A 280957-nucleotide genomic window follows, 5' to 3' on the forward strand; every position below is an offset into this window, starting at 1 on the left:
GGAAGCTGGACTGTTGGATACTTGGACAGTGTAGCACAAAGCACATTTTCCATAAAGTCTCTGACCACTCAAATGGTTTGTTACTAGTTGAGCTTGATTTGCATTTGCCATCTGAACCAATGCATTTTCTTTCTTATTAAGCATAATCTTCATATATTTCCTATAGGATAAAAAACCCTATGTAGTGTAATATCAGGACTGAGACTGGTAATGAGAACAAAATTTACTGGCATCCGACTGGTCCCAGGAATTGACATCCTTCCAGTGACAGGAGAAGAGGTGATTGTGAGAGTACCAAAAGCTCCAGGAACAATTGGGGCTAAAAGACCTATAGCTTGAGGAAATCCAATGCCTGGGGCAAATCCAGCAGCTCCTGCATATGGTGAGGAAATTATACTAGGTGCAGCAGCTATGAGGATCTGCTGGCCATCACCAGTAGGAAGGTCTAAGTGAGTGAAGTCTCTGCTTTTGTTATTATTATATTTCACATTAAAGCTGGTGAGCTTGGAGAAGTCAGTACACAGAGTGTAGCATGCATTATTAATATTCTGGCCATCCAGAGCCATTTTAGCATAATTTGCATTCATTATTGTCAGTATAGTGAAGGAAGGTGTGCAACTGATTATTCTTTGTAGAGGTTATAATCTTCAAGACCAAGCCAAATTTAGAAAATATCTGATGAAGAACTTACAGAATAACAGGGCAAAAGAGGTTTTCAATAATTATTCAGAGCACAGAGTTTTGCCCAGGCAGGAATATGCCTTCATTTGCAAAAGCTCCTATAAGAGCCAAGCTTTCTGTCTGAACATTGATGGCTGAAATGCAGCTTGGGTTCTGGCTTGACTCGGCAAATTGTCAGTCTTGAGTTTGCTGATTGTAATACTGAATATAAACAGGCTGGTTTCAAAGGTGAGGAGCAATAGGGAGTGTAATAATTCACCATGGTAACAGCATCCCACTTAAAAGCCATTTCTAGGAAAGCCTGGACCTGTCAACATCAGAAGATTAGTTACTTTGCCAAATAGTAGACATAATGATAAGACCTCTGGTTCAGTGACATCTCTTGGAATTTGTTAAAGATGGAGAACATAGGAAGGCAAACAGGGGAGCCTACTTCCTCTAAATTTCTTGCTGTCATTCCCATTAGCATACACTGTAGTAGGACTGTTTATGGTAAAACATCCCTTAATGATGCCAGGAGAAAGAAACTTATCAGATCCCCACCATCTATGCTTATGAGGGAGGACCACACTGTGTGGGAACTGATGACTCATGGCAGGCAGAGAGGAGGCAACAGATAGACAGCTCTGGAGATTGGCAGGCAGAGCCTCTCTGAGAGCCTTTATCTGCCAGAGGTGAAAGGACAGTAGGAAAGAGGTGGACACTGGGCATGCTTCCCTGAAACTTAACCCACCTCACGTAGCTCTGTTCCCTCAGTGTTGATGCTTTCCTTTGGGGCCCAGCCCTCTGAGCAAGTTTTAATTGGGTGCTTTGTTTTGTTATTAAGATTTAGTATTTCTTTGCATATTTCCAATACAAACCTTTTGCCACGTTTCATACATGTGATTTCCCTGTTGTGGATCATCTATATTCTATTAATATTTTGACAGAGCAGGAGTTATTATTTTGATAAAGTTCAATTTACCAACTTTTTTTTCTCATGGATTGTGCTTTGGTGTATCTTAAAAAAAGGAAAAACTTATTGCCAAATCCATGTTTGCCTAGTTTTTCTAAAATGTTTTTTTCTGAAGGTTTGTAAGTTTTCATTTTATGTTTAGGTCAATGATCCATTTGAGTTAATATCTGTGCAGAACTTAAGTGTAAAATACTTTAATCCATTTTGTACTCTATTGTGACTAGTTTGGGTAAATTATATAATATTATATTATATATCATAATTATATCCATTATTCAGTTCACTCAAGAGTTCAAGGCACACGCACATACACACACATATATATACACATACATACATTATATATATATATATATATATATTTATCAGTGTTCATGCCACATGGTTGAATTTGTCACCTAGGACCTATTTCAAATTGTGATTTCTCAATTTCTCAGTTGGTATGAATGCTCTTCCAATGTGATTGCACTTATTAACTTAAACTTGGCTCCCTTAGTCAATGTCTCTTAACTGGAAATGTATAAACATTTCTTTAGAATCAGAGAACGCTGACAAAGAATTGATTGCTATAAACTATTGTAAATGAAAATTTATATATTCAGGGAAGAATTAACATATTCTGCTTGTAATGACAGATATTTCTCCTGATAAAAAGTTCTGTGAAAACATGGACGAACACTGAAGACATTATGTTGTGTGAAATAAACCAGACAGAAAAGGGCAAACGTGATCTCATTCAGATGGAATAATTAGAATAAGCAAATTCAGAGAGTCAGAAACTAGACCACAAGATACCAGGAGCTAGAATGGAGATAAAAAACAGGGAGTTGATAATTTGTTAAAAGAATTTGAGGTGATGGGAATTTTGGTAATGGATGGTGTGGATGGTATCACAACATTATGAATGTAATTAACACTACTGAATTATGTCTTTGAATGTAGTTAGTGGGAAATATTTAGACTGTATATATGTTACTAGAATAAAATTAACAAACATAGGACATTACAAAATGAACACTGAACCCTGATGCAAAATATCTTCTATATTCAATAGAAAATTTTAATATTTTCTCATCATTTTTAACAAAGGCATTCTAATACAGAAAAGTATCAATAATGAGGGGGAGAATATAGAAATTCTGTATTATCTGTACCATTGTTCTGTAAATACTCTTTTCTAACAAAAATTATTTTAGACATACAGTGTCATTTATAATCTCAAAAAATGAAATACAGTAAGATGAAAAAGTAGGGAATTCCAGGACTGTCCTTCCACCAAAACAACTATGAAACAGACAGGAATTTTTTGAAACTCCTGAAGAATACTTCATTGCAACCAGGGAAGAGTGGGAGGAAAAGGATGATACATTACTGTAAGGAATGGTAGATTGCTCTCTCCATGCATCTGCTACCACAGCCTATCCCACACTCTCATGGCAGGCCACTGTGGAACCCAACTCCTGGCTAGCTCACTAGAGACAGAAAGGGACATAAAATTCCTCTTCCAGGTGTCACACAGGTACCCCAAATTCCAAGGAAATACCAAGTTATACATATACAGCCACACCTAAGAGAGTAGGAGTTCTGCAGTTCTGAAGGTTAGCATTGCCACACAGAACAACTGTTAAAGAAACTGAAAAAGAGATCAATCTTCAATTAGAGGTAAGAACACAGCCAATCATATCAGGATTAAGGTAAATTAGATATAGGGGTAAGGAGGACATTGCATTTTAGAACTTCACCTAGTTGATGATCAAAGGAAGAGGTTTATTTTGTCCAGAACCTAAATTTCCTGTAGCACATGATCTAACTCAAGCTGTCTGGATAGAGCATTTAAACAGCCTAAAAACAGGGAGCCCAGAATAGGAATGAAGGCTTGTAATTCTATATAGCTTAATACAATGCCTGGATACATCCCAGAGCATGTTAAGCAGATAATTAAAAGGCATTAGCAAAGTCCCTTGAGGGACAGGAGAAACATATGGAACTATTAAACTTTACCACTGAAGAACTGCGTGATATTGTCTCAAACATTAGGGACTCCCAAGCCAATAGGCCAAGCCCTTGATCTTGAGGCTTGCTCTTTCAAAGCTTATTTATGTAGCAGAGAAGCTTAGCCTACATAGTTATGCTTAAGTGTTACTTCCAGAGGACTTTTTTGTTGTTCAGATAAGGACTGTCTCTCTCTAAGCCCAACACTGCAAGTGAAATCATTACCCTCCTCCTCCCCTACACGAGACATGACATCCAGGGGTGAAAGTCTCTCTGGCAATATGAGATCTGACTCGCAGGGATGAGCCTGGCCCTGGCACCATGGGATCAACAATGCCTTCCTGATCAAAAAGGTGAAAAGAATTTTCACTTTATGAAATAAGATATCAGTGTCTGAGAGAGTTCAAATAAAGTTGAGAGGCTACTCTGGAGGTTACTCTTATGCAAGCTTCAGCTAGACATTGCTACTTATTGTGGGTTCTCAAATCCAAACCCTAACCAAAACCATTCTTGCCAACCAGAAAGAACATCTAGGGCTTTACCTGAGATTCTACAAAAAAATTAGCACTATGATCATTTTTCAGAAACCTACAACCTCCAGATGGGTTCCTAGGTCAGTTAAGTCCTGAAACCCAGAGAGGCCAGCCTCTCCAGAACATCAGTTAGTTCCATCCCCCTATCCCATATTACTGAAGCCTTTCCACCATGAAAAATTTAGAATGGGCATAGCCCAAATACCCCCTAAAGAATGGAAGAAAGATCAAAGGGGAAGGTGGAGTTACACAGAGAAGACAGGATTTAACAAATGAGTATGATTGCTGAATCATTATATTGCTATTTCTTTTAGTCTCCAATGTCTTGGAGCTGCTAGAAGTAAAAACCTAAAATTGTGGAATTGTAACTCATATCAAACTCTACAACTAATTGTTACAATGTGCTTTGAAATTCATTGTTTTTTTGTATATGTTATTATTTACAAAAAAAAATTTTTAAGTCCCCGTTCCCCAAAACCAGGGGTGGGCATGGTCAATGATCACAGCTTTTATTTATTTACTTTATTAGAGACAATGTGGTTTTAGAGAACAATCATTCATAAAATACATGATTCACATAGCCCCACCCCCACCCCCTGTATTGGTATGGAACATTTGTTATAATTAATGATATATATTTTGTAATTGTACTTTATTTTTTAACAGTAATAATTAGCATTTAATGAGAGATATTATGCTCTAGGCATTGTGTGAAGCAATTTAAATGGATTACTTCATTTAAGACACTGATGTCAGACATGTGAAATGTTCTATAACTATTATTATTATTATTATTAGAGCAGTTGGAGCTTTACAGAAAAATCATATACAGATACAGCATTCCCATATACCACCTATTGCTGACAGTTTGCATTAGTGTGGTAACTTTGTTACAATTCATGAAAGAATACTAAAAATAATACCATTATAGTCCACAGTTTACAGAAAGGGTATTTTCCCTATATGCCACCCTATTATTATCACCTTGTATTAGTGTCTAATTTGTTCTAATTCATGAAAGAACATTGTTATATTTGTACTATTAACCCCAGTCCATTTATCCACAATATGGTTCTCTGTGCTATACTGTCCCATATTTTAACTTCTAACTTTCTTTCTAGTAACATAACATGACCCAAAACTTCCACTGATAACCACTTTCACATACATTACTCATTGCTGTTAATTACACTCATAATAATTTGCTACCTCATGGATTGGAAGACTAAATATAGTTAAGATGTCAATCCTACCTAAATTGATTTACAGATTCAATGCAATACCAATCAAAATCCCAACAACGTATTTTTCAGAAATAGAAAAACCAATAAGCAAATTTATCTGGAAGGGCAGGGTGCCCCGAATTGCTAAAAACATCTTGAGGAAAAAAAACGAAGCTGGAGGTCTCGCGCTGCCTGACTTTAAGGCATATTATGAAGCCACAGTGGTCAAAACAGCATGGTATTGGCATAAAGATAGATATATCGACCAATGGAATCGAATAGAGTGCTCAGATATAGATCCTCTCATCTATGGACATTTGATCTTTGATAAGGCAGTCAAGCCAACTCACCTGGGACAGAGCAGTCTCTTCAATAAATGGTGCCTAGAGAACTGGATATCCATATGCAAAAGAATGAAAGAAGACCCATCTCTCACACCCTATACAAAAGTTAACTCAAAATGGATCAAAGATCTAAACATTAGGTCTAAGACCATAAAACAGTTAGAGGAAAATGTTGGGAGATATCTTATGGATCTTACAACTGGAGGCGGTTTTATGGACCTTAAACCTAAAGCAAGAGCACTGAAGAAGGAAATAAATAAATGGGAACTCCTCAAAATTAAACACTTTTGTGCATCAAAGAACTTCATCAAGAAAGTAGAAAGACAGCCTTCACAATGGGAGACAATATTTGGAAATGATATATCAGATAAAGGTCTAGTATCCAGAATTTATAAAGAGATTGTTCATCTCAACAACAAAAAAACAGCCAACCCAATTACAAAATGGGAAAAAGACTTGAACAGACACCTCTCAGAAGAGGAAATACGGATGGCCAAGAGGCACATGAAGAGATGCTCAATGTCCCTGGCCATTAGAGAAATGCAAATCAAAACCACAATGAGATATCATCTCACACCCACCAGAATGGCCATTATCAACAAAACAGAAAATGACAAGTGCTGGAGAGGATGCGGAGAAAGAGGCACCCTTATCCACTGTTGGTGGGAATGTCAAAGGGTGCAACCACTGTGGAAGGCAGCTTGGCGGTTCCTCAAAAAGCTGAATATAGAATTGCCATACGACCCAGCAATACCATTGCTAGGTATCTACTCAAAGGACTTAAGGGCAAAGACACAAATGGACATTTGCACACCAATGTTTATAGCAGCATTATTTACAATTGCAAAGAGATGGAAACAGCCAAAATCTCCATCAACAGAAGAGTGGCTAAACAAACTGTGGTATATACAGACGATGGAATATTATGCAGCTTTAAGACAAGATAAACTTATGAACCATGTAATAACATGGATGGACCTAGAGAATATTATGCTGAGTGAATCCAGCCAAAAACTAAAGGACAAATACTGTATGGTCCCACTGATGTGAACGGACATTCGAGAATAAACTTGAAATATGTCATTGGTAACAGAGTTCAGCAGGAGTTAGAAACAGGGTAAGACAATGGGTAATTGAAGCTGAAGGGATACAGACTGTGCAACAGGACTAGATACAAAAACTCAAAAATGGACAGCACAATAATACCTAATTGTAAAGTAATCATGTTAAAACACTGAATGAAGCTGCATCTGAGCTATAGGTTTTTGTTTTGTTTTGTTTTGTTTTGTTTTGATTTTACTATTATTACTTTTATTTTTTTCTCTATATTATCATTCTATATCTTTTTCGGTTATGTTGCTAGTTCTTCTAAACCAATGCAAATGTACTAAGAAATGATGATCATGCATCTATGTGATGATGTTAAGAATTAATGATTGCATGTGTAGAATGGTATGATCTCTAAATGTTGGGTTAATTTCTTTTTTTCCGTTAATTAAAAAAAAAAAAAAGAGAAGGGATAATTGGAGATGAAGGGATACAGACTGTACAACGGGACTGGATATAAAAACTCAGAAATGGACAGCACAATACTACCCAATTGTAATGCAATTATGTTAAAACACTGAATGAAGCTGCATGTGAGGTATAGGTTTTTTGTTTTTGTTTTTTTTTGTTTTTTTTTCTTTCTATTATTGTTTTAATTCTTATTCTGTTGTCTTTTTATTTCTTTTTCTAAATTGATGCAAATGTACTAAGAAATGATGAATATGCAACTATGTGATGTTATTAAGAATTACTGATTGTACATGTAGATTGGAATGATTTCTAATTGTTTTGTTAATTCTTTTTTTTAATTAATAAAAAAAAAAAAGAATAACCTCCAGAAAAAAAAAAAAAAAAAAAAAAAAAAAATTTGCTACCATCACTACCATTCACTTTCATACCTTTATAATTAAACTAAAATAGAAATTCTGTACAAATTAAGCATCAGTTCCCCACTTCACTCCCAATCTATCCTCTAATAACCTATATTCTAGATTCTAACTCTGTCAGTTTGCTTATTATAATTAGTTCATATCAGTTGCATCATATAATATTTGTCCTTTTTTGTCTGGCTTATTTTACTCAGCATAATGTCATCAATGTTTCTGCGGGTATCAGAATTTTATTTCTTTATTTAGCTGAATAATATTCCATTGCATGCATATACTAAACATTTATCCTTTCATAAGTTTCTGGACACTAGGATTACCTCCAACTTTTGGGAATTGTGAATAATGCCACTATGAACATTGGTGTACAAATATCTGAGTCCTTCCTTTCAAATATCCTGGTTTATACATAGTAGGGAGATTGTTGGGTCATATGGTTGTTCTATATTTAGCTTCCTGAGGAACTGCCAAACTGCCTTCCACAGTGGCTGCACCATGTTATATTACCACCAGCAATGAATGGGGGTTGTTATTTCTTCACATCCTCTATACATTTTTCCAGTTTTATTGAGATATATTCACACACCACACAAACCATGCAAAGTATACAATCTTTGGCTCAAAGCATCACATATTTCTGGAGAAATCCTCATGATTGATTTTAGAACATTTTCATTAGTCTAGAATAGAAATGAGAATAAATTATAAAACCCAAATCCTCCTATACATCCTATCCCCCCATTGTTAACCCACAGTACTGATGTAGTAAATTTATTACTTTTGATGATTGAATATTAAAATATTACTGTTAATTATAGTCCATAGTTTGCAATAGCTATGCTTTTTCCCCATATACCCTGCTATTTTTACATTTGCTTTGATTCATGCAAGAATTTACTTACATACATGACTTTAAATGCTTTCAATCAAATCCACCTAAAATATATTACTATTACTTATAATTCCAATAATGAGCTACCATCACCTCTATCCATGCCCAAACATTTCAGTTCAACCTCATTAACAATTTGGTACATATTAGATAACCAAGCAAGAGGTAACACAGTCACAACTTACTTTTAGATAATTATCACAGAGAGTATATCAGTCCAAAAAGCAGTAACAGAACAAATGGGACAAAAGAGTTACTGATACTCCCCTACCCCCATACCACCAGATTTTTGCAACAATGCAAAAAGAACAACAACATGACATAATCTGTAGACACTGCAGAAGTCACACTTGGAAAAAAAGGCTACTTATTAGTAAATGCTTCAAGATGCCTTTTTCCCCAGTGACAGCAACAGGCTGATATTAAGCATTTATTTTAATTTGGTATTAAAAGAATGGAAATACAATTTTTTAAATCAATGGTTTGTACCCTGGAAGTAGCATAAACTAGAAAAAGCAATTAATATAGCATTTTGTAAGAGTTCATGACACAAACTATAAACAGATGGCTTCCATTTTCATATCCAAACATTGTTTCCATTCATGTACATGAAGGTATACCTGACCTTCAACTCTTCCCTGACGAAATCCATCTAAAATCTTTACAATAACAAAAATTCTTAATTCATGTAGGCATACAAAAGATTGTGGAACTATTATCATATCCTTATTGAAGTTTTAAATGGCTAAATCAGACACACAATTATCACAAATATCTGCATTTCACATGATAAACTTATTAAGCAGTTTAAACATTAATACAATATGCTGCATTATGCAGTGCATGAAAAAGCAAAATACACTTTAACAGTCAATTCTCCCATAGATATTTTAAAAATATTTGTGTAGTTTTAAGTGCCACCAACAATCACAAATATATTTCCAAACAAAAAAAATGAGTCTTACTTTCATTTCAGACTATTTCTTCAAAAGCATAAAACTCAATCCAAACATTTATATATCTCTGAGCATGCTATATGTTTAAGTAAACCAGGATCACAATTCTAAACATTTCAGAACATCAACTTAAAATACCTAATTTAGTACAAATTTACTCAAATATTTATACACTACTATGTATTGTATAATACACACTGCTATTCAGTCATTCATTCATTTATAAATCATATTGAAATACTATACAACTGTGATCTCTCCTTATAAAAGGCACATACTCAGGATTAGAATCTTAGAGAATTTTAGCAAATCTGCTAGCCCTAAATGGGATTTAACAGCATTTTTAATCATAATTTTTGAGGCCTTTACAATTGAAAAATCTCTTAAACATCAAGAATTATAAAAATAATTTCTGCCCACAGTATCTCATTCCTATGTCTGCATGTATAGTGTCTTTATTTCAAACACTTAAGACTAAAGAAAAAAACGACAGCCTTAATTTCTACTGGGTAAATAAATCTACCCATAGAGAAGTGAAGAAACATGAACTAAAATCAAAAGGGCAGAGTGAAATGTACCAGAAAGGAAAAAGAGATTATCACATTAAATGTAAAAATAATATTTTATAATAAAGAACCCATTATGGAGAACCTTTCAAACCAAATAGTGTACTTTACAATTTCCTGGGCACTGGAAATGTTACATTGTAAACTGGTGTATAAAACTCAAAGGCAAGAAATAGCAGCCTCCAAGAGCAAAGTATGTAATGTTTGTCTTTCAGTTCTGAATTCTCTCTCTCATTTGTCTATCCATAGGACAATTAATTATACCCTGATAATATAGGCAAGTAGTATCCAAATATATGCGTTTGATAATTTTTTTAAACTTCAAATATTACTAACATTACCAAGCCATCCTCCACAAAAGAAAATTAATTTTAAACAACATGGGGAAAAAGGGAACACATTTTCAGATATTACTAACTTCCTTCAAACTATAAAATAAAGAAAAAATTTTGTTTCCCTTGGCATCTTTAGAATATATACTACAACAATAAAAGGAAGTGATTGTATAACAAAATTTATGCTTAAACAAACATTGGGGAAAAGATAGCAACTAGTGTTTCGTGTGCAATAATATCTACTCTAAGAATTTACTATTGAATAGGAAAGGCATACAAGTTTTGGAAGAAGAGTCATGTCCTTCTTTTATTGATTCTTTTATTGCTTCTAAGTATCAAGATTGCTGAGAAACCAAGTGAAGTTTTGTTGAATTGATGGTTCAAAGATTATTTTCCAAACATCATTATAATTTAGGATAAATAACATTAAAGAATGGCAAACTTTATAATACAACTTTCAATATAGAGCCTTATTTTAATTTAGCCTGAATCCATTACATTTTTTGTTACTTAATAAGAAGTGTGTTTCTATGTATAGGACTGCCTGCATAAATCTACTTCAACCTTGAGGAAATAGTCACATTAGTGTTTGAGCCTGCAAAACTAGTAATTTTCAAACTTTGAACTTAGAATGAAATGTAACTTTAATACAAATAGAAAGTATGACTATGTACAAGAGAAGGTAGTTTTCAATTCTCATATCAGAAACATCATAAAGAAAGTCAGATTTATAGTACACTTCTGTGTCTATGTGCATTTGAAGTATGTACAATAAAACAGCAACACAGCTGTCATGTTGCAATACGGGGAAACTGCAAGGAAGAGTAACTTTAAAGTATCCAATAAAGCAATCCCTATGAAGCCTAAATTTAGGCTTTAAACAAACAAACAAGCAAACAAAAACCCTACTGCAGTTGATTGCATCCTTGCAAGTTTCATAGAAAATTTTTTCATCTAAGATAGTTTAAAAAACAGAAATGTCAAATTTATTGAAAAACTAAATTGGGTTCTTTCATTACATCTTGGAATACTGCAACATTGTGTATTTACTGTTATTTTATTGTTTTGCTAGAGAAATAAAATTGACAGCTCCATTTTTGCATTATTTCTTACATAAAAAAGTTTAAAGAGTGCTTGCAGAACTCTAACAAAATATTCCAAACCTATTACCCAAAAAGAAGCAAAGGATACTAGTGTCCCTTGGCACATTTCACCAATAAATACAGAGAAAGTTACCATTAGACTACTAGCTGTGAGTGATAGAGGGGGGGAAACAGGGTGTTCCAATCTGTTGACAAGGACAAAAATAAGGCTCTGAATAGGTCATCATCTTCAATTCAGGATAAATCACATAATCAAAAATTCTCAAATGCAAAAATGGTGGTCTTCTCAGCTACCCACCCTAAGAAGTCAAGCACAAGCATGAAATAAATTCACAGGCACAGAGCAGCCACGCTAAAAATGGCTAAGGTAGCTGTGATGCAGCAGCAGCAACCTGAATGGATCTGACAAACTCAAAGTAGTATCTTAATTATCCAACAAAATCCCTAGGCAAACTCTTGCTAATCTTGGCACACTAAATTAGCATGTTTTTTCCATGGTTGTGGTTTAACTCAAGGAATTTTCACACTATTAAGAAAAAGAATTAAAGTATTTCCCCTTTTTAAGATTACACAGATGCTTAATTATCTTTAATTACAGAGCATGATTTTTTTTCTGTCTCCAATGGTGCTTAGATAATATCATTAGGTAAGAATAAGTTTAAAAGAAATCTATGCAGAATGCTGAAGTAACAGATTATGCTCCTCAAGAAGAGGCGTGCTTGATGAATAGAGCTCTCTCTCTGCCTCATACTCAGAAGCAATTCTGTTGCAGTCTTTTGACATCCCATGATTTTGAAGACAAAGCCACTATTACTGCATTCAAATCAAAGTCCATAGGACATAGGTTTTATTTTTGATGCATTCTGTATTAGAAACTCATGCTCCAGAATGCACATGTGCCCAAAGTCAAGTTGCCTGTCTGAACATTTCAGGATTTTGTTTGTACTCATTTGCTACTACTGTGTCTTGTGGATCATCTGGTTCTGCACCTTCCAATAGTGCTTGCAATGACAATACCATGAGGAAAGTAATTGCTGCCAGCCATTGATATTTCAGGATATCCAAATGAATAGCCAGTGTGACAAAACTAATACTAGGATGCCATATTTTAAGTGGTAAATTGGAGCACTTAAAATATGGGATCGAAGGATGAGTTTTTGGTATTTTTATCTCTAGCTGGTATCTTTCTCCTTCATATGGTGTGTCTGAAGTTCCTGGTATTTCTCTTTTTAATTCTATAAAATTCTCATCTACAAGATCTACTTTAATTTGATTTTTGTTTGCCTCCTTGCTCTATAGCACCTCCTTGAACTCCTGCTTGATCTACTGCACTGCTGTTGGCCATGCCTCTGCCCAGTTGATTTATACCTCCTCTGCCCTCACTGTGGCCACTACCACCTCTTCCTCCACTGCCTCCTCTATTGGTGATTCAGACCTGAGCAAATGCTGGCATTGCCAGCCCAATCACTATGCTCTCTTTATGTCTTTAGCCAACCCTTTGAAGTCATTTAGGAAATTTGTTTGAACACCTTTGATTAGTTGTCCCAAATTCTGTGTCTTTGGCTTTTTAATTTATTTGGTTTGGTCATACCTTCTTGCATCGTCATGTGCTTTGTGATTTTCTGTTGGTTTCAAGGCATTTGATTATCTTGAAAAGTTACTTTAAAAGTTGATTCCCCTTGCTTGTCTAAGATGTTTTAATTGCTTGGGTTTGCACTGAAGATATCCTTCGGCACTTTGGTTTCCAATAATTTTCAGTCAAACGAGGGTCTACCTCATACACAAGGTGCATTCCCATTCTGAAATCTCTTGGGGGCTGGGCAGAGAAGCAGTTTCTCAGACCACACTTTGTCTTCCTAGATGATGCTCTTGGGCCACCCACAACGCATCTCTCTCTCTGACAGTGACATCCCATTGGGCCTAGGCTCCAGTGGCATTAATACCGTCAAGGCCACAGCTCTCTCAGTATGCTGGAAACTGCCACTCCAAGGGTAGGCTCCACATGTGAGCAGAATGTGTCTGGTGATTACCAGGCTCCCGCATGAAAAGGCCTAAGGCTGCAGGGCTGAGCATTCTATTTCCTCATCCGACAGCTCGCCCTGGAGTGCTCTGCTTTTCACCAGCCAGCAAGAGTTGGGTTTAAGGGCACTGCTTTGGCAGTTGATTCATCTGTTTCTCATTCAATACAAGGCTGCATTCTTATGTGTGTGTGGGGGGGTGGGGGTGGGGGTGGGGTTCAGACCTGCACAAATGGGCCTGGGATAGGGTCTGGAGAGATTCTGAAAAGCTCTACCATTCCTCTGCACTTTCTAGCCTGCCCAACATATGGCATTGCTCAGTGAGTTAATCAATTTCAGAAGCTGTTTGCCTCCTGAAGCCCAGGACCAGGAAGGGATCAACTGCGGGGATACTATGCACTTACTTTGTCAGCCAAAATCTGGCTCAATGTGGGCTATGTCCCCCACTTTATTTGCAAAGGATTCCCCCGGCTGCCCCAGGCTGCAGCCATCCACCAGGCAAAAATCAGGCCTCCTGTTGCTATTTCCCTCAAGTGTGGGGATGGACACTAGGACCCAAGGCTGGAAACAGTCTCTTTCCAGGTTTTCACACTCTTCAACCCATACTGACCTGGGCCATGAAATGTCCTTCCCTATGCCCCAGGTCCCCAAACACTTGGTTTGGGTATATTCTGCCTGGCTACCTGCTACTTTTAGGGAAGATTTTGTGATTCCTCCCAATTTCTCCATTTTGGAAAATCCTCCTTGCCCTATTTTATTCTGCCCTCTCCAGTGGCTAAAAGTCCTGCTGTAAGTCTCTGTGAGCTTGCATCTCTGTGTCTGGGTATAGATGGGGACATCTCTTACTGCTGGGAGAGATTATACACACTGCGTCCCCCATGGGAAGTATCCTAGTTGCTGCCTCTGTGCATTTCCCAAATGTGTGGGACCAAGTGAGGATAAGGGGAGAGGACCACATGGCCTGGGATAGAAGCATCCTATGTGATATTTTTCTCATTCTTCAGTTCAGCATTTTTGGGGTCCTACTCCAGTCTATAGCTTAATCTAGAGTTCTGAATAAATGAGATATCTTTTTTTTTCTCACTGAATCTCAGGAGAGAGTTTTCATTAGCTGTTTATGTTACAATGTTGATCTCTCCAACACTTTTAACTTCCTGGGTTTTTTTGTTTGTTTGTTTTTTTCCTTACAGTAACCAGTATAGTGGGTGAAAAACGATCTCATTGTGGTTTGGATTTGCATCTCACTAATAGCTAGTGATGGAAAGCATCTTTTCATATGTTTTCTGGCTATCTGTACAAGCTCTTTGAGGAAATACCTATTCAAGGCTTTTGCCCATTGTTCAATTGAGTTGTCTTCTTGTTGAGCTGTAGGACTTCTTTATATATTCTTGGTATTAAAATTTTTTTATGATATGTGGTTTCCAAATAGTTTCTCATATTGAGTGTTTTGTTTCTTCACTATCAGGACAAAGTCCTTTGATGTACAAAAGTTTTTAATTTTGAGGAGGTTCTGTTTATCTACTTTTCCTTTTGCTTCCTGTGCTTTGAGTGTAAAGTCTAAGAAGCCATTGTTTAACATGAGATCCTGAAGATGCATCCCAATATTTTCTTCTAGATTTATAGTCATGGCTTTTAAATTTAGGTCTTTCATCATTCTGAGTTAATTCTTGCATAATCATTTGAGATGGGGGTCCTCTTTCATCATTTTGCTTATGGCCGTATAGTTTTCTCAGCATCATTTATTGAAGAGAATATTCTTCCTCAATTGACTGGACTTAACAGATTTGTCAGAAATCAATTGGCCATAGATGTGAAGGTCTATTTATGAATCCTCAACTTGATTCCATTTGTTGATATATATATCCTTGTACCAGTACCATGTTTTGTCCACTGCAACTTTGTAATATGCATTAAAGTCAGGAAGTGTGAGTCCTCCAACTTTGCTCTTCTTTTTCAAGATAGCTTTAGTTATTTGGGCCACTTACCATTGCAAATAAATTTAATAATTAGCTTCTTTATTTCTGCAAAGTAGACTATTGGAAATTTTATTAGGATTGAATTGAATCTGTTTATCAGTTTGGGTAGGATTGACATTCTAACACTTTTTAGTCTTCCAGCTCATGAAAATGTTATTTCATTTCAATTATTTGGGTTTTTAAAAATTTCTTTCAGCAATGTTTTCTAGTTTTCTACATACATGTTTTTAATCCCTTGGCTAAATTTAGTCCAGATATTTGATTATTTTAGTTCCTATTTTAAATGCAATTTTTTTTTCTTCATTTACTCCTAAGATAGTTCATTCTACTGCTGATTTGGGGGTGTTGACTTTGTATCCAAAGACTTTTGCTGAACTTGTTTATTAGCTCACATAGCTTTGTTGTAAATTTTCAGGACATTGTAAATATGGGATCTCATATATATGTATATATCAGCACTTTCACTGTATTTCATAAGTTTTGATACATTCTGTTCTCATTTTCATTTCCCTCAAGATATTTATTGATTTTTCCTGTAATTTCTTCCTTGACTCACTGATTAAGAGCATGCTATTTAGCCTCGATATATTTGTGTATTTTCCAGCCTACTGCCTGCTATTGATTTCCAGTTTCATTCCATTATGGTCTAAGAAAGTCTTTTGTATAATTACAATCATGTGTTTATTGAGACCTACTTTATGATCCAATATGTGGTCTTTCCTGGAGATGATCCACGAGAACTTAAGAAGAATATACATCCTGCTGTTGTGGTGTTCAATGTTCTGTAATGTCTGTTAAGTCTAGTTAATTTCTCTTGTTATTGAAGATCTGTTTCCTTATTGATCCTGTCTTGATGTTGTATCCAATGACAAGAGCAGTGTATTGAAGTCTCCAATTATTATTGTAGAAGCATCTATTTCTCCCTTCAGTGTTGCCTGTGTTTGACTCATGTATTTTGGAGCACTCTGACTAGGTACATAAATATTTATGATTGTTATTTCTCCTTGATGAATTATCTCTTTTATTGATAAATGAAGTCCATCTTTATCTATTTGAACTGTTTTACATTTAAAATCCAATTTGTCTAATATTAATTTAGCTATGACTCATTCTTTTCTGGTTGCTGTTTCACTTTCCTTGGGTCTAAAGTGAGTCTCTTGTAGACAGCATACAGTTGGATTCAGCATTTTTCATTCTGCCAGTCTATATAGTTTTTGATTGGGGAATTTAACCCATTAACATTCTATGTTATTACTATAAAGACAGTGATTTCTTCAAACTTTCCTAAGCATTGGGAAACTTTAGGTGAATATTCTTCAATTATTCTTTCTGCTCCTTTTCCCCTATCCTTTGGAACAATATATATTCGTGTACTTCATGGTGTCAGTTTCCTGAAACCCTCCTCAATTTTTTTCCTTTTACCTATCTGTTCTTTTGTAAGACTTTAGATGCCTTATCCCCTAGTTAACTGATTTTTCTTCTGCCTTTTCAAATCTGTTGCTGTATGTCTTCATTGTGTTTTTCATCTCTTTCATTGTGCCTTTCATTCCTACAAGTTATTATTATTTTTTAAAGCTTCCTAGTTTTTCTTTATGGTCTTCTTTATATTCTCCATCTTGTCACATTTTCATTCAACTCATTGAATTGTTTTAGAATATGTGTTTAAACACCTGTATTCATTTGCTAATGCTTCTAAAAAGCAATAGACAAGAAATGGAACAGCATTTAAAAAGGGAATTTAATCAGTTACAAGTTTACAGTTCGAAGGCTGTGAAAATGTCTCAATTAAGGCACCAAGAAGAAGTCATCTTCATTCAAGAAAGGCTGATGCCATTCAGAATACCTCTGTCAGCTGGGAAGGCATGTGGCTGATGTCTCCTAGTCCTTGTTTCTGGTTCCATTGTTTCCAGCTTCTGGTGCCAGTGGTTTCCTCTTGAAGCATCTGTGGGCATTCACTTAGATCCCCTGGCACAACACTGGTGTTCTGACTTGCTTAACATCTCATGGGAAGGCACATGGCACTTTTTGCTGGGCTCTGCCCATGTCTCTCTCAGCTCTGAGTCAACTTTTCTCCAAGTGTCAGCAACTGTGCCAGCTCTGTCAGTTCTGAATCTTCTCCAAAATGTTTTCCCTCTGTAAAGGATTCCAATAAACTAATCAAGACCCACCTTGAATAGGCAGAGTTAATTCCCACTAATCAAAAGATCACATCCACAATTAGGCACATCACATCTCCAAGAAGATAATCTAATCAGATGTTTCCACCCTACAGTATTGAATGAGGATTGAAAGTAATGGCTGCCCAAAGACTGGATCAAGATTAAAATATGGCTTTCCTGGAGTACATAATAGCTTCAAACAGGCACAATGTCCTTATTTATTCAGCTCCTGTATCTCATGTGAATCTTTGTGCTTCCTAATATCACTGGTTTTTTGCTGGTGTTTAGACATCTGATTTTCTTAATTAGTTCATCCTTTCCTCTTTTTTCTCTTTTTGGCCTAAGGTTTTTTGTTAGTTGGCTTTGTGGTCTGTTCTTTTGACATTTGGTTCAACTTATTCTAGACCACTGGTATGGCTTCTGTTTAACTGATTAGAATTTTTTCAGCTATTTTTCTGACTCTCTATACATAGCCAAGGAGTCTCCAGTGAAAACGGGACACAGGCTGTAAAGCAAAAGGGGAAGGGATGACCCAGACCATTCATTTTAGACATTTTCAATGTGAGAATGGCAAGTTCCAAGGAAGAATTTGCCATTATAAAGTACAAGATAAATAGTTGTGGCATTAACTAGAGTATATGTGTAAATGAAAAATAGCAACATTTAAGGAGAGATGAAATTCAAAGCTTCATCCCTTGGCCATCCAACACCCAGCAGAACTGAGCAGCATAGACATCTCCCAATAGCTGCCAAATTGTATATTTACTAACATAGTTCAGTATTCCATTCTGTATATGTGGAACATATCATTTCAAGTAAAAACATTTATTGCTAGTGCTAATGAAAGGGTGTTAAAAACAAATAGAGCATTTGATCAGTGAGTGGAAAAGTATCTGCAAAGTCCCCTTTGGGGAATGGTGAGAACGGGGAAAAATTCAACTTCCCCAAGTTGAATTCTTGATATTCTCACAAGCAGTATGGACAACCAAAGCTATAGGCTGAGCCCCCAGTCTTGGGGTTTGTTCATATGAAACTTAACCCCACAAAGGATAGGTCAAGTCTATTAAAATTTAGGCCTAAGAGTCACCCCCAAGAGAGCCACTTTTGTTGATTAGATGTGGCCTCTCTCTCCAGCCAACATAACAAGTAAACTCATCACCCTCCCTGTCTATGTGGGACATGACTCCCAGGGGTGTGGACCTTCCTGGCAACGTGGGACAGAAATCCTAGAATGAGCTGAGACTCAGCATCAAGGGATTGAGAAAAACCCTAGAATGAACTGAGACTCAGCATCAAGGGACTGAGAAAACCTTCTCGACCAAAAGGGGGAAGAATGAAATGAGACAAAGTGTCAATGACTGAGGGATTCCAGAGTCGAGGCGTTATTCTTATGCATTAAGTAGATATCACCTTGTTATTCAAGATGTAGTGGAGAGGCTGGAGGGAGCTGCCTGCAAATGTAGAGCTGTGTTCCAGTAGCCATGTTTCTTGATGATGACTGAATAATGATACAGCTTCCACAATGTGACTGTGTAATTGTGAAAACCTTGTGTTTGATGCTCCTTTTATCTACCTTGTCAACAGACAAGTAGAACATATGGAATAAAAATAAATAGGGGGAACAAATGTTTAAAAAAACCAAACAAATAGAGGAAACACACACACACACACACACACACACACACACACACACCAGCAGATTAACATTCCCCGAACAAGAAAAGAAAATTTTTTCCTGGGGGCAAAAATTAAAAAAATAAAAACCTGCACAAAAAAAGAGCAATCTCAAAAAGATGTTCCACACCATAAATACATGGAACCTTGAGTAGGGCATGAGATTTTGTAGTTTGTCCAGTGATGCCCCGATAAATCCCAGAGTGATTTGAACAGCAAATAAAAAAGTACTTGCAAAGTCCCCTTGGGGGAATGGTGAGGAAGAGGGAAAATTCAACTTCCCCGAGTGGAGAATTCTTGATATTCTCACAAGCAGTGGGGACAACCAAAGCAATAGGCTGAGCCCCCAATTTTGGGGTTTGTTCATATGAAATTTAAGCCCGGTAGGCTAAGCCTACTTAAAATTAGGCCTACGAGTCACCCCCAAGAGAACCCCTTCTGTTGCTCAGATGTGGCCTTAGTTAACACGACAAGCAAACTCACCAACCTCCCTCTCTACGTGAGACATAACACCCAGGAGTGTGGACCTTCCTGGCAACGTGGGACAGAAATCCTAGAATGAGCTGGAACTCAGCATCAAGGGATTGAGAAAACCTTCTAGACCAAGAGGGGGAATGAAATGAGACAAAACAAAGTGTCAATGGCGGAGAGATTCCAAACAGAGTTGAGAGGTTATCCTGGAGGTTATTACACATTATATAGATATCACCTTTTAAGTTAAGGTGTAATGGAGAGGCTTGAGGGAACTGCCTGAAAATCTAGAGCTGTGTTCCAGTAGCCATGTTTCTTGAAGATGACTGTATAATGATATAGCTTTCGCAATGTGACTGCGTGATTGAAAACCTTGTGTCTGATGCTCCTTTTATCTATGGTATGGATTGATGAGTAAAACATATGGATTAAATATGAATAAATAGGAGGAACAAAAGTTAAAATAAATTTAGTAGACTGAGATGCTAGTGATCAATGAAAGGGAGGGGCAAGAGGTACGGCATGTTTGAAATTGGTTTTCTTTTTCTTTTCCTGAATTGCTGCAAATGTTCCAAGAAATGATCATGATGATGAATATACAACTATGTGTTGATATTGTGAATTACTGATTATATATGTGGAATGGAATGATCATATGGTAATAATGTTTGTGTTTGTTACGTTTAAAAACAATTTTAATTAAAAAAAAAGACATTCCATATATGCAGGGCAAGGATGCCAAATATCTCCCAAAGGTAATATGAGATCTTTTCCCACAAGTGAAATACATAAAAGATACAGAAAAAAGCCAGGATCTTATCATGTGGCTTGGCTTAGTGCATCTAATCAGTAAGAGGACACTGCATTCATGTGTTGAGTTAAAACAAAGCATGGGCAAATTAATTACAGATCCTTGCTAAGACGTATTTTTGCCAACATTGAATAGCACAACCTGCAAGAAAAACTCATGCAACTTTTACTCTCAGTTTCTGACTATGATAGCATTGTTCCCAACCGGAGGGAACTTCTCAACAAAAATCCCAAGGAAACCTGTTCCTGAGGCCATAACTTCCCTTTACATTAAGGTGATATGGCTATATGGATATGATTCCACTCCTGGACAGGATGTGCATGAGACAGTCTTGTCTCAAACAGCACTGGAGTGATTCATGAGACAAGAGAGTCTCCAGTGGAAGATTCTCACTGGGGATGATGGTGGGCACAATCATGGAAAATATTAACCACAACAACCCACTTTAGGGTGGAAGCAGCAGCATGGAGGTAGGTCTCCATGGTTGGAAACCAGGAAACAAGATACAATGAAGGGCCATAGAGGGAAAACAAAGAAAGACCATCAGGTAAAGACAAAAGAAGGGATGAGGTCCATTTTCAGGGCAGTGTTGCTTTAGTTACTAAAACAGAATAGATGATGCAGAAACTGATGTGATAACTCTGGAAGATCAATGCTAATGCCAACACTATGAGAAGGGTGGGTCTCCTGAATTAGAGGAGCCAATAAAAAGCAGAAGGAAGATGGCTGGAGGGAATGCAAAGATTTAGAATACTGCATAGCTGCTCTTTAAGTGCGGAGTACTGAGAAAGATGCATGGGTTGTTTAGTCTTTCCTGTGCCCCTACCAGGAAAGTGAGGAAGATAATTCCAACTGTGAGCATAATGAAACAGATGGTGAAGATAATTCACCTTGACTGTAGCCCAATATTACTCCCTATCCAAGTAGCTGCTAAACAAACCCCCCTGCTTCAAAACACAGTGTTTAGCCCATAACTGGAATTTAGTGGAGACTGAGCATTTAGCTACTGTTGTCCTCTCTGTGACTCTAAGGCCAGTATTGCCCATAATCATGTGGGTATTTGCACTGGTTTGAATCTGTGGACCTCAGAAAAGCCATGTCGTTTAATCCTCAATCAATACTGTTGGGTGGGAGCTTTCTGATTGTTCCCATGGAGATGTGACCCATCCAATTGTAGGTGGTAACTTTTGATTAGATGGTTTCCAAAGAGATGTGTCTCCACCCATTCAAGCTCGGGTTGCTTACTAGATAGAGCCCTTTAAGAAGGGACCATTTTGGAAAAGCTTCAGAGCTACAAGAGCCCATACAGCGAGGGACCTTTGGAGATAAAGGAAAATGCCCCTAGGGGAGCTTCATGAAACAGGAATCTTGGAGAGAAAGCTAGCAGACATCACCATGTCACCATGTGCCTTTCCAGTTGAGAGAGAGATTCTGAAGGTCATTAGCCTTCTTAAACCAAGGTATCTTTCCCTGGATGCCTTAGATTGGAAATTTCTATAGCCTTGCTTTAATCTGGACATTTTATAGTCTTCAGACTGTAAACTTGCAACATATTAAATTCTCCCTTTTAAAAGCCTTTCCATTTCTGGTATATCACATTCCAGTGCTTTCAAACTAGAACAGTACTCACTAATCTTACTAATAATAATTTAAAAAGTAGGACAGGTTCAACAAAGCTTCCTCATTAAATGGAAATGGTATATCCGAAAGCAAATGTCAGCAGGATGTGAGCAAGTCAACTGGCACAATGAACAGAGTCCTACTCTGGTATAGCATAGAGGATGAGATGGCCCTGCCCTTGGCTAAATGGGATGGTATGGCTTGGTTCATAGATCAAATTGCAAAACTCATAGCTGATGGATTGAACTGGGCTACTGTGGGACTTTGTTCCAAGAATAACCTTTTGAGACTGAATGAGGGTGCTCTATCAAATAGGTTGAACTCCTTGTGACAGTGATAGTTGTTCAGACTACTCAAATGTACTGTTACATATTTATGGAATCATTAGCTCTTGCAAACTATCCATATTGTCCAGTGATCGGCAAATCAATTGGATTATAAGGAGCTCCTCCATGTGGGCATAGAAGTTATATAGCAATAGTTTGTGAGTTGGGAAGATGAATTTACCACTATTGTTGATACCCACTGCAAATGACCATTCGAAGCAGAACACATATGGAATTTCCATGCCATCCAATCATGTACCAAGTTGCCACAATTGCTTAGCAGATCTACCACAGGACACAGAGGCCCACCACACAATAATGGGCCAAATCAAGAAGAGTCATATTAGGAGCAGAGGCCAAAGGCAGGGCACAGTCTATGTGGTCCCTAACAATGATCTCAGGTCGTGGGCCATATCAGGTGGAGATTAGGCCTTGCATGGAAAAAGCCACTCAACCACATTAGATTGCTATCCCTGGTCATGGGGTCCAATGTTGCCTCACCACTTTAGACATAGATTCTAGATATGGGACAGGATTTCACATTCAGCTTGCCTTGAAGTAATATATAGGCTATGTGAACTGACATATAATACTCCAATCAGATCAAGATATCTCACTTACAACCCATAGTCCAGCACTGGGTGTGCTCCCACTGCATAATGGCCTCTCATGCTTCCTATAATCTTCAAGGAAATGGGCAACAGAACATTGTAACAGATGACTCAAGTAACAACTATACAACAGCCATAAGGAAGAACTTCTTAAGTGGTACCCCTATGCAATTAAAGTTACTGGAACATTAAAAGCTGCATTCCAGTAGAAGAGAAACTTGACAACAGGTCACATGGAATGAAGAGCCATGGGATTTCAAAATACAAAGTTCTCAGATGCAATCCAGCATAACTTCTACTACAGGCAACTTCTGGTGTACTACTGGGTTATGGTGGAAATGGAAAAGATTACAAGAGTTCTGAGGTCTTTCTGAGAATAGAAATTCCCATGATATACTGGATTCTGGATAATAAGTACCCTTACCCAGGCAATCCCAATGACAAAGTATCATCAAATGAAACTGGTAAATTCAGGACTATTCTTGCCAAGGTCTCTAGGAAGTGACATGCTTGCATGAATGGCTGGCAAAAGTACCAACTTTATATGTGCCTGTTGCAATACCAGAAGGCACTCTGTGCACTGAAGTTCAAAGGACCCTAACTCATGGATGTCCCATCAGATTCTCAGTGCTGTTTCACTGATGGGTAAGCCAAGCTGAAGCCATCTGGCATCCTTTGGGCAGCAGCTGCTGTTTCCCTTGCATTAGGAAGATGATATATCACCCCTGGCACCAGGAAAAGTGTCTATGAGCTGAACTGTGAATGGTCTTACATACCTGTCCATGGCTTAGCAGTCTGGTGAGGATTCTGGACAGAATGTAATTGGAAAATTAAACATTCTGTAGTGTAGTGAAGGAATCTTTGAAACAACCAGTAGTGTGGAAAAGCACCATTTATGTTATTCATGTTTATGTATATGGCAAAGGTATCATTATAATGGATGTCTTTGGAACGATGGCCAATAAAGTACAGACCAAACAGTATTTCACATTTCACATTCAGTAAGGCTAGAGATCCTGAGGACCATGCTTTCCAGAGGATGAGGATCATGGACTTAAACACAGTGACATCAATGAAATAGCTGAATTTCCCATGACTGCTTCCACTGCAGGGTTGATCCAACACTGAACTGGACATGCAAATTCTGACAGTATGAAATTATGGGCCCACTAACATAAGATTACCTCTCTCTATAAATTTCTAGTACATAGAAACTGAATTTTACTTTTACTTCAGACCCTGTGACATTCCTAAAATTAGTAATGAGCTTTAATTTTTTTTTTGCAAAGTTAATAGTGGTTTCTATTTATGCAACATGTCATCTACAAACAAAAAGTTTTCTATATTTTCCCCAAGTTTTCTGCTTTTCCTTTCCACTTTGACTTATTACACTACACAAGACAACTCTTAGGTCTACATACAATAGAAGTTATGAGAGATGACAGCTTTTTCTTGGTCCCTATTTAGGGTAAAGCAATCAGTCTTTTGATATTTCATAAAACATAAGGTATAAGGATATAAACACTTCCAGTGTCCCCAATTTTAGTAGGAAGGCATTTCCCAATCTTTCAAAATTATGAAACTGGCTGAAAAACTGATATATGCATGCTCAGGATAACTTTTCCAAAATTAACATCAAGAACTGGATTTCTGCATTTGGGCCATCATAATGGCACTTCTTGTGGGCCCTACAGATTTTGAAATGTATTATCTCTGATTATTAAGATAATTATTTCAGTGGGTTCAGACTGATACTAGCTGATTGGCCATTAGTGAGAGGAAATGGGAACTGTCTGGACTTCTGTTTGACTCCGAACTATTGTGTGCAGGACCCTCTCACCCATAAATATTGTTGTTACTTTTAGATGAACTATCATTCCTTTCAAGATCAGAAGCATAGCAAACATCTGTTCCTGTGCTTCAGATATTTAATCACTGACCCCAAAAAGTCTATCACTGATCCATAGAGGGAATCACAGAGCAATATTCATTTATCCTAGAAAACTCCCAAATCAGACTTTCATTCTCCTATGCTAAAACCCATAGCATTTCCAGCACTGCTCTGTATCTCAGTCACCAAATATCCAATAATTTGCCCAATCCCCTCAATATTCCCCACAGAGACACAATGACTCATGCCCACAACCTCCCCTATATGTCCATAAATGATTTACCATGACTTTACATTAAACACATTTTCCATCACAAAGTTCCTAGATGTGCCCAAAGGGTTTCACCCTGCTAATAAAGACATTTCCCTCTTATTTAATGCTTTTGTGATTCTTTCCTCGAATTTCATGTTACTGTGGTTATTCCGAAACTGAGAACTCTTAGTACTCCAAGGCTTGTATTTCACTGGGGGACAGTGTACAGCAATTACAGACCTAATAATTCATTCCTATTGAACCCATTTTATTTAAAGGATAAATTACAAATAAAGGCACTCTCATATTGAGCACAGACATAGGATTCCTCACATATAAGTTCTCTGGCTTGCTTATCAGAGTGGTAGATGAGGTCTTTCCACTTCCATTAGATTTATACTATGAATTCTTTCACACACTGTTATCATAGCCCTTATCAACTACTAAGGGCTTTGCTATGAAGAGAACATTCATATAGATTCTTTTCTGGATAAGATTTTTTTATATTAACTGAAATAGTACTGATGACTAAAGGCACTACCATAAAACTGTTTCTTCAGCATGTGAATTCCCTGGCACGTTTAACGGTTAAAGCCATGGCTGAAATCTCTTCCAAATTCAAAACATGGAGTATGTATGAGTTGTCTCATTTTATCTAAGATTAGAATATTCACTGAGGGCTTCCCCATATTGAAGACATCCACAGATTTCAAGTTTGAATAATTCCACGCTAAGGATACAAAAATGAAGGTGTTCCCATATAGATGACACTCATATGGCTTCTGTCCACTGTGCATTCTTTCATTTTCCCTGAGGGCAGAACTATAGGCAAAAGTTTTTTCACATAGATGACATTCATGGGGCTTCTCTCAAGTATGAGTTCTCTCATGTTGTCTGAGGGTAGAAGAATGACTGAAGGCCCTCTCACATGTGTGGAATTCATAGTTTTTCTCTCCAGGTATGTGTTCTTGCATGTTATCTAAGATTAGAATATTGACTGAGGGTTTACTCACATAGATGGCATTTATGGGGTTTACCTCCAGTGTGTGTTCCCTCATGTTGTCTGAGATATTGACTGAAGGTTTTCCCACAAAGATGATACTCAGTTTCTCCAGTGTGAGTTTTCACATGTCATCTGAATTGGCAGAGCAATCAATGGATGTTTTCCCACAAGTATTCATAAGGTTTCTTTCTAGTCTGTGTTCTCTCATGTCATCTGTGGGCAGAACAATCATTGAAAGTTTTCCCACAGATAGGGCATTCATAGGGTTTCTAAACTGTGTGTGTTCTCTCATGTCACCTGCAGGCAGAACAATCATTGAAGGCTTTCGCAAAGGTATGGCATGTATAGGGTTTACCTCCAGTGTGTGTTCTCTCATGTTATCTAAGATAATATTGACTGAATGTTTTCCCACAGAAATGACATTCATAGCTTCTCTTCAGTGTGAATTCTCACATGTCGTCTGAGGGCAGAACAGTCAGTAAAGGCTTTCCCACATGTATAACATTCATAAGGTTTCTCTCTAGTGTGTGTTCTCTCATGTCGTCTGCGGGCAGAACAATCATTGAAAGCTTTCCCACAAGTATGGCATTGATAGGGTTTCTCCCCAGTGTGTGTTCTCTCATGTAGTCTAAGATAATAATATTGACTGAAAGCTTTCCCACATGTATGGCATTCATAGGGCTTCTCTCCAGTATGTGTTCTTTCATGTCGTCTGCGGGCAGAACAATCACTGAAGGTTTTCCCACATGTATGACATTCATAGGGCTTCTCTCCAGTGTGCGTTCTCTCATGTAGTCGAAGATAATAATATTGACTGAAGGCTTTACCACATGTATGGCATTCATAGGGCTTCTCTCCAGTATGACTTCTTTCATGTCGCCTAAAGGCAGAACTATCAACGAAGGCTTTTCCACATGTGTGGCATTCATAAGGTTTCACTCCAGTGTGAATTCTCTCATGTCGTCTGAGAGCAGAACAATCAACAAAGGCTTTCCCACACGTATGGCATTCATAGGGTTTCTCTCCAGTGTGTGTTCTCTCATGTCGTATAAAATAAGAACAACAACTGAAAGTTTTCCCACATAGATGACATTCAGGGGATTTCACCCCAGTGTGAGTTCTCTCATGTTTTCTGAGTGTAGAACAACGACTATAGGCTTTCCCACATGTTAGGCATTCATAGGGCTTCTCTCCAGTGTGTGTTCTCTCATGTAGTCGAAGATAGTAATACTGACTGAAGGCTTTCCCACATGTATGACATTTATATGGTTTCTCTCCAGTGTGAATTCTCTCATGTTTTTGAAGATTAGAAGACTGACTGAAGGCTTTTCCACATAGATTACATTCATAGGGTTTCTCTCCAGTGTGAGTTCTCTCATGTTGTCTAAGATGAGAAAATCTAATTAATGCTTTCCCACATATAAGGCATTCATATGATTTATCTCCAGTTTGAGTTCCATTATACTGTCTGTGGCCGGAACTTGTAAGGGCTTTAGCACTTCGATGGCATTCACATGATTTACTTCTAGAGTGAATCTGCTTATGTTGATTAAAAGATGATTGGTCACTGAGGACTTTTCCAAGTGATCTGCTTAAATATGATTTCTTTCTCATGGGAAGCAATGCATGTTGAGTAACTGTGGATCTGAGAATGGAATCTTCTTGCAAATAATTACAATGAAAGGAATTCTTTTGAGTGTGAGATATCTGCTGTGGGGAATTAAATGACAGACTGTCAAGCATTTGTCCATATACATACATATATATATATACATTTCTTCATTCCCCTACATAAAAATTCTCTAATCCTTCAGTGAAAGTCTCCAATTAAAATCTTTCCCATTTTAGTTTCATAAACACATTACTCAACATCATGCATGGAGATCTCCTCTAATATACCATTGCAATTACAAAGCTATCTGATTAATTTAGAACTTCATGATGTTTTAAAGTTTATGCATGTGAAGGATGTTTATACAATCATCTTTTATAAGAACTCAGAGTTTTGTGTTCAGGTTAGTATTTCCTAAATTCAAACTATCACAGATATTTGCTTTTTTTTTTATCACAGGATTAGCTTTTAACTACACCATTAATTACAGCTAGGTGATTGTATTGAATTCCTCATTTATTCAATCCCCAGATATTTATTTTGAAAACTAGGGTTCACACCAATGAAGCTTACCCATGATAGGTTGTCAGAATTATCTTTCCTGTAGGTAAGTTGCAATAATATCATTTCTTGCTTTTTATAGGCAATTTTTTGGCCTATAATTATTTGGGGAAAAAACATAACAAATTGTTAGAGTATCATCACAGGACTAAAAACATTGGAAAGTCTGAAATACCTATCAGAACATTTCAAATATTGACACTTGGCTGAGAAAGAATATTAAATTAAGAAATACTCTAGGGAGAAAAAACATTATAGGACATTAAAAATCAGAGAACTTTTTTTTTTTTTTTACATGGGCAGGCACCGGGAATCGAACCCGGGTCCTCGGGCTTGGCAGGCAAGCATTCTTACCTGCTGAGCCACTGTGGCCCGCCCGAAAAATCAGAGAACATTTTTAAGATAGAAATAGAAAAATAAAAAGAAGGTGGTGGGTCAGTAAGGAAAGAGTAAGAACAGGACAAGACTCATTATATGAAAGTTTGATTCAAACAGTACATGAATATCCCTCTCCCAAAGTCAAAGATACATATTATATAGAATAGAGCTTGCTAAGTTTATACAATAGTAACCACATGTGAAGAACATTTCCCCAATATCCTCACCTACATTTTAGAAATCATAACTCACTTAATGAAACCTAGTATGGTATTTTCATGGACCTACTCACTTTATTTATGAGGCCCCTCCACTACTGATGCACAGGTTCCTAGAACTCACCCAGACTTTGGTTTTGGAGAAATTTCATTTCTTCTCTCCACACTGTCTCTTCTGCAAACTGGGAAAACACATCTGATTCACAAATCTGACATCCTGTTTGTAGGAAAAAAGATACCTGAAATTTGAATTGTGTTAATAGTGCATTATCAAGTCCATGGGAGGCATCTTAAGAAAAAAGTAAGCTTCAAAGGTCAGCAGGGCAAAATACTTTGAATATAGAACACTGATAGTATTTCACCAACAAGGGGCAACCTTGTTTCTCATTACAGTGGAACCCTCTGGTTGTTGCTGCCCATGTACAAGTTCAAAGAGAGACAGGAGAAACCTCTATATTTTAAATGGGGATAAATTCTACATTTATACAGTTATTACTTTTAAAAATAACCCAATAAGCATAAACTTTACCAAAACATCTAAATTCTATGTGGAAAACAACATATGTGGTGTTTAATAGAGCATTATTCTACTCTAAAGGCTATTTCTGAAGCCTCAGCACAGTCTTCAGAGCAGAATATTTGAAAATGTATACTTTATCCATTCAAAAATTATTCATTAACTTTCCAGCACTGCTGTGAGTGTTGGAGATTTAGATTTAAGAAGACATTAAATTGTGGTTAGGAAGTTAAAATTCTATGGGGATTTAAATTCTATAGGAAGTTTAAATTTTACTAGACGCAAGTAAAAAGTCAGAAAACATATTGCATTTAGGTGGCTGAATGTGTTATAAAATAATTCAAATGTATTAACAATATAAAATATAAAAATATAAATAAAAATATGAAAAGGTTAAATAATATGGAGCTTATTCAGTATTACAAACAAAGAAATAGAAGATGATATATGATATACAAACAGTAGACAGATTAGTCAGATAACCGATACATATTGATGATAGATAAATTTTCAGAGACTCACCCACTGAGACCAGATGATTGATATTCTCCAGCATCACTTCTCTGAACAGCCTTCTCTGGGATGTGTTTAGTAATGCCCACTCTTCTTGGGTGAAGTCTATAGCTACATCTTTGAAGGTCATTAACTCCTAACATATCACAGAAATTTACATTTACACAAGACCATCCTTAGCAAAATTCTGAGAGTGATGCTCACAATGACAGCACTGAGGAAGCAGAGACTGTGCATATAAACCTGAAAAGGTATCTAGAGCTCCAGTAAAATCAATCTCAATGGTCAACTGCCATCTGCCTTTCAGATACACTCACAGACACAAAGACATTCTGAATACATACACCTCCATTGTGAAGGAATATCACATAACAAGGTGTGATACACACCTGGAAATTTCCCAAAAGACTTGTAATAATGACTTCCTGATGCTGATTATAATACCTGCTTTAGAGCATTCATAATGAAAATGATCTTTTCCACCAATTTCAGATAAACCTACAGATTCATGATAAGGCAGGAATGATCCATGATACACTGTTTCAAAAATGACTAGGCTTGATGTGAACGGACATTCGAGAATAAACTTGAAATATGTCATTGGTAACAGAGTTCAGCAGGAGTTAGAAACAGGGTAAGACAATGGGTAATTGAAGCTGAAGGGATACAGACTGTGCAACAGGACTAGATACAAAAACTCAAAAATGGACAGCACAATAATACCTAATTGTAAAGTAATCATGTTAAAACACTGAATGAAGCTGCATCTGAGCTATAGGTTTTTGTTTTGTTTTGTTTTGTTTTGTTTTGATTTTACTATTATTACTTTTATTTTTTTCTCTATAATATTAACATTCTATATCTTTTTCGGTTATGTTGCTAGTTCTTCTAAACCAATGCAAATGTACTAAGAAATGATGATCATGCATCTATGTGATGATGTTAAGAATTAATGATTGCATGTGTAGAATGGTATGATCTCTAAATGTTGGGTTAATTTCTTTTTTTCCGTTAATTAAAAAAAAAAAAAAAAGAGAAGGGATAATTGGAGATGAAGGGATACAGACTGTACAACGGGACTGGATATAAAAACTCAGAAATGGACAGCACAATACTACCCAATTGTAATGCAATTATGTTAAAACACTGAATGAAGCTGCATGTGAGGTATAGGTTTTTTGTTTTTGTTTTTTTTGTTTTTTTTTCTTTCTATTATTGTTTTAATTCTTATTCTGTTGTCTTTTTATTTCTTTTTCTAAATCGATGCAAATGTACTAAGAAATGATGAATATGCAACTATGTGATGTTATTAAGAATTACTGATTATACATGTAGATTGGAATGATTTCTAATTGTTTTGTTAATTCTTTTTTTAATTAATAAAAAAAAAAATTCTAAAAAAAAAAAAAAAAAATGACTAGGCTTGCATTATTCCCATATACGGATGACCTCACTTCATTTAAAAAATTATTTAATTGTATTATGCATCTGAACAAATCCAATGCACTAATGTGTGAAGCACTTTCTATCTAAACTCAATTCATTGGTCTGTTATTTATTAATGTGGCAGTGAACTTTGAAGCAATATCCAGAATTCTGCAGAACTGAACAGTTCTGGATCAGTGAGTGCTGCCTTTCTCAAGTCTACATAACTCAGTTGTTTGTGATAATGCAAACTCACAATTGGTGTAGGATCACAAGTCAGGGACTACTGAAACTGAAAGATGGCCCTTGTCTAGCCACTGTTGTGGCAGAAGACCTCCCATTCTCAACATTTTCTAGGACCTACAATGCCAGTTTTCCTTTTCCTTCTTATACCTTCATCTCATATGTTTGTTCAAGATTAAAAGAATGCCCATTGTTGTTTCTGGTCACTTCAAATCTTGAAAACTTATCAATACCATAAATTTTATTCCACATAAGGGAATAATACTTCTTAGGCATTGTATCCATTCATAACATTTGAATAAGTTGATTTACAAAAACTGAAATTGGGAAATTAGGAACAAAATTTGTAAGTAAAATTTGTTTTTTTCTCTGAATATTTAAAAAATGTGGAATACATTGCATTAAAAACTTTAAGAAAATCAAAATTAGGGAAAATAAACTATTGCTCATTTCCCTTTATTTCCTAACCTTCTCTTGTGTTCTGGTCCACAATGCAGTCTTAAACCCCAGCATGAGTAAAGCTGGGCTGATTGAATGCACCTGCTGAAACATTACTCCCTACTTACTGTTAACTACTGCAATTATTCATCCCTATCACCTATGCTCACTGCAGGAATAAGCCAACTTCAGTCATGCATGATCCATGAGTACATTTTTCTCCAATGAGGCCATGGGTTGGGTGAGAAAAAGAAACTCTCTCATATCTTAAGATAATATACAATCTTAATATGGAGACTAGAACAAACTTTTGTAATACTAGAAAGAAAATTATTTATTGATGAGCCGCAAACTTACCATAACTAGTCCAGTTAAACTAAACCGAAGCTCAGATCCTTGAATAGCTCATGAATGGACTCAGAATGCTTATGCCAACAGGAGAAACATTCCCATCTGCCAGCAACAGTGGTGTAACTTCAGTTGAAGAATCCCTATTCATTCGTGGTTGCACTGTTAATACCTCAGTTAACACTGTCTTCCTTTGGATTTTCACTTACAGCCAGACAAGCAGTCTGTGAAAAGCTGAGAAAAGAGACAGAAGCCTCAAACTCAAGTCCTGACCACAATTCCCAGTCTCTCTTGGCAAGAATACCAAACCCTTCACCTGGGAGGAACAAGACATAGGTCTTGGCTTCTTTAGCAAATAATGATGATATGAATAGCTTCATTTGACAGATATGCTATGAAAATCACTAATTTGTATAAACCAATTATCCCATAGTATTCAGAGACTTTTAATTTCCTCCCTGATTCCAAACATAGGAATTCCTGACTCATGTCTCATCTCCAACACCAGAGAAAGTCGTCTGGAATTCTTCAGATATAATTGTTTGGTTGAAGCATAGCATTGGTCCTCCAACATGCATCAATGTCCTCTGGACACACTTCCTCCATACTCTAACCTGCACCTGCCCTTCTGGGTACACTTACCCTAAATCATCTTGGTTCTTTCACTTGTGATGCATAACAATGTAACATTCATAACACCAAGCTATAGATCTCACCCTTATGGATTTGGATATTATCCAAGAAATTTAAACTGTGACATCACATATTTCATTACTTATATATGTGAACTGATGTATATAATGCAAATTCTCTTCTAAAACATCATGAATAATACATGCATTTCATGGACAAGTAATGAGAATGTGTCATAAACAGAGGAAGGATTAACTTATCTATTTGTACCGGGAGTCCAGAGGAAAAATGGTTGTATTAAATATGCATGGAGAATTACATATTTTTAAAATTTTATCCTCATGCTAAATCTGATGATAAAGGTCAATCTGCTCCACATATTTCTTGAGAACGGTATTTCTGAGGTCCCTTTGAGTATTTATCCCATCAGTCAATAAACATCTAAGTATGTACCAAATCTGCACCCACAGGATATGACTCTAATTTCCTGCCTTGTCCATTACTGCATCTGACATAGCACAATACTAAGCTATGGCTTTAGGGTGAAATTTAGAGCTATATGTAAGGTAAAATGTAGAGTTATGTTTTCAGATATATCCTGATTAGCTGAATCATTTTTCTATATTCTGTAATCACTTCAAGTCCCATGGTTTTGAATCTTACTCTCATATTTTACATTTCTTTCAGCAGACAGAATTAAACTCGGCATAATCAAATGAATAATATAACTTCACAAATCATCTCAGTTTAACTCCAAAATCTCCATACTTATTCCTGCATTCATATCCATTAATTATTCTTTCTCTCTCACTGAAGGGGCACATTAGCCCAGATTGAATTCCTGTCTTTCCTGTTTCTTCAGAAACCAGACCAGTGATTAAAATTGAAATAATTATCCATAATCTCTCTTCTTATCACAATCCTCACAACACTAAAAGTTATTTTTTATTTTGAAGGAAAATGCCCCACACCAATTTCCTCTTATGCCTGATATCCTTTTCCTCCTTTCACAGTTAAACTTCATGACTGCTTTTGGCCTTTCTTCACACTGCTTTAAGTGATGACTAATCAACATCACTAAAGATTCCTCTTAAATAAATCCTGCTACCATCTCCAAAGAGCTTCACATAAATAAATCCAATCTGTGGGTCTCAGTCTATAGCTCTGAATCAAAGAACTACTGGAACATGATCTGCTTTAAGCAACTTTTTTTTCCTAGATGTCTATGACATCTCAGTTCCCTGAGTGTATTCAACGGTTATTCTTTCCTCTTGTGTTCTACACAGTACTCCTCAAACAATATTAGGACATCTCAAGACACAATGTTATCCTCTCTTCTCTCCCATTTCTAGATTTGAAGTAATTAGTGAAGCAAAAAAATTACATAATAAAATTTAAATATTTTAAGATACTACTTTGATAGAAAAATATATGGAAATTGACAGTTTTAAAAGAATGGAAGTAGGTAAGGACAGCTCACATCTCACTGAATCCAAAATCAAGAGGGGCCATTGACGTCATTTCAATTCTGAGGCAAGTTCCACAGAAAAGTACAAGTTTGCTCACCTCCCAAAGTTCTGAATTACTCAGCTTCTCTTTTCTATGGGAGAATTCAACCTCAATTTGTATTCCCTTTGTATGGGGAACAACATTTAATAAATCTAATGAGTGATTCATTCCAGGGAATAAACCCTGATTGTACAGATACTGAACCTAATCAGGGTTTCATTCCATGGGACAGATCCTATTCACCTTGACTGGATTTACAAAGAAAATTAAAATTAAAGCTCATATAATGTTGAAAAAATAAAGGATGATTTTAATGGCTAATTAATTACTAAATACTTTGCAGCTGATTCTTTATAACGGGAAACAAAACCGAGAACTAGATATGACAGGTCTATTTGGACACAGACCCAAATTTCCCTGAAGGAAGGCTGGGATTAAAAATAAAGGGAAGGGGCAGGCCACAGTGGCTCAGCAGGGAGAGCTCTTGCCTGCCATGCCGGGGACCTGGGTTCAATTCCTGGAGACTGCCCATGCAAAAAAAATAAAAATAAAAATAAAGGGAAGATACTGAAATACAAAAATTTGTGATGGACATAAAACGTGACAAAAAAGAACAGGCCATTGAGATGGAAGATGTGGGAGGGAAGTTGTGGAGCAGAAGCCAAACAGTACTCACTAGGACTTGTTAAAGTGGGAGTCCATTTCATAAAGTGGTTTTGCAGACATAAAAATTAAAATTAAGTACTAAATACATTATTGATTTCTTACTAAGAATATGAATTTATGTTTGAGTGAAATTCATGGGAGTCACTTTTATAATTTCCTAATTTTAGATTTTAAACTTGAATATGGCTGCAAGTATTAGTAGAAAATACACTGATATATAAGCCTATGTTGATCTGTATGTGAAAATAATTTCTCCTTTTATCAGAAAACAGACAATCGTTTTCTTATGACTGTTTGCATATTTCATACAGAAATTTCCCATACTCCGTGGCATATTCTGAGGAAATGGAATGGACCTCAAAAGCCACCTGCACACTGAAATCTCCTGGGAGTTTCAGAAAACATCAATTAGGAGGACCAGAATTGAGACATAACAGACAAAGATTGTTCAAAAATAGTTGTAAAATTGCTCAAAGGGTTACAAGATGGCACAGTGGCCGGACAAGAGGCTCTGAGGTGCTCAATGGGCTTCAGTACTGCTATTGCTGCTTCTGTGACCCTCGTTGCTGCCACCACTGTTGCCGTCTCATGGCAGCCATCGGAGTTCACTTCGGTTGCATATCAACCTATGTGGCTGTTAATAAGGATGGCCAGATTAGTGTGGCTGCAAATGATGCAGGTGACAAGAGTTACTCCAGCAGTTGTAACTTATTCAGAAAATGAAGAAGTTACTGGACTGGCAGTAAAACAGAACAGAAAAGAAATACTTCATATACAGTAATGAAAGTAAAGCAAATCCTCGGCAGAAGCCAGAAATGCATCCTTGGACCTGGCTTCTCAGCAATTAGCCCTGCAAGGGAACAATCAGCTGGCTCCTAGAATAAACTGAGAGCATACAGAACTTTCCCACACCACACCTTCCGGCATGTTGCTGTCCAAGAGCTTCCTTCAGCTAGCCTTCATTCCCAGCCCACCACAGCTAGTATCAACAGCAGTGCAGGCATCCTGTGGTCCAGACAGGAGACAGGAACTCTTCTCTCCACATTGGCTGAGGCAGAGTATATTCAATGCCTCCAGACTGTAAATTATAATGCAGATGTCTATCAGGCTGTGTCTAAGTGAATGCAGTAGGAAGGCTTCCACCACACCGAACATCAGTGTTGTTCCAAGTTTAAAGTTCTGAAGGCACTATATTTAAAGGTATATGTTGCCCATGCCACAAATATGGTTGATCCACCACACTGTCCATTTTATGACACTTTGGATCAGCTTCTTCGGAATCAGATAGTGACTGACCCAGACAACTTAATGAAGGATGCTGCTTGGGCCAAGCACTGTGATCAGAATTTAGTGGCCTCTGGCAGCCCAGGGGAAGAGAGGACCAGCATTCTGAAAGCAAAAAGGACACAGGCAGCAGATCATCAGCCTATCTTGAAAACAGTTAGGGAATCAGATGAGGATTATCAGCTCAGAATTAGTGACTGGATGTGTGAAATCAGTGACCTTGAGGACTCCTGGGATGAATCCTCGGGTGCAGGGTGTTCTCAACAGACCCCTAGCTACAGCAACTCCCACCACCCTTTCAGAGGTTGCAGTTGCTCCCTGTCAGAGCAGCACCATGACCAGACTGGGTGCATCCTGTGAGCCCAGTCCCTGCACCAGTACCTGCCAAAACCTACCTGGTGCAGCCTCTGCACAGCAGCCTCAGGTCTCTTCATCCAGACTCCATTTTGTTTCTGGTAGAGATAGGCTTTTGACCAGTGAGCCACCTCCAAGGTGGGCAAGGAGAAGGTGTTCTGTGGCCAGGACTATTGCTGCTGAGCTGGCAGAAAACAAGAGATTGGCACAAGAACTCTCAAAGTGGGAGGAAGAGAAATTGGACAGGCTGATTGCCATGGTGAGGAAGCCAGTGCTCAGTAAGACACTGCCAATGAGCTGGACACTGTGATTGCAGTCAGGCGCTTGGCAACAGCTGTGGAAGAGGTAACAGGTGCTTTCTAGCTAGGGCTGGAAAAATTGCCTCAAAGGTTAATTTCTAATACCAAAAGTTAGATACTGATTACAAAAGGGTATATCTCCTAAACCATTAGAAGTCGAGTCCCAACACCCATCTTGTTGGTACCCTGGCTCCTTCTTCCTACACACTTAGTCTCAGACAAGATGGAGTGGATGGACCACAAATATAGGAGTATAGGAATGTACATGCCTCTTCATTTCCCTAAGTTCTCCACCAACTGAGAGACCCTCCAGAAGTAGGAGGGGAGGCCCAGTGGAGAAAGGATGGAGCCAAGTTCAGGGAGCTCATTAGTGCCTGGCTCTATCACTGACACTCTGTAGCACAAGGCAATTTTGTTTACCTCTCCTACAACAGTTTCCTCATCTGCAAAATGAGGAACAGATAATAAACTCTGACCTGCCTACCTCACAGAGTTGTGACGGTCAAGGGGCTCATAGATGTGAAAGGTCTAAAAGCACTATATACAACATAAGTTACTGATAACTTGTAATAACATACCTTGTCTGAGATAAGTTTAGGCGAGGCACCTTAGTTTACAAGATACAGCAGAATGGTTGTATATTATGACTTCATTGCTTGAATCTTTTGAGTTTGAGTCTCTACATGACTGCTTCATAAAATTTGAGATCTTAGTTTTTTCAATCCTCTGTAACTCATTTGACTAAAATAGACATAAAATATAACTATACCTTTTTGTCTTATATTTTTTGCTGCTATGTCTATGACTGGTAAACATTCTTCATAGCCAAACCATCTTTTTCATCTTCATTTTGCTAGTTCTTAGTCTCCTATCAGTATGAGATATAATTAAGAACTGATAGGAAGCCACAATACTGTGTTATGGTTCAAGTTGATAATAGTCTGATAAAATGAAATACTGGCTGTAATATAAAATAGTAAATGTAAGTAAATTCTTTGCATTTTATATTATTTGGGTTCCTTATATGCATAAGTATATATCCTTAAATTTTGGTTGTTGTTTGAACATCATGTAAACAGTTCTGATTATCTCAATTTTGTATTGTTTTCACCTAATGTCATTTTTTTCTGTTAACTCTGTTTCCATCCAGTATATTACATAGGCAAGCCCAAGAAAACTTTCCTTCTAGGAAATTTTCCAAATTCAGTCTTCCTCAAATGGTGTAGACAAAAGTTCACTTAGTTAATGGCATTTGATGAACAAGAACAGCTTTGTTTTCTCTCCCTTTAGCTTTGGGAATACTTAAGGGTGGTGTGGTTTGGATAAAGGATGCCTGCAGTAGTTAGTTCCTTTTAAGCATAACCCCTCAAGAGAACTCCTCCTTCCCCCTCCTTTGGGAAATATGAAGGTGTTGAACCACATCTGCAATTTACTTTAGAAAGAAAGCCATTACTGGCTAGCACTGAACTAACTGTAAAGCTTTTATGATTTATATAGTACTTTGAGGAAAAACAAATAGTAGCCTTTGGAATTTAAAAAACTTTACTATTAGAGGCTGACTAAAAAGTGCAGATATATTGAAAGAGTTTTTTTTTTTAATATATATTTTGCAGGCTTAGATGTTTACCTAAATGCTGGAAGTACAAATGGTTGGAGAAATGGTTAGAGAAACAGAGGGAATATACCTGTAATACAAGTAGATGGCAACAAGCTGCTCTGATGAATTATCTCTATAATGCGGGATTTGTATTAGATGATTTTCCTTGTACTTCCAGTTCTAGAAAAGTTCAATAATAGCATAGCAACAACAAGGCAAAATAAAAGTGAAATACTGTATTTTCAACTACAGAAGCTTAGCAATATATACTTGGAATACTGGTAACAGTTAAATTTTAAGGAAGCATTGGGACATCAATGCTTGTTAATATACACTCATGAAATTCTATGCACCACACCAGATATAAAGATTCTCTGATCTCACGGAGCATATCTTAAGGCACTGAATGGGTACATATACTTACTCATTTTCTCCATATTTTTAGGCCATTTTATGGAAAGATATGTGTCACATAACTGGATGAGGCTAATATCTAGGTAAACTTTCTGGAAAAGCAGAAGGAAACAACTAAAGGAGAGTTAAATTTGTACTTTTACATTAATTTGTTACTAGTAACAAAGTACTTAGGCAGGGGTTTATATACGAGAAGAAAGAGCAGAGGCAGAGTTCATCTTTGGTGATAGTGTGACAGTCTAATGGATGAGATCATTTTAATGTGGGAATAAGACTAAAGGGAAAGATGCAGAAGAAGGAAAACAAATACAAGCTGAAAATACTGCTAGGATGAGGGAAGCTGTAATAAGGGGAGGCAGTGTGGAAGAAAGCAACAAGCCCAGGCACCCCTGCCTAAGTTCTAGGCCCATCCATTACCAGCCATGTGCCCCTAGGCAAGTCCTCTCACCATTCTATAGCTCAGAAACAAACTGTCTTACCTCACAGGGGTGTTGTGAGGATCACAGAACAGATGAATGTAGGTGCACTCTTGGACATGTGATGTGCTGATGGGATGGTGTGGTGGGCATATAAGTGCTGATCTGCGCTGAATCTGGGCCTGCTGTCCATGCTAGACCTGGAAGGAGGAGAAAGGGGAAAACAGCATTGCTGAAGGTTGTGACACAATGATAGGACTAACTCAGCCTCCTAAAGACCATGATGTAATGAAGTGCTATGTATACCAACCTCCCCTACCCACCTTTGTTTTTTTCTGTTATACAATTTAATCCTGGTATGGGCCAATAAAATTTTACTTGTAAAAAAAAGGCTTAAAGTGCTAACGGAAAATACAGACAAGAAAGAAAGGAAATCAGGAAAAAGATAGACAAACACAAAGAGAATAACAATGGAGAAATGGAAATTATGAAAAACAGACATGAATAAGACAATAACAAAATTTTAAAAATCCCAAGAGTTTCAAAACCAGATTGGAGTGACTACGATAAGAGGGAGGAGAAAGAAGCTCCTGGAATCAGTCCCTTCACCAAACAAACTATCAAAATGGCAGGAATTATTTGAATCAATTAATTTGAAACTCTCGAGTCTAGTACCACACTGTGCAGCATCCAGCAAAGGGCAGGAGACAGAGATTGGCAAATTGCAATAAATACCAATAGGTTTCACCCTTCTTGCATTAGTTACCATCCCCTTACCTCATGGCAGGGAGCAGTAGGGAATGGAGCTTGAGCTCCTGTGCAGCCAGCCTGCTGCTGCAATGGTGAGACATAAAGACAGTCCTCCAAACTCTGGGGGTATGTGGTCTGATCACCTATTTCAGACAGATCTGAGGATGGCCATTGTTTCAACACACTTGGGAAAAGCAGCAGAAGAATCTTAGAGAGTAAATGTCCTCAGAATTACCGAAAGTAGTTAAAGTACTACAAAAACCAAGCAAATGCTGAATCAAGAAAACATAGCCTTAAAAGCCATAGAAGCTCCTGCCACAGATGCTGGTCCCCCTCCCCTTCACTGCAGGCACCAGCCAACTTGCACTCCCATTGTAGGTTTCAGACTTTGTTCCAGAGGGTGAAAGTGGCTTCTGTGTGCACACTGGGGTACATGTATGTCAATACCTATCTTTCAGGTAGAAGTCTAAAAGTCTGAGTGTGGGCTTACTATCCAAAAGTTTGTACTGAGAGCAGAGAAGCTCCATGCAGACACCTAGGATACAATGAGAAACAATTAAGTTGAAGCAGCCTATTCAAAGGAATAGCTGCATTAAATAACACAAGATAGCACCCAGGACGGTGAGAAGGACAACTTCAAAAGGAAAAGTAGAACATCAACTTAAACCCCTGTAAACTGTAAATGGGGAATTCCTATGCCCGTAGCAAGCACACATCCAGGAAAAGAAGGAGACTCCTCTGCTTCAGGTCCACTCAGATTCAAATAAAACAGAGAAGACCCTATACACTTCCCATTTGCCTCAGGCTGATCTTCTTGATCTGAAAGAGCTCAGAAGCCAAAGCAAAGCCAATTTGAAGACAGTGAAAGGTGGGTTTTGCTTTAGTTTCATTGTGTTGATTAGCTCCTACAAATCAAGATAATATCATCAAGATAATATCATAGCACTTATGGGTACAAACTTAAGGAAAGACAGGTAGGGAACTAAATTTCAGTGTTAATACTTTAAATTATTAAAATGTACAGTGTGCAACAGAATATTACAAGACAAACAGGAGATGATGCAGCATCCAAAGGAACATGATAAAAATTCAGAAACCATCAACAAGACAAGATTTTGGAATTACTGGAGACTTCAAAATAATGATCCTCAATATGTTCAAGAAGATAAAGGAAAACATGGGGAAAGAAGGATATGAAGAAATAATAAATGAATACAGGGATCTTTCCAGAGAAATAATGAATTTGTAGAACATAATAAATGGAATGTAAAGTTTTCTATATAGTTGCAACAGCAGATTAAAGGTAACAGAAGACAAGGCAGTGAACTTGACGACAGGACACCTGAAATGACTGAGGCTGAGGAGCAGAAAGAAAAATTTAAAAAGAATGAACAGAGCCTAAAAGACTTGTGGGACACAATCAAGCATATGAATATACACATTAATGGAATCACAAAAGGAGATGAAAGTGGTAGGAGGAATATTCAAAAAAATAATGGCATAAAACTATGCAAATTTAACAAAAGACAGGACACAAGATTCAAGAGTCTCAACAATCCTCATAGAGGGTCAACTCACTGATAAACATACCCAGAAACACAGTAATCACAATGTCTAATGCCAAGGACAAGGAGTGTCTTGAAAGCTACAAGAGAAAAGCAACAAGTTATCTACAAGGAAGTCTCAATAAAATTAAGTTTTGATTTGTATTCAAAAACCACGGAAACAAGAAGTCTACTTATGCTATATTGACAATGCTGAAAGAAAAAAAAATTCCAACCAAGAATTTTTTATCTAGCAAGATTTTCTTACACAAATTAGGGAGAGAGTAAGATTCCCAGATAAAAGTTAAGTCAATTATCATAGATCTGCCATAACATCAAAGCTAAAGGGAGCTCTTCAGAAGGAAAGGAAATGCCACCAGACAGTGGACAAAAGCAGCTTAAAGCTGTGATAAAGATAACATTATGGGTAATTTAAAATACCAGTAATATTGTATTGTATTTTATTAGGTAACCCCTCCTCTTACAGGTGTTAAGATGCAAATTCATAAAAAGCAATTCCAAACTGATTGCTTAGAACTTACAATGAAGAAAGATATAATTTCTATAAGTATGAAAAGTAGGGGTAGAGAACTGTTTTTATATGGTATTGTGCCAGTCTGAATCTGTGGTGGACCCCAGAAAAGCCATGCCCTTTGATCCTCATTCAATACTGCTGGGTGGGAGCATTTTGATTGTTTCCATGAAGATGTGACCCACCCAATTGTGGGTGGTGATTTCTGATTAGATGATTTCCGTGGAGGTGTGTCTCCACCCACTGAAGGTGGAGTTGCTTACTGGAATCCTTTAAAAGAGGAAATATTTAGGAGAGTGTCCCTTTTTGGTAGAGCCACGAGAAAGCCAGTAGATTTCGCCATGTGCCCTTCCAGCTGAGAGAGAAATGTTGAACATTGTTGGCCTTCTTGAAACAAGATATCTTTCTCCAGATGCCTATGATTGGACATTTCTATAGACTTGTTGTAATTGGGACATTTTCTCAGCCTTGGAACTGTAAACTAGCATCTCATTAAATTCCCCTTTTTAAAAGCCATTCTGTTTCTGGTATATTGCATTCTGGCAGCTAGCAAACCTGTTCTAGTTTGTTAGCTAGTTAGTATGTAATCAGAAGACTGTTATAGATTTAGCAAAATAAATTTTAACCACATGGCTATCACAAAGGAAATACACAAAAAAGATTTTCAGAAAGACATGAGAATGACTCAAAATGGTATAGTACAAAAAATTTGTATTGTACCACAATGGGAATAGATATTAATAGAAGAATTGAGGGTGAAAAGGCTTTGAGGGTAAAAAGGCATAAGACATATAAGGACAAAATAGCAAAACAGCAAAAGAACATACTTCATTATCACTTTCCAGCCAAAAGACAGAGATTAGGAGGACAGAGATTAGGAAGACAGACATCCAGGGATGTGTGTGAGTGAGCCTGAGCCTGGACCTGGCACTGTGATGTCAACAATGCCATCCTAATGAAAAAAAGGGAAAAGGAGTGTAACAAATAAGGTTTCAGTGGCTGAGAGAGCTCAGACTATAAGAGGCTACTCTTATGCATGCTGCAGCTCGACATTGCTACTTACCATAGTTCTGCCAACCCCCAACCAAAACCATTCCTGCCAACCCTAAAGAACACCTGGTGTATGAGATTCTACAAAGGTTCCATGCACCAAGATTACTTTCCAGAAACCTACAACCTCCAGATGGGTTCTGAGACCAGATAAGTCCTGAAATGTAGAAAGGACAGCCTCGTCAGAACATCAACTAGTTCCAACCCTCATCCTATATTATCAACATCCCCTTTGAACGTGAAAAAGTTAGAATGGGCATAACCCAAATACCCCTAAAGAATGGAAAAGAGATTAAAGGAGATGATAGAGTTAAACAGAGAAGGCCAGGTTTAACAAATGGGTATGACTGCTGAATCATTATATTGACATTTCTTTTAGTCTCCAATGTCTTGGAGCAGCTAGAAAGAAAAACCTAAATTTGAGGATATGACCCATGCCAAACTCTGAAATCTGTTCTAGAATCAATTGTTACAGTGTGCTTTTAAATTTATTGCTTTATTGTATATTTGTTTGTTTTTTTCACAAAAAAGAAAAAAGACAATTGTGATGATGAATGCACAGCTGTATGATGATACTGTGACCCACTGATTGTATACTTTGGTTGATTACACAGTTTGTGAATACATCATATATATCAATAAAATTTCATTAAAACTTTTTAAGAAATACAAAGGACAAAGAAGGCTGAAATATACTGATAAAAGGGTCAATTAACAAGGAGACAGAATAATTATAAGCATATGTATGTGCACCTAATGGCAGAGCCTCAAAATATATAAAGTAAATATAGACAGATTTGAAAGGAGATGTAGAAGGTTCTAAATTAACAGTAGGAGATTCCAATAAACACTTTCAAAAGGAGTCCACCCACCCATGAATAAATAAAAACTATCTAGTATAAACATGCAATGGAATATTATTCAGCCAAAAAAGGGAATAAGTTCTGATACATGTTTCAACACAGATGAACCCTGAAGACTTCATGTTGATGAAATAAGTTAGACACAAAAGCACAAATGTTTGATTTTCCTGGAATGAAATACTTTTAGTAAAAAAAGTTAGTCAGAAGCTAAGACTTAAAAATCAAAACAAAGAACAATACTGCACAACATATTGAACCCTCCTGGAAATGATGGACTAGAATTCATAGTACAACTATAAAAATGTTGCCTTAAATTGTGACAAATGTACCACATTAATACAAGGAGTTAAACGGTAATATCTGGGAATTTCATATTTTATGTATGATTTTACTATAAACATAAAACATTTCAAAAAATAAATAAAAACCTTGAAGATAAGGCAGCTGAAATCACAGTCTGAGGAGCAGAAAGAAGAAAAAATTAAGGATGAATCTTTTGTTTTTGTTTTGTTATATATATATATATACACACACACACACACACATATAATTTTTATTGTGAAAAATAAAAAATAACTGCCAGTTTGAATATATTACATAGTCCATAAAAGCCATATTCTTTTCAATATTGTTAGTGGGATCTTTTTTATTGTTTCCATGGAGATGTGACCCACCCAATTGTGGGTGGGAACTTTTGATTAGGAGGTTTTCATGGAGATGTGTCTGTACCCATTTAAGGTGGGGCTGCTTACTGGATTGTCTTAAGAGGGAACCATTTTAGAAAAAGCTTCATAGCCCACACTTCCAGAGACCTTTGGAGATGAAGAAGGAAACACCCTTGGGGAAGTCTTATGAAACAAGAAGCCAGGAAAGATAGGCTAGCCAATGTCGCCATGTGCCTTCCCAGCTAACAGACATGTCCAGAAGTCAAATATTATAGCAGATTGAAGCCAGGTGCCTTCTCAGCTAACAGAGATGATGCAGATGGCACCAGCCTTTCTTGAGTGAAGGTAATCTGTTGTTGGTGCCTTAATTTGGACATTTTTATGGCCTTAGAACTGTAAACTTGCACCTTAATAAATTTCCTTTTAAAAGCCATTCAATTTCTGATATATTGCATTCTGGTAGCTTGAACAAAGTAAAGATGAACACATATACAAAAAAATTAATAAATTTCAAAGTACACTGCAACAATTAGTTTTAGAAGAGATTTCAGTTTGGTATGCATTACAATTCTATAATTTTTCCTTCCAGCTGTTCCAATTTACTGGAAACTAAAATAGATATCAATATAATGATTCAGCAGTTATGTTTATTTGTTAAATCCTAAAAAGGATGGTTCTTAATCCCCTTGTGATGTCCTTTATAAATAGAATATGAGAGATTTTCATGGCCTTAAAACTGTAAGCATTTAAGCTAATAAAATCCCACTGTTTAAAGTAAATCACTTCACAGTATCTGCTTTGAGCAACCAAGGAAACAAAAACAGATTTTGTTACCAAGAGTGGGCTGCTGCAGTTGTAAACACTAAAAATGAAGAAATTTTGGAGCTGAGTAATGGGTAGAGGCTGAAATTATGCACTGTTTGATTTAAAAAAGCTTTCACTGCTTTGAAGAAAAAATATGATACTGAAGATACTTCTGTTGAGGCTTCAGATGGAAATGATGCATGTGTTATTGGAAACTGAAGGGAAGGTGCTTCTTAGTTTAAAATGACAGAGAACTTCATGAAATTCAGTTCTGATGTTGGGTGGAAGGCAGAAGTTAAAAATGATGAGCCTGGTATTTAGCTGAAGAGATTTCCAAGCTAATTGTGGAAAGTGCATCATGATTTCTCCTTGCAGTGAGAGGAAAGGGATGAGTTGAGAACTACTGGGAGAACAGAAACTAGAAATACATGGCTTGGAAAAGAATGAGTTTTGGAAAGGTGAGTTCCTAGAGAATAGTCCTCAGTGTGAGAGTTTAAACATGGATCTGTTAGTCATTTCAGTGTAAATCAGGATTTGAGGTAAATCTGGATACTTTTCTATCCAGAAAGTATCTATTGAATGTCCTAAAGTCTGATGGATTGGACCCTGTATACTACACACAAAACCAACAAGTTTCAAGCAAGATCTTTATGAATGGAACTACGGATAACCTGGACTGACAAGCTGGACAAAAACGGACAGAAAAGGAAAGACTGAAAGAAAATCACTTCAAGGGCAGAACCATGGATGCTGAGGGACGCACCAAAGATATCCTTTCAAGCCAAGAGAGTCAAGACTAACAGGTGTTAATCCTGTTAGTGGAGTACTTTATAAATGAAATGAAAGCAGAGAGAGGGAAAGATAAAGCCACAAACACAAGAAACTGAAAGCAATGAAACCAGGAAAAGAATAGAGAGATCAGGAGACACTGTCATGTGCCTTGTCAAGTGGCAGAAGAAACAAGAATCACAGACAGGGCATCTTAAGGAAGAAAACATTGCCTTGATGCCTAATTTGGATATTTCCATGGTTTCAATATTGCAAGAATGCAAGATAATAAATTCCCATTGTTTAAGCTGAACCATTTCAAGGTAAATCCTTTGAGAAGTTTAGGGAACTAAAACAGAATCAAACATACCAATATATACACTGCAGAAGTTCCAGAGGGAGATGAAACAGAGAAAGAGGCAGAGAGAATATTCACAAAAAACATGGCTGAAAACATCCCAAGTTTAATGAAAGACTTGTAAATACATATTCAGAATGTTTAATGAACACCAAACAAGATACCAAATAGAATCACACCACAATAGGTTACAGTCAAACTGCTGGATGCAAAGATAAAATGTCACCAGAAAAAAATTTAAAAGAAAAGAAAAACGTGAAACCATACAACAGTAAACCCCAATGTAAACTATGGAATAGAGACAAAGGTGAAATCATAATAATATAATTTCATTGGTTATAATTAAAGAAAAACTGTTATAATTAAAGAAAAACTGTATCTTTGTTAATAACAGGGTAGTAGTGTATGGGGGGATATATGGAAACTGTACCTTCTGCATGATTTTTCTCTAACCTTCTATAATTAAACATGCCAACTAATATTCTGTATCTAGCACAATTGTCTTATACTCACAGATAAACAAAAGCTGAGGGAGTCTGCAATCCCATACTGGCATGCTAAGAGCTGACAAATAACAGCCATACGAAGAAATAAAGAGCATGATGTATACAATCTGTGCCTGTTTGAAACTATTGTGTACCCAGAAAAGTCCTGTTCTTTAATCCTGATTTAATACTATACAGTGGGATCTTTTCTTTGATTTTTTCCATGGAGATGTGACACACTCAATGATGGGTGTGGACTTCTGATTAGGTGGAGATATGACTTTGCCCATTCAAAGTAGGTCTTGATTAGTTTACTGGACTCCTTTAAAAGAGGGAATATTTTGGAATGCTCCACCAACAGAGAAAAAAATATTTGGAGATACTTGAAGTGACAACAGCGAGAAAGCAGATGCCTAGACATGGACGTTTGGGGATCCAGAGCTCAGGAGATATTGCCATTTGCCGACCCATGATATACTAAGTAAGCCAGACCCAGAGTTTTGTCACAGAGGAACTAAGTGAAGGCTCACAAATGCTTAGAGAGGAAACCACTGGCATTAGAAGCTGAAGCAACAGAACTGGGAACAAGGAAAACAGATGCCAGCCATGTGCCCTCCCATGTGATAGAAATTACCCTTTCTTGAGTAAAAGTACCTTTCTCTGGATGCCTTAGCTTGGGCATTTTTATGACCTTAGAACTGTAAACTTGTAACTTATTACCCTTTTTAAAAGCCATTCCATTTCTGCTATGTCACATTCTGACAGCAGTTAGCAAACTAAAACACAAGTTATACACAACTGTTCAGAAAATGGATAAAGAGATATATAGACACATGAACAGACAGATGCACTAACAGATAGATACATATGGAATAGGTTTGAGAACCACAGGTGTTAATTTTTCTTAGAATATTTAGGAAAATAAACCAGTGAGGTCATATGATTTCTCTCTGGTAACAGATTTTTTTTCTTTATTAGAAACTCGAGGGGTTTTAGAACAATCTTAGGTTGAATACAGTATTCCCATATACTCCCTCTTAGTAACACTTTGCACTAGTGTGGAACACTTGTTAGAATTAATAGTAGCATGCTTTTATAACTGTACTATGAATTACAGTCCATGGTTTAACTCTGGGTTCACTGAGTAGTGTGGTTCCATGGAATTCTTAAAAATTTTATTGTGGTTACAATCATTTCCCCCTTTTAATTATATTGCATTCTGACAGCAGTTAGCAAACTAAAACACACACACACACACATATATTTGTATATTTCAGCACTTTTAGTTGCATTCACAATGTGCTGCCATTGCCACCACTCATTATGAAAACATTTCTATCATTACAAATTGGAAACCTGTAAATGTTAAGCCTAACTTTCCATTCCCTGTCACTACCCCATCCCATCCTTTCCCATGGTAACACATATTCTAGACCATGACAGTATGAATATGCTTATTTCATTGTTTCAAGTCAGTGAGATAATGCAATATTTGTCCTTTTATTTCCAGATAATTTCATTCAATATATCTTCAAGGTCCATTCATGTTGTCATCATGTGACAGGATTGACATCTTAAAAATTTAGATTCCAACCCATGAACACAGAAGATTCTTCCAGTTTTTTTCAGTCCTTGATTTCTTTTAGCAATATTTTGTAGTTTTATTGTACAAATCTGTGCTGGTTTGAAAGGATGTATGTCCCCTAGAAAAGCCATGTTTTAATCTAAATCCCATTTCATAAAGGCAGGATAATCCCTATTCAACACTATATGTTTGAAACTGTAATTAGATCATCTCCGTGATTTAATCAAGAGTGGTTGTTAAGCTGGATTAGGTGACGACGTGTCTCCCACCCATTTGGGTGGGTCTTGATTAGTTTATGGAGTCCTATAAAAGAGGAAACATTTTGGAGAAAGAAGGAGATTCAGAAAGAGCAGAGAATGCTGCAGCACCACGAAACAGAGTCCATGAGCCAGCGACCTTCGGAGATGAAGAAGGAAAACGCCTCTCTGGGAGCTTCATGAAACTGGAAGCCAGGAGAGACAGCTAGCAGAAGATGCTGTATTCGCCATGTGCTATGTTTGCCACGTGCCCTTCCAGCTGAAAGAGAAGACCTGACTGTGTTGGCTATCTGCCTTCTCACTTGAGGGAGAAACCGTGAACTTCATCAGGTTTCTTGAACGAAGGCATCTTTCCCTGGATGGATGTATATAAAAACACTACTGATTTTGGGGTGTTGATCTAGTATCACACCACCTTACTGAATCCATTTATTACCTTTAGCTTTGTTGTGAATGTTTTAGGAATTTCTGTATATACAAACATAACAAATGCAAATAGGAAAGTCTTGCTACTTCCCTTCCAATTTGGATGTTTTGTATATTTCTTTTTCTTGCCTAACTGCTCTGGCAAGAGCTTCTCCACCAATGTTCAATAACAGTGGTGACACAAGCAATCCTTGCCTTCTTCCTGATCTTAAAGGGAAAGCTTTCAGTCTTTCACCAATAAGTAGGATGCTAGCTGTGGGTTTTTCACATACACCCTTCATCATCTTGAAACTCGCCTTCTCACAGGTGTTCTAAGTGCATTTAACATGAAGAAGTGCTGAATTTTGTCCAATGACTTTTCTGTATCAACTGGAATTATCATTTCTTTTTGGTTTCCCCATTAAGAGGTTAATGGGGTATACTTCACTGATTTCCTTATACTGAACCAATCTTGCATACAAGGAATAAATCCCACTTGATCATGATATATAATTCTTTTAATATCCGATTTGATTCTGTATGCTAGTATTTTGTTGATGATTTTTGCATCTACATTTACAACAGATATTGGTCTATAGTACTGTTCTTGTCATAACTATTTCTGGCTTTGGTATGATGGTGATGTTGGCCTTGTAGAATGAATTAGGGATTGTTTCCTCTTCTTCAATATTTTTGGAAGAGCATGTGCAGAATTGGAGTAGAACAAGTGAAAGAATTTCTCTGTGAAACCATCTGGTCCTGTGCTCTTCTGTATTGGCAAGTTGCTGATTATTGATTCAATCTCTTTACTAGTAATTGGTTTGTTACAGTCCTCTATTAATTATTGGTTCAGTATAGTTACTTTGTTTCTAAAAATGGCCATTTTATCTAAGTTATCTTATTGGCATACAATTATTCATTATATTCATATTACAATGCTTCTTTATTTCAGTACGTGTAGCAGTAAACTTCCCCTTTTCATTTATGGTATTTTTTATTTGTACACCCTCTTTTCTTCTCTGTCTAGCTAAAGATCTATCAATTCTCTGTATTGTATTTGGTTCCTTATTCATTTATCTCTCCTATGTTCATTATTATTTCCTTCCCTCATATCCCTTTGTGCACTTTGTCAATCTTTTTCTAGTTCTCCAGTTTTGAGGTTAGGTCTCTGACTGAAGCCTTTCTCCATTTCACTGTAAGCAATCAGAGCTATAAATCAGCCTTTCAGCACTGCCTTTGCTGCACACCATGAATTCTGGTATGTCCTATTTTCATTTATGTCAGCCTGAAGATATTTGCTAATTTCCATTGTGATTTCCTTTAAACACACTGGCAGTATAAAAGTATATTGTTCAATTTCCAAATAGTTTTCCTTTCTCTGTTATTGATGTCTAGTTTCCTTCTGTTATGATCAGAGAGTACAAATTATACGACTTCAATATTTTCGAATTTATTGAGACCTTTTTTAAAATCTAATATAACTTCTATCCTGGTAAATGACCCATGTACACCACAGAAAAATACATATTCTATTGTTAGGTGTAGTGTTCCATACCTCTGTTAAGTCTGGTTGGTTTAGAGTATCATTCTAGTCTTGTACTTCTTTGTTGATCTGTCTAGACGTTCTTTGCATTGTTGAAAGGGTGTCTCCAACCCAAATTCACCTACAGGGTCAATGCAATACCAACCAAAATCCCAACAGTCCCCTTTGCAGAAATAGAAAGCTAATTATCAAATTTACATGGTGTATTAGTTAGGGTTCTCTAGAGAAACAGAATCAACAGGGAAAACTCTCAAATACAAAATTTATAAAAGTGCCTCACATGACCGTGGGAACGTAGAGTTGAAAATCTGGAGGGCAGGCTGTGAAGACAATGATTCCAATGGAGGGTCTGGACTAACTCCACAGGAGAGGCTTGCTAGCCGAAGCAGGAAGAGAGACTGCCTCTTCTGAATCCTCCTTAAAAGGTTTTCAGTGATTAGATTAAACATCACTCATTGCAGAAGGCACATCCCTTGACTGATAAGAAATGGAATCAGTTGTGGATGCAGCTGATGTGGTCATGATTTAATTCTAAGACATGTCCTCATTGCAACAGACAGACCAGCACTTCCCCAACCAGACAAGCAGGCACCATCACTTGGCCAAGTTGACACATGAACCTGACCATGACAGTCTACCGCTTGTCAACTTGGCAGTTATACATATCACCTTAAACCATACCTCATTTCTAAATAAAAAACATTAAAATGCACATTTTTTCTTTCACCTAACAATACCCAATCATCCTACATATAACTGGAAACACATTAAATCTCTCCAGAATAGGGTACAAGTCCTTGGGTAATATTCATCCTTAAACTTGATATCTCACAACTTAAAAAGCGTAACAGGAACAAAATAGCATTACAGTCCTCGTTTCTGTAACTGATCACGTGGTTAAAGTTCATATTTATCACTACCTTATTCCACTACCCATTCCATGTTTCCTTTACCCTCAGCAAGCACTTCAGCTGGCCGTGGTTCTTTGCCTGGTGGGGTGACCCAAACCTTCATCCCTGAAGTTTCAGAGCTATTGATACTTGCCTGGATTGGGTTGTTATAGTTTTCCACTGATTTTAATTGCAGGGCATGGTAGTACTAAAAGATGCCCTAGGGGACCTCCTATATTCCAAGAAAACTCTTTTTTACCTCCATTGTGTAGTTGCAGCCCTATTTCCCCCTGAGAGTCAAGGTCAATCACTCCAGACAATAATGTAATCCCTTTCTTGGCTTGTTGATCCAGGGGCATGAGTAGCCCAAAGTGATCAAGTGGCAGTCTTAGATTCCAGTTGAATGAAATCATTGTTGTTTCTCCTGGTGGAAGCACTTCTCCTTTTGGAACTAAAACCTGTAGACCAGCAGAGCTCAAGGTCGCAAGGACAGGAAGCAAAAATTTTCCTAGTGGATCACTAGGGATAATAGTGGTACCACTCCCATTTCCACCCCTTGGTTCCTGGACCCATGGGAGAAACAGCACCATAGAGCAGACATTGATTCACAGCATATACAGCTTCCTGGGGAATATTACCCCAGCCCTTCAAGGTACTGCTACTTACTTGTCACCGTAATTGAGTTTTCAAAAGGCCATTTCACCGTTCCATCAATCTAGCTTCTTCTGGATGATGGGGAACATGGTAAGACCAGAGAACTTCATGAGCATGTGCCCACTCCCACACTTCGTTTACTGTGAAGTGTCTTCCTTGATCAGAAGAAATGCTGCGTGGAATACCATGACAATGGATAAGGCATTCTGTAAGCCCATGGATGGTAGTTTTGGTAGAAGCACTGCGTGCAGGGAAAGCAAACCCATATCCAGAGTATGTGTCTATTCCAGTTAGAACAAATCACTTCCCTTTCCATGAAGGAAGAGGTCCAATGTAATCAACCTGACACTATGCAGCTGTCTGGTCGCCTCAGGGAATGGTGCCATATCGGGGGCTGAGTGTGGGCCTCTGCTGCTGGCAATTAGACACTCAGCAGTGGCTGTAGCCATATCAGCCTTGTTGAGTGGAAGTCCATGTTGCTGAGCCAATGCATAACCTCCACCCCTACCATCATGACCACTTTGTTCATGAGCCCACTGGGCAATGACAGGAGTTGCTGAGGAATGAGGCTGACAGGTAACCATAGAACAGGTCATCTTATCTACTTGATTATTAAAACCTTCCTCTGCTGAAGTCACCCTCTGCTGTGAATTCACATTGGACACAAACATGTTCATGTTTATAGCCCACTCAGAAAGGCCTATTCAAATACTTCTTCCCCAGACCTCTTTGTTACCAATTTTCCGATTATGGTCTTTCCAAGTCCCTGACCATCCAGCCAAACCATTAGCAAAAGCCCATGAGTCAGTATATAAATGCACCTCTGGCCAGTTCTCCTTCCAAGCAAAATGAACAACCAGGTGTACTGCTCGAAGTTCTGCCCACTGGGAGGACTTCCCTTTACCACTGTCCTTCAAGGACATTCCAGAAAGGGGTTGCAGTGCTGAAGCTGTTCACTTTCAGGTGGTAACTGCATATTGTGCTGAACCATCTGTAAACCAGGCCCAAGTTTAATCTTTCTCAGTGAATTCACTGTAAGGAACTCCCCAAGAGGCCACAGCTCTGGTCTGGGAAAGAGAAGGTAATGTGGCAGGAGAGGAGATGATGGGCATTTGGGCCACTTCCTCATGTAATTTACTTGTACCTTCAGGACCTGCTCTGGCCTTATCTCAATATACCATTTCCATTTTACTATAGACTGCTGCTGTGCATGCCCAACTTTATGGCCTAGTGGGTCAGACAACACCCAGCTCATGATAGGCAACTCAGGTCTCATGGTAACTTGATGGCCCATGGTTAAGCATTCACTCTCTACTAAGCCCAGTAGCAAGCCAAAAGCTGTTTCTCAAGAGGATAGTAGTTACCTGCAGGATAAGGCTTTCCTCCAAAATTCTAAGGATCTGCATTGTGATTCAACTATAGGGGCCTGCCAAAGCCTCCAAACAGCATCTCTATTTGCCATTGACATTTCTTGCACCATTGGATGTGCTGGAATATATGGTTCAGTGGCAGAGCAGCTTGTACAGCAGCATGGCCCTGTTGCAGAGTCTCCTCTTGTTCAGATCCCCACTCAAAATAAGCAGCTTTCCTGGTCACTTGATAAATGGGCCGGAGTAGCACATCCAAACAGGGAATATGTTGTCAACAAAATACAAAGATACCAACTAGGCGTTATGCCTCTTTTTCAGTCATAGGAGGGGCCAGATGCAGCAACTTCTCCTTCCCCTTAAAAGGGATATCTTGACATGCCCCACACCACTGGACACCTAGAAATTTCACCGAGGTGAAAGGCCCCTGTACTTTTGTTGAATTTATCTCCCATCCTCTGACACGCAAATATCTTACCAGTAAGTCTAGAATAGTTGCTACTTCTTGCTCACTAGGTCCAATCAACATGATATCACCAATATAATGGACCAGTGTGATGTCTTCTGGGAGGAAAAAATGATCAAGGTCCCTGTGGACAAGATTATAATATAAGGCTGGAGAGTTGATATACCCCTGAGGTAAGGCAGTGAAAGTGTATTGCTGACCTTGCCAGCTGAGAGCAAACTGTTTCTGGTGGTCCTTACTAATAGCTATCGAGATAAAGACATTTGACAGATTAATAGCTACATACCAGGTACCAAGGGATGTACTGATTTGCTCAAGCAATGATACCACACCTGGAAGAGCAGCTGAAATTGGAGTTACCACCTGATTGAGCTTACAATAATCCTCTGTAATCTATTCTCCAAGACCCATCTGTTTTCTGCACAGGCCAAATAGGAGAGTTGAATGGGGATCTGGTGGAAATCACCACTCCTGCATCCTTCAAGACCTTAAGAGTGGCAGTAATCTCTGCAATCCCTCCAGGAATCTGGTATTGCTTCTGATTTACTACTTTGCTAGGCAGGGGCAGTTCTAGTGGCTTCCACTTGGTCTTTCCCACCATAATAACTCTCACTGTATGAGTTAGAGAGCCAGTGTGGGGATTCTGCCAGTTGCTCAGTATGTCTATTCCAATTATACATTCTGGCACAAGGGAAATAACTACAGAATGGGTCCAAGGGCCCACTGGACCCACTGTGAGACAGACCTGAGCTAAAACTCCATTGATCACCTGGCCTCCATAAACCTCCACTCTGATTGGTGGACCAGAGTGATGTTTTGGGTCCCCTGGAATTAATATCACTTCTGAACCAGTGTCTAATAATCCCTGAAATATCTGATCATTTCCTTTCCCCCAATGAACAGTTACCCTGGTAAAAGGCCGTCAATCTCCTTGGGGAAGGCTTAGAGGAATACCAACAGTATAAATTTGTGGCAGTGTAACAGGGTTCTCCCCCAAAGGGACCTGGCTTCCCCTTCATTCAAGGGGCTCTGGGTATGTAAACTGTCTCAAGTTTGGAAATTGATTAAGGGGCCATAACTCTGTGTTTTTGTATTTCAGGTTAGACTTCTGTTCACTTGATCTAGAACTCTTTTGTTTATACAGCTCAAACAAGAATTTAGTAAACTGCCCTTCTATTGTATTTCTAGGTACCCCATTATTTACTAGCCAATGCCACAAATCTCTGTGTGTCATATAATTCTGACTCCTGCTTTGAGTTTGCTGTCTATTATAATTGCCATGTCTACCCAGTCTTTGGCAATTAAGTGCTGCCAGCTGTCTTCTGCCTATTCGGGATCTGGTCATTCCCATTGTGTGTTTAAGGATTCCAGCTCAGTGATAGCAGTTCCTCAGTAATATCTGACCTACAGAGCTCTTCAGGGATGATGGCACTAGTCTCAGAAATTTAGTTCTCACTGTTTTGGTAAAAGGTGCATCATCCAGACATTCCTGAGGTGTAAAAGCAGGCTTTGCATGATAAATCCACCCTAACACTCCAATCTCTCTAAGCCGCTGGATCCCCTCATCTACATTATACCAGGGCAGTTATTTCAACCTCAGGTAATGTTGGTCACATTTTGATCCATGTTTCAACCAACCATCCAAACGAACCGCTAATACCTTTTCTAACCCCTCAAGCTATAATACTCAATGTAAAGTCTCTGCTTAGTGGGCCCATATCAAGAAATTCAGCCTAATCCAGCCTTCATATTCCTCCCACCAGGATTCCACACCCTTAAAATCCATTGCCATACATATTCCCCTGATTTCTGTCTATATAAATTGGAAAACTCACACAGTTCTTTTGGAATATAATGTACCTCCTCATGTGTGATACTTTGTACCTCACCTTTAGGGGCCTGTTGGGACTTTAGTCTAGTTATAGGTCTGGAAGAAATAAGGGGTGATGGGGGTGGGTCATGAAAAGAATTAGAAATATTTTCCAAGCCATCTGCTTCAGGATATTCATTTGCAGTTTCATCTGGTGAAACAGCGTTAATCACTCTAGGGCTAATTCCTTCTGGAGGAGGTTGGGTGGCCAACTCCTCAAGGCAGGCCAGAGGTGGGGTGGCTATGTCCTCAGGGCAGACTATTACAGGGTTATCTAGAGAAGGCTCAGCATGACCTAGGGTTTCAAATCACCCCCAACATCATTTTCAACCCATATGTCACCATCCCATTTTTCAGGGTCCCACTCCTTTCCAATCAATGCCCTCATTGATAACGGCAGACACCATGCGACACTGAGATTTCAGTTTACGTTGTAAAGTTGCTACTCTAACAATAAGATTCTGAGTCTGATTTTCAGAGATCTCAAGTCTACGGCTATAGGATATAAGATTTTTCCTTCAGGATACTCATAGAAATGTCTACATCTGTCAGACGGCACTTAAGCCTTAAGCCCATCCTTTTCACTCCTTAATGTACCCAGTAAATCTATCAACAACCAGCCAACATCTCTATACCTCTTATTTCCACAAAACTCTGTAAAGCTGTCAAAAACATTATCCCCCAGAACCTGGCTTCATACAAGCGAAGCATTAGGAGAATCAAATGGTGATACTCTATCTCTTTTACCAACTCACTCCATGGACTGGGACTGTCATTCTGATTTTGGGAAACAGAGTCCTTAGTGCCTTTGAGTCCAGTCAGATTAGAAAACCATTCATAAAAACCCATTTTTAAGATTCTGCTTCTTAAGAACCACTCCTGGTACCAAGTTGTATTAGTTAGGGTTCTCTAGAGAAACAGAATCAACAGGGAACACTCGCAAATATAAAAATTGTAAAAGTGTCTCATATGACCATGGGAACACAGAGTCCAAAATCTGGTGGGCAGGCTGTGAAGCCAATGATTCTGATGGAGGGTCTCGACCAATTCCACAGGAGAGATATGCCACCCGAAGCAGGAAGAGAGCCTGTCTTTTCTGAATCCTCCTTAAAAGGCTTCCAGTGATTAGATTAAGCATCACCCATCGCCAATGACACTTCCCTTGGCTGATTACAAATGGAATCAGCTGTGGATGCAGCTGACGTGATCATGATTTAATTCTATGAAATGTCCTCATTGCAACAGACAGGCCAGTACTTGCCCAACCAGACAAACAGGTACCACCACTTGGCGAAGTTGACACATAAACCTGACTATGACACTTGGAAAGGTAATGGGACGTCAAAAAGCCAAAAGCATAGTGAAAAAGAAGTGTAAGGACTCAACTATCAAACTTTAAAGTACAGTATAAAGCCACAGCGGTCAAAACAACATGGTACAGGCACAAAGATGGACCTAAAGCTGTTGAACTGTAATCCAGTAGTCTTGATTTTTGATGAGGACTGCAAAACTATATTACTTTTAGGTGTGACTGTATGAATCTGAAAACCATGCGACAGCACTCTTTATCAAGAGCATGGACAGATGAGTGAAAAACAATAATACAAAATAAGTAATGGGGGTGGAGATAAGTGGTATGGAATGTTAGGGGTTTTGGTTTTTCTCTTTCTATTGTTTTTGGAGTAACAAAAATGTTCAAATACTACTGCAGTGCTGAATACATAATCAAACGATGATACTATGAACAACTGACTGTACACCCTGGATGATTATAGGGTATGTTAAAATATCATAACATAGGGGGTTCCGGGTAAAGATGGTGGCTTAACAATATGCGCATTTTAGCTCGTCCTCCAGAACAACTACTAAATAACCAGAAACAGTACAGAACAGCTCCTGGGGTCACGTCAGTGACTGGACACACAGCATATCCCAGTCTGGACCAGTTGGACTGGTTGCAAGACCCCCCAGAACTGTGAGTTCCCCAAGCTGCGGCAGCCGGTGCCCCTCCCCCACAGGCTGCTTCCCAGAGGGGAAAGGAAAGGAAGTTTACCAGCAACAGGGACTGAGCACAATTAAACGTCAATTGTGGAATTAATTAACAAATTCTGACTACTAAAAATAGGCCCCCAGCTTAGGTGAAACTGGTCTAAGTGGAGGTTGCTCATTTTTGCCCCAGCGCCAAGAGGGCAGGGCTGACGGAAAAACTGGAGGAAAAAAGAAGGAAACAGAGGTTCTTGTGGCTGTGTTTCTACAAAGGCTTGAATGCCTTTGGATATAGCGGCAGGACTTCTCAGGCTGCAACTGCCCCAGGCATAGGCAGTAGTGAGCTCTTTTGGGGCTTGTCTGGAGCCTGTGACTTTCCCAGGGAAGCGGGGAAGCCCAACTCAGGTGGAATCCCTCCCTCAAGGAATTCAGACACCAGGGTTTGGTAATTTGAAGCCATTAAAATCAGCCTACAACCTCTCCTCTGCCTCCACCACGCCCCCAGCAGGGAGAGTCCACCAAAATTAAAGGTACCGCATCATCTCACACTGGTGGAGCTTGCAGGCAGACAACTGCCACATGCTGGGCAGGATAAGAAAAACAGAGTCCAGAGACTTCACAGGAAAGTCTTTCAACCTGCTAGGACTCACCCTCAGGGAAAACAGACGCAGGTGACTCCTCCTAATAGAAGGCCAGTTTGGTCTGGGAAAATCCGGCTGGGGTCTATAATATCTAAGTAGAACCTCCTAAGGGTGGGGGGTGGAAAGGCACCATACAAGCAGGGCAAGAAACAAGAACTGAAAAATTCTCCTCTGTTAAACAAAACTTAAGCTAGAGCTCCAGATAAAGCTGAATGGAATGTCAAAGAACAGACAGACAACAAATTCATCCAGCAAGAAAACCCCAGTAAAAGAAGTGAAAGCAATCTCCAAAATAAACTAATTGAGGTAATTAAATGCCTAGAAGTCAGCAAAAAATAACAAATCACACTAGGAAAATTGAAGATATGGCCCAGTCAGAGAAACAAACCAACAATTCAAATGACATACAGGAGCTGATACAATTAATTCAGAATATACTAACAGACATGGAAAACTGCATCAAAAACCAAATCAATGAATTGAGGGAGGATACAAAGAAGGCAAGGAATAAACAAAAAGAAGAAACTGAAAGTCTGAAAAAACAAATCACAGAACTAATGGGACTGAAAGGCAAGGCAGAAGAGATGAAAAAAAACAATGGAAACCTACAATGGTAGATTTCGAGAGACAGAACATAGGATCAGTGAACTGGAGGACAGAACATCTGAAATCCGGCTAGAAAAAGAAAACATAGAGAAAAAATAGAAAAATATGAGCAGGAAACTCAGGGAATTAAAGACAATATGAAGCGCACAAATATTCATGTTCTGGGTATCCCAGAAGGAGAAGAGAAGGGAAAAGGAGGAGAAAAACTAATGGAGGAAATTATCACTGAAAAATCTCCCAAGTCTTATGTCAGACTTAAAATTACAGATCCAAGAAATGCAGCGTACCCCAAATAGATCCAAACAGACATACTCCAAGACATTTACTATTCAGAATGCCAGAGGTCAAAGAGAAAGAGAGGATCTTGAAAGTAGCAAGAGAAAAGCAATCCATCACATACAAGGGAAACCCAATAAGACTATGCGCAGATCTCTTAGCAGGAACCATGGAGGCAAGAAGACAATGGGATGATATATCTAATTATTAAAAGAGAAAAACTGCCAAGCAAGAATTCTATATTCAGCAAAACTGTCCTTCAAAAATGAGGGAGAAATTAAAACATTTTCAGACAAAAAATTACTGAAAGAATTTATGACCAAGAGACCAGCTCTGCAAGAAATACTAAAGGGAGCACTAGAGACAGATACAAAGACAGAAGAGGGAGCTGTGGAGAAGAGTGTAGAAAGGAAGACTATGAGTAAAGGTAAAAAGAAGGAAAATTAGATACGACATATAAAATCCAGAAGGCAAAATAGTAGAAGAAAGTACTACCCATGCAGTAATAACACTGAATGTTAATGGATTAAACTCTCCAATCAAAAGACATAGTCTGGCAGAATGGATTAAAAAACAGGACCCATCTATATGTTGTCTCTACTCAAAGGACATGAGGGCAAGGACACAAATGGACATTTCACACCAATGTTTATAGCAGCATTATTTACAATTACCAAGATTTGGAAGCAGCCAAAATGTCCACCAACAAACGGTTGGCTAAACAAACTGTGGCATTTACATACGATGGAATATTATGCAGCTGTAAGACAGAATAAAGTTATGAAGTATGTAACCACATGAATGGACCTTAAGGACATTATGCTGAGTGTGATTAGCCAGAAACAAAGGGACAAATACTGTATGGTCTCACTGCTATGAACTGACATTAGTGAATAAACTTGGAATATTTCGTTGGTAACAGAGACCATCAGGAGATAGAAATAGGGTAAGATATTGAGTAACTGGAGCTGAAGGGATACAGACTGTGCAACAGGACTGAATATAAAAACTCAGAAATGGACAGCACAATATTACCTAACTGAAATACAATTATGCCAAAACATTGAATGAAGCTAAATATGAGAATGATAGAGGGAGGAGGGCTGGGGCATAAATGAAATCACAAAGAAACATAAATGATAAAGACTGAGATGGCATAATCTAGGAATGCCTAGAGTGTATAATGATAGTGACTAAATGTACAAATTAAAAAAATGTTTTTGCATGAGGAAGAACAAAAGAATGTCATTACTACATTATGCTGAAATTAAATGGTAACTAACATTTTAAAATTTCAACTTATGTGTGAGACTAAAGCAAAAAATGTTTATTTGGTACAAATTTATACTTTGACTAGTGCATCTCCTAATATAACTTATGTTGATAGTTGGTTGAACATCTTAAGTACATGGAACTTTGTATAGGAAATGAGATTTTGTTGGTTTGTCCAGGTGATGCCCTGATGAATCCCAGAGTGATCTGATCAGTGAGTGGAAAAGTATTTGCAAAGTCCCCTTCGGGGAATGGTGAGAACGGGGGAAAACTCAACTTCCCCAAATTGAATTCTTGACATTCTCCCAAGCAGTGTGGGCAACCAAAGCTATAGGCTGAGCTCCCAGTCTTAGAGTTTGTTCATCTGAAACTTAACCCCACGGAGGATAGGTCAAGCCTACCTAAAATCAGGCCTAAAAGTCACCCCCAAGAGAACCTCTTTTGTTGTTCAGATGTGGCCTCTCTCTCCAGCCAATACAACAAGCAGACTCACCACTCTCCCCCGGTCTACGTGGGACATGACTCCCAGGGGTATGGATCTTCCTGGCAACATGAGACAGAAATCCCAGAATGAGCTGAGATTCTGCATCAAGGGATTGAGAAAAACTCTAGAATGAGCTAAGACCCAGCATCAAGGGATTGAGAAAACCTTCTTGACCAAAAGGGGGAAGAGTGAAACGAGACAAAGTGTCAATGGCTGAGAGATTCCAAACAGAGTCGAGAGGTTACCCTGGAGGTTATTCTTACGTATTAAGTAGATATCACCTTGTTAACCAAGATGTAATGGAGAGGCTGGAGGGAACTGCCTGAAAATACAGAGCTGTGTTCCAGTAGCCATGTTTCTTGATGATGACTGTATAATGACAGCTTTCACAATGTGACTGTGTGATTGTGAAAACCTTGTGTCTGATGCTCCTTTTATCTACCTTGTCAACAGATGTGTAGAACATATGGAATAAAAATAAATAACAGGGGGAACAAATGTTAAAATAAATTCAGTTTGAAATGCTAGTGATCAATGAAAGGGAGGGGTAAGGGGTATGGTATGTAAATTTTTTTTCTGTTTTTGTTTTATTTTTCTGTTGTCTTTTTATTTCTTTTTCTGAATTGATGCAAATGTTCTGGGAAATGATCATGATGATGAATATGCAACTATGTGACGATATTGTGAATTGCTGAGTGTATGTGTTGGGAATGTTTGTGTTTCTTTCTTGTAATTTTTTTTAATTAATAAAAAATTTAAAAAATATCTTAATTACATTTTAAAAACAGCATGGTACAGGCATAAAGATAGAAATACTGGTCAATGAAATTTAATTGTGAGCTCAAAAGAAACCCTCACATCTATGGTAAACTGATTTTTGACAAGGTTCCCAAGTCCATTCAATTAGGATAGACTATGCTCTTCAATAAATGGTGTTGGGAGAACTGGAAATCCACATCCAAAAGAATGAATGAAGACCCCTATCTCAATCTGTATACAAAAATTATGCCAAAATGTATCAAAGACATAAATATAAAAGCCAGTACCATAAACCTCCTAGAAGAAAACATAGGAAAGATCCCCAAGACATAGAGGTAGGAGGTAGTTTCTTAGATCTTCTATCCAAAGTACATGCAACAAACAAAAAACAGATAATGGGATCTCCTCAAAATTCAATACTTTGGTGCATCAAAGGACTCTGTCAAAAGGGTAAAAAGGCAACAAACTCAGTATGAGAAAATATCTGGAAACTGCATATTTGGTAAGGATTTGATATCTAGAAAAATTAAGGAAATTCTACAGCTTGATAATAAAAAGAGAAACAACACAATAAAAAAAATGGGCAAATAGGCGGGCAACAGTGGCTGAGTGGCAGAGTTCTCACGTGCCATGCTAGAGACCTAGGTTCAATTTCCAAAGCCTGACCATGAGAAAACAAAAAGGACAAAAGATATGAATAGACATTTTCCCAAGAAAGAAATACAAATGTTTAAGAGTCATCTTCACAGGGTATTAGGGAAATGCAAATCAAAACCACAATGAGTTATTGTAAGAAAAAGATCTGTAGAGTCTCTTCCGTTCAGCTGATGTTGCCATTACATGACCTTGATAAGAAACAGTTGAAATGTACACTCTAGGTGGGAGGACTGGCTAGCCTCCTGGAAGAAGGTATAGTTTGAAAAAGATATCTAGGTCCCAGAGGACCTAACTGGGCCTGGTCATGTAAGCTAATTGGAATTCAGCCACTATTGTGTGAAGATACCATAAAAACTACATGCAAGCAGTTAGAGAGAGAGAGAGGAGAAACTTATGAGAAGAAGGGGAGAGGAGAATCTTATGGAAAAGAGAGAGCATCTCATCAGAATTTTATCCAGGAAAAGAATGCTTTGCTGTGGATTTTTACTAATGAGACTTGGAAGGCTGCTTCAAGACCTCCTAGCACTTCTCTTCAGGTACTGGTGCCATCTTATCTGGTGATGTAACTATGCCTTATTTTTTAAAGCTCTTTTAATTATTTTCCAAATAAAATCTGTTTTTATATCACTGAAGCCTGCAAATGCGAGGAAATGTGTGGCCACAAATATCACGTTGCCTTTCATGCAACAGGTATCATTTTACATCCACTAGAATACCCACAATTAAACAGGAAAATACAAGTGTTGGAGAGGATGTGGAGAAATAGGAACACTTTCACTGATGGTGGAAATGTAATATGGTACTGTCACTGTGGAGGACAGTTTGGTAGTTCCTCAGAAAAGCTAAGTATAGGTTTGCCTTGCATTCCAGCAAATCTGCTACTTGGCATATACCTAGAAAATCTAAATGCATGGATGTGAACAGACATTTGTACAATGATGCTCGTAATGGTAGTATTCATAATTGCCAAAGCAATGGAAACAACTTAAGTATCCATGAACAGATAAATGAATAAATAAATGTGTGCTGCACAAAAGGCAACATGTTATTTTTGCCATCTGAATATACTTATCAAAGCTAACAGATACAATTTTTTTCCCAGTAGGAGAGTAATCCAAATCAAGCACTATAGATACATGATCCATATGAACCATTAGAGACATGTCAAATGCCCGCATATGAAAAGGATAGAAGTTGTAATTTTTATTTGCTGCAGTAAAAAGGAAAGCCTCCATGGGTTCCAACAGATTGTGTTTGTTCTCATATCTAAGACAACCTTCTTCAGAGGAGTGGCTTGCCTCATATAATATGGTACTATATTTCTGTCAGAAGCACAACTTCCCCAGAGAAATGTCTCAAATGGGTTAAACTTAATACTACTTATATTGTCAAATCCCCAGGTCACTGAACATACAGGATTGGTTCTTTGTTCACCCTAAATGTCCACTTGTTGTCCACATGTGGCAAAAACAGCTTCTTTCCAGTGATGATCAATTCCAGTGTACACCATCTTTCCTAACACTGTATGCAGTGGCTTCTCCTCTTCTCCATAGCCTAGGCCATCCATCTTCCAGTGCTTCACAGTTTTGTCATCACCAATCTCTCTGTAAGTCCAACTTTGTTTCGCGGATATAGTTGTCTGGGTTCTGGCTCAGCATCTTCACCTTCATCTTTGCAGCTTGTTCTCACACCAGAGGCCTTCCAGTATGTATAGTTTTTAATATTAGCAATGGTGACACAATTTTCCTAAAATCAAATGTATTTCATTACAATAGTAAAATATATGAGCAGAATATTCAGAAAAATGGGAAACTGGAAAAATTCTTCATTGAATTACCCCAACTGACTAGAGATATTTTTGAGTATTTATTATTGTAACCATTTTATGTATATTTTTAAATAAAAATGGTCAAATGGGGAAAAAATAGTGCTTACTTTTATGTGACCGTGGTTGAAAGAAATAGTTTACAGTCATGTATGTCACCAGAAGAAAAGCTAAAGGTTAAAATATGGGAATGTTTAATACAGTGAAACTTGCGGTCAACAATAACTATGTACCTAAGTTCTTTTATAAACCAGAACAAATGTACAACACTTTTAGATGGAGTTAATAACAGACTGGTATATGAGAAAAACTATGGACAATAGTTAATAGTAACATCAATATTCTTTCATCAACAGTAACAAGTGTACCACACCAATAATTGGGGTAAATAATAAGGGAGAACAAGGGGTATGGCATGTTTGGGATTTCCTTTTATATATAACTACTTTTTTCTCTTTGGAGCAATATATTCTAAAATGGATTGTGGTGAATTCACAACTTATGTGATGATACTGTGAGCTGTGGACTGCACACATGGGATGGACTTTGCATGGTGTCTGAATACATATCAATAAAGTTGCATTAAAAAGCAATAAAACAATAAAAAAGGGGACGCACGTTAAACATGCAGTGAATGAAAGCTGAAACAAAAGGATGATACATTCTTCTAAACTGAAGAATGTGTGGCTATATTAATTTCAGACAAAACAGACTTTATATCAAGAAGTATTATTAGAATAAAGTTATAACAACAAAATATTCAATTCAATAGGAAGATAAAATATATATATACTTTTATATACATAAAAGTATATGCTTATACTTAGGAATAAGTAAAAGTATATATATATTTATATATACCTAATAACATACCTTCAAGTATACAAAATAAAAGATGACAAATAAAAAAAAAGAAATAGACAAGCCCACAATTACACTACCAATATCTGACAGAGCATTCAAATCAGTAAGGATTTAGAAGATTCAATAAGATGACTAATCAACTTGATCTAATTGAGTTATCTAGAGCTTTGCATCCAAAACTGCACTAAACACATTCTTTTTAAGTGTACATGAAGCATTTACCAAAATACATCATATACCAGGCTCTACAGCTAATTACAAAAATTTTAGATTGAAATCACATTGAATTATTGAAATCATACTGAGTATGTTCTCTGACACTGTGGAATTCAACTAGTAAACAAACAAAAAAGATATCCAGATTCTCAAATATTGACAATCAATAGATAAGTTTCTAAAAAACTTATAGACCAAAGAGGAAATTATAATGGAAATTAGAAAAAAACTGTTAAATAAGTTACGAAAATATGATTAAGTCAAAACTCATAGATGTAGCTAAAGCAAGGTTCAGAGGGAAAGTTATGCATCCAAATGCATATTTTAGAAAAGAAGAAATGTTGTAAAGTCAGCAATCTGAGATCTAAATTTCAATCTCAATAATCTGGAAAAATATAACCAAATTAAATCAAAAGAAAGTATGAGGAGAGAAAAAATAAAGATAAGAACAGAAATCAATAACTAGAAAATAAACACACAATTAAGATAAAATCTATAATACCAGAAAACTATATTTTTGAAAACTTAAAATTATTATACCCCTCATAAGGCTGATAAAAGAAAGAGAGAGTGAGGAGGAGACTGACATGGAAGAAGGTAGAAAATGCAAATTACTAATGTCAGGAATGAAAATTTAAGAGGATATATGAAAAACTTTTATGTCAACAAATTTGACAATTTGGATGAAATGGACAAGTTCTTTGAAAAACGTTACCAAAAACTGTCACAAAAAGAAAATATGAATTACCCTACACCTATTAAAGGAATTAAATCTGCAATTAAAAACCTTTCCAAAACACATCTCTAAGCACAGATGACTTCACAGATCAATTCTCCTAGTCATTAAAGGAGAAATGATATCATTTGTGTTAGTTAGATTCAGTTGTCAACTTGGCCAGGTGAGCATACCTAGTCTTGCTGCTGCGGACACAAGCCAATGGTACGTGAACCTCATCTGTTGCTAATTACATCTGCAGTCAGCTAGGAGGCGTGTCTGCTGCAATGAGTGATGTTTGACTTAATTGGCTGGTGATTAAATGAGAGAATGCAATGTAGCACAGCTAAGCAGCTCAGCATTCCTCATCTCAGCACTAGCAGCTCAGCCCAGGTCTCTGAAGATGCAGAAAGAAGTCACCCCAGGGAAAGTTGTTGGAACCCAGGGGCCTGGAGAGAATACCAGCAGAGACCATCCTGTGCCTTCCACGTAAGAAAGAACCTCAGTGGAAAGTCAGCTGCCTTTCCTCTGAAGAACCAACAAAATAAATCCCCTTTTATTAAAAGTCAATCCGTCTCTGGTGTGTTGCATTCCGGCAGCTAGCAAACCAGAACAGATTTGGTACCAGAGAGTGGGGTGCTGCTGTGGTTTGCAAATACCAGATATGCTGGAACAGTTTTTGGATGGCTAAAGGGAAGATTTTGGAGGAACCGTGAAAAGAATGATGGAGAAGTCCTGGAGGGCTTGAAGAGACTGGTGGTGTAAATGGAACCACTGCCAACCTTGGCAAAGGAGGACACAAAAGGGAAAAATTGGAGTTTGCAGAGTAAGAACCATGGAAGCTTGGGTCTGAAGCCAAGAAACCTCGGCCAGGAGAGTGGACCCACCCATATACATGGAGAGGGTGAGTTTACCCTGAAGGGCGAGGATGAGTCTCCCCTCTCATTGCAGTGGAAGAGTTGTGCAGCCTCGGGCCTTGGAAAAGGCATAGCACGCTCCTTGGGGCACTGGGAGAGCCTGGCTGCCACCATGTGGAGGGGTTGAGCATGTGCCCCAGAACTGGCAGAGAGCCCAGGGGTGGCCCTGATGCCTGGAGAGAGTGGAGCCCAGAGGTGGTCTCCTCAATGTTCCCCGAGGTTGATTTGGAAAGAGGCAGGCCACTGCATAGGCCCTTGGAAGGGGTGGGACTGCCACTTTCTACAGCCGAAGGATAAATGACTTTCAGACTTTGAAATCCAATGGTGTTTGCCTGCAGATTTTCCTTCCAATATCTCCCTATGGAAATGACAATCTATATCCTGTGAATATCATCCTTTGCATCTTGGCACCAGACAACTTGTTTTGAGATTCACAGGTCCACAGCAAGAACAGAATTTTTTGCATCTGTTTAAGGTGATGCTTGAAGTTGCCAAGTTGACAAGGGGTGGACATGTGTTAGTTAGATTCAGTTGTCAACTTGGCCAAGTAAGCATACCTAGTCTTGTTGCTGTGGACATATGCCAATGGTACGTGAACCTCATCTGTTGCTAATTACATCTGCAGTCAGCTAGGAGGCGTGTCTGCTGCAATGAGTGACGTTTCACTTAATTGGCTGGTGATTAAATGAGAGAACGCAATGTAGCACAGCTAAGCAGCTCAGCATTCCTCATCTTGGCACTAGCAGCTCAGCCCAGGCCTTTGAAGATGCAGAAAGAAGTCACCCCGGGGAAAGTTGTTGGAACCCAGGGGCCTGGAGAGAATACCAGCAGAGACCATCCTGTGCCTTCCACGTAAGAAAGAACCTCAGTGGAAAGTTAGCTGCCTTTCCTCTGAAGAACCAACAAAATAAATCCCCTTTTATTAAAAGCCAATCTGTCTCTGGTGTGTTGCATTCTGGCAGCTAGCAAACCAGAACATCATTCTTTACAAATTATCCTAAAGATCAGAAAGAGAGGACACAGTTGCCAACTTGTTTTCTGATGACAGCACGAGCAATATTTTATAAGATTCTTCCAGGAATGCAAGGTAGTTTAATGCATGAAAATCAGTCAAGGAAATTCAATACATTAACAGAATAAAGAGAAAAACCATAGGGTATTTAGGGAAATAAAATTGATAACAATCAACTCTCTTCAAACTAGGTACAGAAGAGTGCTTCATCAATTTCATAAAGCTTCCTTAATATTTGGGGTTAAATATTATATACATTTCTTCTGAGCTTAGGAACAAGGCAAAGGATATCCACCACCATCATATCACTTGTTCTACTCTACAAGTCTTAGAATGTGAAATGAGACAAAAAAAGAAATAGAAAGTTCAAAGTTTAGAAGGGAAAAATAAAACTGCCAATTAGATTAGGTTATAGGATAGTACATGATGGAAAACCAAAAGAATCTAGAAACTATTAACAGTTTATTGTAAAGATGTCTATTCTTTTCAAATTTATCTATAACTTCAATGCAGTCTCAGTAAAAATCTCAGCAAAATTTTTCCTGGAAAATTAGTTGATTCTAAAATTTATATGGAAATACAAATGACCTCTAAGAACCAAAATGATTATGAAAAAGAACTAAATAGGACTTAAATTCTCTGACTTCATGGCAACCTACCAAATTACAGTATTCGAGACAGTGTGCTATTGTAAGGATAGACATTCATCTCAACGGAATAGAACAGAGTCCAGAACTGATCACATTTATGAGGCCAACAGATTTTAGCCCAAGGTGTGCACCAAAGCCATTCAATGTTGAAAAAAACTCACATAAACAGTGCTCAAATAACTGGCTATTTATGTGGCAAAACTAAATCACAACCTACACCTCAGAGTACACAACATGAGTTGAAGATGGACCATAAGCTTTAATGTAAAAGGTAACACTACAAAGCTTCTAGATGAAAAAAAAAGAAAATATGTTCATGACCTTCAGTTAGGCAAACGTTTCTTCAATAGGACACAAGAGCATTAACCAAAAAAGAAAAGACTGATATGCTGGGCTATTAAAGGATTAATCATTAATAAAGTCTTCATAGATATGCACAAATTAACTGAATTCTGCACCTAAGATTTGTATACTTTACTGTATACAAGTTTTAATTCAATTTAAAAAATCAAAAGTGGAGAAAGAAGATAAAGCCTCCTATTATCAATGTGGAACCATCAATTTCTCCCTCCCAATCTTGTAGTTTGGCTTCATATATTTGGGGGATCTGCTGTTGGGTGCACATATAAGTTTATAATTATTATGTCTTCACGCTGAATTGACCCCTTTATCAATATATTGTGGGCATCTATGTCCCTTATAACTGCTGCTAACATAAAGTTTACTATATCTACAGTTAGTATGGTTTCTCCAACTCTCTTCTGGTTACTAGTTGCATAGTATATTTTTTATACTCTGCAATGTACTTGTATTACATTCAATGTACTTGTATCTTTCAATTTAAGGCTAGTCTCTTGCAGAGAACATATAGTTTGGCATCCTTTTTGATCCAGTCTGCCAGTTTCTGCCTTTTGACTGCAGAATTTAACCCATTCACATTTACAGTTACTACTGATACTAGGATTTTTTTTTTTCCATCTCAATTCTTCCATTAATGCATATATGTATACTTATTTGCTTTTTTGTTCCATACCATATTAATGCCACTCTTTTCTATCAGGGGCTATTTTTAATATATTTTCCTTACAGCTATCATGGGGTTAATATTTAACACTGTAAGTATATAACAGTCATATTTGGCTGAATACCTACTTACCTCAACAACATAGTCATTTACTTATCCTTTCCCACTGTCTCTCAATCTTTTTTTAGTGCTTGTTACTAAGTTCATCTTTGCACAGTGCATCTTTGCACACTTTGCACAGTGTTAGTCAGGCTCTCTAGAGAAACAGAATCAAGAGGAAAGATCTGTAAATATGAGATTTATAAAGCTGTCTCATGCAACCATGGGAATGGAAGAGTCCAAAACTTGTCAAGCAGGCTGTGAAGCCAGCAGCTCTGAGGACAGACCTGAGCAAAAAAAGACGTTCTCCTGAGGTGACTCTTCGGCACTAAAGGTAAGCTAAGCTTTTCCACTACATACATAAGCTTCACAAGAGTAAGCTTCAAGGTCAAGGTCTTGGTCTATTGATTTAGGGGTCCCTAATGTTTAACACAGTACTAGGGGCTTCCCCAGTGGTAAAGTTCAATAGTTTCATATTTCTTCTCCCATCCCTCAAGGGACTTTGCCAATATTTTTTTATTACCTGCTTAATATATTATGGGATATATCCAGACATTACATTAAGCTACATAGGATTAAAGGCCCCAATCTGAATTCTGGGCTTCTTGTATTTTGATTGCTTAAATGAGCTATCTAGACAGGTTGAGTTATATTACGTGCTACAGAAAATTTACATTCTGGACGAAATAAATATTTCTTCCTCTGGTCTCAAAGAGTAAGTGAGGTTCTAAAATATAGACAATGTTTCCCTTCCCCTGTGTGCTGAATTACCTTAATCCTGACATAATTCCTTTCATTCTTACCTCTAAATACCAGTTATATATATATATAAAACAGCCTCTAAAAATCCACAAATAATAATTACTGCTCTGGACAAAACAGAATTGCTACAAGAACTTCTAGGCCTATTTTCTTATAAGCATTTTCTAAAGAAGACCATACAATAATTGTTCTTTTGTTTCTGGTTTCTTTTGTCTCACCAAAAACCTGCAGGTTCATTCACAATGTTGCATGCCTCACAACCCTGTTCTTTTTTTGTAGAAGCACAATATTCGATCATATGTGTACACCATCATTTGCTAATCTACTTTTCAGTCAGTACATCTCTCAGCCACCCCTATCTACTGGAATTCATCTATAATGTCCAAAGTTCACAGTCCTTCAACATTCTCAATTTTAGATAATCTCACTGTTCCAAAGAGAAAGAAAACTAAAATACACCCTCACTAAATAGGAAATCTAAACATCCTCTTAATTCTTGACCCTCCCCCCATTACTTACCTCTGCTGTTGCTGTGATAGTGTTGATGTTTTCCTGTTAAACATAGCCCACAGGATGCAATAGCAGTTTTCTCCCTGGGCTTACACACTCTTTGTACACGAATCATACCTTTGCAGTAGTTCTTGTAATAACTGATTTGTACTGCTAGTGTTAATCAGTGGGACACATACATCTATACAACCCCTTTCAATTTTTTTCACCTTATAGAGCCACTAGAGAACCACATTCACTTTTATCTATTCCTTTACATTTGAGTTTAACCTCATTATCTAATTGTTCATCCATCTCTAGCTTCTATGTATCTCTAAATTCCCTATATTCTGTATTATAAGCCTCTGATTTTACCTTTACCATAGTCATAAAACTAGTCATACAGTATCTATCCTTTTGTGTCTGGCTTATTTCTCTCAGCATTATGTCCTCAAGGCTCATCCATGTTGTCATGTGTTTCACGACGTCATCTCGTCTTAATTGCTGTATAATATTCCATCATATGTATATACCACATTTTGCTACTCCACTCGTGTGTTGATCGGCACTTGGACTGTTTCCAATTCTTGGAGATTGTGAATAATACTGCTATGAACATTAGTGTGCAAATGTCTGTTTCAGTCACTGCTTTCAGCTCTTCTGGGTATGTATCGAGTTGTCGTATTGCCGTGTCAAAGGGCAACCCAATATTTAGTTTCCTAAGGAACCACAAAATTACCTTCCATAGTCGCTGTTATCATTTTACATTCTCACCAGCACTGGATAAGTGTCCCTATATTTCCACATCCTCTTCAACACTTGTATTTTCTGTTCATTTAATCGCAGCCATTCTTACAGGTGTGAAGTGGTATTTCATTATACTCCTGATCTACATTTCCCTTATAGCCAACGAAAATGAGCATCTCTTCATATGCTTTTGAGCCATCTGTATTTGCTCTTCATAAAAATGTTTATTCATATCTTTAGCCCATTTTATAATTAGGTTGTTTGGTTTTTTATTGTTGAGTTGTATGATTTCACTATGTATACAGGATATTAATCTTTTGACCAGTTTTGATTCCCAAATATTTTCTTCGATTGAGTTGGCTGCTTCTTCACCTTTTTGACAAAGTCTTTTGAGGTGCATAAGCATTTGATTTTACAATAATGTTACTACATTGAATAAAGCTGAATGTGAGAATGATAAAGGGAGGAGGGTTGGGGGTGCAAATGAGATAGAAGGAAAGACAAACGATAAAGCCTGAGATGGTATAATCAAGGAATGCCTAGAGTATACAATGATAGTGACTAAATGTACAAATTTTAAAATGTTTTTGCAGGAGGAAGAACAAAGGAATGTCAACATTGCAGGGTGCTGAAAACAGATGGTAATTCATATTTTAAAACTTTATGTTGAGACTACAGCAAAAAAAAGGTTTATCTAGTACAAAATTGACATTCTGACTAGTGCATATCCTAATATAACTTATGTGGACAGTTTAATTGAACACCATAAGTGCATGGAACCTTGAGTAGGGCATGAGATTTTGTAGGTTTGTCCAGAGTGATAGCCTAATAAATCCCAAAGTGATTTGAACAGTGAATAAAGAAACATTTGCAAAATCCCCTTGGGGTAATGGCGAGAAAGGGGAAAATTCAACTTCCCCATGTGGGGAATTCCTAACATTCTCACAAGCAGTGAGGACAACCAAAGCAACAGGCTGAGCCCTCAATCTCGGGGTTTGTTCATATGAAACTTATCCTCAAAAGATAGGGTAAGCCTACTTAAAATTAGGCTTAAGAGTCATCCTCAGAGAACCTCTTTTGTTGCTCAGATATGGCCTCTCTCTCTCAGCCAACGCAACAAACAAACTTACTGTCCTTCCCCTCACTATATGGGCCATAACTCCAAGGAGTGTAAACCTTCCTGGCAACATGGGACATAAATCCTAGAATGAGCTGGGACTCAGCATCAGGGGACTGAGAAAACCTTCTAGACCAAAAGGGGAAGAGAGAAATGAGACAAAATAAAGTATCAATGGCTGAGAGATTTCAAACAGAGTTGAGAGGTTATTCTAGAGGTTATTTGTACGCATCATATAGATATCAATTTTTTGTTAAGTTATATTGGAGAGGCTAGAGGGAAGTGTCTGAAAAGGTACAGCTGTGTTCCAACAGCCATGTTTCTTGAAGATGATTGGATAATGATATACCTTTTGCAATGTGACTGTATGATTGTGAAAATCTTGTGTCTGATGCGCCTTTTATCTACGATATGGACAGATGAGTAAAACATATGGATCAAAAATAAATAAATAATGAGGGAACAAATGTTAGAATAAATTTAGTAGACTGAAATGCTAGTGATCAATGAAAGGGAGTGGTAAGGGGTATAGAAAAAAATAGGGGAAACAAAGGCTAAAATATATTGCGTAGATGGAAATATTAGCAGTCAATGAGAGGGAGGGGTAAGAGTATAGTATGTATGAGTTTTTTTTATTTCTTTTTCTGAATTGATGCAAATATTCTAAGAAATGATCATGGTGATGATATTGTGAGTTTTGATTATATACTAAGAATGGAATGATCATATGGTAAGAATGTTCGTGTTTGTATATTGTTATGTTTAAAAAAAATTTTAAATAAAAAAAATTTTTTTAAGCATTTGATTTTGAGGAGTTTCCATTCATCTATTTTTTGTTTCATTGCTTATGCTTTGGGTATAAAGTTTAAGAACTACCCCCTATTACTAGGTCTTAAAGATGTTTCTGTATATTTTCTTCTAGAAGCTTTATGGTACTAGTTCTTATATTTAGGTATTTTATCCACTTTAATTTTTCATAGGGTATGAGGCAATTGTCCTCTTTCATTCTTTTGCCTATTGATATCTACCTCACTTTACTGAAAAGACTAGTTTGTCCCAGTTCAGTGGATTTGGGGGCTTTGTCAAAAATCAGTTGACCACAGATTTGGAGGTCTATTTCTGTACTCCAATTTTGATTCCATTGGTTAATGCTTCTTTCTTTGTGCCAGTATCATACTGTTTGACCACTGTAGCTTTATAGTAAGTTTTAAAGACAGGAAGTGTTAATCCTGCCACTTCGTTCTTCTTTTTTAGGATGCTTTTAGCTATTAGGGGTCTCTTTACCTTCCAGACGAATTTGGTAACTAGCTTTTCCAAGTCTTCAAAGTAGGTTGTTGGAATTTTGATTGGTACTGCGTTCAACCTGTAAATCAATTTGGGTAGAGTTGACATCTTAACTTTTTTTAGCCTTCCTATCCATGAGCAGGGAATCTTTCCACCTATTTATATTTCCTTTGATTTCTTTTAGCAATGTATGTAGTTTTCTGTGCACAAGTCCTTTATGTCCCTAGTTCATTCCTGAGTACTCGATTCTTTTAGCTGCTGTTTTGAATGGAATTTTTTCCTTAACTGACTCTTCACTTAGGTCACTGCTTATGTATAGAAATATAACTGATTTTTGCACATTAATTTTATATCCTACCACCTTGCTGAATTTACTATCTCAAGTACCTTTGTCATAGATTTCTCAGGATTGTCCAAGTATAGTATCATGTCATCTGCGAATAAGGAAAGTTTTACTTCATCTTTTTCAATTTGGATGCCGCTTTTCCTGGAGGGCAATTTTGGGTGGGAAGAGGCTGGCATGCCATAGCAAAGTTTCCCAAGGTGTCTTTCCCAGCTGAAACAGGGTCAGGGACCCAAGGAGGGGAGCCAAATCAGTTTAAAAGTGTCCTGGGGAATGCATCAGGAATGGCACCAGAAGACCGTTCCACATTGCATGAAAAGTGCAATGCTTTCTTGACATACCCAGAAATGGAACCCTTGACCATTTCCCCAACAGTCCTGAGGAAGCACTGAATCTTTTACGTCTCCTCCCTTGACACCTTTGTCTGGGATGGGGTGGAACAATGGCTACCCTCAGAGCCAGATCCCCTGCTATCCGAAGTTGCTAATCAAAAGCCATGATCAGTGAACAGCTGTGCCCATCCCTAGTCCTAGGTAAAACAATTTCACATGCCTTTTATTCACCAGCAAAAGAGCCAGGGGCTGAATCTCTAGCAGCCTGCTCTAAGAGTGGGGGGTGGACACTGGTAACCATCACACAGACAGAGCAGTTTTTACTGTAATTTATCTGACTTTTTCTCCTGCTATTTCCTGAATGCTGTACATTCTACTGGCCTCGAGTCTCAAAATACTTGTTTCAGACAGTTCCTGCCTATTTAAATTTGTTCTGGTAGAAGGACTGCATCCTGGATTCCTTCCTCATTTTTAAAAGTTCTCTAGATAAAGAATTCTTAGTTGGTAATATTTTGCTTTCAGCACTCTAAATAAGCCATCTCATACCTCAGACCCTCCCATGGTTTTCTGTGAGAAAACAGCAATCTTATTGAGACTTCTCTGCATATACACTTTTTGGCACTTAACAATGTGATTATCAGATTCCTTGCTGCAGGTTTACTTGACCTTATCCTGTAAGGTCATCTGTTGAGCATTGTGGTTGTGTCATTTAGGACTTTGTTGAGCACTGTGGTTGTGTGCATAAATGAATTTTTGATAAATTTGGCATGTTTTCACCATTGTGCCTTTGAATACTCTTTCTGCCACTTTCTCCCTTTCTTCTCCTGTTGGGAAACCTACAAATGTCCCCAGTGACAGGCATGCTTGTGTCCCATTTGTCTCTCTTCAGGTTCACTGACTCATTTTTCTGCCAGCTCCCATCTGCTTTTGAACTACTCTGGAATTTTTAATTTCTGCTATTGAGTTTTAAGCTATAGGTTGGTTACTCAGGTTCTTCCAGGTGAGCAGATAAGCCTTCAAGTTTCGTTTTTCTTTTTCAATATAGGCATTTTAGGGCAATAAATTTCCTTCTAATCACAGCCATTGCTGCATCCCATAATATTGCATATGCTGGATTTTTGCTTTTATTCATCTCCTGGTTCTGGAGAACATTTTTTGTTGCTCAGATGTAGCCTCACTCTCCGTAAGCCCAACTCTGCAAGTGAAATCATTGCCCTCCCCCCTAAATGGGACATGACATTCAGGGGTGAAAGTCTCCCCAGTGACGCAGAAGATGACTCTCAGGGATAAATCCAGACCTGGCACCGTGGGATCAACAATTCCATCTTGACCAAAAGGGGGACAAGAAGCGTAATTAATAAAGTATCAATGGCAGAGAGAGTTCAAATAGTCGAGAGGCGATTTCTAGAGGTCACTCTTAGGCAAGATTCAGTTATACCTTACTACCTATCATAACCTGCCAACCCCCAAACAGGACCATTCCAGCCAATCCTAAACAACACCTAGGGGAATATATAAGATTCCACAAGGCTTCCATGCACTAGAGTAACTTTGCAGAAACCTACAAACTCCAGATGGTCCAGATAAGTCCTGAAACCTAGCCAGCCTCTCCAGAACATCATATAGTTCCATCTCTCTATCCCATATTAGTGGCAGACCCTTCCAATATCAAAAATTTAGAATTGTCATAGCCCAAACACCCCTAAAGAGGGTGACAGAAAGAGCAAAGGTGATGGTGGAATCATAGAGAAGATAAGATTTAACAAATGAAAGTGAATGCTGAATCATTAAATTATCTCTTTTAGTCTCCAGTATTTTAGAGCAGCTAGAAGTAAAACCTAAAACTGCAAAACTATAACCCACAATCAAACTCTGAAATATGTTCTACAACTAACTGTGGTGCTGTGCTTTGAAATTTATAGCTTTTTTGTATATGTTATTTTTCACACAAAAAAGTCAATTATGATGATAAAAAAAATATTTAAGCCCTCTAGCCTCCTATATTTTGGAGCAGCTAGAAAGAAAAATCTGAGATGATCGTATGGTATCACATTACAAACTCTGGGATCCATCCTTTAACTACTTGTTGAAGAGTGCTTTGAAAACTATTGCTTTTTTCTTTCCTTGCTTTGTATATGTTATACTATACAATAAAAAAGTTTAAAAAAAATCAGTGGGATGGCTAATGACTTAAATGGAATCAAGAAACCACTAGAAGAGCATAAAGAGGAATTTGTAAGAATAAACAGAGGGCAGGCCATGGTGGCTCAGCAGGCAGAGATCTCGCCTGCAATGCTGGAGACCTGGGTTCGATTCCCGGTGCCTGTCCATGCAAAAAAAAAGAATGAATAGAAAAATAGCAGGTATCACACAGATTAAAGATGGTGTCAATCAAATAAAAAACATTTTAGAGACACACAACAGCAGATTTGAGGAGGCAGAAGAAAGAATAAGTGAACTAGAGGACAGTACAACTGATTCTGAACACACAAAAGAGCAAATGACAAAAAAGACGGAAAATTTTGAATTGGATCTCAGGGAAATGATGGGCAAAACAAAGTGCACAAATATAAGAATCATTGAGGTCCCAGAAGGAGGAGAGAAGAGTAAAGGGATAGACAGATTAGTGGAGGATATAATGGGGGAAAACTTCCCAACCTTTATGAAAGCATAAATATGCAAACCAGAATCCCAACAAACTCCAATTAGAATAAATACAAATAGGCCTTCCATGAGACAATTATTAATCAGTCTCTCAAATGTTGAAGAGAAGCAGAAAATCCCAAAAGTGCCATGCAAAAAATAATCTACTACTATACAAGGGAAACCACATAAGACTGAGTTCACACTACTCAACTGGCACTATGGAGGTGAGAAGGCAGTGGTATGATATATTTAAAATTCTGATTCTAGCCAAGAATTCTACACCCAGCACAACTGTCCTTCAAAATTGAGAATACGTCAAGAAGAGACTGGACCTACAAGACATACTAATGGGAATTCTGCCAGTTGGAAAAAAAAGACAGGAGAGGAAAGGCTGGAGGAGAGCACAGAATTGAGTAACAGTAAGGGTAACTTAAAGGATAAAAAGAGAAAGATGGAAAATATATATATACAGATCTGACAAATAAAACCCAGAGGATAAGATGTTGGATTCAAGAAATGCCTTTAGAGTAACTAAGCTTAGCATTTAAAACATAAAGATTGGCAGAATGGATTAAGAAATATAATGACCTATATGCTGCTTACAAGAGCCTCATCTTAGAAATAAGGAAACAAATAGACTGAAAGTGAAAGGATGGAAAAAGATCTTCCACATAAACTGTAATCAAAAGAAAACAGGAATAGCTATACTAATATCAGACAAAACAGAGTTTAAATGTAAAACATCATAAGAGACAAAGGACACTATATTTTAGCAAAAGAAACAATTAACCAAGAGTAAATAATCATAAATGTCTATGCTCAAATCAAGGAGCTCCAAAATATATGAGAAAGATTTTGGCAAAACTGAAGGTAGACACAGATGTCCCAACAATAATAGTAGGAGACTTTAATACATCACTCTCCTCTATGGATAGAACAGTCAGACAGAGGATCAACAAGAAAACAGAGAAGTTAAACAATGTGATAAATGAATTAGATCTAATAGACATATACAGGTCATTACAGCCCAAAACACCAGGATATATCTTCTTCTCTAGTGCTCATGGGACATTCTCCAGGAGAGATCATATACTGGGGCACAAAACATGTCTTTATAAATTTAAAAACATTAAAATTATTCAAAGCACTTTCTCTGATCACAATGGAATGAACCTGGAAATCAATAATAACCAAAGAATGAGAACTTCACAAATATGTGGAGGTTAAATAACATTCTTAAATAAAGAGAGGCTCAAAGAAGTAGTTGCTAGAGAAGTCAGTAGTTATCAGGAGATGAATGAAAACGAAAATCCAGCACATGCAATATTAGGGGATGCAGCAATGGCTGTTATTAGAAGGAAATTTATTGCCCTAAAATGCCTATATTGAAAAAGAAAAACAAAACTTGAGGGCTTATCTGCTCACGTGGAAGAACCTGAGAAAGAACAGCAAACTAACTCCAAAGCAAACAGAAGAAAAAAGATAAGTAAGACTAAAGTACAGTTAAATGAATGGGAAAACAAAAGAACAATAGAAACAACCAGTAAACCCAAAAGTTGGTTCTTTGAGAAAATTAACAAAATCGATGGACCACTAGCAAGGCTCACAGAGGAAAAAGGAGAGGATGCAAATAAACAAAATCACAAAATTACAAATCACAAATGAAAGGGGGATCATTATGATGCTGGAAAAAAAAAATCATAAGAGGATACTATGAACCTCTATATACGCCCAAAAACTAGAAAACTGAGATGAATGGACAAATCCCTAGAGACACACAAACAAGCTAAACTGACTCAAGAAGAAATAGAAGATCTCAAGAAGCAAATTACAAGTAAAGAATTCACTCATCAAAAATGTTCCTACAGTCTCTTTGTCCGCTGGCCCGGCGCGCAGTGCCCGCGCCCCGCAGCAGCCGGCCCGCACGCCCTCCTCTCCCCTCTTTGTCCGCCAGCCCAGCGCGCGGCGCCCACGCCCCGCAGCAGCCAGCCCGCCCGCCCTCCTCTCCCCTCTTTGTCCGCCGGCGCCCATGCCCCGCAGCAGCCGGCCCACCTGCCCTCCTCTCCCCTCTTCCCCCTCCTGCTCCGGCGGCTCTCAAACCACCACTGTGCCCTCTTCCGCCTTCACCAGTTCCTCCGCCACCGGCCTTGACAGCCTTGCCACCCTCACCTTTCCTCCTCCAGAACAGCTACTGGGGGAGTGGAGACAATACAGAGCAGCTCCCGGAGCCACGACGGAAATCAAAGGGACGGCGTACCCCATCCTGGAACGGCTCACTGTCTGGGAGAACCAGCTCCGGTGAGATAGCCGAGGTGAGCGGGCTTTCCAGGGCGGGACGGAAAGCGGCCGGAGTCCCTCCCTTCCTCCTTCCCAGGCCAGCTGGCAGAATTGGGAAGGCGGTCCCCGTGGGCCGCGGTAGCTGGCGCCCCCACCACACAAGGCCCCCCAGACCAACTGAGAGAGTTGGGTCGGAAATCCCCAGACTGCGAATGGTGACGGGAGGGTCCCTTCCAAACACGTGACTCCCGGTCCGGCTGGGAGCAGTGCACTCTCCCGGGCTGCGACAGCTGCTGCCCTCCTGCCACGCTTGGCACCCTGAGCCGACTAGGAAATTCGGTCGGGCGCTCTCCCGTGCTGCGGCGGCCGGCAACCCTACCCGCGTACGGACCCCCGGGCCGGTTGGCACTCTTCCAAGACGCTTCAGCTGCCGAACCTCCCCTACGACAAGAGTTTTCGAAAGTTAAAGGACCCACAGCAACTTTCACTGGTGGAACCCGTAGACAAACATGTGCCACGAGCGCCACCTACTGGGGAGGATAAGAAAAACAGAACCCAGAGATTTCACAGGAAAATCTTTCAACCTGCGGGGTACAACACCCAGGGAAATCTGACTAAATGCCCAGACGCGAGCAGAAGATAACGGATCATACTCAGAATATTGAAAATATGGCCCAGTCAAAGGAACAAACCAATAGTTCAAACGAGATACAGGAGCTGAAACAACTAATGCTGAATATACGAACAGAAATGGAAAACCTCTTCAAAAATGAAATCGATAAACTGAGGGAGGACATGAAGAAGACATGGGCTGATCAAAAAGAAGAAATAGAAAACTGAAAAAACAAATCACAGAGCTTATGGAAGTGAAGGATAAAGTAGAAAAGATGGAAAAAACAATGGATACCTACAATGATAGATTTAAAGAGACAGAAGATAGAATTAGTGATTTGGAGGATGAAACATCTGAATTCCAAAAAAAAACAGAAACTATCGGGAAAAGAATGGAAAAATTTGAACAGGGTATCAGGGAACTCAAGGATAATGTGAACTGCACAAATATACGTGTTGTGGGTGTCCCAGAAGGAGAAGAGAAGGGAAAAGGAGGAGAAAAACTAATGGAAGAAATTATCACTGAAAATTTCCCAACTCTTATGAAAGACCTAAAATTACAGATCCAAGAAGTGCAGCGCACCCCAAAGAGATTAGACCCAAATAGGCGTTCCCCAAGACACTTACTAGTTACAATGTCAGAGATCAAAGAGAAAGAGAGGATCTTGAAAGCAGCAAGAGAGAAGCAATCCATCACATACAAGGGAAACCCAATAAGACTATGTGTAGATTTCTCAGCAGAAACCATGGAAGCAAGAAGACAGTGGGATGATATATTTAAGTTACTAAAAGAGAAAACCTGCCAACCAAGACTCCTATATCCAGCAAAATTGTCCTTCAAAAATGAAGGAGAAATTAAAACATTCTCAGACAAAAAGTCACTGAGAGAATTTGTGACCAAGAGACCAGCTCTGCAAGAAATACTAAAGGGAGCACTAGAGTCAGATACAAAAAGACAGAAGAGAGAGGTATGGAGAAGAGTGTAGAAAGAAGGAAAATCAGATATGATATATATATAATACAAAAGGCAAAATGGTAGAGGAAAATATTATCCAAACAGTAATAACACTAAATGTTAATGGACTGAATTCCCCAATCAAAAGACATAGACTGGCAGAATGGATCAAAAAACAGGATCCTTCTATATGCTGTCTACAGGAAACACATCTTAGACCCAAAGATAAACACAGGTTGAAAGTGAAAGGTTGGGAAGATATTTCATGCAAAAACAACCAGAAAAGAGCAGGAGTGGCTATACTAATATCCAACAAATTAGGCTTCAAATGTAAAACAGTTAAAAGAGACAAAGAAGGACACTATATACTAATAAAAGGAACAATTAAACAAGAAGACATAACAATCATAAATATTTACGCACCGAACCAGAATGCCCCAAAATACATGAGGAATACACTGCAAACACTGAAAAGGGAAATAGACACATATACCATAATAGTTGGAGACTTCAATTCACCACTCTCATCAATGGACAGAACATCTAGACAGAGGATCAATAAAGAAATAGAGAATCTGAATATTACTATAAATGAGCTAGACTTAACAGACATTTATAGGACATTACATCCCACAACAGCAGGATACACCTTTTTCTCAAGTGCTCATGGATCATTCTCAAAGATAGACCATATGCTGGGTCACAAAGCAAGTCTTAACAAATTTAAAAAGATTGAAATCATACACAACACTTTCTCGGATCGTAAAGGAATGAAGTTGGAAATCAATAATAGGCGGAGTGCCAGAAAATTCACAAATACATGGAGGCTCAACAACACATTCTTAAACAACAAGTGGGTCAAAGAAGAAATTGCAAGAGAAATTAGTAAATACCTCGAGGCGAATGAAAATGAAAACACAATATATCAAAACTTATGGGACGCAGCAAAGGCAGTGCTAAGAGGGAAATTTATTGCCCTAAATGCCTTTATCAGAAAAAAAGAAAAGGCAAAAATGCAGGAATTAACTGTTCACTTGGAAGAACTGGAGAAAGAACAGCAAACTAATCCCGAGCAAGCAAAAGGAAAGAAATAACAAAGATTAGAGCAGAAATAAATGAAATTGAAAACATGAAAACAATAGAGAAAATCAATAAGACCAGAAGTTGGTTCCATGAGAAAATCAATAAGATTGATGGGCCCTTAGCAAGATTGACAAAAAGAAAAAGAGAGAGGATGCAAATAAATAAGATCAGAAATGGAAGAGGAGACATAACTACTGACCTCACAGAAATAAAGGAGATAATAACAGGATACTATGAACAACTTTACACTAATAAATACAACAATTTTGATGAAATGGACGGGTTCCTGGAAAGACATGAACAACCAACTTTGACTCAAGAAGAAATAGATGACCTCAACAAACCAATCACAAGTAAAGAGATTGAATTAGTCATTCAAAAGCTCCCTAAAAAGAAAAGTCCAGGACCAGACGGCTTCACATGTGAATTCTATCAAACATTCCAGAAAGAATTAGTACCAACTCTCCTCAAACTCTTCAAAATAATTGAAGTGGAGGGAAAACTACCTAATTCATTCTATGAAGCCAACATCACCCTCATACCAAAACCAGGCAAAGATATTACAAAAAAAGAAAAGTACATGCCAATCTCTCTAATGAATATAGATGCAAAAATCCTCAATAAAATTCTAGCAAATCATATCCAACAACACATTAAAAGAATTATACATCATGACCAAGTAGGATTCATCCCAGGTATGCAAGGATGGTTCAACATAAGAAAATCAATTAATGTAATACACCACATCAACAAACGAAAGCAGAAAAATCACATGATCATCTCAACTGATGCAGAGAAGGCATTTGACAAGATTCAACATCCTTTCCTGTTGAAAACACTTCAAAAGATAGGAATACAAGGGAACTTCCTTAAAATGATAGAGGGAATATATGAAAAACCCACAGCTAATATCATCCTCAATGGGGAAAAATTGAAAACTTTCCCCCCTAAGATCAGTAACAAGACAAGGATGTCCACTATCACCACTATTATTCAACATTGTGTTGGAAGTTCTAGCCAAAGCAATTAGACAAGAAAAAGAAATACAAGGCATCAAAATTGGAAAGGAAGAAGTAAAACTATCACTGTTTGCAGACGATATGATACTATACGTAGAAAACCCAGAAAAATCCACAACAAAACTACTAGAGCTAATAAATGAGTACAGCAAAGTAGCAGGTTACAAGATCAACATTCAAAAATCTGTAGCATTTCTATACACTAGTAATGAACAAGCTGAGGGGGAAATCAAGAAACGAATCCCATTTACAATTGCAACTAAAAGAATGAAGTACCAGGAATAAATTTAACTAAAGAGACAAAAAACATATATAAAGAAAACTACAAAAAACTGCTAAAAGAAATCACAGAAGACCTAAATAGATGGAAGGGCATACTGTGTTCATGGACTGGAAGACTAAATATAGTTAAGATGTCAATCCTACCTAAATTGATTTACAGATTCAATGCAATACCAATCAAAATCCCAACAACTTATTTTTCAGAAATAGAAAAACCAATAAGCAAATTTATCTGGAAGGGCAGGGTGCCCCGAATTGCTAAAAACATCTTGAGGAAAAATAACGAAGCTGGAGGTCTTGCGCTGCCTGACTTTACGGCATATTATGAAGCCACAGTGGTCAAAACAGCATGGTATTGGCATAAAGATAGATATATCGACCAATGGAATAGAATAGAGTGCTCAGATATAGACCCTCTCATCTATGGACATTTGATCTTTGATAAGGCAGTCAAGCCAACTCACCTAGGACAGAACAGTCTCTTCAATAAATGGTGCCTAGAGAACTGGATATCCATATGCAAAAGAATGAAAGAAGACCCATATCTCACACCCTATACAAAAGTTAACTCAAAATGGATCAAAGATCTAAACATTAGGTCTAAGACCATAAAACAGAGGAAAATGTAGGGAGATATCTTATGAATCTTACAACTGGAGGCGGTTTTATGGACCTTAAACCTAAAGCAAGAGCACTGAAGAAATAAATAAATAAATGGGAGCTCCTCAAAATTAAACACTTTTGTGCATCAAAGAATTTCATCAAGAAAGTAGAAAGACAGCCCACACAATGGGAGATAATATTTGGAAATGACATATCAGATAAAGGTCTAGTATCCAGATTTTATAAAGAGATTGTTCAACTCAACAACAAAAAGACAGCCAACCCAATTACAAAATGGGAAGAAGACTTGAACAGACACCTACCAGAAGAGGAAATACGGATAGCCAAGAGGCACATGAAAAGATGCACAATGTCCCTGGCCATTAGAGAAATGCAAATCAAAACCACAATGAGATATCATCTCACACCCACCAGAATGGCCATTATCAACAAAACAGAAAATGACAAGTGCTGGAGAGGGTGCGGAGAAAGAGGCACACTTATCCACTGTTGGTGGGAATGTCAAATGGTGCAACCACTGTGGAAGGCAGTTTGGCGGTTCCTCAAAAAGCTGAATATAGAATTGCCATACGACCCAGCAATACCATTGCTAGGTATCTACTCAAAGGACTTAAGGGCAAAGACACAAACGGACATTTGCACACCAATGTTTATAGCAGCGTTATTTACAACTGCAAAGAGATGGAAACAGCCAAACTGTCCATCAACAGAAGAATGGCTAAACAAACTGTGGTATATACACACGATGGAATATTATGCAGCTTTAAGACAAGATAAACTTACGAAGCATGTAATAACATGGATGAACCTAGAGAATATTATGCTGAGTGAGTCCAGCCAAAAACTAAAGGACAAATACTGTATGGTCCCACTGATGTGAACGGACATTTGAGAATAAACTTGAAATATGTCATTGGTAACAGAGTCCAGCAGGAGTTAGAAACAGGGTAAGGTAATGGGTAATTGAAGCTGAAGGGATACAAACTGTGCAACAGGACTAGATACAAAAACTCAAAAATGGATAGCACAATAATACCTAATTGTAAAGTAATCATGTTAAAACACTGAATGAAGCTGCATCTGAGCTATAGGTTTTTTTTTTTTTTACTATTATTACTACTTTTATTTCTTTGCTCTATATTAACATTTTATATCTTTTTCTGTTGTGTTACTAGTTCCTCTAAACTGATGCAAATGTACTAAGAAACGATGATCATGCATCTATGTGATGATGTTAAGTAGTACTGAGTGCATATGTGGAATGGTATGATTTCTAAATGTTGGGTTAATTTCTTTTTTTCTGTTAATTAATAAAAAGAAAAAGAAAACAGAGATCTTGAATAATACAATAAACAATGGGTCAAAGAAGAAATCAGTAAATATCTCAAGACGAAATAAGAACACACCATATCAAAACTTACGGGATGCCATAAAGGTAGTGCTGAGAGGGAAATTTATTGCCCTAAATGCCAACTTTAAAAAAGAGGAATATTTCCGGAGAAGATGGCGGCTTAGTAAGACGCGCGGGTCTTAGTTCCTCCTCCAGAAAAGCAACTAAAGAAACAGAAACAATACGAAACAGCTCCCGGAGCCACGACAGAGACCAAAAAGACAACGTACCCCATTCTGGAACGGCTGAACGGGTAGGGAGAATCCACTGCTGTGAGATACCCGAGGGGTGCACGTTTTCCCGGCTGGGGTGGCTGGCGTCTGGGGTCCCCTCCACGCACGTGGCTCCCCGGTCTGACTGGGAACATTGGATAGCGGGGCCCTCCCGTCACGCTTGGCGTCTCGGGCCAGCTGGGCAATTTGGACCGGCACTCCCCCAAGCCACGGCCAGCGACCCCCGCCTCCACACGCGGTTTCCCGGGCCGACTGCCCCGCAGACAAACGACCGCCACGAGCGCCACCTACTGGGCAGGAAAAGAAAAACAAAGCCCAGAGATTCCACAGAAAAACCTTTCAACCAGCTGGGTCCCACACCCAGGGAGATCTGATCAAATGCCCAGACACCAGCAGAAAATAATGGATGACGCTCGGAAAATTGAAGATATGGCCCAGTCAAAGGAACAAACCAATAGTTCAAATGAGATACAGGAGCTGAGACAACTAATGCTGAATATACGAACAGAAATGGAAAAACTCTTCAAAAACCAAATCAATAAATTGAGGGAGGACATGAAGAAGATATGGGCTGAACAAAAAGAAGAAATAGAAAATCTGAAAAAACAAATCACAGAACTTGTGGGAGTGAAGGACAAAGAAGAAAAAATGGAAAAAACAATGGATACCTACAATGGTAGATCTAAAGAGACAGAAGCTACAATTAGTGAACTGGAGGATAGAACAACTGAATTCCAAAAAGAAACAGAAACTATAGGGAAAAGAATGGAAAAACTTGAGCAGGGAATCAGGGAACTGAATGACAATATGAAGCGCACAAATATACGTGTTGTGGGTGTCCCAGAAGGAGAAGAGAAGGGAAAAGGAGGAGAAAAACTAATGGAAGAAATTATCACTGAAAATTTCCCAACTCTTATGAAAGACCTAAATATACAGATCCAAGAAGTGCAGCGCACCCCAAAGAGAATAGACCCAAATAGGCATTCTCCAAGACATTTACTAGTTAGAATGTCAGAGGTCAAAGAGAAAGAGAGGATCTTGAAAGCAGCAAGAGAAAAACAATCTGTCACATACAAGGGAAACCCAATAAGACTATGTGTAGATTTCTCAGCAGAAACCATGGAAGCTAGAAGACAGTGGGATGATATATTTAAATTACTAAAAGAGAAAAACTGCCAACCAAGACTCCTATATCCAGCAAAATTGTCCTTCAAAAATGAAGGAGAAATTAAAACATTTATAGACAAAAAGTCACTGAGAGAATTTGTGACCAAGAGACCAGCTCTGCAAGAAATACTAAAGGGAGCACTAGAGTCAGATATGAAAAGACAGAAGAGAGAGGTATGGAGTAAAGTGTAGAAAGAAGGAAAATCAGATATGATATATATAATACAAAAGCCAAAATGGTAGAGGAAAATATTATCCAAACAGTAATAACACTAAAAGTTAATGGACTGAATTTCCCAATCAAAAGACATAGAATGGCAGAATGGATTACGACCCAGCAATACCACTGCTAGGTATCTACTCAAAGGACTTAAGGGCAAAGACACAGATGGACATTTGCACACCAGTGTTTATAGCAGCATTATCTACAACTTCAAAGAGATGGAAACAGCCAAAATGCCCATCAACAGATGAGTGGCTAAACAAACTGTGGCGTATACCTACGATGGAATATTATGCAGCTTTAAGACAGACTAAACTTATGAAGCATGTAATAACATAGATGGACCTAGAGAACATTATGCTGAGTGAGTCTAGCCAAAAACTAAAGGACAAATACTGTATGGTCCCACTGATGTGAACCGACATTCGAGAATCAGCTTGGACTATATCATTGGTAACAGAGACCAGCAGGAGTTAGAAACAGGGTAAGATAATGGGTAATTGGAGCTGAAGGGATACAGACTGTGCAACAGGACTAGATACAAAAACTCAAAAATGGACAGCACAATAATACCTAAGTGTAATGTAACTAGGTTGGAACACTGAATGAAGCTGCACCTGAAATATGGTTTTTTGTTTGTTTGTTTGTGTGTTTGTATCTTTTGTTTTTGTTTTTTTCTTTTTCCTTTATATATATATATATATTATTAGTATTATTATTTTAATTCTCTTCTCTATATTAACATTCTATATCTTTTTCTGCTGTTTTGCTAGTTCTTTTCCTAAATCGATGCAAATGTACTAAGAAATGATGATCATACATCTATGTGATGATACTAAGAATTACTGAGTGCATGTGTAGAATGGAATGATTTCTAAATGTTGTGTTAATTTCTTTTCTTTTTTTTGATTAATAAAAAAATTAAAAAAAAAAAGAGGAATGAGCTAATATCAAAAGTTAACTCCAAAAAAACAAACAAACAAAAAAAGAGTTAACTCCACACCTGGAGGAACTAGAAAAAGAACAGCAAAGTAAACCCAAAGTGAACAGTAGGAATGAAATAATAAAGCTTAGAGCAGAAAAAAATGAAATTGAGAACAACAAAAAACAATAGAATCAACAAAATCAGCAGTTGTTTCCTAGAAAATACCAATAAAAATAATGGACCCTTAGCAAGACTGACAAATAAAAAAAGAGGATGCAAATAAATAAAATCATAAATGGGAGGAGGACACTACAACTGACCCCACAGAAATAAGAGAGATCATAAGAGGATAATATGAGCTATTGTAGCCAACAAACTAGAGAACTTAAATGAAAAGGAAAACATTCTAGAAACACATGAAAACCTACAATGACAACAGAAGAAATAGACAACCTCAGAAAACCAACCACAAGTAAAGATACTGAATCAGAAATTAAAATCTCCCAGCAAAGAAAAGTCCAAATGACTTCACAGGTGAAGTCCAACAAGCATTCCAATAAAAATACCAGTCGTCCTCAAACTCTTCCAAAAAACTGAGGAGGGAATGCTATATAATGCATTCTATGATGCCAACATCACCCCAATATACCACAGTCAGACAAAAACACTACAGGAAAACAAAACTTCACACCAATCTCTCTAATGAATACAGATGCAAAAATCATGAACAAAATACATGCAAACTGAATCCTGCAGCACAGTAAAAGAATTATATATCATACCAAGTGGGTTTTATCCCATATATGCAGGGAGGTTTAACACAAGAAAATCAACTAAGATACCACCACATTAACAAATTGAAGGAGAATCATCTTGATGGATATGGAAAAGGCATTTGACAAAATCAAACATCCTTCTCTGATAAAAACACCATGATAGAAATTGAAGGAAACTTTCTAAATATAATAAAGGGCATATATGAAAAACCCACAGCCCACCCTCTAAGATCTAGAACAAGACAAGAATGCAGAATGCCCACTGTCTCCACTGTTATTCAACATTGTGCTGGAATTTCTAGCTACAGCAATTAGGCAAGAAAAAGAAATAAAAGGCATCCAAATTAAAAAGTAAGAAGTAAAACTTTCACTGTTTGCAGGTAACATGATCCCGTATTTAGAAAATTCTGAAAAAAAAAAAACACACGACAAAGATACCTGAGCTAACAAACAAGTTCACAAAAGTAGTAATGAGATATCCAAGGAGGAAATCAAGGAAAAATCCATTTACAAAAGCGACTAAAAGAATCAAATATCTAAGAATAAAATTATCCAAGGATTTAAAGGACTTATACACAAAATCTACGAAACAATGCATAAAAGAAATCAAAGACCTAAATAAATGGAAAGACAGTTTATGTTATAGAATGAAAAACTAAGTATCATTAAGACAACTGTATTCAAATTGAACTACAGATTCAACACAGTATCAATCAAAATCCCAAAAGCCTGCTTTGCAGATATAGCATAACCAATGATCAAATTTATTTGGAATGGCAAGATGCCCTGAACAGCTAAAAACATCTGAAAAAGAAAAATGAGGTTGGAGGTCACACATTTCCTGAGATTAAAGCGTATTACAAAGCTACAATTGTGAAAACTGCATGGTACTGGTCTAAGGTTAGTTATATTGGCCAATGGAATTTAATTGAAATTTCATAATAAGACCCTCTCATATCTGGCCAACTGATTTCTTATTAGGCAGCCAAGTCCATCCAACTGGGACAGAATGGCCTCTTCAACAAATGGTGCTTGGAGAACTGGATATCCATATCTAAAAGAACGAAAGAGAATCCCTATCTTATATGTTATACAGAAATTAACTCAACATGGATCAAAGATCTAAAACATTAGAGCCAGGGCCATAAAACTCTTAGAAGAAAATGTACAGAAATATCTTAAAGATCTTATGGAATGAGGTGTTTTCCTGGACCTTACACCCAAAGCAAAAGCAATGAAAGAAGAAAAAGACAAATGGGATCGCCTCAAAATTATTTCTGCACATCATATGGCTTTTCAAGATAGTAAAAAGGCAGCCAACTCAATAGGAGAAAATATTTGGAAATTATCTATCCAACAAGGGTTAGATAGATATCCAGAATTTATAATGAAATCCTATACTCAACAACAAGACAACAAATAACCTAATATAAAAACGGACAGGGCAGTGCAATGGTGGCTCACTGGTTGAATTCTCGCCTGCCATGCTGGAGACCTGGGTTCAATTCCTGGAGCCTGACCATGCCAAAAAATAAAAAAATAAAAGGACAAAAGCCATTGACAAGCAGTTTTCCAAAGGAGAAATACAAATGGGTTTTCTTTTTATGTCTAGCTATTATTTTTTACTTCGGAGCAATAAAAGTGGTTGAAAATCGCATGTGATGACTGTACAACTAGGGGATGATACTCCAAGATACTCATTATATACTTTGGATGGATTATATGGTATATGAATATATCTCAATAAAATTTGCAGGGATAAAATGGGCAAGAGATGCTTTCCCAAAGAAGAAATAGAAATGGCTAAAAAGCATATGAAAAGATGCTCAACTTCACTAGCTGTCAGGGAAATGCATATCAAAACCACAGTGAAATATCATTTTACATGTATTGGAATGGTCATTATCAAAAAGAAAAAAATTACAAATGCTGGAAAGCATGTAGGGAAATAGGTACACTTATTCACTGTTGGTGGAAATGTAAAAGGCAGTTTGAAGGCAGTTTGGTCATTCCTCAGGAAGCTAAGCATAAACTGTCATATGATCCAGTAATTCCATTGCTTGGTATACACTTAGAAGTACCGAAAGCAGGAACACGAATAGGCACTTGCACACCAATGTTAAGAGCGGCATTATTCATGATTGCCAATAGATGGGAACAGCCCAAATGTCCATGAACTGATGAATGGGTAAACAAACTGAGGTATACAGAAAGGATGAACTGTTATGCAGCAATAAGAGGAATGAAGTCATGATGCATGCAACAATGTGGATGATCCTTGATGACATTATGTTGTGCAAAATAAGCCAGAAAGAAAAGGACAAATATTCTTATGGTATCACTAATATGAACTTAAGTATAATGAGCAAATTCTGGGAGTTGACTTCAAGAACAAATGTTATCAGGAGATAGAAAAATGGGCAGTTGGTGGTTAAAGAATATTTAATAAGGTTGACTGTAAAGGTTTGGAAATGGATAGCACAATAGTGTGTGATGGCAGCACAACACTAAGTGTAATTAGCAAAGCTGAGTGTGGGTACAGTTGAAAGAGGAAGTCTAGGGTTGTGTATGTCACCAGAAGGAAAGCTGTAGGAGAAAATGTGAACACAAAGATGAGCAATTTGGGGTAACTTAGCTTTTCTATGTTCTCGTTTTCTGCTCTGTGAAGAGGGAACAATAAGAGGACCTGCCTGTTACTTAAGCTTATAACCACTGATCCTGAGAACCCTGAGGATGACTATGACATAGTAATAATAATCTTATGACATAAGATTTCCAATCTATCATTGAATGTGAATAATAATTATGACTATTTCTTACGTAACATTTTGTGAGAAATGAGATAGTACATTCTACGTGCACAGAATTTTGTCTATTGTGAATTAATGTTTCAAGCGAGATTATGACGATAATTTTCGCATGCAAGGTTGACGCCCCTTTGGGAAATTTTTATCAAATTTAAAAAAAAAGGCATGCAAACTGATAAGAACCCTAAAGAAGAACCGAACTAGCAATCCAATAGACCTATAAAGAACCTTTAATCACCTAGAATACGCGCGACTGCTCACAATTTTAAAACTTAATATCTTTTTGAAATCTTAATGCATTATTATTAGAATGGCAACAGCTCTACAAGTTGGTTTTCACTGACTGAAAATAAAATAACATAATTAAAACTTTTTATGTGGTGTCCGCCGGGGGGTGCTGCCAGAGCACTCCCTCCGCCTCCCCCAAACAACTGGACGCGTTGGCTCGCGCGAGCCGGGTGGCGGCCGCCGTGCCTCTGGAGGCCCCGGCCCCAAAAGTCGGGCCAGCGACCCGCTCCCGCAAGCCGAGGGGTGGCGCGCGGGTACTCACTCACCAGGACTACAGTTGCCGTCACTACTTTGCGTCTATCGCGGTCGCCTTGCGACCCAAGGCTACCACTCCCTGGGCGCTCTCACGCGAACTGGACGCTGGCGAAAGCTCCCGGGGAACAGAACTCTCGCGATAATAGGGTTTTATTCCCGCGACGTGAAGACACGCACTTCCGGTGTCCTTGGCTCGCACCGGTGAGGCGTGGAGGAGCGCGACTGTTCCCTTTCTGGGTCGAGGGACCCTATCCAACCACAGGCGCCGATTTCCCTAAACTATCAAGGTGAGAAAAATGAGGAAAGAACCATATGTCTTAGACGCGCATTCTTTGCATTTTAACATTTCCAAAAGGTCATGTGTCATAATGAATGGTGTGCGCTTGCTGAATTGGCAGCGTTTTCTCTTTCCTGGTGACTCAGGAAACAGTAGTGCAGTTTAAAACTGATGGCATCGTAGATTCGATGAAACACATAGGTAGAATTTTAACCCAGTTGACGAGGCGTGTGAAACCAACCCGTGGTGCAGGGTCTGCAGGCAGATTCAGGCCCCTTAGTACCTGAACTGTTTTTAAAGGCTCAGCGTGGTCATCGTGATTTTAGAAAAGCTGCTGCGGGCAATTGCCATATGGTGGAACCGGTCCCAAGCTTGAGATGCAGTTTTCTAACCTAGGAGAAACCATCTCTGTAACCTCAGGCTCGGAGAGATTCTATATTAAATTTTAACTTTGCCAGGATTGAAAAGAGACTTTCCCAACCCCAGAAGCCACTTTGTTGAGGTTTAGGGTTTTTAATAAAGGCAAAAGCCCATAGGACATAAAGGAGGGAATCTTGTAGAGCTGGAACTAGGTGGGCAGTGGTCGCTGTCTTGGGGAACTAGGCTTGGAAGCCAGTGGCTTACGCAGCGTGCGTGAGAATGCAGCTGGGAAAGGAGGAGACTGCCCCCCGGATCTTGCTTCCTACTCGTGCCGCTGCCGGGCAGGGCCCTCCAGGAGAGGAGCTCAGAAGCCCAGCGGACAGAGATAGAGCCCTGTTCTGACGCTCCTTGTAGAGGAGGCCTCCTCTGTAGCAGCTCCCGGCTCAAAAGAAATGATTGGTAGTTAGGGATACCCTAGAAGCCCAGCCAGATCCCAGGCTCGACGCTCAGCAGCTCCAGGCACCAGAAGACTTGGCATGCTACTGAAAAGCGAGGGTCAGCAGACACTTGAGAAGAGGGGGAAATAACAAAGGAACAGGGACTCAGAGAAACTGAGATGATTCTTACACATATCTTCTGGGCTTTTGATGAAGGGTTTTCTATTTCCCTTGTAATAGAATTGCTGGGTAATGAGTACTGCATTGTTCAGCATCATAATTTAATACCAAATAGTACCAAATTGTTTTTCAAAATGATAGAACTACTTCAATAGCAATATATAAATGTCATGGTATTCTACATCCTTTTTGATGTTAGCAATCTGAAAGGTGTAAAATGGTGTCTTGTGACCTTAATTTGCATTTCTCTGGTTTTCAGTAAGTCTGAGCACATTTTGGTATGTTTATGGGCCCTTCATGTTTCCTTTTTTTTGTGACATGCGTTTTCATGTCTTTTCCCATTTTTCCGCTGTGTTGTCTTTTTAAAAGTGAGTTGTCTTTATAGTCTAGATATTAATACTTTGTCAGTGTCATAAATATCATATCCAGTTTATGGCTTACTTTTCACTTTCTTTAGTGTCTTTTGATGAAAAGAAGTTACTGATACTAATATACTAAACTTTATGAAACTCCTCCTGTTTGTTTACTTGTCTTTATTTCCAGGAATCTTTTTTTTTTTTTTAAATACATGGGCAGGCACCGGGAATTGAACCCGGGTCCTCTGACATGGCAGGCAAGCATTCTTGTGGCCTACCCTCCAGGAATCTTGTTAAGCTCTCTCATTCTAAAATGATTCCTTGGGGTTCTTAGATATTGCTTAGATATTGGGATTCTTAGATATTACTTATATATTACTTTAATTTTTGCATAATGGTAATCTCTGGTCAACTTAATGTCTTAGCTAGGACTTCTAGAAGGAATTGTTTATAAATAATAAGTATTGTACTTTTAAAGAGAATGCCTCTAGTGTTGCTGTAGATGGTTTTTGCAGGTCTTTGTTAAGGAAGATTCCTTTTTATTCCTCTTTTTCTTTCCCCTCCAAGGACTTTATTTTGAAAGTAAAATGAAAACCTACGTAATGGACGAAAATAATTGGCATCCACATATCAAATAATGTTTGAATATCCAGAATATATGAAGAAATCCATCAATTAAACAACAAAAAGGCGAAAAAACAATTTTAAAATGTGTAAAAACTTTTTAGTTAATATTTCAATAATTATATGATTATATACTGTTTTCTTAGGAAAACAGTAGCATCCTATATGTATTTTTCTCCACTTTTTTTCATTTTAAAATATCTTAAGATCATTCCATCATCATATAAAGCTACGTACCTTGTTTTTCTTACATCTTCATAATATATAATGTCTTTTAGTAGCTGTATCACAGTTTATTCAATCAGCCCCTTATTAATGGACATTTGGGTTACTTCTATTTTTTTACTGTTACAAATAATATTTCTGCCTTTTTATTTTAAGCTTGTATGTCTTTGAGATGGACTCCTAGATGTGAAATCACAGAATTAAAAGATAAATGCTTATGTAATTTGTGAGAAATTGCCAAATTCCACCCTTAGGGATTGCACCATTTCACATTCTTGCCAGCAATAATGAGAGTGTCTAATTGCCCACAGTCTTGCCAGCAGTGTCTGTTGTCAAATTTTTGGATTTTTGCCCATTTAATAGGTGAAAAATTTTATTTCCCTTTCATTTTACCATGCATCTCTATATTTTGTGCCAAGGTGATCCCTTTCTTATGTGTCTAATAGCCGTTTGCATGGGGTTATCAGTCATTTGCATCTTTTTTATTAGAAAGTCTTTATATGTTAGCAGTTTGAAGCATTGACTGTTATAAATTGAAATATTTTTCCATATCTAATTTTCTTTTTATCCTGAGTATAATTTTTTATATAAAATTTTTTTTCTGTTTTTGTTTTATTTTTCTGTTGTCTTTTTATTTCTTTTTTTGAATTGATGCAAATGTTCTAAGAAATGATCATGATGATGAATATGCAACTATATGATGATATTGTGAATTACTGATTATATGTGTAGAACGGAATGAGCATATACTGAGAATGTTTGTGTTTCTTATAATTTTTTTTTAATTAATAAAAAATTTTTAAAAAATCTTTTTTTTCATTTGGTAGTCTAATTTGTCCATGTTTTTCCTTATCTCTTTCTGGATTTAAAATAATGATTAAGAAAGTTTTCCTACCCTCAAGTTGTAGAGCATTCATTAATTTTTCTTCTATTTGTATGGTATCATTTGTGCCATTTATTCTTGACTCCATTTGGAATCTTTAGTGATTCCTTACATACAAACTAGATCCAATTTGATCTTTTTTCATAGATTGTCTAGTGAAAAGTTTATCTTTACCTCAGTGAATTTAGTTATCTTCTCTACGGTTTAAGCAATTTGCATGTCTAATTGGGTCTCTTTCAAATATTCTAATTTCTTCCTTTGATTTGTCTGAATAATCATGTGTCATACTAGTCACATAGACTTTGTATGAAAAATATAATGGGCCTTAACCCCATCCGCACCTTCTTCCTCTTTGTAATTTCAAAGTTTTTCTGTTCATTCATTCTTCTTGGATCTTGCAAATAAATTTTGTACTAAACTTACATAGCTCCACAAGAAAGAAATTCTATGTTTTGATTGGGATTTTGTTATATTTATAAATGATGGAAATTTTAAAAATCACCATTTCACAAACAACAGAGTATTAATATTTACCAGTGGATATTAATATTTAGAGGAGAAATTACAATAAGAAACAGGATATTTACAAAAGCCCAAATGTGTACCTTTAAGATATGGATTAATTTTAAGGAGAAATACTTTATGGTGTAGAAATGTTGTAGACACCATTTTGATCACTAAGCAACCAAAGTTAACACAGCAAGAGATGGGCCAAGCCAACATCCCTTGCCTCCTGATGTGCTTTGTTGAAAAAAAACATAGCATCAGTCCTATGGTATTCTTGATCAAAATGAAGAAACATGCCTTTTAATCGGGTAGAAACATGAAGCAAATTCAAAATGAGTGACATTCTATAACATCTCTGGCTGTTACACTTCAAGAGTCCCAAGGTCATGAGAGGCAAAGCAAAACCAATGAACTCTTCCACAGTAAAGGAAACTCAGAAAACAAGAGAACTAAACACAACACTTGATCCTGGATTAGTTTTTGCACTAGGAGAAGGAGTATTAGTGGGATAATTGGTAAAATGTGAATAAGATCTATATACTTCATAATGAAATTATATCAGTGGTAGATCCCAGATCTTGATGATTATCCTGAGTTTATGTTAAGACAGTAGCATTTGGGGAATTTGGGTGAAGATAATAAAGGATTTCTTTGTACTAGCTTTGAAAAAGATGTTAAAGACTTGAACATAAATATCTCCGAAAAAGATAGACAAATGGCCAGAAAGCACATGAAAAGCTGATTAACATCATTAGTTATTACAAAAATGCAAATCAAAACCATAATGAGATACCATTTCATACCAATTAGAATGGCTGGTCTTAAAAACAAAACAGAAAATGACAAATGTTGAAATGGATGCAAGAGAAATAGGACATCTCATTCCTTCCTGGTGGCAATATAAAATGGCACAACTGCTGTGGAAGACAGTTTGGTGGGTCCTCAGAAAGCTAAAGTATAGAACTACCATATGACCCAGCAATCCCATAGTAGGTGTATACCCCAAAGAATTGAAAGCAGGGTCTTGAACAAATATTTGCACACTGATTTTCATAGCAACATTAATCACAATTGCCATAAGATGGAAGCAACCCAAGTGTCCATCAATGGATGAGTGGATAAACAAAATGTGCTATATATGTATAGTGGAATATTTTTCATCCATAAAAAGGAATGAAGTCCTGATATATAATCAACATGGATGAACCTTGAAGAACCATGTTGAGTGAAATAATTCAGACCGAAAAGACAATTGTATGATCTCATTGTTTTGAAATTATTAGAATAAGCAAACTCATTGAGTGATTGAATCTAGAGTATAGGTTACCAGGACACAGGGTGGGGATAAGGAATGGGAATTTAAGGTTTAAAATGTTCAGGATTCCTATTTGAAATGATGGAAATAATTTCATAATGGATTGTGGTGATCGTAGAACAATATTGTGAATGCAATTAACAGCACTGAGATATATATCTGAATATGATTAAAGGGGGAATATTAGATTGTGTACATGGTAACAGTAAAAAATTTAAAAACAACCCATGGAATTATACGAACTGTGAACCCTATGTTACACCACAGACTTTTATTGACAGTACGGTTTAAATATATACTATTATCAATTGAAACAAATATTCCACACCAATGCAAGGAGTTGGTGGGTTAGTAAATGTGAATCCTGTTATTTAATGCATGATTTTCCAGTAAACTACAACTTTTTGAATAAAAAATAAAAGTTAAAAAAGGATCAATGAAAAAGACAATTATACAAATTTTAAAGAAAAATGTTCAGAATATTTTGCATGAGAGCATAATGGAATCTATGAACAGTGCCATAGAATGTAAAAATAAGTTCAAATAAGTAAACAATCTATCAAACACTGAAAAGTATTTGATTAATTTATTTAGTAAATCATTTATGTTGTGATTTCTGAAGAAATATGCTAATTTTCAGAGCATGGAATTTACTAGTGAGGAAATTGAGGTACACTCTTTTTTACATATGTGATACTCTACAAAAATATTTAGAGTTGAAATGCTAGTGATCAATGAAAGGGAGAGGTAAGGGGTATGTATGAATATTTTTTCCATTTTCTTTATATTTCTTTTTCTGAATTAATACAAGGGTTCTAAGAAATGATCATGATGATGAATATACAACTATGTGATAAAAAAAGAATGTTCATATTGTATGTTGATTGGTTTTGTTAGTAAAAGTTTTTTAAAAAGCATGGTGCTAAAGTTTAACATATTGTGTGGGAGGTGTTTGGGAAATATTACAGTGTTTAAAGGGGATTTTCCATCCTGTTGCTAGTTAAATTTGAATTTGTATTCATATATTTAGAGATTGTATAAAATTCCTAAAAATTTGAAAAAAAAAATTTTAAAGTACTGTGCTCTGAAGAGCCCAAATGAGGGTGAGGCAAGGCAGTCTCTTTCCACACGAGATTTAAAGAGTCATTTATTCTTGGATTAGTGCATGTGTGGACTTTGCATTTGAATAACCACAGGAGTGCATGCTTCCTTAAATCTTGTGCCCTGGGCACCTCCTTGCCTCACCTGAGTCCTGGCCCTAGGAAGGCAAATTGTGCAAATATGACAGACAAGTGTAATATTTGACACTTTAAGGCATCTGCAAGTGGTTTATGAAAAAGATCTCTAAGAGTTCGCCTCTTGATTTTTCTCACTGTACTCTGTGGGAGTGGGGAGAGTTGAAAGGCTAAATTTTGCTTTAAAAATTAGAATGCTTGCCTTTTAAAACGAACTTGTTGATTAAATGTGATATTGAATGATTGCTTCCTAGTCTGGCCACCACTCTCTTTTGAGTGTGACTGGAGTACATTTATTCACGGAAATCAATAGCATGTGGTGATACTCTGTTTTCAATTAAAAAAATAGTCATTAGCTGAATTCTGTGATTTGGGATTAATAAGGACAGTTCTTGAAATCAGGGAACTCCTTTCTGAACTGGAAAATGTGATACTGCCTGCTTAGGGAAGACTGCTGTTCCTCAGGAGAAAGTACATAGTTTTTAGTAGCTGTTTACAGGGAAGCCATTGAATTGAATGTTCCATATAAATAAAAGCTATTCTAAGTATATTTTGTAGGAAATTTGTCTTCAGTTCAATTTAGCATGTATGGGATGTCAAGTACACTGCTACTGCTAGACTCTTGCCACGTAAGTATGTCCTCAGTATGAATTGAGAATGTTTATATTTCATTTATTGTGTGTAAAAATAACTACTGTCGGTAGTTACAGAATATCGCAGTTTATGCATGTAAGTATAAAGACACGTTTACACATATTTATAGTTACCATTTTGAAACCTGGTTTTGTATCATATCTTATATTGTTAGATGTTCAGAAACATCTAAAAATATATATTTAATTTGGGTTCAAGTATTTACCTTTTGATCTCTTGTCATATTTTTGACAAGTTTGAAATAGCTTTGGGTCCCTATAGTTCATACATTTTGAAAGTCTGTGTACCTGGAGGGACTTAAGATTTAACAGGAAAGCATTTTGCTGTTCTCTTAAAAAAATCTCTTTTGTAGTTCTATTTAGAATTAATAATTATTAGAGTAAGGTAAGCCTAGATAATGTCTGTCTAAAACTCTTGGTTCTTAGGTAAATCAGATATATTAAATTAGTCATAGTAATTTAGATATGGTAATTCTGTTTTCAACTTTTCAAAAATCATTTACTGATCTAATCTACTTTGGATATAATAGGGCTGTATCTCAAAATCAGCGAACTTAGAAATTATCACATGGTGATGCCACATGCTTTTCTGAAATATACCAGTGGTTTTATGTTTTACTTTTAAAGAAATTATCTATGTAATATAGATTAATATGTTAACCTAACACATTAAGGCTTAATTTTACTTTTTTCCCCCCATGGTCAGGCACTGGGAATCGAACCCGGGTTTCCCCATGGCGAGAACTTTGCCTTCTGAGCCACCCTGGCCCTCTCTAAGGCTTATTTTTAATGTGTCAAATTGGCCTTTTGGTGGGGGGGGCGGGTGCATGGTCCGGGAATTGAACCCAGGTCTCCACATGGAAGGTGAGCATTCTATCGCTGAATCACCTGTGCACCCCCAAATTGGCCTTTTTATGAAGCAAGGGAAGATTAATATTGGGTAAGAAGTTTAAAAATTCAGTTTTATTTATTTCTATCCATGAGTCAGGGTCATACATGCATGAGTAAGAAACTGTTAGTGAAAGGGAAATTTGAAGTAAGAAACTGTTAGTGAAAGGGAAATTTAACTGCAATTGCTACATAAATCTAAAAATCTATTAATTTGACAATAATACCAAGTGTGTATATTTTTATTTTTAGTTACTGCCTCTTAATTTTGGAGCAGTACTCTTTATATTAATTTAAGGTACATTTTTTACATTTTTTACATTTTCTCTGGCTATAGAGGTTTATTTTCATGCTTGATTAAAACATTTTTTTGTCTTTCTTGGCTATGTTTATGGAATGGCTATAGAAAATAGCAAGTTATCTTTGTTTAGCTTTTCTTTTGTACGTAATCAAGAGATGTTTTCGTTATGTGGAATTGAAAGTACCGATAATTCAGAACTATTTGCTCTTTATAAGTCATATTTTCCCCCTTAATTATTTCCTTAATATCTTTCATATTTATTTAATTTTTGGTTTTGTGTCATTTGGAAGGAATCTTTCTCATTTTTTTCTCTATAGATATATCTTGTATTTTCTTTGCGTTTTCCAGTGGGCTGAATTTAATATCATATCTATAACAATAGTATTTGAAATGATACACACTTAATTCTAATAGCCCAAACATACACTGTTCCTATACTTTCTCTTCCCCTGCCTTTTTGTTTTAGTTTTTACAAATTGCATCTTTACATGTAGTCCAAAACCAAAAATTTATCATTACTTTGTATATATTTGAATTATAGGTAGGACCTGTAAAATGTAGGAAGTAGAGTTATATTCCAAAAACTACGGTTCAGTAGTAGTGGCATTTTTACTTATCCATATGATTAGAGGTTTTTATTTTTTGCGCTGTTTTGAATCACTGTTTAGTGTCCTTTCCTTTCAGTCTGAAAAACTCTATAGCATAGCTTGTAGGGCAGGTTGTATGGTGATGAGCACCGTTAGCTTCTTTTTCTTTTTTATCAGGGAATATCTTAAACTGTCCCTCTTGGTTTTTGTTTGTTTGTTTGTTTGCATGGGCAGGCACCTGGAGTCGAACCCGGGTCTCCAGCATGACAGGCAAGAACTCTGCCACTGTGCCACCATTGCCCACCCCCTCTTGTTTTTAAAAAAGCAGTTTTATTGAGATATATCCATGTCGTACAGTCCATCCAAGAAGTATAATCACAGAGTTGTCTATTCATCAGCACCATCAAATTTAGAATATTTTCATTACTCCAAAAAAAAAAAACCCCATGTCCTTAGCAGTCATCTCTCAATTTCTCTATCCTTCCCCATCCCTAGATAACAACTAATCAATTCCTCTCTCTATAGATTTAATTATATTTACATTTTATCTAAATGGAATCATTCAATATGTAGTACTTGGTGACTGGTTTCTTTCATTTAGCATTTAAAAATATATATATATTTTAATTAGAGAAGTTTTGATTTACAGAAGAGACATAAAACAGTGTTTCCATATACCCCATTGTTGACCTTTTGTATTAATGTGGTACCTTTGTTACAACTGATGAAAGAATATTGAAATAGTACTAGTAGTCATAGTTCCTAGTTTACGTTAGGTGTATTTTTTTCCTAAACACCCTGCTAATAACACCTTGTAATAGTTCATGTATTTGTTATAATTCATGAAAGAATATTCTTATACTGTTGTTATTCAATTGTTCAAAACAGGGTTCACTGTGTTATAGGGTGTTCTAGTTTGCTAGCTGCCAGAATGCAATATTCCAGAAACAGAATGGCTTTTAAAAGGGGGAATTTAATACATTGCTAGTTTACAGTTCTAAGACCAAGAAAATGTCCCAATTAAAGCAAGTCTATAGAAATGTCCAATCTAAGGCATCGATGGAAAGATACCTTGGTTCAAGAAGGCCACTGAAAGGGCAGGCCATGGTGGCTCAGTGGCAGAGTTCTTTCCTGCCATGCCTGAGACCTGGGTTCGATTCCTGGTGCCTGCCCATGACAAAGAAGGCCACTGAAGTTCAGGGTCTCTTTCTCAAGTGAGAAGGCACATGGCGAACAGGGTTAGGGTTTCTCTCTCATCTGGAAAGGCATGTGGCAAACATGACTTCATATGCTAGCTTTCTCTCCTGGCTTCCTGTTTCATGAAACTCCCTGGGAAGCGTTTTCCTTCTTCATCTCCAAAGCACTGGCTAGTGGACTCTCTGCTTCATGGTGCTATAGCATTCTCTGCTCTCTCTGAATCTCTTTCATTCTCCAACATGTTTCCACTTTTATAGGACTTCAGAAACTATTCAAGACCCACCCAAATGAGTGGAGATATGCCTCTACCTAATCCAGTTTAACAAATTTTCTTCTTTCTTTGTTTGTGCTTTGGATATTTACCACCTCTGTTAGTGACATAAGTGTTCTTTTAATTGAAATATTTTGGCCAGTAATTGTTAGCATGAATGAACTCAGGAAAATTCATATAGTGTGAGTGTGGGGTGGAGGGGGAGAGAAAATCAACACTGTCTTCAGTAACCCTTCATCCACTCTGGGTAATCAACTGCCTGAGGGGTAAAGAACTTGGTCTCTGGCCTGAGGTATCCGTGGAACCTGGCATAGCACCTGAAACAGAGATGTTTCTCAAGCATTTGTCAAGTGAATGAAGAGATGTGAATTTTCATCATTCAGTTGTCTATGATACAGAGTGACTCATGTCACTGTTGCTCTACCCTTTGATTGCTAGTTTGGTTTTGTCTAAATGGGTGTTTATGGAAGGAAATCCTAAATGCTTGAGTACTATTTCTATCAGCTATGTATTAAAATTAACTAACACCTAGAAAGGTCAGATAGCAGTGAATTGAAAGAAATTGCTCACTCTTTGCGTATCTGTGTATCTCTTTATTGAAGATATCAGGCACTTTTGGTGAAGTTTGGGGGTGGAAACAATGATCCACTCCTTTCAGGCAGCTCTCTGGCTCTATTGTGAGCCTCGGCCTTGGCTTTGTATATGCCTAGGGGCAATAGGGGTACCTATTCTACACCTAGCTCAGCCCTCTTTACTTCATAAGTAAGTGTATCACCTCTTTACAAGGGAGTCAGGGTGGTAGGTGGAAGCTATAGGAAGCCTGATACCTGCCCATACTTCAACCTGGACATGTTCCTTGGGACACTCAGTTATTCTTGTCTCCCCCAAACTAATGAAGTGACCCTCGAAAAGGCAGCTACAACTGACAAATGAGCATCCTGTATTGACAGGGACAGGTTTGGGGATGCTCTGCAACTTGGAAGACACCCAAAGCCCCCAGACAGGCTGCTCACTTCTTGTTCATTCCCATAATTTGTCTTTACTGATGCTGTCCCCTCTGCCTAGACTGCCCTCTCCTGTCCTCTCCAAACCCACACTTCTTCAGTCCAGCCCAGGTCTACCACTGAAGCTGCTGCCCACCCTAAGCTCTTTACCCATACCTAGGTGTGGATGGAAAAATTTCATGAATGTGGTTTGTTTTCCATTGTTGGTCCTCTTACTCACATGCAATAAGATGTAATATTCAAGGTCAGTTTCCAGCCTTGAGCTTGCCTCTGACTCCACATCACCCAAGAGATAGAACTGGATGGTGTTTGGGGACTCCTGGTACTTTGCCCACATCCTAAGAGGAGACATGGTATTTCAGGAGGCTTTCAGGGAGACATTTAGCCTACTCCTGTGAGTGGACAAATTTAACAGCTCTTAGAGAGGGGTTGCATCATGACATTATATCCACAGGCTGTAATCTGCTGAGATTACATGACAGAGTCCAGAAGTTCTCTGATTCCCTCCAGATTCTCGGAAGACCTTACGATGAGTATTCATTTGCTGATAATAGTTCACAAATTCTAAAACATTTAATGAAAGTCTCCTCAGTGTCAAGCTCTGGGCCATTTCCTAAAATAGTAATTGAGACACATGCATGCTCTGCGCTGACAGAGGTCCAGGTTAATAGAGGAAGCAGACAATTAAAGAAGCAAATGCAGCACGTGGAGCTGTGCTGTGATGGGGCAGTTTAAAGAAGCAAATGCAGCACGTGGAGCTGTGCTGTGATGGGGCAGTTTTAAAAGAATGGACTTGACCTGTCCTGAGCAGGGAGATTCCCTGAGAAAGGAACCACTGCGCTAAGGCCTTCAGGTCCCAAGAAGGTGTCAGTAACATGGTGACAGGAAGTGGGAAAAGCACATGCAAAGGCCCAGAAGCAAGAACAGGAATGACCCCCTTAGAGAATGAGTGAGGTTCACTGTACCTGCAGAGGAGAATGTGAGTGGAGGGAATTATGTAGAATGAGGCAGCAGAGGTAAGCAATGGTGATGATAGAATGCATCAAAGGACACATGGAGGCTGAAGATGTCTGCTCAGTATATGACTGGAATTAAAAAACATGAATATGGCCAAGTAGAAATTATTCTTTTTCCCACACTGACCTGCAGGGTGTCTCAATTTCCTTTGTACAACCTAGAGTTGAGGATTGTTCTCGTCTTTCCTTCAGTTTCTAAGATAGTTTTTAAAAGACTGTCACATTAAAATTTTGTAAATACATAGTGGGTGCAAGGGTAGTTCAGTGGTAGAGTTTTTGCCTACCATACGGGAGACCTCAGTTTGATTCCCAGTCCATGCACTTCCCTCCCCTACCAAAAAACAACTCAGCAAATGGTGCTGCAATAACAGGGTGGTCACATGGAAAAAGAATGAAATATGACTCCTACCATGCAGCATACAAAAAAAAAAATGTGAAAACATTCATTTTTACTTAATACTGTATTCCTGTGTACAATTTATTTAATCAAGATTATAGGTGTTCATAGAGGTCATGTGTAAAAATAAAAATTCCCATTGCATTTTTAAATTTTTAATTGATATATAGTATATATTCACCTACGATGTAATCCAAAGTGTACAATGGTTCACAATATCATCATAGAGCTATGCATTTATCATCACAGTTTTTTTGTGTGTGTGAAAAATAACATATCTACAAAAACAGTAAATTCAAAGCACATCGCAGCAGTTAGTTATAGAACAGATTTCAGAGTTTGGTATGGGTTATGATTCCACAATTTTAGGTTTTTGCTTCTAGCTGCTCTAAAATACTGGAGACTAAAAGAAATATCGATTTAAGTCAACAGTTATACGCATTTGTTAAACCCTACGTTCTCTGTATAGCTCCACCACCTTTGATCTTTCTCAAACTCTTTAGGGATATTGGGGCTATGTCCATTCTAACTTTTTCATGTTGGTAGGGACTGTCAATAATATGGGATGGGGGATGGAACTAGTTGATATTCTGGAGAAGCTGGCTCCTCTGCATTTCAGGATTTTATCTGGTCCAGGGACCCATCTGGAAGCTGTACAGTTCTGGAAAGTTACTCTGCTGCATGGAGATTATAGAATCTTATATAACGCCCCAGGTGTTCTTTAGGATTGGCAGGAATGGTTTTGCTTGGGGTTTGGCAAGTTATCACAAGTAGCAATGTCTAACTGAAGCTAGCTAGCATAAGAGTGACCTCCAGAGTAGTCTCTCAACTCTATTTGAACTCTCTCAGCCACTGATAACTTATTTGTTACACTTCTTTCCCCCTTTTTGGTCAGGATGACATTGTTGATCTCCTGTTGTCCAGGGTCCCATGGTACTTTGACTTTTTTATTAATCCATTTTTCCTAACCTGTTTTTTTAATTATTTGTATTATTTATTCACTTTTTTTTCCAAACACTTCATCTTCAGGTATCTCCAAGCCCCTTACAATACTTACTGCATCTGTAACAAGAGAAATGTAAGAATAAGTCTATTATCCTGCTGATTTGCTCACGATAGGGGTGGCCATTGGGTAAGGAGTTATGGTTGCCAATTCTGCACCTGAAGGACATTAGTCATTCATCAGAGCAATACTTTTGGATTTTCTCAAAAGAGTGGGAATGTATCCAAGGTTTGAGGTAAAGAACTAAGGTTTGATTGTTTATGGTCACGCTGCTATGAGCATAGGTCTAATTCCAAAACGAGACCACCTATCTCAAAAACTACCAGTAAGTACAGTTAGCTCCACTCTTGACATGACACTCTATGAATTTTTAAATCCTGTGTTTGTGTACAGAAACACAGGTGACTATCATAAAAGTTATCATGCTATAAATTCCACAAAATGCCCTGAAACAGAACCTCAGCATTTTACTGAGAACATTCAGATTTTTGAAATACAAAATGCAAAATTTATTTTCCTACATTCCGTCTAATGTGTTGGGATGCAACTTATTCTTATGATAAAGTCATTCTTTGCTCTTCAGTATGAACCTCAGCCCATTTACCTCGTGATCCCTTCATCCTTGGAAGGTCATACTCCTAATATCTGATCAGCTTTGGTCACAACAGACTTTTGGGGCAATAAAGAGGAATTACTCTTTTTAAATGAAAGTTCTAAGTGGTATCTTACCCTCAGCTTTGTCTCCCTGTCATTTCTGGTTCTTCTCATTTCATGTAAGTCTCTAATCATATCCATTCTGGTCCAAATCATGCCTTCTGCTGATTTAGGAATTTACTTTAACTCCATGACACAAGCAGCCAACAGTGACTGACAAGGCAGGATGGACTTTGAGTAACTTTTCTTCAACCACCCATCTTCCAGCCTTACGCCACTATTCAGACGTTCATCCCTTATTTCCTGAGCCATCTCATCCACCATTTCCTGACTGATAGGCTCTTTGTTAACTAAAAGGCCTACCACCAGGACTTGAGGCTATGGTCAAATAAGAAGATCCGGAAATATTCTCTCCAAAATATGACCATGAACTGGACAAAATTGACCAAAGCAAACCAATTCAGCACTCCAAGAAGAGATCACAGGCATATAACTGTCATTGTAGCATTTAAGCTTCTCCAAAGAGTGGGAGTCTGTGGCATCTTATCTGAAATTGCTCTCATTCCCCTCCCCACTCCAGCTTGGTCCTTGTGGAGATTCTCCTAGAGTATGGCAGGCCATGATGTCCAGCAGCACCTATCCCACAGTGGAAGAGGGCTCATTAAATATAGGGTGGGAACTGAGAAATTCCAATAGAGTCAAGAGGCTACTCTGGAGATCACCCTTAACACAAGCTTCAGCTAGACATTGCTATCTATTATAACCTTCCAAACCCCAACCAGGACCATTTCAGCCAATCCTAAAGAACACCTAGGACAATATATAAGATTCCACAAGGGTTCCATGTACCTGCCACTTTCAGGCGGATCCCTGGACCAGGTAAGTCCTGAAACCTAGAGGGCCCAACCTTTCCAGAACATCAGCCAGTTCCATCTCCCTACCCCATATTATTGACAGCCCCTTCTAACATGAAAACGTTAGAATGGACATAGCCCAAATACCCTTCAAGAGTGGGATGAAAAGATCAAAGGTGATGGTGGAATTTTACAGAGAAGGTAGGGTTTTAAAAATGAATATGATTGCTGAATCACTAAATTGATATTTCTTTTAGTTTCCAGTATCTTAGAGTAGCTAGAAATAAAACCTAAAATTGTGGAATTGTAACCCATACCAAACTCTGAAATCTCTTCTACAACTAATTGTTGTGTTGTGCTTTGAAATTTATTGCTTTTTTTGTATATATGTTATTTTTCACAAAAAAGAGGAAAAGTCGGTTGTGATGATAAATATTTATTCCTTCTAACCTCCTATATTCTGGAACCAGCTAGAAGGAAAAATCTGAGGGGATGGTATGATAGCCGATGACAAACTCTGGGATCAGTCCTGTAACTACTTGTTGAAGAGTGCTTTGAAAACTATTACTTTTTTTTTCTTTGCTTTGAATATATGTTATATTATACAATTTTTAAAATTTTTAAAAAAAATGGGATGGTGTGTGCATCAATTCCTAGGAACATAGTGGATGTGACACTCTCAGAGACAGGAAGTTAGGAGGGCCAAGGACTCTACTACCCTGAGAATGTGTTGTAGGGCCCCAGCCATCCACCAGCTTCTTGTGGATTCTCAGGCTGCAGATACGCATGTAGGAGACCTGCAGGGGCCCAGCAGAAAGGCAAAACCATCTCTTGCTGAATCTACCATCGCTGCCCTCTCTAGTCAGGCTCATCCTGCTGCTCTGCCCTGTTCCCACCCCATCACATTATTCTCCTGCCCTCTTTCCATAGAGATTCTGCAAATAAAATCCACACTTACCTTGTCCTCCCAAGGCCCCATAAGATCTGACTTATGCCTAACTCTCCAGTTGCATTCCCATTCTCTCCCCCTCTCTTCTGTTCCTTGAACTGGCAGACTGCTTTCCCCCTCCTGGGCATTAGCCTTCACTGACTGCTGCTGCAAATGCTCTTTCCATAGCACTTTGCATGGCTACCTCCTTCTCAATCTTCAGGTCTCAGCCAGAAGGTCACTTCATCTCCTCCCTTGAAAGGAAGTTTATGTAAACACCCCATCCTTTATCAACGATCATAATACTCTTTTAATTCCTTCAAATTCCTGAGTAAAACCATTCCCATCTTTTCTTGCTTTAAATTAGGCCTCCTGTGGATAAAGTACCTTCAAGGTGGCTATGATTTACTAGAATGCCAGCTTTTCAGTGTTCCTAAGTTTATAACATTCTAGATCGTGAAGCCAGTAAGAACAAAGGAGACAAGATTTATTGTAATGGTCTTTCAAGTCTAGTCTTGGATAGGGCGAAGATATAGTCACGCAAGTTCTCAAATTCAGATACTGATTTTATCAAATGAGATTGTATATTACAGAATTGTGTGTTAAAAGATCATTTAAAAATTGTAATAAGCTCCTAAAATGCAACATCATATTGTCCTGCTTTTGCCAGTTTTTGTTTGTTGTATAGATTGGTCTGCTCCTTGTTTGCTACTACTAGCAAGGAGAAGGGCAGGTAAGTGTTACTTAGAGAGCAGGATCTTGCCAAGCAGGAATTTCAGTGTTGTCTGCCAGTTCTGGGCAGAACTGGAGTCAAGTTCTGTACTGTTCACCCAGTGAGAGACCCCACTGGAGTCTTTAAGTTCAGCAGTCACTACATAGACATTCTGACACAAGGCTGGCAAGATTGGAAAGAGCCACAGGTGGAATGGAGTGGAGCCAGAAAGGGGTGTGGATCCCAGGAAGGAAAATTCAAGAAACAAAGGTTGTCTTATGAAAGGTGGGTCACCTTTCTTAAGTGGCTAGAGGGAGTTTGGAGCTGGAAAGTTGACCATGGCCAGTCACATCTGTGCAGGGCAGTATGGGCTGGAGGGCTTCCGGGCTGCCTGCTTCAGGCCTTCCTGTACCTTGAATGCTCTGCTGGAAGGCCCATGTGTGAACCCTGGTTTAATTTCCTTTTTCCTCCTTCTCTATGTCTTATCCCAAAAAACAGAAGGCACAGGGGCAGAGCAACCTAAAATGACACCCAGTCTGCTGCTGACAAGTATAGGGCCACAAGGGTGACCATTATACCAGGACCCTCCCATTAAGGTACTCAGAGGGTATGCCCTTGTGGACATACCTCACAACCTTAAGTGTTAGTGTTTACTGTTTCAAATGTTGGTACTTTTGGGCAAGAAGAGATACTTCAGTGGGCAGATGAAATTGCAGTGGGAGAGGCATAGTTCTTACTGTGGGATTGCCCTTTTCCTTAGTTCCCCTGGTGTAGAATTTGACTGGACATTCTTGGGTTCAGCCCTTCCTGAGCTCTGGGTGCCTGCATGGAACAGCCTTATACCCAAGCCACTTTCCCCCACAGTAAACATCCTGCGGTCTGATTTTTTGGGTCTCACATCCACATCCCTAACTGCACAATGCTGGGTCTTTCAGAGTCGGCTGCCAGGCACAGTCCAGTATCTGGATGCAGCCAGTGTGAGAAGAGGACCCCTTCCTTCTCCAGGGGTTTCAGTCCTGTGTTTCTAGCCTTTATAACATCCTACCTCAGAGAACTCCTAGACTTGGAGGAGTTGTGGCAGATGCCTAGTAGTGACTGCGCAGCAGGGTAGATTCCTGTACTGCCTCTGCACCTACCTCTCCTTTCAAGGTTGCAGAACTCTGGGACTCTGGGGCTTTTAGGAGAGCCTGTCCTGCTGCAGGCTTTGAAAAGATTTTTAGCCTTGACCCTCCAGTGAATATATTACTAAGCAGATTAAAAAATTCTGAATCATCAGGATATTTTTTCTTTTGAATAGATACTTGTGGGAATACCTTTATAAAGAAGGAATTCTTTTACCTGAATTGGGGGGAGTTTCACATTAAACAATGATCACTAGTTTTGGGAGGCCTGTTATTGGTGACAGACCACTGGACCATAGCCACTGATCTTCTGTAAAACTTAGATTTCTGCTTTGTGAAATTGAGGATTAACAGTGCTTGAGTTTCTAGTGACTTTTGTTTTGTTTTGAATTGATCAGAATAGAAATAATATAAACTTGCTTAGAGGGAGGTCATCATCTGCCTTGCCCACCAATGTAATCCCACTTCTCAGAAGAGTGGTTGGCATGTAGGGGATCCTCAATGTATAGTGTTTGAAGGAACAGTGCATTACAGGGTATACTTAAAAATCTTAATTAGAATAATGACTACTAATAATTAGAATAATGACTATTAATTAGAAAATGATACTAAGATTCGTTCCTTATGCCTAAATAATAACAAATATGGTTTTCTGGTAAATTTAAGTAATTCACATAGTTGTGTGTGGATCGCCACATGGATACAGTGTCTACATAAAGTTTTATTAAACTCTTCAATTATTTGAATGAAGCTTGCAGTCAAGGACCTGCTAGTATCAAAATATAAGATAGAAGTAGTCAAGAAGCTGAAGAAATAACAGTTTTATATCCACAAGATTTTCAGATATTTCTAATTCTATACACAAATGTGCTTGGATGATATTCTTCTAAAGCTTTTGTACTGATATTTCACCACATTCATTTCCTCATTATTGTTAGAAATTATCTGGTTTTTTGCCTAGGCATGCAGTCAACTTTCCCCCACAGTGGTCTGTCTTCTACAAAAATTTGGTATTCTGTATACCTTATCTCAGGAAGAAATAAATTCACACAAAATGCCAGCCTCCCTTAAAGATCTACTGTAGGTGCTCAAGAAAGTATCAGGGACATAATCAGGTTGTGTTGAGAAAATCTCATGATGTTTTGGTAAAGAATCAAGGAAAACTTGAAGATTTTTCTTATATCTCTCATGTCAGATTACCAGGTGTGTGTGTATGTTTTGTATGCTGTGTGGCAGGGTCACATTTCATTCTTTTTCCATGTGAGTATCCCATTATTGCAGCACCATTTGTTGAATTTTGTTTGTTTATTTGTTTTTTGGGTTTTTTGCTTTTTTGGAGAAAGTGCATGAACCCGGAATCGAACCCGGGTCTCCCACATGGCAGGTGAGAATTCAACCACTGAACTACCCTTGCAGACATGGACCATGCATTCACAGGCAGTCTTTAAACCATTGAATATATGTTGAGGTGTGGGGAATGCCAGTAGTGGTTTGTTTGTTTTTGCTTTGTGGATTTTCTTTTTTTGTTGTTGTAAAATGCATTAACATTTAAACCCCAAGGCTATCATAAACAAAATTTCTGCTAGACTTTTTTTCAGTTAAAGCACAGTAGTTACAGTATTTAATTTTAGAGGGTCCAAAGAAATGGTATTCAGAACAGCTATATTAAGCAAATACATATTTGTAAAATACTATCCTGGAAATTATAGTAACAGTGAATTTCAAAAGAACATCAGTTGTAGCATTAATTTAATGATAATGACAGCAAATAAACTAAAATTAATCAATATTGCTTTTAAAGAGCGGCGTATGTCTTATAAGTTGAGGATGATCAGGGTCAGCGGCTGTGAAAGTTGAAATACACCTTGAAGACCCTGAACATTGTAGTTGGAACATCCAGGGCAAAATGGCCACCAGAGAAAGACTCTACTTCTATCATTATTTCCCTGTTGTAATAGTTTCTTTCCTTAGCTTGGTGAGCTTTCCCTCCGTGGATAGTGTCCAGCCCCCTTTCTTGAGCTTTCTTCTCAGAGTATGCAATCTGATTGTCCAAGTCTTCAAACATCTTTTTTTTTTTAGAGGTTGCACTTCTTTTTTTTACTTTTTTTTTTTTGTTTATTGTACTATTTATTCAATAAAACCAGGTGACATTTTCAACCACTCTGTCATTCTTTGAAAGCTTGTACTTTTGATATAGGAAGTTTTTATTTTTATACACTTCACAAAGTTTCTTCTCCATTTCTGAGCAGATAGATACTTCCTCAGTTGAACTGCTCTCAAGCTGCAGCACATGTTCTTGATGGACCTCAGGAAGTATTTGAAGTTTCCTCTAAAACTTTTCACTCTCATTTTCCAGCTGTGGGTTTTCACATTGCCAAGATTCCTGCTTGTTCTGGAGACTTTTTATTTGCCCTGTAATCTTCTTAGTCATTTTATTTTCTTCACATGCTTTCTTGAATATTTCTTGTTTTGCTCCTTCCAGTCTTTTCAAGGAAATATTTAAGTTGACTGTATCAATGATATATCAGTGATCTTTTTTCTGATTCCCTTTTTCAGTCTGATTTCCTGTTGTCCTCATCCATATATTCTGAAGTGATCAGGCAAATATATGGTCCTCAGCACAATTTCAGAGAGAGATTTTATCTGTACTCTTTATCCTCTACAATGTCACTCATTCTTGTGTTAATGTGTTCAGTCACTTTTATCTGTTCCTTTGATTCTTGCACCCTTTGTTTCCATCCCACAGTTGCTTTTACAGTCACTTGTAGATTTTCCTAAGATGAGTGTTTTCCTTGAAACCATCCATTATTTTCTTCTGAAGTTGTTCTCTATTCACCTGAGATACATTTTCCTTTTTCTTTTTTTTTTTTTAACATGGGCAGGCACCGGAAATTGAACCCGGGTCTCTGGCATGGCAGGCGAGAACTATACCTGTTGAGCCACCGTGGCCCACCCTCATCTGAGATACTTTTAAAGTTCTTTTTACTTCCTTCATGTGACATTGGAGGGACTCTGCAACCTTGTGGAATGACTGATTCTGTTCTTAAAAGTGAGCCATCATCACTCCATGAACTGAAAGTTTAGAGGATGTACTTTTCTGTTCTTTTTCCAGAAGTACTTTTGTGTCCCTGAGTGAACAGCTGTTCAGATTTGTGCTGCCAAACACAAAGTCTGTAATGTCAGAGGATCATTCTTGGCCACAGAGGATTCAAGGGCTTCATAGGCTGGTGTCATATGGCAAATCTCACAGACTTGATGGTGTTCTTCAGCACAGGCAGAAATACTGTGGCAACTTCTTTCTGCCTCTTTACTGTATTTTGACACTTTACGATAAGAGCAACTACAGTATTATGTGCCAGAATCCCCCAGGAAAACCCAAAGACACCTGAGAAATGTTTTAAGATTTTAGACATCATCAATATAGCACCACAAAACTGCTCCAGAACCGCCTGCAGAGATACTTTGGTGGCCATCAGCAGGCATTCCATGGCTCCAAAACTCATCACAACTGCCTCTTGCATGTCAGTATCCTGTCAGCCACAACTGACTCTCTAGATTCCTGTGGAGGGTGCAGTCTCCATTGCGAACAAGTACCTGGCAACAGGATGCACTGCCACTTGGGCAGGGGGTAGGGGAATGTCAGCAAGATTTTATAAAACAGGGCTCTCTAACTTCGCTCTTCTGTCTGTACAGAGTGGTATTAATTGTACTGTGGATTAAGGAAAGGCAAGACCAACACCTGACCTATGGCTTCTCTGTACCCCACCCAGACCTACAGCAAACCTAGAGGATTAGGCAATGCCATGCCATCACCCATTCCCCGCACTAGAGAATGTCAGGGCCTAAGTTGAGACATGCAGTAGTAAGGACTCCTGTGCTCTTATTCCTGAGTGTGCTTATTCTCCTGACTTGAGTTTCCCTCAGCCCCTGGGAAGCATGATCTCACCTACAAATATCACTGTGATCTCCCTTCCCTGAAGGTTCCCTTTTCCTTGTTGTTTGGTTAAGGCAAGTAGGAGCAGAGGAATACTGAATCTCAATCATAAGATCTCATATAAAATATGTTAGAACTGGCAGATACTTAAGATTTGATGAATTTTCTTTGTAGCTACTTGATCCCCCTCCAATCCAAGTCTTACTCGGTAGAGACTCTCCTGGGGGTGACTGGGTGGCATATCCTCTTCTCTCCTGTGGCCCCTCTAGTTCAGCACATGCCTCCCAAGATTTCTTTGGAAATGAGCCTCTAGAGTTGGAGTCATCCTTCTTTTCAGCTGAATTTGCCAGCTTTTGCTTCACTAAACAGCATCTCACTCTCCTAAGATTTCTCTGGAAGACACAGTTTTGCTTTTTTGCCCAGCACCTGGAACTCTCCAAGAGTGACTCATCCAGTACCTTTACTTGCTATGGAAACAAAGGATCCCTGAGGTGAGGCTAGTGAGTAAAAGTTGATAGGAACACAGGGCTTGGGGATCACAGGTCCCTCTTGGTTGAAGAGAAGACAAGCTCTGAGCAGACTTGGTGGTAAGGGGTGGAGGTGGCAGATGCTTAAAGAGGTCATTGTTTATTATTTCCAAGTCATTTGTTAATAAAAAGTGAATGCTGTTTAGTTCCCTGACCACGCACCCCCCCAAAAAAAATGAAAGTGGATTGCCTTTTAAAGGTTTATTAGCTTTTTTTTTCTTGGTCACAAAATAATGGGGAAAAGTGCTGGAGAGGATTTTAGCCAGGTGTGTTTAGTTGAAGATGGCAGGAAGACCTCCATAGTTGCCTTACCCAAAATAGGGAGTTCAAGTTGGAACATTGGGGGTCAACAGAAGTGAAGTGCTGCAGGCACCACGGCTGCCCTGGGACCTTGGGTCTAAATCAGGGAATCACCATGCCCAGAGAGGAGTATGTCTGTCTGTGCCCCATCCATGAGTCAGAAAAGGCCCTCAGGTGTCTTGGATAGTTTTCACCTTCTCAAGTTGGCATCTAAGACACTTTCATGATGAAGACACTAAGAAATAAAAGATTAGAAGGGCTTATTTTGCTCAACATTATGTCCTCAGGTTTCATCTTCATCATTGTGTGCCTCACAACATCATTCTCTCCTACAGCTCCACAATATTCCATGTTATCTGTACACCACATCATTTGATATTTGTATCTTCATAATGTATCACCCAGATTTTTTGATGGAGGGCTACCAGTTTTCCTGTATATTCCTTGAATTTTTCTGTATATAGGGTCATGTCATCTGTCAATAGAGAGGGTTTACTTATTCCTTTTACATTAGGATGCCTTTTATTTCTTTTTGTTCGAATTTGTTGGCTGGAACTTGTTGTACAAATTTGAATAGTAGAGATAAAAGTAGGTTTTCTGATCTTGTACCCCAATGTTGGCAGGAAAACTGTCAGTCTTACCTTACTGAGTATATGATATTATCTATTGGTTTTTCAAAACTGCCCTAAACATTTAAACATGTTGAGGAAGATTTTTTTCCACCTGCCTTTTCTGTGTTATGTATTTTTTTGGCAGGTGGGGGGAGGAAGACCAAAGTGGTAAAGTGTCTTCTTCATCACCCAACTGAGATGTTATCTGTCAGGTTTCTCCACTGTAAAGTTACTCTTTTCCCTTCCTCCAAACCATCTGTACATTGTAGAAGGAAGTCACTGTACACAGCTCACCCTTAAGGAGTTGGAAATTAGGTTCAACATCCTTGATGGATAAGTATTTCAATCAGTAAATTGGAATTTTTTGGATAGGATAATTGTATTGCTCCCCATTTATTCATCAGTTTAATAATTTATATCATCCTGGGCTTTGCATATTCATTTTATACTTTGGGTTTAATGCAGGTCCATGTGATTTATTTTGTTGCTCCAATTATTCCAGCTTTGGCCATTGGGGAGTTATTTCAGTTTGCATCTATTTTACACATATTTGTGAGCCATGTGTATGTGTTTTGTTATCATTGTTTCTTCTTAACTTCTTACTTTTGTGCACTAGTAGATAAAAGAATCTACTAGTGCCTTTTATATTTCCTCCCCAGAACTAGAATTAGCCTTTTCTGGAAGGAGAACTGACTCCTTTTATTGGAAAATAATATTAAAAACCCAGATCAGAGTTGTCCTTGAATTTTCACCCTCTCTGTTGACTGTCAGGAAATTCATGTGGCTATCCTAAGCTTTGTATATACAAATAACTGCTATAAATATTTCTATATGGAACCATCTGTATTAAGCGAGTGGACATTAACTATGAAACAAAGTTGAGTAAATACCAAAGAGTGTGATTGATGAGTCACATGCTGAGATATATTTTACTTTGCAAGAAATGCCAAAATATCTCCAAAGTGGCTGTAGCATTATGCATTCCCACCAACAGTAAGTGAGAGTTTCTGTTGTTCCACGTCATCCCCTTCAATTGGTATTGTCTGTTTTTTGGTACGTTAGCAATTCCAGGGGGTCTATAGTGTCACTCATTGTGGTTTTAAGTTGCTTTTCTGTAATAACAAATGATGTTGAGTATCTTTATGTGTGCCTGTTTACCAGCTGCATACCTAGTTTGTTGAGGTATCTGCTCAGTCCTTGTACCAGAACGTATTTTTGGATTTTTCAGTATCCCCCACCTCTTCCAACTTTGTCAGCAATTATGTGCATTCCTACACGTACTCTCTCAGCTCTAGGCCCTTGTTATCTTTCCCTAAGGTTGTCTCCATGAGAAGTTTTGCCCAGAAAGACAAACATTAAGACACAGTTAACTTTGTTAGCAACATATGCATTCCACTTTCTGGGCTCTGTGCTTACTTTGTCTATGCCCACTATAAAAACCTGCTTCCCTCTCTAATGAATGTAGAATACTTGAACAATGAACTCTGTATTGGTCGCTGTCAGAGCAACTTGATTCCTAGATTAATTTCTTTCTTCACTACTGTAAGTCCCTGTAATAAAGCTCTTGCTCAGTCTGTACCTGGTGTTTTCTTTGGTCTCTTGGCTGGAAAAACCCCTTTGGGCTGAAACAGTCCTTTACCCAATTTTTAATTGGGTACTTTTTTTATTATTATTGAGCTAAGGATCTTTTGTATATTTTGGTACAAGTCATTTTTAGATATATGTGTTTTGCAAAGCTTTCTCCCAGTGCAGGGCTGATCTTTTTGTTCTGTTAGCAGTGTCTTCCACAAAGTTGAATTTTAAAAATTTAGTGAACTGTAAAAATGGAATGATTGGTAGCTTCACTAATCAACTTGATATGCTTGAACTTCCTTTTAATCCGGGGAACTACAAAGAAGAAACAGAGAACAACTGAGTTAGGCTGACATATCAGTAATCCTTCACAGAACTAAGACCTCCTACCCTGCAGAAAAGAAACAAGTCAGGCTGACACTAACAAAATTGCTTATCTTCACTGGATAACCCTGCTAGGACAATGACATCCTGCCTGCCCAAGTTGCAAAATTAATGAAACATGGCCCAAGGACATCCCACCCCAAGCAACTCCTGTAGCTCACTCTCTCTTACTCCCCCATTTCATTTCCATATCCTCCCTTTGTTCCCTGTGGTCACATAAACTGCCTGCCCAAAATTTACCTTTTGAGCAGCAACTTTTTGTTCTGCTACTACTTCTATACTTTGGTTCCAGAGTCTGTTCCTAGCTGTGCTAGGAAACAGAAGTAGTATTAATGGGGAACAGCAACAAAAAGTTGCTGCTCAAAAGATAAATTTTGGGCAGGCAGTTTATGTGACCACAGGGAACAAAGGGAGGATATGGAAATGAAGGGGGGAGTAAGGGAGAGTGAGCTACAGGAGTTGCTTGAGGTGGGATGTCCTTGGGCCATGTTTCATTAATTTTGCAACTTGGGCAGGCAGGATGTCATTGTCCTAGCAGGGCTATCCAATGAAGATTTAAAATGTTCCATTTCTGGTATATCACACTCCGGCTGCTTATAGACTAAAATACTTAAGCAAAACATCTCATTAACACTTTTATTTCTGTTCATGACCCTTTTTTAAGGGTCAATTCATCAGCAAATCTAAGGTCATGTAGATTTTTTCTTCTGTTGTCTTCTAAAAGTTTTATAATTTTGCATCTTTCTTGTAAATTGTTCTGACTGAATTTTTGGGTAAGAAGTACAGTTAGTGTCTTTCTAAATATTTTTCCTACATCATCGTGCTTTTGTTCCATCACCATTTATTGAAAGGATTGTACTTAGTTGTACTATTTGCATGGGTCTACATGTGGACTATCTATATCTTTCCATTTTTCTGCATGCCAAGGTCACACTTTCTTAATATGCCTTTATAGTAAGTATTGGTATCAGGCAGTTTGAGTTCTTCACTTTTCTTCTTAAGTAATCTGTATGCTTTTCTAGAATGAGAAACAGTTTGTGAATATCTATAAAATATCTTACTGGGGGCCACGGTAGCTCAGCAGGCAAGAGTGCTTGCCTGCCATGCCAGAGGACCCGGGTTCGTTTCCCGGTGCCTGCCCATATAAAAAAAAAATTAATTAAAAAAAAATTTTTTTTAATATTAAAAATATCTTACTGGGATTTTGGTTGAGATTGCGTTGACTCTAGCAATCTAATTAGGAGCAGTTGACTTCTTAATACTTAGCCTACCTATCATGGAAAAGGAATAATCCACTTATTTAGATGTTCTTTTCCTTTCACATTTTTCATGGTTCATGAAATGAATAATTCACATATATTCTTTCATTTCAACTGGAGTACACTGTGTGTGTTTATTATTACAAATGCATTTATTTGTTCTTTACCTTATTGTTTGTTCATCAGTAGAAAGAGGAAATCAGTTGACTTTTGTATTTTGACCTCGTACTTTGCTTCTTGATCTCCTAGCCCCATTTCCCTTAACTTGCAGCATTCCTGACAAGAGCAAGTACAGGCATTCTTCTTCAGGTTTGTGGTGAACACATGTGTTTTTCTGTTGGAAATAAACTTAAAAATGGAACTTGAATCTTTTAGGTATTAATATTTTTAGTTTTAATAGATAGTGTAGTTTGTACCAATTCATAAACCCACCAACAATGTAAGAGAGTCTTATTTCCACTCTACCACCTAGTATTGTCTACTGTAACATTTCCTAAAGCTTTTAGTTTGAAATAATGTCATACTGACAGGTCAGGTGCAAAAGTTTTACAAACCCATCACAGAGAACTCCAGATGCTCTCATAACACCGGATGCATTCATTTTAACATTTTGCCAAATTAGCTTGTCATTCTACCTGTCCATCTAGCAATCATCTATGTATTTATCCATCCATCTGTCTGCCTGCAATATATCAATTTTCTGAGATATGAATGTCCCCTCTTCCTGAGGAAACCATTTCCTCATACTCCTGGACACTGTACTCTATGTCCAACAGCCAGAAATTCCTTGCTGAGGCAGCCACAACCTGACTGCTCTTCCAGTGTGTTCCGGAGGAGTACTCTAAAAGCTGTTTTCTACATGTGAGGGATGTTCTTGGATGGTGGGCCTGTGACAAGTGTCCTGGTTCAGTCCCTCAGATCACTGCATGGCAGATTGGGAAAGATACACATGCTCCTATTATGTGGACAAGATTTCCTCTGTTCCCCACAAAACCAGGACCAAGGATCTTGTACTGAGAGTATGGGGCCAGCTCTGTGCTGGACTGGTAAATGAGGAGGCATGTCCTTCCTGGGTGTCAGGAGATGCTACCACTTTTGATATTTCAGTAGTAAGGTTTGGGAGTTCCTACTCAGTCAAGGTTCTTTTGAGTCAGAAACCAAAGTAAGCCAGAAAGGGAGATGGACTATAATCATACAAGGGGGTTTCCTGGGACCCACAGAAGTTCAGCTAATCCTCAAAAGGACTTGAATTATGGAGATTAGAAAATTCTCAGGGTACCCTGGCAGAATGAATTCTTTGTCTCTCATAATAAACCACATATAGGGTTTCTAATTTCTGCTTATCTGCATAAGAAACAGTTTTTTCTTTTCTCTATAGAAAAGATATTTTTTCTTCACACTTGATAGGTAAGAGATGACTACCCCTACAAAATCCTTAGGTTTTATTACTTCTGAGCAAGCTAATATTTCATATTGAAAAGAACATCTGTTCCAGGCTCAAATTTATGAGAGACGGAGAATGTGGTTAGACAAATTTAGTACTAGAGCCCAAACCAGATTCAAACAACTCTGATCTAGGAAGAGGACCATGGATGCAAACATGACTTCTGGGGCCCATTCTTCTGAGGTGACAGGCAGTTCTCAGAGATCTTTGAATCCACTCTCAGGGAAATTCTTTATATTCTGTCTTCCTTGGTCACATCTGAGCTAGGTATTGAGGACATTGCCTTCCATTGAGCTACCCTGCTTTCCCATACCACTTCTTGTCCTGTATTGGGGTTGGGTCCCAGGCTTTTTAAGCCAGGGTCATGGTTTGGTTGGCAGTACTGCACAGCTCTCTAAAATATGCAGTAGGCCTCTCATCAAGACATTTCTATGAACCAGTGACCATACCTAGCATCTTCTTTGAAAAAGTTCTTGTATGTACTTTATTCCTTTGCATTCTTGCGCCCACCTCCCTACCTCATCACCCCTACCCCCACTTAAAGACCAGGATCTTGATTTAAATAATTTTAATTCTGTAGAGTCTTGAAAAGATATAAACATCATACCCTTGATGTGAACTTTGTCCCATAGCATTTTTTAAATTTTTTTAATTTTTATTAATTAAAAAAAAAATACAAGACACACAAACATTTCCAACACATACACTCAGCAAGTCACAATATCATCACATAGTTGCATATTCACCATCATGATCATTTCCCAGAACATTAGCATCAATTCAGAAAAAGAAATAAAAAGACAACAGAAAAATATAACAAACAGAAAAAAAAAATTTTACAGGCCATACCCCTTACCCCTCACTTTCATTTATCACTAGCATTTCGAACTAAATCTATTTTAACATTTGTTCCCCCTATTATTTATTTTTATTTCATATGTTCTTCTCATCTGTTGACAAGGTAGATAAAAGGAGCATCAGAGACAAGGTTTTCACAACCACACAGTCACATTGTGATAGCTATATCATTATTCAATCATCCTTGAGAAACATGGCTACTGGAACAAGGCTCTACATTTTCAGGCAGTTCCCCCCAGCCTCTCCATTATATCTTGAATAACAAGATGATATCTACTTAATACATGAAAATACCTCCAGGACAACCTCTCAACTCTGTATGGAATCTCTCAGCCATTGACGCTTTGTCTCATTTCACTCTTCCCCCTTTTGGTCGAGAAGGTTTTCTCAATCCCTTGATGCTGAGTCTCAGCTCATTCTAGGGTTTTTCTCAATCCCTTGATGCTGAGTCTCAGCTCATTCTAGGATTTCTGTCCCACATTCCCAGGAAGGTCCACACCCTTGGGAGTCATGTCCCACGTAGACAGGGGGAGGGTGGTGAGATTGCTTGTTGTGTTGGCTGGAGAGAGAGGCCACATCTGATCAACAAAAGAGGCACTCTTGGGGGTGATTCTTAGGCCTAAATTTTAAGTAGACTTGACCTATCCTTTGTGGGGTTAAGTTTCATATGAACAAACCCCAAGACTGGGGGCTCACCCTATAGCTTTGGTTGTCCACACTGCTTGTGAGAATATCAAGAATTCAACTTGGGGAAGTTGTATTTCTCCCCATTCTCACCACTCCCCGAAGGGGGCTTTGCAAATATTTTACCACTCACTGATCGAATCACTCTGGGATTCAACGGGGCATCACTCTGGACAAACCAACAAAATCTCATGTCCTTTCTGAGATTCCAAGTACTTATGGTGTTCAATCAAACTATCTACATAAGTTATATTAGGAAATGAAGTAGTCAAAATACGAATTTTGTAACAAACATTTTTTGCTTTAGTCTCACACATAAGGTGACATTTTAAAATATTAATTACCATCTATTTTCAGCACCCTGCAATAATGACATTCCTTTGTTCTTCCTCGTGCAAAAACATTTTTAAACTTCGTACATTTAGTCACTATTATTATACACTCTAGGCATTCCTAGATTATACCATCTCAAACTTTAACATCTATCTTTCTTTCTGATTTCATTTATGTCCCCAGCCCTCCTCCTCTATCATTCTCACATGGAGCTTCATTCAGTGTTTTAACATAATTGTATTACCGTTAGGTAGTATTGTGCTCTTCATTTTGGAGTTTTTGTATTCAGTCTTGTTGCACAGTCTGTATCCCTTCAGCTCCAATTACCCAATATCTTACCTTATTTGTATCTCCTGATGGTCTCTGTTACCAATGACATATTCCAAGTTTATTCACTAATGTCAGTTCATATCAATGAGACCATACAGTATTTGTCCTTTTGTTTTTGGCTAGTCTCACTCAGCATAATGTTCTCAAGGTCCATCCATGTTGTTACATATTTTATAAGTTTATTCTGTCTTAAGGCTGCATAATATTCCATCGTATGTATATACCACAGTATGTTTATCCACTCATCTGTTGATGGACATATTGGCTGTTTCCATCTCTTTACAATTGTAAATAATGCTGCTATAAACATTGATGTGCAAATGTCCATTTGTCTTTGCCCTTATGTCCTCCGAGTAGATACCTAGAAATGGTATTGCTGGGTCATATGGCAATTCTGTATTAAGCTTTTTGAGGAACCACCAACCTGCCTTCCACAGCAGTTGCACCATGTGACATTCCCACCAACAGTGAATAAGTGTGCCTCTTTATCCACATCCTCTCCAGTACTTGTCATTTTCTGTTTTGTTGATAATGGCCATTCTGGTGGGTGTGAGATGATATCTCATTGTGGTTTTGATTTGCATTTCTCTAATGGCCAGGGACGTTGAGCATCTCTTTGTGTGCCTTTTGGCTATTTGTATTTCCTCTTCTGAGAGGTGTCTGTTCAAGTCTTTTTCCCATTTTGTAATTGGATTGACTGTCTTTTTTGTTGTTGAGTTGAACAATCTCTTTATAAATTCTGGATACTAGACCTTTGTCTGACATGTCATTTCCAAATATTGTCTCCCATGTGTAGGCTTTTTACTTTCTTGATGAAGTTCTTTGATGCACAAAAGTGTTTAATTTTGAGGAGTTCCCATTTCTTTCTTTCTTTCTTCAGTGCTCTTGCTTTAGGTGTAAAGTCTATAAAACCGCCTCCAATTATAAGATTTATAAGATATTTCCCTACATTTTCCTCTAACTGTTTTATGGTCTTAGACCTAATGTTTAGATCTTTGATCCATTTTCAGTTAACTTTTGTATAGGGTGTGAGATATGGGTCCTCTTTCATTCTTTTGCATATGGATATCCAGTTCTCTAGGCACCATTTATTGAAGAGACTGTTCTGTCCCAGGTGAGTTGGCTTGACTGCCTTATCAAAGATCAAATGTCCATAGATTACAGGGTCTATATCTGAATACTCTATTCAATTCCATTGGTCAATATATCTATCTTTATGCCAGTACCATGCTGTTTTAACCACTGTGGCTTCATAATATGCCTTAAAGTCAGGCAGCGTGAGACCTCCAGCTTCATTTTTTCCCCTCAAGATACTTTTAGCAATTCGGGGCACCCTGCCCTTCCAGATAAATTTGCTTATTGGTTTTTCTATTTCTGAAAAGTAAGTTGTTGGGGTTTTGATTGGTATTGTGTTGAATCTGTAAATCAATTTAGGTAGAATTGACATCTTAACTATATTTACTCTTCCAATCCATGAACACGGTATGCCCTTCCATCTATTTAGGTCTTCTGTGATTTCTTTTAACAGTTTCTTGTAGTTTTTTTGTATAGGTCTTTTGTCTCTTTAGTTAAATTTATTCCTAAGTATTTTATTCTTTTAGTTGCAGTTGTAAATGGAATTCTTTTCTTGATTCCCCCTCAGATTGTTCATTACTAGTGTATAGAAACACTACAGATTTTTGAGTGTTGATCTTGTAACCTGCTACTTTGGTGTACTCTTTTATTAGCTCTAGTAGTTTTGCTGTGGATTTTTCAGGGTTTTCGACATATAGTATCATATCATCTGCAAACAGTGAGAGTTTTACTTCTTCCTTTCCAATTTTGATGCCTTGTATTTCTTTTTCTTGTCTTATTGTGCTGGCTAGAACTTCCAACACAATGTTGAATAACAGTGGTGATAGTGGACATCCTTGTCTTTTTCCTGATCTTAAGGGGAAAGTTTTCAGTTTTTCCCCATTGAGAATGATATTAGCTGTGGGTTGTTCATATATTCCCTTTATCATTTTAAGGAAGTTCCCTTCTATTCCTATCCTTTGAAGTGTTTTTAACAGGAAAGGATGTTGAATTTTGTCAAATGCTTTCTCTGCATCAATTGGGGTAATCACATGATTTTTCTGCTTTGATTTGTTGATATGGTGTATTACATTGATTGATTTTCTTATGTTGAACCATCCTTGCATTCCTAGGATGAATCCTACTTGGTCATGATGTATAATTCTTGTAATGTGTTGCTGGATTCGATTTGCTAGAATTTTGTTGAGGACTTTTGCATCTATATTCATTAGAGAGATTGGTCTGTAGTTTTCTTTTTTTTGTAATATCTTTGTCTGGTTTTGGTATGAGGGTGATGTTGGCTTTGTAGAATGAATTAGGTAGCTTTCCCTCCTCTTCAATGTTTTTGAAGAGTTTGAGCAGGATTGATACTAATTCTTTCTGGAATGTTTGGTAGAATTCACATGTGAAGCCGTCTGATCCTGAACTTTTCTTTTGGGGAAGCTTTTTAATGACTGATTCTATTTCTTTACTTGTGATTGGCTTATTGAGGTCATCTATTTCTTCTTGAATCAAAGTTGGTTGTTCATGTCTTTCTGGGAAGTTGTCCATTTCATCTATATTGTTGTATTTATTAGCATAAAGTTGTTCATAGTATCCTGTTATTACCTCGTTTATTTCTGTGGGGTCAGTGGTTATGTCTCCTCTTCCATTTCTGATCTTATTTATTTGCATCCTCTCTCTTCTTCTTTTTGTCAATCTTGCTTAAGGCCCATCAAGCTTATTGATTTTCTCATAGAACCAGGTTCTGGTTTTATTGATTTTCTCAATTGTTTTCATGTTCTCAATTTCATTTATTTCTGCTCTAATCTTTGTTATTTCTTTCCTTTTGCTTGCTTTGGAGTTAGTTTGCTGTTCTTTCTCCAGTTCTTTCAAGTGGACAGTTAATTCCTCGATTTTTGCCCTTTTTTCTTTTTTGATATAGGCATTTAGGGCAATAAATTTCCCTCTTAGCACTACCTTTGCTGCGTCCCATAAGTTTTGATGTGTTGTGTTTTCATTTTCACTTGCCTCGAGATATTTACTGATTTCTCTTGTAATTTCTTCTTTGACCCACTGGTTGTTCAAGAGTGTGTTGTTGAGCCACCACATATTTGTGAATTTTCTGGCACTCTGCCTATTATTGATTTACAACTTCATTCCTTTATGATCTGAAAAAGTGTTTTGTAGGATTTCAATCTTTTTAAACTTGTTGAGACTTGCTTTGTGACCCACCATATGGGCTAACTTGAGAATGATCCATGAGCACTTGAGAAAAAGGTGTATCCTGCTGTTGTGGGGTGTAATGTCCTATTAATTTCTGTTAAGTCTAGCTCATTTATTGTAATATTCAAATTCTCTGTTTCTTTATTGATCCTCTGTCTAGATGTTCTGTCCGTTGATGAGAGTGGGGAATTGAAGTCTCCAACTATTATGGTAGATGTGTCTATTTCCCTTTTCAGTTTTTGCAGTGTTTACCTTAAGTAGTTTGGAGCATTCTGGTTCGGTACATAAATATTTATGATTGTTATGTCTTCATGCTGAATTGTTCCTTTTATTAGTACATGGTATCCTTCTTTGTCTCTTTTAGCTGTTTTACATTTGAAGTCTTGTTGCATATTAGTATAGCTACTCCTGCTCTTTTCTGGTTGTTATTTGCATGAAATATCTTTTCCCAACCTTTCACTTTCAACCTATGTTTATCTTTGGGTCTAAGATGTGTTTCCTGTAGACAGCATATAGAAGGATCCTGTTTTTTAATCCATTCTGCCTGTCTGTGTCTTTTGATTGGGGAGTTCAATCCATTAACATTTAGTGTTATTACTGTTTGGGTAGTACTTTTCTCTACCATTTTGCCTTTTGTATTTTATATGTCATATCTAATTTTCCTTCTTTCTACACTCTTCTCCACACCTCTCTCTTCTGTCTTTTTTTATCTGTCTGTAGTGCTCCCTTTAGTATTTCTTGCAGAGCTGGTCTCTTGGTCACAAATTCTCTCAGTGATTTTTTGTCTGAAGATGCTTTAATTTCTCCCTCATTTTTGAAGGACAATTTTGATGGGTATAGAATTCTTGGTTGGCAGTTTTTCTCTTTTAGTAATTTAAATATATCATCCCACTGTCTTCTTGCCTCCATGGTTTCTGCTCAGAAGCCATGCAGTTCACCTGCATCAATTTTCCCTGAGGGTGATACCCCCCAGGTTAAAAGACTTTCCTGTGAAGTCTGTAGGCTCTGTTTTTCTTATCCTGCCCACTATGGGTGCTTGTCTGCCTGCGGATTCCACCAGCATAAGATGATGTGGCACCTTTAACTCTGGCAGACTCTCCCTGCTGGGGGCGTGTTGGAGACAGAGGAGAGGTTGTAGGCTAGTTTTAATGGCTTCAAATTCCTAAGCCCTGGTGTCTGAATTCCTTGAGGGAGGAATTTTTTTTTCCAATTTTGTACCACGGTTTATTTGCTTTTCTTATTTCAGGACTCAAACTCATTAAGATCAACCTTCTCCCTAACTCACAAAATTCTGGCACAGGCAGTGACTGACCTAAAAAATTCCCACTACACATAGTCTTATTGGGTTTCCCTTATGTGTGATGGATTGCTATTCTCTTGTTGCTTTCAAGATCCTCTCTTTCTCTTTGACCTCTGACATTCTGATTAGTAAGTGTCTTGGAGAACATCTATTTGGATCTATTCTCTTTGGGGTACACTGCACTTCTTGGATCTGTAATTTTAGGTCTTTCATACGAGTTGGGAAATTTTCAGTGATAATTTCTTCCATTAGTTTTTCTCCTCCCTCAGCTCATTCTGGGATTTCTGTCCCATGCTGCCAGGAAAATCCACACCCCTGGTAGTCATGTCCGACATAGACAGGGGGAGGGTGATGAGTCTGCTTGTGTGTTGGCTGTAAAGAGAGGCCACATCTGAGCAACAAAAGATGTTCTCTTGGGGATGACTCTTAGGCTTAATTTTAAGTAGGCTTGACCTATCCCCTGTGGGGTTAAGTTTCATATGAACAAACCCCAAGACTGGGGGCTCGGCCTATAGCTTTGGTTTTCCACACTGCTTGTGAGAATATCAAGAATTCAACTTGGGGAAGTTGAGTTTTCCCCTGTGCTCACCATTCCCCGAAGGGGACTTTGCAAATACTTTTCCACTCACTGATCAAATCACTCTGGGATTCATCAGGGCATCACCTGGACAAACCAACAAAACCTCATGTCCTATACAAAGTTCCATGTACTTAAGGTGTTCAATCAGCTATCTACATAAGTTATATTAGGAGATGCACTAGTCAAAGTATAGATTTGTACCAAATAAACATTTTTTGCTTTATTCTCACATATTAGTTGAAATTTAAAATATTAATTACCATTTTCATCACACTGTAGTAATGACATTCTTTTGTTCTTCCTCATGCAAAAACATTTTTAAATTTGTACATTTAGTCAAATTTAAAATTTGTACATTTATTATTATTATACACTCTAGGCATTCCTAGATTATACCATCTCAATCTTTATTGTCTATCTTTCTTTGTGATTTCATTTATGCCCCAGCCCTCCTCCCTCTATCATTCTCATATGCAGCTTCATTCAGTGTTTTAGCATAATTGTATTACAGTTAAGTAATATTGTGCTGTTCATTTCTCAGTTTTTATATTCAGTCCTGTTGCACAACTGTATCCCTTCAGCTCCAATTACCCAATATCTTACCCTATTTCTATGTCTTCATGGTCTCTGTTACCAAGGAAATAGTCCAAGTTTATTCACTAATGTCAGTTCATATCAGTGAGACCATAGAGTATTTGTCCTTTTGTTTCTGGCTAATCACACTCAGCATAATGTCCTTAAAGTCCATTCATGTTGTTACATACTTCATAACTTTATTCTGTCTTACAGCTGCATAATATTCCATCTTATGTAAATGTTATAGTTTGTTTAGCCAACTGTCTGTTGATGGACATTTTGGCTGTTTGCATCTCTTGGTAATTGTTAATAATGCTGCTATAAACATTGGTGTGTAAATGTCCATTTGTGTCCTTGCCCTCATGTCCTTTGAGTAGAGACAGCATATAGATGGGTCCTGTGTTTTAATCCATTCTGCAAGACTATGTCTTTTGATTGGAGAGTTTAATCCATTAACATTCAGTGTTATTACTGCATGGGTAGTACTTTCTTCTACTATTTTGCCTTCTGGATTTTATATGTCATCTCTAGTTTTCCTTCTTTTTACCTTTACTCATAGTCTTCCTTTCTGCACTCTTCTCCACACCTCTCTCTTCTGTCTTCGTATCTGTCTCTAGTGTTCCCTTTAGTATTTCTTGCAGAGCTGGTCTCTTGGTCACAAATTCTCTCAGTGATTTTTTGTCTGAAAATGTTTTAATTTCTCCCTCATTTTTGAAGGACAATTTTGCTGGATATAGAATTCTTGATTGGCAATTTTTCTCTTTTAATAATTTAAATATATCATCCCACTGTCTTCTCGTTTCCATGGTTTCTGCTGAGAGATCTGCGCATAGTCTTATTGGGCTTCTCTTGTATATGATGGATTGCTTTTCTGTTGCTGCTGTCAAGATCCTCTCTTCTCTTTGACCTCTGACATTCTGATTATTAAATGTCTTGGAGTATGTCTATTTGGATCTATTGTCTTTGAGGTACGCTGCACTTCTTGGATCTGTAATTTTAGGTCTTTCATAAGAGTTGGGAAATTTTCAGTGATAATTTCCTCCATTAGTTTTTCTCCTCCTTTTCCCTTTTCTTCTCCTTCTGGGACACCCACAACACATATATTCATGCACTTCATATTGTTTTTCAGTTCCCTGAGTCCCTGCTCATATTTTTCCATTTTTTCCCTATAGTTTCTGTTTCTTATCGGATCTCAGATGTTCTGTCCTTCCGTTTAGAAATCCTATGTTCTGTCTCTCGAAATCTACATTGTAGGTTTCCATTGTTTTTTTCGTCTCTTCTACTGTGTCTTTCATTCCCATAAGTTCTGTGATTTGTTTTTCCAGACTTTCAGTTTCTTCTTTTGGCTCTTTCCTTGCCTTCTTTATATCCTCCCTCAATTCATTGATTTGGTTTTTGATGAGGTTTTCCATGTCTGTTCGTACATTCTGAATTAGTTGTTTCAGCTCCTGTATGTTATTTGAATTGTTGGTTTGTTCCTTTGACTGGGCCATATCTTCAATTTTCCTAGTGTGATTTGTTATTTTTTGCTGACGTCTAGGCATTTAATTACCTTAATTAGTTTATTCTGCAGATTGCTTTCACTTCTTTTATCTAGGGTTTTCTTGCTGGAAGAATTTGTTGTCTATCTGTTCTTTGACATTCCATTCAGCTTTATCTGCACCTTTAGCTTAAGTTTTGTTTAACAGAGGAGAATTTTTCAGTTCTTGTTTTCTTGTTTCTTGCCCTGCTTGTGTGGTGCCTTTCCCCCCCACCCCCTGACACGTAGGAGGATCTACTTAGACATTGTAGACCACAGCCAGATTTTCCCAGACCAAACTGGCCCCCTATCAGGAGGAAAGAGTCACCTGCATCGGTTTTCCCTGAGGGTGAGACCCAGCAGGTTGAAAGACTTTCCTGTGAAGTCTCTGGACTCTGTTTTTCTTATCCTGCCCTGTGTGTGGCGCTTGTCTGACTGCAGGTCCCACCAGCATAAGATGATGTGGTACCTTTAACTTTGGCAGACTCTCCCTGCTGGGGGCGTGGTGGAGACAGAGGAGAGGTTGTAGGCTGGTTTTAATGGCTTCAAATTACCAAGCCCTGGGGTCTGAATTCCTTGAGGGAGGGATTCCACCTGAGTTGGGCTTCACCCCTCCCCTTGGGAAGGCACAGGCTCAAGACAAGCCCCCAAAAGAGCTCACTTCTGCCTATGCCTGGGGCAGTTGCAGCCTGTAAAGTCCTGCCACTGTTTCCAGAGGCAGTCAAACCTTTGTAGATACACAGCCACAAAAACCTCTGTTTCCTTCTCCCCCCCCCCCTTTTTCTGTCAGTCCTGCCCCCTTGGTGCTGGGGCAAAAATGAGCAAACTCTGCTTTGATCAGGTTCATCTAAGCTGGTGGCCTATTTTTAATAGTCAGAATTTGTTAATTAGTTCCACAACTGGCGTTTGATTGTGCCCAGTCCCTGCTGCTGGTAATGTCCTTTCCTTTCCCCTCTGGGAAGCGGCCTGTGGGGGAGGGGCGCTGGCCACTGCAGCTTTGGGAACTCACGGTTCTGGGGGGTGCTCACAGCCAGTCCAGCTGGTCCAGACTGGGGTACGCTGTGTGTCTGGTCACTGACGTGGCCCCAGGAGCTGTTCTGTACTGTTTCTCGTCATTTAGTAGTTGTTCTGGAGGACGAACTAAAACGCGCACATTGTCAAGCCGCCATCTTGACCCGGAACTATGTCCCAAAGCATTTTAATCAATTAATAAAAGTCCCTATATACACTGTAGGCATTTTTGGAAAATTTTATTCAAAGCTTTTGAAAACTCTGACCTTTTAGATTATGAACTAAAGGCAGTTTTTTAACAGATTTGTTAAGGCTGCAGATTTCCAGATTATTGCTTTTCTGTTTCATCTCTGCTTGCAAACACGCCTTTTCTTTTTTTTCTTTAATATTTTGTGGAGAAATCTTCACACACATACATTCCATACATGGTATGCCATCAGTGGTTCACAATATCATCACATAATTGTGTATTCATCACCATGGTCATTTTTAAGAACATTTGCATCACTCCAGAAAAAGAAGAAACTCAAGCATACTATACATGTTACCCCTCCCTGTAACCACTAGTATTTCCATATACTCTATTTTTTACCCTTTGCCCCACCTATTATTTAATTATTTTTTATCCATAATTTTTTACTCGTCTGTCCATACCCTGGGTAAAAGGAGCATCAGACACAAGGTTTTCACAATCACAGACACATTGTAAAAGTTTTATCTTTATACAGTCTTCATGAATCAAGGCTGCTAGAACACAGCTCAACAGTTCCAGGTTCTTCCCTCCAGCCACTCCAATACACCATGAACTAAAGAGGAATATCTATATAATACATAAGAATAACCTCCAAGATAACTTCTCAACTCTGTTTGAAATGTCCTAGCCACTGAAACTTTATTTTGTCTCATTTCTCTCTTCTCCATTTGGTCAAAGAGGCTTTCTCAATCCTTTGATGCTGGGTCCCAGCTCACCCCAAGAGTTCTGTCCCCTGTTGCTAGGGAGATTTACACCCTTGAGAGTCTTGTCCCACATAGGAGGGAAGACAGTGTGAGTTCACCTGCCAAGCTGGCTTACAGAGGCCACATCTGAGCAAGGAAAGGTTCTCTTTCCTTAGGCATGATTGTAAATAGGCTTAGCTTATCCTTTGCAGGAATACGTTTCATAGGGGCAAACTCCAAGATCGAGGGCACAGCCTATTGATTTGGTTGTCCCCACTGTATTTGAGAGTATCAGAAATTCCCCAAGTAGGGAATTTGAATATTTCCTCCTTTCTGCCGAGTCTCCCAAGGAGACTTTACAAATAATTCTTTATTCACTGCCCAAATTACTCTGGGATATATCAGGATATCACACTAACCTGGACAAGCCAACAAAATCTCACACCCTCTTCGAGATTCCAGGTACTTATGGTGTTCAGCCAAACTGACTATACAAGTTAAATTAGAAAATGTACTACCCAAAATATAAATTTTTCACCAAATAAACATCTCTCCCTTCAGTCTCACACAGAAGTTGAAGTTTTAAACTGTGGACAATGTCAACCTTTACTCTGTATTTTGATATACCTTAGTCCTATCCAGATCAGCTTCATTCATATCTCTACTTGAAGTCTGATCACTTTTTCAGATTTTGAAGCTGTTCCTCTATGGGGTACTGCTGACTTTTATAGCTTCAGAGCTTTAACTCTTTGAGTCTCAGATTCACACAAATATCCCAAGTTTCTGGGAATGACCAGGTTATGTACGCACAGTTCAGTATCTCAGAATTTAGAAATACCACTTACCTCCTGAATATATGTGACTGCTGTAAGAGCTTAAAATCTAGGACCCTTTGCAGTAGGCCCCAACCTGATAACCCATGTTTTTTACCTTAGTTCCCCAAGTTTATATTCTAATTAGTCTATATGATGAGGCATGATAATATTTGTCTTTTTGCTCCTGACATGCCATTAAACATACAGTTCTTAAGGTTCATGCATCTTGTTACATGCCTCATAACTTCATTCCTTCTTGCAGCTACTCAGCAGACCAATTATGCACCACAGTTCCTTCTTCCTTTCCTCAGTCCTTGTACCCTTATCATGCCATTTCTTTTTTGAACTTCTGTCCTTCTCCTTTGCAAAGCAGTGGCATCCACAGTAATACTAAGTTTCTGTTTTCCAACATCCTTTTCAATTACAATTTCACTAGGTGAATGATTTGCTACAAGTAATCACAATTAGCCAGCAACAGCATCAGCAAATGCTTTGTGCCTTTTCCACCTCCCACATTAGTTTCTTCACTGTTGACCACATAGCTATTTAACCGATATTTTATATTTTAGCTTCAGCAGCATTGCATTAATGGTACCAATGGTACTGGTCAACATGTCTTTTTAAATTGCAGCTGCAAATTATCCTTGAAATGATAATGGCCCTAATAGAATAAAGTTTATACATGTTCACACTAGGTCTCATGGGTCAGATGAGTCTCCATTGCACATGCCTTCCATGAAGTGAGTCAGCTATTGAGGTGGTAGCCTTCTTTGGATCAGATCCCTCAACTCCTATCCTCAGTGATTGTCTGATACAGGTGAAGGAACTGCATGGGAAATTCATACCAGTGTGTTGAATATTTGGCCAAGATATAATACACATCACTTCTGCTCCAAGTCTGTTGTCCAAAACTGGTCTTCCAATCACAGGACCTGAAAATTCAATTTAGTAAATGGATAATTGATGAGAAGTAAGTGTCTCTTCCACATATCATGGAGATATATATTGTGATAGTAGAGCTAGAATATCAAAGTCACCTGTACAGTGGAGCCACCATAAGAAGGATATCTGTGCTAGAGAGGTGCGGGACTAGCATCCCATTTTTTTGTTTTTATTTTGACTTTTAACTTTTTTATTGTTAAGTATAACAATACTTAGTATAACAATACAAAGCAAAGAAATAAAAAAGCAATAGTTTTCAAAGCACTCTTCAACAAGTAGTTACAGGACAGATCCCAGAGTTTGTCATGGGCTACCATACAGTCCTCTCATATTTTTCCTTCTAGCTGCTCCAGAATATAAGCAGCTAGAGGGCTTAAATATTTTTTATCATCACAATCGACCTTTTTTCTTCTTTTGTTGTGAAAAATAACATATGTACAAAGCTATAAATTTCAAAGCACAGCACCACAATTAGTTGTAAAATATATTTCAGACTTTGACATGGATTACAATTTCACAATTTTAGGTTTTTAGGTTTTTACTTCTACCTGTTCTAAAATACTGAGATTAAGAGATATCAGTTTAATGATTCAGCATTCATATTCATTTGTTAAATCCTATCTTCTCTGTATAACTCCACCGTCACCTTTGATCTTTCCATCCCTCTCTTTAGGGGTGTTTGGGCTATGGCAATTGTCATTAATACGGGATAGGGAGATGGAACCATCTGATGTTCTGTAGAGGCTGGGCTGGGTTTCACAACTTACCTGGACCAAGGACCCATTGAAGGTTGTAGGTTTCTGGAAAATTCCTTTTTTGTAGCAGGACAGCATTCATAAATATACGCCATAGTTCACCAGTCTACTTCTCAGTGTATCCTTCAGCCACCTGCATTCATCAGGAATCATGTATAGTGCCCAAAGCCCACAGTCCATCAACACTCTGAATTTTAGATAATTTCATTGTTTCCGTGAGAAAGAAAACCAATAAACCCACCATTGCCAAATAGGAAATCTAAACTTCCTCCTAACTCTCATTATTTATCTCTGCTATTGCTGTGGTGGTGCTGATGTTTTCCATTTAAACATAATCCATAGCATGCATTACCAGTTTTCCCCCTTATCTTGGACTTAAACACTGTTTTTGCATGAATCATACCTTTGAAGTAGTTCTTAATCAATGGGACACATAAGGCATACAACCCCTTTCAATCTTGTTCACCTTCAATATGGTAATACTTATAGATCCACTAGAGAACTGCCTTCACTTCTATCTTTTCCCTTACATTGGAGTTCAACCTCATTAGCTAACCATTCACCTATCTCTAGCTTCTATATAACTCTAAGTCCCCTATATTCTGTATTATAAGCCTCTGATTTTACCTTTACCATGTCCATAAAAGTGGAATTGTACAGTAGCTATCCTTTTGTGTCTGGCTTATTTCACTCTGCATTATATCCTCAAGGCTCATCCGTCTTGTCATTTGCTTCAGGACATTTCATCTTACTGCTGCATAATATTCCATCTTATGTATATACCACATTTTGTTGATCCACTTGTCTGTTGATGGGTATTTGGTTTGTTTCCATCTTTTGGCATTGTGAATAATACTGCTATGAACATTGATGTGCAAATGTCTGTTTGTGTCATTGCTTTCAGCCCTTCTGGGTATATACCATATAGTGCTATAGATGGGTCATAGGGCAACTCAATATTTAGTTTCCTAAGGAACTGCCAAACAGTCTTCAACAATGGCTACACCATTGTACATTCCCACCAACAGTGCTTAAGTGTCCCAATTTCTCTACATCCTCTCCAACATTTATACTTTCCTGTTTGGTTAATAGCAGCCATTCTTATAAGTGTGAGGTGGTATCTCATTGTAGTCTTGATCTGCATTTCCCTTATAGCCAGGGAAAATGAACATCTTCTCGTGCTTTTTTTTTTCACATGGGCAAGCAATGGGAACCGAACCCAGGTCTCCATAATGGCAGATGAGAACTCTGCCAGTGAGCCATGGTGCCCTGCCCTCTCATGTGTTTTTGAGCCATCTGTATTTGCTCTTCAGGAAAATGCCTGTTCATATCTTTAGCTGATTTTATAATTGGATTGTTTGTTCTTTTGTTGAGTTGTGATTTCTTTGTGTATGCAGGACTTTTGTCTGGTATGTGATTTCCACATATTTTCTCCCATTGACTTGGCTGGTTCTTCACCATTTTAACAAAGTCTTTTGAGGTGCAGAAGCATTTGATTTTGAGGAGTTCCCATTTATCTATTTTTTCTTTTGTTGCTTGCACTTTGCATGCAAAGTTCAGGAACCTACCTCATATTACTACATCTTGAAAATGTTTCCCTACATTTTCTTCTAAAAGCTTTATGGTGCTAGTTCTTATAGTTAATTGTTTGATCCACTTTGAGTTAATTTTTGTGTAGGGTGTAAGTAGGGGTCTTCTTCCATTCTTTTGGCTATTGATATCCAGTTCTCCCATGCCCATTTATTGAAAAGACTATTTTGTCCCAGTTCAGAGGATTTGGGGACCTTGTCAAAAATCAGTTGACTGTAGATTTTGTGCTCTATTTCTGCACTCTCAATTCGATTCCATTGGTTAAGGCTTTTATCTGCGTGCCAGTACCATGCTATTTTGAGCACTGTGACTTTATGATAGGTTTTTAAGTCTTGTTTTTTAGGATGCTTTTAGCTACTCGGAATCTCTTTCCCTTCCAGATGAATTTGGTAACTAACTTCTCCAAGTCGTCAAAGTACATTGGGATTTTGATTGGTACTTTGTTGAATCTCTAGATCAATTTGGGTAGAGTTGACATCTTAACTATATTTAGTCTTCCTATCCATGGTCAGGGAATGTTTTTCTATTTAGATCTCCTTTGATTTCTTTTAACAATGTTATATAGTTTTCTGTGTACGTGTCCTTTACATCCCTAATAAAGTTCATTCCTAAGTACTTTATTTTTTTAGTTGCTATTTTGAATGGAATTTTTTCCTTAACTGACTCCTCAGTTCGGTCCTTGCTTGTGTATGGACACGTTACTGATTTTTACATGTTAATTTTATATTCCAACACCTTGCTGAATTTGTTTATTAGCTCAGTTAACTTTGCCATAAATTTCTCAGAATCTTCCAAGTATAGTATCATGGCATCTGCAAACAATGAAAGTTTTACTTCTTTTCCAATTTGGATTCCTTTTATTTTTTGTCCTGCCTGATTCCTCTAGCTAGAACTTCTAGCACAATGTTGAATAATAGTGGTGATGGTGGACATCCTTGTCTTCTTCCGGATATTAGGGGAAAGCTTTCAGTCTCTCTTCACTGAGTATGATGCTGGCTATTCGCTTTTCATATATTCCCTTTATCATACTGAGGTAGTTACCTTTGATTCCCATCTTTTGAAGTGTTTTTATCAGAAAAGGATGTTGAATTTTGTCAAATACGTTTTCAGCATCAATGGAGATTATCATGTGATATTTCCCTTTCGATTTGTTAAGGTGCTGTATTGCATTAATTGATTTTCTTGTGTTGAACCATCCTTGCATTCCTGGTATAAACCCCACTTAGTCACAGTGTATGATTCTTTTAATGTGTTGTTGGATTTGATTGGTTAATGTTTTGTTGAGAATTTTTGCATGTATGTTCATTAGGCAGATGGACCTGCAGTTTTCCTTTCTTGTATTCAAATGATAATTCACTTCATAAAATGAGTGAGGCAGTGTTTCTTTTTCTTCAATTTTTTGGAAAAATTTGAACAGAATTGGTGTTATTTCTTTCTGGAATGTTTGATAAAATTCCCCTGTGAAGCGATCTGGGGCTGGACTTTTCTTTGTAGGAAGATTTTTGATGACTTATTGAATCTCTTTACTTCTGATTGGTTTGTTGGGACCTTTTATTTCCTCCTGAGTCAGTGTAGCTTATTTTTATGTTTCCAGGAATTTGTCCATTTCATCTAATTTGTCTGGTTTGTTGGCATATAGTTGTTCATAGTATCCTGTTATGATTTCCTTTATTTCTTCAGAGTCTGTGGTAATGTATCCTTTCTCATTTCAGATTCTGTTCATTTGTTTCCTCTTTCTTTTTTTTCTCCATCAATCTTGCTAGTAGCCCATCGATTATATTGATTTTCTCAAAGAACCAACTTTTGGTTTTATTGATTCTTTCTATTGTTCTTTTATTCTTCCATTCATTTAACTCTTCTTGAATCTTTGTTATTTCTCTTCTATTTGCTTTGGGGTTAGTTTGCTGTTCTTTATCAACTTCCTCTGGGTGAACAGTTAAGTCCTCAGTTTTTGCTCTTTCTTGTTTTTCAATATAGGCATTTAGGGCAATCAATTTCCCACTCAGCACAGCCTTTGCTGCATCACATAAGTTCTGATAAGTTGTATCCCCATTTTCATTCATCTCCAGATAGCTACTGATTTCTTTAGTAGTTTCTTCTTTGACCCACTAGTTGTTTAAGAGTGTGTTATTTACTTTCCATATTGGTTATTGAGATCCAGCTTCATTCCATTGTGATCAGAGAAAGTGCCTCAAACAATTTCACTGTTTTTAAATTTATAAAGATCTGTTTTGTGTCCCAGTATATGATCTATCCTGGAGATTGTTCCATGAGCACTAGAGAAGAATGTATGTCCTGGTGTTTTGGGTGCAATCATCTATATATGTCTGTTAGGTTTAATTGATTTATCAAGCTGCTTACCTTCTCTGTTTCCATGTTGATCTTCTGTCTGGTTGTTATATCTATATAGAAGAGTGATGTACTGAAGTCTTCTATTATTGTTAAAATGTCTATCATTCCCTTCAGTTTTCCCAATGTCTGTCTCATATAGTTTGGAGCTCCTTGATTGGGAACATAATAAACATTGATAATTGTTATATCTTCTTGGTGAATTGTCTCTTTTATTAATATATAAGGTCCTTCTTTGTCTCTTATGATGTCTACATTTAAAGTCTGTTTTGTCTGATATTAATATAGCTACTCCTGCTTTCCTTTGGTTATAACTTCAGTGGAAAGTCTTTTTCCATCCTTTTACTTTCAATCTATTTGTATCCTTGTGTCTAAGATGAGTCTCTTGTAAGCAGCAGATAGCTGGATTGTATTTCTTAATACAATCAAAAGAAAAGAAACAGCAAACGAAAAACAATCTACTACATACAAGGGAAACCACATAAGAATTTTAGGGTCCAGACTACTCAACTGGCACCATGGAGGCGAGAAGGCAGTGGTATGATGCACAGGTAAGATCCTGAAAGAGAAAGATTTCCAGCCAAGAATTCTGCACCCAGCCAAATGGTTCTTCAAAACTGAGGGAGAGATTAAAATTTTCACAGACAAAATGTTAATGGACTAAACTTACCAATTAAGATGCAGATTGTTATCTGTATCTGTATGCCAATCTGTATCTTAATTGGTGAGTTTAGTCCATTAACATTCAAAGTTGTTACTGAAAAGATGTTTTTCTAATCCGCCATCTTGTCTTTTTTATTTTATTTGTCAGAAATATATATTCTTTTTCCTCCTCCTCTTTTTTTTTCATGGGCAAGCATCAGGAACTGAAACCAGGTCTCTGGCATGGCAGGCGAGAACTCTGCCTCCTTATCTTTCTATCCTTTAAGTTACCTTACTGGTACTCTTCAGTTCTCTGCCCTCATCCAGACCTCCCTGTACTGTCTTTTTTTTTTTTTTTTCAACTGGCATAACTCCTGTTGGTATTTCTTGCAGGGTTGGTTTCTTGTTGACAGATTCTTTCAGGATTTGTTTGTCTGTGAAAATTTGTTTGTCTGTGATTCTTATATTTATGTGCTTTGTTTTGTCCACCCTTTCCCTAAGACCAAATTCAAATTTTTTCATCTTTTTTGCCATTTACAGAAATACTCAGATGTTGTGTGCCTCTAGTATGTTTTTTATTTGGTCGACAGAGTCTTTGATCTCTGTGACATTTGCTCTTTTTCTATTTACTCTTTCAAATACCTCTTTATGCTCTTCTAGTGTCTTCTTGATCTCCTTTATGTCAATAGCCATCCCATTTATTTCATGAAGCAGAATTATATGAACTTCTTTAATTAGTTGTTCCAATGTCTCTGTCTCCTCTGGTGTTTTCATTTAATCATGAGGCTGAGCTATATTTGTCTGCATTGTGATGTGCTTAATGATCTTATGTTGTTTTCATCATATATAAATATCTTGATTGATTTACTTTGGGAGTTGATTTCCTTCAGTAGTTTAAAGCCTTGTGTTTTCAGGGTAGACATTTAGCAAGATGCAGGGTACAGAGCAGGGCAGAACAGTGCAGTGATGCGTTGCAGCACAGGTATATGTGCAGGTTGGAGATTTTATGCTGGTGCTTGAGAAAGCGGGCCTCCAGCAGCCAGGGAGGATGCAGCTGTGCAGGTGCACAGGTCTCAGGGGCATAACCCTGGTGTGCATTCATCTAGGGCACAGAACTCTTTGTACATATGCTCAGAGAGAGCTATGGCAGTGGATCAGCATTCTTGGGATGGGGGCGGAGATGATCCAGTTGTGCAGGTCAGGACTTTCTCCATGCTTGGAAGCATGAGTGAGAGCCATGCCTATGCATGGGCCTAGGACTGCCATAAACTAAAGTTCCCAGAACTGAAGCATGTGATTGGGGACTGTGCACATGCACATGTCTAAGAGTGCCATCGACTGATGTTCCCAGAGCTGAGGGACATAACTGGGGGCCCCTCCCTGCTGCCTGCAGACTGTTGCCAGCGCATAAAGGTTACAGGTGCATACCTTCATACCCAGCTACACCAGCCCCCACCCTATCCCACCACCGCCCATAGTGTCTCACAGCCTCACCCCGACCTTCTAAACTTTGTGTATAAATTCATGCCACTCTTAGACCCTTGCATGCACGCTTGGGATATAGTGCTCGGGAGGGGTGTAGGAAAGGTGTGTTGGGCTGCACTTGGAGTGGTGATATGGGGCGTGTGTGCATGCTGGGGGTTGGTGGGGCAGGGGCTCTTGGAGCACCAGGAGTAGTGGGTAGTTGACAGGGTTCAGGTGCAAGAGGTGTTGGGTGAGTCGCAGGTCGTGTGGCTGAGCTGATGAAAGTAGTGCGCTCAAGGAATGCTGCTTGGCTTACATCTGAGTCCCTGTCTCCCTGTTCATGCACTCCTGTGGCCTCCATGCTTCCGTGTTAGGCTCTAGTCAACCAGAATACTCTTCTTCCCGGAGATTCACATAGCTCCCTCATCTACCTTGTTCATGTCTTCACACCAATGTCACCTTCTTTGTGTGCCTTCCCTAATCTTCTTATTTGGTCTGGGAATGTCCTTTGCACAACCTGCCACCCATCAACACTGATATCTTTTTTTTTTTTTTTTTTACATGGGCAGGCAGCGGGAATCAAACCCGGGTCCTCTGTCATGGCAGGCAAGCATTCTTCCCTGCTGAGCCACTGTGGCCCGCCCAACTCTGATATCTTTAGAAAAAACTTTTTGTATTAGGGAAAACTTCAAATATACACACAATTAGAAAATTTAGTATAATGACCCTTCCCCAGAGATATGCCACCCATTGTCAATAAATATCAAATTTTTTCCAGTCTTATTTTATTTCACCTATAAGTACTTCAGTCTGCATCTTTAAGTTTTAGGTAATGTTTTTTTAATGTCACAGTCACTAAGCCGTCATGAAATCTAACAAAATTAGTAATCTCATGCATAATACCAGCCAATAATCAATTTTGCCAATTGTCTCAAAGATGTTGGTTAGAATAAGGATCCAAAAAAGGTACACATATTGTTTTACCATTCAAATAATATATATTTTACTTATCTGTTTACATGTTATCTGTCACTCCCATGAGACTATACCATATGAGCAAGGATTTTAGTCTGTTATTTTCTTTACTGTACCTTCTGCATGTACAACAGTTCCTGAAAGATAATAGGAATTCAGTAAATATGTAATGAGTGAATTAAGCTGATAACATATATTTAACAGCCCAAGGGGTATGCTATGTTAACCTGGTTAAATGTATCACTTTCCAGCTCAAATATGTTGGACTACTTTTCTGAGCCTCAGTTTTCTCATCTGTAAAATGGGACAACTAGCACCACTTTTGCACATGGGTTGTGAAAATTAGAAACAATACTTTTACATTGTCTGACATCTCATTCACTCACAATGTAGCATCTTTTATATTTTTTAATAGAACTATACTTTTTAGGCACATCTTTCAGGCATAAGCAGATGAAAGGTGTATAATAAAGATTATGGTCTTGCCTTTGTTCTGGGTTCCTGGAAGGTAACCCTAAATCATTGGACATTCTAAAGGAAAAGTCATGTCATTGTATTTCATGGTGGGCAGCTCAGGCCACCATACCTGATAGTGTATACTGAAGAGGTGACTTACAGTGGGTCCCATAGGTAGGTGACAAGCCAACCCTTGGAATGTAGGAGGTGAAAACTAAAATAGACATGTATGTAATCATTCAGTCAGTCAGCCATGCCTATGTGATGAAGCCTCAGTAAAAATTTTAGGCACAGAAGTTTGGACAAGCTCCCTTGGTTGGCAATACTCTCATCTATTCTCACACGTTGATAACTGGAAGTATAATGCCTCTTAGGACAATGGAAGCTTGGCATTTTAAACCCACCAAGGTTTTATCCTATGTGTCTTTTCTTTTGGCTAATTTTAATCAATATCCTTTCCCTATGGTGTTCTGCAACCATGTAATATAGCTTTCAGTTAGTTTTGTGAGTCATTCTAGCAAATTGTCAAACCTGAGAGTTGTTTGGGAACTCCACCAGCTAGCAATTGGTATTGCCAGTGAGTGCAGTTTTGGAGGCTGTGCTTTCTATGTATTTGGATCCTGACTGCTTAAAGTTGGAGTCTCAGTTCTTAGGAATTTCATCTCAGTCTGGAATAATCTGCCATTAAACATTATAATTGGGTGTCAGAAAATGTAGGATTCACTGGAATGACATGACACTGAAATATATGGTTTGGGACAAGAAAGAATGAGAGTATGGGGGTTCTTGAAAGATTGATACCTGGATGGCTACAAGGTCACTCATTGTATAGAACTGCCATTATTGGTGCAATAGTTGCTGGAGGTAAGAATTCCCAATGGCATTCAAATATGATGAATCCCACTGTAGGGAAATGGCTCGCTGGAGGTATAAGGAAAGGCAAACTAACAAGAAAAAAGCAATATATATGATACCTTAGTTATTTTTGTCTCTAACAGATAAAATGAAAATGTAAGAGACTATCAGGGCAGACCCTGATGCTGGGCCAAGCTTGGATCCCAGACCATTTGAACTATAGCCATTAGCCTCACAGCCATTTCTAAAGGGAAAAGTCATGCTGAAACAGCAGATAGGGAAGAAAATTCACATTTGAAAGTTAAAAGAGAAAGTCAAGGGACTCATGCCAACAAAATATTTTCTTTATTAAGAAATGGGAGGAACAAAGCTGAAATTAATGGAGTGTACTATATTAAATATGTAAGGTCTTATTATGGGTTTGATTACAGAAAAGTAATGAAGTGTTCTCTAAGTAATGAAAAACCACCAAAGGTCCTAATGCACCCCTATCAGAAGGTGGATGGGCCCTTGGCAACCTCTGCTAGTCCCCCACTTTGAAGAACCCTAAACAAATCAGCTTTATTCACCCTAGTATGGAGAATTTTTAAAACTGCAAGGCAAAGATGACAATGACAAAACTAACCTCCATTTATCTAGGACACTGATCTTGCAATCTAGTCAAGGTAAGGACTACTGAGAAGGCATAGGCCCTTTGGTGCACCTTAGCTGTCGGAAGGTAAAGGAGTGGATAAGAGACATTTCTGGGCCTCTGACATGAGAGCCCCATGCACTGTGAATCCAGAACCTGTTGGTGTAGTCTCCATAGAACTGTATTAGATTTAGAAAATATCTAAATCTAATTAGATATTTAGAGATGCATTGATGATGGAATTAAGGTAAAAACTTGGATGAAAATGACTGGGAAATTCTTCTCCTACTTTGTGTAGTAAAATAGAAGGCATAAAAATCAGCCCTTGTGCCAGCAGTGATTGAACAAGTGAAATGGGACTCAATAAGATGCCTGAGTCCACATAGGTCATTGATTTTCTATACAATATCCCTGTGGGCAGCACAAACTGAAACTCATAACAAAAGTCTGAGTGCCATCCAGTGATGATCATTAGGAGTTTGGACCATGAAATTTCTATTTTAGAGACGATTACTAGCATGCTATTGGATTTTATTTAAGATTGCCACTCTGACTGAAAGACATAAAATAATCTCAAACTTGAAATATTCATGATATCTTGAATATCTCGAATATTGATGTTGAAGGAATTCTCTAATGGCGAAAGTAGTTCCCAATAGAGTTTCACAATAAGATAGAAGTTATTTAGCCTGGGATATGCTACTGGGGGAAAGCAAGGAGATACTCATGAGCAGGGATCATCTTTTCCTGTAAGACTAACTTTAAAGCACTTCTTTCATCCTACTGCCACTTAGATGGTGCCTTTTGACCAGCTATGTATTTGTCAAGAAAGAGGTCCTTGTTTTATGGATGGTAGTTCCAAGGTGAATAGATAACATTCCTTTTGGAAGACTGACAATCTGAGAAATATAAAAACAAATCCGCTCAGTTGGCTGAATTGCATGTCATTAGCATGTATGTTTAGGATATTACCAGTACCTAGATGGTGGCCTATGGCCTGACCATATGTTCAGCCAAAAGATCAATAGAAGTTGGACTGTTAAAGGAATGCCTCTAAGGAGCACTACCCTATGGAAATCACTGAGAATGTGCGAGGTGCTTTAAAGCAGGATATATCAATGGCCATCAGAAGAATCCCTTTCCAGGATCAACATGTGATTGGAACTGGTGAAGAGATATCCTGGTTGCTTGCTTGAGATAGCCATCAAGCTTCTTGATATGAGTCAGCATTGCAGGAAGCACTGGGGCTGCAGCTAAGCAGATATGCACTGAACTCAGACACATTCGTCTTGTACATTCTGAGGTACAAAAATTCCAGTGAGAACTCTTTCCTCTGTCAACAGGAGAGAAAGAGACTGCAGATACTTATGTTAAAGATTATCCCAACAGGGAGGATTGCAGGCAACTTGGATTGATGTCAGTAGCTCCTGGAGGCTACAAATGGATCCTGGTAGGAATAGAGTCTTACTCTGAACTGTCCTTAGCTTATCTGATTGTAAGTGCAAATACTCAAGAAAGCACTAAAAGAATGAAAACAGAAAATACTTCACCTCTTTGGACCACCAGTCCAAGTCATATTTGTTCAAACAAAAGAACATACTTTTATCCTCTGAGTAATGATTTGTTCAGAAATTGAACTGAGTGTTTGAAATTCTTGATAGAGGAATGAAGGACTGGCTTATGTACCTTAATATGTGCTTATACTCCACGTGAAAGGGGCCATGGGAGGATCTTCACCAAAAACAGTTATGTTTTCTCAGGGATCTGGGGAAGGGGAATTTAGGGAGGATACTAGTATGGTTGTACAGTTCTTCCCATGGGAGGATGATGGTGATATGTCCATACTTTTTTACTTTTTGCTGCATATAATCTCAACCTTATTTTTTCCTACCTGATGGAGTAGTACCATGACCAGAGATGCAACTGCGGTGATGCAGGGAAAATTCTCAAGCAGAAAGTATAGCTATACATTTAAGTTTTTATAACAAATTCTGTGTACCTGATCAGGTAGATCGTGCATTCATGATCCTTTTTGTATACTTGCAGAATCCTAGTTTTGTATTGGCCAGCATCCTAGCCTCCTATGATCAGAGTAAAGCATTATTGGCCTAAACCAGCTCATTCCAATAGGGAAATAATGTGAGTCACAAATACAAGCTACAAATTTAATTTTGTTTTCTAGTATTATCACTGGAAATCAAAAATAAAAGGAAAAATTAATTTTTATAACATGATTTTTATATCTCAAAAAATATATGTATCCAAAATATTTTTCTACATGACATTCATTTTTAAAATAATAATGAAGTATATATAATTATAAATGTGATAAGAACAGTAAAGAAAATTAAGTAAATAAAGTGATGGAGTGAGAATGGAATGCCATTTAAAGTAGAATGTTTAGAACAACATTACCTAATAAGGCCATATCTTATAAGATATAAGAAGATATAAAAAGGAAATGATTCAGCCACCCAAATATCTGGGGAAAAGAACTGAAGCTGAGGTAAAAGCAAGCTCAGAGATCTAAGGTAAGAGAGTATATAGAACATCAAGAAGTTTGTTGTAACTTGAAAGAAAAGAAAGGAACATATTAATGGCTGAAGGCAGAAAGGCAGTGTAGTCTAAATTATGTAGGGCCTGGCTTTTAGTCTGACCAAGGTGGGAAGTCACTAAAGGGTTTTGAGAAAATAGTGACATGAACTGTCATGTGAACACTAATGAAGGGGGGCAGTGCACAGGTAGACTATTTGGAGGCTATAGCAGAATTCCAAATGACCAATATAATGGCTTGAATTAGGGTCGTGAGAAGCTGTCAAATTCTGGATATTATTTGAAGGTAGAGAACACAGATTGTTATGTAATTGTACTGTTTAAGCCATTATCTTTGTGTTTTCTTCTACTACAGCCAAAAGAACATTCTAAGAGCAACATTTCACTAAGACAGCCCAAGGGGTTGCACTGAAAATCAGGTTCTTAAAGTAATCCTTTCTTCTGGGTGTGGACCCACTGAAACTAAAAACTTGATATGATCTTACCTTAAGATGTAGCCCACCTCATTCAGGGTGGGTCTTAATCTTCTTCCTGGAGTCCTTTATAAGAGAATGAAACTGAGTAAAACAGAGGTAAATTCATAGAAGCTGAGAGAGAAAGCCATAAAACCAAGAAGCTGAAAGCAAAGAAACTCAGAAAAGAAGGGAGAGAACAGCAGAAGCCATGTGACAGAGGAATCTAGGATCACTGGCAACCAGTCTTCAGGAAGAAATCATCACCTTAATGGTGCCTTGATTTAGACATTTTCATATCCTCAGAACTGTAAGCTTGTAAACTAATAAATTTCTATTATAAAAGCCAACCCATTTATGGTATATTGCATTTTGGCAGCCTGGCAGACTAAAACACACAAATATGCACAACATACACAGTAGACTGGGAGGTATGTATGCACTCAAACCCATAACACCATATACACACAGTAGACTACAAAGGCTGTACATGCTTGCACACACATGATATTCAGTTTTAAAATAATATAAGCACACTGTATATGAAAGGAATCTGCATTTAATTCTTTGTTTACATGTATTGCAAATAATGCTTTCACACTGAAACCTCCAATTCCTGTCCAACACCAGGGGGACCATTTTAGTTTTCTCCCTTTCCATTTTCTAATTCTTCAACAGTGAGAAACCTAACCACCATTTGCTGTAATATGTTTATTTGATTAACTGATTTTTTTCACTACCCTCTTATAACCAATCTCCCATTTCTGTCCCACCTGTATTTTACGTGCCCACCTTTTTGGGCTCTGACCTTTGAAGACCCTGCTCACTCCTCTCATGCCCCAGCATCCATGCCAGGCAACTGCCATTGTCCCTCTGCACAGACAACCTCTTCCCACTCAAGCCAAGCCACTCTCCCATATGGAAGCCACTCCTCACAGTACTCTGCACAAATGTCCACACATAACTGCCTCCTGTTCCCAGGTCCATCTGATGACTGTAGACAGATGGAATTGTGGGAAGGAGCTTGTGTCGGTTGGGTGGCTGGTTAATTTTTAATGGTGCTGAGTTCCCAGATGCTTTAGAAGTGACACCTTTAGCTGTCTGTTGATAGTGCCATGTGCGTTGACTGGTTCTTATCTTGTTCCAGCCTCATCTGATTCAGGCTTAAGAACTATTTTAGAAATTTACTTGTTTCAAAGTGCTGCTTTTAAAGGGGCCATGAAGAGCCTCCCTAAGCTCTTTTGTTTCCTTGTGTTTTTGCTCTTTGCAGACCAGTCTTAATTAGATTCCAGGGAGCAGTATGAAATGGTCCCCCTTTGGCATTTGTTTATAGAGTAAACAATAACCTATGTGTCCTGTTGGGTTTTATCCAAGGTAGGCCAAACAAATTGGCCTTTTTTCTTTAGGGCAATAGTAGAAATCTCAATTCTAGAAATTATTTGTGTAACATTGGAGAGAGTGGCTCATCAGTCAGTACTCCCTTATAGATGAGATATCAAAGAATGGGGACTGAAGTTTCATCTTCAATGTGGTCAGTGAGGCCCAGCCTGAGATGGGAGGTGTGTCTACTTCCTTGGGACTTTGTTGGACCTGTTGTCTACATATTTTTCTTTCTTTTCTTTTCAGTCTCTGTGTATATTCAGTGATTTTAAAAACTTTTTTTCTTTGAAGGACATAATGGCTGTCAGTAACTGTACAGCATAAGAAGACTTATCACATTCCTAGTTACTACACATCACTGTTCCACAAATGTATGTTAAGTAGAAGCCCTAAATAAACTATAGGCTTTGAATGGTCATGGGTGGTGACAGAGATGCTCATAAGACCTTGCATGTAGAAGTACCTTGGAATGATAAATAGAGCTTGTAGTCATATTTCTTTAACGTTTTGGAGAAGGCTTTAAGGCTCATCTTTATTCACAGTGTAGTTTAAAATTGATTTATACTATAAGCTCAATGTGCCAGTTTGAAACTGTCATGTACTCCAGAAAAGCCATGTCCTTTAATTCTCATCAGTATTGCTGGGTGAGATCTTTTTTATTGCTTTCATGGAGATGTGACCTACCCAATTGTGGGTGCTAATTTTTGATTAGGTGGTTTCCATGGAGACATGTGCCCCCCCCCCCCATTCAAGGTGAGGTTGCTTATTGGAGCCCTTGAAGAGGGGACCATTTTGGAAAAACCTCAGTGCCAACAGAGCCCATACAGCCAGAGGCCTTTAGAGATGCAGAAGAAAAATGCCCCCAGGAAGCTTTATGAAATGAGGAGCGACACCTAGAAAATGCCACTATGTGCCCTCCCAGCTGAGAGAGAAACCCTGAACTTCAGTCCTTTCTTTGGATTTAGGATCTCTTTCTCTGGATGACTTAATTTACACATTTTCACAGCCTTAGAACTGTAAACTTGCAACTTAATGAATTCCCTTTTTAAAAGCCATTCCATTTCTGGTATATTGCATTTCAGCAGCAATTTTTTGATGAATAAGGACTTATTCATCAAAAATCATTGCTAAGCTTCTCCTTCATTCCTTGAAGCTTAAAAGAGTTGACCCAAACAAGAATTTTTAAAGAAAAAAAACTATTTGATAATTACATCAAGGATGTTATTGAATTGCTGGGTCAATCAAACATGATAATGATCATTTTTATGATCTTTAAGAAATATTTTTATGTGGGGAGATTATTAAAGCATTTGTAAGCTTGCTGTGTTTGCATGTTCTCAAGCAGTGGAAAACCACTGCACTTGTCTACTCATTTGTCTGTTCGTAGACTTGCTGAAAACAGCATGACAGCTGAAAACAGCTCAAGATGTTTATCTGCTTTGTTTATCTGTGCTGTTTGCATATTTGTCTGCTTTACTTACCTGTGCCATTTGCATATCTGTGCCATGTGTTTATCTGGAACATCTCCTCTTATGCATGGGAAAATTCCTGCTTTGTTCTTAAAGCTACTTCCTCAAGGCAATGGTGAACCTCCCCTGGTGATTTGAAGCACAGCTTAACTCCAAATGGCCCCTTTACCCATAAATAGCAAACAAAAAATAAACACAAGACTCTGGCTGGAGACAGAGTCTTCCTTGCTTTCTGACTTTGTTTCAAAGTTTCTTTTCTTCCCGTACCAATTCTTCGCAGAATGAAGAATAACTGCCACAAATGGTGCCTTGTGTGAGGAAGCACATGGAGTGAAACTTGAAATATGGGCACGATATCAGGCGTGGAAGATCAGTGTGTGTAGTAGAGGAGACTCTCAGCTGCAGCAGAGAAACTGAAGCTGTTCATCCCAAGGTATCCGACAGCAGCAATCACTGGAGATAGCTGCCCACTTTAGTTAGTGCAAGTGAGGAATTTCCCTTTCACATCCCCTTTTAGCAAGATGGGACAGGGCTTTCCAAGGAATAAAAACACTTCAGAAGTTGTTAAAAGCAGCAGAATGCTCAGTAAAGAAGGGTCAGCTTTTTTTTTTTTATCATTGCTACAAATAATTCTAATTCTAATTCACTGCCCCTTGATCTCTGATAGGGAAACTTTGTATTTAAAAATCTGGGAGCAGATAGGGAAAAATCTTAAAAGAAAATATAAATAAGGACAGAAGGTACCAACCTCAGCTCTAATAACTTGGGGCTCTATAAAAACAGCTTTATGCCCTTTACATACAAATTCCTCTAATTTTCTGCCTATCTCAGAGGAGACTTTACCTCCTCCTCTGTCTCCTCCAACTGCTGTGTTAAATTCAGAGTTAGTGTCCAATAAGTGAATTTCCACTTCCACTCCCTTTTGTGGAAAATGGTGACTGCTGTAAAGAGATGCATAAAGGAGGGTGAAGAATGTGAAGAAGGGCTAGCATTCCCAGTCATAGTAGAAAATGGCAGGGCATGCCATGAGCACTTACCATTCCAATTATATAAAAGAATTAAGTAGAAGCATTAATGAGAATGGACTACAAAATTCATTTACTACAGGAATAATCGAGTCAGTTGAATCCAGCCATCATATGTGCCCATGGGACTGGAAAACTTTAGTACAAGCATTTGTCACTCTGGCCCAATACAGTGTTTGGATATTAGAATATCAAGAAAGTTCAACTCAACAGGCAATCAAAACTTTAAATCGAATATTTCATTGGTACTGAAAAGCTTCGGGGAATAGGACCTTATTTAGAACCTTAAGTCAGGCCCCCCAAAATGAGCTACTTTTTCAGTAATGCTCCCAACTAGTTGTTCGGTTGAGGAAAAATTCCTGAGGGAAAATCAAAGCAAGACTCATTTGCAATATTCAGCAATCTGCAAGAGTCTTATCTTGATTTTGTTAATCGGTTACAGAAGGCTGTAACCCTCCAGATAGACAACCCAGAGGCTAAAACACTACTCTTACAATTAGAATATGAAATGCAAATATCGATTTTCAAAAGGCTATTGGAGCTATAAGAACAGTAGCTCAATCTGTTGAGGAATTTCTTAAAGCCTGCCAGAATGTCAGAACTGAAACTTTTAAGGCTCACACATTAGCTGCTGTGGTAGTTAGGTTCAGATGTCAACTTGGCCAGGTGAAGATGCCTAGTTCTATTGCTGTGGACATGAGCCAATGGCATATGAAGCTCATCTGTTGCTGATTACATCTGCAGTTGGCTAGGAAGCATGCTTGCTGCAATGAATGATGTTTGATTTAATTGTCTGGATGCTTAAATGAGAGAGCTCAATGTAGCACAGCCCAAACCTTTGGAGATGCAGAAAGGAATCACCCCAGGGAAAGTTGTTGGAACCCAGAGACCTGGAGAGAAGACCAGCCGAGATTGCCCTGTGCCTTCCCATGTAAGAAAGAACCTCAGTTGAAAGTTAGCTGCCTTTCCTCTGAAGAACTATATGTTAACTAAATAAATCCCCTTTTATTGAAAGCCAATCCATCTCTGGTGTGTTGCATCCTGGCAGCTTTGGTAGACTAGAACAGCTACTTTACTCAAACCAAAAACCAGGGTATCCTTTAAGCGTTAGAGAGAAGACCATTTTCAAAAAGAGTGTAAACAACGCTTTAAGGGGCAAAAGGTTCCTACTTCAGATTGTTGGAGATGTGGGAAAGGATGTCATTAAACTAATCAGTGTCATTCCAAATTCACTAAGAACAGAAAACTGTGGTCAGAAAATTGGGGGAGGGGTGCCTGCTCCAGTGCCCCAAAAAACCCAAAGAGCCAAGGGCCAACACCCCAGTGGATGTCTCCAATCAGACAGTCATTCTGGACTTAAAACCCAGATGAGTTGGAGATTTACAAGCACCTCTGGATTAAATTTAATCACTACCAAAGAATTACTTTTAAAAGATCCTGAAGCAACTTATATAGCCCCTACAGGGGTATAGGGACCTTTACCCAAAGGGTTATAGGATTAGTTTTAGGAAGGTCAAATTATAATTTGAGGGGAATTAAAGTACTTCCGGGAGTTACAGACTCAAATTATGAAGGGAAAATTAAAGTCTTGTTTCATGCAGCAGGCGTACACATGATTCCACCCGGGACGCATGTCGCTCAGATATTGTTACTGCCTTATTACATACTGAATTCTTCCTCTGAAGAAATATACATTAACTAAATAAATCCCCTTTTATTAAAAGCCAGTCTGTCTCTGGTGTGTTGCATTCTGGCAGCTCGCAAACTAGAACATGTAATGTTGTTTGGCTTCCCTGTCATTCTGTGGAGGCTCATAAAACAAATTTTTCCAGTTCCTATAATCTCACTATTCTCAATTGGGGCCCTTGAGGCCACTTTACCAGCAATAATCAATCTATTTTCTAGCCCATCTAGTAAGTATTACTTGGACTAATGGAGGACTTTCAGGCCCTGTTCTTCGAACTATAATCCATAATTCCACCACCATAATCGACCCATGCCTAACTAAAGTGTGGTGCCTTGGGCTGTCCTTTTTTGATAGGTTATATCTCATGGAAATTATGCTCATATTAAAAATTACATGCTAAACTTAACTCCGAATCATTCTAATCTGTAATATTTTTACTTCTCACACCTTTCTCCTATTATTAACACCTCATAATACTACTTATGCCAATGATACCTTCTATCTCAACACAAGTACGGGATTCTACCCTTTGTCCTCTTTCTCCCATAAATGTTACTCAATTAAACATAACCTCTATATTTATTCTAAGGAGACAAGCACAGCTATGGATACCAGTTAACCTTTCCCTTCCCTGTGAGGGGTCTTCTAGCTTTGCATAACTCAATAAGGCTCTATCAAATATATGACCAAAAGATTTCTTGGTATTTTATTTACCTTTATAATCTCTACCATCATAATTGCTGCCACAGCAACTATAGCTCTTGCTGCACTAGCTTAATCTGTTCAGACTGCTCATACAGTCAATCAAATTATGACCAATATCACTGATGAAGTGATTGTTCAAACCCAAATTAATAATGGGATATTAACCTGACTTGATGTTTTAGAATCATCAATCTTATGGTTAGGCAAAAGACAACAAACTCTTTTTACAAGACAGGAACTGTAATATGATTGGCAACATAGTAAAATATGTATCACCCCATTGCCCTGTAATAAATCACCTTATTCTTGGGAACTAGCAAAATCCCACCTTCAAGGAGCTTCCTCCTCTCATCTTCAAGGAGAGATTGCAATAATAATTGCAATAATAATATATAATTGCAATCTCATCTAGAAAAAGTTATCACAAATTCAGCTACTTACTCAACAAAAAGTCTTTGATACCTTAAATGATAACCTTAATTGGCTTAAATCATTTAATTGGTTTCATGGATTAAATATTCGAATCTAGATCTTATCCACATTTGGTATACTTATAGTTCTTCTATTTCTTTCAGCCCTCAGAATGATTTGTTCTATGATTTCTCATCTCTGCCAGACTGAACAACAGCTAGCAGCCGTAGTTGCAGCTTCACTTTTGCAGTCATTACCATCATCAACATCAACAGCAATAATAAATCAAAAGGGGGGAGATGTGGGGAGGATATGGTTAAAACATTGTAAACTTGCTCTGTGCTTGCACATCCTCAAGCAGTAGAAAACCACTGCGCTTGTCTGCTCACTTGTCTGTTCATAGACTTGATGCTGAAAACAGCTCAAAATGTTTGTCTGCTTTGCTTCTCTGTGCCATTCGCATATCTCTCTGCTTTGCTTATCTGTGCCATTTGCTTATCTAGAACATCTCCTATACATGGAAAAATTCCTTCTTTGTTCTTAAATGAAAGCTACCTCCTTAAGGCAATGGGGGACCTTCCCTTGGTGATTGAAGGATAGCTTAACTCCAAATGGCCCCTTTAACGTGTAAATAGTGAAAAAAAAAACTAGACTCAGGACTCTGGCTGGAGACAGAGTCTTCCTTGCTTTCTTTCTGTCCAGTTTTTTTCTTCTTGTGCTGATTCTTTGCAGGACAAAGAATAACTGCCACATTTTTATATTTTCCATCTTCTAGAGAAACATTTCAAGTGCCTATTCTTTGTGTAAAAACAGAACTCACTTGGATTTGAAATACACACACAAATAAAGCTGGTGTTGGCAATCAAATTTTCCACTTTAATTTAGGTCTTACACACATGGATGGGCCTGACATGCCTGATGATGTTATTCTAACCAGCTTCTGATAAACATTTATTTAGTGTTCTTCACTCTATACAGAATATGAATTCTCACTGATTTCTTAATTGTTCAGTGAAATGAATCATAAATATTCTGTACAAGAGAAAATGGAGTTGATGAATACATAGTTTAGAAAAAGTATCTAGATTGAGACTTCCAACTTGGAAATTGAAGAATACTTACTTAAGTCATATGAATTTGTTCATGAGTAATGCTTTTAACATACACACGCACAAACAAATCAGCACTATCCAGAAAGCAGAGGCTCCCATGTTTTGCTAATATCATATTATGATCGGACTTTTTCTTAGATGTGTAGAGTGATTACTTTGAAAATATTGCTGCTATAGAAAAGCTAGTTACAAAATTCATCAGGAAGGGAAAGAGACTGAATAGCTAAAAGCATCCTTAAAAAAGAAGAATGAAGTGGGAGGAATAATAGTCCTCGATTTTGAAACTTCTTATGAAGCCACAGTGGTCAAAACAGCATGGTACTGGCACAAAGATAGAAATATTGACCAGTGGAATTGAGTCAAGAGTGTAGAAATAGACCACCAAATCTATGGTAAATTGATCTTTGACAAGGCCCCCAAATCCACTGCACTGGGGCAAAATAGCCCTTTCAATAAATGGGCACAGAGGAACTGGATATCAAATCAATAGCCAGAAGAACAAAAGAGAACACTTATCTTACACCCTATACAAATATTAACTCAAATTGGATCAAACATCTAAAACATAAGAACCAATACTATAAAGCTCCTAGAAGAAAATGTTTTGGAAAGATCTTCAAGACTTAGTAATAGCAGGTAGCTTCCTAAACTTTATACCCGAAGCATAAGCCACAAAAGAAAATATATAAATGGAAACTCCTCAATATCAAATGCTGTCTTTGTCAAAGAGATGAAACCACCTTTCTCCCTCTCAAAGAGGGAGAAAATATTTGGAGATCACCTTTTGGATAAAGGTTTGATATCCTGTGTACATAAAGAAATCATACAACTCAACAACAACAACAAAGAACAAGCAACTCTTGTCTCCAATCATTTAGGTGGGTCTTGATTAGTTTCTGAAGTCCTATAAAAGAGGAGACATTTTGGAGAACGGGAGATTCAGAGAGAGCAGAGAATGCTGCAGCAAGCACCACGAAGCAGAGAATCTGCAAGCCAGTGACCTTTGGAGATGAAGGAAAATGCCTCCTGGGGAGTTTCATGAAACAGGAAGCCAGGAGAGAAAGCTAGCAGATGATGCTGTGCTTGTCATGTGCCCTTCCAGCCAAGAGAGAAACCCCGACTGTGTTCACCATGTGCCTTCTCACATGAGAGAGAAACACTGAACTTCATCGGCCTTCTTGAACCAAGATATCTTTTTCTGGATGCCTTTGATTGGGCATTTCTATAAACTTGTTTTAATTGGGACATTTTTTCAGCCTTAGAACTGCAAACTAGCAACTCATTAAATTCCTCTTTTTAAAAGTTGTGCTGGTTTGAAAGGAAGTATGCCCCCCAGAAAAGACATGTTTTAATCAAAATCTCATTTCATAAAGGTAGAATAATCCCCATTCAATACTGTATGTTTGAAACTATAATCAGATCATCTCCCTGGATGATGTGATTTAGTCAAGAGTGCTTGTTAAGCTGGATTAGGTGACGACATGTCTCCACACGTTTGGGTGGGTCTTGATTGGTTTATTGGAGTCCTATAAAAGAGGAAACATTTTGGAGAATGGGAGATTGAGAGAGTACAGAATGCTGCAGCACCATGAAGCAGAGGGTCCACCAGGCAGCAACCTTGGGAGATGAAGAAGGAAAATGCCTCCCTGGGAGCTTCATGAAACCAGAAACCAGGAGAGAAAGCTAGCAGATGATGCTGTGTTCACTGCATACCCTTCCAGCTGAGAGAGAAGCCCTGATTGTGTTCACCATGTGCCCTTCCACTTGAGAGAGAAACTCAACTTCACTGGCCTTCTTGAGCCAAGGTGTCTTTCCCTGGATGCCTTAGATTGGACATTTCTATAGATTTGCTTTAATTGGACATTTTCTTGGCCTTAGAACTGTAAACTAGCAACTTATTAAATTCCCCTTTTTAAAAGCCATTCTGTTTCTCGTATATTCCATTCCGGCAGCTAGCAAACTAGAACAAAAGCCATTCCATTTCTGGTATATTGCATTCCAGCAGCTAGCAAACTAGAATAGTCTTTCTGAATAACCCATGTATCAGGTACTACCAAGGTTCTAACTTACACAGAGAAAAGGAAGAGGCAGTGACACAAAGTTTATCAGTCAATTTAACATAGAAGTGTAGACTATAGTGCAAGAACCAGCATATTCTAGCAACAAAAAAAAGTAGAAATTTGAATGCAGATTTCAAAAACACAGATCACAGCTGTGAACTGGGAAATCCTGAGGGTGAAGTAAGTGCCAGGAGATTTGAGGACCATCATGATTTCCACTCTAGAATAGAGTGCAGGGGATTTGTGACTACATGGAGAAGCTCTCCAGATGTGCACTGAGAATATGATATGATTTTAAAATAATAAGTATCAGTGTCATAAATATAGATTTGACATCATTGAATACCAAAACCTCCTTGAGAGTCATCAGCTCCTGTGTTCCCCAAGGTGGTAGGTATACATAGGCCCATTCTAGAGTTGAGGAACCACCTAGGAGTATACAATGATCTGCCCAAGCCATGCGGCAATTAAAGGCTAATCTTGTATGTGATCCCAGGCCTGTGGTTTATGGGATATCTTGATCTGTATAATATATACCATTCCATCATTCTCCCAGGTCATGCTGAGAATGATGTTAGGATGAAGAAAGTAGGTGTGTGCTTCACAAAAGCTGTTTGTGGCAGGACAGTGTTCATATTAGACATTTCCCTATCTCTTTTTTTCATGAAATCTGATTTTATTTGTGCATCATAAATGCTCTCTCTCTCAAGAGTGACAATTTTTCTGACCTGGAACTCCAGGTCCCTGGACTTACAATAATTAGAGGGTCATCCCTGGGGAATGGACCAGTCTTCTTGTTCCAAGTTTCTATGGTAGGGACTGAGACTTCCCCATAGACCTTCACTGCTGTCTACTTTGGGTCTCTTTCATGCAAATAACATTTATTTTCCAGATTATATTTAAGATTCTAGGGAAATATCTCCATATTCTGTGGTGGATTTTCCAGAAGTCATGCAGGTAGCCCAGAAATCTGGAGATATTCTCCAGCTTAGTCATTAGTTCTCCCTGTAAGTATGTCAGAGATTTCCAAAACAGGTAACTCATGAAGTATCTACTGTTTGTCACTATTGATAATGTTTTCTTTGTTTTGCTAACTGCTGAATGCAATATACCAGAAACAGAATGGATTTTAAAAAGGGGAATTTAATAAGTTGCTAGTTTACAATTCTAAGGCTGAGAAATATCCCAATTAAAACAAGTCTATAGAAATGTCCAATCTTAGGCATCCAGGGACAGATACCTTGGTGAATGTTGGAGAAGCCATAAAATATTGCTGTTGTTGGAGAAGCCATAAAACATTGCTGACATGGCTGCCGTGGCTGATGCAAGGCAACACAAAATGGCTAACCCGAAATCTGCCCTCCACCCTAGCAACAACGGTGACCAATCCCGGTAATCTGCCCTCCAGCCTAGCAACAACGACCACCAATCCCAGCCCGACATGTGTCCCTGCATGCTTCCCAGCCTATATAAGCCTGTGCAGTTCCTGAATAAAGCAGACGCCTTCCATTTTCCTCTGAGGGTTGTCTCCTGAGTCGTGTGCTGTGTGTCTGTGTCTGTGTAAGTGACTCAGAACAGCCGCTTACCCCCAGCCATCAGCTAACCAGCCACCAGCGAGACAACAGGTGAACACAGTCACAGTTCCCTCTCAGCTGGAAGGGCACATGGTGAACGTAGTCATGGCTTCTCTCTCATCTTGTAAGGCATGTGGTGAACATGGTGTCATCTTCTATCTTCTTCTGGCTTCCTTTCATGAAGCTCCCCGGGAGGCATTTTCCTTTTTCATCTCCAAAGATCACTGGCTGATGGACTCTGCTTCTTGTGGCTATGTCATTTGCTCTGCTCTCTCTGAATCTCTCTAAGCCTCTGGATCCCCTCATCTACATTATACCAGGGCAGTTCTGGCATTTCAACCTCAGTTAATGTCGGCCACCTTTTGATCCATGTTTCAACTAACCATCCAAACAAACTTAATACCTTTTCTAACCCCTCGACCTATAACATTGAATGCAGAATCTCTGCTTGGTGGACCCATATTAATAAATTCAGCCTGATCCAGCCTTATATTCCTCCCACCATTATCCCACACCCTTAAAATCCATTGCCACTCATATTCCCCTGATTTCTGTCTATATAAATTGGAAAACTCAGACAGTTCTTTTGGAGTATAACATACCTCCTCATGTGTGATACTTTATACCTCACCTTTAGGGGCCGGTTGTGACTTTAGTCTAATTATAGGTCTGGAAGAAATGAGGAGTGGTGGGAGTGGGTCATGAAAAGAATTAGAAATATCTTCGAAGCCATTTGCTTCAGGGCATTCATTTGCAGTTTCATCTGGTGAAACAGGATTAATCACTCTAGGGCTAATCCCTTCAGGAGGAGGTTGGGTGGCCAACTCCTCAAGGCAGGCTGGAGGTGGGGTGGCTATGTCCTTAGGGCAGACTATTACAGGGTTATCTAGAGAAAACTTGGCATGACCTAGGGTTTCAACCTCACCCCCAACATCATTATCAATCCATATATAAATGTGGAGGTTCAGAAGCAATCAGTCAGGCCCAAGCAGGGAAAGTCCCCACAACATTGGGGCGGAATGTCCCCAAGAGTTAAACAATAACCAATGTTAAGAAACTGAGAGAATGGGATGTGTTTTGGCAACAGCTAACGGCATTTTTCTGCTTCCATGACACACTTGCTAGCAACTGCAAAATCACAACATAATTTCAGCATTTATAAGCACACCTTGAAAACCTCTAGCTACTGCTCTCTGAATCTTCCTTCTTGGAAGTATAGGGGCAGTCACTGGCCGGCTAATAAAGATTCCAAATTGGCTTGCAGTTTTGTATTATGTGGTCTCTCTTTCGGTGTTCCCCACAACATTTGGAGGCCCCAGCGAGATCGTCCATAATGGGACATCTGGTGACCACATGTCCTAGGGACTGCCCCTGGAACTGAGGTCTAGCCTAGGGGAAAGCCTCGGAGAGATGTTCCTCCACCCCAGGCAAGGACCAGGAACCAGGCCGGCTCTACAGGACCCTCTGAAATTATACAAAATCTGGTGGAGTCATCTGTTTCTGGGAACATCACCAGTGAGTACAGGTCTGTTACTGGATCCAGGTCAGGGACCTCTGGAAGGCTGGATGCAGCTTTACTTTCAAGGTCAGGTCCCAGAGCAAGAAGTTGCCCTGGGCTTCTGGTTAGGAATCAATTAAGGATAAGGCTTTTGTGTGTCTTGGTTTAGTTTGTCCCTGCTCTCATTTGTTGGTTTCGTCGCATTCTGTGTTGTTCTATTGCATTCTGTGTCATTCTTGTCATAATTGCCATGGGTCAGTCAAGCTTATCTGTCTATACTCCCCTTCAGTGTTTTTTGAAAAATTTCCAGGAATTTCAGTGGAAGGCCAAAGACTACAGAGCCCCTGTCAATGCCTTCAACTTGAAAACATTCTGCTCATGGGAGTGGTCAATTTTTGGTCCTGGGTGGCCTCCTGAGGGAACCACAGATCTATCTGTGGCTTATAAAGTCCAAAGAACAATTTTTGGTAATCCAGGCCACCCTGACCAAATCCCCTATATACTAATTTGGATTAAAATTTTAACAGAAAAACCCAAGTGGTTATGGTCTTGCCTGGAGTCCCAAAAAGAAAGACCTCCCCCAGAGCCAAAATGGCCCTCTTAATCTCCAATTTTACCCTTGAGGCAGGTTGGCCCTGCCTCAGGGGACGACCACCTACCTTTCATGGTATATATCCCCTTTTCCTCTAGCAATCTATATAATTTTAAAAAAACAGAATCCCTCTTTCTCTGAAAAACCCCAAGGGCTCATCTCCCTCTTGAGACTGTCTTTTTTTTACCCACCAGCCCACCTGGGATGACTGCCAACAGCTCCTCCAGGCCCTTTTCACCTCCGAAGAATGAAACTGAGTCAGGGGAGAGGCGAGGAAGTTAATTCTTGGACCTGATGGACAACCTACTACTGAATCAACCCAATTAGAGGCTGTGTTCCCCTCCACCTGTCCCAGATGGGGCCCAACACTGATAGAGGTAAGGAGGCTCTTGATCGGTATCACCAGACTCTACAAGCAGTGGCCAAGAAGCCGACCAACTTGTCTTGGGTAAGCGAAACCATACAAAAGCCGGACAAATCTCAGGCCGCTTTCCTTGAGCGCCTCCTGGAGACATATCGCTTGTACATCCCTATAGATCTAGAGGCGCCTGAAAATAGGCGAGCTGTAAATATAGCATTTGTCACCCAGTTGGCTGCAGATATAAGAAAAAAAATTACAGAAATTAGAAGAATTTAAGGGTAAAGTGCTGTCTGAACTGATAGAAATTGCCCAAAAGACTTTTAATAACAGAGATGACCCTGGGACCACGCAGTCCAAAAAACAGCCAAAATTTTAGTATCTGCAATGGCTGAACAGGAAAAACAAAAAGGTAAATGGGAAACCGTTAAAAAAGAAAGGGAAACCAAGGAAAAAGTTGGACCTAGGTGCAAACCAATGCACCTACTGCAAAAAAAAAAAAAATTCCAGCCAGTGCAAGATCTCCAAGAGATAAAAAAATTGAAACCATTCACCCCACTGTGCCTAACCCGTATACACTCTTGAGCCTGTTACCTCCCACCCAGCAGATCTACACTGTTCTGGACTTGAAGGATGCCTTCTTTTTGCTTCCCCTGGCCATGGTGAGTCAACCCATCTTTGCTTTTGAATGGACTGACCAAGACGGGGGGGTTCTCTGGACAATTAACCTGGACTCAGTTGCCACAGGGTTTCAAAAATTCCCCCACCCTGTTGGATGAGGCCTTAAGCCAGGATCTGGCTCGTTATAGACAAAAGCATCCAGAGGTAACCCTGTTACAATATGTAGATGACCTACTGGCAGCTAGTAACCTGTCAGATTGTAAAAAAGCAACTGAAAACTTGTTACAAGAGTTAGCTCAGCTGGGCTATGGGGTCTCAGCCAAAAAGGCCCAACTCTGCACTAGTTTGGCAATGTACTTAGGGTATGAATTAAAAGGGGGAAAAAGAGCCCTGTCTTCTAATCAAATTGAAGCTATCCTAAAAATACCACAACCAAAAACAAAAAGGCAGGTGCGGGAATTCTTTTTTTTTCTTTTTCTTTTTTTCACATGGGCAGGCACCAGGAACTGAACCCGGGTCCTCTGGCATGGCAGGCAAGCATTCTTGCCTGCTGAGCCACCATGGCCTGCCCTTTTTTTTTTTTTTTTTAGGTGCCAGAATTCTTAAGAGCAGTTGGATATTGCCGGCTCTGTATTCCCGGGTTTGTAGAAATAGCCAAACCTCTGTACATTAGTACAGGGGGGAAGAAGGAAGCCCTAACCTGGACTGAGACTGAGCACAAAGCTTTCAAAATGCTCAAACAAGTGCTTGTGAGCACCCCCGCCTTAACCTTGACAGACCTGTCCAAACCTTTTCAGCTCCACATTGCTGAAACCTGAGGAATAGCAAAAGGAATCCTCACTCAGACTCTAGGACCATGGAAAAGGCCAGTTGCCTACCTCTCTAAAAGACTAGACTATGTGGTGGCCGGGTGGCCAAGCTGCCTCTGAGCCATTGCTGCCATGACCATTTTAGTGAAAGAAGCATCTAAACGCTGGGACAGAACTTACATATAGTGGCCCCACATTCAGTAGAAACATTACTAAGGAGCCCGCTGGAGAGATGGCTCTCAAACATCCAGATAACCCAATATCAGGTTCTGCTGCTGGATCCCCCAAGAATCCGCTTCTTAAAAACGGCGGCTCTTAACCCTACCACCTTGCTTCCGGATGATGACCCGTCCGAGCCCATCCATGACTGTCGCGAGATTTTGGAATCTCTCAGGTACCTAAGAGCTGATCTCACCAACAACCCCTGGCCAGATCCTGATGAAGAATTATATACAGATGGAAGCAGTTATGTCTTGGAGAATATCAGGTATGTGGGGCCAGCAGTGGTAACTGTGGACCGGGTCATCTGGGCTCAAGCTCTAGGACATGGGACTTCAGCCCAGAAGGCTGAGCTAATAGCTCTGACCCAAGCCCTAAGGTGGAGAAAAGGGAAGGCTGTCAACATCTACACGGACAGCAGGTACACCTTCACAACCGCGCACGTCCATGGGGCACTATATCAGGAACGGGGTCTTTTGACATCAGGAGGAAAGGAAATAAAAAATGTACCAGAAATATTCGCCTTGCTAGAGGCTATCTGGTTGCCAAAAAGAGCAGCTGTTATACATTGCAAATGACATCAGACTGTTAAAACTCAAATCGCCAGAGGAAATGCCCTGGCTGACAAAAACAGCAAAAGAGGTTGCCCTAAAACCAGTGGGGACATTGCAGACACTTCCTGTTCTGCCGGGGCATGTATTGCTGAGCCCTCCAAAATATACCAGGGAAGAGATTAGATTGGGCGAGACTCTAGGCACTAAAACAGATCCAGATGGTTGGGAAATTCTCCCAGACAGGAGAATCCTAGTGCCAGAGCAGCTAGGGAAAAATTTGGTTACCCAGGTTCACCAAAGTACACATCTGGGCAGTACGAAACTAACTGAACTTTTACAGAGAAATTATTACATCCCCCGATTGCAGCAATAAGCCCAGCAGGTGTCGTCCAGATGCCACATCTGTGCCCAGGTAAATTCAGGCCAAGGGAAAGAAATACCTCCAGGAACCAGGCTGAGGGGACAAGCCCCAGGAGAGCAGTGGGAAGTAGACTTCACGGAAATATTACCTGGCCCTTATGGATAAAAATACCTGTTAGTCTTCATCGACACCTTCTCTGGATGGACTGAGGCATTTCCTACTAGAACCGAGACAGCACAAATCGTAATTTAAAAAACTAGTTTCCGAAATTGACCCCTGATTTGGCCTCCCAACTGCAATGGGGTCCGACAGTGGGCCGGTGTTCATTGCCCAGATTACTCAATTATTAGCAAAAGTATTAAATATCAAATGGAGGTTACATTGTATTTATAAACCACAGAGTTCAGGACAGGTTGAGCAAATGAATAGAACAATCAAAGAAACTTGGAATAAACTAAAGCTCGAGATTGGCAAAAACTGGGTGAGTCTCCTTCCATTTGCCCTCCTAAGGACTAGATGTACTTCCTATGTTAAGGAAATTACCCTATATAAAATCATGTTTAAATGACCACCTCCACTAATCCCTAAATTGGGGGGGGAATAGCTGAATTAAATAACCATTCTCTTCTAAAATCATTACAGGCCCTGCAATCTACCACCCAGCAAACTCAGGAACTGGTGAAGGCAGCCCATCCGGGACCAACAAATCCTGCCTCTAAAAAAGATCTATTTCAGGTGCAGCCTGGAGACCTGGTCTGGATAAAGATGCTTCAGCCAGCCACCTTGGAGACTCGGTGGACGGGATCCCAGCCAGTAATATGAAAACGTATTTTCCCGGTCCCCATGGCTGACCATGCTCTTGTCCGCCATAGCAGGGCCCCTAATTCTCATATTATTAAGCTTAATGTTTGGACCCTGTATAATCAACTGTCGAAACTCATACGTGCAAAGAAAAATACAAACATTAAATTATTAGTCCTTGGAACCCAATATCAGCAAATTTATACTCAAAATAAAGAAAAAATGATTTGATTCTCTCATAAAACCAGGGGGAATGTGGAGGGCCAGAAACAATCAATCAGGCCCAAGCAGGAGCCACTAATCAGGCCCAAGAAGGGAAAGTCCCCACAACATTGGGGCAGAATGTCCCCAAGAGTTAAACAATTACCAATGTTAAGAAACTGAGAGAACAGGATGTGTTTTGGCAAAAGCTAACAGCATTTTTCTGCTTCTATGATACACTTACTTGCTAGCAACTGCAAAACTACAACATAATTTTAGCCTTTATAAGCACACCTTGAAAACCTCTAGCTGCTGCTCTCTGAATCTTCCTTCTTGGAAGTTTCTGGGGTATTCACCAGCCCACTAATAAAGACTCCAAATTGGCTTGCAGTTTTGAATTATGTGGTCTCTCTTTTGGTGCACCCCACAACAGTCACCATCCCATTTTTCAAGGTCCCACTCCTTTCTAATCAATGCCCTCATTGATAATGGCAGACACCATGCAACATTGAGATTTCAGTTTATGTTGTAAATTTGCTACTCTAACAGTAAGATTCTGAGTCTGATTTTTAGAGATCTCAAATCTACAACTACAGGAAATAAGATTTTCCTTCAGGATGCTCATAGAAACTTTTAAATCTGTCAGACAGTGCTTAAGCTTCTTGTTTGAAGTCTTAAACCTATTCCTTTCACTCCTTAATGTATCCAGTGTCTCTAACAACAACCAGCCAACATCTCTATACCTCTTATTGCCACAGAACTCCATAAAGGTGTCAAAAACATTATCCCCAAGAGCTTATCTTCTTACAAATGAAGCATTAGGAGACACGAATGGTGATATTTTGACCATCTCTTTTGCAAACTCACTCCATGATTGGGAGTGTCATTCTGATTATGGGAATCAGAGTCCTTAGTGCCTTTGAGTCCAGTCAGAGTGGAAAACCATTCATAAATCCCATTTTTAAGGTTCTGTTTCTTAAGAACCATTCCTGGTACCAAGTTGTATTAGTTAGGGTTCTCTAGGGAAACAGAATCAACAGGAAAACACTTGCAAATATAAAATTTATAAAAGTTTCTCACATAACCATGGGAATGCAGAGTCCAAAATCCGCAGGACAGGCTGTGAAGCTGACAATTCCAACGGAGGGTCTGGATGAACTCCACAGGAGAGGCTCACCAGCTGGAGCAGGAAGAGAGCCTGTCTCTTCTGAATCCTCCTTAAAAGCTTCCAGTGATTAGATTAAGCATTACTCATTGCAGAAGACACTCCCTCTGACTGATTACAAATGGAGTCACCTGTGGATGCAGCTGATGTAATCATGATTTAATTCTATGAAATGTCCTCATTGCAACAGACAGGCCAGCACTTGCCCAACCAGACAAATAGGCACCACCACTTGACTAAATTGACACATGAACCTGACCATGACAATGGTCCAACAGAGATGATACTTTCACAGACCCTGTCCTTCATATGCACTCTCTCTGCTTTCTCCATTACAACTTGTGGATGCTATTGGCACTGTCATCCATTAAGAAAGGAGCTGTGGTGTACAGGGAAATAAGTTCTTATTAACAAAATGCAAACCATCTTTCCTGAACTGTGGCTCCATCTCCAGCAACAAGTCCAGTAAGAAATTCCTGTATGGCTGAGCTCTATTACTCCAAGGAACTAGCTATTCATTAATGTGAAAGAGAAACAGCAATAGGAAGGTAGTGGGAGCTAACACAGATTTCCCATTCAGAAGTGGGTTCAGGATCAACTACAGGGGTCCAGAAGCAGGAGGATATGAAGAGAGGGATATAAAATGTTTCTTTCTAGGCTTTTGGGTTTCCCTTGCTATTGAGGCTACCATCAGACCTTTCTGTTCATTCATGTAATAATTGTATATATTGACCACGTGTCTCTCAGGATATTCCAGCCATGGGGGTTGTAAATGTTTTAACCAATGTATGAAATATATTAATGTAAAATACTTCTAGGTAGATACATATTTTATTGAATCTCTCATTTCATTTTCATATTTTTATAAATAACAGGAAGTGAATACTTCAGCAGACATGTGAACTGCTGGAAAATTGAAGATATGCCCTGACACACACATAGAACCTTTCAGAATATATTGGGAGCCTTATTGCTTCATGGCATTTAATCTCTGATCTATCATTAGGTGACCATTAAGTTAACTCAAAACAAAATCTAGAAACCTCACCAACGGAAGACTACTGATATTACAATATTACTCCAGAAAAGTTACTAAACCATCTGCAAACACAAATGCAACAACAAATGGCATTCAAAACAAATCCTAGAAACCTCCAGATGGGTCCCTGGTCCAGCTAAGTCCTGAAACCTAGCCCAGCCTCTCCAGGATGTCAGATAGTTCCATCTCTCTACCCCATATTGGTGACAGACCCTTCCAATATCAAAAATTTAGAATTGCCATAGCCCAAACAACCCTAAAGAGAAGTGTGGAAAGATCAAAGGTGATGGTGGGACTATACATAGAAGATAGGATTTATCAAATGAAAATGAATACTGAATCATTAAATTGTTATCTCTTTTAGTCTCCAGTATTTCAGAGCAACTAGAAGTAAAAAACTAAAATTGCAAAATTGTCACCCATGTCAGTCTGAAATATGTTCTACAACTAATGGTGCTGTGCTTTGAAATTTGTAGCTTTTTTGTATGTGTGTTATTTTTCATGAAAAAAGAAGGAAAAAAAGTCAATTGTGATGATTGAAAAGTATTTAAGCCCTCTAGCCTCCTATATTCTGGATCAGCTAGAAGGAAAAATATGAGAGGATCTTATGGTAGCCCATGACAAGCTTTGGGATCTGTCCTGTAGCCACTTATTGTAGAGTGCTTTGGAAATGATTGCTTTTTTACTTTTTGCTTTGTATATATGTTATACTATACAATAAAAAAAGTTTTTAAAAAAATCCTCGTGTTGGCAATGGTGGCTCAGTGGCAGAGTTCTTGCCTGCCATGAGACCTGGGTTCAATTCCCGAAGCCTGCCCATACCAAAAAAAAAAAAAAAAAAAAAAATCCTAGTTTGAGAGGGGGTTGATTTCCAGACCCACAGTTTACGATATAGTATGTGTCAAGATTTGCAGCAAAAATTATGAGCATTTAAAGAAATAGAAATGTAAGGTTCATACAAGTGGATGTTTAAAAATGAGTATTCATTCAAAACTACATGAGGAATCCAAGATGTTGGATTCACAGTCTACACCTTAAATCAGCCACTAAACATGCATTTAATTTACTGGATTTTATTTAGCGGGTTCCAAAGAAGAAGAGGGCAAGATACAGAACAAATATGAGAAGAAATATTGGATAAAAACATCCAAAATTTGATTTAAAATATTAATCCACACATCCATGTAGCTCAAAAAACTCCAAGTAATATATCATCAAAGAGGAAATACCCTAGACACATCATAGTCAAACTGTAAAAATCAAAAACATAGACAAAGTTTTGAAGGCAGAAAAATAAGCACCATAATGAAGACGTTTTCTTCAAAAAGATAAATAGCTGACTTATTAGAGGAATCCTTGGAACCAGAAGACAGTAGGGTGACATATTAAAAGTGCTGGGGAAAACATTTAGCAATGAATGCTTTGTTCTGATTAATTATTCCTCAGTAATGAAAAATAAAATTTGATGAAATAATTTTTTGTTAATAGAAGTTTCCTATATGAAATAATAAAAGTCTTTCAAGCTGAAATGAAAGTACATTAAATAGCAACTGGAATCCAAAACTTTCTCTCCTATTTGAATTAGAAGACGGCAGCATAAATCAGTAATTGCCATTGTTTTTTGATTAGTGTAACATATAAAGATGAAATTTATATGACAATAGTGATAAAATGTGGGAGGAATAGATCTAAAATGTAATCGTTTTTGTACAATATTGAATATTAATTAGTTTTACTCTGAACTAGATTGGTTTAAATTCTGATGTTAGTTTTAAACCTTAAGTAAATCACTAACAAAATAAAATGAATACAGTGTAGAAATAATTATAATTATTATATAATTATAATAGATATAATTATAGTCAAAAATCTTAGAAATTTAAAACATTTATAGTTTATATTCAAACATCTATAATCTATCATGAAATCATCAGTTTTCATTTTCATATTTTTATAAATAACAGGCTAGTAATTATTATCTCTTTATTGTGATCATTATCATAGTCTTAACATCAAAATCTAAGGTAAGGAAGGAAGACTACTTAATTTATTTCTTAATTTAGAGAATGCCTATGATAATAACATCCCACAACTTTGGCACCATATAAAATGTACAAGAGTATGGTTTTGGTTTTACAATGTAGAAATATATACATTTTACTTATTAATTTCATGATATTTTGTACATTAAATTTACAAGACTGCATAATGGTTATACAGAACTAATCTTAAGGGTCCAGACAGAATAGTACTATGTATGTAAGAAACTATAGCCTTAAAATAGGAAAGTAAAAATGGTATCTACTTCTCAGAGATGAAACTGCCCAAAGAAACCAAGGGAGTCTGACAAAACCTTGGAATTAATAAGATGACTTCGAGTGATTATTGGAATAGGTCAATATATAATTCTGTATTTTTATATTTGTCATATAAATTATACTATATGTATAGGATACATTTTTCATTACCATAAAATACTGATATATTGATGTCTTGAAATATATTCAATATTTGGAGAATCATGTGAATCACAAAGTAATCACTAAAAATTCGGATGGAAATCATGTCATTGAACTGCTTCAAGATATTTCTAATACATCTTCAACTTCATTATATGAAACTTGAAAAACTGTCCATGAAAATGATGAGAAAGTACAGAGCATACATTAAACAAATCATCTGGGAACTATATAGCAAGAAAGAAGAGAAGTGCAGGAAGCAGAGGAGGAGTCCATAAGGGTGCTAGGAAAGTTTGTGGAAGAAGGAGCCTGAGAGACCATGGACATCTAGTTATTAGTGTGCATATGTGTCTTCACAGAGCTTCATATAATACCTACAGAACAGCATGAGTCAGCCCTGTTGTTCTTGTGCCACACCCCATGCTCTCTGAATGTTTTCTTGACTGATCTCACCTGCTATGGATGGAGGAGACTTGTGGTCAATGAATCCAGAATCCATATCCACACTGGATCTCAGCCAATCACCCTCCTCCTAGGAGTGTCCAGAGGGGGAATGCCCATCAAACCTTCCCATCTTTATACACATGCGTCTCCCACATACAAACCACATCCTGTGCTCCTGGGTGAAAATGCTGCACCCTGTTACTTGAGTCAGAATATTTATTATCCTGGAGACAAGTTGCACGATATTAATGGGGTTCATGCAAAAGAATATAAAATCGTGTTAGTCCTTCCTCCTCTTGGTGACAGATCTCAGCTGTGAGCCTCTTTTGGGTTTTAGGAATGGTGTGATTGGGGTAAAATCTATGATGTGTGTGATTCAGATTTTTCTGTCCAAAGGTGTCCTGTCCCAGGTACAGCGTTAGGAATCAGGATCAGGACAGGTGAACCCCTTGTAGGCCCTCTCCCTCACATGCTCTCTTTCAATTCTTCATCACAACCAGAAGATACTGCTAGAACCAGATCTGGGAACCCCAGTGGAAGGGGTGGCCATACTTCAGGCAGATACATTATAATGGACACATATACTACACATCCCTCAATAGTTGCAGTCACCTCTTCAGAGCCATGGTCAAGAGCCATTTCTCCCTGAGACTGAGCTCCCTGTAACTTCTGAGGACACAGCTGTGCATTACTGTGTGATAGGCACAGAGATGGGAGGTGAGTGTTAGTCCAGATATAATCCCTGCCCTCAAGTAGAGAGGGCTGAAGAAGCTGGGCTTTCAGTAAAAGTGCATAGGAGCCTGTTGGGTACAGATATCTTTCAGGGTTCCTAATATACTGTCCCTGGGCTCAAAACACTCCCCTAGGGACCTTCAAATATCCTGTTTAATGACTGTTATGGCTGATGTGACTTTAGATACTTTATTGTGGAGATCATCACCAGTTATTAGAATTTCAGACATAAAGTAATGATCCCAAGGACACTGTCTCTCATTAGGGGTCAAAACAAGGTGGACATCTGTATTTATTTTCAAGAGAACAAACCCCTACTATGACGTAGAAGGAAGTGATGTTCCTTTAGGAACCAGGCTCACCATGTACAGTGTGCTCTGTGCAAACCAAATTTCCCCTCTTGGTATCACTGTTTCCTTCCCTCAACTCCACAATACATATTTCTCATCATCTTTAGTTTATACAACTGTTCAGTGATTTACTCTCCTTCTGAGGCTTCAGAGAGCAGGTGATTGCTGATACTTCTGTTCAAAGACTCTCCTTCCTATCCTGCCCCTGTGAGGAAAGGTTGGATTGTTTTGTATGATTCCATGCTGACTGTATAATATGCATTCACCTAAAGGCACCTATGTATTGATTAGAACAAAAATATCCTTTGGATAAACTCAACATTAATACTGGTTTGTATATGTAGTTAAAGGAAAATGATTATGACAATTTTATATTGTTTATAAAGTGCTAAAATTAAATCATATTCAAGCACTCGGAGAGTGACAGCTGTGGATGATAATTAGGTTATCAGGAGTTGGTGTGATGAGAAGAATAAAATACACCCAGATTCAGTCACAATCTGGGCCTCATAGTCTAAGCCTTTAAGAAGTGGAGTTTATTTTTGTGTGGCTATCCCCAAGGAGCCTGGTGAAAATAAAATCCCTTAACTTTATTGAAATTTAAGGAATTAAATCTTTGATCATCTCCTGAAAGGTTTTCAGACACAGAAATTTCTAGAAACCCTCATCTTTCACCAACAAATAAAGCATGCACAGACTCAAACATCCTAATCACTTCTGTTTCTCACCCACTGAAGTAGACCCCTTGTTCCAACTCCCTTATATTTAAGAGGGACCTAAACCATGGCGAGTGTCTTAGATTTCAGACATGGGTAGATGTGTATGGCTGTGACTGCACATGACTGAAAGGAATTTGTTCTCATTCCCCAGATGTCTTGTCCCAGCTGCAGCTGCTGAAGGGGCCCAAGAGAGTTGAAGCCTTTCCAGAAACCAGCTGTCTCTGGTTATTCATAACAACCAGGAATTTTTATTGGCATTAGATTCACCAGTTCTCAGGACGAAGCTGCAGTGGATGGAGGGAAAATTTGTTCTGGGGTTAACCAGAAGAATGCAGTCCATCCTTCTGGAGCTGTATCTCCATCTCCAGAGACATGTCCAAGGAAAAGTTCTCTGCATTGGAGCTCTACAACTTCAGAGGACATGGATATGTACTACTGTGCAGGAGACAGAGTGAGGGGAAGGTAGTTTGATCCTGGACACAAACCTCCCTGGGCCAAGGGGTTTTGAGCTTGGAGGGCGTGTGCCAGTTTACTATTATGTACCCCAGAAAAGCCATGTTTTAATCCTGATCTAATCTTGTGGGGGCATCCAGTTTTTTTAAATCCTGAATCAGTATTTGTAGTGTGGAAATTCTTATGAATAGATTGTTTCCATGAAGATGTGGGAATTGAGTGTAGCCTTTTGATTAGCTAGAGCTGTGACTCTGCCCATTTAAAGTGTGTCTTGATTATTTTACTGGAGTCCTTTAAAAGGGGAAGCAGTTTGAAGAAAGTTCAGGAGTGACAGAGCCAACACAGAGGTTAGGAGATGCAGAAAGAAAATTACCCCAGGGAGGTTGTTTGAAACCAGAATCCAGAGACCAGGAAGACACCAGCCTTGTGTCTTCCCAGCTGACAGAGGTATATTGGACCCAACAGCTTTTCTTGAGTCAGTATGTTTCTCTAGATGCCTTAGTTTGGACATGTTTATGGCCTTAGAGCTATAAAGTTGCAGCTTGATAAATTCCCTTTTTAAAAACTGTTCCATTTCTGTTATATTGCATTCTGGCAGCATTAACAAAAATGGGGTGTAATCTGGATCCACCAAGTAACTGGAACAAAAGGAGGTACAAAAGGAGGCAGTTTTTTTGTCAGCATCTGAGATTTTCTGCCTTGCACAATTCAGAAAAAAACAGAGGGTGATTTTAAGTTATTTTATATGGCTATCAAGAATGTGAACTTGGAGGAGGCCTAGACACGTAAGTCAATGAAACATGGTATGGGTGACTTTGTATAAACCAGAGAGCGCCTTAGATATTTAAAAATAAGGCAGATATTAAAAAAAAAAACAAATACTAAAAAATAATAAATTGCATATAGTCAAAATATTTTTAAAAGTTATTTCAAATTTTCATTTAAGAAAATGAATAGAAAGCTGCCTTAATGTCTATGTTTGTAAGAAAGTTCTTATACTTTCAAAACTCCATGCAAGGAAATTAAACATGTATGTACATGCACAAAATGTACTCTAATGAACTTAAATCAGAACATAGAAATAAAATCTAATACTTATGTATGTGAATGCAATTAAAAAGGAATATTTTAGGTTCTATATATACTGTTAGATTAAAAATTTAAAAAAAAAACCCACACACAGTAAGCCCCATTGTAAATGATAGACCATATTTAATAGTACAGTTAGAGGACTTCCAGGAAGATGGCTGAATAGAGTAGACTGAGTTTAGCCCTGCTCCATGGAAAAATTAGAGAAGGGATGGGACAGTGACTAAGATGGTGATTCAAGAGTGTAACTGACCTGGGAGAGCCTTTTGCACCACATAGGAAGGCCCTGGTTGCAGAGGCCTAGGAACTGAGAAGCAGAAAGCTGGCGCCTAGCATGGAGGTGTAGAGCCTGTGGAAGTGCACAGACAGGAGCTGGGGACTAGGAAGTAAGCCCAGCCACATTCCTTGAATACGCTACCCTGACCAGTGCAGCCCCATGCCCTGTGACTCACCCCACACCCCATGCACCCAAAACACATCACCCGCTCCCATTCACCATGCTCCAAGTGCCCCCACCCCACCAGCCCCTAATGCACATACCCACCACGCACCCCCACCCCAAGTACAGCCCAACCCATCTCTCCAGCACCCCTCCCAAGCACTACCTCCCCCTCCCTATTCCCTGCAGGTTGTTGCCAGTGCATAAAGGCCATAGATGCTAGCCTCTATACCCAGGCTACCCCCACCCCCTGCCCATAGTGTCACACAGCCTCACCCTTCCCCCCACCCCTGAGCTCTGTGCATCAGTTTATGGCAGTTCTAGACCAGTGCATGCTCAGGGGCCCCCAATCACATCCTTCAGCTCTTTTCTCTGGTAAATTCTGTTTACAGCACTCCTAGAGCAGCACATGCACACAGGACCCTAATCATGTCCTTCAGCTCTGGGGACTTTAGTTTATGGCACTCCTAGACCTGTGCATGCACACGGATCCCTATCATGTCATTCAGCTCTGGGAATGTCAGTCCTAGAACTGTGCATGCACATGCACATGGCCCTCAGTCACACTTTCCAGCTCTGAGAAAGTGCTGACCTGCACAACTGACTCACATCTACCCCCAACAATTGAAGACATAACACCAACCTGCTGCCACAGCTCCATGCATGCCCACAAAGGGCCCCATGCCCTAAATGAGTGCACATCAGGCTTATGCCCCCCAGACTGGTGCACCTGCACACCTACATCCTCCCTGGCCTGGGTGTCCATGATCACAAGCACCAGCATAACACCCCCAACCTGTACTATACCTGCTCTGAAATGGATCACCACAGAGTTGTGCCTAGCCTTGTACCATGCTCCCTCCTACACATTCATCCCACAAACACGAGGCCTTAGATTACTGGAAGAAATCAACTCCCAAAGTAAATCAATCAGGCATTTACATGTGATGAAAACAACAGAAAATCACTAAGCATTTCACAATGCAGACAGATACAACCCGGCCTAACAACCAAATTAAAACACCAGAGGAGACACAGATGATGGAACAACTAATTAAAGATGTTCATATAACTCTATTTAATAAAATAAGTGAGATGGCAAATGACATAAAGGAGATCAAGAAGACAGTAGAAGAGCATAAAGAGGAATTTGAAATAATAAATAGAAAAATAGCAGATATCACAGAGATTAAAGACTCTGTTGGCCAAATAAAAAACATACTAGATCATATGCTGGGGCACAAAACAGAGCTTTATAAATTTAAACACGTTGAAATTATTCAGAGTAGTTTCTCTGATCACAATGGCATGAACCTGGATCTCAGTAACCACCAAAGAATGAGAACATTCACAAATACATGGAGATTAAATAACACACACTTAAACAACCAGTAGGTCAAAGGAGAAATTGCTAGAGAAATCAGTAGCTATCTGGAGATGAATGAAAATGAGAATGCAACTTATCAGAACTTATGGGATTTACAAAGGCTGTGCTGAGAGGGAAATTTATTGCCCTAAATGCCTGTATTAAAAACAAGAAGAGCAAAAATCAAGGGCGTAACAGCACACCTGGAAGAACTTGAGAAAAAACAGCAAGCTAACCCCAAAACAAATAGAAGAAGAGAAATAACAAAGATTAAAGCAGAATTAAGTGATTTGGAGAACAAAAGAAAAATAGAAAGAATTAATAAAACAAAAAATTGGTTCTTTGAGAAAATCATAAAATTGATGGGCCACTAGCAAGACTGACAAAGAAAAAAAGCAGTTGCAAATAAACAAAATCAGAAATGAGAAGGGGTGTGTAACCACAGACCCTGAAGAAATAAGCGAAATCATAAGAGGATATTATGAAGAACTAAATGCCAACAAAGTACACAACTAAGAGAAATGGACAAATTCCTAGAATCACATAAACAAGCTACACTGACTCAGGAAGAAATTGAAGATCTCAACAAACCAGTCATAAGTAAAGAGATTCAATCAGTCATCGTAAATCTTCTGGAAAGCCCATGTCCAGATGGCTTCACAGGAATTTTATCAAACATTCCAAAGTTAACCAATCCTACTCAAACTTCTCAAAATAATTGAGGAAGAAGTAACTCTACCTAACTCATTTTATGAAGCTAATACCATTTTTTTTTTTTGGCATGGACAGGCTTCAGGAATTGAACCTGGGTCTCTGGCATGGCAGGCGAGAATTCTGCCACTGAGCCACTGTTTCCCACCCTTGAAGCTGATATCATTTTAATACCAAAACTGGGTAAAGATGCCATAGGAAAGGAAAACTACAGGCCAATTTCCCTAATTCTCAACAAAATATTAGCAAATAGAATCCAATAACACATTAAAAGAATCCAACAACACATCACAACCAAGTGGGGTTTATACCAGGAATGCAATGATGGTTCAACACAAGTAAGTCAATTAATGTAACACAGCACATTAACAAATCAAAAGGGAAAAATCACGTGATCATCTTGATTGATGCTGCAAAAGCATTTGACAAAATTTAACATCCTTTTCTGATAAAAAAAACACTCCAAAAGATAGGAATCAAATGTAATTACCTCAATATAATAAAGGGAATATATGAAAAACCTATAGCCAGAATCATACTCAATGGAGAGAGACTGAAAGCTCTCCCCTTAAGATCAGATCAGGAACAAGACAAATATACACACTGTCACCACTATTATTCAACACTGTACTAGAAGTGCTAGCTACAGCAATCAGGCAGGACAAAGAAATAAAAGGCATGCAGATTGGAAAGGAAGATTTAAAACTCCCATTATCTATAAATGCCATGGATTTGGAAGATCCTGAGAAATCCATAGCAAAGTCACTTGAGCTAATCAAATTATCAGCAAGGTGGTGGGATATAAAATCAATGTACAAAAATCAATAATATTTCTATACACAAGCAATGACTTAACTGAAGAGTCAGTTAAGGAAAAAAATCCATTCAAAATAGCAACTAATAGAATCAAGTACTTAGAACTGAACTTAACTAGGGACATAAAGGACTTCTACACAGAAAACTACATAACGTTACTAAAGAAATCAAAGGAGATCTAAACAGGTGGAAAGAATTCCCTGCTCGTGGGTAGGAAAGCTAAATATAGTTAAGAGGTCAATTCTACCCAAATTGATCTACAGATTCAATACAGTACCAATCACAATTCCAACAACCTACTTTGAAGACTTGGAAAAGCTAGTTACCAAATTCATCTGGAAAGAAAAGAGAATAGCTAAAAGCATCCTAAGATAGAAGAATGAAGTGGGAAATAAAGCTTCAGTGGTCAAAACAGCGTGTTACTGGCACAAACATAGAAGCACTGACAAATGGAATCAAATTGAGAGTGCAGAAATAGACAACCAAATCTATGGTCAACTGATTTTTGACAAGGTTCCCAAATCCTCTGAACTGCCACAAAATGGTCTTTTCAATAATTAGGCATGGAAGGACTGGACATCAATATCCAAAAGAATGGAAAAGGGCTCCTATCTTACACCCTACACAAAAATTAACATGAAGTGGCTCAAACAACTAGCTATAAGAACTAGTACCATAAAGCTTCTAGAAGAAAATGTAGGGAAACATCTTCAAGACCTAGTAATAGGAGGTAGCTTCTTAAACTTTACACCCAAAGCACAAGCAACAAAAGAAAAAATAGATAAATGGGAACTCCTCAAAATCAAATGCTTCTGCATCTCAAAAGACTGTCAAAAAGGTGAAGAGGTAGCCAACACAATGGGAGAAAATATTTGGAAATCACCTACTGGACAAAGGTTTGATTTTCTGTATATACAAAGAAATCATACAACTCAACAACAAAAGAACAAACAACCCAATTATAAAATGGGCTGAAGATATGAATAGGCATTTTTCTGAAGAGTAAATACAGCTGGCTCAAAAGCACATGAAGAGATGCTCATTTTCGTTGGATATAAGGGAAATGCAGATCAAGACTACAATGAGATATCACCTCACACCTATAAGAATGGCTGCTATTAAACAAACAGGAAACTGTAAATATTGGAGAGGATGTGTAGAAACTGGGACACTTATGCACTGCTGATGGGAATATATGATGGTGCAGCCACTATGGAAGACAGTTTGGCAATTCCTTAGGAAACTAAATATTGAGTTACCCTATGATACAGCAATAGCACTACTTGGTATATACCCAGAAGAACTGAAAGCAATGATAAAAACAGAGATTTGCACACCGATGTTCATAACAGCATTACTCACAATCACCAAAAGATGGAAACAAACCAAATGCCAGACAATAGACAAGTGGATCATCAAAATGCAGTATATACATATGATGGAATATTATGCAGCAGTAAGATGAAATTACATCCTGAAGCACATGAAAGATGGATGATCCTTGAGGACATAGTGCTGAGTGAAATAAGCCAGACACAAAAGGATAAATACTGTATGATTCCACTTTTATAACCAGAATACAGATATAATCAGAGGCTTATACTACAGAATATAGGGGACTTGGGGATACATAGAAGCTATAGATAGGTGAATGGTTAGCTAACAAGGTTGAACTCCCATATAAGGGAATAGATAGAAATGATATATATATCCTGATATTTAGAAATAAAAACAAAGCCAATCAGGTTGGGGTTAAAGTAATCCAGAACACAGGGTTAAGGAAGACAGTGTCCATGTTTTAGAACCACACATACTCTTTGAGACCGAAGGAAGGAAGATTTATTTGGTCTGGAACTGAAATTTTCTGTAGTGGGTAATCTAAATCAACCTATCTGTACAGTTCATTTGAACAATTGAAACACAGGGAGCCCAGAATAAGAAAGAGGTCCTTTAATCCTGTATAGATTATTGTAATGCCTGGATACATCCTAGACTATGTTAAGCAGATAATCAAATGTATTGGCAAAGTCCCTTGAGGGATGGGAGAAAGATTATGAAACTATTAAACCTTACCATCAGGGAATCCCCTGATACTGTATCAACCTTTAGGGATACCCAAATAAATAGGCCATGCCCTTGATCCTAAAGCTTACTCTTGTGAAGCTTATGTAGGTACTGGGGAAGTTTAGACTACCTATACACATGCCTAAGAGTTACTTCTAGAGGATCTCTATTCTTGCTCAGATGTGGCCTCACTCTCTCTAAGCCCAACTCTGCAAGTGAAATAATTGCCCTCCACCCTACATGGGACATGATATCCAGAGGTGAAAGTCTCCCTGGTGACATGGGAGATGACTCCCAGGGATTAATCCAGCCCTGGCACTATGGGATCAACAATTCCATCCTGACTAAAAGGGGGGAAAGAGGTGTAACTAATAAAGTATCTGTGGCAGAGAGTTCAAATAGAGTTGAGAGACTACTCTGGAGGTTGCTCTTATGAAAGCTTCAGTTAGACATTGCTACCTATCATAACTTGCCAAACCCCAAACAAAACCATTCCAACCAATCCTAAAGAATTGGGTGATATATAAAGAACCTAGGGCAATATATAAGTTTCCACAAGGGTTCTGTTCTAGTTTGCTAGCTGCTGGAATGCAATATACCAGAAACAGAACAGCTTTTAAAAGAGGGAATTTAATGAGTTGCTAGCTTACAGTTCTAAGGCTGAGAAAATGTCCCAATTAAAACAAGTCAATAGAAATGTTCAGTCAAAGGCATCCAGGGAAAGATACCTTGTTTCAAGAAGGCTGATGAAGTTCACGTTTTCTCTCTCAAGTGGAAGGGCACATGGTAAATACAGTCAGAGTTTTTCTTTCATCTGGAAAGGCATATGGTGAACATGGTCAGGGTTCCTCTCTCATCTGGAAGGGCACGTGGTGAACACAGTGTCATCTGCTAGCCTTCTCTCCTGGCTTCTGGTTTCACGAAGCTCCCTGGGAGGCATTTTCCTTCTTCATCTCCAAAGGTCACTGGCTCATGGACTCTCTGCTTCATGGTGCTGCAACATTCTCTGCTCTCTCCAAATCTCTCATTCTCCAGAATGTTTCCTCTTTTATAGGATTCCAATAAACCAATCAAGACTCACCCAAATGAGTGGAGACATGTCATCACCTAATCCAGTTTAACAACCACTCTTGACTAAATCACATCATCCAGGGAGATGATCTAATTACAGTTTCAAACATACAGTATTGAATAGGGATTATTCTACCTTTATGAAATGGGATTTTGATTAAAACATGGATTTTCTAGAGGGCATACATCCTTTCAAACCAGCACAGGTTCCATGCACTAGAGTAACTTTCCAGAAACCTACAACCTCCAGATGGGTCCCTGGTTGAGATAAGTCCTGGAACCTAGCCCAGCCTCTTGAGAACATCAGATAGTTTCATCTCCCTACCCCTATTAGTGACAGAACAGATCCTCCCAATACAAATAATTTAGAATGGTCATAGCCCAAACACCCCTAAAGAGAGGGATGGAAAGATCAAAGGTGATGGTGGAGTTATACAGAGAAGATAGTATTTAACAAATGAATATGATTAATGGATCATTAAATTGTTATCTCTTTTAGTCTCTAGTATCTTACAGGTAGAAGTAAAAACCTAAAGTTGTGGAATTGTCATTCACGTGAAACTCTGAAATATGTTCTACAACTAATTGTGGTGCTGTGCTTTGAAATTTATTGCTTTTTTGTATATATTTTATTTTTCACAAAAAAAGGTGGGGAAAAGTCAATTGTGATGATAAAAAAAATATTTAAGCCTTATAACCACCTATATTCTGAAGCAGCTAGCATGAAAAAAATCTGAGAGGATCGTATGGTAGCCCATGACAAACTCTGAGATGTGTCCTATAACTACTTGTTGAAGAGTGCTTTGAAAACTTGCTTTTTAATTTCTTTGCTTTGTATATATGTTATACTATACAATAAAAAAAGTTTTTAAAAAAGTACAACTATTAAAATATTCATTTATGGATTGTAACAAATTTATCACCCTAATGTAAGGTGTTAATAGCGTAGTATATGGGAATTCTTTATTTTATATAATTTATTCATGATTTTTATGTAAGCCTATTTCTCTAATAAAAAAGTTATAAAACTGTATATATTTAATGCCTTCCTTTGAGTTTGTTAAGATGATCATGATGCTTGACCCTGTTAAGGTGCTTTATAATAACCTCTATATGACCAATAACAACAAAATGTGTTATGCAATAATTTATTAGATGTGTCCCCAAAATCATTATGAATAAACTAAAAATTATAATATGACTTCTTCATAGTTAATATAATTTATGCATCAAATGACATTGTTTGTAGCATTAAAAGAAATCCTTGACTGGAAAATAATATTTGCTTGTCATATAACTTATAAAGTTATGTCCAGAATATATTTTTAAAATTTCAGTTAATTACTCACCAAACAGGGAAAATACATGAAAAGTCATTTTACCAAATAAATTACCCAAATGTATAATAAGCATAATAAAACTTGTTCAAGATTATTTGATAAATTGAAATTTAAACCACAATTACATGCCAATACTCTCCTTCTAGATTTTCTTTTTTTTTTTTTTTTTTGCATGGGCAGGCATCGAGAATTGAACCCATGTCTCCAGCATGACAGGCAAGAACTCTGCCACTGAACCACCATGGCTGGCCCTAGAATTTCTTTATTTTTTTTTATTTCAATTGTATAACATTTGTAATCTCTAAAATTGGTGAGCATGTTGAGAAACTGGAACTATCATATCTTACAGATACTGTGTGAACATATAATAATGAATTAAGATTATGGGTGTTAAGTTTTCAGTCCAGTACAACCACATAGTAAGAATTAACATTTTCACAAATGCTATTATTGCAACCTTTGTCTCTCAGGTCACAAATAACTGCTCTGAAGTCCATCAACCACATAATTTTTTGTATAGTATGAGGAAATGAAAATTGGGACCCTCCCTCTGCTAATGAAAACCACCCCACCTTGTCCCTGCTGCCCTGAGAGGGAAGCCCCAGCAAGATTTCCCAGGTAGAACCATTTGGTAACTGAGACTGAACAGAGGCAATTTGCCATGGAGTTTCTGATGAACTGAGTTTTCCTAATTGCTGTTTTAAGAGGTAGCTTTCTGGAGAACACTAGATATTTAGCAGTAAGTGTAGAAAACTGAGAGAAAGACTGGATATATGCAACAGTTTTCATGATCAGGAGGTCTTTGTGCTTGCAGACAGCCAGTGTAAGTAGCTGTTAGTGGAAACTGGGGGAGATTTAGTAAGGTTGGGGGTATCAGACAAACTCATATGCAGTTTCGTGATTCAACTTTAGTAACTTCTGGATGGGCTGGGTCCATCAGGCTCAGGAAAAGAGCATGCAATAGCTTGGATTTAAAAACTGATGTAGGTTCTGAGGCATGCAGATTCCATGAAGTAGCAATTTACCATCTCTAGAGGCAATAACAAAAACATGGTTTTTCTGTAAATGAGCAAACAGAACTGAAGTCATTGCTGTGTGTTATTGTATGAAATACACAGTAACAGTCATTGGGGTCCCAGAAATAAGCCACCCATTTCAGATGGCTGAAGGGGACTATGCTGAGGGGCACTCAGGACCCAGGGAGCACAGGGTCCAGCCCCAGGGACAGGTGCAGGTGTGATGTTGAATGAAGGCTGACAGGTATAGATGTGATGTTGAATCACCTGTCAGTATCTGGTGCATCCTCTCCAACTTAAAGCTTCTACCATGGATAACTCTAAACTTAGGGCCTTCTACTGAATTTTTGCTGTGATAAAATAAAACATGCTCACATTTTATCTTAAGACCCTCAAACATAATAAGTACTGCCTTATTTGAGGATATATCCATTAAAATGATTAGAAACCAGGGCAGGTATTGGGAATTAAATCATGTTCCCCATAAAGATATGTTCCAATCTTAGTTCACATGCCTATGGATATAGAACCTTTTATAAATAGAATCTTTGAAGAGGTTATTATTAATTAAGATATGGACTGTTTTAGTTTGCTAGCTGCTGGAATGCAATATACCAGAAACGGAATGGCTTTTAAAAAGGGGAATTTAATGAGTTGCTAGTTTACAGTTCTAAGGCTGAGAAAATGTCCCAATTAAAACAAGTCTAAAGAAATGTCCAATCAAAGGCATCCAGGGAAAGATACCTTGGTTCAAGAAGGCTGATGAAGTTCAAGGTCTCTCTCTCAAGTGAGACGGCACATGGCGAACACAGTCAGGGCTTCTCTCTCAGCTGGAAGGGCACATGGCAAATACGGCGTCATCTGCTAGCTTTCTCTCCTGGCTTCCTATTTCATGAAGCTCCCCGGGAGGCGTCTTCCTTCTTCATCTCCAAAGGTCACTGGCTGGTGGACTCTCTGCTTTGTAGTGTTGCTCTCTCTGAATCTCTCTGAATCTCTCATTCTCCAAAATGTTTCCTCTTTTATAGGACTTCAGAAACTAATCAAGACCCACTCAAATGGGTGGAGACATGTCATTCCCTAATCCAGTTTAACAACCATTCTAAACTAAATCACATCAACCAGGGAGATGATCTCATTACAGTTTCAAATATACAGTATTGAATAGAGATTATTCTACCTTTATGAAATGGGATTTATATTAAAACATGGATTTTCTTAGGGGGCATACTTCCTTTCAAACCAGCACATGGACTCATTTGTGAATAGGATCCTCAGAGATTAAAACCACATTGAATCAGGGAAGGCATTAATCCATATAACTGGAGACCTTATAAGCAAAGGAAATTTGGGTACTACCAGGCAGAGAAAGCCACCGAGGAGACCAAGGAGACAGATCACCAAGTGATGGAAGCAGAGGTGTAAGCCAACCAACCTCGAGGATTTCCCAAACAAGCCAGCACCAGAACCCTACAGACTGTAGGAGAAAGCGTGGCCCATTGAGACCTTGATTTTGGACTTCTAGCCTCCCAAGTTGTGAGCCAAAAAATTCCTTTTGTTAAGCCAAAAAAATAAAAAATAAAAAATGAAAAATAAACCAAGGCAGGGAATGATTAGTCATTTTGAGTATTCTCCATTTGAGAAATTCCATGCCTCTAGAATTCTCTTATATGTGGCCTAATCTGAGCATTTTGCTTTTCCTATAAAAGGAGCCTTCTCTCTCTCTCTTTCTCTTTTTTTTGGTCAAGCAAATTGTACTCGAGGTGTTGGCATGGAAACTCTCTTCCAAGAAGCTGTCAATATTAGAGTAATCTTATAAGAAATTTCACTGTCAAACACACACTCCCACCCACATATATATATTTATTTGTAAGGGAAAATAGTATGCTTAAATTAAGGCTGATACCTTCATGAACTGCACCTGGATAAAATCTATGCATTTCTCCCAATTTTGATGTCCCAGGGACAAGGAAGACTTCTTACCCAAAACTCAACTCAGACAATTTTTCATTTCCCGGTCATATCTGGGAAATTTCTGACTGGTGAACCTAATACCATGGAGAAACAATGGGCCACTGACTAGCTGGGCAACCTTAGGGTGCTGAGATACTTTGTACCAGACTGGAGGGCCATGGGGGCAAACTCAGGGATATCATGGGTAGGCTTATCCCACCTCTGTCTCATTTCTTGATTGAAAGAAGAAGATTGAAATTCAATATACTCCTTATATACCAAAGGGTCAACTCCATCCTGGTCCACCATGGAAGTGCCTGACCCTAATGGGGATTTTTTGGTGGGAAATCCTTGCTGACAAAACAGTTCCTGTCTCCAAGGACAGATCCAAGTTTCTTGAATTCTGGATAACATCATTGCTTCTACCTCCTTAACCATGTCTCTCTTAACCTGCAGTTCTCACCAATTTCCCAATAAATGACAACAGTTACAGGAACTTTGAGACCTTGGTCATAACTAGTAGGTTTTCATAAAAAGGCATTGCTCCTACTGAGATTGCAAATTACACACCATACTACAGACAAGAGAATATTCCTATGGTATCCTATGAACTAGCACAACCTGCAGAAAATGTCTTTCTTTTGCTGCATTGTCACACTCATGGTGCTCGTGCTGTTTCTCCTGCCACATCAGCCACATTTATGTATACTTTCTGAGGTCATTTCCTGAATGAGTGCTCTTCATATCTCTTTCCCTACTTTTGTTCAGATTGTTCATGAGGTACACAAAGTAACATCAGTCCAGTATCCTCCCAAGTAAGTATGCTCTTCTACTCCACGCTTTGAAAGTGGTCAAATTCATTGCATTATTGTCTCTTGTCTCTACATCAATTTAACTGTTCTCCAGCCACATAGAGTGTAATATGTGGTCCTGCCTTATTCCATGTAGCCATGACTGCTTAGTGTCTCAAATATCCTCTCATCACTCCTATCCCAGTCTTCTCTAACCAGTATTCACAGGAACTCAGGAATTCCTAGCAACCTGGAGACTAATGTTCTTCTGAATACCCAAATTCTGCCATTGCCAGTGATGACATCAGAGTCCAGGTAGAGTCATGTTCACCTCAGGTCACAGCCTCACCTACTTGTCTTGATGCTAGTGAGGTATGTCCTTTACCTTATTTATTACTTAAATCACTTGACTGATCTTATTAAATATCTTGGTTGGAGTATGCTGCATTCAAGGTTTGTTCATGATAGAATAGGAAGGAAAGAAGTTTTCAGAGAGAAGGCGATCCAATTCAGTCAATATATGGGGGAGGATACTTAGGCTGCAGTTGATTGAACTTCCCCACCTATGTGATACATGAGGGAAAGGACCGCAGCAGATTTTCCTTATGCAATCATGGTGGTCATATATGAGGGCTTATATAGATCCCTTCTGGTTCCCTGGTGAATAATAACTTGGAAAACAGGGATGATAATATCTAACAGCCCATGCAACCTACTATAAATACATACATAACATTGCACAGCAGATTGACATCAGTAAAATGAAGAAGGGAAATCCACCCTGACCAGCTTTCTAAGGCAATTTTCTGGACTGGAACATGAGATACTGTGATAGGTGAAAACAGAGTCTCAAGGATAGGACTGTGTTCACTGAGTGCACAGCTGGCATCCCCTTCCCTGGAGTGCCCCAGAAACAGGGACCTCCTTTCCCTGCCTTAAACTTTTATATAAAAATGTACCTCCCCCATGGAAATTACCACTTACACCACCGCAGAACCCATTCACTTACATGTTGTAGCCACACACAGTTACCTAAATCCAGTATCTGTCTCACCCTTGAAAATACTTTCTGGATGTCATGGCCCTAACTCACAAAAACTAGAAAGCCTTGTAGTTCCTTCTGTTTTTGGAGGCAGCTCCCAGATGTGAGTATCAGGGATTCAGACACAAAGGTAATGGGGATGAGCATCCAAACACATAATTCACTCTGGTACTCCTTGTGTGTGTGTGTCCTGTCCCAGGTGCAGCTGTGGAGTTGGACCCATAAAATGACTACATTCAAAAAGAAATCCTTTAAATCAATAACCTATATTTAGAACAGAAGGGACTAGAAAAGTAAGAGCAAACAACCAAAAGTAATTATAAAGTTTATAATAGGGATTCAAAGAAAGATAAATGAAATAGGGAATAGAAGATTATTAGAGAAAATAAATAAAACTGAAACTTTAGATTTTCTTTGAGAATGTCAACAAAATAGAAAAAAAAACTACCAAAACTGATCCAAAAAGACATAGGAAATCTGAACAGACCTTTAACAAGCAGAGTGATTGATTTATTAATCACAACCCTCCCAGCAATGTACTTGGAGACTGGTTTCACTGGTGAATTCTACCAAACATTTAGAATTGAATTAACAATCCTCCCCAAACTTATCAAAATAGAAGAGTATGGAACACCTTATAATAGTCTATGAAACCAGCATTGCCCTGATACCAAAGCCAGAAAAAAGATACTATGAGAAAAGAAAACTACAAATTAATATCCCCTATGAATACAAAAGCAAAAATCTTCAGTAAAATAGTAGCTGTCCAAATCTACAGCATATTTATAGATCATGAGCAAGTGGGATATATTCTAGGAATACAGGTTTCTTTCAACATAAGGATATAAAAAATCTCTCAATACAATACTCACTACATTAAAGGAATGAAAGGAAAAATACATGGTCATCTCCCTTGATAGACATATCAACAGTTAACAATATCCTACACCATTTTTTGACACCAAAAACATATTCTTAAACCTAGGAATAGGGAAATTCCCTTATGATAAAGGGAATTTATGAACACCCCCCACCTGAGCTAATATCATACTCAATGGCAAAAGATTTAAAGCTTTCACTCTAAGTTAAGAAACACGTCAAAGATATCTGCTTTCTCACTGCTATTCTTCATTTTACTTGGCATATTAGCCAGAGAAATAACACTAGAAAGAGAAATAACATGAATACAAATTAGATAGGAGATAATAAAATGTTTTCTATTCACTGATTATATGATACTTTATAATCTCAAAGAATAATAATCTCAAAGAATCAGCAAAATAAATGTTACCAATGTTAACTTAAAAATTCAGTAAGATAGGGTGCTCAGGTGGTTCAATGGCAGAATGCTCACCTTCCATGCAGGAGACCCAGGCTTGATTCCTGGACCATGCACCCAAAATAAAAACATGCAGTAAGATAATCTCAAACAATGAGCAAAATAAAAGTTAACAATGTTAATTAAAAAGTTCAGTAAGTTGCAGGATATAGTATCAACAGGCAAATAATGATAATTATGTTTCTAAATTCAGTAAGTGAAAAATATTTTAAGGAAACAGTTCTATCTTTAATAGCATCCATGTTATAAAAAACATAATAACAAATTTAGTCAAGGAGGTAAAATTTCATATATGCAAACTACGAAATTTTGCTGAAGGAAATGGATAAAGAATTACATCAATGGAAAGATATCGTGTATACATTATTTGAGAGAAAAATATTTTTATGTAAATATTTTCCAAAGAAAGCTACACGTTAAATGCAATCCTTTTTAATCCCTAATGTCCTTTATGAAGAAATAGGAGGCAGACCTTAAATTTATAAGAAATTGCAAGAAATCTCAAGAGGCACAATAATCTTAAAAACCTGAACAAGTATGGTGCGATGGTGGCTCAGCAGGTAGAATTCTTGCCTGCCACACCGGAGACCCAGGTTCAATTCCCAGTGCCTGCCCAACGTGGGGGGAAAAAAAAACAGAACAAAATTGGAGAAGTCACACTTCCTGTTCTGATAGCCTAGCTCAAACTCACTGTAATCAAGACATGGTGGTATCTATATAAGAATAAGTTATAAAACAAGAGAAGTTAATTGAGAGTCTGGAAATGAACCAAAGTTTTCTTAGTCCATGACACCAAAAGCAAAGAAAAAAATGTAAAATAATAAATTAAACTGAACATCATCAAAACAAAAATCTTCTAAATATCAAATCTGTTAACAAGAAAGAAGAACATATTTTCAAATCTTATATCTGGTTTCTTGATTAGAGGATTGTATTAAGATACTATGTGTGTAAAGAAATACACACACAAATATGCTTACAACTCAAGAGCAATAAAAAACAACCCAATTAAAAATTAATAAAAGGGTTGAATGGTCATTTCTCAAAATACTGTATTCCAAATGGCCAATAAACACATCAAAAGAGTTCAACATCATTAGTCATTAGGGAAGTGAAAACCAAAACAACAATGAAGTGCATTGGTCACTAGGGAAATGGAAACCAAGACAACAACTTCTCATCCACTATGATGGCTATAATGAAATATTTTAATAAAAAATAAGAGTGTATGAGAGTGTGAGGAAATGGGAATACTCATAAATTGCTGGATGGTGATGTAAAATGGTTCAGTCAGAGGGTAAACTAGTTTGGAAAATTTCAGGTGAGGATACTGAGACTGTGAGTGTTTAAGAAGCCCAATTTGCACAAGTGTATTATATCAGGGGCAGGAGCTATAACTGTTGTCATATATTGTTCAGGTGTTCTTCCTGCATTCATGGTAAGAGATGAGGACAGACAGGTTCCTTCTAGCTCCTGAGAGACATAACAATACAAGTAACTGCAGTGGTACTAACAACCTGGACATTCTACTGTAAATTTACACTTAACATGGTTGCTGTGTAGAAACATCAACAAAATTACAAGAAGTTATCTCCAAACACCAACCCTCCACAGACATTGAAAAATAATATATATATGGTAGGAGTAGCAGCACAATAACCATAATCCCAAAGCCATCCTTTGTCCTTGGCCACATCTGCCTCCTGAACTTGCTCATTCAATGCATTTTCTGCCTTGGAAGTAGAGGAATCTAGTCTTGGTGAGGGGCACCCCATGGAGAAGACTGTGTTCTCCTAGAGCACAGCCAGCTTCCTTCTCCCAGCGTACACTAAGATGACAATTGCCACATGGGCAAACAGATGAAACCACAGGGCACAATTACGTAAATTCAGGTACCACTTAAAATGATAATATTTTCTGGGAGTCAGGGACTTCATCCACAAGAACGTGGAACCCTTTTGATTCTTCCTCTTACTTGTGGCAGCTCCCAGATGTGAGTGTCTCAGGATTTAGTCCTGAAGGTAATGGGGATGATGCTTCTGAATACATGACTCTCTGTTGGTCTCCTTGTCCTCAGGTGTCCTGTCCCAACAGCAGCTGCAGGAGTCAGGCCTTGGCCTGGTGGAGCCCTCACAGACCCTGTCCCTCAGCTTCACTGCTCTGGGTTCTATTTAGCCAGCTATGATAAGGAATGGCTCCATCATTCTCCAGGAAGTGGGCTGGAATGGGTCATGAAATAAGAAGTAGTGGAAGCACATACTATTATGCAACTCTTCAGTCCCAAATCAGCATCACCAGGGATACCTCCAAGAATGAAGTTTACTTAAAGCTGAGCAGCCTGAAAGCTGAATACATGACTGTATATTACTGTGCAAGACATAGTGATGGAAAGTCAGGGTAAGCCCAGATATAAACATCCCCTGCAGGGTACAGGGGAGTGGACTGCAGAGGGCTGGGCTGCAAGTGGTGCTTGGAACCACCAGGAGTGCCTCAGCAGCCATCCTCAGGGACAGGTACAGAGACAGGTAAGTTGGTGTTTTTGTTTTTAAAGCTGCCAAAATGCAATATACCAGAAACAGAATGAATTTTTAAAAAGGGAATTTATTAAGTTGCAAGTTCGCAGTTCTAAGGTCATGAAAATATCCAAACTAAGGCACCAACAGGAGGTTACCTTCACTCAAGAAAGGCTGATGCTGTCCAGAAAACTTTTATTAGCTGGGAAAGCACATGGCTGGTGTTTGCTGGGGTCTCTGGCTTCTGGACACCTCTGTCAGCTGGGAAGGCAAGTGGCAATATCTGCTAGCTTTTCTTTCTTGGCTTCTCATTTCATAAGGATTCGTCAGAGATGTTTTCCTTCTACATCTCCAAAGTTCTCTGTATGTGTGGGCTCTGTCAGCACTTAAGCTTTTTCCAAAATGGTTTCTTCTTAAAGGGCTCCAGTAAGCAACCCCACCTTGAATGGGTGGAGACACATCTCCATGGAAAACACCTAATCAAAAAGTCCCATCCACAATTTGGTGAGTCACATCTCCACAGAAACAATGAAAAAGATTTCACCCAGCAATATTGAATGAGGATTAAAGAGCATGACTTTTCTGAGGTACACAGCAGTTTCAAACAAGCACAGTTGGGAAATTCAATAGTATCAGTGTTAACTTCATAGGTCTCCAGTCATATTAGATGTTAGTTTCACTGTCATAACTATTATTATCCCCCATTAAAACTAGAATAGGCTTATGCAAACCCTTATCTCTGACCACCAAGGTTGCACAAGGATCACCTATTCGCTTCTTGCCCCTGACTTGTCACACCTGTGCAATCCTGTATAGCCTCATGGTCAGCACCTGTACATTGACTGATTTTTTATTGGATTCTTTTTGAAAAAAGAAATGAAAGCATTAACTCTACAAAGAAACAGGGCAGTATTCCTATTTAATATTCATTTCACTTGAATTATGTTTTGCTGATGTATATTGGCTTCACTTTCTCATAGAGGCCTAGTTTCTAACATTAGAAATATAGCTGGTAAATTCATAATTGGTGAATTTTCATTGAATTAGTATATACAGATCTGATGATAATTAAGTTTAGGTTATGACAAATTTTTTATTGGTAATCTAGATATCAGTTTCTAAGATGGATCATCATCTTCTAAGAGGATGAAAAAGGTATCATTCTTCTAAACAGCATCATTTTCTTCTTGGCCTCTGCTTATAAAACCACAGGTTAATTCAAATAATTGCCTTTATAGGAGCTGATTCACATCAGTTCACAAGTTAAAATGGTCAGCCTAATTGAAGTAATTTCATTTTCTCCATCAGGTATTTGTGTTGCTCTGGGTATGTGACATGGTTCAGGCCAGAGAGGCTGGAGAGATCATCTCTTGAGGCATTCCTAAACCTCCAGAAGAACACTTCAGAAGAAATGACCCCCTCCATGGCCCTTTATCATATCTTCATGTAGCCCATGGTGTCACCATATTTGTAAATGACTGCCATCAACTGGAGATAAAGCTGGCATACCAGATGTACCATAATGTTAAATTATGAAGAGTAAATACACAATTGTATGCCCCATTGGGGTAACCAACCTGGAGACCCTCACATCTCAGCTTTCTCTCAATTAAATTATTAATTTCCTCATTGTTTAGGCAGTCTGCATTGTCTTTTCTTTACTTAATGCTGGATGGGTCATACATATTAAGGAATAACTATTAGCATATGATTGAACAGATTTTAACAGCAGAGGTACAAATGAGTGTATGGTCAGCATAGGATAGAAAGGAGTCATGGTTAAATCACAGGATTGTACTCAGAAGGGAAGTCCCTTGCTTAGGTTCATCAGAGCTGAAGCTGCTTTACTTGGAGATTTGACCTCTTCTGAGGTCATATAGATTAGAAGCAGAAACCATATTGGTATCTGGGTAAGAGAAGGATAGAATGTACATTTCTAACATAAAGATAAATAGATGAGGTAGTGGGGCCATCTGTACCTGGATAATAAGGGAAATGGGACATACATCACAATACTGGGGATAATTTATGAAAAGGCAAAACTTGACTTTCATGAAAAAGAAGGGGTATGGGAATGATGTCAATAATATAGGGACATGTGAGTGAGATAGCAGGACCTGAAATTCCTAGGGAAGATGGCTTATGGAAGATATATCACTAACATAGAAACAAATGTGTAGGGCAGTAAAGACAGTCATCCTTGGAAAAGAGGGTGAATAGGAGGTCCACCAAATTCAAGAGGAAAAATGTGTGAGAAGGCACAACCAGATATGCCTGGACAGCACAGGATATAGAAGTTACATCACTAGCATGGGACAAGTTGTGGAGGCAGCAATGCAAGGAAAGGAGGACTCAAACTAGCACTGGAGTGACCACAGGCAATGGCACAATTTGGGGATAATGAAGAGCATTAGGCTCCAACTTTTATCAGATCATCAGAGGACACTGAGAGAGAAGTGATGAGATAAAGGTGGAAACCCACAGAGATAATATCTGTATAGTGTGGTCCAGAAAGACACACTAGGCTCCACAATGTTGTAGAATAATCATTTTGGCGCGGCATCAAGGATCAAGGAGGAATGAACTCTTCCACTTCCTTTTGGAGCATGAGGAAGAATATACTTACCTTGGAAGCAGCTGAACTAATGAAAATCTGTGGAGTTAGAAAGTAATGAGTATAGAGATGAAGGTATATAAAGACTGACAATCCTTGGAAAATCTTCTGGGAAGTTTAAATAAATTTATGATCATGAAAGAGCATGGGCTATCAGCTTGAGGAAAAGGTAAAGAAAGAGCAGTGTGTGAGAGAGAGAGAAGATATTGGACTGAAAAGACTTACCTGAGGTGGTGTTGTGGCTCAGAAGAATCCTAAGAGAATGGTTCCTTGGTAGTGGAATCATGTGTGATCAGTTTTGTCAGTGCCCTCACTACTTATTATGGCCACCTACTGAATGAGACTAGGCTCTCATTGTTTATTTAACAATTGTCCTATGCTTGGAAGTTAGTGATAATTACAGGTCTAAGGGGTACCTGGTATAGGGAGGTAGAAGCAATTATGTCACCAATTCAAGGAGCATGGATCTGTCCTTAGAGACAGGAGCTTGTGTTGTCAGCAAGAATGTTCCCTGCGAAGGAAGATCCATGGGGATCAGGCACCTCTGTTTTGGACCAGGATGGAGTTGACCTTTCAGTATATAAGGAGTACATCAATTTTCCTTCTTCCTCTTTCGGATTGAGAAATTTTTTTTTTAAAAAGGATGGGATAGGCTTAGCCATGATGTTTCTGAGGCCACTACATGACCCTCCAGTCAGGACCATATCTCTCAGTACCCCAAAAGTTGTCCAGCTGGTCAATGGTCCATGAAATCCCCATGGTGTTGAGGTCATCCATCAGAGATTTTCCAGAAGTCACCTGGGCAGGAAAAACTGTCAGTGTTGAGCTTTAGTTTTTAAGTCAATCTTGTCCCAGGATAATGAAATAGGGAGAAATTCAGAAAGCTTATCCAGTTGCAGCTCCTGAATACATCATACTTAATTTAGCAATGCAGTTTTCCCTTACAAGAAATACATAGTTTGCCTGAAAGAGAGCATATAAGGGTGAAATTTCTTCCCTAACATAGCTTCTTAGATTAGGATCTCATGACAAGACCTTGAGTACAATCTGCTTGAGGAAAGAGAAGTTTAATTCAGAAGGAACTGGAAAATGCCTTATTCTGTCAGACCAGGCCAAACAAAAAAGAATTCTAAACAAAAGGAGTTTCTCAAACAGATGAGTCTCATAATGACTTATCATTCCCTGCCTCATTTTCTATCCTTTTTAATGGATGTATCCCCCAATAAGGCAAGGCTTAGATGAAATTCTGTATGTGAGTCTAAAGTGAAAATGTGAGAATGTTTCCTCTTATTACAGCAAAATTTTCCAATTGAGAGACATCAATAGAAGGTACAGAATCAAAATTTAAGAGTGATCCCATGGGGGAAGATATAAGTAGCAGAGGAATCCCAAGACACTGACAGGAAACCAGCCCTCTACCTCACATCTCCACCTGCCCCTGGGCCTGGACAGTTTATTCAGTGGATCCTTAGCAGTCCCTGTAATCAAGCCCCCTGCCAATTCCCTGAAAGGGAGGCTTGAGTCAGAGTTCCCAATGACTCTTGATCACTATGTATTTCACACAGTAATACATGGCTGTGAACCAGTTCTAAGTTTGCCCATTTACATATAAAACCTGTTCTTGTCTCTGGAAAAGGTGAACCAGCACTTCATGGAATCTGCATGCCTTTTAGTACTTAGATAACTTTAAAATCAACCCACTCCAGCACTTCTTATTGAGTCTGGAGAGCCTAGCCCATCCAGTAGTTACCGAAGTTGAATCCAGAGACTGCTCATGTGAGTGTCAGAGAACCCCTAGGCTGTGCTAAATCTCCCCGTTTCCAACATCTGCACCTCCCAAGGGATGCCTGCAAGCACAAAGATATCTTGGTCAAAAAATGTTGTATATACATTCAATCTTTCTCTTAGTCATATCCAATGCCATATTCAATATAGTATATTCTCCAGAAAATGACATTTTAAAATAGCAACCAAGAAAACCCAGCTCAGTACAGACTCCTGGCATATGATTCTGTTCATACTAAGTCACCAAATGAGAACCCCTGGAAATTCCTGGACTGGAGGTCTTCTTTCAGGGATGTAGGGTCAGAGCTGGGTTGGTTTTCAGGGCTGCAAGGTCAGAGCTGGATTTATTCATCAGCAGAAGTAGGCTCTCAATCTGCATTTTATCATTTTATACAACAAATTCTGTGGTTGGTTGTCCTCAGAGACGACAATGCCCAGAACAGATGTGAGTGACCTGAAAGACAAATGTAATAGTAGCATTTGTGAAAATGTGAATTCTTATTGTTATATGACTGTGCTGGCTTAAAGATTTGGCATCCAGCATCTTATTTCATTACCATATAGGCATTCAGTATCTGAAATGCATAAGTCTTCAAGTTTCTCAACATGCTCCCCAATTCTGGATATTACATATTAGATACTAAAAGTTCTAGAGGAGGGAGGGAAGTGGTATGCATTTGTAATTTTAATTTCCTTTAATCTAATAATCTTGAGCAACTTTAATATGTTAATTACACATTTGAATCTTCTTTGTTCAACCCCAGTACCAGGATGGGAACAACTAGGAATCCAAGGATTAGGCTTGTCTCCAAGAGATGCAAGGTTGGGGCAAGGCTCATTTTCATAAGCAGATGGTGAAACCCTATTTGCATGTCCTCCTCCTATATAACAGATTCTGGGGTTGGAGGCCTTCAGAATGGCTTTGCCCAGAGCAACTGTGGGTATCCTGGGGGAGATGAGTAGCATTCAGGAACCTATGAATTCTCATTATGTGATTGGGCTGAGCTGGACACTTAACCCCATTATCAATTTCATTTTTGCATATGGATAAGGAGTATGCAAAGAAAGTGTTGATATTAATTTTACAGATCTCAATGCACATAGAAGTATAGAAGGATGTGTGATATGCCCAACAACTCATATCTGGTAAGGTGAGCTCCAATACCTGAACCTGTGCTCCTCACCTCTGGACTCCACTGCTCCTCGGAAATGGGTGCAAGGCAGAGATGGACATGCCAAGTGAGGTTTGTAGGATTATGCATCCTGCAATGAGAATATAGCAAGATATCTCTGCATTCAAGTACTTTAAAAAAAGTAGGAGACCATGTTCCAGGCAGATGAATTTTCAGGAGTTTCTGAGATTCCATACTTCATTATCTGTCTATCTGTCCTTCCCTATTGCTATATTCATTTGCATATTTTAAAAATAGCTTTGATGACATATAACATAATGTTACACACTGAACATTATTTAAAATGTAAAATTTGATAAGTATTGAAAAATGTGTACATTCCTGCAACCATCACCACAAAGTAAAGAAACTGATCATCACAAAGTTGTCTGTTGTGCCTTTGTAATTCCACTTTCCACCCTGTTCCCAAGTAGCAACTGAAATTGCTCATGTTACTTTGGATTAGTTCTTATCTTCTAGAACATTTATGAATGCAATGATGAAATATATACTTGAGCATCTTTAGTTTCTTTCATTAAGCACAATTATTTGGGAAGCATCCATATTTTGTGTGCGTTAGGCATGGAGTCATTAAGAATTCCACATGGGACAGTGAGTCAAAACTTAACTGGTTATTGAGGGGAGAAAGCAGGGAGAAAGCAGGTGGGAGAAGGCAGGTGGAAGCCAGCAAAACCTGCCAGTGAAAGAAAAGAAAAATGGCTTTAGATCTCTTTCTGAGAGTCAGATTTTTAAAGGAAAAAACATACCTGGAGGGGAGTGTGTGATGTGCAACAGCATGTATAGGGGTTATCAAGCAAGAACAGTCTTGACCATAGATTTATGGTTGCTTATCTTATAGGCATATCTGTTCTTGCTTCATTCACCTTCTGGTGGCTGAGGCACTGTATGTCTGGGGCTCTCAAACATCTCTTAGCTGTAAACCTTGTGATTGTTTATCTTTCAGTCATATCAAGTTCTGCAAAAGCAGCTGAGGAGCCCCTGGGTCCAAAGTCCCTTTTACCTATAAAGTTCTTTTTCTGAGACCTGATATTCCTGCCTTTTTCTTTTAATAAAATTGAACAAAATTGGGATTCTGTTTGGGTTTAATGCCTTAGCTTAGTTTGAATCAATTTTTAGAAGGAGCAGGTGTGTTGTATTCTTTCTTTAGCTACTTCCAGCTAGGTATGGGTGCAGTTGCGGGGGGGAGGGGGGATTGCTTTAAATTGAGTAGGGGCATTATTAATTGGATTTTTGGGCACCTTCTGTTGGAATGCTGATAGCAATGTTTTTGTGGTGACAGAGGTAGATTTTCAAATTTCTGTTGGAGCAGGAGTATGTTTTCAGAATTTTGCTGGTGATTACAGCTGCCATTGATCTGTGAACAAATTTAGTCAGACACTGTAAAAGATAGGGGACTAAGAGGAAAATTAATATGAGGATAATTAAGAGTCCAATAAGCAGGAGCAGAATATCTCATAAAGGAGTGGAGAAGAATGAAAGACAATTTGAAAGAAAGTTTTCTAATCAAGATGAATATGTATTCACCAAGTTATTATTTATTATAACTACATTTTCTTTTAATACTTTTAAGTTTTATTCTATTTGACCTGTATTATTGATGTAAAAAGAGCAAGTTTCATTTAGTATTGTACAGGTCCCTCCCACAGTTGTGGTTAGGATGTCCAGGGTTCTTCTATTTTGTATGACTACTTCAGCTAAGCTATTTAAGGATTGATCTTGTTCTTTTTAAGCTTGGATGGTAGCATTCCATGATTTATGCATCATCTGGGATATATTTAAGATAGAGAATTTTAGTAGGGGGATGCTGACAAACCAGAAAAAGCCTTGATATATAATATCTAGACTTAGTTTTTCTAGAGTAGGGTCGTGGTGTCCATGGATATGCAAATCCCTATAGTTACATTTTAAAGTTTTGTTGAGATGAGTTTCAAGGAAGGATCCATGGTTGATAATTTGCCCTGAGGAAGCCATTTCAGAAGGTTTTAAGATTTGGGCTTCAGGGGCTAGTGTAATAATAGTACAGGTTCCTGTCCAATTGTCAGGAAGAAATAGGCAAGCTGTGTTTCCACATAAGAAATAATATCCTATGCCTATCACAGAAAGGGCTAAAGAGGGTCCTTTAAGCTGGACTTGGGGAGAGTTAATAGGGAGGAAGGCAGCTTGGGGGTTGAAATTATCCCATCCCATAAAAAGTTTATCTTTACATAGCGGGAATAGAAAGGCTTACAAGGGTGAGATGTTTGATGTACTGGGTCCTGACATAGTACTATGCAGAAGAGGAGTTGGAGTAAGTTGTTTCTTTTTTGTATTCTTGTGAATGAAGCATTAGCATTTGAATTGGTGGGACCTTTTGTTACATTACAGATTCTAGTTTTAGTGTGGGAACAGTTAAGAATTGTGACTTGACAGGGGGTTAGTAGGAGGCTTTGATTGTTTGACTGTTTTGATGTAATTATTTTACTTCCAATGATATTATGATTGGTTAGATTGAAAAGTTGACCTGAGCAGGTTCCTAGCCCAAATAACAGGGTATTGCTCATAGAGCTAGGTAATAAGATTATATCTTCAGTGTATTGGCCTGTAGAGTTACCCCACTTGATGCCCCAAAATAGAATACTGATTTGATTAGTTAGTGTGGTGAAGTTATTTAGGGTGTCAGGTATCCATTTGAGGAGAATTAATGGTTAGGGTATGGTTACAAAAGAAAGTATTAAGATGTCCTAAATTGGTAGTTGGGGACTGGAAGATTAGTGGGAGAAGCATAGATAAGATTGGTCCATTAGCTGGAGAACTGATTCAGTTGGACCTGGGCCTTTCATCTTGCGGTTTTTCTCGGACTTTAGTTCTCTTTTACAGAGCTCCCTGATTATGACACCTTGATGAAATATTCTATAATTGGGTTTATCACCTAAAGAAAGTATTTTAAGTCCATAGTATTGGGGAGTTATTGTAGACAGTGCTTCTAGGCTTACCAGAAAGGCTGAGAGAGAGAAGTGTAGTGTATAGGTTTTGGAAATATCCAGCAGTCTGATTTGTTAAGGGTTGTGGCATAACCCTTTTGGATAGTGGGTGCAAATCGGTGTTGGAGCTGAGAAGGTAGTTGTGTTATTATAAAAAAGGATGTTGTAAGTTGGAAGAGTAACATGGTGGAAAGACACTAATCAAGTAAGAGATCAGCTATTAGGAAAATGAGAATAAAAGAGTATAAGATAATTTGATTAGGGGTATAATCTTGCAAATCCCAAAGCCAAAGTCAGTGATGAATTCTAAAAAGGCATGCAGAGTGAGAGGGCCTTCAATAGGTAACCAGGCTAGATTGTTAGAGATTAATTACAGGAATGTGAAGGCACAGGAAAAATCATTCATAAAGCTGGAGAACCAAATACACCGTAGTGCAGGGAAGAGGAAGAGGAGTTATTTTGCTGTGGATATTTCCACCACCAAATTAGGGTAAAGTTAGTTTCTGGGAAAAAGCTAAGGTAGATTACTTCTAGGGAAGTTAAAATTTCTATCTGAAGAAGGAATACTCATGTAAAGATAAAAAATGTCAGGTCACAGATACGGCAGGCTGAAGTACTCATCCTATGCTGGCGCTGGTCTTGGACACATTAAGTTTAAGTGTCCCAGTAGGCATGCATGAATATTGTTGGTTGAGGTCTCTTGTCTGGCTAGTGAGGATGTCAGGGTCCATTTTGGCTAGTTGTTGAGTCAGCTTAAGCCTGGAGAGGTGAAGCCAAAATGTTAACCCTGATAATTTAGCTGCTGTTGGGATGGTGAGTAAAACTAGGTTTGGTCCTTTTTTAACAAAAGGGTGTTAAAGATTTTGGTTGGCCAAATCAATAGGCTGGGTCCTCAATCTTGGGGTTTGCTCATAGTAAACTTATCCCCACAAAGGATAGACAAAGCCTACTTAAAATTAGGCCTAAGAGTCACCCCAGAGAACCTTTTTTTGTTGCTCAGATATGGCCTATCTCTCTCTCAGCCAATGCAGCAAGCAAATTCACTGCCTTCCACCTCTCTATGTGGGCCATGACTCCCAGGGGGTGTAAACCTTCCTGATAATGTGAGACAGAAATCCTAGAATAAGCTGGGACTCAGCATCAATGGATTGTGAAAGTCTTCTAGATGAAAGGAGGAAGAGAGAAATGAGACAAAATAAAGTGTCAGAGGCTGAGAGATTTCAAATAAAGTTGAGACGTTATCCTGGAGGTTATTCTTTATGCATTATATAGATATTCCCTTTTTAGATTAAGGTATATTAGGCTAGAGGGAATTGCCTGAAACTGTAGAGCTGTGTTCCAGTAGCCATGTTTCTTGAAGATGATTGTATAATGATATGGCATTCACAATGTGACTGTGTGATTGTGAAAACCTTACATCTGATGCTCCTTTTATCTATAGTATGGACAGATAAGTAAAACATATGGATTAAAAATAAATAAATAATAGGGGAACGAATGTTAAAATTTACTATATATATATGTATATATATATATATATTGGATAGATGGAAATGCTATTAGTCAATGAGAGGGAGGGGTAAGGGGTATGGCATGTATGAGTTCTTTCTTTTTGCTTTTTATTTCTTTTTCTGCAGTGATTCAAATGTTCTAAAAAATGATCATGGTGATGAGTATTCAACTATGTGATGATATTGTGACCCATTGATTGCACACCATGCATGGAATGTTTGTATCTTAAGAATGTATGTGCTTGCATGTTGTCGTATCAATAGACATTAAAAAAAGATTTTTGTTGGAGATTTTTTAGATATACATAGTCACCTGGACTATATGAGGATTATTGGGGCTTTGGGTAGCTTGAAGTAGGCTGCTATTTGCATAATCCCTAAGAGTTGCCCGAATTTGAGTCAAAATGGGGAGGTAGTCTCCGTAGGACGAAACTGGAGGATGGAGGTTGCCAAATAATAAAGGCTGTCCGTACATAATTTCAAAAGGGCTTATTTGGGGCTTGCAAGGGGCACTTTGAATTTTGAGAAGCTCAACTGATAAAAGTTTAAACCATGGCAATTGAGTTTGGGGTCCTTAGCTTAGTTAAATGTGTTTTAATTATGCCATTCATTTATTCTACTCTGCCTGATGACTGGGGTTGGCGTGGGGTATGAAATTGCTAATGTATACCTAGGGTTTGAGACACTTGCTGTGTAATGTGGGAAGTAATGGCAGGGCCATTGACTGATTTTATGGACATAAGAAGACCAAACCTAGGAATAATGCTTTGCAATAAAATAGTGGTTACTTCAGAAGCCTTTTCTGAGATGACAGGGAAGGCTTCAACTCATCGTGAAAAAGTAGCTACAAAATCTAAGAGGTATTTAAACTTCTTAAATCAGTGGAAAGTTAGCAAAGTCAGTTTGCCAGTCTGGCCCAGGGATTTGTCCTCTTACTGGATGGAAAGGATAGGGGGCTGGTTTGAGTTTGTCTTGAGGGGTGACAGATGGAGCATATCTTAGTGATATGCCGGAGCTCCGAATAAAGGTTAGGATGACTTATGGTTTGGGATAAAAGAGAGGCTAATGGCTTGGTGTTGATATGAAACTGGTCATGCAGGTCAGTTAAAACTTCCCATACATGTTGTTGGGGTAAGATTACTTTATCATTTAGGTAAAACCATCCTTCATTGAGGATGACACCAAGCTGGGCCAAGTCTGTTTGCTCTAAGGTGGAGTAAGGGCATGCTGGGGTGGTCATTAATAGAAGCTGAGTCAGGGTTCTGAGGCTGCCTTTTTGCTTCTTCATCCACTTTGTTATTACCTATTGAGATGGGGTCCTTTCCACTCTGATACAGTGAATAACTGCTACCTGGACAGAGGTTTGTGCTACCTCAAAGAGTTTAAGGATGAGAGTTTTATTAATAATTGGAGAATTTTTAGAATATATCCTCTCTTTTCATATACCTAGGTGTGAATGAATAATATGAAGAGCATACTTAGAGTCAGTATAAATGTTAGTAGGGATATTTGCTTTTTTTTCCATTCATCATCATGATCATTTCTTAGAACATCTGCATCAATTCAGAAAAAGCAATAAAAAGAAAACAGAAAAAAATTCATACATGCCATACCCCTTACCCCTCCCTTTCATCGATCACCAGCATTTCAATCTACTAAATTTGTTTTAACATTTGTTCCCCCTATTATTTATTTGTTTTTAATTCATATATTTTACTTGTCTATCAATAAGGTAGACAAAAGGAGTATCAGACACAAGTCTCTCACAACCACACAGTCACACTGTGGCAGCCATATCATCATACAATTACCTTCAAGAAACATGGCCACCAGAGCATAGCTCCACATTTTCAGGTAGTTCCTTCCAACCTCTCCATTACACCTTAACTAAACAGGTGATATCTATTTAATGTATAAGAATAACCTCCAGGATAACCTCTTGGCTCTGTTTGGAATCTCTCAGCTTTTTTGTATCATTTCACTCTTCCCCCTTTTGGTCGAGAAGATTTTCTCAATCCCTTGATACTGAGTTCCAGGTCATTCTAGGATTTCTGTCCCACATTGCCAGGAAGGTCCACAACCCTGGGAGTCATGTCCCATGAATAGAAGGGGAAGGCAGTTAGTTCACTTGCTGTGTTGGCCAAGAGAGAGAGGCCACATCTGAGCAACAGAAGAGGTTCTCTTGGGGGTGACTCTTAGGCCTAATTTTAAGTAGGCTTAGCCTATCCTTTGAAGGATTAAGTTTCATATGAACAACCCCAAGATTGGAGGTTTGGCCTATTGCTTTGGCTGTCCCCACTGTCTGTGAGGATATCAAGAGTTCTCCACTTGGGGAAGTTGAATTTTCCCCCTTTCTCACCATTTCCCCTAGAGGACTCTGCAAATACTTCCCTACTCATTGTTCAAATCACTCTGGGATTTATTTGGGCATCACTCTGGACAAACCTACAAAATCTCATGCCCTACACAAGGTTTGCCCTACACCTACTATGGTGTTTGATTAAGCTGTCCACATAAGTTATATTAGGAAATGCGCTAGTCAAAATATAATTTCTTTACCAAATAAACATTTTTGGCTTGTCTCACACATACATTAAAGTTTTAAATATTAATTACCATCTATTTTCAACACCCTGCATTATTAACATTCCTTTATTCTTCCTCATGCAGAAACACTTTTAAATTTGCACATTTTGTCACTATCATTATACACTCTATGCATTCCTAGATTATACCGTCTCAGTCTTTATTGTCTATCTTTTCTTCTGCTTTCATTTGTGCCCCCAGGCCTCATCCCTCTATCAATCTCACATTCAGCTTCATTCAGTGTTCTAACATTATTGTATTACAGTTAGATACTATTGTGCTATCCATTTCTGAATTTTTACATCAGTTCTGTTGCACAACCTATATCCCTTCAGCTCCAATTACCCAATATCTGCTATTTTTCTATCTCCTCATGGTCTCTGTTACCAACTGAAATTCTCCAAGGTCATTCACTAATATCAGTTCATATCAGTGAGACCATGCAGTATTTGTCCTTTTGTTTCTGGCTAATCTCACTCAGCAGAATGTCCTTAAGGTTGATCCATGTTGTTACCTGCTTCATGACATTATTCTGTCTTACATTTGCATAGTACTCCATCGTATGTATATATCACTGCTTGCTTAGCCACTCATCTGATCATGGACATTTTGGCTGTTTCCACCTCATGGCAATTGTAAATAATGCTGTTATAAACATTGGTATGCAAATGTCCATTTGTGTTCTTGCCCTCATGTCTTCTGAGTAGATACTTAGTAATGGTATTGCAGGGTCATATGGCAATTCTATACTCAGCTTTTTTGAGGAACCACCAACCTGCCTTCCACAGCAGTTGTATCATTTGACATTCCCACCAACAGTGAATAAGTGTGCCTCTTTCTCCAAATCCTCTCCAGCACTTGTCATTTTCTGTTTTATTGATAATGGCCATTCTGGTGGGTGTGAGATGATATCTCATTGTGGTTTTGGTTTGCATTTCTCTAATGGCCAGGGAAGTTGAGCATCTTTTCATGTGCCTTTTGGCCATTTGTATTTCAAGTCTTTTGCCCATTTTGTAATTGGGTTGGCTGTCTTTTTGTTGTTGAGTTGAAAAATCTCTTCATATATTCTGGATACTAGATATTTATCTGATATATCATTTCCAAATATTGTTTCCCATTGTGTAGGCTGTCTTTTTACTTTCTTGATGAAGATCTTTGATGCACAAAAGTGTTTGATTTTGAGGAGTTCCCATTTATTTATTTATTTCTTCAATGCTCGTGCTTTGGGTGTAAGGTCTAGGAAACTGCCTCCTATTATAAGATTGATAAAATATTTCCTTGCATTTTCTTCTAAAACTTTTATGGTCTTAGATCTAACGTTTAGGTCTTTGATCAATTTTGAGTTAATTTTTCTATAGGGTGTGAGGTATGGATCCTCTTTCATTCTTTTGCAAGTGGATATCCAGTTTTCTAGGCATCATTTATTGAAGAGACTGTTCTGTCCCAGGTGAGTCGGCTTGAATGCCTTATCAAAGATCAAATGTCCATAGATGAGAGGGTCTATATCTGAACACTCTATTTGATTCCATTGGTCAGTACATCTATCTCTATGCTAGTACCATGCTGTTTTGATCACTGTAGCTTCATAATACACCTTAAAGTCAAGTAGCATGAGGTCTCCAACTTCATTTTTCTTTCTCAGGATATTTTTAGCTATTCTGGGCAGCCAGCCCCTCCAGATAAATTTGGTTATGGTTTTTTCTATTTCTGAAAAGTAAGTTTTTGTGATCTTAATTGGTATTGCATTAAATCTGTAAATCAATTTAGGTAGAATTGACATGTTTACCATGTTTAGTCTTCCAATTCATGAATGCAGTATGTTCTTCCATTTATTCAGGTCTTCTGTGATTTCTTTTGACAATTTCTTGTAGTTTTCTTGGTATAGGTCTTTTGTATCTTTAGTTAAATTTATTCCTAAATATTTTATTCTTTTGGTTGCAATTGTAAATGGAATTTTTTTCTTGATTTACCCCTCAGATTGTTCATTACTATGGTATAGAAACAGCAGATTTTTGAGTTTTGATCTTGTAACTTGCCACTTTGCTGTACTCATTTATTAGCTCTAGTAGTTTTGCTGTGGACTTTTCAGGGTTTTTGACATATAGTATCATATCATCTGCAAACAGTGAGAGTTTTACTTCTTCCTTTCCAATTTTGATGACTTGTATTTCTTTTTCTTGTCTAATTGATTTGGCTAGACCTTCCAACACAATGTTGAATAACAGTGGTTACAGTGTACATCCTTGTCTTATTCCTGATGTTAGGGGGAAATTTTTCAGTTTTTCCCCATTGAGGATGATGTTAGCTGTGGGTTTTTCATATATTCCCTTTACTATGTTGAAGAAGTTCCACTATTCCTATCCTTTGAAGTGTTTTCAACAAGAAAGGATGTTGAATTTTGTCAAATGCCTTTTCTGCATCCATCAAGATCATCATGTGGTTTTTCTGCTTTGATTTGTTGATATGGTGCATTACATTAATTGATTTTCTTATGTTGAACCATCCTTGCATACCTGGCATGAATCCTACTTGGTCATGATGTATAATTTTTAAAATGAACTGCTGGATTCAATTTGCAAGAATTTTGTTGAGGATTTTTGCATCTATACTCATAAGAGAGATTGGTCTGTAGTTTTCTTTTCTTGTAATATCTTTGTTTAGCTTTGGTATGAGGGTGATGTTGGCTTCATAGAATGAGCTAGGTAGCTTTCTCTCCCTTCAATTTTTTTGAAGAGTTTCAGCAGGATTGGTACTAAATTTTTCTTGAATGTTTGGTAGAATTCACATGTGAAGCCATCTGGTCCTGGACTTTTCTTTTTGGAGAGCTTCTTAATGACTGACTTAATTTCTTTACTTGTGATTGGTTTGTTGAGGTCGTCTATTTCATTTCAAGTCAATGTTGGTTGTTCAGGCCTTTTTAGGAAGTTGTCCATTTCATCTACATTGTCTAGTTTATTAGCACATAATAGTTCATAATATCCTCTCATTACTTCCTTTATCTCTGTGGGTCAGTGGTTATGTCTCCTCTTCCATTTCTGATTTTATTTATTTGCATCCTCTTTCTTCTTCTTTTTGTCAACCTTGCTAAGGGTCCATCAATCTTATTGATTTTCTCATAGAACAAATTTTTGGTTTTGTTGGTTTCCTTGATTGCTTTCCTGTTCTCAATTTCATTTATTTCTGCTCTGATCTTCATTATTTCCTTCCTTTTGCTTGCTTTGGGGTTAATTTGCTGTTCTTCATTTCTTCCAAGTGCACAGTTAATTTCTCAATTTTTGCTCTTTCTTCTTTTTTGATATAGGCATTTAAGGCAATAAATTTCCCTCTTAGCACTGTCTTTACTGCATCCCATAAATTTTGATCTGTTGTGTTTTCATTTTCATTTGCCTCAAGATAATTACTGATTTCTCTTGTAATTTCTTCCCTGACCCACTGGTTGTTTAAGAATATGTTGTTGAGCCTCCACATATTTGTGAGTTTTCTGGCCTTCTGCCTATTATTGATTTCCAGCTTCATTTCTTTATTATCTGAGAAATTGTTTTGTATGATTTCAATTTTTTTAATTTATTGAGACTTGCTTTGTCACCCAGCACATGATCTACCTTGAGAATGATCCATGAGCACTTGAGGAAAAGGTGTATTCTGCTGTTGTGGGGTGTAATTTTCTATATATGTCAGTTAAGTCTAGCTCATTTATTGTATTATTCAAATTCTCTGTTTCTTTTTTGATCCTCTGTCTAGATGCTCTGTCCATTGATGAGGGTGGGGAATTGAAGTCTCCAACTATTATGGTAGATGTGTGCATTTCTCTTTTCAATGTTTGCCTCATGTATTTTGGAGCATTCTGGCTCTGTGCATAAATATTTGTGATTGTTATGTCTTCTTGTTGAATTGTTCCTCTTATTAATACATAGTGTCCTTCTTTTTCTCTTTTAACTGTTTTACATTTGAAGTCTAATTTGTTGGATATTAGTATAGCTACTCTTTTCTGATTGTTATTTGCATGGAATATCTTTTCCCAACCTTGCACTTTCAACCCATTTTTATCCTTGGGTCTAAGATACATTTCCTGTAGACAGCATATAGATGGGTCCTGTTTTTTAATCCATTCTGCCAGTCTATGTCTTCTGATTGGGGAATTTAATCCATTAACATTTAGTGTTATTACTGCAAGGGCAGTATTTGCTTCTACCATTTTGTCTTTTGGATTTTATATGTCATATCTAATTTTCCTTCTTTTTACCTTTACTCATAGTCTTCATTTCTATATTGTTCTTCACATCTCTCTCTCCTGTATTTTCTTATCTGTCTCTGGTGCTCTCTTTAGTGTTCTTGCAGAGCTGGTCTCTTGGTCACAAATTCTCTCAGTGAATTTTTGTCTGAAAATGTTTTAATTTCCCCCTCATTTTGAAGGATAGTTTTCCTGGATATAGAATTCTTGGTTGTCAGCTTTTCTCTTTTAGTGTCTTAAATATATCATCCCACTCTCTTCTCACCTCCATGGTTTCTGCTGAGAAATCTATGCATAGTCTTATTGAGTTTCCCTTGTATGTGATGGATTGCTTTTCTCTTGCTGCTTTCAAGATTCTCTCTTTCTCTTTGACATCTGGCATTCTGATTAGTAAGTGTCTTGGAGTACATCTATGTGGATCCATTCTATTTGAGCTACACTGCACTTCTTGGATTTGTAATTTTAAGTTTTTCTTAGAGTTGGGAAATTTTAGTGATAATTTCCTCCATTAGTTTTTCTCCTCCTTTTCCCTTCTCTTCTCCTTCTGGGGCATCCACAACATGTATATTTGTGTGCTTCATGTTGTCATTCAGTTCCCTGAGTCCATGCTCATATTTTTCCATTCTTTTCCCTATATTTTCTTTTGCTTGTTGGATTTCAAATGTCCCATCCTCCAGTTCACTAGTCTTATCTTCTGCCTCTTGAAATCTGACATTGTAGGTTTCTATTGTTTTTTTCATCTCTTCTATGCTTTTCATTCCCTTAAGTTTTGTGATTTCTTTTTTCAGACTTCCAATTTCTTCTTTTTTCAATAAACCAGGTATTAGCTGCAAGAGGCTGAGGGGAATCTTGTATGTTGGGAAATGAATAAAGGAAATTATCTACAGCTTCAGAAATCAGTAAATATCTCAAGGCAAATGAAAATGAAAACACAACAGATCAAAATTTATAGGATGTAGTAAAGACAGTGCTAAGAGGGAAATTTATTGCCTTCTGTTTATCTTCCCTCAATTCATGGATTTGATTTTTGATGAAGTTTTCCATGTCTGTTTGAAAATTCTGAATTAATTGTTTCAACTCCTGTATCTCATTTGAATTGCTGGTTTGTTCCTGTGACTGGGCCATTTCTTCAATTTTCCTAGTATGATTTGTTATTTTTTGGTTGGTGTCTAGGCATTTAATTACCTTAATTAGTTTATTCTGGAGATTGCTTTCATTTTCTTTTTTTTCCTAGGATTTTCTTGCTGGATGACTTTGTTGCCTATCTGTTCTTTGACTTTCAGTTCAGCTCATTCTAGTCCTCTAACTTAGGTTTTGTTTAATAGATCAGAATCTATTTTTCAGCTATTTTTTGTTTGTTTGTTTGTTTGTTTCTTGCCCTGCCTGTATGGTGCCTTTCCCCCACCCCTAGGATGGTCTACTTAGGTATTGTAGACCCCAGGCAGATTTTTCCAGACCAAACTGGTCTCCTCTCAGGAGGAAAGAGTCATTTGCATTGATTTTCCCTAAGGGTGAGACCCAGCAGATTAAAAGGTTTTCCTATAAAGTCTGTGGACTCTGGTTTTCTTATTGCACCAAGTATGTGGCACTTGTCTGCCTGCAGTCCCACCAGCATCAGATGATGTGGTACCTTTAACTTCAGCCGACTCTCTGTGCTGAGGGCTTAGTGCAGACAGAGGAGAGGTTATAGGTTGGCTTTAATCACTTCGCTTTTCGATACCCTGGTGTCTGAATTCCTTGACAGAGGGATTCTACCTGAGCTGGGCCCCACCCCTCTCCTGAGGAAGGCACAGGCTCCAGACAAGCTCTCAAACAAGCTCAGTTCTGCCTATGCCTGGGGTAGTGGAACCTGAGAAGCCTTGCAACTGTATCCAAAGAGTAATCAAGCTGTAGAAACACAGCCACAAAAGAGAAAAAGAAAATTTCTTTTCAGAGCAGGACCCTGTTCTTTGGGTTTGCCAATCAAGAGCTTAAGTTGGTATCTTGCTCTGTGTATCTCTAGGTCCTATATGCCACCTCCTTTCCTGCAGGGCCGAGACCTTTTCAGAGCCAAAAAACCTCTGTTTTTTTCTTTTTTCTTTTTCCATCAGTCCTGTCCCCTCTGTGCCAGGTCAAAAACCAGCGACCCCTGCTTTAATCGAGGTGCAGCTGAGCTGGGGGCCTATTTTTGGTAGTCAGAATGTGTTAATTAATTCCACAATTGGAGTTTTTTGCACTCAGACCCTGCTGCTAGTAAAGTCCCCTTCCTTCCCCCCACTCCCTGGGAAGCAGCCTATGGGGAAGGGGAACTGGCCGCCATGGCTTGGAGAACACACAGTTCAGGGTGGGGGGCTTGCAGCCGGTCCAGCTGGTCCAGACTGGGGTATGCTGTGTGTCCCATCACTGAAGTGGCCCCAGCTGTTGTTCTCTACTGTTCCTGGCTATTTACTAGCTGCTCTGGAGGATGAACTAAATCTCACATCTCACTAAGCCACCATCTTGCCAGAGTCCTTCAGATATTTGCTTTTAACTTGAGAGCTCGGGTGAGGGCTATGAGCTCTGCCCATTGGGAAGTGGTGCCAGAAGGCAAAGGTCTGGACTCAATTACCTCCTGGACAGACACTATAGCATATCTGGCCTGCATAGAGAGGTCTGTAAAAGCACTGCCATCAATAAACCAGGTATTAGCTGCAAGAGGCCGAGGGGAATCTTGTATGTTGGGAAATGAGTAAAGGAAATGATCTACAGCTTCTATACAGTTATGCACAGGTTTTGTTTTTGTTTCATTTTTGTTTTTTTGCATGGGCAGGCACCAGGAATTGAATCTGGGTCTCCAGCATACATAGGTTTTTGATGTTTTAGAGGAGTAAGGAATTTTCCTGGGTTAGGAGTTGTAGGTGAATAGGTTATTTTAACCTGAGGGTTATAAAAGAGCTGTACATGTAGAGACTGAATATGAGAGGGGGAGGCACTAGAAATAGCTTGTTGAGTTAAAAGAGAAGGGAGGTTATGAGAAGAGAAGACAGATAATTGAGCATATGGCACAAGTTTAAGAAATTCTTGTATGAGGAGTGCTGCAGAGGCTAAGACTCTGAGACAAAGTGGCCACTCTAGGAAAGGAGAGTCTAAGGCTTTGGAGAAATAAGCAATTATATGAATGCCCAGCCCATTTGTCTGGGTTAAAATTCCAAGAGTAAAGCCATCTTTGGTGTCTACATATAGTGCAAAACGCTTGTTGGGGTCTGGAAGAGCTAAGGCTGGGGCCTGGGTGAGGGCTTTTTTGAGCTGTTTTAATGAATGTTTGATAGCTAAAGAGTTGTCTAGTGAGTCCCAGAGGTCTCCTGTAATGGCTGGATATAAAATTTTAGCTATAAGCCCAAAATTGGGAATCCAGATTCAGAACAAATTAACTAAACCAAGGAAGGAAAGAAGTTCTTGTTTGGTCTGGGGAAGAGGAATATTTAAAATTATTTCTTTGCATTAAGGGGTAATGCCATTTTTAGTAGGGGAGAGAGAAAATCCTAAATAAGTGACTTGAAGTTTAGAAAACTGCCCTTTATTATTAGAGATCTTATGTCCCTTCAGCTGTAGTAAGGAGGGTAACTCTGTGCTCTTGTGATAAAGCCTCAGAGGGACTGCACAGTAGATCATCTACATCTTGAAGCAGTTTACTGGGATGTAAATCTAATGTTTGTAAGTCAGAGGCTAATACTTGCCCAAATAAATGAGGCTGTCTGTAAAACCTTGTGGCAAAACTGTCCATGTTAATTTCTTAGAAGTTCTCATAGTGGGTCTGTCCAAGTAAAGACAAACAGATCTTGAGATTTGGGATGAAGTGGAATAGTAAAAAAAAAAAAAGAAAAAAAAGCGTCTTTAATGTCTAAGACCATATAATACATAAATACATAGTATTGGGGAATTTGGGAGAGTATAGAATATGGATGAGGAAGCATAGGAGTAATGCCATTTGATTTCTTTACTGCTAAGATAGGAGTACTGGCTGGGGAGGCTGCTTCTCTGAGGAGTCTGCAGGTCAGTAGCCTCTCAATTATGGGCTTTAGGCCCTTGAGAGCTTGTGGGGTGAGAGGATATTGAGGTTTCTTTGGGAATTCTCCCAGGTTTTTGAGAGAAAATTGAACAGGAGCATGATGTTTAACAATGGAGGAGGTGGAGGTGTTCCATAACTGGGGATCTGCTTTTTCTAGCCACAGGGCAGACCAATTTCCTTAGGGTAAGAGGGTGTTTCTTCCATGGACAGAGGCAAAATGGTTTAAGGCTATTTATTGGCATACTTTATTTCTGTTAATTGAAGGGTTGCTTTAAGCTTTGTTAAAATATCTCACCCTAATAAGGGTATGGGACAGCTAGGAATTATTAAAAAGCTATAAGAAAAGTTATAATTTTCTATACTGCAAGCTAGAGATAATGTTTTTAGGGGGACTGAGGATTGACCTATAATACCCATGACTGAAATTGAGGAGGGAATGAGCTGCCCTGAATGCTCAGGCAGGACAGAGTATGTGAGACCCATGTTTAAAATGAAAAAAATGGGGTTACTTGCCACTTTTATGATTACCCTGCCTGGGTTCTGTGGAGGTGATGGCCACAGCTGGGGCAGTGCCAGAGCCTGAGTCTCATCAGTTGTCTGTGGCTAGTCCAAGGAGGTTGCCCAGTTCTGGGGCTGGTGACACCTGATTAGGAGGGGAAGACCATCTGAGCATGCAGTTAGAGGCCATAGGACAGTCGGTCCCCCACTGGCCTGTTCAGTGACACCATGGACAGGGACCCAGTGTTGGACCTTATGTGCAGCTTTTGGGCCCAGTGGCCCATTCTACTACAATGAAAGCATGGACAGAACAACATTTTCTCCTCCAAAAGTTTAGTTTTTATTATAACGGATTACCCTGGGCCGTCTCAAGGCATTGGCAAGCAGCAAATAACGGGCATCATCTCTCTCCTGCCTGACCCTTCCTCAGGCTGACTCTTTTCCTTCCCTTTCTTTTTCTTTTCCCTGTTCTTTCTACTTTTCCATCTGTTCTCTTTCTTCCTGTCTATTGTTAAACACTTTGAAAGCTACTTTCTTAAATTCTCTTTGGGGTGCCTAGGGCCCTTGTTCTATTTTCTGAAGTTTCTTCTGAATGCCTGGGGCTGATTGTGTGATAAAATGGATATGAAGGGAAAACTCCCCTTTTTGGAGAAAGGGTTAATATCTGTATATTTTAAAATAGCCTCGATCAAATGATTTAGGAAGGAGGCTGGGTTTTCTTCTTTCTCCTGAGTGATTTCTAAAATTTTATCATGATTAACAGCTTTGAAATCTCCATTCCTCATTCCTTCATTAATACAAGTAAGAAAATGTTGCATTTTCTTTTTATCTGGGGATTGGTCCTGGTAGTCCCAATTTGGATCTGCTGTGGGGACTGCATTTGTTCCCTGCATACCATGAAAATCAATGGGGTTTTCTGCAAAGAATTTATTGGCATGGTCTGTTGCCACAACCCAAATTTGATCTTTTTCTTCTGGGGTTGTAGTGGACTTTATAATTAAATTAACATCCTGGTAAGTTGTCATAAGATTGGGTTAAGTACTTAAACTCTTTTCTAAATTTAGTTGGATCTACTGAGAAGGATCTGAGCTGTTCTTCAATTTGGCTTATGTCTGAAAGAGAAAAGGGAACATGAAATTTTAGTATGCCTTCCTGTCCTGCTACCTCTCACAGGGGAAACATACCCCTTCGATGGAGGACTTACTACAGGTGTTGGACCATGAGATCAAGTAAAAGGGGGTGAAAAAGATTGGTGAGTTTGGGTAGAATCAGGGAGAGGGGGAGAAAAAGTGGGACTAGCACTCTCTAGGTGAGAGCTTCTTCTGCCAGGTCCAGAACCTAAGAGCAAGTGAGATGGTAGGACACCTCCATCCACTCCTCCACATACCCACTGAGGTTTAAAATTCTCAGAGGGGTGCCCTCTTGATTGTTTCTAAGTCACTTTACAAGGGCTTAAAACTCTCAGGGAGGGGTGCCCTCTTGGTTATTTCTAAGTTGTTTCATTGGGGCTTAAAACTCAGAGGGCATGCCCTCTTGATTGTTTCTAAGTCATCTAAGAGATAATGTTGAGTAACAATCCTATATGCATATGCCACAATATGTTTACCAATTCACTTGATAATTCTCTGGGTTGTTTCCAGTTTCTAACTATAGTACAGAAGTCTGCTACTCAGCTTTGAAATGTAGTGACCTGAGAAGATGTTTGTCTTGTTCTTAGATCAAATGCAAAAACAACCCTAACAAGAAAACTGGGATAACTGCAATCTTACACATTTTCTTCAAAACCTCAGAGAACTGAAGTACATGACAAATAGTAATCCTGAGAATTGGACAAAGGCAGGTATCTGTAGAGAGAAACTAAACCCTTACATTAGCATATCTGGGATGGATGGCACCAAGTGGGATTTAATCTGGTAAGAAGATTAAATGAGAAATCATTAATCACTTGCTAAATTCCAAGTGTGCTGAAGTCATTTGAGTGAGAAGTGCCCAAGTGGCATATTCCTAGGGCACTCCTACCATCTTGCAGGCTGTGCGTCTATTAGAAAGTGCCCCATCATCCTTTTACTATCAGGAGAGAGTAACGTGGCCACTGCTGAACCGGCCCAAACCCACCTCCCCTAGCTCTCCAGGAACCATGGTGCATGGCATCAGATCTTTATCCTATGGGTATTGGTGGAATCTGATGACACCCTGGAGGGAAACAGAATCCACCACTTAAACTTTGTTCATGACCTCCTTGTTTCCTTGAGGAATGAAAGCCTTGACCTGTAGGGAAGAACACCAATATTGGAAGCAGAGGAAACTAGTGAATGAACACTGCATTCCCAGAGGGAAAAGATGGGAAACAAATGCATTCTTCCTTCATGGGCAGGGACAGGAACAAATGGGAGATACAGCATTGCCTCTGTACAAGAGACAGAAACACTTGTTCCTCTCACCCAATTTAGTATCAAAATTCCTGTCCAAGTTTAATCTCTTAGACTAGCAAAAATGGCCCCTTAACCCTTCCTCACCATCAGGAAAACAACCAAGAAGACATAAGGCCCAAAGCATAGCATGGAGACAATAATAGCATACTGCTATAGGAATCTGAAGCCTTTGGTGCCTATAGCCAAATCAATCTTCAATTCTAGTATCCATGGCAAGAAGTTTCAAACACAGGCTTGACTAGAGTCACACAAACATCTACAACAAAGGCCTTGCAGAAAACAATGTGTGATCATCGCTAAGAAAAAAAGTTAAAGTAACATAAAATTTATTCCATAAATACTATTCTGTAAAGCACCTCTAACTTTCAACAACAACAAAAATATAGGACATACCAAGGAGCAAGAAAATACAGTCCTGGGAAAATTATGAGAATAAGATTCACAGGTGACAAAGTTATTTGAATGACAAAATTGAATGGGAAATTTGCAATAAATGATTAATAAGTTAAAAAGCTCTAGAAGAAAAAGTAGGCAGAGTTCTTAACCAGGTAAGTAATTCCAACAGATAGACAAATATGTAAGAAAGTCCCAAGTAAAATTTAAAAAATAAAACAATGCAACGTGATTAGGGATTTCAATAGTGCCTTCTACAGGCTCATAGGCAGACCTGGCACAGCTTTCAAAAGAAACTGTTTTGAAATCAGGTCAACAGAAATTGCATATAGAAGTAAAAGAAAAAAATAGTGATGAAAATAATAGATTTTCCAAGAGCTGTAGGATCAGGTAGTAAAATGTAGGTGGAATGACAATTTCAAATGGAGAAGAGAGAACAGAAGAAGGAATAATTAATGAAATAATGGTGGGCATATCTTTTCCAAATTTACTGAATAACTCTATATCACAGATCCAAGAATATCAGAGAACACAAAACTGAAGCACACCCTCATGCACGTACACACACACACACACACACACACACACACACACACACACACATGTTGATGCATTTCATGTGAAAACTGGGGAAAGCCAAAGACAAACAGGAAACTTTGAAGGCAAGCAAAGGGGAGCTGGGAGGCATTCTTTACAGAAGAAAATAAAACCAATTAAGGAAGATTCTCATTAAGAAATGCAAGCAAGTAAGGAATGGAGTGACTTTTCTTTCAGGTTTCTGTAAGTTAAAAATTATTCAAAAAAATTTATAAAGGGAAAAATAGCACCATCAAAAATAAAAAGTTTAGGGAATTAGTGAGGTTTTCTAGAGAAACAGAACCAACAGGAGATCTTTGTAAATATGAGATTTATAAAGCTGTCTCACACAACCATGAGAATGAAAGAGTCCAAAATCCATAGGGCAGGTTGTGAAACTGGCAGCTCTGATGAAGGGTCTGGGAAAATTCCACAGGAGAGGTTCATTGGCTGAAGAAGCAGTGACAAAGTCTCTTCTTCTTCCTTAAAAGCCTTCAACTGATTGGATTATCTTTTTGTGGGGAACCACCTTAGTTGATCATAGATGTAATCAGTCATAGATGCAATCAACTGACTGATGATTTAATACACCAACCTTCTGGTTTTTCAGACAGACACAAATCATCCTTGCAGCAATGGCCAGGCTAGTGCTTGCCTGACCTGACAACTGGGCATCATCACTTGGCCAAGTTTACACCAGAACCTAATCACCACAGAATATATGATTGCATTTGTAGACCAAGAAATAACAAACCATGCTGTAAGGCAACAAAACCACCCATTTGGCATCTTAGAATTGCAAGTCAGGGAGCACAGGTTCAGGTAGCAACGCAAATTCTGTCCTATCTTGGGGTTTCAAGCAAGATTTTTTGAAGAAAAAGTAGATTATACATGTTGTTCATGGTTGGTTGATATTCAGGGTGTTCCAAATGTCCTTCGGGTTTGCAGATTTCTTTTTGAAGAAAAAATAGATTATACAAGTTGTTCACAGTTGGTTGATATTCAGGGTGTTCCAAATGTCCTTCGGGTTGGATTTACAGATTTCTTTTTCTTGTGGTAGGCTCATGGTTTCCAGATGTCCTTAAGGTCTTGAGGAACACTGTTGATTGTAGCTCTGCATTTTTGGCAATTTGTCATATTTGGCTGAGGTTTGCATAAAAGTATCCTTCAGAATGGCCCTTGATTCCATTTAAATTTCTTAACTATAGTAACTTTATTGTTTTATTTCTTTTTACACTTCCTTCCTTCCTCCCTTTCATCTTGGAGTCTGAAATTATTCTTCTGGAAACTTCAGCTTTTGCTCTTAAATCCTCTAGTTGATTGGATGAGGCCTTACCACATAGCTGACAGTAATTTTATCAAGTAAAGTCAGCTGATTGTAGATGCTAGCATAATCACATCTACAAAATACCTCCATAGTAACACTTGAGGCACTGTTTGACACCATAGCCTTGTCAAGAGACACATTAAATCAACTACCATGTGATCCCATTGAATGCTCTATGCACTGCTCAGGGCCTGACATACTTAGGCCCACAAAGATATTAATTGAATGAATGAGCAAGTAAATCAGTGAACAAGGAAATATCATGACATTGGGATTGAATGGAGAAATAAATTATTAACTGTATAAAATATAAATTGCAGAGAAATAAGCACAGAGTAATCCCACTGTTATGTTAACAGCCTTGCATACCTGGAGGGGAAAGGATTGAGGTAGGACCAGCTGCAAGAAGGTGAGTTCTCTGGCTGTGAGCAGGAGGGACTCAGAACAGGGTGGAGCAGGTAGTGTTGTGGGGCGCACCAAAAGAGAGACCACATAATTCAAAACTGCAAGCCAATTTGGAGTCTTTATTACCCGGCCAGCAACTGCCTCAGAAACTTCCAAGAAGGAAGATTCAGAGAGGAGCCCCCAGAGGTTTTCAAGGTGTGCTTATAAAGGGTAAAATCATGTTGTGGTTTTGCAGTTGCTAGCAAGCAAGCATATCATAGAAGCAGAAGAATGCCATTAGCTGTTGCCAAAACACATCCTGTTCCCTCAGTTCCCTAACATTGGTTATTGTTTAACTCTTGGGGATATTCCGCCCCAAAGTTGTGGGGACTTTCCCTGCTTGGGCCCGATTGATTGCTCCTGGCCCTCCACAGTAGGAGGGGCAAGAAGGGGGGCTTTGAAAAGGAGGACTCAGCACCTCAAGGTTTCCTCGAGGTCTGTGTTGTTGAATTATGCTGTTGAACAGCTTATCTGCTACCCTGTGTACTGAGGAAAGAGGTGAGGAGAAAGGGGGAGTAGGGGATGTAGCCTTGAGGTGGAGTGAGGTGCTCCAAGCCCAGGCCTCAGGGAGATAGTGGAATGGCTGGTGGCTCTAGCAGGACTAGAAGCAACAGTCAGGGCTTCCTCCACCTGGTGCTGGGAATTCCCTTTTCATGAAATATGGGAGTACAGGGGACCATATGCCTGTTGCCCTCAGCCAGACCCTGCTGCAGGGTCCTCCAGTGGAGTGGGATCAGGGGTGAGGGCCCAAGGCTAGGCTGAGAAAGGCTGGTGGCTCCGTGGTGTTTTCCAGCTGTCATTTCTCCACCTCACCCACCATCTTGCCTCTATGCAAGTGGAAGGAGCTGGCTGCTTCTGTCTCCCTGAGAGACATACTCCTTAGGGTATGATTCAGCCAGGGTGTTCTAGCTGAGGATAGAGGACAACCTTTGAGTGGTCAGTGCCCCTGTCCTCCACATGAAATGGATATGCATTTACTACTTTTGGGTCCCTGTGGGAACCCTTTTGTCAGTGCCAGCCTGGAGCTTTGGCTGCAACACTAGCTGGCTGCCACAGGACTATATTGGACAAAGCCTCTCATTATATTCACTTTAGCATAGAGTCACCCAGAATCCTCCAGGTGCTGTGGGTACTATATAAGCAGCTGGGCAGGGGTCTACCCTGGGTGGGTTTCTGTCCATCCTATATTCCTGAACACGAGCTCTGGGCTCTGGGCAGCTGCTGGGACAGTATTCCGTGGAGCATGTGCCACAGTGACCCCAGATAAAACCACTGTACGACAGACCTGCACAAACTCTGTTTTGTCCTGAATCATGCTAAAACCACCTCCATTCAAAACCATAGTCACATCTGGCATTGGAGGGGATTAGTCTAGCCACTACTGCAGGAGTCAGTATTTGTCACGATGTCTGCCATAGTGGTAGTTGCTATTGTAGTATCACAGTGGTAGAGCTTTTAACCAAATCCCCCTGGCATGTCCCACATCTCTGCCCACTGACTCATACCCCAGGATGGTTTCCTGGCATTCACCAAAGATGCCAATGGAAGGAAGGAGGGAAGAGAGTAGAGGCTGGAGGAAGAAGAAGCAAGGCCAGGTGTGCCCTGTGCTTCTGGGAAGGGGGTGTGGCCCTCTGGAGAGGAGCTTTGAGCTTCCCAGAGAAAATGACCCTGGACATGCCCTGTCCCACCCTCCTGTGGCCTCTGAATGGGTGACAGAGTGGTAGAGAGGCCTCCCAGGGCAAAGGCTAGGGCTGATGTGGCTCTTCTGGCCTAAGAACAGGACTGAGCAGCAAGTGGGAGTTCAGATGGCTCAGGGTTTGGGGTTAACACCTTTCCTGGACAGGACACCCCAGTGGTGCACAAGCCTATCCCTGGAGAAGAAGTTACTGGAGCCCTCGGGGCTTCTTCACAACCCAGAATCAGGACCTTCTCTCTCTTTGAATTGGCTACTTCCCCATGGAACTTGTGCCCCCATGCTCATCTCAGGTACTTGGGTGGCTTCACACAACCCCAACTCCAGGGCCCACTTCCCTGTAGGCCTCTCATAGGCCTCATGTGGAAAGTCCACGACTCCGCATTGTGCCTGAGCAGACATGGACCCCTCCCAAAAGCTTGCCTTGCCTGTCAGAGCAGGAGCTTTCTCTACAGTTCAGTGAGAGACAAGACTCCATATCTGAAGCCTGGCTCTGGAGGCTTTGGGGGGATGTCAGAAGAATCCATCCCACTGGGAGCTTGCCCATCAGAGATGGTTTCCCTAGAGCTGTCTCTGTGCACCCAAAGGCAAGGACAAGGGCTCATGTGGTGGAGAGCAAAACAGTCTCTGTGAGTCTTTCAGAGGTCCAAGTGTGTCTGTTGGAGGGAGGGGCAGAGATGGTGGAAGGGTCAGTTGCCATTTAAGTTCCTGGTTTTTTGAAGCCCTAAGTTGGCAAGGGGTACTGTCCCTGGGGAGTTGTTTCATTGGCCAACCTGAACTCAGGAGTTCAGAACTGAATAGGCAGAAGCTAAAGGACATTCATGCCTTGTAGAGATCTCATAGTCAAGGGAACCAGTACTGCCCGAAGGATTTTCCTGCCATGATGTTGCTTCTGCGTCTATATCCATGGCAGCAATTTGTGGTGTAGTTTTAATTCTTTTAAGACATGATGCTGACTTTGGTCATCTTATAGAGTAATCATTTGAGTTCTCCCCGGTATTGAATAAAGAATCCCAAGTCTTTAAAGTTATCCCCCAAAGGCAACATAAAGAAAACAAAACAAACAAAAACCATCTACATATGCAAGTGAAATGTCTTTATTGTTTAGGAGATGCTCGTAGACTCCCAAATCTTAATCTCAGAAATTTATATAAAGATGTAGTATATTAAGGAGACAATACCTCATGACCACTTCTATTTCTTTCAACATTATATCTTTTTCTTAGTATTATGTGGTTAAATGTAGCACAAAAAAGTTCAAAAGTAGCATATGCACATTTTTCAGAAATAATACCACAATGCTGTATACAATCATGAATGAGATGCCTATCAATGACCAAGTGAAAAAAAAAGTGTATATTAGTCATGGTCTTCCATGAAAAAAGAACTGACAGGAGACATATATTATATGTAATGTAAACATTATGATATTTATTATAGAAATTGGCTTATGTGATGGTGGGGATGAACAAGTCCAAACTCCATAGAGCAGGCCACAGCTGGGAACTCCAATGAAGGTTTTGATGAATTCTCCAGGAGAAGCTGGCTGGCTGAAGTACAGATGAAAATTCTCTCTTCTGACTACTGAAATGAGCACTTCCTTTAAGGCCTGCAACTGATTGGAAGAGACTTCTCTCATTGCTGAATGCAGTTTCCTCGGTTATTGTAGATCTAATCAGCCATAGAGACAATCAACATAGTGATGATTTAAATTCACAAAACATCACCATAGTAACAATCAAGCCAGTGCATAGTTAACCAAAAACTAGGCACCATAACCTAACCAAGTGGATATATGAAGTTAACCATGACAGAAAGTGAGAGAAGGACACTGAGGTCTGAGCCAAGGCTGGACTGGGTTTCTGGTCAATCTGAGAATTTCAAATCCTGAATATGATTCATTCACATTTCTGGAAAGTTGTGGCATGTAAGTGACAGGAGTAAAAAAGAACTATTTAAGTAAAAGTTGCCAGCACATTAGAAGTGGACATGGAGAGAAAAGAGAACTTTTATTTAATGTTTTAATAAACATATAACACCTAAAAAATATATCCCCACATCTCAGGCCAGATGTGAAAACAGAACCACCATTGGCATGCCAGGGTTGTGGGATCCATGTTCTACAGAAGGGTGCTGCATGGAGTTCAGCAGCTCTGGATGGGTGGGACTTGGGAGGAGGCTGAAGTGGAGGGTTCCTGGGGCTGAAGAAAGGAGGGGCTGACAAGAGGACCTGTCCCACAGAAATGGTCTCCAGCCACTGCTTGGGAAAGTGTTGTGAGGATTGATGACCACTGAGTTGGTGGGTGGTCAATGGAACTAGCATGTCCCCTAAGAATTGGGAGTCTCCATCCAGTATGAATCCTATCACTTGCTCTCTCCAGATGAGCACCCAGCTGTCTTGAAGACCCTTCTCAGGCCTTGGGGACTTGTATATGGGCCAAGTCTCCAGGTGAAGCAAACAAGGCTTTGGGTGAAGTGAGCTGTTCTTTGAGTTAGGAGAGTCAGACTTGGCTAAAGTGAGTAAGACTGAGTGAAGTGAATCTGTCTATAGATGAAGCAAGTCTGCCTTTGAGTGAGGTTGTTCCAGCTCTAGGTGAGGCAAGTCAGTCTTGTGTGAGGCAAGTCAGCCTCTTGGTGAGGTTAGCTGAGCTCTGAGGGAGCTGAGCAGGGTCTGAGTTCCTGCAGCTGGGCAGCGTGGCAAGCTCTGGTAATATGGGAGGGAGAATCTGCACTATCTTCAGAACTGGATCCCATTCTCTGGCTCCTCTTCATGAAGGTTTGCCTTCATCTTTTGTGTGGAAGCAGGGGAGATTTCCTAGATTGGATAGGATTGGCATACCTTATTTTTTAGCAACTATGACCTGTGTCTAAATTATTCAATCATAACTGTTAATAAATTAATCTACGCATTTCTGGGAGTTTATCTGAGCAATATATGACTCATAAATCAGACAGCATCCAGTTCACCTCCACTGAGGAGGTGAAAAGGGGGAACTTAAATAGAGCAGAAGCAGTGGAAGCAAATGAGGAAGTATTCTGCTTGGCTGATATTTCTATTTTCTGTGAAGTGATCTTACCAAGTGGGGAGCAGAGGTATACTAAGGGACAGTGTGGGGTACCCATCCATTCTGATAAGCTGTTTGGGTTGAGGTCCTGTACCCATGCCTGGAGTCCATGTCCAGAGCAGGAGAGGTCTGGTACAGGGAGATGTGGGGCAAGCCTGCCTCGTGGACCTCATCCTGCCCCTACTGGCCAAGGGAGAGTGTTCCCCACATCTTCTGCCTGGGATGCTGTGTCTCTGATAACCCCTGGACCTCTGTGTCTCTTGGTGGCAACCCTAGTCCGGTGTGCAACCTGGGTTGCAGAAGGGGATATGAAAGGAAAGTCTGAATCACATGATAGAGGCTGACAGCCATGAGCAGGTCTGGAAAGTCCCTGGTGTCTTGGTGTCTGCCCCTTCCCAAGCTGGGAGCTGTCTTGCTGCTCCAGGCTCACTCTCCATCTAGTGCTTGGGGGTACCTGGGGCTCTGGGGAGACAGGCCCATGGAGCTGACTGGTTTTGAAGAGCAGCAACTTTTCATAATTATAAATAATAATTTATTATTTATTATCTAAAGGCTATCTGTTCCTAAAGCATTTTCTGTATTTTCCATATGTTTGTGAGTCAGCTGAATTTTTTTGTAAATTTCCTGTTGCATCCTTTGCTTATTTCTTAAGGGAATTACTATTTTTCTTATGAGCTTAAAGAATTTTTTTTTAGATTAATGCATATAATGCTTTACATATTTGCTGTTTTTTTAGTTTCTCATTTTGCTTTTAAATTTTGATGGTTTTTATTTTTTATTTTTTTACATGGGCAGGCACCGGGAATCAAACCCAGGTCCTCTGGCATGGCAGGCGAGCATTCTTGCCTGCTGAGCTACCGTGGCCCGCCCTTGATGGTTTTTAAATGTGAAGAATCTTTAGAAGTGTTACCTAGTTTCACAATTTGGATTTTGGAATGAGTTTGGGCAGGCTTTTCGATCTGTATTTTTGGAGTATTTTGTAGGTTCCATTTCCTCTCCGTAGGACTGGTTTGGTGTCAGTGTTCTTTGAGTATATAATGAGACCTCCTTCTAGGGGCAGACTCTTAGAAATTTTACTCAGATTAAGAGGTAAGTTTGAGTACATCTTTGTTTCTATCTAGAAAATCAAAGGTTGTCATATGCCTGAGTGTATAGATAAACTATGAATAATCCTAATTCCTGGCTTATGCTATTGTTCAATGAGCTAGACAGAAACTGGCTTTTCATTCAAATATAAATTAGTCCATGTTTCTCCTTTTGGGGACTCTGTCTGATTTTGATAGAAAGGTCATGACTCAGTAAATGAATCTTTGCATGTTCGCTAAGCCCTGGAACACTTCATATGCGAATGACCACTTTTGTGAAAATTTGAAAACTCACCCATAAAGCCATCTGAGCCTAAAGTCTCCCATGCAGGTAATTATTTCATAAATTTAATGCTTTCTTGAGAGTCATTGTTTCAGTTGTGTTTTCTACTTCTTTCTGAGTCCTTTTCTTCAGTTCCTCAAAAAAGAAATTTTTAAATTTCCATCAAATAAATTGTCACTAACACTGAATTTTATACTAACAATTGCATTCTGTATGCGCTGTGTGCTCTCCTGTATAGGAGCCATCCTGTGACTAAATCAGAAAGAGTGCCCACCATGTGGGAGCAGGTGATCCAAGTGGACACAGAGCCACAGGAAAGAGAGGGAAGTCGACATTATATGGAGAGGGTTCATGTTGTTAGCAGAGTCTCTGCCTGAGGAAGCTCTGCTTTGTAGGCATAGGCTGTGAGATGGAATGAGAGAGAGAGAGAGAGAGAGAGAGAGAGAGAGAGAGAGAGAGAGAGAGAGAGAGAGAGAGAGAGAGAGAGAGAGAGAGAGAGAGAGTCATCACCTCCTGCTTGAAGAGCTAGTGCTTTGTCCTGCTCCTGGTGCATGGTAACAGTTGGGTGTGCTGGTGAGCATTTCTTGAGGGGTGGGTGGGGTTGTACAGCTTCTTGATGCAAAGCTGGGATAGGGTGAGTATTTAAGGCATAACAGACAAAGATATTCTAGGTGGAGGAATGTAATGGCAATAATCGATCAAAAATAGCTTCATAAACATGAGTGCTGGAGGCAGGGCACAGCACCAAGTGCCGAATATATGTTGTTCCATTTGGTCCTCACCACAGATCCAATGGGAGGCCATTATTTTTATTGTCACTGTCATTATTATTATTGTTATTATCATTGCTATTGTTAGTAGTATCATTAACCTAATAAGCAAAAGAAGAAGCCTGGGTAGAGGGAGTGAAGGAGTCTTCATAGAATCACCAGCTTGCTGGTGGCAGAGACAGGATTTAAATCCTATGAAGATTTTTTAGAATCAGATGACAATTGGATGATAAGATAATTGGTAGATAATTAAAGCTCTATTTTTGAGAAGGGAAAAGAGGAGCTGACTTCTGGATAGGGATGGAGTAAGGGTTACAGTGGGTAGAAGTTCAGGGAGTCCAGGGAAGCGATGTACAGGACAGAACATGGACAATGCAGCTCAAGGTCTTTTAGAGCTACCCTTAGCCCATGAGTCCTGGTCAAGACAGGGTGTCCAGGACAGAGGACACCCTAGTCTTGTGGGCTGTGGCCAACTGTCTCTTCCACTGTTGTTGCCCCCTGATAGGCAGTCAATGATACACAGCTGTCTTCACATTATCCTTTCTGAGCAGTCTACACATCACCAACCATCAGTGCTCCTGTGAATGAGCTGCCTATGAAGCAGCATAGAACTCCCCTCCTCCCCAGGTCTCTCTTGCAACTGGAAGTGGAGAAGTAGATCTATCTCCCAGAGCCGTTCCCCATGGGAGCCCTTCCCTTCATCACTGGGCTGTGATGCAATTCCAGTCCTGCACTTTTGCCCTACTGTTAACCCCAACCAAGGGAATGTCCCATGAAGCCAAAAGCAGGATTGAGAGAGGGGTGGTAAGGCAGTCAGAGCAGGTACTGGTGGGCATGAGCACCTGTGTGTGCAGTTTTCTGTTGCCCTCTGAGCCTCAAACACTCGTCTCCTGCATCCATTTCCCTGGGACTAAGGGATGCTCCTGTGTAGTATCTGTGCCATGGTCCATGCCTGTTCAATGGACTAAAGAGCACCCTTTCAGGATGGGCAGCCCACTCCATCCTGGAGGTCCCTTGATCAAGTGTTCAGACTCTAATAGATGCAGTTGCTGCAACTGGATTCCAGTTTTTTAATGGAGAATAGATGTTGGTGGATGTGAGCATGGCCTTCCTTATAGCCCTAAAGATTTTTACTAAGGTCTCCTTTTGCAGGTATACAAAACCACCTACAGCAGCCCTGTTAGGCTCTGCCCCAATCAAGAGGGATCACAGCTTGAGATCCTTATCTTAATTATATCTTCAAATACTTTCTTGTGAAGTAATATCACATCTCCAGGTTCCAGGGCTTAGGACATGGATTTTTATTTGCTTGGTGGGGGGTGGGGGGCATTTAACCCACTGTACCTCAGATCATTTGCCCTTAGGAAATTCACCATTTTGGTAGGACCTGGAATTTTGTGAGGCTTACTTCTTACCTTTGCCATACAAAATCCTTCTTTTTCCCGCATGGGCAGGCACTGGGAGTCGAACCCAGGTCTCCAGCATGGCAAAATCCTATTTTTTAAATACTTCATGTCCACAGTTCTAATGAACATTATACCAGTAAAACATGGACCAGGATGGTATTCTAAGGGCAACAGGACCAGGCTTTTTGTTTCCATTATTGAGAGAGCAGATGAGTTGGCATAGGTCCTAGGTGATACAGGACTACTAGCGTGGTATTTCTTCAGCATGAGATAAATTGCTTCTAAGTAACTTGCAGATAACAAATGGAAGGAAATGCTGCTGGGCTGATAGCTTCATGGCAGTGCCAGGCCTGATGCTATGCTCCAACAAATATTTCACATCCAGAACAGCATCTGTTGGTCATGGCTATAGCATGCATTACATGCACAAACATTCCACAGACCCAGCTGCATTCCACTGTGACTGGACATTCTGGGTTAAACAAGAAACAAAGAGCATCTGTGGTTCCCCAGGACTTTGGAGAGGTTGGCTTTGTCCAAGTCTCCATCTCTATCCAGCAGAACCTGGTATGTGTTTCTTTGTGGGTGAAGGTCATACCTAAAGTTCTCTGAATGGACTTTTTCCAAGCAACCACTTGAGTAACTGGTGCAGGTTTTTCTGAAAATGGTCTGAAAGGATTTTCACAGTAGACCTTATGCCCATGTTATGGAGCTCTTTCTCTGAAGGACACAAACTTTCCCTCAATGAATGGGCTAGGATTTGGGAACTGAGTAAGAATTCCTCTGTTTCCTTGGGCTGCCTATCTCTTCCATTCCAGAGAACACATGATCATCATCTCCTCCATAAACCCCAGAAAGAAGAAACACTTGGATGAATGTTTTGTTCTACAATGTGTTTTAGTCATCACGCCTACCTGTACTATTAGTTAGCCAATACCTTATTCTCTTCAAAGCTTTAAAACCAGCTCCAGGATAGGACCTGTATCATTACCCCTGTGTACAGAGGCTGATTTTTAGAGATGCCCAAGTGAAGGGGCATTGTTGGATCCTTCTGGGGATGATGTTTTGAGGATAACTGAACAGGTGCATGGGCTAATCACTTCCTACCTAACTTTACCCATAACCTTAGCCTCATTCATCTGCTTTGTGCACAGAGCTCTTGGAATTTCTGCCTCATGATGGAGCTTCTTTTGTGTCTGGGATCACATCAACCAACCCAGTGACTATTAACCCCAATTTTTAATTTAAGTCAGAACTTTTGTTTTAGTTTCCTCATTGCAAAACAAATGTCATACTATGGGTTGGCTTGAACAAAGGGAATTTATTTGCCTACAGTTTTGAGGCTAGAAGAACTTCAAATCAAAGTATCATCAAAGTTATGTTTTTCTCCCCAAAAAATGACATTCTGGGGCTGGTTGTTGGCAATCCTTGATCTTAATTTTTCTGTCAGATGTTGATTGAGAAATGACAAATTGAGCTGCAAGACAACAAAAGCATTCATTTGGGATCTTAGAATTGCAATTCAGGGAGCACACATTCAGGCAGTAACCCAAACTGTCCTGTATTACAATCAAGGGTCTTTAAAGAAAAAGAATATGTAAGTTATTTGTAAATAATCATGATTGGTGGAGGTTTGAGATTTTTTTACATGTCCTTCATATTAGACAGTTCACTGATTTCTTTATCTTGTAGTTGTTGCATAGAGTCAGATGTCCTCAGAAATATCTTTGCTTTGGGTTTTCCTTACCTTGGCAGTTAGTGATATTTGGCTGAGATGAGCATAAGAACAAACTCCTTAATGGCCTCTGGATTCTATTTTAAATCTCTTAGCCATAGTAACTCCATTTTGTTTTCTCTCTATTCTCACATGGTAATGCACATAGCAGTCTCTCCTGTCCTCTCCTTTCTCTTCCAGGTTCTGTTGACTTTCAACTTCTGGCTGTCCCTTCTACAGCAGTTTTATTCCTCTGTGACCTTCCTTATAAGGTTTTCAGTAACAGGGTTAAGACCCATTCTGCATCCTACTTACTTATGAAGTAATCTCATCAAAAGGTCCTATTTACAGGGGGTCAAACTTATAGAAATGGTTTAAGGACATATTTTCCTAGGGTTCATATCTGCAAACCAGCATAGCCTATAATTGTGAATACCTGCAAACCAGTGTGTAATGATAGACATGGCTTCATCCACTGCTACAAGTACTCCTACATGCTATAACCCAAGCATCCACTTCCCTTTTTGGTCTGGACCCTCACATTGCTGCCTAAGATTTGCTGCTGTCCCATATTGTTAAAGTCCTGGGTCCGTGGAGGCTTGAGGAGGATGGCTCTCAGAAGCATCAGCATTTCTTTGGTAACTGCTACCTCAGATAATGCAATTGGGGAGCATTCTAGTAGAAGAAAGCTGGTTCTCCTAGAATTGGGAGAAGGGCTACTTCCATGAGCAGGGATGTTCATGGTGATTTAAGGGTTCAGGGGCCTCTATCTCCCCTATCTTCTTCCATATATTGCCATACTCATGTTACAGCCTCATTCTTTTCCTAACATGGCCCTTCAGTATAAGAGCTGGCAGTTTGCACATTAAAGTGCCAGAATCCCACAGCTTCTGGCTCCTCTTTATACTCAGGCATTTAAGACTATGGAAGATGAGAAAGTCCTTCAAACATCCGTGAAAACTTTTCAGTTGTCACTCTGAAATGGTACAGTAGAATTCCAAGACAATGCCAAATGGCTCATACATATGTATGATTTTCACCCTTCCCTTTGACCTTTGAATGTCAAAGAGTTCATCAATACAATGAATTTTAATCCTATGATTAGGTCATATTTTATGACTCTTCTAAAATGCCATGTTGGAGAACCTGGCATAATCTGATGAGCCTTTTAATTCTGGGTCTAGGGGTCAGAGTCAGAGGAAGTCAAAGAGATTTGAAGCATATGGGAAACTCACTGTGTTTTGGGGGCTTTAAAGATGGAGGGTGTCATGTATTGAGGAATTTGGGGGTCCTTTAGCAGTTGAAACCAGTCCCAGGGTCACAGCCAGCAAAAAAATACAGACCTTAGACCTCTGTGGTCACAAAGGAACTGAATTCTGCTGATGTCTGAATGACTGTGGATATGGATTCTTCCCAGGGGCCTCTATTAGGGGCCCAGCTGGCCAACAGCTCTATTTTAGTCTTGTAAGACTCTAGGCAGAGAATACAGCCACATTGAGCCCAGATGTCTGATTTACAGAACCATGAACTCATAAATTGGTGCTAAATTTGTGGATATTTGTTACATGGCATAAAAACCAACATGCTTGTGTATTTGAGGACTACAGTTTGTCATTTTTCTCGTGTGCACTCCCCAGGATCTTCAGAAGCTGTCATTCAACACCATAGTCACTGTAGTCACCCTTGTTCCCACAGCAGTTTACTGCTGGTTTTTCTTGCTTTCCCAATGCTTTACTGTCCACTTAGACATCTCACCCAAAGCCTCCAACAATGAACTGAACCTTCACAATGCCCCTGTACACCTTGGATTACCAGGCCCCTGTTCCTCCAGCAATATGGTTAGTGTGCCCCTCACATCTGCAGGCAGTCCCCAACCCCAGTATCCTCCTTTAAGGGTCTGGTGTGAATGATTGTACTTGTCAGTGTCCTGGTAGGAGATGAAGGGATGCCCCCTGGGGCTTACTAAGAACACTGCATGGTAAATAAGGTATTAGATTGTGGGTAACGGTGAATCTTGGCTAACATAGAGGGGCCTTTACCACTCCTGGTATGGATAGGGGAAGGGAGTACATGAACCCAGTTGCCTGCTGCTGTCATGGAAGAGGACCAAGGATGGGGACCGTGGCCTTGGGGGATGGGCAGAACCTCTGACCAGCAGGGAAAGAGCCAGGTAAAGACATCCCCACATACTCCCTCCCACTTTTGGTCTGCAAGTGGCCCCTGCTGGGCTTGGTCAACAGAAAACAAAAAGCAGGCTGCTAATAGATAGGTGTGCCCACACAGGTGGGGCAGAGAGCAGTTGGAGTGTGGATCTGGGGGCAGAGGGATGCTCTTCATCCTGTGATTATCTCCAAAATCACTGTGACACTCTTCACCCTGAGACACTGTGCCACTTTCCTTCTTAGGTCAAGAATGACCTGGCAAACATGTTACACATGCATTTTTGTTCACTTAGCCTCACTGGTGAGCATGTCACAAGCACACTGTTCTCTTGGTTTCATGGACATGCACATTATATATGCACTGAACACCAATGAGTGTATTACACACATACTTTGTTTCTCAGGTTCACTAATGGTACATGTTATACATGCACGGGTTCGCTCAAGTGCACTGATGAGTGTGCTGCACACATACTTTTTCACTTGGGTTCATTGATAAGCATATCACATATTTGTTCTTTAGGCTCACTGATGTGTATGTTTACACATGCACTTGTTTGCTCAGGCACACTGATGAGCATGTTACACGTGTTTGCTCAGTGAGGCTCACTGATGAGTGTGCTGCACACATGCTTGTTCACTTGGGCTAGGCCTGTGCTTCTTACTCTCTCTCTGTAGCTAGGGTTTAGGTCTCATTTGTTCCCTGCCCTGTCCTCAGCATATAGAACAGTTCCGGGGCATTGCAGGGACAATATATTTGTTTGATAAGTGTCTAGTTTATTCTCAGGTAGAGGTAGATCGCATCAAACACTGTAGAGAATCTTGGCAAGGCTTGGTGATGTGAGGTCAGCTGTTCACAGCCTATCTGGGTTTCTAGGGGTCACAAACGGGGACACGCCAATATGAACAAGGTGAGAAAGTCCTGAGGAAATAAGTGAACACACAAATTAAGCTCCAACTTACCATTCCAGCAGAGGCAAAGGGTGCTTTCACTGTGGACAGGGAGCAGAGGCTCACAATGCACCATTTGTCATACTATTGCCCCTGACTGCACAACTTGAGTCAAGGTGGTGAACCACTTTGGCTTTCAGATTCTTCACTGGGACCCTAGGTTTCAGTATCACACTTCTTGCTTGAATGGTGGTGAGGACTAGAGATGATTCCCATGGAATCCTTGACACACAGTCATTGATCAACCAATGCAGTAGATTCTGTGACTATTACCCATCTTGCATGAGAAAGTGTGAAACTGACTTATGGATAAAAATGTTAATTCTTAGCAACCAAAGAGATAACATATGCAACACACTTTGATGCAATGTATTTCCCAAAAATATTCAGGAAAGAGAAAATTGAATGACCTGGAGAGAAGGTGGGGTCAGGAGCTGAAACTGGCTCCCTATCTAGTGAGTAAACATAGATGGGAGACAAAGAAAGCTGCTTCCACAAAAGGCAGCTTCTTCTGGAAACAATGGAAGGCCCACCCCAAGCTTATACTCTTCCTCACATCTTCCTGGCCCATATTTTTTCAATCCCCACACTCACAGCTCACCTTATACCATTACAAACATCTTGGCCTCACCCTGCCTCCCAAGTCCTCCATCACCTTAGCTTCATTTTCATAATGTCACACACACTCACCTCACTCACCTCACTGTCTGCATTGTTCAGAGGAGTGACCCCAGTTGCTGTGCACTATTTTCTGTGCCTGAGAACCCTGCTAAAATGAGGAGAGGGGAGCCTCTGGGGAAGCAGGTCATCTACCATTGAAGAATGCCCTCACACAGCCCCTGCTCTGGAGCTTAGCTCCCTGACTCCTGGGCAATTGGCAGGACTTTTCAAGCCAGGCTTTGCTACTGTGATCCTGAAGGGAAGGTCAGCTGTAAGCTTTGTCTTCATGCTTAGGCCACTCATCTCTGCACAGCTACTCTGGGTGTGTCTCTACAAGTGGTGAGTCAGACATAAATTGCCTAAGTAATGTAGAACCTAATGCAGTGGACATGTTTGACAATCCTTCCCCAGGGCCTAGAAGACTCAGATTTTGTCTGCTTACTAAAGCTGTATCATCAGCTTCCCAGGAGGCCACAGGAAACAGAGTTGTGTTCAGATGTTCTCACTCTGAGTTCATCTTGGGTCACAGAAAAGGGGCAGTGCAGGCAGTCAGTCAGGGGGAGCTCACCCTGCAGACGGTGTGTGTGTGTGAGTATTCATGAAAGTGTATGTGAGTGAAAGTGTGAAAATGTGAGAGCTTGTGAGATGCACAAGTGTGACAGTGAGTAGATATGTAAGAGTAAGTGTATATTTGTGTGCCTGAATATGAAGTTGTATAAACATGAGTGTGTTTGAAAATGAGAGTGTGTGCATGTTCTGTGTCAGTGAGGTTACAGTGTGCATTAGTGTGAGTGAGTATGTGCAAATGTGTGAGAACATGCATGAATGAATGTGCATTAAAGTGAGTGTGCATGTGATCCTGAGTGTGTTTCTATGAGTGAAAGTGTGTGAGCATAACAGTAATTGTGTAAGTGACTGCAAGTGTGTGTATGTGAGAGTGGAGCATGTCAGTATGAATGACAGGGAGTGTGTGCCAATGTGTGTGTGCAAGTTTCTGCGTGTGAGTGTAGGTATGCTTTTGTGGGTGTGTTTGAATGTGTATGGATTATGCAAAAGTGTGTGAGTGTATGTATGCAAACGTGAATGTGTGCAGGTGTGCATGAGTAAGCTGCATGAGTGTGTGAGTCTGAGTGTAAGTACATGGGTCTTAGTGTATGTATGTGTGAGTGAGGATGGATATGTTTCAGTGAGTGTGAGTACATGTAAGTGTGCATTTGTGTGTGTGTGTCTGCTAATATGTGTGCTTTTGACTGTTCTCCTTAGCAGAAAGCAAGACATGGATTCTCTGGATTCACAGACCCCGGGGAGGAACTTGCCTCATAGATGCTGTCTCTATTAGCCTCCATCTTGAGCATTTCTCCACCTCCTTGCTGCCAGGAGTCCAGCCTGGGATAGGACTCTAAGGCCATGTTCATTTGAAGGGTCTTGTCACAGCATGGCTGCTCAGTGTGCACACATTGACTCATGGTCACCCTGTGTCTCTTCACCAGAGCCCTCCAGGACAGGTGCATTACTACCCAACACTCCTTAATACCAGCTACTCAAAATGGGAGAAAAGTCATACTTACGGATGTGCAGACAAAAAGAAAAGCCTCCCCACTGCTCCATCCCTGACCAGTAGGATGGGAGACCTTCATAACTCAGGTATCCAGCCCTTCGAATGGGGGTCAGGGTGGCCATGGCTTCCCTGGGCAGGCTGTGCTTTATCATTCCAGAGAGTGCAGTTTCAGTGGGCCATCCTGACATGGGGGCACAAGGAGAACCTCAGCCCTGAGACCATGGCTCACATTTTAAAAGTGTCTCTTATCAGGCAGGACTAAGAAATAAAAGGCATCCAAATTGGAAAGGAAAAAAAATGCCTCTTGCACTCTCTCTTCCTACCCAACCAAGCAAAACCAGATACAGCATTAAGTTGTGTATTTGTCATTCCTTTCTGCAGCTATTAAATCAGAAAGAAGGAGGGAATGACTCTGGAGACCTCAGGCTTCTGCCCTGGGCAAAATAGACTCCATACATGCAGGAAATCAGGAATGTTTATGTTTGGGAAATTTGGTCTAATATTCACGTGAATGAAAACAGAAAGGAAAAATTGAACAGAACAAAGCATGGTAATGTAGTTAGTGTACCTAGAGAAAAGGATTTCTGTTTGAAAGGACTGACTTAGATATTTTTTGAAACACAATATATGATTAGTTTTGGAAATCATATATAGATCATCAAAGACATTCTATTTTTGAGGGAATGATTTGGACCTATATCATGTGGCTCACCCTTATGTACCACTTGGAGTTGTTGGGTTTATGTCAGTTTCTTAAATGCTTTTTGCATTGATATTTCAGCATTACATTATTCAGAATGCAATCCCTGAATGCCCTCATGAACTTCAATAAGGACTACGCATTTTATTTTATATTTTTCTTGAAGCATCTACTAAGGATTTATTATTACATGGATAGTAAAACATTTGCATATACACAACATTTTTTCATCCCAGTTGAGTTCATTACAAATGACTCACAAGAAAGAAGAATTTCCTCCAGCAATCCCTTACAAACAATGGTGCATTGTTCTTTCCCTTACTTGAAGCAAGAATTTGCTGCCCTTCCCCACCTTCCTCTACCTTCCCTCATATATCACCCATTGCTCAAAAGAGTTGCAGTGTAGCTGGCAGCCCCTGTTTGCCCAAGCCATTTCTTCTCATAGCAGGCAGGCCCCTGTTTACTCAGGCCATTTACCCTTTGAGAAGTCTCCCTCCCCCCAAGAATGGTAGAGACTGCACATAGACAAGAAGAGAGAAGTCCCTGAGAGAAGTCCCTGTAAAACCTCTCCCCTGAGACTGCTCATTGGCTTCTGTAAATTCAACTTTGCAACCCTTTGTGCTAGTTTGAAAGGAAGTATGCCCCTAGAAAAGCCATGTTTTAATCAAAATCACACTTCATAAAGGTAGAATAATCCCTATTCAATGTTGTATATTTGAAACTGTAATCAGATCATCTCCCTGGATTATGTGATTTAGTCAAGAGTGGTTGTTAAACTGGATTACGTGACAATGTAGTGTGAAAACCAGGATCCAGGCCACAGGCCTCCAGGAATGTTCCGCATAATTAGAGCAGCCTGAGACTAAGGGTCTGCAGTTTCAGGAAGCAAGTGATTTATTAGCTTGTGTGCACGGGGCTCAACCGAGTCACTTCGAAAGTCTGAGCCCTGAACAAAAGGCAACATTGGTTTTTATAGACAGTATTACATGCTACAGATAGGGCAAGCCTAATAAAGGAAAAATAATTGGTCAGTTTAAGGTGCGAAGCAGCTTACAGAAGCAGATGAGCTGTTAGGGGAGGGTCTCCATCCCAGGTGTCTTATCTCACTTGCCTGCAGTTTTACCCAATCCTGAAGGTCAGGAGAGGGGGTTTCAGGATTTCTACAGAAAGGCAACCCAATTAAGGGAGGGAAAGGGGGATCTGCTTGCTACATTTCCCCCCTTTGATGCTTACCCCAACTTAATAGGGAGGGGTTATAGCATCACCTTAAATTTAATGGTTTGTACCTTCTCATTAGGGGGATTCATGCTGTGACTCACTGGGCTACAGCATTTTCAATGAATTTGATAAGGGCTCTGATTACACAGGGACCTTCAGTGATTAGAATTAATACAGTAAATAGGGGACCAGCTAACAGCAGGATCCAGTTAGTCCAGGTTTTTTGGGGGGTCCTAATTCCACCAGGTTTTTAATTTTCTGTCCCAGTTTTGCACCCGCTTTTTATGTTCTTGAACTTTAGCAGCACTTATGCGAGACTGGTTTACAATGAAACAGCACTTTTTCCCTATGTAGATACATGTCCCTGGGTGGGAGGCTACCACTGCTTAGAGACCCTAGAAGGGCACACAGGACAAGAATACAGATGCATCCTACACAACACAAGTATGTTAGAGTAATCAGGACATTTTCCAGCAAATTCCAGTCTGGGAGAGCTACTGTTGCTAAACCAATACTAAATAATAGAGCAAGGAGCCCAATTGGGAGCAGGAGCCAACAATTCATCTAGCCCTATAAGGAATACTAGGGGCTGTGGCTAGGGAAACACAGGGGAGTTTAGGGAGTGTGGTCAAAGTTCAGGAGTACTCATGAGGGGAGGGAGGGGAAACTCAGGCTGGTTTGCAGTTCCTCAAGCTTCGGCTGTGCGTAGATCAGTCAGCTTCTGGGGGTGACTGAAGCAGGGCTTAATGATCTCCTCAAGCTTTGGCCATGCATGGGTCAGCCAATTCCAGTTGTGCAGGAAGGGGACGTGATGGCTTCCAGAGAATGACACGGGTCGGGTGTCCAGGGACAGGGGTACACTCCAAGGGGTTGTCTGCTGTGGCTCTCTTGACCCGGGAGTGGTGGATCCATGGAATGATCTCTGTGACTTTGACAGCTGTAGGGGTAGCTAAGACAACACAATAAAGGCCTCCTCATTGAGGCTGGAGGGAGCCTTTTTTCCAGTCCTTGACCCACACTAAATCCCCTGGCTTGAATTCATGAATGGGAGGGTAAATGATGAGGGGTTCGGACACTACCTCCAATGCTTTCCCTTTTAACTCATTCAGGACCCATCCCAGCTGCACTAGGTGTTGATTCAGACTTAGATTTCTAATTTCTCTGAGGTTTCCCTGTAGAACCCTAGTAAGGGGTGGCGGCCCTCCATATATTGATTCAAAGGGAGAGAATCCCATTTTTTTAATTGGGGCAGACCTGATTCTAAATAAAGCTATAGGGAATGCCTGTACCCAGGTCAGTTTCACTTCCTGGCAGATCTTCCTTAATTGTCCCTTTAGAGTTTGATTCATCTGCTCCACTTTCCCACTGCTTTGTGGCCGGTAAGCAGTGTGGAGCTTCCAAGTTATCCGTAAAGCTTTTGCCAGCTTTTGAAGGGCTTCAGCCACAAAAGCAGGGCCATTGTCAGAGCCAATGGTAAGTGGCATCCCATACCGAGGAATGATATCCTTCAGGAAGGCTCGTGCCACTTCCTGTGTAGTTTCTGAATGTGTAGGATACGCTTCTACCCATCCTGAGTAGGTGCAGACAAATACCAGAAGGTATTGATATCCCTGGGCCCGCAGCAGCTCTGTGAAGTCCACCTGTAGATTTTCGAATGGACTGAGGCCAGCCAGCTGGTTGTTCATACTCCCCAGTTTTGCGCTGGGCTGCTTGGCATTGTTCTTTTGACAGGTAATGCATCTTTTGCATGCTAGTTTCACCCAGGAGGGAAGCCTAGGTATGTAGAGGTGAGGGCTCAGGCTGGCAGTAAGAGCTTTTTCCCTGAAGTGAGTCTTGTGATGGACATGCTGTATGAAAGGCCATGCTAAATTTTCAGGAATTACAATGCATCCATCGTGTAATATCCACCATCCCTCATGACTCATTTTTCCTTCCTTGTGTAACCAGTTGCTTTCCAGCTTTGAGTAAGTTGGTGTTTTCTTCCAGCACCGTAATGGATGGGGGATGAGAGGGGTGACAAGCAGTTTGTCTTTGGGGGAAGCGTTAGGTGCCCTAGTGTGACCTGTTGGGCAGCTGAATCCGCTTTTCAGTTGCCTCTCTCTGTTAAGGACCCTGTTGAAGCAGCAGGGTCCAGGTGTATTGCCTTTTGTTATCCTCAGAGGGCCTTTCCCATTCACAGGCAAATATCTCCTGACTAACTGGGGTTATTCATATGCAGAAGAAGACATCTTTTAAGTCCAAACCAGAGAACAAATTAGCTTTCCCTGGGACCAGGCTGAGGAGGGTGTATGGATTTAGAACCACAGGATGGATGGTTTCCACGGCTGCATTAACTGCTTGCAGGTCCTGGACTGGGTGGAATTCCCTGGTTTGAGCTTTTTTAACAGGCAGTAGTGGAGTGTTCCATGGAGAGTTGCATGGTCGGATGATCCGGTATGCTTCTAACTGCACCAAGTGGCTTTAAATCCCTTCGAGAGCCTTTTGGGGGATCGGATACTGTCTCACTGCCACAGGGTGAGTCGTGGGTTTCAAAGCAATTATTACTGGAGGGCAGTTTTTGGCTAAACCGGGTGGGTTATGCTCTGCCCAGACACTCAGTATGTCTGGGAATGGTAGTTTAGGGGAAATTTCCCCTCCCTTTTCGGGCTTCTCATGCAGCCACCACTCTTCTTGTGTAGATGTCATTACAGACAAGATTTTCCATGGGCCATTAATTTTCAGTGAGGCCCCTCCAGGGCCAAAGGTAATCTGAGCATGCAGCTTCCTGAGGAGGTCTCACCTCAACAATGGCAGCAGGCATTCAGGCATATACAGAAACTGGTGGGACACAGAGTGGCCCCCAATGCTGCACACTCTGGCTTTAGGAACAGCTTTCTTCGTATTATACCTGTGGCACCTACAATGTCTATCATTCGACCAGAAGATGGGCAAATATTCTCCAGGGGCTGAGTCACTACAGAGTGCTCAGCACCAGTATCCACCATGAAGTTCATTGTTTGGTCCCCTAATTTCACTTCAACCATGGGTTCCTGGGGACCTAAAGATATGGAACCTGGTCTATCCTAGTCGGAGAGTTCATCAGCAACCATGGCAATGGTATCGGGGTCCAGACGAGGTCTGGGGCTAATGTTCTGCCTCCTTCTACCTGCTAGTGAGGTGGTTTTATTGGGACACTCATTCTTCCAGTGTCCCTCTTCTTTGCAATAAGCACACTGATTCCGACCTAAGGGCTCTTGGGCTTGCCGCATTTTTCTCGATTGGGGCCCTTGATCCCACTTTCAAAGGGAGCAGCAATTATTTGAGCTTTCTCTCTGAATTCTCGCTTCCTTTCTTTAGCTTCTACCTGGTCCCAATAGGCAAAATACCTTTGTGGCCACCTCTATCAGTTGACTTGTGTTCATAACTGCAAACCCATCTAGCTTTTGGAGCTTCTGCCAAATGTCAGGGGCTGCCTGCCCTACAAAAGCAGCACTGATTAGCATTTGGCTCTCTGGGGCTTCAGGGTCAAATGGTATTCATTGGCGGAAGGATTCCATCAGGCGCTCAAGAAATTCGCTCGGAGGCTCATCTGGCTTCTGCAAGACCTCTTTGATCTTGGTCATGTTGGTGGCTTTTTGGCTGCCTTTCCAGAGGCCCTATAGTAGGGCCTCATGGAACCTTTGGAGGGACTGCAACCCCACATCAGTGCTTGGGTCCCACTCTGGGTCCTCTCCCAGAAAACTGTGGGCGGTGTATTGGGCTGTGTCTAGGGTGCCATCAGGGGCATTCTCCTCCAGGTGTTTCCGTGCCGCCACTACCACATACCAAAGCCCCTCAGTGCTGAGAAGAGTTACAAGTAGATGATTGCAGTTGGGCCAGGTGGGCTGGTGGGTCTGGACAATGGACTGGAACAGGTCAATCATCGTCTGGGACCTCTCAGTGTAGGACGGTGTGTGAGTCTTCCAGTTTAGCATGTCAGTAGAAGTGAAAGGGATATATATGAAGTTTCTTCTCCCTTCCTGAAAGTCTCCCTGGGCATGGACATAGGGAGGGCCTCGGGTGTCTCTCAGAGGCATTAAGGGTGTGGCTGTGGGTGGAGCAGCTATAGCCGACCAGGGCCACAACTGCTGTGGCTCAGGGGGTCCAGGGATGGCTGGGCTCTGCGGCGCCTCAGGAGATGCCTCTGGGCTGCTCGGGGGGGGTGGTGGTCAGGGGTTGCTGCGGAGGAGCTCAGATGGGCTGTGGGCATCGGTGGTACAAAGTAAGGCAGGGGTTTTTCTTCTTCTTCCGGAGGTCTGGATAAAACTGGAAACTTGGACTTATTGCCTGGCTTCTTGTGGAATCCCTCCAATGCCTGGGCAAGAAGCACCTGGCAATGTCCATCAAAGCAAGTCTTTATCCACTCTGGCTTCTTCTTTGTGACCTCCAGCCAGGTGGCAATGTAGGGAAACTGATCTGGGTGTCCAGGCATCCCTGACACTATATTATAAACTGCTTGTAATTTCTCTAAGTCAAAAGTTCCCTCAGGTGGCCAATCTACCTCAAGAGTGGGCCATTCTAGCCTACAGAATTTCCTGAGTTGACCAGGGTTCAGCTTGACTCCCCAATCATTAGTAAAAGCCTCCTTAAAGTTGGATATCATGCACCTCAAGGGTGTCTTACTGGATTCACCCCCAATATCAGTGGAGCCAACAGATAGGGGGAAGGATGTACAGACAAACAACAAAGGGATTTTAGACAACTTAGTGCTTCCTTTGGTCTGGCTGTTCCCCTAGCAGGGACGTTGGGCACCTCTTGGCTTTGGTGGTCTGGTATAAACCCCCAGCCGGCCCCCCTTTTGGGGTTGCCCACCCTTAACCATATGAAGATCGCCATGGATTCATAGAATCCAACCTCACTCGTGGCCTGGTGCTCGGCTCCTGTGGCCCAGGACTTCCATTCACTCACTCAGTCACGCACATTCGATCAACACTCCTCCCACACCTCCCTTCCCGAAACCGAATCTGAAGACTCCCATTTCCCTTGGTCCTCCAGAGGCAGACCGGTACTTGGAGAGTCTTGGAGGTTGATCAGGCTCCCCTTCCACTCAAGCCCTGGCCTTCTAAGAGTGGGCTGACAACCTGATGCACTCGAGTGCTTACTAGTCAGATGGGCGGCGCTCCTGATGCTTGGTTCGAGAAACAGTCCCAGATTCATCGCTGCTCCGATGGTGACGATGCCCCGGCTGAGGAGGTCAGGAGACCAAGATGGGAAGATCCCATTGCCGGCACTGGATTCTGTTGGGTCTCCGGTCTGGGCGATGCCACTGCCATGGGAGAGGAAGGCGAGAATGTCGCCCCCTCTTAGATCCCAGATGAGCCCCCAGAAATGTAGCATGAAAACCAGGATTGAGGCCGCAGGCCTCCAGGAACATTCCACAAAATTAGAGCAGGCTAAGACTAAGGGTCTACAGTTTCGGGAAGCAAGTGATTTATTAGCTCATGCGCACAGGGCTCAGCTGAGTCACTTCGAAAGTCTGAGCCCTGAACAAAAGGCAACATTAGTTTTTATAGACACTGTTACATGCTACAGATAGGGCAAGCCTAATACGATAAATAGCAACATTAAAGGAAAGATAATTGGTCAGTTTAAGGTGCGAAGCAGCTTACAGAAGCAGATGAGCTGTTAGAGGAGGGTTTCCATCCCAGGTGTCTTATCTCACTTGCCTGCAGTTTTACCAAGTCCTGAAGGTCAAGAGAGGGTGGTTTGGGATTTCTACAGAAAGACAGCCCAATTAAGGGAGAGAAAGGGGGGCCTGCTTGCTACAACAACATGTCTCCACCCATTTGGGTGTGTCTTGATTGGTTTATTGGAGTCCTATAATAAAGGAAATATTTTGGAGAAAGATTTGGAGAGAGCAGAGAATGCTGCAGCACCACGAAGCAGAGTCCATCAGCCAGTGCTTTGGAGATGAAGAAGGAAAACACCTCCTGGGGGACTTCATGAAACAGAAAGCCAGGAGAGGAAGCTAGCAGATGGCACTGTGTTCACCACATGCCCTTCCAGATGAGAGAGGAACCCTGACCATGTTCACCATGTGCCTTTCCAGATGAGGGAGAAACTCTGACTGTGTTCACCATGTGCCTTTCCACTTGAGAAAGAAACCCTGAACTTCATTGGCCTTCTTGAACCAAGGTATCTTTCACTGGATGCCTTTGATTGGACATTTCTATAGACTTATTTTAACTGGGACATTTTCTTGGCCTTAGAACTGTAAACTAGCAACTTATTAAATTCCCCTTTTAAAAGCCATTCTGTTTCTGGTATATTGCATTCCGGCAGCTAGCAAACTAGAACAGACTTTGGTACCTGGGGTGGGGTGCTGCTGCAGTTTGCAGATACCAAATATATAAGGGGAAGATTCTGGAAGAGTTGTGAGGAGCTTGATAGAGAAGGCCTTAATGTTATCATTAAGGCCACACCTTCACCATATAAACACTTAATAATGACTTTATTTTTAGAAAAAAATAGACAATTCACTTAACAATGCCTTAAATAAAATGGCAAAGCTTGGAAACATGGGAAACTAGAATATAGGGGAAAGAAAGACCAAAAGATATAATGGGAAATGGTTCCCCAGTACCAGTAACAGGATTTTCCACAAAGACATTTTGCTGCTGGAAGCTGGGGTCAACTGAAAAAGTATTAACATTTTGTCAAATAATAAGATAAAAAATGTATGAAGAAAAATGTAAACCAAGTTATAATCATAAAGTGAATAGTGCTCCTATGCCTGGCCAGGCAGAAGACCTGTGTCCAGCTCCTTTGGCACCTCTGTACCCTCATTTAGTCCCTTTCTTCCAGACAAAGGGATTAGGTCAAACCCCATTTTCTTTGACTCCAAATTTGTGGCTACCCTTTGGTTTTATGTTTCATATTTTTGAATTGGGGAAGCTATTTAATATTAAGAAACTCCTTGCTTGCAAGTTTTATCCTTACAGCTTTTTGAAAATGTCTTGTTATGTGTCATTGATTCTTGTTAAAAAATTATATGTTAATGTTTCAAATATGCATTGACTAAAGCATTTTAAGCATTTAACATTATTGTGACAAATTTGATTTTGATGGTAATTTTATGTGGTGAAATGCTTGCTTGAAGTAATGACTTAATTTTGGAGGATATAAAGAATGTGTTTTTACTAAAAGGAAAAAGAGAGTAGTTTTGTCCTAAGATAAAATAAATGGCTCTTACAAAAGGAGGAAAATGTAAGACAAAGCCTGAACAAATATAATAAGTTGCTGAAGGTTTGTGGAAAAGGAAACTAGGGTCAAAGTTAGGAAGAGTTTTAGGTGAACTAAAAGGCAAGGTGTTGAAAGCAATATCTGAACCCTTTAGCATCTACCCTCCCTAACATGAGTTTGAACCAGGGGACTTGGTGTGGGCAAAAGACTGAAGGAAAAAAAAAAGGCTCCCTCCAGCCTCAATGCAGGTCCTTACTATGCTGTTTTAGTAACCCCAACAGCTGTCAGAGTCATGGAGATCATCCCATGGATTTACCACTCTTGGGTCAAGAGGGCCACTGCAGGGCGGGGATGGTGGCTTGGTAGGCAGAGTTCCCGCCTGCCATGCCGGAGACCTGGGTTTGATTCCTGGTGCCTGTCCATGAGAAAAAAAGAAGAGGGCCACTGCAGATATCCCCTGGGAGTGTACCTCTGATTCTGAACACCCAACATGCACCATTCTCTGGAAGCCACTGTGCCCTTTTCTATCACAGCCAAGATAAGCTGACCAGCCAGTGACTGAGGCTTGAATGACCGTCATTGCCCTGCTCTAGCTCACCGGAAGCAGCTAGTCAATGCATGGCCAAAGCCTGAGGAGACTTCCAAGCCCTACCTTACCTCAGTCACCCCAGAAGGTGACTGATCTATGCACAGCTGAAGACTGAGGAGTCAATGCATGGACAACCGGCCTGCCAGGTCTGTGGAATAATTGTCTTTTCTTGTTCTTTGCATTTGTCTTTTGTTTAGCAGTTTTAGCCCTCCTGGAAATAGGTCGCCTTGAGTTCTTCCTGAAAACCAACTTTACTCTAATTTGGTGGGATCCCTCTTACCTAGGTAACTTCCTCCCTTGTAGTTGTTGCCCAAAGTGTGTGTCTCCATTCCTTCCCTGAAGCTAATTGTACATTCATGTGATGGTACTCTTCATAGCCAGCACCATGCCCCTCAATCCTCTGTCTCTCACTCCTCTGTCTCTGCTCGGCATGGTCATAAGCCCTTCCAAGGGAATGCCTCAAGACCACCTTTGTTGGGAAAAAGGTAGAAACTACCATAGTTTTCTATAACCAGTATTCATGCCACGGCAGTTCTCAGACCTGCATTCTTAATGGAACCCAATATTCTGTATGCACCCTAAAGGAAGATCCCCCAGTATGCTATAATCCCACCTCACAAGGTTCAGCAGTGCTGTTTTTGCTACTCTAGGGTGCCAAGGCTATTGCCATAACCCCCAGAAAAGGAAACAGTTCCCAAGTCCACCTGACCTTCCACACATGTACAGTTTTAACTCCCACTGAATCCAACATCTTTCTCAGTGCAGTCCTCCTGGTAATGTAATGTGTACAAAATCAGGGGGTAGTTCTTGCCTATGCTGAGGTGGAGGCTTTCTGGGAGTTTGTGCCATGCAGTTTGTTTCTTGCCCAAAGCTATGAGCTGGGCCCTCACTAGAGAAAAAAACCTGGGTTCCTCAAAACATATGACCAGAACCAGGACCCCACCGGCAGATGAGGGAATCCCAAGGTAGGTGCTGGGTGTGGAGACCAGGGGTCATAGGCTGTCAAGGAGAAAGATCAGACCCTCTCAGGGGGCAATGACCCACCCTCACTTGCACACCTCACATCACCCTACTTGGCCCTGGAGGATGGCTCTTTAACAAAAGACGGGTAAAATTCCTCAGGGAAGGAACAACCTTAGACAGGCAGAGTCACAAAGAGTCCATCAGGAGAAAACTTGGGGCTAACAGAGGTGGGACATAGACCCTCATCCCCCTAACTTTGCAGGGGCCTAAACCCTGCATAGCTACCTTGTTTCCCATACCCAACTCAGATAAGGACATACCAACATATGCAACAAGAAGATGATAAAATATAGTTGATGCTATTGCCCACTGGCATGGACAAGCATCAAAGGGAGGAGTGTAGCAGGCAGCCCCTGTTTGCCCAAGCCATTTATACTCACAGCAGGCAGGCCCCTGTTTACTCAGGCCATTTTCCCTTTGAGAAGTCTCCCTCACCCTGAGAACAATTGAAACTGCAGGTAGAAAGGATGAGAAAAGTCCCTGTAAAACCCCTCCCGTGAGACTGCTCATTCACTTCTGTTAACTCAGCTTTCAACACTTTCTCATCAGCCCACAGCCAATCATTTCCCTTGAGCATCACCAGTTGCCATATTAGGAACACCTTACCTCTGATGAGCCATCTTGTCTATAAAAATCTTGTGTCAGCCCTTGTTTGGGGCTCAGACTTCAGAAGCTACTTGGCTGAGCCCTATGACCAGAGATGAATAAAACCTACTTCCTGAAATTTTGGAGACTCAATCCCAGTTTGTTCTGTTTCTGTGTAAAGTTTTGGGAGGCTTGCAGCCTTGTTCCTGGTTTTGCACAACAGCAGAAACCAAAAGGAAAGACTTCTGAAACTTTTGACTCAGTTGCTTCTTCCTACCAAAGGCAGATTCTAAAAAATGTGAGCCCTTCTGAAAATTGAATCCCAGTTTCTCATTGGATAGACAAAGAATTTTTCCTCAGGGGCCCCTCTCATACCTATACCTATGTCTATATGATATACAAGAAATCATAGTGTGGGGGGTGTAAGGGTAGTTCAGTGGTAGAATTTTCACCTGCCATGCAGGAGACCCAGGTTTGATTCCTGGTCCATGCACTTCCCCAAACACAAACAAACAAAATTCAATAAATGGTGTTGTAATAACTAGATACTCATGGAAAAACAATGAAATGTGACTCTGTCGTACAGTATAGAAAAAAAAGAAACAGTGTCTTGGAGCTGTCTGAGGGTCTTACAGTAGCTTGGAGCTGTATTTATACCCCAGAAAAACATGTTCTTAACCCATTTTGTGGGTGTGAACCCATTGTAAGTAGAACTTTTTGATGAGGTTACTGAGAGTTTTTTGACTGGGAGATAGGAAAAGAGACCAAAATTCAATCAAAGGAGCTTTATTGTGAGGCTATGTACAGGCAGGATGAAACCTAAGATGGTGACACCCCTGAGCAGGGGAAGAGGCACAGCTTACATAAGATGGTTGGTGGGGAATAGGGGTAGGGAGGTGGTGGGTTTTCATTGTCTAGCTTGGGAGTGAGAAATTGGAAGGCTAATCAGGGAGTTATCACAAGCTTGTAGCTGCTGGGGTTGATACTGCAGGAAGGTGGATGTTGGTAAGGGGAGCTATGGCAGGATTGGAGCTGCTGGAGCAGGCATGCAAGGACAAACCTGGGATCGCTTGTGTGAGCTGGGGCAGGTTTGGTTTTACAAAGGGCCTCCTGGAAGCTATGGGTGGAGGGAGTTTCTTTGAATGCTTGTTAAGGGTTGGTTTTTCATGGGAGTTTAGCCTAACAGTTACTTCAGTTAAAGTATGGTCCAGCTGCATCAGGATGGGTCTTAACCCTATTACTGGAGAGGCCTTCATAAGCAGAATGAAAATGAGAGAGAGAGAAAAAAAATACAACAGGAAGAAATCAGAAGACAGTGGAATCCAGAGAAGCCACGAAATCCACCATGTGCATTGCCAAGTGACAGAACAGCCAAAGACCAAAGATCTCCAGCAGCCATCCCAGAAATGCCAGTCTTCAGCAAGAAAGTGTGTTTTGCCCAGCCTCAAAACTGTGAGTTAATACATAAGGACTATGTATTTTAACCACATATCACATTAATATTTGTCCCACTTAATAGCCTCTATACTCTCACCCATCTGATATATATTTTAAGTGACCCAATAATGTTGAAAACAACTAGTGATTAAAAATACATTACAATATATTATACAAATAATATACTATACGATGTTGTGGTCTCATTTATGTTCAAAATTTACAAAACATTTTTATTTTGAAATACCAAGCATTGTGCATATATGTAGTATGTATGTGTGTGTCAAGGCATAGATCAAAGTATGTAAAGATATAACCCAATCACAAATGCTATTACCACTGGGAAAGGAGGCAGTAGGAGAGAGAAGGGTAAAAAGTCCATATGTAAGTTTTTTCCCAAGCAACCTAACTGAAACCATATAACAGGGTACATATTTGTTTGAAAAGGTCTTCTATAATAATTTTCTAGAAAGTAGAGGGTGTCTGTACTACCGCTTTGATATGAAGAGCACAGTGTCTTTGTCATTTAAAGACAGTTGTGAAATAAATTTTTTTCACTTGCTGGTATTAAAATCATATAATTAATAGAAACATTCATATCAATCTGTTTATTATATTGTTTTATAGTATATATAGATATATATTTTTTTCTGTGACATGTTTTCCCCATTTAAGAACATTTCTTAGATGTCATTCCATACATATGTCCTGTGAGTATGTGGATGTAGTTCTAACCCACTTCTTTTAATAACTACATATTATTTCATGGGATGGTTGCAACATATTAATTTGACCATATCCATTATTTCCATCATTTGGCTGTTCTTCTGCATTTTACTTTCCACATGACATTGAGAATTGGCTTACAGAATATTCTATTTGTATTACATTAAATTTCTAGTTTAATTTAATGAGGATTGTTGGTTCTATGTTCTCTGGAATTATCTCAATCTTCTAAAGCTTTTGCTTGGATTTTCCATTTGGAATAAAATGATCAGGAAACAAATTCCTGAGTCTTATTTGCAGAGAAAGTCCTGGGTATCTGAGTTCCAGGTCTTTAAGAGTATCCTTCTAATTTTAATGAAGATGCTCTAATTTAAGATTATTCAGCAGCAGAGAGATTTAAAAGGTTTTCAATAGATGTGTCTTTGCTGAAATCGCAGTATCCATTAAGCCATTAACATTCCATTCACAATATGTGAAAAAAAATGACAGAAGAAAACAGACACTCTGGATGGATAGTACAGATAATTATGATCTATATGCTTATATCCTGCCAATGAAATTCTGTCTTAACTATTGTAGGATTATAATTACAATAAGATCTGAAATTTGTTTTTGTCAGTACTCCAACTTTGTTCTTCAGAGCTGTCCTGAGTTATTCTAAATTATTTGCCTTTTCATATAAGTTTTAGAATTCTCTTTTAAATTTCTCTAAAGTTAACATCCTATTGGGATTTTGATTTTGGTTGTGTTCATTCAATAGAATGATGTCAAAAATTGTCATCAAAAATATGATTCTTCAAGTCCATGTCAAAGGTATAGTTCTCCTTTATTCAGGTCTTTTAAAACCTCTCTAAATATTACATTGTAATTTTCAGCTTGGAAGTTTTGTTCTGTATTCTTAAAAATGTATTTTTGGTAATTTAAGGTTTGTTAATGTTATTATGAATGTTATTGCTTCTTAAAATTAAATTTCATGATTCTCAGAAAATTTGTTACATTTTTTCTGAAAACAAAAAATGCTTTATTATTTCAGCTTTTTTTTTCATAGGCAGGCACTGGGAATCAAGCCCGGGTCTCTGGCATGGCAGGCAAGAATTCTTGTTTCAATTTTTAATATGTATTACACATAAAGATATATTTTTCCTTAGAGAGCCTGAAGAAGTTGCTTCAATTTAGAAATAAATTCATTCTGAATTTGTAATGATGTGGCAATATGCTCTGATATGACATTAACTTCAACTATTCTTTTAACTGTGTAACTTTAGACAATTCACTTTAAGGTGCTGAGTCACTTCATTTTAAAAAAAATTTCTTTATTAAAGAAGTTGTGGGCTTAGAGAACAATCAAGCAAAAAATACAAGGTTCCCATACATACCACCCCATGACCAACACTTTGATTGGTGTGGAATGTATGTTACAATAGATGATGGCACATTTTTATATTTTTTCTATTAACTAAAGTCCATTGTTTAACCTAGTATTCACTATTTGTATAGTGTAGCTCTATGGATTTTTAAAATTTTAATTCTTTTATCATATATACCATTCAACATTTCCCCCTTTTAATCATATTCAGACATTTATATGTGTGTATATGTGTGTATTAATATCAGTGCTGTTAATAGCATTCACAATGTGGTATTACCATCTCCACTATCCATTTCCAAAATATTTCCATCATTCCAAATAGGAGCCCAGTACATTTTTTTTCTTTTTTTGCATGGGCAGGTACCGGGAATTGAACCCAGATCTCTAGCATGTTAGGCAAGAACTCTGCCTGCTGAGTCACCGTGGTCAGCCCTGAGCCCTATATACTTTGAGCCTCAACTTCCCCTTCCCTATCCCCACTGCATCCCCCAGTTTTCAATATGCTAGATCCTGACTCTATGAGTTTGTTTATTATAATTATTTCATATTAGTGAGATCATACAATATTTGTCCTGTTGTGATGACTTATTTCATTCAACATGATTTCTTCAAGGTGCATCCATCTTGCTGCTGTATCAGAACTCCATTCCTTTCTAATGTTGAATATATTCCATATACTTACCACATTTTTTTATCCACTCATCAGTTGATGGACACATGGTTGCTTCCATCTTTTGGCAATTGTAAATAACGCTGCTATGAACTTCAGTGTGCAAATATGTGTTTGAATCCTTGCTTTCATTTCTTTTGGTTATAGATCTAGTACTGGGATTGCCAGAGCATATGATAATTCTATATGAGGAACTGCCAAAATGTCTTCAATGGTGGCTGCAGAGTTTTACTTTCCAACCAGCAATGAAGGAGTTTTCCTATTTCTCCACATCCCCTCAAACACTTATAACATTCTGTTTTTTTTTAATAGTAGTCAATCTGGTGGGTGTGAAATGTTACCTCATTGTGATTTTGATTTTCCTTTCATAGGCTAATAATGTTGAACATCTTTCCATGTGCTTTGTAAATATTTGTATATCCTCTGGAGATAAATCTCTATGCAACTCTTTTGCCTACTTTTAATTGGTTTGTTTATCTTTTCACTGTTAAGTTGCAGGATTTAGTTACATATTCTGGATATTAAATCTTTATCAGATATGTGATTTCTAAGTATTTCTCCTCTTGGGTAGGTTATGTTTTCATTTTTGTGATAGTCCTTTGATGCACAAAATTTCTTATGAGATCCCATTTATTTGTTCTTTTCTTTTGTTACTTGTGCTTTGTGTACAAAGTCAAAGAAATCATTATCTAACAAAAATCCTGAAGAAGCTTCTTCCATGTTTTTTTAGGTTTATATATTCTGATTTTTTAAAAATTTGTTATTAATTAAAAAAAATTACAAGAAACACAAACATTCCCAACACATACATTCAGCAATTCACAATATCATCACATAGTTGCATAGTCATCATCATGATCATTTCCCAGAACATTAGCACCAATTCAGAAAAAGAAATAAAAAGACAACAGAAAAATATAACAAACAGAAAAAAAAATTTTACATGCCATACCCCTTACTGATCCCTTTCATTGATCACTAGCATTTCAAACTAAATCTATTTTAACATTTGTTCCCCCTATTATTTATTTTTATTCCATATGTTCCTCTCATCTGTTGACAAGGTAGATAAAAGGAGCATCAGACACAAGGTTTTCACAATCACACAGTCACATTGTGCTTCTATGATTTTTATAGCCCTAGTTCTTGTGTTTAAATCTGTGATCCATTGTGAATTAATTTGGGGGTATGGTTTGAGAAGATGTTCTCCTTAATTCTTATGTACATGGGTATCCAGTTCTCCCAGCACCATTTTTTTGAGGAAACTTTTCTTTCACAATTGTGTGGACCTGGAAGCCTTGCCAACAATCAATTGGCCATAAATGTAGGGATCCATTTCTGACCTCTCAGTATGACTCCTTTGATCTATGTGACAGTACCATGATGTTTTGACCACTGCATCTTTGAAATAAATTTTAAAGCCAGGAAGTGTGATTCCTCCAGCTTCATTCTTCTTGGTTTTCCATATGTAAGTTCTTTATATCCTTTGTCAAATTTATTACTTAAAATTTGATTTTTCAGCTGCTATTGTAAATATTTTCCTTGATTTCCTCCTCAGATTGCTGATTGCTGGTAAATAGAAACACTACTGAATTTTCCATGTTGCTCTAGTATCCCAATAGTTGCTTAATTTCTTTATTAGCTTTGGTAGCATTGGTGTAGAATTATTGAGACTGTCTACAGATAGGGTCATGTCATCAGCAAATAGTGAAAGTCTTACTTCTTCATTTCAAATTTGGGTGCCTTTCATTTTTCTTTCTTGCTGAATCAATTTGGTTAGAACTCCTAGTACAACATTGAATGATAGTGCTGACAGCAGGCATCCTTGTCCTGTTCCACATCTTAGAGGGAAGGCTTTCAGTCTACTGCTACCAAGTGTTATGTTAGCAGTGTATTTTTCATATATACCTTGTAACATGTTGAGGAAGTTTCCTTCCATTCTTATTTTCTAAGTGTCTTTTCCAAGAACGGATGCTCAATTTATGTTAGTGCCTTTTCTGCGTCAATTCAGATTATCCTGTGGTTTTACTCTTCATTTTTGTTAATATTATTTATTAAAGGAGCATCAGACACAAGGTTTTCACAATCACACAGTCACATTGTGAAACTTATATCATTATACAATCATCATCAAGAAACATGGCTACTGGAACACAGCTCTACATTTTCAGGCAGTTCCCTCCAGCCTCTCCATTACACCTTGACTAACAAGGTGATATCTATTTAATGCATAAGAATAACCTCCAGGATAACCTCTCCACTTTGTTTGGAATCTCTCAGCCATTGATACTTTATTTTGTCTCATTTTGCTCTTCCCCCCTTTGGTCAAGAAGGTTTTCTCAATCCCTTGATGCTGAGTCTCAGCTCATTCTAGGATTTCTGTCCCACATTGCCAGGAAGGTCTACACCCCTGGGAGTCATGTCCCATGCAGACAGGGGGAGGTGAGTGAGTTTGCTTGTTGTGTTGGCTCAAGAGAGAGGCCACATCTGAGCAACAAAAGAGGTTCTCTTGGGGGTGACTCTTAGGCTTGACCTATCCTTTGTGGGGTTAAGTTTCATAAGAACAAACCCCAAGATTGAGGGCTCAGCCTATTGCTTTGGTTGTCTGTACTGCTTGTGAGAATATTAAGAATTCAATTTGGGGAAGTTGAATTTTCCCCCTTTCTCACCATTCCCCAAAGGGGACTTTGCAAATATTTTTCTATTCACTCTTCAAATCACCCTGGAATTTATCAGGGCATCACTCTGGACAAACCAACAAATACTCATGCCCTACTCAAGGTTTCATGTATTTATGGTGTTCAGTTAAGCTGTCCACATAAGTTATATTAGGAAATGCACTAGTCAAAATATAAATTTTGTACCAAATAAACATTGTTTGCTTTAGTCTCACACATAAGTTAAAATTTTAAAATATTAATTACCATCTATTTTCAGCACCCTGCATTAATGACATTCCTTTGTTCTTCCTCATGCAAAAACATTTTTTTAATTTGTACATTTAGTCATTATCATTATACACTCTAGGCATTCTTAGATTATACCAACTCAGTCTTTATTGTCTATCTTTCTTTCAGATTTCATTTCTGCCCCCAGGCCTCCTCTCTCTATCATTCTCACATTCAGCTTCATTCAGTGTTTTAACATAATTGTATTACAGTTAGGTAGTATTGTGCTATCCATTCCTGAGTTTTTACAATTAGTCCTGTTGCACAGTCTGTATCCCTTCAGCTCCAATTATCCAATATCTTACCCTATTTCTACCTCCTGATGGCCTCTGTTACCAATGAAATTCTCCAAGTTTATTCACTAATGTCAGTTCATATCAGTGAGGCCATACAGTATCTGTCCTTTTGTTTCTGGCTAATCTCACTCAGCATATAATGTCCTTAAGGTCCATCTATGTTGTTACATACTTCATAACTTTATTCTGTCTTACAGCTGCATAATATTTCATCGTATGTATATACCAGTTTGTTAGCCACTCTTCTGTTTATGGACATCTTGGCTGTTTCCATCTCTTCACAACTGTAAATAATGCTGCCATAAACATTGGTGTGCAAATGTCTGTTTGTGTCCTTGCCCTCATGTCCTCTGAGTAGATACCTAGCAATGGCATTGCTGGTTCATATGGCAGTTCTATATTTAGCTTCCTGAGGAACCACCAAACTGCCTTCCACAGTGGTTGTAGCATTTGACATTCCAACCAACAGTGGATAAGCATGCCTCTTTCTCCACATCCTCTCCAGCACTCGTTTTCTGTTTTATTGATAATGGCCATTCCAGTGGGTATGAGATGATATTTCATTGTGGTTTTGATTTGCATTTCCCTAATAGCCAAGGAAGTTGAGCATCTTTTCATATGCCTTTTGGCCATTTGTATTTCTTCTTCTGTGAAGTGTCTGTTCTTTTACCCATTTTGTAATTGGGTTGTCTGTCTTTTTGTTGTTGAGCTGAACAATCTTAAAGAGATTGAATACTAGACCTTTATCTGATAAACCGTTTCTGAATATTGTCTCCCATTATGTAGGCTGTCTTTTTACTTTCTCGACAAAGTTCTTTGATCCACAAAAGTGTTTAATTTTGAGGAGTTCCCATTAATTTATTTTTCTTCAATCCTTGTGATTTGGGTGTAAGGTCTAGGAAACCACCTCCTAGTATAAGATTTATAAGATATTGCCCTACATTTTCTTCTAACAGTTTTATGGTCTTAAATCCAATGTTTAGGTCTTTGATCCATTTTGAGTTCATTTTTCTATAGGGTGTGAGATATGGATCCTCTTTCATTCTGTTGCATGTGGCTATCTAGGCACCATTTATTGAAGAGACTGTTCTGTCACAGGTGAGCTGGCTTGACTGCCTTATCAAAGATCAGTTGTCAGGTGGGACACAGTGGCTCAACAGGCAGAGTGCTTGACTGTCATGCCAGAAGACCTGGGTTTGATTCCCAGTGCCTGCCCATGTAAAAACAAACAAACAAACAAACAAACAAAAAAGATAAATTGTCCATAGATGAGAGGGTCTAGATCTGAACCCTCTATTCAATTCCATTGATCAGTATATCGGCTTTATGCCAGTACCATGCTGTTTTGACCACTCTAGCTTCATAATATGCCTTAAAGTCAGGTGGCATGAGACCTCTGACTTCATTTTTCTTTCTCAGGGTACTTTTAGCTATTCGGGGCACCCTGCCCTTCCAGATAAATTTGGTTATTGGTTTTTCTATTTTTGAAAAGTAAGCTGTTGGGATTTTAATTGGTATTGCATTGAATCTGTAATCAATTTAGGTAGAATTGACATCTTAACTATATTTAGTCTTCCAATCCATGAACACGGTATGCCCTTCCATTTATTTAGGTCTTCTGTGATTTCCTTTAACAATTTCTTGTAGTTTTCTTTGTATAGGTCTTTTGTCTCTTTAGTTGAATTTATTCCTAAATATTTTATTCTTTTGGTTGCAATTGCAAATGGAATTTTTTTCTTGATTTCCCCCTCAGATTGTTCATTACTACTGTATAGAAACACTACAGATTTTTGAGTGTTGATCTTGTAACCTGCCACTTTGCTGTACTCATTTATTAGCTCTAGTAGTTTTGCTGTGGATTTTTCGGGGTTTTTGACATATAGTATCATATCATCTGCAAACAGTGAGAGTTTTACTTCTTCCTTTCCAATTTTGATGCCTTCTTCCATCTTTTTCTTGTCTAATTACTCTAGCTAGAACTTCCAACATAATGTTGAATAAAAGTGGTGATAGCGGACATCCTTGTTTTGTTCCTGACCTTAGGGGGAAAGTTTTCAGTTTTTCCCCACTGAGGATGATGTTAGTTGTAGGTTTTTCATATATTGCCTTTATTATGTTGAGGAAGTTCCCTTCGATTCCTATCCTTTGAAGTGATTTCAACAAGAAAGGATGTTGAATTTTCTCAAATACCTTTTCTGCATCAATCGAAATGATCATGTGGTTTTTCTGTTTTGATTTGTTGATATGGTGAATTACATTAATTGATTTTCTTAAGTTGACCCATCCTTGCATACCTGGCATGAATCCTACTTGGTCAAGGGTATTAATCTTTTAACGTGCTGCCAGATTTGATTTGCTAGAATTTTGTTGAGGATTTTTGTGTCTATATTCATTAGAGAGATTGGTCTGTAGTTTTTTTTTTTTGCAATATCTTTGTCTGACTTTGGTATGAGGGTGATGTTGGCTTCATAGAATGAGTTAGGTAGCTTTCTCTCCCTTCAATTTTCTTGAAGAGTTTCAGCAGGATTGGTACTAACTTTTTCTTGAATGTTTGGTAGAATTCACATGTGAAGCCATCTGGTCCTGGACTTTTCTTTCTGGAGAGCTTCTTAATGACTGATTCAATTTCTTTACTTGTGATTGATTTGTTGAGGTCGTCTATTTCTTCTCGAGTCAAAGTTGATTGTTCATGCCTTTCTAGGAAGTTGTCCATTTCATCTACATTGTCATATTTATTAGCATAAAACTGTTCATAGTATCCTGTCATTACTTCCTTTAGTTCTGTGGGGTCAGTGGTTATGTTTCCTCTTCCATTTCTGATTTTATTTATTTGAATCCTCTCTCTTCTTTTTTTTTTCAACCTCGCTAAGGGTCCAACAAGCTCATTAATTTTCTCATAGAACCAGCTTCTGGTTTTGTTGATTTTCTCAGTTGTTTTCATGTTCTCAATTTCATTTATTTCTGTTCTAATCTTCATTATTTTTTTCCTTTTGCTTGGGGTTGCTTTGCTGTTCTTTGTAGCAGATAGGATTAACATAAGACCTGCAGAACTACTTGGGAGTAGATGGCATTAAGGTGGTGGCAGCAGTAAGCTGCTTTATGTTATCTGATTTACATAAGACAGTCTCAGAGGAAGAGTGCTTATTTACCCCAAATGGTTATTTTAATATGAAGGAAGAACACTGAAAGATAAAAACTTTGTTCCCTCAGGAAATGCATGCATGCCTATTGTCAGCCTGCAGTATATAACCAGGATCTGGTTAAGAATAAAATTACCTGATGTAAACTTAAGCTTCAGACCCCCTGAGCCCATCTGTCTCTTTCTTTCTTTCTTCCTTTCTTTCTTTGTCTCTCTCTTTCTTTCTTGTCATTCCTTAATATCCTTTGAGCTCTGTTTCATAGGAAGCAACAGTTCTTTATTTACTTCTTCCAAGTGGACAGTTAATTCCTTGATGTTCTAGTTCGCTAGCTGCTGGAATGCAACACATCAGAAACAGATTGGCTTTTAATAAAAGGGGATTTATTTTGTTAGTTCTTCAGGGGAAAGGCAGCTAACTTTCAACTGAGGTTCTTTCTTATGTGGGAAGGCACAGGATGGTCTCTGTTGGCCTTCTCTCCAGGCCTCTGGGTTCCAACAATTTTCCAAGGGGTGATTTCTTTCTGCATCTTCAAAGGCCTGGGCTGAGCCGTGAGTGCTGAGATAAGGTATGCTGAGCTGCTTGGGCTGTGCTATGTTGCGCTCTCTCATTTAAGCACCAGCCATTTAAGTCAAACATCATTCATTGCAGCAGGCACACCTCCTAACCAACTGCAGATGTTAATCAGCAACAGATGAGGTTCACTTACCATTGGCTCATGTCCACAGCAATAGAAGTAGGTGCCTTCACCTGGCCAAGTTGACAACTGAATCTAACTACCACACTCGAATTTTGCCCTTTCTTCTTTTTTTGATATAGGCATTTAGGGCAATAAATTTCCCTCTTAGCACTGCCTTTGCTGCATCCCATAAATTTTGATCTGTTGTGTTTTCATTTTCATTTGCCTCGAGATATTTACTCATTTCTCTTGTAATTTCTTCCTTGACTCACTTGTTGTTTAAGAGTGTGTTGTTGGGCCTCCATATATTTGTGAATTTTCTGGCACTCTGCCTATTATTGATTTCCAACTTCATTCCTTTATGATCTGAGAAAGTGTTTTGTATGATTTCAATCCTTTTAAATTTGTTGAGACTTGCTTTGTGACACAGCATATGTTCTATCCTCGAGAATGATCCATGAGCACTTGAGAAAAAGGCATATCTTGGCATTGTGGGGTGTAATGTTCTATAAATGTCTGTCAAGTCTAGCTCATTTATTGTATTATTCAGATTCCTGTTTCTTTACTGATCCTCTGTCTAGATGTTCTATCCATTGATGAGAGTGTGGAATTTAAGTCTCCAACTATTATGATAGATGTGTCTATTTCTCATTTTAGTGTTTGCCTCATGTATTTTGGAGCATCCTGGCTCGGTGCATAAATATTTATGATTGTTATGTCTTCTTGTTGAATTGTTCCTTTTATTAATACATAGTGTCCTTCTTTTTCTCTTTTAACTGTTTTACATTTGAAGTCTAATTTGTTGGATATTAGTATAGCTACTCCTGCTCTTTTCTGATTGTTATTTGCATGAAATATCTTTTCCCAACCTTGCACTTTCAACCTAAGTTTGTCCTTGGGTCTAAGATGTGTTTCCTGTAGACAGCATATAGATGGGTCCTGTTTTTTTTTTTTTTTTTTTTTTTTTTTTTTTTTTTTTTTAAAGAGAGAGGGAGGAAGGGAAGGAAAGACAGAGAGAAGGAAGGAAGGATAGAAGGAAGGAAAGGAAACATCTTCTTGTTTTATTGTATTTTGTTTGTTTGTTTGTTTTTTACATGGGCTGGGGCCGGGAATCGAACCAAGGTCCTCCGGCATGGCAGGCAAGCACTTTGCCCGCTGAGCCACCGCGGCCCGCCCCGGGTCCTGTTTTTTAATCCATTCTGTCAGTCTATGTCTTTTGATTGGGGAGTTTAAACCATTAACATTTAGTGTTATTACTGTACAGGTAGTATTTTCTTCTACCATTTTGCCTTTGGGATTTTTTATGTCATATCTAATTTTTCTTCTTTTTACCTTTACTCAAAGTCTTCCTTTCTACACTCTTCTCCACACCTCTCTCTTCTGTCTTTTCATATCTGCCTCTAGTGCTCCCTTTAGTGTTTCTTGCAGAACTGGTCTCTTGGTCACAAATTCTCTCAGTGGTTTTTTGTCAGAAAACATTTTAATTTCTCCCTCATTTTTGAAGGACAGTTTTGCTGGATATAGAATTCTAGCTGGTTGGGAGTTTTTCTCTTTTAGTAATTTAAATATATTATCTCACTGTCTTCTTGCCTCCATGATTTCTGCTAAGAAATCTATGCATAGTCTTATTGGGCTTCCTTTGTATGTGATGGATTGCTTTTCTCTTGCTGCTTTCAAGATTCTCTCTTTTCTTTGATCTCTAGCATTCTGATTAGTAAGTGTCTTGGAGTACTTTCAGTTGGATCTATTCTGTTTGGGGTACACTGCACTTCTTGGATCTGTAATTTTAAGTCTGTCACAACAGTTGGGAAATTTTCAGTGATAATTTCCTCCATTAGTTTTTCTCCTCCTTTTCCCTTCTCTTCTCCTTCTGGGACACCCACAACACGTATATTCATGTGCTTCACATTGTCATTCAATTCCCTGAGTCTCTGTTCATGTTTTTCCATTTTTTCCCCTATATTTTCTTTTGCTTGTTGGATTTCAGATGTTCTATCCTCCAGTTCACTAATCCTATCTTCTGCCTCTCAAACTCTCACATTGTAGATTTCCATTGTTTTTTTCATCTCTTCTACTGTGCCTTTCATTTTCATAAGTTCTTTGATTTGTTTTTTCAGACTTTCAATTTCTTCTTTTTGTTCATTCCTTGCCTTCTTTATATCCTCTCTCAATTCATTGATTTGATTTTTGATGAGGTTTTCCACATCTATTCGTATATTCTGAAGTAATTGTTTCAAATCCTGTATCTCATTTGAATTTTTAGTTTGTTCCTTTAACTGGACCATATCTTCAATTTTCCTAGTGTGATTTGTTATTTTTTGCTGGCATCTAGGCATTTAATTGCCTTAATTATTTTATTCTGGAGATTGTTTTCACTTCTTTTACCTAGGGTTTTCTTGCTGGATAAATTTGTTGTCTGTCTGTTCTCTGTCATTCAGTTCAGCTTTTTCTTGACCACTAGCACTGAAGTTTTTTTATAAAAAAGGATCAGAACTTCACAAATCTGATGAAAAATATTAATATACAGATTGAAGGAATTGACTGCATCCCAGGTATGTTAAAAAATAGAGACCCCCCCACCTAGATAAAAATAGTCAAAACAATGAAAGCCAAAACAAATTAGAAATGCTTGAAAGCAGAAAGAAAACAACTCACCAGATGCAAGAGGAACTTTGATATGCTTGATGAATGATAGAAACAATGGAGGCCAGAAGAGAGTGACTTGACATGCTCAAAGAGCTATAACAAAAGTAACAAGGATTTTATATACAGCAAAATATATTACAAAAAAGAAGGCAAAATTGATGTATGCAAATGTTACTTCTTTCAAATGATGGCCCTTAATCCCCTTCTGCTGAGTTTGTCTGAACTTGTTGACTCACTTGCAGTAAAGATTGTATGGATAATTTCACAGTGGAGAAATCTGGTGGATTCCACTTTGACTAAGCAACAAGGCAAGATCACCAGCAATGTCCTGTTGACAGCATGTGCCGCTGATATGATGAGAAGGGCAACTTATCTCTGTTCTTTTTTTTGACAAAATCCGTAAGATTAGTCTAATAATGAGAAAAACATCAGACAAATCCAAATTGAATGACAAAAACACTGATCATGATTAGTTCTCTTCAACACTGTCCAGGTCAGGAAAGACTAAGGAAAGACTGAGAAACTGTCACAAATTGGAAGCTGAAAAGAAATGATGATTAAATGCAACAGCATTCTGGATTGGATGCTTGAACCAAAAAAAAAAGGACATTATTGAAAAATATTTGTGAAAACTGAGTAAGTCCTCAGTTAATATGTAGTAATGAATTGATGTAAGAATGTTGATTTCTCATTTTTGAAAAATATACCATGATTACATAAGATGGTAACAATAGGTGAAGCTCAGTAATATTTACAATGTTTACTTTTTTATGTAATCCAATGTTGTTTCAAAATATTAGATTTTCTTTAAAAATAGGGTAATATAAACACATTCCCAAATTTACTAAAACGAACAGAGTATTTGTGGCTGCGAGACTTCCCCAACAAGAAATACTGAAGGAATTCCTTCAGATGAAAGGAAATGATACCAAACAGTAACAAGAGCACTGGGAAAGATTAATACATGTATAACTGTAAAAGATTGTGTGTGTATTCCCTAATTTCTTAGATGCATAAGGTACCACTACTCAAAATGGACTAAAAATGGACCTGAATTCTGAATAAGAATAAAGTCAATGTAAATGACTTCTTTTACTATCTTAGTATTTGAGTTTTACCCCTGCAGAAAATGGATGAGGGTGTAAGTTCATGTGATCATAGATAAGTTTGTGCATTTACTGAGACAGTGGTATTTATCTGGAAAATAGCTATGTTCACTTAACTCAAATTACTGAAAATAATTCATCTGATAGATATTTAAAAGTTGTGTGATGATATAAAGAACAGATAATAAAATTGCCTCACTTAATATTTTAACATTTCTTTGTTGTATACTTATGTGCAAAATCTACAATTCTTCTCTGCCTTCTTCACACTGAGCTCTGAACTCAAAATGCACAAAAATGCACAAATTGCACAAAATGCAAAAAAAGTAGACAATGCTCACATATTTTCTACATCCATCTCTGTACATGTGTATAGCTGTGAATTTGAAAGTCCTTATTATAATCCTAATGGTGTTTTGTGTGGAACATCAACTCCTGCAGCTAAGACTTGTTGCTCAGACCAATTCCTGACTTAAGTAGATAGTAAGCAAACATACTACCTCATGACAGCTGTGCCCAGCAGAGCTGCACAAACACCAACCAGAAGCACCACAGCTGTTTTTCCTTCAAAATAACCAAGGCAGAAAGTGGCCTGTTATTTTTTCCTTCAAAATCACAAAGGCAGAAAATGGCCTGTTCTAAAGGTCATGATCCAGTTTTAAGTACACATTTAAAGAATACTCAGTCTCCATGATAAAACTGTGTGCAGTTATAGAATATCGAGTAAAGGAATCTCCCAACAACATGTGTACTATTCAAACTTGGTTCACTCAGCACACAAGGAACACGTTATGTTTATAATTATAAAGTAACTTTTATAAACCCTTTTTCTTGTTTTCAGTGTTTGGATATAGCTTTCCTACTCTCTAATCTCAATACTTTTTAAATCAGGATTCATTTAATAAAATTTGAAAGAAAGAGAAAGACTCCCTGGACACATACACATACACATGTGCACACACACATTCACACAAGTCTGCGCACACACATATGCATGCACATACACATGTTCATAAATGCACACACTTCCTCCTTTTAACCTCCCTCACTCTATCAGGCAATGTCACCTTCCCAACCCTACATGCTGACCCCTCCATATCTCTGCAGAGAGACCTTGCTACTGAGCAGGTCAGGTGGAGGTGGTTGCTCTGGTCTCCTCTCTCTGCACAGAACAGCTCTGCCCTCTACTTCTGCTACTTTCTTGGCCAAGGTGTACTGCTGGTTCTTCACCAGGTCTGCAGAAGTTTATTGTGCTGTTGTGTGGCCAAGAGACACAAAGTCAGAAAGTGGGACAGAATTCAGAGAGGAGATGGTCACAGACTCCAAAGTGGGATGACTCACACATTGTGTTCTGTGAATTGCTCTGATCCCTCTGGAGGCCCTTATGCCCTGGACCAGTAAGATCCTGTTTGGGGTCTCCTCACAGTTCACTGGCCTGTTCTCATTCTCCCCAACCCAGCAACCTGGACCTCTATGCCACTTTTAGATCAGAAGTGGTCTTAAATACCTAACTGATCCTTTAAAAATTTTCATTATAACACATGCTCATTGTTGACTAAACAGAGGGGAACCTAATTCTTTGGATTAAAACTGCAGTAGCAGGTTAGAGTCTCTTTTTGTAGAGAGCATGGACTATGTCTAGATCACTCTACACAATGCCAATGCAAAAGATCACTCAGTAAGTACCTTTGGGGTGTGATGGTGCTAATAATGGGCACATCTTAGCAGAAAATTTACTGTTAGTCTTTATAAAGTAGTTCTTTCTAGTGGTTATTGTCAGACTGATTTATGATATCTTTTAATCAGTTTATATGTTATGGTAAATTAAATGGAATGGATATACAGAAAATGGTCAACTGGGATGAAAATATGAATAGGGCTATAGAAAGGAATGAAGTTTGATAATGTGACAACATGGATGAACCTTAAAGACATCATGTTGAATGAAATAAGCCAGGGACAAAAAGACAAATATTTTATTATCTCACTGAATGAAACAATTAGAATAAGCAAATTCATAGACTCAGGAAGTAGAATATAAATTACCAGGGTAGGAAGAGGAAATAGGAAATTAAGGCTTAAAATGTACAGAGTTATTATTTGGAGTGATAGACATGTTTTGGTGATGGATGGTTGTGATGGCAGCACAATATTGTGAACATAATTAAGAGCACTGAAATACCTATCTGAATGTGGTTAAAATGTACATATGGTAATAGAATAAATTTTTAAAGAAAAAATCCATGGAACTGCACAAACAGTTAACCCTAAGTTAAACCATAGTTTGTGCCATTAGGATGCAGAAATATACATGATTTTCTATATTATTCTTATATTCACCCACCTTGTATTCTATTTCCTTTCCTGAAGATTTCTTTTTCTCTGTAAATTAACATATAATACACAAGCAATTTTATTTCTTCCTTACCAAATCTTATGCTTTTAATTTTTTTTTCTAATCTTTTTTGCTCTACCTAAGAACTGGTAATATAACGTTGAAAAGAATTTTTAGTGAACATCCTATTCTTATTCTTGTCTCTGCTTTTTTTTATATTTTGGTTTACTAAAACTTTATTAAAATTAAAAGTAAATATTGGAAGTGTATGTTTATGCTAAAAAATAGATGAATACTTTTTTTCATCACATATAGTCATCATTATGATCATTTCTTAGAACATTTGCATCAATTCAGAAAAATAAAAAGAAAACAGAAAAAATTCATACATACCATACCTCTCACCCCTCCATTTCACAAGGATTTCAATCTACTAAATTTATTTTAAGATTTGTTCCCTTATTATTTATTTATTTTTAATCCGTATGTTTTACTCATCTGTCAATAAGTTAGATAAAAGCAGCATCAGACACACGGTTTTCACAATCTCACAGTCATATTATGAAAGCTATATCATTATACAATCATCTTCAAGAAACATGGCTACTGGAACACAGCTCTACATTTTCAGGCAGTTCCCTCCAGCCTCTCCATTACACCTTGACTAACAAGGTGATATCTATATTATGTGTAAGAAAACCTCCAGGATCACTTCTCAACTCTGTTTGCCATGTAACTGTTGGTAGCATTTTTTTTCTCTATTTCAATGATTTTTTCTGTAGTTGTGCACCTATTAAACTCAACAGTGTTTTTCTTCTATCTTCTACTCTTGATCAGTGTAACTAGAGTTTTGTCTAATTTGCTAGGAATTTTTCCAAATTATCTAATTTGATCTTTATATCTTTCTGTTTCATTAATTTTCATTCTTATTCATATTATTTTTCTTCTGCCCTTGCATTTATTCCTCAGTTTCTTTCCTAGTTTCTTAAAATGGATTCTTAGCTCATTAATTTTGAGGATTTCTTCTCTCTTAATGGAAGTTTTGATGGAATAGATGTCTGATCAAAATCCTACATCTCACAGTCTTCATCTTGTAATACATTTGTTATCATTCAGTTCTAAGATTTTATCAATTCATTTTTAACCCATGAGTTATTTAGTGGGGTAGGTATCATTTTAATTCTAAAATATGCACACATTTTTAATTTATCTTTTTTTTCTATTGACTTCTACATCAATTGTGTTTTGGGTAGAGAACATGATCTGCATAATACTCATTCTGAGAAATTTGTTGAGGATTTCTTTATAGACCAGTAGATAAGAGACCTGTTTTGTTTTGTTTTGTATTGTAGATATTCCATGAATGCTCAAGAAAATTGTATAGTCTTTCCTTGCAGATTCTACTTGTCTAAGGAAAAAAATGTTCAATTTTTTAATATATTCATTGTTTGCTTGATCTATCACTATTGGGAATTTTTGTTAAAAACTAGTCCTATGTAGTTTTCCCTGCCATTCTATCACTTTTTAGCTTCATATAGTATAAAACTATTTTATTATATTCACACAAGTTCAAAATTGCTACATATTTTTTTCCAAGTTATTTAATATTTATTCTAATATACATATCCAAATCTTTCCCAATTTTCCCCAAATTAGGAAACTGGTTGTATAGCATGCTTTAATACAGATAGAAAGTATTTTTTTTTTCACTTTTAAAATTTCTTTTATTTTTAATTGCGGTAAATGTACATAATGTAAAGATCATTTTAACCATTTTAAGTGAACATTCTGAGGCTTTAAAAACATTTTCAACATTGTATAATTCTCACCACTCTATTTCTACAGTATTTTCATCACCCAAAACCACAACTCATTTTCTAAGGCTAGCTTTGCTGGATATTGAGTTCTTTTTGCTACATATTTTTGAAGAATCAAACTCTTTATCATGTAAGGCTGGAATTTTTCTTTGATCCCTCAAAGCCATTCTTCCATTCCCTTGTAGTCCAGGAGACTGGCTTTTAAGAACTGTGCCAATACCTCCTTGCTCTATGTCTTTTTTTGTTGTCTGGTCAGTGTGATATCCCTAGAGGAACTTGGATGGTGGAACTAGAGAGGGCTCATGGTTCCCCTTGCCAGGTGTTTAGAAGAGTGCAGGTCTGATAAGGTTGCCCTCTCCAGCAGGTCTGTTTTGTCTATCCTGGTAACTTGTTCCTGTCCCACTCAGGCTCAGGGATGGGAAATGCTCCCACTGTTACTAACTCCACAGTGCTTATGTGTTTTGGTTTATCTTACCTTGCCCTGACCACATACCTTCAAACAGCCCCTTTCTTACAGGCTTCTAAAGTAGAATGTGCTTTTGTTTATTCTAGGACTCTGACTGATAGTCATGCTGCCAGAGATGACCCCCAGATAAAGAGAACTTTAAAATGAGGTACTTGGATTGGGTGACTTAAATGAGAGACATTTAAGATCTTGTATTTCATCTTACCTTTTATTTTCAGAGACTTATAAAATCTGCTTTTGTTTTAGAATATGTAAAATGCTTACACTGTCGCTAATTCACATCTAAAAAATTTTGTACATTAAAATAAGTCTTCTGGCACTGTCCCCTCCATCTGTGTTCTTCCTCATGTTATAGACATTGTTCTATTTGTCTCCTCTTCAGTATCTTTAATATGGATTCAACTGACATTTTTTTTTAATTTTTTATTTTTTTATTAACGGAAAAAAAAAAGAAATTAACACAACATTTAGAAATCATACCGTTCTACATATGCACTCAGTAATTCTTAACATCATCACATAGATGCATGATCATCGTTTCTTAGTACATTTACATCGGTTTAGAGGAACTAGCAACACAACAGAAAAAGATATAAAATGTTAATATAGGGGCGGGCCGCGGTGGCTCAGCGGGCAAAGTGCTTGCCTGCTATGCCGGAGGACCTCGGTTCGATTCCCGGCCCCAGCCCATGTAACAAAAACGGAGAAACAGAATACAATAAAAAAACAAGAAAATGTTTAAAAATGTTTCCCTTTCTTCCTTCCTTCCTTCCTTCCTTCCTTCTATCCTTCCTTCCTTCTCTCTGTCTTTCCTTTAAAAAAAAAAAAAAAAAAAAAAAAAATGTTAATATAAAGAAAAGAAATAAAAGTAGTAATAATAGTAAAAAACAACAACAAACAAACAAGCAAACAAAAACAAAAAAAACCCTATAGCTCAGATGCAGCTTCATTCAGTGTTTTAACATGATTACTTTACAATTAGGTATTATTGTGCTGTCCATTTTTGAGTTTTTGTATCTAGTCCTGTTGCACAGTCTGTATCCCTTCAGCTTCAATTACCCATTATCTTACCCTGTTTCTAACTCCTGCTGAACTCTGTTACCAATGACATATTTCAAGTTTATTCTCGAATGTCCGTTCACATCAGTGGGACCATACAGTATTTGTCCTTTAGTTTTTGGCTGGATTCACTCAGCATAATATTCTCTAGGTCCATCCATGTTATTACATGGTTCATAAGTTTATCTTGTCTTAAAGCTGCATAATATTCCATCGTATGTATATACCACAGTTTGTTTAGCCATTCTTCTTCAACTGACATTTTTTAAAAAATCATTATTTTGAATAGAGTGGTGGAAAACTTATTTTCTTCCCTGAAGTCTTGGCCTTTTTACCAAGATCCTGAAAGAGTATTTTGTTCTTTTTTCCCCTTAAAGTTTACTAATTTTGCTAGATTATATATTACTGTTCTTCATTCTGTACTGATTTTCTTTTGTATGCAGTCTATCAATGTGTAGTTTAAAACTTTTTATTCCAGGAAACTTTTATTGAATTTCAGATTTTTGAACTTACTTTCCATTAAAAACAGTATTTTTAATTTATTTTCTTTCTCGCTGACTCCTATAGTTTATTTGTTGGATTTTATTTGCTCTTTTCAATAAAGATTACTGCTTTTGTTGATACACTTTTTATTCTTTCTTCATTACTCTTGAATTTTAAGATAGTCCTCTTTTTACCTTCTATTTATTTTAGGTATTGTCTTTGTTTTTATTCCCTCTATTATTCCTTCCACTTAAGTCTGCATTAATGAAATGATTTTTTTTCTAATTTTCTGAGTCCTGTCATCTGATTTTGAGATTTAATAATTCTGATTTATGTTGTTCTTTCATACCGTCCATGATCTTATTTCTCTTAGCATATTTTGAAATATTAGGTTATAGTTTTCACATCTTTTTTATGAATGTCTTTTTGACACATCTACATTTTCTGTACAAACATTAGTCTTCTACTGATTCTTTTCATTATTTTAATAGCTTTGCATGGAATAAAAATGCATTTTGTTTTGCTCATTTTTCATGAAATCATTTTTTGAAATTTTACCAGGTCAGGCTGTCTCAGAATAGCTTTCTTAGCTTCATGATCTCAGCACATTCTTTTCTGTTAAAAAGAATGGCTTCATATTTTCTGTGATCTCCTGTCCCTGACCCTTCCCACCCAACTTATCTGGAGTTTATCTCTTCTTCCTGTTGTCCATATCTTAATCAATTTATATTCTCCTTCAGCAGTCTCTCCTCATTGTGGGGTTTATCCAAGAAAGGAGGTTCTCCTGGTTGGTTTTTGCATGTTCATGAGGTCCATATTCTAACCCCTTCACACTTTGCCACAGACCCCTTGCAAACACCCACAACCTGGAGTATGAGAAACCACCCCTGTTTTACCTTCTGTTCTCAAATTGTCTCCCAAGCCTCTCTATTGAGTATCTCTTAGCAAATTTGATATTCACTGACTCTCTCAATCCCTCAGAAGTCTTCTGGCCTACCTCTTTTCCATCCTAAAATGTGGAAGGCACCAAAAAAGTTTTGCCTGTTCAGAGTTTGTCCCCACCTACTTGATTTTCTTAGAGACATTGACTGCATTTTTGGATTTGACAATGTCATTGCTTTGTCAATTTTGGTAGAGGAGAATTGGAGGATATTTTAAAACTATACAACCATTGTTATCTTCCCAGAATTCTGTCTCTCTGAGGATATTAATGATAGGTTTAAAATATTTTTATTATAAACAACAAACAAACACACAAACATTCCTGACATGCAGACATTCTTGACAGGGTTACAATCACTGGCTTACAATATCATCACATAGTGTACAGCCATCACCATGATCATTTTTTTGAACATCTGCATGTTTCCAGCAAAAGAAATAAAAGAGAAAAAAGAGAGAACTCATACATGCCCTACCTCTTACCCCTCCCTCTCATTGACCACTAGAATTTCAATCTATTTGATTTAATTCAACCCTTGTTCCCCCTATTATTTATTTCTTATCCATATTTTTATCTGTCCACACTGTAGATAAAAGGAGCATCAGACACAAGGTTTTCACAATCACACAGTCACATTGCAAAAGCTATATCATTATACAATCATCCTCAAGAAACATGGCTACTGGAACACATCTCTACAGTTTCAGGTACTTCCCTCTTGTACACCATAAACTGAAAAAGGGATATCTATATAATGCATAAGAAGAACCTCCAGGATAACTTCTCATCTCTGTTTGAAATTTCTTAGCCACTGCACTTTATTTGGCCTCATTTCTCTCTTCCCTCTTTCAGTCGAGAAGGTTTTCTCAATCCCTTGATGCCAAGTTCCAGCTCATTAGTGGTAGTTTTTAAATGTTAGTATTGTTTTATTGCTGGCAATTGTCTGTTTCATTCAGATTCTTTGTAATTGGACCATGACTTGGCTGGGTAGTTGGTGTCTCTGTCTTTCTTACTGGAGAACTCCCTCACATGTCAGTTAGCTTTCAGTTGTTCACTTTTATTTCAAACTGGTTGGGAACCCAATATGAACAGGAGGGACATGTGTGGTCTTTCCTGAAAGAAAAATGACTGAAAATCTGGATTTTTGCTACAGAAAATTTAGGTTTTGGACAATATCAAGTTCTCTTCCTTTGGTCTCACACAGTAGGTGAAGTTCTAAATAACAGACAATGTCTTCTTACCCCTATATTCTGATTTACTTTAGTCCTGACCTGACTTTGTTCTTATCTCTAATTGAAGTCTGATATTTTTTAGTTTCTTTAACAGTTGTTATATGTAACAATAGTGAATTTCAGAGCTGCAAGACTCCAACTCAGAGTTTTTAGGTATCACGCAGGTACCCCAAGTCCCAGGGAGATACCAGGGTATACATACATAGCACGGCATCTCAAAATCTAGAAATAACTTTAACAGCTCTAAATGTGTTGGCTATAAGAGCAAAATCAAGGCTATAAGAGCTTAAAACCAATTTTCTTGGATGTATTTTCTAAAAGAGACTATACAATATTTTTTCTTTGTTTCTGGCTTATTTTGGACTGCATAATGTCCCCAAAGTTCATTCATCTCATTGCATGCCTCACGACTTTGATCCTTTCTGTACTGCACAATATTCCATCATATGTATATATCACAGTTCACATTCTACTTCTCAGTCAATATATCCTTCAGCCACCTCCATCCACTTGTATCATGTAAAATGTCCAAATTCAACAATCCATGTCTCACATCATCCTCAACTTAGTTGTACAATCAACATATTCATTTTTAGACAATTTTCATTTCTCCCAAGAGAAAAATAACCAATAAACACCCTCACCAAATAGAAAGTCCAAAGTGCCTCCTTAAACTCTTGTCCTTCTCCCTAATTATTTTCCCCTGTGATACTTTTGATGTCTTCTTATTAAATATATACCACAGAATGCAATAGTTTTCCCACACTGTCCTCTATTATTGACTCTTTTTACAAGATTTATAACTTTGAAGTAGTTCATGCAAGAACTTATTTTATCTGTACTATTAATTGGTGAAATACATGGCTCTATGCAACTCCTTTCAATTATGTTCACCTTCAATATGGCAATATCAACCCACTAATAAACTGCCTTCACTTCTATCTATTGCCTTAAATTTAAGTTAATCTCTGGGAACTGTTCACCCATCTCTACCTTCTGTGTTTCTCTAGGTCCCTTATGTTCTGTATTATAAGCCTCTGAGCTTATCTTTACCAAAATCAGAGTAGCAAAATCATACAGTATCTATTTGTGTCTGGCTTATTTCACTCAGCATTATGTCCTCAAGGCTCATTCAAGTTGTCATATGCTTCAGGACCTCATTTTGTCTTACTGCTGCATAATATTCCATCAAATATCTATACCACATTTGATTTATTCAATCATCTGTTGATGGCCCTTGGATTGTTTCCATCTTTTGGCAAGTGTGAATAATGCTGCTACAAACATTGGTTTGCAAATATCTGTTCATGTCACTGCTTTCAGCTCTTCTGGGCATATACCATGTAGTAATATTGCTGGGACAAAAGGCAACTCAATACTTAGTTTTCTGAGGAACTGCAAAGCTATCTTCCACAGCAGCTGGACATTATATATTCCCAACTGCAGTCCATAAGTGTTCCATTTTCTCCACATCCTCTCCAACATTTGTAGTTCACTATTTGCTTAATGGCAGCTATTCTTACAGGTGTGAGGTAATATCTCATTGTTATATTGATCTGCATTTCCCTTTAACCTGATGAAAATGAGCATCTCTTCATGTGATTTTTAGCCATTTGTACTTGCTGTTTAGAAAAATGTCTATTCATATCTTTAGTCTACTTTATAATTGGGTTGTTTGTTCTTTTGTTGTTGAGTTGTATGATATATTTATGTACACAGGATATCAAATCTTTATCTGATATGTGATCTCCAAAATATTTTCTCCCTTTGAGTTGGCTGCCTCTTCACCATTTTGACAAAGTCCTTTGAGGCACAGAAGATTTTGATTTTAAGGAGTTCCAATTTATCTATTTTTCCTTTCGTTGCTTGTGCTTTTGGTATAAAGTTTAAGGAACTACCTCTTATTACTGGGTCTTGTAGATGTTTCCCTACTTTTACTTCTAGGAGTTTTATGGTACTGGATCTTATATTTAAGTCTTTAATCCATTTTGAATTAACATTTGCATAAGGTGTAAGCTTGGTGTCCTCTTTCATTGTTTTGGCTATTGATAACCAGTTTTCCCATGCCTATTTATTGAAAAGACTATTCTGTCCTAGTTCAGTGGAAAGGGGACCTTGTTAAAGATCAGTTTACCATAGATTTGGTGGTCTATTTCCATACTCTTGATTTAATTCCATCAGTCAATAGTCCTATGTTTGTGCCAGTACCATGCTGTTTTGACCACTGTGCTTTATAATAATGTTTAAAGTCAGGAAGTGTTGGTCCTTCCACTTTGCTCTTCCTTTTAGGATATCTTTAGCTACCTGAGGTATCTTTCCCTAAAAAATAAATTTGATAACTAGCTTTTCAAGTCTTCAAAGTACATTGTTAGACTTTTGGTTGGTATTGTGTTGAATCTGTAGAACAACTTGGGAAGAATTAACTTCTTGATTATATTAATTCAACTTTATTATATATGAGCACAGAATGTCTTTCCATGTATTTAGGTCTTCTTAGATTTCTTCTAGCAATGTTTTGAGGTTTTCTGTATATAAATACTTGACATCCCTGGTTAAGCTTATTTCTAGATACTTGATTTTTGGGGTTTCTATTTTGAATGGAATTTTTCCTTTATTGTCGCCTCAATTAGGTCATTACTTGTGTATTAAAATATTACTGATTTTTGTACATTAATCTTGTATCCCACTGCTTTATTGAATTTGTTAGCTCAAGGATCTTTGTCATGGATTTCTCAGGATTTTCCAAGTATAGGAACATGTTATCTGCAAATAATGAAAGCTTTCATTCTTCCTTTCCTATTTGGCTGTCTTTTACTTCTTTCTCCTTCCTTAGCTCTTCAGCCAGAACTTCTAGTACAATGTTGAATAACAGCGGTGATAGTAGGCATCCTTATCTCATTCCCAATCTTAGAGCAAATGCTTTCAATCTCTCACCATTAATAATGACGTGGGTTATGAGTATTTCATATATGTCTGTGCTGGTTTGAAATAGTTGTGTACCCTAGAAAAGCCATGTCCTTTAACCCTGATTCAGTATTGCTGGGTGGGATCTTTTGATTAAATTGTTTCCATGGAGATATGACACACCAAATTGTGGATAGGATCTTTTGATTAGGTGGTTTCCATGGAGATGTGTCTCCACCCACTCAGTATTGGGTCACTTCCTGGAGCCCATAAAGAGGGAATCATTTGGAAAAAGGTTCAGTCATGACAGAGCTCACACAGCCAGAGATCTTTGGGGATGCAGAAGGAAAAACACCCACAGGAAATCATTATGAAATGAGATGCTAGGAGATAAACCTAGTAGATGTCTCCATGTGCCTTTCCAGCTAACAAAAGTGTCCAGAAGCCAAAGACCCCAGAAGATGTCAGCCATATGCCTTTCCAGATGACAGAGTTATCCAGCATTGCATTAGTCTTTCTTGAGTGAAGGTAACATCTTGTTGGTACCTTAACTTGGAAATTTTCATGGCCTTAGAACTGTAAACATGCAACTTAATAAATTCCCATTTTAAAAGCCACTCTGTTTCTGATCTATTGCACTCCAGCAGCTTTACAAACTAATATAATGTCTGTTGTGATATTGAGTACTTTTCCTGTGACTCCTTCTTTTTGAAGTATTTTATCAGAAAAGGATGCTGAATTTTGTCGAATACTTTTTTAGCATCATTCGATACAATCACATAATTTTTCCCTTTAAAATTGTTAATGTACTGTATTATGTTGATTAATTTTCTTATGCTGAATTACTCTTACATCCCTGTACAAACCTCACTTGGTCATGATGTATAATTCTTTTTTTAACATGTTTTTATTGTGAAATATAACATACATACAAAAAAAGCAATAAATTTCAAAGTACATAGTAATTAGTAGCTAAAGAACAGATTTCAGAGTTTGGTATGAGTTAGAGTTCCACAATTTTAGGTTTTTCCTTCCAGCTCGAAGACACTGGAGATGAAAAGAAATATCAGTCAAATGATTTAGCAACCATACTCATTTGCTAAATCCTATCTTTTCTGTTATAATACATCCTTGTCTTTTGATTTTTTCCCCCCAGTCTTTAGGGGTATTTGGGTTGTGCCCATTCTAATTTTTTCATGTTGGAAAGGAGTGGCATTAATTTGGGATGGGGGATGGAACTAGTTGAGGTTCTGGAGAGGCTGGCCACTCTGGGTTTCAGGACTTTTCTGGCTAAGAGCCCATCTGGAGGTTATAGCTTTCTGGAAGGTAATGATAGTGTGTGGAACTTTTGTAGAATCTGAGACAGAACCATAGGTATTCTTTAGCTTTGGCAGGATTGGTATTTGTTGGTGTTTAGCAAACCATGGTAAATAGAAATATCTAGTTGAAGATTGCATAAGGGTAGCTGCCAGAAGAGCCTCTCAACTCTATTTGATCTCTCCTAGCCACTGATACACATTGTTTTGTTACAATTATTTTTCCTCTTTTGGTCAGGAAGGTGTAGTTGATCCCTGATGTCAGGGCCAGGCTGATCTTTGGGATTCATGTCCCATATTGCCAGGAAGACTTTCACCCCTGGATGTCATGCCCCATGAAGAGGGAAGGGCAATGATTTTCCTTGCAGAGTTGGGCTTAGAGAGAGAGAGAGAGGCCAAATCTGAGCAACATGAGAGGTCCTCTGGAAGTAATTCTTAGGTGCAATTATAGGTAGACTTAGCTTCTCTGCTACAGGAATAAGCTTCACAAGAGCAAGCTTCCAGATCAGGGACTTGGCCTTTTGTCTTGTGAATCCCCAATGTTTGAGACAGTATCAGGGAACCCTGTCACCCTGGTGATAAAGCTTAAAATTTCATATACCTTCTCCTGTCCGTCAAGGGACTTTGCCAATACTTTTTAATTATCTGCTCAACATACTCTGGGATATTTCCAGATATTGTATTACGCTATACAGAATTACATGCTCTCATTCCCATTCTGTCCTCCATGTGTTTGGGTTATTTAAATGATATCCAGGTAGGATGACTCAGAATATGTGCATAGAAAATGTAGGTTTTGGACAAAACAAGCTACATTTCCTTTGTTCTCATACAGTAGGTGAAGTTCTAAAATACATACAATGTCCTCCAACCTTACTCCCAACCCAATCAGCTTCATTCTTATCTCTAACTGAAGGCTGATCTCTTTTTCAATTTCTTTAATAGTTGTTGCATGTAGCAATGCTGACTTCCAAACCAGCAGAACTCCTACTCTTAGTCTTAGGTGTCACACACGAAATACAAGGTTATACATATATAGCACAGCCTCTCAAAATATAGAAATAACAGTTACAGCTCTGGACTAAGTGACTGCTATAAGAGTTTACAACGAAGGGCCTCATATTCTTATAAATATTTTCTAAAAGAGAACATACATTATTCATTCTTTTGTTTCTGGCTTATGTTGCATCACATAATGTTCATTCAGCTCATTGCATGCCTCATGACTTCATTACTTTCTGTAGGCACACAATACTTGATCACACGAATACACCACAGTTCACCATTCTAATTCTCAGTCAGCGTAACCTTCAGACACTACATCCGTTGGGCATCAGGTATAATATCTAAAGTCAGCACCCGATGTCTCACATTATCCTCACTTAGTTGTATGTATATTCTTCAACACTTACAATTTCAGACAAATTTCATTGCTCCCAAGGGAAAAATAACTGATTAACATACCCTCAACCAAATAAAAAAATCCAAAACTCCCCTTAACTCTTGTCCTCCCCCACCCAATTATTTACCCATGGTATCACTGTGGTACTGTTGATATCTTCCTGTTAAACATAGACCATACCATGCAATCATTATTTCCCCCCATGCCCAATATTATTTATTCTTTAAACAAGATTCATACCTTTGAAGTAGTTAATGCAAGAACTTTTTATATTTGTAGTGTTAATTAGTGGGATACATGGCTCTAAACAACCCCTTTCAATAATGTTCACCTTCAATATGGCAATTTTGCCTCAGGTACTTTGGAGTTCCTTGATTGGGAGCATAAAATTTATGATTATTATTTATTCTTGGTGAATTGTCCCTTTTATTAGTATGTAGTATCCTTCTTTATCTGCCATGACACCTTTACATTTAAAGTCTACTTAATCCATTATTAGTATAGCCTCTCCTGCTTTCTTTTGTTTACAGCTTGGATAGAACATCTTTTACCATCCTTTCACTTTCAATTGGCTCATGTCCTTGTGTCTAAAGTGCATCTCTTGTAAACAGCACATAAATGGATTATATTTTTTTCATCCATTCTGCCAATCTTTACCTTTTATTTGGTGATTTTAGTTAGTTAACACTCAAAGTTATTACAGTAAAAGCCATTCTTGAGTCAACAATCTTATCCATATTTTTTATATTTCAGATCTGTTTATTCTGTTCCCTCCTTTCTTATCCTTTAAATTACCCTTACTGATATTCTTCAATTATGTGCCCTCCTTCAGTCCTCCCTTTCCTGCCTTTTTTCTTTAGCTGATAGGACTCCCTTTAGTATTTCTTATAGGGTAGGTCTCTTAGTTTTTGTCTTTGAAGATTTTAATCTCTCCCTCAATTTTGAAGGATAACTTGGCCTGATGGAGAATTCTTGGCTGGAAGCCTTTCTCATTCAGAATCTTAAATATAGTATACCACAGTCTTCTTGCCTCCATGTTGCCTGTTGAGTATTCAAACTCAGTCTTAACTGGTTTCCCTTGTATGTACTAAATTGCTTTTCTTGTGCTGCATTCAGGACTTTCTGCTTCTTTTCAACATGTGACAGTTTGATCAGTATGTGTCTTGGAGAAGGCTGTTTTGGATTTATTCTACTTGGGGTTTATTGGGATTCTTTGATTTGTATATTCATGGCTCTTGGGATGTTTTCTCCAATTATGCATTCAACTAATCTTCCTAACCCTTTACTTTTCTCTTCTCCTTCTGGGATATTTATCATTCTTAAACATGTGTGTCTTTTGCTGTCCATCATTTCCCTGAGATCTAGTTCCATTTTTTCTATCTTTTTTTTTGCCATTTGTTCTTTTGTACACTCTAGTTCAATTGCTGTATCTTCTAGCTCATTTATTCTTCTTTCTGCTTCCTCAAATCTGTTATCTTGCATCTCTAATATATTTCTAATTTGATCTACACTATTTTTCATCTCTTTGAGATCTGCTTTAATATAATCTTTCAAATTCTTCTTTATGCTTTTCTAATATCTTATTGATATCCTTTATTCCTTTATAAATATCCTTGGGTATTTGTTCCATATTCTGTGACCTGTTCAGTGTTTTAAGTTCACCATTGAGCTGGCCCATTTCTGCCTGGATCTTCACATGCTTTGTGATTTTCTGTTGTGTTTGGGGCACATAATTATCTTAATAAGGTTATTTCGCAAGTTGGTTTCCTTCACTCATCTACAGTTTTATATTTATTTGGGTTTGTGTTGAAGTACCCCTTTGGCACTTGGTTTGTCAGTAATTCCCACCAAATCAAGCCCAGATCTCACTTAGGTGTGCGATTTACTTGAGGGTCTATTAAAGGTTAGGCAGGGGGCAGGCCATGTGGTGGCTTAGGAGGCAGAGACCTCGCCTGCCATGCCAGAGACCTGAGTTTGATTCCCATGGTCTGTGCAAGCAAAAAAAAATAAAAATAAAAAAATAAAAAGCTAGGCAGGGGTGCACAGGTAGTTCAGTGGCAGAATGCCCACACACCACATGGGAGAAACAGGCTCGATTCCAAGACCATTTCACTCTCCCCCCCCAAAAAAAAGTTAAATAAGAAATAAAAAAATAAAATCTAGGGAAATAGGGAGTTTGCCAGACTGCACTTATTGCTTCTTCCCAGCATTGGCATCTTGACCAACCTCCTTCTATCAGGCCCATGTCTCCCTGAACTGCTCATAGTGATAGTGTAAGCCCATCATTTTAATTTTGTTACCATGTCTTGTCCTAGTCATGCAACATGGCTTTATGAACTCCCCTGCTATACCAAATGTTTTAAACCCAGTAACCCTTTGCTCCAGTTATGTAAGATTTGACAGTTTTCTTACTACAGTTTAGTTGCCCAACAAAGCTGTTTATGAATCCATGGCAAGCTCTGGGACTGCAAGTTAGAGACAAGTGTCCCGGTTCAGTTTTTAATGCTACTACCATAAATTGGCACACATATATACATGCACCCAAGTATAGGCATAGGTGTTACACTGCTCCCTCTGTAACCAGGACTGGGGAAGGAGCACAGGCTGGCTCCACATTAAGCAAGGGAGAGGTTGGAGAAAGGTCCAACAAAGGAGTCAGGAGCTTTCCAACTCCTGTTTAAGATTTGTCCGTTTTATTGATTGGCACTTGTCATGTTACTACAACCCTTTTCTACTTTCCAGAGCCTTGAGAGATAGGGTTCTTCCAGTTTTTGCTTTTGCCTAAATCTCCTATGCAAGGGATGGATCCCTGGAGAATCTCACTCCAACATCTTGGTGACATCACTAGTTACCTTTTAAAGATTTTTGAAAAATGGGAAAATTTATTATATTTACCCACATATTTATCATTTCTGATGTTCTCCATTCCTTTGTATAGAACAAAATTTCAATCTGATATCCATTTCATCTGCCTGAAGGATTTCTTTTAATATCTCTTGTAGTATATACCTGCAGTTATCCATTTCAGTCTGAAATAGTGATTGCTCCCTCTGCTCCTTTTGAGAGGTTCTTTCCTCAGTTTCAAATAGTTTCCTCATTGTCTGGACTATTCAGTACTCAACTACAGATCCAAGAGAGGCCCTACTTCACATACTTAGAGCTCTCTCTCTGTGTACTGACCCCTCTGTCTCTGGTTCTGTCCTGAGAACTCTGGTTGGCTTGCCCTCCTCAAACTCCCAATTCCATCTAGGGAGACCATTGAGCATTGCACCCATCCTGCACTGCATCTGGAAAGCTTTCTCTGGGCTGTAAGCTAGGTGACAATTGTCCTCACCTCATTTTTTTCTTCTTATTCAGAGACCACTATGATACACATCCTGATATCCAATATCTGAAAACTATTCACATTATTTTGTCTAGATTAGTTGTTTCTAGCATAAGATTCATTCTGATCCCTTTACTTCATCATCCTCAGAAATGGAAACTAATAATTCATTTGATGTAATAAATAATGTATTATAAAATTAGATCTGGAATTTAGAATAGATAAAATATCCATAAATTATAACTCTTAAGTTCTATCCTATACTGATATTATTTCCAGCCATCTAAAGTACTCCCTAGGGTTTCTTCCCCCATCAATTGCCTCTTATTTTGCTAATTCATATTCTCCCTTTTAGAATCAAGATAGGTTGATTAATCAGTAAAGTGGGATAATAAAACCACCTTCTCAAAGATGTAAATATTGAAGAGATTACAAAACTCAGTACCTGATACATAGGAGGATATTCATAAATGAGAACTATTAGAAGGAAAATTATTCTCAGGTCATAGTTATAAAGGAGAAGGAAATATTTCTTTGTCTGGACTTTGTGGAGTCAGGCCACCTGGACAAACTCTCCAGGCTATGACATTAAAAGATAGTGCTACCCCCCAAATGGAAACCTGAATATGATACCATGGCCTTCTGATGTTTTCCTCTGGGCTCCAATATGCAATAGAATTGGGCCTGGATTCCAGAAGATGAACTCTAATTTTTGAAATGTTTCTTAGATTTCTTGTACTATATTACTATTTTTTATTACCAAATAGTACCATTTATTTTAGAACTCTATAATTTTTTATTACATTTATAAAACTATTTCAAATATATTTCAGCATCTTAGAATTGATGAATCTAAAATGTGTGAGGAAGCTACATTCACAGGAAGCTCAGGGAGACAGAGTTTGGAACTACATATCTCCAGCTACCCAGAGGTATATGTTGTATCTGTGCTGGCAGTGTGGCACTGAGCTTAACAGCTAGACCTCAGGAGCAATACTTGGCAAAATCCCAGCTCAGCCACTAGCTGAATAACCTTGGATCAAGTTATTTCCCTCCATTTGGGGGGAAGAATAATTAACTAAGATATTTTAAAAGTTAAATATTTTAATATGTGTAAAGTACTCAAAATTGTAAATAATACATCCAATTTGGTTAGTAAGGAAGATGGCAATTTCTCACAAATGGATACTATAATACCAATCTCTAGTCCTTAAAGCTACTGGGACATGGTCTATGCTTCTCAGTACTGCTAAGTATTGGATGACCAAGGAATGAAGCTTTTAACTCCATCTCCACTTCTTTTGCTGGTTTTCAGTTACCTGCATACTCCAGTGAATGTCAGGGATATTTATCTTATACTTTATAATGCAAATTCTGGGCATTTCCCATTCTCATGTTGAAAATGAATGGCTTGCTGACTCATCCATTCCCTATTTGCTCAGTGTATGTGAACATTCACGAGAGACTCTTTGGCTAAGTATGTGCATTTGTAGCACCTGCCCATGCTTACTGGTATATATGTTCCCAGCAGGAACAAAGTGGACTCCCTTACCTACAGCACACAGATAAGAGGTGTGCATGTAAAGTATCTCCTTATGGCTTCAGAGGGGACATGATGCCTACTACTGAAGCTGATCTTGCTTTGTTTCTTCTCTATGTGATTAAGCAGCCCTCTATCCACTGCCTGTGAAAGTCAGGTCTTTTGTTAGCAAACCCACCATCTATGCAGTATCTCTTAGATAGGACTCATAACCTGGAAGTGGTAATAACTGTGTTCCTAAAAGGTATGGTACAGCGAGCATGATCACCAACAAAGCATCCCATGGCATGGTGGAGGAGTAAGAGGCAGACCAGGCAACAAGAAGATTCATTGAAGGGCCATAGAAGGAATACAAAGACCAGAGAAAGACAAAAGAAGGCATGAGGCCCACCTTCAGGGCATTGACTTTGGGAACTAAAACAGAATAGATGATACAGAAACTGATGTGACTCCTCTAAGAGAATATCACTACTACCAATACTATCAGGAGGAAAGGGAGGTCCCACTAAGTTAGAAATTGAGGCAATAATAGGAGCCAATAAAGAGTATGGGGACTGGAAAGATTTAGACTACTGCACAGCTGCCCTTTGGGTCCTGAGAGGGATATATGGGTTACAAAGAGTTCCCAGTGCGCCTACTGGGACAGTGAGGAAGACAGTTCCAACTGTGAGCATGTGACAGTTTGGGAAGGTGAGTAACCTTGTCCACACCTCCATATTACTCCCTATCCAAGGCAGCCACACACAAAAAACACCTCCCATTCTCAATGCCAGATTTTAGCCTGTATTAAACCTAAGTGGAGACTAAGCATTTAACCACTGATGAGCTTTCTGCAACTCTAAGACCAAAACTGCCCCAAATCAAGTGGGTAGTCACTAATCCTAATAAAGCAGGAAAGGGTCAACAAAGCTTCATTAAATGGACATAGTACATCCAAAAGTAAGCTTCAGCAGGACCTCAGGGGGTTACCTGGCTTCACACTTAGCTGGATAGGGTTGAAGAGCTCACAGAAGATGTTCCTACCCTTCTTGGCTAAGTGGCTGTAGTCCAGCTGATGGTATGGCTTGGTTCACAGACCAAACTGCAAAACCCATAGCTAACAGGAGTCTTTTGGACGACTGTGGCCATCTGTTCCATGAAATGCCACCTTTGATTGTGACAGGATGAGGGTGCTGTGTCCAATGGGCTGAACTCCATGTGGTGGTGATGGCTGACCCTGCAGCATTTATAGATTCATCAGCTCTTTGCAAACTATCCATAATGCCCAGTGACTAGCAAATTGATGATTAAATAAATCATCAAAGCACCTCCACGTGGGCATAGGGGCTACTGCAACTTGTAAGGTGGGAAGATCAATTTGTTACAATCATTGTTGATACCTGGGCTGGTTTGAAGATTTATACACCCCCCAAAGGACATGTTCTTTTAATCATTCCTATGGGTGCAGACCTGCTTTGGGTGGGACCTTTTGGTTATCACATAGCTTATGAGAAGCTCAAAGAGGCAGCCACTAGAAACAGGAGCTGAAAGCAATGAGACCTATGAGAGAAGGACCAGCAGACAACAGCCATGTGACCTGCTATCTGACAGGTGTCTCATATGCCAGCAGGCTCTCTTTAAAATCCAGGTATCATCCTGATGGTGCCATAATTGAGACATTTTCATGGCCTACTGCAAAGTTTAAGTTAATAAATCTCTATTGTAAAATCAATCCATTTCTGGTACATTGCATTCTGGCAGCTTTAGAAAAAAAACTCCCATGCAAAAGACAATTTGAAGTGGAACACAAATGGAATTTCCATGCTGATCATGTCCCCAACAAGTTGCCATAATTGCCTCTGGATCCACCAAAGAGGACAGATACCCAACTTAGAAGCAACAGTGGGAAAAATCATAAGGACATACTCTAGAAGAGGCAGAGGCCAAAGGCAGAGCACAGTCATGTGACTCCTGATCAAGCCACATAGCATGGTGTGCTGGGCCATATCAGGTGGGGTTTAGGTCCTGCAGGAGTGTAGCAACTCAATCACATTAGACTGCTTATCCTTAGTCATGGGTCCCATGGTACCTCACCACTTTAGACATATACTCTAGATATTTGAAAGCAGTTCACAGGCAGCATGTGGATGCTGGGACCCCTGCTGCAACCCTGGAGAAACACATAGGTTATGTGATCTGCTATACAAGACTCCAATCAGACCAACCTATCTCATTTACAGCTCATGTGGCCTAGTAATGGGTACGCTTCCATTGAATGATACTGACCTTTTGTACTTCCTGGGACCACCAAGTATATGGGGCAATAGTGACTCAAGTAACAGCTACACAAAGGCCATAAGAACTTACTGTTATGCAGTTACCCTGTATAACTAAAGCTTCTGGAACATTAAAAACTGCATTTCAGTGGAAGGGAAACATAAAAACAAATCACACGGAATGAAGAGCCATGGGATTTTAGAGCACAAAGCTCTCAGATGCAGCACAGCACTATTCATACGAAAGACAACTTCTGGTAGGCTACTGGGGCTTGGTAGAAATGGAAAGGTTTACCCAGACCTCTCAAGTCCTCGAGGCTAGAAATCCCCATCGTATCCTGGGCTCTAGGTATTCAGAACTCTTATCCAGGCAGTGCCCATTGACAAGGTATCATCAAATGGAGGTGGTAGATTCAGGATGCTTGCCTAGATCCCCAAGAAGTGGCATGTTTGCATGAGGAGTTGGCAGAGGTGCCCATCAAATTTGAGTTTGTTGCAATACAAGAGGAAACTTTCCTCCATGCAGTGGAATCCAGAGGACCCTGACACATGATGTCCCACCAGATGTTTAATGCCGGTTCACTGAAGTGTCAGCCAAGTTGAAGCCATTCATCAGCAGCTGTTGTTTCCCCACCCTCAGGCAGATGTTATACTACCTCTGGCACTGGAAAAATGAATTAATAGGCTGAATTGTGAGTGGTCCTAATAATCCTGAAACAGTTGGTTCTAAACATCCCCATGCACGTTTACTGACTCACAGGGAAAGCCATGACCAATGGCTTAGCAGTATGGTCAGATTCATGGGCAGAACGTGATCAGAGAATCAGATAATCTCTAGTGTAGTGAAGGGACTTTTGTAAAGAATTTTTGGTGTCTAATGGCACCATTTATGCTACCCATGTTTGTGGATGTGGTAAGGGTCCTATTATGATGTGATATCTTTGCAGTGACATAGCCAATGAGGTATTCAAGAAACTGCTTTTCATAGCCAATGAAGCTTGAGATCCTGGTGAGAGGCTGAGGATAAACCATTCCTGGAAGCTGAGGATAATGGACTTAACCTCAATGACATCCATGAAATAGCTGAATTTCCCATGATAGTTTTCACTGCTGGGTTGATCCACCACCAAACTGGACATGCAAATTCTGACACATGAAATTTTGGGCCCAGGAACATGGACTATGCCTCTCAATAGATTTCTAACATACAGAAATTCAGTTTAACTTTTACTTTAAACCTTGAGATATTGTTATGTTAATGACCTATAATTTTCCATTGCAAATAATAGTTTCTATATACCCAAACATGCCTTCTGCAAACAAAATGTTTCATTCCTGACCCCACCCCCTGCAACCAAGTTTTCTTTCCACTCTTTGACTTACTACACTACATAAGCCTGTGAACACACCTATACATAATGGGAGTTATAAGAGAAGACAATCTTTTCTTGGTCTCTAGGGTAAAGCAATCAATCTTTCAATATTTCATAAAATATAAGGTGTTTTGATGAGAAAAGAAATACTGGTAGTGTCACCAATTTTAGTAGGAAAGAATTCAGCAATCTTTTAAAGTTAAGGAATAAGCTGAAAAGTCTTCATTTTTGCATGCTCTGGATATTTCCAAAATTAATGTCAGGGACTGGATTCCCACATCTGGACCATTATGATGGCATTGCCTATGGACCTTACAGATTCAGGAATTTATTACCTCTTTGAGTAAAAACAACTTATTTCACTGGGTTTGACTGATACTCCTAGTGGGCCCATTAGTAAGGAGAAATGGGAATTATCTGGACCTCTGCTTGACCCAGTGAATTACTGTGCACAGGACCCTCTGAACACACTGATAAAAGTTGTAGTTACCAAGAGAAAGCACTGTTCCAAGATCAAAACTAAGCAATTATCTGTTCCCATCCTTCAGGTATTTAATCTCTGGCCTAAAAAATGCCTACTACTGATGCAACAGAGGCAACAACAGGAGCATATTCATTTACCCTAAAAGACTCCAAAATCAAGACTTCACATTCTACCCCTACATAAATAATAATATTTCCACCAATGATTTCCATAACTCAGCCACCAAATATCTAATAAATTGCCCAACCCCCTCAAACACCGTCCCTCACAGAAACACAATAACTCACACCACAACCTC

The 280957-nt window shown here is 38.8% G+C and overlaps 2 protein-coding genes, 1 long non-coding RNA gene and 4 pseudogenes across 8 annotated transcripts; 3 read left to right on the top strand and 4 right to left on the bottom strand.

Annotated features, from left to right (window-relative positions):
- Positions 1-970, bottom strand: part of LOC143646866 (polypyrimidine tract-binding protein 3 pseudogene) — a 1305-nt pseudogene extending 335 nt beyond the window's left edge.
- Positions 971-12143: 11173 nt separating this feature from the next.
- Positions 12144-12534, bottom strand: LOC143646867 (ubiquitin-conjugating enzyme E2 K pseudogene; annotated as a pseudogene).
- A 13843-nt stretch (positions 12535-26377) lies between these two features.
- LOC143646865 (uncharacterized) lies at positions 26378-93396 on the bottom strand. The gene is given in 8 exon segments (XM_077116270.1): positions 26378-26756; positions 26758-28037; positions 28513-28595; positions 29221-29313; positions 30136-30262; positions 32590-32814; positions 37068-39952; positions 93259-93396. Coding segments are annotated over 6 exon segments (1638 nt in total). The 5' UTR covers positions 32593-32814; positions 37068-39952; positions 93259-93396; the 3' UTR covers positions 26378-26704.
- Positions 35977-37440, top strand: LOC143645643 (myb/SANT-like DNA-binding domain-containing protein 7 pseudogene; annotated as a pseudogene).
- On the bottom strand, positions 60474-70655 carry LOC143645644 (DDB1- and CUL4-associated factor 13 pseudogene; annotated as a pseudogene).
- Positions 93333-167440, top strand: LOC143646868 (uncharacterized). Of its 5 annotated transcripts, none has more exons than XR_013157690.1 (6): positions 93340-93534; positions 150257-150409; positions 160835-161017; positions 161604-161660; positions 162210-162915; positions 164205-167440. XR_013157690.1 is itself a non-coding variant. In XM_077116272.1 (6 exons), exons 3-5 carry the CDS (start codon positions 160996-160998, stop codon positions 162435-162437), a joined length of 375 nt encoding a protein of 124 aa, XP_076972387.1. In that variant the 5' UTR covers positions 93345-93534; positions 150257-150409; positions 160835-160995; the 3' UTR covers positions 162438-162915; positions 164205-167440. The 5 variants fall into 5 exon arrangements, 2 of the variants coding, with proteins under 2 accessions (XP_076972388.1, XP_076972387.1); XR_013157688.1 differs by having other exon boundaries at positions 93342-93534; positions 161607-161660; XM_077116272.1 differs by having other exon boundaries at positions 93345-93534; positions 160835-161088; positions 161607-161660.
- A 17126-nt stretch (positions 167441-184566) lies between these two features.
- On the top strand, positions 184567-191093 carry LOC143646869 (uncharacterized). Of its 2 annotated transcripts, none has more exons than XR_013157692.1 (3): positions 184567-184602; positions 189037-189484; positions 190781-191093. It is a non-coding gene; the product is annotated as an uncharacterized LOC143646869 (long non-coding RNA). The 2 variants fall into 2 exon arrangements; XR_013157691.1 differs by lacking the exon at positions 184567-184602 and adding an exon at positions 184796-184950.
- Positions 191094-280957: the final 89864 nt, after the last annotated feature.

The sequence above is a fragment of the Tamandua tetradactyla genome, chromosome 9 (genome assembly GCF_023851605.1).
Source record: "Tamandua tetradactyla isolate mTamTet1 chromosome 9, mTamTet1.pri, whole genome shotgun sequence".
NCBI lineage: Eukaryota > Metazoa > Chordata > Mammalia > Pilosa > Myrmecophagidae > Tamandua > Tamandua tetradactyla.

Coding starts and splice junctions, on each gene's coding strand:
- LOC143646868 (XM_077116273.1), top strand. CDS start 160,996: ATGGGGCCCAACACTGATAGAGGTAAGGAGGCTCTTGATCGGTATCAC. Junction 161,089..161,606: donor AGCCGACCAACTTGTCTTGG/GTAAGCGAAACC, acceptor CCCACCCAGCAG/ATCTACACTGTTCTGGACTT. Junction 161,661..162,209: donor TTTTGCTTCCCCTGGCCATG/GTGAGTCAACCC, acceptor TTTTTTTTTTAG/GTGCCAGAATTCTTAAGAGC.